The 260,722-nt window shown below is 37.6% G+C and overlaps 30 protein-coding genes, 2 long non-coding RNA genes and 1 pseudogene across 51 annotated transcripts; 18 read left to right on the top strand and 15 right to left on the bottom strand.

The window, feature by feature from the left end:
* Window positions 1-17,196: 17,196 nt before the first annotated feature.
* Window positions 17,197-18,330, top strand: LOC103406137 (THO complex subunit 7A-like; annotated as a pseudogene).
* A 20,114-nt stretch (window positions 18,331-38,444) lies between these two features.
* On the top strand, window positions 38,445-40,270 carry LOC103432888 (LOB domain-containing protein 15). Of its 2 annotated transcripts, none has more exons than XM_008371097.4 (3): window positions 38,445-38,963; window positions 39,210-39,465; window positions 39,756-40,270. In XM_008371097.4, the coding sequence occupies exons 1-3, from the start codon at window positions 38,950-38,952 to the stop codon at window positions 40,158-40,160; spliced, it is 675 nt and encodes a 224-aa protein (XP_008369319.1). In that variant the 5' UTR covers window positions 38,445-38,949; the 3' UTR covers window positions 40,161-40,270. The 2 variants fall into 2 exon arrangements, with proteins under 2 accessions (XP_008369319.1, XP_070681010.1); XM_070824909.1 differs by having other exon boundaries at window positions 38,766-38,963; window positions 39,759-40,270.
* A 6,199-nt stretch (window positions 40,271-46,469) lies between these two features.
* On the bottom strand, window positions 46,470-47,838 carry LOC103432967 (peroxidase P7-like). Its single transcript, XM_008371189.3, has 4 exons — window positions 47,620-47,838; window positions 47,265-47,456; window positions 46,984-47,149; window positions 46,470-46,882 (listed from the first exon to the last, which is right to left on the bottom strand). Exons 1-4 carry the CDS (start codon window positions 47,836-47,838, stop codon window positions 46,482-46,484), a joined length of 978 nt encoding a protein of 325 aa, XP_008369411.1. The 3' UTR covers window positions 46,470-46,481.
* Window positions 47,839-51,229: 3,391 nt separating this feature from the next.
* Window positions 51,230-53,113, bottom strand: LOC103432889 (peroxidase P7-like). The gene is made up of 4 exons (XM_008371099.4): window positions 52,845-53,113; window positions 52,382-52,573; window positions 52,116-52,281; window positions 51,230-51,792 (listed from the first exon to the last, which is right to left on the bottom strand). Exons 1-4 carry the CDS (start codon window positions 53,052-53,054, stop codon window positions 51,401-51,403), a joined length of 960 nt encoding a protein of 319 aa, XP_008369321.1. The 5' UTR covers window positions 53,055-53,113; the 3' UTR covers window positions 51,230-51,400.
* A 5,443-nt stretch (window positions 53,114-58,556) lies between these two features.
* LOC103432890 (protein NRT1/ PTR FAMILY 5.1) lies at window positions 58,557-62,454 on the bottom strand. 2 transcript variants are annotated; one of them, XM_070824908.1, is made up of 5 exons: window positions 61,921-62,233; window positions 61,614-61,831; window positions 61,328-61,402; window positions 60,450-61,006; window positions 58,557-59,590 (listed from the first exon to the last, which is right to left on the bottom strand). In XM_070824908.1, the coding sequence occupies exons 4-5, from the start codon at window positions 61,001-61,003 to the stop codon at window positions 58,699-58,701; spliced, it is 1,446 nt and encodes a 481-aa protein (XP_070681009.1). In that variant the 5' UTR covers window positions 61,004-61,006; window positions 61,328-61,402; window positions 61,614-61,831; window positions 61,921-62,233; the 3' UTR covers window positions 58,557-58,698. The 2 variants fall into 2 exon arrangements, with proteins under 2 accessions (XP_070681009.1, XP_008369322.1); XM_008371100.4 differs by lacking the exon at window positions 61,328-61,402 and having other exon boundaries at window positions 61,921-62,454.
* Window positions 62,455-69,238: 6,784 nt separating this feature from the next.
* On the top strand, window positions 69,239-71,157 carry LOC103432891 (peroxidase 4-like). The gene is made up of 3 exons (XM_029105960.2): window positions 69,239-69,843; window positions 69,928-70,119; window positions 70,368-71,157. Exons 1-3 carry the CDS (start codon window positions 69,577-69,579, stop codon window positions 70,917-70,919), a joined length of 1,011 nt encoding a protein of 336 aa, XP_028961793.1. The 5' UTR covers window positions 69,239-69,576; the 3' UTR covers window positions 70,920-71,157.
* A 398-nt stretch (window positions 71,158-71,555) lies between these two features.
* Window positions 71,556-73,896, bottom strand: LOC103432892 (mitochondrial dicarboxylate/tricarboxylate transporter DTC-like). Its single transcript, XM_008371102.4, has 5 exons — window positions 73,437-73,896; window positions 73,141-73,202; window positions 72,392-72,750; window positions 72,102-72,292; window positions 71,556-71,995 (listed from the first exon to the last, which is right to left on the bottom strand). Exons 1-5 carry the CDS (start codon window positions 73,731-73,733, stop codon window positions 71,939-71,941), a joined length of 966 nt encoding a protein of 321 aa, XP_008369324.1. The 5' UTR covers window positions 73,734-73,896; the 3' UTR covers window positions 71,556-71,938.
* A 1,728-nt stretch (window positions 73,897-75,624) lies between these two features.
* Window positions 75,625-78,448, bottom strand: LOC103432893 (uncharacterized). The gene is made up of 4 exons (XM_008371103.4): window positions 77,979-78,448; window positions 77,491-77,626; window positions 76,964-77,027; window positions 75,625-76,353 (listed from the first exon to the last, which is right to left on the bottom strand). Exons 1-4 carry the CDS (start codon window positions 78,241-78,243, stop codon window positions 76,213-76,215), a joined length of 606 nt encoding a protein of 201 aa, XP_008369325.1. The 5' UTR covers window positions 78,244-78,448; the 3' UTR covers window positions 75,625-76,212.
* Window positions 78,449-81,162: 2,714 nt separating this feature from the next.
* Window positions 81,163-82,131, top strand: LOC139197595 (uncharacterized). The gene is made up of 2 exons (XR_011583108.1): window positions 81,163-81,301; window positions 81,781-82,131. It is a non-coding gene; the product is annotated as an uncharacterized lncRNA (long non-coding RNA).
* Window positions 82,132-97,069: 14,938 nt separating this feature from the next.
* Window positions 97,070-99,714, top strand: LOC103432894 (BTB/POZ domain-containing protein At3g56230). Its single transcript, XM_017331801.3, has 2 exons — window positions 97,070-97,213; window positions 99,247-99,714. The coding sequence occupies exons 1-2, from the start codon at window positions 97,070-97,072 to the stop codon at window positions 99,712-99,714; spliced, it is 612 nt and encodes a 203-aa protein (XP_017187290.2).
* Window positions 99,715-102,529: 2,815 nt separating this feature from the next.
* LOC103432896 (transcription factor bHLH61) lies at window positions 102,530-107,508 on the bottom strand. Of its 7 annotated transcripts, none has more exons than XM_008371108.4 (5): window positions 107,227-107,508; window positions 106,143-106,277; window positions 105,826-105,999; window positions 105,591-105,718; window positions 102,530-102,793 (listed from the first exon to the last, which is right to left on the bottom strand). In XM_008371108.4, the coding sequence occupies exons 1-4, from the start codon at window positions 107,302-107,304 to the stop codon at window positions 105,623-105,625; spliced, it is 483 nt and encodes a 160-aa protein (XP_008369330.1). In that variant the 5' UTR covers window positions 107,305-107,508; the 3' UTR covers window positions 102,530-102,793; window positions 105,591-105,622. The 7 variants fall into 7 exon arrangements, with proteins under 7 accessions (XP_008369330.1, XP_008369328.1, XP_008369329.1 ...); XM_008371106.4 differs by lacking the exon at window positions 102,530-102,793 and adding an exon at window positions 105,342-105,511; XM_008371107.4 differs by lacking the exon at window positions 102,530-102,793 and adding an exon at window positions 105,342-105,508.
* An 8,634-nt stretch (window positions 107,509-116,142) lies between these two features.
* On the bottom strand, window positions 116,143-119,528 carry LOC103432887 (pentatricopeptide repeat-containing protein At2g13600-like). The gene is made up of 2 exons (XM_008371096.4): window positions 119,320-119,528; window positions 116,143-119,195 (listed from the first exon to the last, which is right to left on the bottom strand). The coding sequence occupies exons 1-2, from the start codon at window positions 119,395-119,397 to the stop codon at window positions 116,952-116,954; spliced, it is 2,322 nt and encodes a 773-aa protein (XP_008369318.1). The 5' UTR covers window positions 119,398-119,528; the 3' UTR covers window positions 116,143-116,951.
* Window positions 119,529-120,252: 724 nt separating this feature from the next.
* On the top strand, window positions 120,253-123,807 carry LOC103432886 (ribosome biogenesis protein NOP53). The gene is made up of 12 exons (XM_008371095.4): window positions 120,253-120,521; window positions 121,195-121,367; window positions 121,453-121,498; window positions 121,609-121,634; window positions 121,942-122,022; window positions 122,124-122,234; window positions 122,537-122,625; window positions 122,734-122,853; window positions 122,936-123,058; window positions 123,145-123,211; window positions 123,318-123,394; window positions 123,529-123,807. Exons 1-12 carry the CDS (start codon window positions 120,353-120,355, stop codon window positions 123,533-123,535), a joined length of 1,089 nt encoding a protein of 362 aa, XP_008369317.3. The 5' UTR covers window positions 120,253-120,352; the 3' UTR covers window positions 123,536-123,807.
* Window positions 123,808-126,174: 2,367 nt separating this feature from the next.
* On the top strand, window positions 126,175-128,341 carry LOC103432884 (uncharacterized). 2 transcript variants are annotated; one of them, XM_008371094.4, is made up of 6 exons: window positions 126,175-126,368; window positions 126,472-126,547; window positions 126,650-126,757; window positions 126,878-126,976; window positions 127,227-127,352; window positions 128,025-128,341. In XM_008371094.4, the coding sequence occupies exons 1-6, from the start codon at window positions 126,339-126,341 to the stop codon at window positions 128,195-128,197; spliced, it is 612 nt and encodes a 203-aa protein (XP_008369316.1). In that variant the 5' UTR covers window positions 126,175-126,338; the 3' UTR covers window positions 128,198-128,341. The 2 variants fall into 2 exon arrangements, with proteins under 2 accessions (XP_008369316.1, XP_028961790.1); XM_029105957.2 differs by having other exon boundaries at window positions 126,196-126,368; window positions 128,022-128,341.
* Window positions 128,342-128,458: 117 nt separating this feature from the next.
* Window positions 128,459-131,331, bottom strand: LOC103432883 (amino acid transporter AVT6C). Its single transcript, XM_008371093.4, has 5 exons — window positions 130,857-131,331; window positions 130,614-130,766; window positions 130,278-130,481; window positions 129,246-129,711; window positions 128,459-128,859 (listed from the first exon to the last, which is right to left on the bottom strand). Exons 1-5 carry the CDS (start codon window positions 131,212-131,214, stop codon window positions 128,733-128,735), a joined length of 1,308 nt encoding a protein of 435 aa, XP_008369315.1. The 5' UTR covers window positions 131,215-131,331; the 3' UTR covers window positions 128,459-128,732.
* A 5,004-nt stretch (window positions 131,332-136,335) lies between these two features.
* Window positions 136,336-140,490, top strand: LOC103432882 (alpha-soluble NSF attachment protein 2-like). The gene is made up of 9 exons (XM_070825309.1): window positions 136,336-136,713; window positions 137,574-137,623; window positions 137,696-137,768; window positions 138,357-138,436; window positions 138,965-139,116; window positions 139,507-139,666; window positions 139,749-139,796; window positions 139,932-140,012; window positions 140,142-140,490. Exons 1-9 carry the CDS (start codon window positions 136,569-136,571, stop codon window positions 140,220-140,222), a joined length of 870 nt encoding a protein of 289 aa, XP_070681410.1. The 5' UTR covers window positions 136,336-136,568; the 3' UTR covers window positions 140,223-140,490.
* Window positions 140,491-142,131: 1,641 nt separating this feature from the next.
* LOC103432881 (uncharacterized) lies at window positions 142,132-145,047 on the top strand. Of its 2 annotated transcripts, none has more exons than XM_008371090.4 (2): window positions 142,132-142,519; window positions 142,962-145,047. In XM_008371090.4, the coding sequence occupies exon 2, from the start codon at window positions 143,144-143,146 to the stop codon at window positions 144,809-144,811; it is 1,668 nt and encodes a 555-aa protein (XP_008369312.1). In that variant the 5' UTR covers window positions 142,132-142,519; window positions 142,962-143,143; the 3' UTR covers window positions 144,812-145,047. The 2 variants fall into 2 exon arrangements, with proteins under 2 accessions (XP_008369312.1, XP_008369313.1); XM_008371091.4 differs by having other exon boundaries at window positions 142,193-142,519; window positions 143,057-145,047.
* A 10,927-nt stretch (window positions 145,048-155,974) lies between these two features.
* On the top strand, window positions 155,975-156,874 carry LOC103432880 (wound-induced protein 1; the record flags this gene model as incomplete). The annotated part of the gene is made up of 1 exon (XM_008371089.4): window positions 155,975-156,874. A coding segment is annotated over one exon (594 nt), but the record flags the coding sequence as incomplete, so codon positions are not given.
* Window positions 156,875-169,784: 12,910 nt separating this feature from the next.
* Window positions 169,785-171,002, top strand: LOC139197461 (uncharacterized). 2 transcript variants are annotated; one of them, XR_011582899.1, is made up of 5 exons: window positions 169,785-169,947; window positions 170,074-170,128; window positions 170,212-170,309; window positions 170,393-170,490; window positions 170,666-170,848. It is a non-coding gene; the product is annotated as an uncharacterized lncRNA (long non-coding RNA). The 2 variants fall into 2 exon arrangements; XR_011582898.1 differs by having other exon boundaries at window positions 169,807-169,947; window positions 170,055-170,128; window positions 170,666-171,002.
* A 788-nt stretch (window positions 171,003-171,790) lies between these two features.
* LOC103419212 (uncharacterized) lies at window positions 171,791-176,123 on the top strand. 2 transcript variants are annotated; one of them, XR_011583106.1, is made up of 3 exons: window positions 171,791-175,366; window positions 175,711-175,823; window positions 175,918-176,123. XR_011583106.1 is itself a non-coding variant. In XM_008357325.4 (3 exons), the coding sequence occupies exons 1-3, from the start codon at window positions 175,031-175,033 to the stop codon at window positions 175,968-175,970; spliced, it is 459 nt and encodes a 152-aa protein (XP_008355547.1). In that variant the 5' UTR covers window positions 171,791-175,030; the 3' UTR covers window positions 175,971-176,123. The 2 variants fall into 2 exon arrangements, 1 of the variants encoding a protein (XP_008355547.1); XM_008357325.4 differs by having other exon boundaries at window positions 175,754-175,823.
* A 3,961-nt stretch (window positions 176,124-180,084) lies between these two features.
* LOC103419214 (uncharacterized) lies at window positions 180,085-181,608 on the top strand. 2 transcript variants are annotated; one of them, XM_008357330.4, is made up of 3 exons: window positions 180,085-180,701; window positions 181,244-181,313; window positions 181,408-181,608. In XM_008357330.4, exons 1-3 carry the CDS (start codon window positions 180,369-180,371, stop codon window positions 181,458-181,460), a joined length of 456 nt encoding a protein of 151 aa, XP_008355552.1. In that variant the 5' UTR covers window positions 180,085-180,368; the 3' UTR covers window positions 181,461-181,608. The 2 variants fall into 2 exon arrangements, 1 of the variants encoding a protein (XP_008355552.1); XR_011583107.1 differs by having other exon boundaries at window positions 180,222-180,701; window positions 181,201-181,313.
* A 71-nt stretch (window positions 181,609-181,679) lies between these two features.
* On the bottom strand, window positions 181,680-184,194 carry LOC103419213 (staphylococcal-like nuclease CAN2). 2 transcript variants are annotated; one of them, XM_008357326.4, is made up of 9 exons: window positions 183,796-184,194; window positions 183,560-183,615; window positions 183,309-183,423; window positions 183,104-183,214; window positions 182,806-182,993; window positions 182,655-182,711; window positions 182,414-182,573; window positions 182,264-182,332; window positions 181,680-182,107 (listed from the first exon to the last, which is right to left on the bottom strand). In XM_008357326.4, the coding sequence occupies exons 1-9, from the start codon at window positions 183,961-183,963 to the stop codon at window positions 182,009-182,011; spliced, it is 1,023 nt and encodes a 340-aa protein (XP_008355548.2). In that variant the 5' UTR covers window positions 183,964-184,194; the 3' UTR covers window positions 181,680-182,008. The 2 variants fall into 2 exon arrangements, with proteins under 2 accessions (XP_008355548.2, XP_028961786.1); XM_029105953.2 differs by lacking the exons at window positions 181,680-182,107; window positions 182,264-182,332; window positions 182,414-182,573 and having other exon boundaries at window positions 182,651-182,711.
* Window positions 184,195-192,060: 7,866 nt separating this feature from the next.
* Window positions 192,061-193,112, bottom strand: LOC103432879 (protein EARLY RESPONSIVE TO DEHYDRATION 15-like). The gene is made up of 2 exons (XM_008371088.4): window positions 192,595-193,112; window positions 192,061-192,376 (listed from the first exon to the last, which is right to left on the bottom strand). Exons 1-2 carry the CDS (start codon window positions 192,872-192,874, stop codon window positions 192,213-192,215), a joined length of 444 nt encoding a protein of 147 aa, XP_008369310.1. The 5' UTR covers window positions 192,875-193,112; the 3' UTR covers window positions 192,061-192,212.
* Window positions 193,113-194,128: 1,016 nt separating this feature from the next.
* On the top strand, window positions 194,129-197,047 carry LOC103432878 (cation/H(+) antiporter 15-like). The gene is made up of 3 exons (XM_008371086.3): window positions 194,129-194,492; window positions 194,612-195,613; window positions 195,706-197,047. Exons 1-3 carry the CDS (start codon window positions 194,253-194,255, stop codon window positions 196,921-196,923), a joined length of 2,460 nt encoding a protein of 819 aa, XP_008369308.2. The 5' UTR covers window positions 194,129-194,252; the 3' UTR covers window positions 196,924-197,047.
* A 412-nt stretch (window positions 197,048-197,459) lies between these two features.
* LOC103432877 (uncharacterized) lies at window positions 197,460-202,042 on the bottom strand. Of its 6 annotated transcripts, none has more exons than XM_008371085.4 (9): window positions 201,673-202,042; window positions 200,730-200,939; window positions 200,349-200,422; window positions 199,802-199,855; window positions 199,013-199,267; window positions 198,835-198,897; window positions 198,301-198,369; window positions 198,170-198,215; window positions 197,460-198,025 (listed from the first exon to the last, which is right to left on the bottom strand). In XM_008371085.4, exons 1-9 carry the CDS (start codon window positions 201,704-201,706, stop codon window positions 197,964-197,966), a joined length of 867 nt encoding a protein of 288 aa, XP_008369307.2. In that variant the 5' UTR covers window positions 201,707-202,042; the 3' UTR covers window positions 197,460-197,963. The 6 variants fall into 6 exon arrangements, with proteins under 6 accessions (XP_008369307.2, XP_028961784.1, XP_028961785.1 ...); XM_029105951.2 differs by having other exon boundaries at window positions 200,349-200,416; window positions 201,673-201,921; XM_029105952.2 differs by having other exon boundaries at window positions 200,349-200,413; window positions 201,673-201,916.
* A 53-nt stretch (window positions 202,043-202,095) lies between these two features.
* Window positions 202,096-203,259, top strand: LOC103432876 (PRA1 family protein B1-like). The gene has a single exon (XM_008371084.4). The coding sequence runs from the start codon at window positions 202,399-202,401 to the stop codon at window positions 203,032-203,034; it is 636 nt and encodes a 211-aa protein (XP_008369306.1). The 5' UTR covers window positions 202,096-202,398; the 3' UTR covers window positions 203,035-203,259.
* Window positions 203,260-206,687: 3,428 nt separating this feature from the next.
* On the top strand, window positions 206,688-209,695 carry LOC103432874 (probable leucine-rich repeat receptor-like protein kinase IMK3). The gene is made up of 2 exons (XM_008371083.4): window positions 206,688-208,775; window positions 208,888-209,695. Exons 1-2 carry the CDS (start codon window positions 206,924-206,926, stop codon window positions 209,502-209,504), a joined length of 2,469 nt encoding a protein of 822 aa, XP_008369305.1. The 5' UTR covers window positions 206,688-206,923; the 3' UTR covers window positions 209,505-209,695.
* A 1,371-nt stretch (window positions 209,696-211,066) lies between these two features.
* LOC103432873 (sorting nexin 2A-like) lies at window positions 211,067-214,465 on the bottom strand. The gene is made up of 5 exons (XM_008371082.4): window positions 213,263-214,465; window positions 212,757-212,966; window positions 212,378-212,638; window positions 211,394-211,480; window positions 211,067-211,266 (listed from the first exon to the last, which is right to left on the bottom strand). The coding sequence occupies exons 1-5, from the start codon at window positions 214,235-214,237 to the stop codon at window positions 211,186-211,188; spliced, it is 1,614 nt and encodes a 537-aa protein (XP_008369304.1). The 5' UTR covers window positions 214,238-214,465; the 3' UTR covers window positions 211,067-211,185.
* Window positions 214,466-218,800: 4,335 nt separating this feature from the next.
* LOC103427498 (laccase-12-like) lies at window positions 218,801-221,440 on the top strand. Its single transcript, XM_008365555.4, has 5 exons — window positions 218,801-219,002; window positions 219,126-219,277; window positions 219,409-219,782; window positions 219,971-220,936; window positions 221,045-221,440. Exons 1-5 carry the CDS (start codon window positions 218,874-218,876, stop codon window positions 221,173-221,175), a joined length of 1,752 nt encoding a protein of 583 aa, XP_008363777.1. The 5' UTR covers window positions 218,801-218,873; the 3' UTR covers window positions 221,176-221,440.
* A 4,789-nt stretch (window positions 221,441-226,229) lies between these two features.
* LOC103427497 (laccase-12-like) lies at window positions 226,230-228,870 on the top strand. Its single transcript, XM_070825305.1, has 5 exons — window positions 226,230-226,447; window positions 226,554-226,705; window positions 226,846-227,219; window positions 227,341-228,303; window positions 228,414-228,870. The coding sequence occupies exons 1-5, from the start codon at window positions 226,319-226,321 to the stop codon at window positions 228,542-228,544; spliced, it is 1,749 nt and encodes a 582-aa protein (XP_070681406.1). The 5' UTR covers window positions 226,230-226,318; the 3' UTR covers window positions 228,545-228,870.
* A 3,108-nt stretch (window positions 228,871-231,978) lies between these two features.
* Window positions 231,979-234,115, bottom strand: LOC103427504 (cation/H(+) antiporter 15-like). Its single transcript, XM_070825798.1, has 2 exons — window positions 233,249-234,115; window positions 231,979-233,178 (listed from the first exon to the last, which is right to left on the bottom strand). Exons 1-2 carry the CDS (start codon window positions 234,113-234,115, stop codon window positions 231,979-231,981), a joined length of 2,067 nt encoding a protein of 688 aa, XP_070681899.1.
* A 3,515-nt stretch (window positions 234,116-237,630) lies between these two features.
* LOC139197817 (cation/H(+) antiporter 15-like) lies at window positions 237,631-238,368 on the bottom strand. The gene has a single exon (XM_070825797.1). It carries the CDS (start codon window positions 238,366-238,368, stop codon window positions 237,631-237,633), a length of 738 nt encoding a protein of 245 aa, XP_070681898.1.
* A 6,296-nt stretch (window positions 238,369-244,664) lies between these two features.
* Window positions 244,665-254,098, bottom strand: LOC114825898 (cation/H(+) antiporter 15-like). Its single transcript, XM_029104945.1, has 4 exons — window positions 253,910-254,098; window positions 252,570-253,568; window positions 251,118-252,212; window positions 244,665-245,621 (listed from the first exon to the last, which is right to left on the bottom strand). The coding sequence occupies exons 1-4, from the start codon at window positions 254,096-254,098 to the stop codon at window positions 244,665-244,667; spliced, it is 3,240 nt and encodes a 1,079-aa protein (XP_028960778.1).
* Between the last annotated feature and the right edge of the window lie 6,624 nt (window positions 254,099-260,722).

Below are 260,722 nucleotides of genomic sequence, written 5' to 3'. Positions count from 1 at the left end.
GTGAGTCTTTTCGGCTTTTAAAAAGGTGAATTGACGGAGTAAAACCACTCACTAGTCCCCTTAAAAAAATTATTAAGATTGTACCAATGCTAATTGAAGAGTTAAATGATTTTGAATTTGAAAATTTTGGCATAATTAATTTTTAGAAAATAGACTATACTTAAGGAAAACTAATGAAAAGAGCTTGAAAACTTTGAGTTTTAATGATAAGGACAAAATAAAGGGTAAAGTGAATAGTATCATGATTGACTTTTTAGTGTAAAAATGTGGTTTTTCGTCAAAGTGAACAATACCGGGTGCTTTTCGTTAAAGTTCCCTACAATTAATCATGATGCAAGATCGTAAAAGCAAATGAACGGAGAAGTTCAAATGAGAATTGAGGATTTCAGGTGAGGGAGGGATGAGGATTTTTATGACACAAATAGTATAATGTTATGTGTAAAAATATTATAAATGATATTATATAATCATCACGAGAATACACGATGCTACAATAGCGATACACTCAAGTTATAAATTGAGAGATTTTTTAATGTACCAAAACATAGTATGGTACACCAAATGTTATTATATAAGTAATTGGATACTTGAAGAAAAAAAAATTGTCCAACCACTTATATTATGACAGTTAGTGTAGTGGCTATATTTCCGGAACCACCCGGAAACTCGAATAAGTGGCTTTGAGGACCTTCGAGGACCACCCAAGTCTGGACTGTGGTGGAGGAGAAGAGTAGCAATGATTGCAGTTTATACTGCAGGTTCTACAAAATAGAAGGAGAAAGAAGAAGACTTTTTTTTTAATGACTTAGCCAAAACGAAGTCGTTTTGAAACAAATTATTTAAACAAAAAATTAAAAGCACAACGACATGAGAGACCATTCGGATCCCGGGAGAGAGCATTTAGTAGTAGCACCATTTTTAATTCGGGAGCATTTTTGCTCACCACCATAAATTATGGTGTATGCTTATCATACACCTAATCAATTGACAAGTGTCATTTCACTTAATTCTAATTAACTTTCACATTAAATGTTAATTTTTCAATTTTGAAAAAAAATTAAACAAAATTAAATGAAATGACACGTGTTAATTGATTAAGTGTATGATGAGCATACACCATAATTTATGATGTGAGCAAAATGCTCATTTTTAATTCAGAGTTCAAAGCATTTAAAAAAAAAAAAAACTCAAACGACTTTTAAGTAAAGTCAGACACCAATTCCAACCCAATCCCATTTTACTTCTTCACTTTACTAAATTATAATTCCTTTTTTTTTTTTTTTTTTTTGGCTAATCCTCATTCCCCATCCTGGAAAGGTAATCCATCTAGTCCGGGAACTGGGGTGTTGAAATTTGATTCAACAACTACAATTATTATTACTTTTGAAGATGTCTCATGTTTGTAACCGTTTGATTAAATTTCAACGGCTTGGATCCCAGACTAGGTGACTTAGGTGGAAAGGGAGAGGATCCATTTTCCCCCACCCCATGCAACCATCAAAGACTACCACTAGCAGCGTAGCACCTAGTCTGACATTCGTGAACAAATTTAATTTTTATAGTTTGTAATGTTATTTGCACAAAGATATAAATGAAATGTTGTAATCTGTTGTGTATATTGAAATTTCTCGATATTAAAATTTTGGATCCGCCACTATCAATGAGGACATAAAATGTGGTTGTTGACTAGTCTCTTTTTTGTGCTTTGGATCGTGAGCGTGATTTGCGGTTTTTGGGAAAGTCATTACCCAGTAGAGGTGATGATTGACATTTTAAAGTTGATGGAAACTTCGTTTTGGTTGGTAACTTTACTTTTTTATGTTGTTTCTTTTTCCTCTTTTTGATTTTCTAAAATTATAATACAGTGACTTTTTCCCCCTTTTTATTTGCTTTTGTCGTAAAAGTAAAAGCGATTAAAGTGAAAAAAAAATCAATTAATGCATTCACTTTTTTTTTTTTCTTTTTCAAGGTTTAAAGAAGGATCCTGCACATGGCAAACAATCATATGGTGTGACAGTAATTTTTATTAATTATGGAAATGGAAAATTAATCCTCAAAACAAGTCATTTGGACTTGAACTTAAAAAGCCCATATCAGATTGGTACTCAAGTACCCAAATTATGATTGGATGGGCCTTTTCAGTTCACTTCAATGATCCAATTGATCACAATTCACAAGCCCATAATACTTCCTAGGCTCGACAGCTCTAAACCCCTCACTAGAAAATAGAAACACGTACTACAACACATTAAAATAAGAGGAAAACTAATGAAAAGTAAAAAAAAACTCATCTTTTAACGAAAAACCATTTTTAAAAGTATAGTTAATAGTACCAGTTAAAGGTAAAAATGTGATTTTTCATTAAAAATGAACAATACTGAAAGTGTTTTGTTAAAATTTCCTAAAATAAAAGATTTCAAAAATGATTTTATGTTCGACCATTCGCATAAACATTAGAGTAAGAGCCATTAAAATGTCCATATCAGCGATAAGAAAAAAAAACAGCTTTAGTATTTTCTAACCTACATGTCAATTCCTACGTGGCATGACGTGAACTGACATCAAAAGTGGTTGCTTCAAATCTAATTTTAGTGATTAATAAATTTTCTTTACCATTTTTGTTCTAAAAACACTTATTACAATTATAAAAAATAAATAACAGTTTAAATTGACATATCGCGTAAAAATATATTTTTTTAAAAATATTAAAGTGCCACATAAGCCTTCATATTTAAATTTGATGTTTAAATTTAGATATCTCTTTTAAAAATAATCTGGTTGAATAAAAAATAGAGGGTCATAGGTATGTGTAAGTATTAATGCATAGCCAAGTGGTTCAGCTACCGAATTTTAGACTTGCTCATCTTCGAGGGACTAAAAGCATCTCCAACAAGCATGTGTTTAGCTATTTAAGTCTAAACATTACAATACACCTTGCTTCAAAGGACTAGTTATACATCAATCTAAAATATGTTTAGTTAAGAGGGAAGAGAAATTTAACAAAAAGTAAATCCTCCAATTTTCACACTTTCCTGATCCACGCCTAAAAACTTGAAGATAAAATGGTTGGGTAGCTCAGTTGTTGGAAATGAATTCGAAGTCCGTCTTAGGTTCGATTCATGACATTGGTGAATTACACAATGATGGCTAGGAGAGGCTAAAATGCCTATGTGAATCCTCTTAGCCCCCAAAAATGTGGTCTGCAATTGTGGAGAAACTACCAGTTGATTCCCATTTTAAGAAAACAAAAGGCAAAAATTAATGGGTGGCTAAACTAGCTAGTGTTGTTGGAGTGACGTTTTAAAAGTGGCTATGTCACATCCTGGCCCAAGCCCCCACCACATCCTGGACTCGACTTTACCGTAGCACGATATTGTCCGCTTTGAGCCCCGACCATGCTCTCACGGTTTTGTTTTTGGGAACTCACACGAGAACTTTCCAATGGGTCACCCATCTTGGGATTGCTCTCGCGCGAACTCGCTTAACTTCGGAGTTCCGATGAAACCCGTAGCCAATGAGCTCCCAAAAGGTCTCGTGCTAAGTAGAGATGAGAATATATATATATATATATATATATATATATATATATATATATAAGGCTTACATGATCCACTCTACTGGGAGATGTGAGATGTTACAATCCACCCCCTTAGGGGCCTGACGTCCTCGTCGGCACACTTCCAACCAAGGATTGGCTCTAATACCAAATTGTCACATCCCGGCCCGTGCCCCCATCACATCCTGAGCTAGACTCCGCTGTAACATGATATTGTCTGCTTTTGTGGTCACGGTTAAGCCACGTCAACATTTTATATTGATTTTTTTTATAGAAATAATAAGACAAAAAGCAATGGAAATATAAAATGTTGACGTGACTTAACCGTGATCATAAAAATAGAAGGGCATGAGAAGAGTATGAAATGGGGAGGACAGACAATCCAAATCCAAAATTAAATACGTCTAACATAACACCGTAAACCACACGAATTGCTAATTATAATTAATTCTTATCAACAACCACATAACATAATGTCATCAAAAAAATGTACAACTAGTACTTCTAGCACGATACTCTATTAATCATGTCAGTTCATGGACCACATCCACAGTAATCCACTACTCAATGAGTTAATTTTTTGTTTGGTATGAATTAATGTCACACTTTCACGAAAGATTTTTCAATGTGTCGGAAATACGGTCAGGGACACCAAATGTAATAATATAATTGGTTGGAAATATCATTTTCTTTTCTTTAAGTTTCCAACCAATTATATTATTACACTTGATGCAATTCCAAGCACATTAAAAAACCTTCTCCCCCTTCACATTCAATTGAACATGAGTCACATATACCAAGCTAATGAGTAAAGAATGCAATAAAATATGCATACCCTTGCATAAAAATAGTAAAGCATAATTGTCTTTGTCGTCCCAATGATAATTTCTTGCAACTTGGAGTAAGTAATTAAACGAAAATCCTATGTATGATATGGAGTATTCTAGATTCCAGCGTGTTTGAATGTTAGAATTTAGATTGGTCATTGTATCTCTGATCAAAATCTAACAATGAAAATTTTTAAAACATAAGACACTCCGAAACATACTTGAAAAACCTGGTAATAAAAAGGATGGTATGTAGTTCATGATCTAAGTTCGGTTGATTACGCATTGCAAAATGGATATGGTTGCTTTCTTGCTTGAATACATATATTTGCGTGATCGATTGTCGTGAGTGAGTCCCAACGATTTCATCATGCATGCAGTGACCAGGTCACCAGGAAAACAAACTTAAGAGAAAACAAAGCATCTTCTTCCCTTGTTTTTGGTGGCAAAAGGGTTCATAGTGGTTTTAAAGCCGTGGGACATGAACTCATAATTTAGGGCACAAAATCTGGTAGGATTGTTGAACATTTTAATTAGAGCACATCAGCAGTAACTACACATGCACATTAGGAGGTCTGCTAGCTAAAGTTCACGTTGATTGTACGAATTTGATGAATGTTGTTCCCAATAAAGGAAATACTTGTTAATGCATCAGTGTCATACCCATAATTTTCAAATAATAGTGTCATAATATAAAATAAAAAACTTATTTTGACTTTTTGTCGAGCATCTAGTAGTCACCGACCAATCCCTGTCAATATATGCTGAAAGTTTTTGCCAGCATATGTTGACAACTACTATTATTTGTAAAGGTTTGTCGAGAATGAATGTAGGATACTGTACAATAGTAATGTTGAAAACTGCCAAGGCTTTTCAACTAAAGTATTTCATTGACCACATATAATAGAGTCGCACACAAGAAGAGAAAAAATGAAGACAAATATGATAGCTAGAAGAAAATAGAAGAAGAAGAAGTAGGAAAGGAGGTTGTAATTTAGTTTGCCTTAGGTGTTTATAGGGGTCAAATACAATACACAACCAAATATACATGAGATTTTGAAATTGTTGGGGTCAAAGACAACCAATGACCCTATGCTGATTCTGCCCTATGCTGACTCCGCCATGCATGTAATTTATTACCTAGAATCGACGCTGTATAAAAATTGTACAAAAAGTTCCTGTTTACTTAACAGACACAGAAGAAGGAATTAATCAAAGAGTTTGGAAATGGGGGAAATAAAGAAAGAGAATTGCATTAGTTAGTTCTTTTTAGTTGATATGATTTTTGATATTTAAGGATATTAGTTTGATTACAAATTTCAATGAGAAACTCATATGCTTCTCACCAATAGCACTAAGTAAACATGCTATTTTTTATATTTTAAATAGCACAAGTTCATGCAATTTTATTTCTATTTTTCTAATCACGTGTGTTACATGATGAAAAAGGAGTCGCAGGAATTCATTTCGTCCACTTATTTCCCATCAAAAGCCAGCAAATGCAGTTTAATATGGATTAGACTGTCTATTGACCTCAATTATTAGCATCATTATAAATGACATTATCTGTGTGACTTCCCAAGAGACATTGTTCAAATTGTGCATAAGGCAAGTGGCCTCAAAGAAAGATAAACCTTAAAAATTGCAACGATAGACATGTTTTTTAAACAGCACATGTGGAAGTCAATTTAAAGTGATTGGTTGTACGCTGGATGAGTTGAGTGAGTGATTTGTTGTTGCCTCATGTGGAGATCAAATTAAGCAAGCTCAAGTCAAGCCTTCGGGCTAGCGGGATAGACCTCACCTTTATTTGATAAGTAGCAAATTACCTTGGCGTGAATGGCAAAGAACCAGCACAACCAGGCTTCCTCACAGTTGTAGCTACCATCAAAACAACCACTCAGGCCGAGTCGCATATGAACCGCGACAAACTCTCATTTATGATACAGAGCTCATCCCTAACCAGATCCCACACTTTCTCAACTGTTTTTTTGTTATGGCTATCGTTTATTTATGGTCCTGCTATATCCATGTCATCACATCAAATAAAATTCTTCCAAAAATCTATTTATGATAATTTTGGTAGTTGCAAATGTGCAATGCGTCAATAATATTATTTTAACTTAATAAAATGCCACATATATAATTACTTAATATTATAGTTTAGTAGTACTTCTTTTTATGGACAATTTTATATTTGAATTTCGTAAATGGGGAGTTCGCAACTAATTTTTTCAGTTAACACATTAAATGACTCACAACTTCTTGTGCCGTAATATTATTAAACACTCTGATGGTTTGTTTGAGATTGTTTTGAAAAGATCAGATGCATTTTTAGATCATAGAAACACTTTTAGTGATACTTCTTTAATAAACATTTCCAAGAAGTATTTGGGCTTTTAATACATTTATTTATTTATTTATGTTTTTTTATTAAAAAAGATTCTAGTTAAGCATTTATGAGCTGAAATGCTTGATACAAAAATACTCTCAAATAAACTCTAAAAAGCTTAAGTATGAAATTTTTATTTTAAGTATGATAATCTTTTTGGAGAGACAATAACAATTCTTTTAAAACAATTTCAGAAAATAGAAAAAAATTATATAATATCACATTATTTTGAGAGATATAATCTCACTAATTTAAGCTCATGAGGTTTATGTCCCATATAAGAGACAAATTCCTGAAATCAGCATCAATTGTGGAATATGGTTTAGTATTTTTGTTTTGCGTGCATCAAATGTGGAATATGGTTTAGTATTATTGCTTTTCTGCATCAAATTGGAATATATAACATTATATGAACCCTACAATATGTGGAACCTTAAATTAATTAATACTAGACGACTCACATTCAACTGCAACCAGTACTCTACAAGATATTCTATTCAATTCAATATCATCATCAGCTACCTCGCTGCTTCTTCTTCGGATCTTGAAATTTCAGATCTGCCTCTCTTGCTAGCCAAGTAGCTAAGCCAGAGACAGTCAGAACCCAAAAACCAGATTCAAAAATGGTGACTGAAAACAAGTGCGTTTCCTCTAAGATTGTCTCCAAGGAAGCATCCGTGGCCAACTCTTCTTGCAGGGTTTACTATGGAGAAGCTGGTGTTATCCCATTCAACTGGGAGTCACAGCCGGGTACACCCAAGCACAAGTTTTCAGAGTCTTCTCTTCCTCCTCTCACACCTCCTCCTTCCTATTCCACTACCCGTCCCAGCGGCTTTAAACACACCCAGCAAAACCCTAGCTCCAAAACAAAGTTTTTAGGCACCATTTTTTCTAGGCTTAGGTCATTGAGGAAAATGCTCAAGGCACCCAACATGTCATCGCCATTGCCATCTCTATCACCATCATCATCGTTGTCATTGGCATCATCACCGTTGTCAGCATCCTACTCATCATCGTCATCGTCATCGAATTCTTCATCAGGCTTGAGAAACAAAAAGGGTCGAAAAAATCAATGTTTTTCGGTTTCGAGGATGCCATTAGAGAATAATTATGGGGGAGATTATTATGATCATCATCATCATCAAAATTCTGGATCACCTACATCAACTTTATGCTTTGAAGGTAAACGCAAAGGTAATATTTCTACTAATTTTCATGGGATCCGAGGCTGCTAGCCTGCTATTCAGTGAGGAAAATGAAATTTGCGTGTTTGTCCACTGTAAAACCATGAATCGCCGAGGTGCTGCTGCTTAATTAGAATTTTCTGTATGGTCGTGTTAATTAAATCTCTTTATTTTTAGCATTAGATTTTAATTAATTCTAGTAGCGTGTGGGCATGCAGTTGCAGTGTGTGGACTGCCATGGCCAAGAACATGTGGATGATTCCATTGATGTCATATCTCATGATCAATATTCCAACATAATGCATGTGAAATTCAGTTTTCTATGATCATTTTCCATTATTTGATGTGATAATTTATAAAGAAATATTACACAACGTAGCTTCGCAGTAATGTTGATTTTGAGTGCTTAAATTATTTGACTGCAATTAATACTGTTAACAAAAAAGATTAAAGATGTCAGATATCACATTACTGATAATTAAGAACCACTGTTCTCGAGTCTGGACCATAATTTGTGTTTTTATCTAATTCTGTTATTATCTCAATAATTATCTACTTATCTTGTATTATTATCTCATGCATCTTGATTTGTATTAATCTAAAAACACGAGACAATCTAATAACCAAAAATAAAAAATTATTTATCTTGTAAATCATCACTGTCGTGTAAGTTGTTTCAATCTCCTACTCTGATAGGACTTCTCTACATGTTCATAAAAGTGAAACAACTCTGTATTATTAGACATATAAAACTTTTCAGTTACTTCCACTTTTGCTAGCGCTCTGGAGTAGGTACAGTTGCTGGTTCTTAATATACGCGTGATTAAAGGGAGCTAAACCAATAATTTAAGAAAGGGCTGCAATTAAATAAATTTTACAAAAAAAAAAAAGAAGAAGAAGGAGCTGCATGTAATCTGAATTTATATTATTATTAAAATGAATAATATAAATTCAGATTGTGGCATCTCCTGCCGTATAAAATATGGAACCTGCGGAATTGAATACAATACAGTAGTCCTGCTAGAACTGTTTCTGTTTCCTCGATTCACGTGGATATGTCAAATGAAAATGGGAAAGAGATTTCTTCGGATCTTTTTTTCTTAATCCATCAAATTTGAGGATCCAGATCATTGAAATTTGATCAAACGGTTAAAGTTATTATAATTTTTAAAGTAAACATCTGTTTATAACCGTTGAATTAAATTTCAATGATTCAAATCCCCGAACTTAGTGGATTAGGAGGAAGCAATCCATCCCTTCCCATGAAAATGAAGTAATCAAAACAGTAAATATTTTCCCTAAAAACGTAAATTATCTTTACCATTACATTATTATTTCTTCATGTCCTTTAATAAATTTAACTTTTCTTGGGGTGATGGGAGTGTTACACGATCTTTTAAGGGGACTAACTGGCAGTTTGACATGGAAATCCATCATTCTGGAGATTAGAAAGGCATATGGATGCATTTTAATATTCTCTGACTACCATCGTGTTGGATGATTTGTTAAAACGACATGAATTTGTTGACACTTGAGTTCAAGTCAAAATGCGGATCACCCCTTAAACCATTAATGATAAAGAAAATTTAGTAATTTATTAGTCAACCAAAGTAAAACCTTTTTATATCATACTTTATTTTCTTAGCGTGTTTCGTACATGATTTTCTTGGATCAAATTTTAAGATACATTGCTCTTCAGTAGACCATTTATTTGAATTTGAACCTTTTTTTTCTTCTTCAAGATGTATTGTGTTATTACCGTACCTTTCTAACTGAGATTATTAAGCGCGACTTTTAGTATTATAACATGTGGGGCACATACTAATCTTATTATTTTGCTCACCACGTATTTTTTTTCTCAAGAGTATAGGTCAAAATCATTAATTAAAACAGTATCTCAATATAATGTTTTTCGTGAACAGGTCATCCATTAAATGAACCATTAAAAAATAATTTTAACTGAGTTAAACAGTCTTTGTCAGTTTGCTTAAGGGTTCGGATTCATATGTCTCGTTAAAATGTGACTTGTGGTTAACACGACATATGAAAGAAAAATATTTTTTTTACCACATCTAATTGTGAGTGATACAATTAAATTTTGGAAAGGAAATTATGATCGTTTGATATATAGGCATGGTCATAAAAAGTTGCGAAATTGGTTGAAATAAGTATCTCAATTGGTAAGATTATCAAAATTAGATAACTATGACATTATCAATAAATATTTATGGCATTGTCGATCACATTATTCACGTATTGACGATATATTGACAAATTGATGAAAAAAAATTATCATTTTGGAATTGTATTTTCGTCAAAGCAACCAATATTTTGAGAAGTTTTGATTTTTATTGGAAGATCTGAGGTGGTTAGAAACACTGCTCATGCTAAACTAAACTTAAATCAGTCGGGCAATTCGGGCCTTTTTAATAGAAGGTTGCGCTAAGATTATAATTCCTTTAAATTTGCCAAAAATTTTTGGGCACGTCCATTAACGTTTTGTTAAACAGTTTTTCGTTTTGCCCATATAAAAACAAGTTAAAAATTATGTATGCCCCCCTCTAAAAAAAGTTTTCAAAATAATAAAAAATAAAATATACATTATAAAATAGTTTTTTTAATAAAAAAAAAAAGAAAATGTATGCCCACCACTAGTGTCACCATCGCCAACACCACCAAGAGGAACTGGTTCAGGATTCAAAATCGAGGTGAGCTAAATTTTAAAGTCAAATTATATTAGTCGAGAGATTTTCAAAAATTTCTGCGAGGCCTTATTTGTTTCAAAATTTTAAATTACCAAAACAAAGGATTAATACTTCAATCCCTAATTTTCTCGAACAGATTGATAAAATGAGCCCATCACAACCACGTGAACTATCTTTTCTAGTTGGGCTACAACGCAAAAGTAGTAGTTGGGAGAGGAAATTTTCGGTTGGCTCAGCCGGTGCTAGATCTGTCTCTGATCACCACCACAACATTCTTCATTGTCTCACCCTCATCACCAACCGTGATCATTTTTAATACTCACCACCATCACTGCCATCATGCACCACATCCTCCATCGACATCACCCTTAACCATGGCCACGACCACCTCCACCATTTCACCATCAACTGACACCACCGCCACCGTCTCACCATGACCATTACCACTGCACTTTTTTCATTACCACCGTCACCATCACTAACACCACCATGACCACCATATTATTCATCGCCATCACTCCACCACCACAGCCATCCATCAGCACCTCCAACGTCTCACCGCTAAAGCCACCACCACCGCCCCCACCCCATCACCACCACAAACACCTCCGACCACTATCGCCACCACCACCATCACCACATTCTTCACCCTACTCACCATTTTAGATATTGGTATCATATGCATTTTCAACGTTTTCATTCTCAAAATTCATTTATAGAATAAACTATCAGACACATTCTCAAATCAGAAATCCTATTTGTCTTTTTTGTTTTATAAAACAGTTCTTCAAAATTATTTTGCAAAATGTTACCATACGGGCCCTTTTATTTTTTTTAATTGAATCTAGTAGGTTGAAAATGCTACACTTACTACATTTTGTATACCATGTGTATTACCTTTCAAATGCGGTAAGTGTAACATATGCCATTGGGTTTTTATTTATATATCAATGTCTTAAACCACAGTACTTCGTTTGGTGGTGTGTAGATAAATATCTTGCTTCTGTAATTATTATCACAAGTGTTTTTGCTAGAAGTATATTTATTATAAGGATTTTTATCACAAATGATCTCTAAAACTAACCTTCACCATCAAGATGGTTCCTGAAATTGAAAATCGATCAATGTAGTCCCTGAAAATAGGTTTCACAAATCAATGTAGTCATTCCGTCACAATTTTGTTAAAACTTCCGTTAAGTGCTGATGTGGCACATAAATGAACCCCACAAGATTTACTAGTTTTTATCACAAATGATCCCTGAAATTGACCCACACCATTAAGATGGTCCTTGAAATTAACCCACACCATCAAGATGATCCATGAAATTGAAAATCAATCAATGTAGTCCTTGAAAATAAGTGTCGCAAATCAATATGATCATTCCGCCACAATTCTGCAAAAATTTTTGTTATGTACTGATGTGAGTTTAATAATTAATTAAAAAAATTGTCTAAATATCTTTTCGCACTATGAATTTTCTTTTCTTATAGTAGGGCCTACTTGTAAGCCAATTTATCTTTTTGCACTATGAAGTTCTCTCTTTTCGCAACTTTTTTTATTAACTATTAATATTTTCTTTAATTTAATTAGACTTGTGTAACCCATTTATGTGTTACATAAGCACATAACATAATTTTTGACAAAATTGTGATAGAATGATTACATTGATTTGAGACACTTACTTACACGGCTACATGGATCAATTTTCAATTTTAAGGACTATTTTGATGTCACGGGTCAATTTCAGGGACCATTTTGGTGTCACGGGTCAATTTCAAGGACCATTTGTGAGAAAAAAATGAACCGATCCGTTTATCGTACGTACATCGTGCGACTATAAATCATTTTAAATACTTTTATTTAAAATTAAATATATATAGTATTTGACAAAAACTGACCGCACGATGTACGATGAACGAACACGGTTTGAGGATCCCCAGGAACCTCACTCGAAAAAAATGGTTTATTGGGCCCATTTATGTGCCACATTAGCACTTAACAGATTTTTTAATAAAATTGTGACGAAATGACCACATTGATTTGCAACACCTACTTTCAAGGACTACATTGATAGATTTTCAATTTCAGAGACTATCTTGATGGGAATGGTCAATTTTAGGGACCATTTGTGATAAAAATGTTGGAAAATTTAATAATAATAATATTATATTAAATTTATTAATTGAATGAAAATTAGAGGTGGAGCCTTTTGGTAGAAAGATGTGTTTACTAAAATGAAGAGTTGCAACTTTTGACTCTTCATGAATAGTCATGTGCTTTCCAAAGAGGTATATCACATTCTATAAATAGGGAAGCCCCCTATAATCACAAAATAACTTTTCATTGTTTGCATAATCATACATAGAGTGCACTAAATATTAGAGAGTCTCATTGAGTCCATATGAGAGAGTTTTCAACACAATCGTGGTTCATGGAGACTTGTGATTTGGAGTGTTACTATTACAAGGATGTGATCGTTGCATCTTGGGAGATATGCGTCGATCAACCATGAGCATCGTAGTGGGCCGTAAACTTGTCTTAAGGACAAAGTGTCCAACACTTGCCCCAACCATATTTTCTTTGTTTTTCTAATCCATTATGTCATGTTCATTTAGCATTGGTTACTCATGTGTATGCATTAATTTTGATATATAATTGCATGAATTATTTCTTAAATTTTTATGTGATTTAATATAGCAATTAGACCCTAATTTTTTCAACAATCTTAATACAAGTATGCACATAATATTCGTGCACCATTTAATCTGTGTGAAATGTTTGATGGTGTATTATGAAATCTGGGAAATCATTCATGTGGGTTCCGTATTGATGATTCGCATATATGTTTATATAACTGATGAAATGCCTCAAAATTCATAGAAGACTCGAGTGGTGTGTATACACATATTTGTTTAAATTTAAATTTTATATTTTTATGGATCTGTTATCTAACTCATGCATTAAGATTTGGACCCTGGCTGATAGTAAGCGAAATACATGGTGTTCACACCTTTCTGTGAATGTAGTCTTGTGTTCCTTATTGGCAAGCTAATAGATGCAACGATTCGAAGGATAAAACTGAAAAGATCCTTGGTCTTGCCTGAAGTCAATCTTTCTTTCGAATAATGACAAAATTTCCAAGATTGGATGTAGAGGACCAAAGGACACGACTAATTTTTTTAAATTTGGTAGAAAGACATGATCACTTTGTATGGTTGATTTGGTCCTTTTTCAAGCTGCAATTATTCGGTTACAAAGATGGTGTTGTTTGGGAAGGGCTTTTTTGTTTCAAGATTCTGTGAACATCCATTAGACCAAGCAAGGCAATTCAATAATGCAATGATGTATTCCTTACAAGCAACCATTTGTTTTCAAAACGAAAATTAAGTCGTTTTGTTTTAGATGTGTGTTACCTTAGATCATAGTGCCATCATTTGGCTTTGTTATTTGAGTAGATGCACATATCTCTGGGTGAAAAGCCATCATGTGATGTTTGTTGCAGAAACTGCACACTTCCACATTTGCTTGAAGAGACGCTTCATGCATATTATTGTTTCATGTAAGATGATCACAGTGATCATCATTTGGTGGTTGATAGTTATCTCTTGGTGAAAAATGATAGTGTGTAAAGGGCATAGTTTTCACTGTTAATTGCCTACAAGGAAACAAGCAGAGTTTGCATCTTTATTATAGACACTGTGCTTAACAAAGGAAAAATAACTACTCCCACAAAGGGAAGTAAGGTAAAGACAATTACTTTCGAGAAGGGAGGTACATGGGAGAATAATGTTTTGACTTCGATGTGTGACAACTGAAACTGGTGTTGTCATTGATCAAAGCTAGGTATAGCCATGTGTTAATGCACAAAACCGGAGGTCTTGGAACAACGTAAATCCGACCGTGAATCTGCAAGAAAGTAAATAACACAAGATGTATCGTGGTTTACCCCAATGTTTGGGTTACGTCTACACTGATTATTGTATTTCTTTGAGATGTTGAAGAGGGAGAGAGAGAGCTTCTCTGTGAGGATGAGAGCTCTGAGAAGGTGAGGGTATGGCCTAAGAAATGGCCTCTGAGGGTGAGAGTGAAGCTCTCCCAATTGTGAGGGTGATGAGCCATTTTATAGAATAAGGACTCTTCACTTATTACATATTTGCCCATTCCTTTATTACATAATTACATTTGAGTCCCCCGAGTATTTATACGAGATCTAAATATGGAGGCCCTAAGTATGGTACAAACAGTAGTCCCCCAAGTCTTCAGTCAAAAGAGTCTTTTGGCTGGAGACTTGAAATTCAGTTTATGTGTGGGCCGAAGTAACAAGATGTTGTCTAGAACTGATACCCGATATGAGGCGGTGCTCAACGTGAAATGATGCTCAATTAGAAGTAGCACATGTTGCAAGGCTGCTCGGTTTGTGGCTTATGTTGCCTTGGTTGGCTCGGTTTGTGGCGTTTGAAGGTGAGGGAGTCCCTTTTATAGAATAAGGGATCGCTTCTCAATACATAAATATGGGCTAGAGTTGATGCTCGCGGCGAGGTAGTTGCTCAGTAGGCGGCGATGCTTTCTAATGATGGTGAGGGAGTCCCTTTTATAGAATAAGGGCTCGCTCATCAATAAATGAATAATGGGCTAGAGTTGATGCTCTCTAATGATGGTGAGGGAGTCCCTTTTATAAAATAAGGGCTCGCTCCTCAATACATGAATAATGGGCTAGAGTTGATGCTTGCGGCGATGTGGTTGCTCAGTAGGCGGCGATGCTCTTTAATGATGGTGAGGGAGTCCCTTTTATAGAATAAAGGCTCGCTCCTCAATACATGAATAATGGGCTAGAGTTGATGCTCTCTAATGATGGTGAGGGAGTCATTTTTATAAAATAAGGGCTCGCTCCTCAATACATGAATAATGGGCTAGAGTTGATGCTCGCGGCGAGGTGGTTGCTCAGTAGGCGGCGATGCTCTCTAATGATGGTGAGGGAGTCCTTTTATAAAATAAGGGCTCGCTCCTCAATACATGAATAATGGGCTAGAGTTGATGCTCGCGGCGAGGTGGTTGCTCAGTAGGTGGTGATGCTCTCTAATGATGGTGAGGGAGTCCTTTTTATAGAATAAGGGATCGCTCCTCAGTACATGAATAATGGGTGCTCTCTAATGAAAGTGAGGGAATCCCTTTTATAGAATAAGGGCTCGCTCCTCAATACATAAATAATGGGCTAAGTCCCCCAAGTATTTTTCATGAGGCCCAATATATGGTACATAGTGTAGTCTCCCAAGTCTTCGGTCAATAGAGTCTATTGGCTGGAGACTTCAAATCCATGTATGGACCGAAGTGGCGGTTGTTTGGAGGCGATATTTGTATACCCTGCACTGAAGCTTTGTAGGTGAAGCTTTAAAGCTGTAGCTCTGTAAATGAAGCTTTTGAAGCTAGAGCTTTTATAAATGAAGCTTTTGAAGCTAGAACTCTGTAAATGAAGCTTTTGAAGCTGGAGCTCTGTAAATGAAGCTTTTGAAGCTAGAGCTCTGTAAATGAAGCTTTTGAAGCTGATTGACATGAGTGATGCTCATGAATGTTTATGTATGATTGACATGAGTAATGCTCATGAATGTTTATGTATGATTGACATGAGTGATGCTTATGTATAATTTTGGAGTACTGGGTGTACTTTTGATCACCTGGTTGGTGATAATAACGGCAGGGTGCTGATTAAATTTGGAGCCATAGGGCCTGGCTCTTTTGGGCATATGGGCCTTGGCCCTCCATATAACATTCCAGCCTATTATTTTGGTCTTGACGTTTTTTTTTTACCCTCTGATGGGGTTTATACAGATGTCTTCGAAAGATAAGAAAAATAAATTACATCATTCAAAAATAAATCCGTCCCTCTGCTCAATGAGTCACGCCTATAATTCCCTTTGTTGCATGCCATCACCACCGCAATTATGTCTGCTTCTTTTTATCTTCTTTTGCTTTCTGCTTTTACTTTCTCTTTTCCCTTTTGCAAATGGCAGACAAGAATGATTAATAGAATTAATAATAAGAAAAGAATCTTGTCTTTTGCTTTTCTTGATCTCCCCGCTCATTTTCTGTCCATTTCACTTGGCAGACAAAAGGAATCATAATAATAGGAAGCTTATCTCCGCTTTTGCTTTTGTTTCCCACTTCGTTTCCTGCATGTTCTCCTATTTAGCCATGCCGCAAGCTTTATTAGACTGATTGATAATCTTATAGTAGAACACAGAGAAATTCAATGTTAGACCCAATCTTATTGGATGAGTTGGTGACAGATCCACAAGCGCTATGGCCCAACTTTTTCCGATCCCTCCCAAGGTAGCAGTGTTTAGTCGTGAAGCACATCCCACCGTCCAATTAACCTCAACCAAAAACAACAAACGTCTTTCTTTTCAGTTGGATTCCACAATCAGGAGCTGGATCATCCGCTATGAACGAGGTTTTTCTTTCTGGAGATTAGCTTAGGGTTTGTTAAATTAGAAATCGAATTTTCGCCGGACTCATAACCTCCGGTCAGTTCTAATGCTGGCGAAATGAAGAAAAGCTTCAGGGCGAGGAAAGGCCGTGACGGCGAACTTCACATTTGGGCCGTTCGAGTATGACGTCATCATCCAACATAGACTTCTGACTCGAACCACAACCACAAGAGGCGAACCACCGTTAAACAAGCTTACGTCCCTGTTCGTCGAGCTTGACAAGAACGATGACAACTTCGCCGACTACAACAGGCTTGCCAAAGCTTTCTTCAAGGAGCTAAACACGTTTAAGATTTCACTCCTAAAGAGCAAAGCCGTCGTGGATACGAATCTCCGGGAGAAGCACAACTTCAACGAGCTAAGGGAGGAGATTAATTGACAGATTATGCAGGCGAAGGCTGACATTAAGATGTTGAAGAAGCAACTCGAGGAGAGTTAGATCGAAAAAAGGCACAAGGAAAAGTGCGGATCGATCAGGAAATTGATTGCTGCGCAGCCGCCGCGGTCTGAGACACTCAAGGTCATATCAGATTTGGAGAAGGAGATTGCAGCATTGGATGCGGAGAACACCGTTAGTTCTCGCATGCTGGAGCTGAGAAAGAAGCAGTTTGCTCTGCTCTTGCATGTGGTGGATGAGAAAGAGAGAGAAATGAGAGATTTGGATTTGAGATGGAGTATTGTGTTTGAGTTTTTCTCTTTCTCTCTGTAAATTGAATGGGTGTGTCTCTGAGTGTGGGTGTTGGATTGTTTGGTTCCTGGGTTTTCTTTGCAGATTCACGACGGAGGTGAAAAAATGAAAGAGAACTGACACAACTTTTCGTATCGATTCCCTCAGACGGCGCCAAATGTTGATGCACAAAACCGAAGGTCTTGGAACAACGTAAATCCGACCATGAATCTGCAAGAAAGTAAATAACACAAGATGTATTGTGGTTCACCCCAATGTTTGGGCTACGTCCACACTGATTATTGTATTTCCTTGAGATGTTGAAGAGGAGAGAGAGAGCTTCTCTGTGAGGATGAGAGCTCTGAGAGGGTGAGGGTATGGCCTAAGAAATGGCCTCTGAGGGTGAGAGTGAGGCTCTTCTAATTGTGAGGGTGAGGGGTCTTTTTATAGAATAAGGGTTATTCACTTATTACATATTTGCCCCTTCCTTTATTACACAATTACATTTGAGTCCCCCGAGTATTTATACGAGATCTAAATACGGAGGCCCTAAGTATGGTATAAACACCATGAGAACTCGATAAGTTTATAGGCTAAATGCAAAGTGCAAAACATGTTTATCTGGGAAGAAGCTATAGCGATACTTTAAGGCATAACAAGTGAAGATAGATAAAAACAAAATATCTTCAATGGTTTCTATCTTAAGTATGATATTGAGTAAATTTCCATTCATGTGGGGGATTGTTGGAAAATTTAATAATAATATTATTATATTAAATTTATTAATTGAATGGAAATTAGAAATGGAGCATTTTGGTAGAAAAATGTGTCTACTCAAATGAACAGTGCAACTTTTGACTATTCATGAATAGTCACATGCTTTCCAAAGAGGTATATCACATTCTATAAATAGGGAAGCCCCCTATAATCACAAAATAACTTTTCATTGTTTACATAATCATACATAGAGTGCACTAAATATTAGAGTCTCATTAAGTCCTATGAAAGAGTTTTCAACATAATCGTGGTTCATTGAGCCTTGTGATTTGGAGTGTTACTATTACAAGGACGTGGTCGTTGTTTCTTGTGAGACACGCGCTGATCAACCATGAGCATCAAAATGGGGCGTAAACTTGTCTTAAGGACAAAGTGTCTAACACTTGCCTCGACCATATTTTCTAGGTTTTTCTAATCCATTATGTCATGTTCATTTAGCATTGGTTACTCATGAGCATGCATTAATTTTGATATATAATTGCATGAAATATTTCTTAAATTTTAATGTGATTTAATATAGCAATTAGACCCTAATTTTTCCAACAAAAAACCCTTATTATAAAGACGTTGAAATCATCATTAAAATTCCAAGTGCTTCATTTTTATGTTTTAAATTAAAATCTCGACTTTACGAAAGGTAAAAAATTTATTAAATAAAAAAAAGTTACACCTACTCATGGACATAAAACTTAAAGAAAGCTGAAAGATGAAAGATACATGAAACTAAGATGAAGAAGAATTTATGTCACAGCCCATCCCGAAATTCATTTATCAGTAATGTAAAATGACAGCTTTATCCTTGGACGGGAAAATGGTAGTGTGTATGTGTGACATATTGAGACTTAGAGATTGTTATGTGGTCTTGAATTGGTGACCACGTGGATCACACACACACCACACTCACTCATTCTTTCTTCTTCCCGTGCTCTCTCTCCTCTCTCATACTCTCTCTCTCTCTCCCTCTTCTTGTACGGACGAACACTAAGGACCTCTCAAACCTCACAGATTGAAGAAGAAAATGGTACCATTGTGTTCGTGAGGACCCTACGAGTTCAAAGGTATCAATTTCAAGTAAGGAAACCTTCGATTTCACGTGAAAACCCTAGCCTCGATTTTGGTCACTATTCATGTGGACGTAAATATGTTGGTTTCAGGGAATTTCAAGCTCATAGAGAGCTTTATGAGGTCCTAAGGAGGCTTAGGGTGGTTCGTTGGATAAATTTGGACGTCATGATAGCTAGTTTCGAAGTTGACCGGATTATCAAGCTTCCTCACGTAAACTCTAGTGAATTTCAAGGCTTTAAAATGGTATAACGTGATTCTTCATGTTGTTAGCTTTCCAATGGTTCAAATTTCATGAAAAATGGTTAAGAAACGAGCGAGAATAGACGTTTTAAAGTTTTACCTAGTTTCCGAAGACCGACGACTCGCCGGAGAAGATTGACGGCATATTCCATCAGTTTGGACGGAATATGCTGACGCCGTCAGTCAGTTTTAACGGAATTTGTTAGATTTTAACGGAATATTCCCTAACGGCAGTTAGGGAATCCGTCAGTACGCCTGCGCGTGGGTTGTGCGTGAGACCGTGCCCTCCCCGACGCGTGAGCCATTGAAAAATTATTTTAAAAATATCATGATGTTCGTGAGGTTGTGTAGGTCACGTTGGTATATTCAAATACCAAAATTGAGCAATGTATGAGAAGTTATTAGCTAGTTTTGCCTATGTGCTTTAAAATAACGTTTTTATAGTTAATTCGCATATAGGTGAGACTTATCCCGAGGACGAGCGTATCCACGGGCGACTCGGGGGTTATGACCCGTTGACATACTAGTGAGTGGACTTTTGTTTTCAGTATATATTTATTTACTTGAAATATTTCCCAGAAATGCATTTTTAAGGAAAGTATGCTTTGAAATAATATGCCAAATACTTTTATATTCTGAATATGCATTTTATGGTTGCATATATATATAAATGTGGTGTTGTGGACGTACAGGTAAGTTCAGGTAAGTTATGTTCGGTTATGTGAATCATCGATGATGTGATACGTGATTGAATAATGTTGAGCTTATAAAACTGCACTTAGGGTGATTGTGATTTAGTCAGAGATATGAAGTACATGCCTGTTTATTTATGTCACCTCCCGTACTATATACTCATATTGGATCCAACTTAAGTGCATAGTCTTGTTGTACAGAACTTATTTATGGTTCCGACTCATAGGTGATGAGCGATTTATCGCCCGGCTATTATGAGAGAGTAAAGTTGAGCGTAACTATATTACACCCAATTTTGTCGTACAGACCTTTTTAGTGGTTCCGACTTATGTGCAGTATATTGTCGTACAAGTCATTGTAGTGACTCCGGTTAGATTGACCTAGAGCTATAAATTACAGCCATACAGACTACCACAGGGGTTTCGGCTAACATATCATATTTCTATGAATTTATTCTTATCTGAATTGCTTACTCTGTTATATATTGGCATGTCATATATTTGAATATGATTATGTGAAGCATGAATTGAATTGGTATGATTTCATATATATATATATATATATTATGTATATGCTTATATTCTGATTTTGGGAAAAATTATACATGTTTTACAGCGAGGGGTTAGATATGTTGATAAAGAAAATGATTTGTAAAACATTTGTTTTTGCCCACTCACGTTTTCTATTTTGCGTCCCTCCAGGTTTTAAGTAAGCTTGCTGTTGGTGGCTTGAGGACGTCGACGGTTCTGACCTATCTAAATAATAGTAGGACATTCCTGGTACTGTATAATTAGTACTTGTCCTACTGGACTGCACCTAGCTTAATATGCTCTGATTATGAGTGTTTACTGTTGTAACTAACTCCTATCACTTCTTGTTTAGTAGTGCACTCTAGTATTTCAGTTTTTAATTATTCGTATAATTCTTATCTTTATTGCTTCCGCACTATGCACATGGCTACGTCACTCTCACGTGGCGGCCACTACGTCTCGACTCCGGTCGGAGTGTGTCAGTTTGGTATCAGAGCCTACGTTTAGCAGTCATGTATAATTCTTGAATATTCTAATCCTTGTGATGTCTTATGTCAGAACTATGTTGTCTCGTAGAGAGCCCCATCAATCAGCTGAATCTAGTTTCCCTGATATTGCTCAATTAGGGGAAGCTATAGTTTCTGCAATTCAGATTGCATTCCGTACTCCCCAGATGACACCTCTTGAGACAGTTCATAATCTGAAGTTGACTTACTTAATTTGAAATGAAGGTCATGAGGGGGCAGAAAAATGGCTTAATCATGTGGAGAAGACCTTTCAGGTGATGCAGAGTTAGGGGAATCTTTCTTTTGATAAGTGGGTCGAGACGACTACCTGGTTTTTGGGAGAACAACCTGCATCCTAGTGGAGACAAGAGTCTTACCAGTTGACCCTAGCAGAGATTATGGATTGGGGAGTGTTTAAGGATCTGTTTCGGAAAAGGTTCATTCCTCCTGCGTATATCGATAGTAAGAAACATGAGTTTACTCATCTGAGGCAAGGAAAATATCCGCTAATGAGTATTACAGGATGTTTACTGATCTGTCGAGATATGATTCGGAGGTTGTTGCTAATCCGGTAGAGATACTTCGCCGTTTCAGTTTGGGTACTAAGAAGAAATGGCGTTCCATAGCGACGTCGACTCACTATGCCTTTTACCAAGAGTTTTATGAGATTCTACTAAGGATTGAGGCCTCAGAGAACATGCCTAGTGAAAGTGAGGATGAGGAAGGAAAGAATGAGGGCCAGAGACGAGATGACAAAGGAAAAGGGTAAGCATTTCAGGGACCCCGCAAGACCCAGATTTTAAGAGGAGTGGTGGTAGTTCCAGCTCTTCTAGCAGAGAATTGAGTACTAATATGCAGAGGAAAGGTGGTAGATTTACCGGAGGCCCTAGGTTCCAGAGGCAGAGAGATTTTGGTGGTTCAGGTTGATCCGGTGCTCCCTTATGTCGTATGTGTAATAATTGGCATTTTGGGAAGTGTAGAAGAGGCAGCAATGGATGCTTCACTTATGGTCAGATGGGTCATAGGGCTGGTCAATGCCCTTAGAGTCAGCAGAGACCCCAACAGCTTTTCTTCCCACCATCTGCACCTACTCAGCACGCTTCAAGATCTACTGGTTATACTCAGACTGGACGAGGATGTGCCTACCACTATCAGGGTGACGCTGCTCCCTACACCTCATGACAGTAGCAGTACTTTCAGGATCCTCAGTATCAGGGAGGATCTATGTCTTATCAGTCACATTCAGCCGGATGATCTCAGTGGTACCAAGGGGGATAGCCCCAGCAGGGAGAGATTGCTGCTAGTAGTGCAGGATGTTTGAGGCAGTCGGGTCAGCAGAGGCAAAGACGTGGTGTTCATGCCAACAGAGGTCGTGGTGGACGACAACATAATCAGGGGCGTATCCACAACATGTCACTGCAAGATGCCCAGAAGAATCCAAATTGAATTATGGGTACGTTAAATATTCTTGGTCATTTTGCTAGAGTATTGATTGATTGTGGTGCTACACATTCTGTTATTTCTCATACATTTGCTCAAGTAACACAACCTCATCCTATACCTCTAGGATATAATTTATAATTTTCTATGCCTAGAGGGGATATATATTTTATGGATTGGGTATATCCAGGATGTCTAGTGGTAGTAGAGGACATTATTATGCCAGCTAATCTTATGTTGTTGGATATTATGGATTTTGATGTGATTTTGGGCACTGATTGGTTGCACTATAATCGTGCCAAGATAGATTATTATGGGAAGACAGTCACATTTCATTGTCCTGAATTACCTGAAGTTACATTTGTAGGAGAGCCTAGTGGGGTGAGGCATGGTATTATTTTAGCCATGAAAGCAAAGAGAATGTTGTCGAAAGGTTGTCAAGGATATTTGGCTCATGTGGTGTTGAATGATGATGCTTCTAGTAGTGTGGAAGATGTTCGTGTGGTCAGATATTTTCCAGATGTATTCCCTGAGGATTTGCCTGGATTGCCGCCAGATAGAGAGGTGAAGTTTGTTATTGATCTGCTTCCAGGTACGAATCCCATATCCTTAACTCCTTATAGAATGGCTCATGCTGAATTAAAGGAATTGAAAGTCCAATTGCAAGAGTTAGTGGATAAAGGTTTTATTCAGCCAAGTACTTCACCTTAGGGAGCTCAGTTTTATTTGTGAGGAAGAAACATGGAACTTTGAGGCTGTGCATTGATTATAGGCAATTGAATCGGGTAATCATTAAGAACCGTTATCCATTTCCTCGTATAGACGATTTATTTGATCAACTCAGAGGTGCCTGCGTATTTTTTAAGATTGACTTGAGGTCGAGATACTATGAGTTGAAGATTAAAAATGAAGATGTCCCTAGAACCGCATTCAATACTTGATATAGTCATTATGAGTTTCTTGTGATGCCATTCGGGTTAACTAATGCACCAGCAACTTTTATGGATTTGATGAATTGAGTATTCCAGCCATATTTAGACAGGTTTGTTATTGTCTTCATTGACGATATTCTGGTATACTTTAAGTCTAAGGCTAAGCATGCTAGACATCTGAAGTTGGTGTTGAGCAGTTTGAGGGAACACCAACTATATGCTAAGTTTAACATGAATTTTGGTTGAATCAAGTGGCATTTTTGGGACATGTCATTTCTGCTTAAGGCATTCAAGTGGATTCTCAGAAAGTGGCAGCTGTAGAGAATTGGAAGCAACCTCAAACCGTCACCGAGGTACGGAGTTTTCTTGGCTTAGTAGGCTATTATAGACGGTTCGTTAAGGATTTTTCAGTGATTGCTTTGCCATTGACGAGGTTGATGCGAAAGGATATTAAGTTTGAATGGGATAATAAATGTGAGCAAAGTTTCCAGCAGTTGAAGTACTATCTCACTCATGCTCATGTTCTAGCGCTTCCAGATGATAACGATAATTATGAGGTTTATAGTGATGCTTCTCTGAATGGTTTGGGTTGTGTATTGATGCAACATGGTACAGTGATTGCTTATGCTTCGAGACAGTTGAAACCTCATGAGAAGAATTACCATACACATGAATTTGAATTAGCAGCTATCATCTTTGCTTTGAAGATTTGGAGACATTATCTTTATGATGAGAAATGTAAGATCTTCACAGATCGTAAGAGTTTTCAATATTTGTTTATTCAGAGAGATCTTAATCTTCGATAGTAGAGGTGGATTGAGTTACTTAGTGACTATGATTGCACGATTAAGTATCATCCTGGTCGTGCAAATGCAGTGGCGGATACACTTAGTAGGAAGACTCCAGTCAGACTTAATGCCATTTATGATTGTCACGTTCCTCTTCTAGCAGATTTGAGGTCCACTGAAGTGGAGTTAGGAGTGGAAGATTGAGAAGAAGCTTTGCTTGCTAATTTTCAAGTTAGGCCAATTTTAATTGATCGTGTGCTCAAGGCTCAGATGAATGATGAAGAGACTCAAGAAATAGTTCAAGCAAGGAACTAAGGAAAAAAGAAAGATTTTAGAATTCGAGAAACTGATGGCATGCTTATGCAGGAAAACAGAATGTATGTGCCGAATAATGCAGAGTTAAAGAAAGAAATTTTAGATGAAGCACATATTTCGGCATATGCAATGCATCCAGGAAGCACTAAGATGTATCATACCATTAGACCATTTTATTAGTGGCCATTTATGAAAAGGGAAATTGCCGAATATGTGAGTAGGTGTGCCATTTGCCAACAGGTTAAAGTTGAAAGAAATAAGACGTTTGGGTTGATGCAGCCACTTCCCATTCCACAGTGGAAATGGGAAAATATTACTATGAATTTTGTGTACAAGCTCCCTCGTACACAGAATGGTTATGACAGAATTTGGGTGGTAGTTGATCAGCTTACGAAGTCAGCACATTTTATTCCAGTGAGGGAGAAGTATTCGTTAAGCCGATTAGCTAAGTTATTTATATCGCAGATTATGAAGTATCATGGTGTGCCAATTAATATTATCTAGGATCCATATCCCAAATTTACTTCCAAGTTCTGGATAGCATTCCAAGAAACTCTTGGTACGAGATTGCTTTATAGTACGACATATCACCCTCAGACAGATGGACAATATGAGAGAACCATTAAGACATTAGAGGATATGTTGAGATCTTCAGTGCTGCAGTTTGGAGATAGTTGGCATGATTGTTTGGATTTGATGGAGTTTGCCTACAACAACAGTTATCATTCAAGTATTGGTATGCACCATTCGAGGCACTTTATGGGAAATCTTGTCGTACGCCTCTATGTTGGTCAGAGGTTGGAGAAAGAGTTTTAGTGGGCCCTGAGATTGTGGATGTGACTACTTAAAATGTTCAGGTAATTAAGTCTAACCTGAAAGCAGCCCAAGATTGACAAAAAAGCTTAGCAGACAAACATGCCACTGATCGGAAGTATGATGAAGGTGATTGGGTATTTCTGAAGCTATCGCTTTGGAAAGGTGTTGTACGATTTGGAAAGAAAAGAAAGTTGAGTCCTAGGTACATTGGACCATATATGATCACCGAGCGAGTCGGTGAGGTTGTTTACAAGCTTGAGTTGCCTCCAGAGTTGTCCAAGGTGCGCGATGTGTTTCATGTTTTGATGCTTCGACATTATGTTTCAGATCCTTCACATGTGATTCTTCCTCAACCGTTGGAAATCAATTCGGACTTGACTTATGATGAAGAACCAATGACTCTTTTGGATTAGAACGACAAGGAACTAACGAACAAGACAGTGCGTTTGGTAAAAGTGTTATGGAGAAATCATTCAGTGGAAGAAGCTACTTAGGAGACAGAGGATCGGATGAGAGAGATGTATCCACGCTTGTTTTATGATTATAGTGGATGTATTTGTTATGTATAATTTCGAGGATGAAATTTAATAAGGTGGGGAGATTGTCACAGCCCGTCCCAAAAATCATTTATTAGTAATGTAAAATGACAGCTTTATCCTTGGACGGGAAAATGGTAGTGTGTATGTGTGACATATTGAGACTTAGAGGTTTTTATCCACGTTGATCACACACACACCACACTCACTCATTCTCTCTTCTTCCCGTGCTCTCTATCTCTTTTCTCTCAGACTCTCTCTCTCTCATTCTTTTTGTACGGACGAACACCAAGGACCTCTCAAACCTCACAGATCGAGGAAGAAAATGGTACCATTGTGTTCATGAGGACCCTATGAGTTCAAAGGTATCAATTTCAGGTAAGGAAACCTTCGATTTCACGTGGAAACCTTAGCCCCGATTTTGGTCACTATTCATGTGGACGTAAATATGTTGGTTTCAGGAAATTTCAAGCTCCTAGAGAGCTTTAGGAGGTCCTAAGGAGGCTCGGGGTGGTTCGTTTGATAAATTTGGACGTCGGGATAGCTAGTTTCGAAGTTGACCGAATTATCAAGCTTTCTCAGGTAAATTCTAGTGGATTTTAAGGCTTAAAATGGTATAACGTGATTCTTCATGTTGTTAGCTTTCCAATGGTTCAAATTTCATGAAAAATGGTTAAGAAACGAGCGAGAATAGACGTTTTAAAGTTTTACCCAGTTTTCCGGCGGCCGACGACTCGCCTGAGAAGATGACGACATATTCCGTCAGTTTGGACGGAATATGCTGACGTCGTCAGTCAGTTTTAACAGAAACTGTTAGATTACAACCCATCGACATACCAGTGAGTGGGCTTTTGTTTTCAGTATATATTTATATACTTGATATATTTCCCAGAAATGCATTTTTAAGGAAAGTATGCTTTGAAATGATATGCCAAATACTTTTATATTCTGAATATGCATTTCATGGTTGCATATATATAAATGTGGTGCTATGGATGCACAGATAAGTTCAGGTAAGTTATGTTCGATTATGTGAATCATCGATGATGTGATATGTGATTGAATAATGTTGAGCTCATAAAATTGCACTTAGGGTGATTGTGATTTAGCCAGAGATATGAAGTACATGCATGTTTATTTATGTCACCTCCCGCACTATATGCTCATATTTGATCCAACTTAAGTGCACAGTCTTGTCATACAGACCTTATTTATGGTTCCGACTCGTAGGTGACTAGCAATTTATCGCCCGGCTATTATGAGAGAGTAAAATTGAGCATAACTATATTACGCCCAATCTTGTCATACAAACCTTTTTAGTGGTTCCGACTTATGTGCAGTATATTGCCGTACAGGTCATTGTAGTGACTCTAGCTAGATTGACTTTGAGCTATGAATTCAGCCGTACAGACTACCACAGGGGTTCCGGCTAACATATCATATTTCTATGAATTTATTATTACCTGAATTGCTTACTAGATTATATATTGGCATGGCATATATTTGAATATGATTATGTGAAGCATGAATTGAATTGATATGATTTCATATATATCTATATTATGTATATGCTTATATTTTGATTTTGGGAAAATTATACATGTTTTACAGCGAAGGGTTAGATATGTTGATAAAGAAAATGATTTGTAAAACATTTGTTTTTGCCCACTCACGTTTTTTGTTTTGCGCTCATCCAGGTTTTAAGTAAGCTTGATGTTGGTGGCTTGAGGACGTCGGCAATTTTGACCTATCTAAATAATAGGAGGACATTTCTGGTACTGTATAATTAGTACTTGTCATACTGGACTGCACCTAGACTTAATATGCATTGATTAGGAGTGTTTACTGTTGTAACTAACTCCTATCACTTCCTGTTTAGTAGTGCACTCTAGTATTTCGGTTTTTAATTATTCGTATAATTCTTATCTTTATTGCTTCCGCACTGTGCACATGGCTACGTCATTCTCACGTGACGGCCAGCACGTCTCGACTCCGGTCGGGGTGTGTCAATTTCTATATTTTTATGAACCATTCTAAATTCTTATACCAAATGTAGTTTAAACCTTTTTAACTGTCAAAAAAACATTTTCAACTCTTCCAAAAACAATCCAAACATGCCCCCATCATATTGCTAAGTTTCTGTACTAATGTAATTGTATACAATAAGAACATGAAAGTTCAATAGGGTATTATCATATACAAATTTTTAGGGTAAATTACATTTTACCTCTTAGGTTTGGGGTCGATTTTAATTTCTTATAACATCTTTAAAACATTTCAATTTTATACATTTACGTATCATTTTATTTCAATTTCATACAACAGTTAAAAAATCTATTAAGTTAATCGTTAAGTGATGACGTGGCAAATATGGGGTTCCCATTTGTGCAGACGTGGCTGCCACATTTGTGCCACATGGCTAAACACTTAATAAAAAAATTTAAAAATTTAAAATAGGGTAAATTACATAGTAGCCCCTCAGGTTTGAGCTTTATTGCAATCTCATACAACATCTTTAAAACGTTTCACTTTCATACCTCAAGTACTATTTTATTTCAATTTCATACAACCGTTAGATTTTCCATCCATGGATCTGTTAAATGCTGACGTGGCTGCCACATATATGACACGTGGTTGCCAAATGTCTGCCACGTGGCAAATAAAATAATTTTTTAATTTTTTTTTAAAAAACCTGAAATTGGAAGGAAAAAAAAAAAGTCCGAACCCAGAAGAAGAAGAAAGAGAAAGAGAAGAAGAAGAAGAAAGAGGAGGGAGGAGAAAGAAGAAGAAGAAGAAGAAAAAAAAAGAAAAAAGAAAGGGGTCCGAACCCAGAAGAAGGAGGAAGAAGAAGAAAGAGGAGGAGGAGAAGGAGGAAGAAGAAGAAGAAGAAGAAGAAGAAAAAAAAAAAAAAAAAAAAAGGACCGAACCCAGAAAAAGGAGGAAGAAGAAGAAGAGAAGAAGAGAAGAAGAAAGAGGAGGAGGAGGGAGAAGAAGAAGAAGAAGAAAAAAAAAAAAAAAGGTCCGAACCCAGAAGAAGAAGAAAAAGAAAGAGAAGAAGAAGAAGAAAGAGAAAGAGAAGAAGAAGAAAGAGAAAAAAAAGAAAAAAAAAAGAAAAGGACCGAACCCAGAAGAAGAAGAGAAGAAGAAAGAGGAGGAGAAGGGAGAAGAAGAAGAAGAAGAAGAAAAAGAAGAAAAAAAAAAAAAAAGGTCCGAACCCAGAAGAAGAAGAAAGAGAAAGAGAAGAAGAAGAAAGAGAAAAAAAAAAAGAGGAAAGGGACCGAACCCAGAAGAAGGAGGAAGAAGAAATAGGAGGAGGAGGGAGAAGAAGAAGAAAAAAAAAAAAAGGTCCGAACCCAGAAGAAGAAGAAAGAGAGAGAAGAAGAAGAAGAAAGAGAAAAAAAAAGTGGCAGATATGTTTTTTTTAAAAAAAAAAATTAAAAAATTATTTTATTTGCCACGTGGTAGACATTTGGCAGCCACGTGTCATATCCACGTCAGCATTTAACAGATCCATGGATGGAAAATCTAACGGTTGTATGAAATTGAAATAAAATAGTACTTGAGGTATGAAAGTGAAATGTTTTAAAGATGTTGTATGAGATTGCAATAGAGCTCAAGCCTGAGGGGCTACTATGTAATTTACCCTTTAAAATAATTAATTAAAGAAAAGTATATTAAAAAAAAGGTTAATCTCAGTTTACTACCCTGAAGTTTTGTGGTTTTCAACATTTAGTACATGAAGTTTTTTCATCCTAGGGTCATAGCTTAAGTCTTAATTTTGGAATAGTTTCGTACATCCGTTAAGTTGGCTGTTAAGTCAACAGTTGATTGATGATGTGGTGCCCATATGGACAATGATTGGGCGCCACGGGTCAATATGGGCCCATGTAAATATTAAAAAATAAAATAAAATTAAAAAAAAAAACTTTTCTTAGCATCATGGCCCACCCTTTCCGACCCCCTTTCTCATTCTCCTTCCCTTATTCTCTTCCCTGCACCCATCTCCCCGCTGAAGCTCCAACCGAGTAGCACATCTGGGTCCCACTTCGCTCACTACTATTTCCGAAAACCGACCTCGACTCACGACGCAGCCACTTCTTCGCGTTAGAAAATTAAAAAAATTAACTTTTCTGGCATGTCCCCTACCTCAACCCCCAACCCCTTCCTTCATTTCCCTCTTCTGCACACCCTATCCGCACATCCACCCTCAATTCCCTCTCCCAAACCCTCCAAGTAAGCTGAAGAACCCGATCATCCATCTCCTACATAAACCTTAAACCCTAAAAACTAAAATCCTCATTCCAATGTCACACAAATCCTTGGATTCACATCACTATGTCGATTCCTACGCATTCCAACTCCATGGTTGGAGACCTAGCATACCTCTACGCCTACCTCCAAAACCCTAGACTCCTTTGATCCCAAATCCAATGGCCTTCTCGTTCATACCAAGCACCCATGCCTCTCCAACAAGACGACTTTTTTTTCTATCGATGCCATCGACATGTCCCGGTTAACCTTAGTCGACGACGACAGGACGATCTCTGGTGGACACCATACTAGGAATGAAAGCTTTCAGTTCATCGCAAAGAAGCGGCAGCGGCGTGGGTCGAGGTCGATTTCTAGCAGAAGTAGTGAGCGGAGTGGGACCCAGAGGTGTTGCTCGATTGGGGCTTCGGCGGGGAGGTGGGTGTAGAGAAGAGAAGGGAGAGAGAATGAGAAAGAGGGTCGGAAAGGGTGGGGTGCCCAGAAAAGTTAATTTTTTAATTTTTTTTTTAACTTTAAGTTTTAATTTTAAATTGTTTTTTAATATCTATGTCGGCCCATATTGACATGTGGCGTCCAGTCATTGTCCACATGGAGGCCACGTCATTAATTAACGGCTGACTTAACAGCCAACTTAACGGATGTACGAAACTGTCCCAAAATTAAAACTTGAGGTATGACTTTGAGATGAAAAAAACTTCATGTACCAAATGTTGAAAATCACGAAACTTCAGGGTAGTAAACTAAGATTAACCCTAAAAAAAAAATAAAAAAAAACACCCAGAACCCTCTTCATCTTCCCCACCAACACGCCTCCATCTCCTCCACCCCCTTTGTCTTATCCACCTAAGCACCCCCTTCTGACACACCTCGACCGAGATCAAGGCATGCTGGCCGTTACGTGAGAGTGACGTAGCCATGTGCACAGTGTGTAAGCAATAAAGATAAGAATGATACGAATAATGAAAAACCGGATTACTAGAGTGCACTACAAAACAGGAAGTTATAAGAGTTAGTTACAACAGTAAACACTCATAATCAGAGCATAATAAGTCTAGGTGTAGTCTAGTAGGACAAGTACTAGTTATATAGTACTAGGAATGCCCTACTATTATTTAGATAGATCAGAACCGCCGACGTCCTCAAGCCACCAACAACAAGCTTACTTAAAACCTGGGAGGGCGCAAAACAGAAAGCGTGAGTGGGCAAAAACAAATGTTTTACAAAACCATTTCATTTATCAACATATCTAACCCCTCGCTGTAAAACATGTATAATTCTTCCCAGAATCAGAATATAAGCATATACATAATATATATATATATATATATATATATATATATATATATATATGAAATCATATCAATTCAATTCATGCTTCACATAATCATATTCAAATATATGCCATACCAATATATAACAGAGTAAGCAATTCAGGTAAGACTAAATTCATAGAAATATGATATGTTAGCTAGAACCCCTGTGGTAGTCTGTACGACTGAATTCATAGCTCTAAGTCAATCTAGCCAGAGTCACTACAATGACCTGTACGGTAATATACTGCACATAAGTCAGAACCACTAATAGCCGGACGATAAATCGCTAGTCACCTACGAGTCAGAACCATAATTAAGGTATGTACGACAAGACTGTGCACTTAAGTTGGATCCAATATGAGCATATAGTGCGGGAGGTGACATAAATAAACAGGCCTGTACTTCATATCTCTGGCTAAATCACAATCACCCTAGGTGCATTTTTATGAGTTCAACATCAATCCATCACATACCACATCATCGATGATTCATATAGCCAAACATAACTTACCTGTGCCTCCACAACACCACATATATATATATATATATATATATATATATGTAACCATGAAATGCGTATTCAGAATATAAAAGCATTTGGCATATTATTTCAAAGCATACTTTCCTTAAAAAAATGCATTTCTGGGAAATATATCAAGTATATAAATATATACTGAAAACAAAAGCCCACTCACTGGTATGTCAACGGATCATAACCCCCGAGTCACCCGTGGATACGCTCGTCCTTGGGATAAGTCTCACCTATATGCGAATTAACTATAAAAACGTTATTTTAAAGCACATAGACAAAACTAGCTAATAACTTCTCATACATTGCTCAAAATTGGTATATGAATACACCATAGTGACCTACACAACCTCAGGATCATCCCCAAATTTTTAGATAAATTTTTCGAGCTCCCACGCGCCGGCAAGGGCACAGTAAAACGCGCCCCCCACACGCGGCCATATGCCAGACACATGTAATGGAAATGGAACGGAGTTAGGAATATTCCTCAGAATATTCCGTTAAAACCCAACAGTAACCGTCCAAACTAATTGACGGCGTTAGCATATTCCGTGAAAATTGATGGGAGATTCCCCTGTCTTCTCCGGCGAGTCGCCGGTCGCCGATGACTTCGTTGGTTTCTGGAAAAAATATTAAAATCGTCCTAACTTCTTCATTTTTGCACCATTTTTCATGAAATTTGAACCAATGGAAAGCTAACAACATGTAGAATCACGTTATACTATTTTTAAGCCTTGAAATCCACTAGAATTTACCTGAGAAAGCTCGATAATCCGGTCAACTTCGAAACTAGCCATCCCGACGTCTAAATTTATCACCCCGAGCCTCCTTAGGACCTCCTAAAGCTCTCTATGAGCTTGAAATTCCTTGAAACCAACCTATTTACGTCCACATGAATAGTGACCAAAATCGGGGCTAGGGTTTCCACGTGAAATCGAAGGTTTCCTTACCTAAAATTGATACCTTTGAACTCATAAGGTCCTCACGAACACAATGGTACCATTTTCTTCCTCGATCTGCAAAGTTTGGGGTGTTCTTGCCCTTGTCTATACATATAGCAAGGAGAGAGAGAGAGAGTGAAACCGAGAGAGAGAGTATGGGAGAGAAAAGAGAGAGGGTAGGGATGTATGTGTGGTCCCAAAATGTACACCAATCATAACTAAGAGAACACTTAGTTCTAATTAGATCCAATAAAAGAGGAATATAATTAATTGGTCCAAAATCTTAAGTTTAAACCACCCCATCCCATAATAATTCTCAACATCCAAGGATATTTAGGTAATTTCACACCGTCGATAACATAATTAATGTACATCTCCAAGACGGGCTGTGACACCTTCTTTCATCCTCTATAACCCACCATTTACCCACCCGAGCCACCCTTTATTTGATCCACTCCTCCATCTTCAATTCCCAACAGCATTCCCCCCCATTCCCAATAGCACCAAATTGTTCCTCTTTTAGAACACCTCAATCTGCAACCCAATGGCCTCCTGGTACCGCGAGAAAGCTGATGATGCCGTAGAGAACGGCTTATCAAACACCTTCTTAGCCTTGAAATTCGACGGCTTGAAAGAGAAAACCCTCATGTCCAGGCCCATAGCCAGCCCGAAGTAATTTCCAACCCCGCTTCCGGGGACTGGTTTCGGGTGATAGGGAAATTGGGGAGAATGCCCATTGTTGGAGTCGTAACTCCTCCTTATGGAGACATAGATGAGGGTTTTGAGATTTGGCTGCGGTGAAATCTTAGCAGGCCTTGGAAGATCAGAGACTAGGGTTTTGACATTTGAATTTTGTGGGTTTGTGTGATTTGGGGTTCGATTAGGGATTCAAAATCAGCTGAAACAAACGCACAGACTTCACTCGGATTTCAATTTGCGAAATTTAACAGCTTTTTTCACCTGCCCACATTTCCCACCATTAAAAATTGGTAATTTTAGGGGATGGAGGGGTGGAGCCATGGAGGGGATGAAGGGGTGTCGGGTGGGGAAAACGAAGAAGGTTCTGGGTTTTTTTTTTTAAATTTTTTAATATACTTTTCTTTAATTAATTATTTTAATTATTTTAAATTTTTATTAAGTATTTAGCCATGTGGCAGCCGCGTCAGCACAAATGGGGATCCTATATTGCCACATCATCACTTAACTGTTAACTTAACAGATTTTTAACAGTTGTATGAAATTGAAATAAAATGATAAGTAAATGTATGAAATTGAAATGTTTTAAAGATGTTGTAAGAAATTGAAATCGACCCTAGACCTGAGAGGGTAAAATGTAATTTACCCAAAATTTTATCACAAAAATCATGTTCTCTTGTTTGAGTTTAACGTCAATCAATCAAAGAATCCACAATGATGTATATATTACTACTGGCGGAGTTAGGATTTGTGGGGTCATGCTTTTGACCAAAAAAAAACTTCATTGGACCATTTCGTCGAACACTTTAGGAACATGTCGATTCTTGCCAAAATCTGCCGAAGGCTTATGTCAATATACGTCAACAACTACTATAATATATAGAGACTTGTCAAGTGTGGCTATAGGAAACTATAGAGTAATGTTGAATACTGCCAAGACTTTTTAATTATTAAAGCATTTCGTCGAGCATTTAGTGTGCACAATAGAGTCACACAAGAAAAAAAGAAAAGGAAGACATAGATGATAAAAAAGTTAGAAAAAGAAGTAGGAGGAATAAATTGTAATTTAGTTTGCCCTGGTGTTTACAGGGTCAAATACAATATACATATAAATATATATAGGGTTTTTTAAGTTGTTGGGATTTACAGACAAATAATGACCCCATGTTAACTCCGTCATTGAGTTTAACGTTGATGATCCAAGAATCCACAGTGATGAATATATATGCCTTTAACCTAGCATTTTTCCCAGCTAGCTAGCATGCATATATTTTGTAACGATAAGGGCAAAGTCTAGTGATTAACAGTGATCCAGTCATCCACAGATTTAACCTATTAAGGGTATATAAATTGGACTTATATCTAATTTCCTCTCCTTAGAATAATATAAAGATAAATCTATTAAGGATGCAGGGGACCTGGAAATGGAGAAGTCTCAGGTTTTATACTTGTGACCCGTGGAAGAGATCTCATGCTATCATAGATTAACAATTTAACTAGATAACAACATTTTGCAACCAAAGTTCATGCACACAGCTTACTTATATTGGCTTTCTTGATATGGCTAGTAGCTACCATATACATATATTGACCTAATTATTTAAAAATTTGAAACGAATGTCGGTATAAAGAGTTGAAAGCGAAAATGAAAACGTGAGGTAGCATTAGCCAGGCTTCATCACATCAAATCAAATTGCATCGCATATGGAAAAATGTTTGTGTGGATTCAGAACATCGTTACATGGTATTATAATTACACTTGTTAAATTTTATTAAATGAAATAGTAATATCACGTGACAATATTCTAGTTAAAAAAAAAAAAAAAAAAAAAAAAACCCATCGTGTATGACCACGAATGCCAAAAAACTAGAGTTACTCTTTATCTGAAGCAACTTTAAACCTATTGGCATAAGAAAATGGCGGATAATAAAGTTCTAGGTTTTGGTGCAGAGAGATTAGAGAGTGAAAGTGTGAGAAAGTAGGTTGGGGATGAGAGAACATCGGGGCGACTTGCGAGCCTTAAAATACGGGTCAAACAAGATTGTAAGATGGTGCCATTTTCTTACAATCTAAGCAATGCAGATATATAAATTTCACATTTCACAATTCACAATTCACAATAAATTAAAATATTAATCCCCTCCAATTCTTTATTAATTCCCTTCTCTTCGAAATTATTCTTTCTTTTTCGTTCCCTCCCTTTCACCACCCACCTTGACATAACACTCCTCACTCCTCAAATTCACAACTAAGAATTTGCCCCATCTACTACGGACCACATATATATTAATACTATTCCTCATTCCCCTTGTCTTAGTAATTAGGTCATTGGAAATTTGGCTTAAGTATTTGTCTAATCTTCTCATTTGTTGCTTAATCCAACGATTTTAATTAGATTGCACTACTGTTGTAGTTACATGCAGCTTTCATATATATATATATATATATATATATATATATATAGAGAGAGAGAGAGAGAGAGAGAGAGAGAGAGAGAGAGAGAGCTAGTCAATCGAGAAACTATTTCAACATTTTTGCAAGATTTCATAGAGGGGTTTCAACGGTTCAATATTAATGGATCAAGCACCAATATTATTTTTAGCTTAACCACATGCTAGTAGGTATGCAATTTTATTACAAAAAAACTTCGATACAATTAAAAATAATACCACTGAATACAAGTTATATATATTTTTTTGTCAAGTTTATGACGTGAGATTTTTTTTACATTCTTCAATGCAATTCTCCAAGCATGAGTGTGCCCATGTTATAATGGCACGCAACTCGAAATTAAGGCATTAGATTTCTTCTTAAGCTAACTATTAATCGAATGAAAGAAAGAAAAAAACTCTGATGGCCGCCGGCTTAGCCAGACGAGTCATTGAACAAAGTATACAATCATTGAAGCTGTTGACAGCACTAGTTAAAATATGGACAACGCAGCATTTGGATAGCTGAAATAGACAACTAGGTTAGATTAATCACAATGCATTCCTTATATGAAAATGTAGGTAAACTCCGATAGATACGTCGCAATATATAACTTATCTTGAAGGGTGCCTAGTCTTTTTCTGTGGACATCACTGATGTGTTGAGTAATCTTATAGAGTTAGAGAGCTCCTTGAAGTAGGAGTTTGGGATATGACTGACAAGGGGAAGGAAAAAATAACTTTCGAGATGAATTAGTTCTTCGTCCCAACAATCAAACCCCATTTGTCCTATATTCATTTATATATGACTTCTAATGTATATACTTTTGATTTATCCCAATTTTATTGTTGTATATGTGATTCTTTTGCTTGTAAATATGACTCACTAAATTAGACAAGGAATGTATATAACTCACTTCGATTAATTAATCCATCTAGCTGGATATGCCTGAAGGGGAAAGAAAAAGGGAGTGCTTGAACTAATTTGCTGTTGATCCATATGTATTAGCTAGTTGTAAAGAATGGGAAAATCAATGTTTGACAGATTATAGTTCTGACTAAATCATATGGGTCTAAAGTTGGTCTTAGCCATCTTCAAGTACAAATTGCGGTTTTCACACGGTGATGCCGATATAAAATTTCGTTTTCAAAACAAGATCCCAGATACAGGCTTTTTAATCAAAGGTGCGTTCTTGATATTGACAAGGAGCTAACATGCCTATTACAACTTAATAATGAGATATATCTCCTGAATTATAAAACGTGAAAGAGAAAAAAAAGTTTGGTACCGAAACATACTGATATAGTTCCTGATACATTAACATTGTTGTTATACATATATTAAAGAATAATAAAATAGAGAGGAGATATTTTATTTCTCTAATTTATTTCTCAAAATAACTTTTAGGAGGAAATTAAGTTTCCTTACCCTTATGTATTTAGGCCTGCTTGTTCAATTAGGATTGATTTATTTCTTGTTTAAAATTGGTTTTCTATCTTGTTTCTTATAAATACTTTATGGAGAAGAATAACGAATTATGAGTGTGTGTTTTTTTTTTGGTCAAAGTGAGTGTGTTTAGCTATACATTATATTATAAATATATGTACTGTAGATTGATATTCGGTATCAACAAATAACAGTTGTACTCTCTAATTCTAAACACTCATGTGGAGCTAGCTAATTTACATTTTCAATAATAGTTTGTCTTAGGTTATTAATTAAAAACATGTGTTATAAGATAATTTGTGTTCAACTCTCAAAGAAAAAAGAAGGGGAAAAAAACTAGTTAGGTCTTTCCTGAGAATGAAGCAAGAACCACATGCAGGCATGAAATCAAATGGTTGATTCAAAAAGTCAAAACACATTTAAGGAACCACACGTGAGCGCGAGAGGGCTAGCGGTCACAGAGTTCGCATTTATGCTTTTCTTCCCTCCCCCTCTCACTATTCTCTCTCCATTGATGCTTTTATCTCAGACTGAGAGTGCTCTATTGCATTCTGGAGAACTATAATTTCTGGAATCCTCGTACATCAACCAAAGAAATACTTATCAGCACCAACAAACAAAAGTTCCTCAGCTTTCTGCTCCCCTTCTTATAATCTGAGTCAGTAGTTTAAACTCTCTTAACACTCCAACCCCTTTTGTCTCTTAATTTGTTTTATAAAACCATATTAACAGTAGACCACTTTTTATATAGTGTACCTTGCCTTTGAAGTTCACTCATTAATTTGTACCCCCCTATATTATACTTCCTTCTTCAACCGTTCCTCTCTTTCTCCTTTAGCAACTCCACCACCCTGAGAGAGCATGCCTGAATGTCCAGAGAAAGGTAATAATTATTTTTTCCTATAATTGCAACGTTTTCTATGGGAACTGACTTCCACGCAAATTTTTCTCTCCTTACACACCTGTTTTTTCCTAGCCTTCGAAATGAAGAAATCAAAAGAATATATAGGAACGGAAATAAATAGGAATGCGCAAAAGGAGAAAAGAGTTTGCGGAATCAATTCTCTTTCTATATTTGTATTATATGTGTCATCACAATTTTGTTTATGCGTTAATTTTCTGCTTCTAGGGAGGAAGTTGATGAGTTAGGCAAGAAGTTTAAGAGAGAAACTGATGCTTCTTCCCATTATCAAATGGGAAGAAGACACATGTTGGGCCCTCCTGGAACCCTAAACACCATCACTCCTTGTGCTGCCTGTAAACTCCTCAGACGAAGGTGTGCACAGGAATGCCCCTTCTCTCCTTACTTCTCTCCCCACGAACCCCAGAAGTTTGCTTCGGTTCATAAGGTCTTTGGTGCCAGCAACGTCTCGAAGATGCTCATGGTAATTAAACTAAAAGTCCTAATTCTTATTAAGTCATCATTATGCATTCATCATGTACTTTCAATTTCGGAGAAAAGTGTTTGATACTGGTGCCAACTTCATCTTGTCCATATTTTGTTAATATTTGGTTTTTATGAAATAAATCCTAATCCTTCAATTCCCTCACTATTTTCGTTAAAAAGAATATTTGGTTTTTATCGATAATATATATCTTTTAGATTTCTCATCCTGGATTTTTATTTCTTGGTTCTTAATTACCTTATGTGTCGTGCACATAATTATTTAATCAGGAGGTGCCGGAGACTCAAAGAGCAGATGCAGCAAATAGTCTTGTTTATGAAGCAAATGTGAGGCTACGAGATCCGGTGTATGGATGCATGGGTGCAATTTCGGCTTTGCAACAACAAGTTCAATCTTTACAAGCTGAGCTCAACGCAGTAAGGGATGAGATACTTAAATACAAATACAGGGAAGCCAATCTCCTTCCATCTAATTCTCATCATATGGCTTTGTTCTCTACTTCCGGGGCTGTTTCTGCTGCTTCCTTGCCCCAGACCCCACAGCCACCCCCACCGCCGCCACTGCCACCTCCTATGCCTCCTACTTCATCTTCTTCTTCTATGTACACTAATCAACAAACCAGTGCTGCGGATTATAGCTCCCTTTCAAGTGAAAATGTTTCCTTCTTTGGTTAAACTTTAATTTTTAGACTGAAATTAAGACATCGATCCCATTTAATTTTCTTATTATGATGATTCTTCAAGTGGAATAAAATGATGATAAAATATAGCATGCTACTTATTAACTTTAATTTCTACCAATTTTTATAGTTGATATACGATTTCTTGGGAGGTTTTTAGTTTCTTAGTTAATGTCAATCCATTTTAGGTCCTTATTTTGTCGCCAGATATTGTTGGTTGTTATGTTCCTTTCCGCATGCTACTTATTAACTTTAATTTCTACCAATTTTTGTTCTTCTCCGTAGATATTGGACGAAATATAGCATGTATCCAAATTAAAACTCGTCCTCTAGCCACCAAAGTCAAACGTGTTAGTTTGTTCTGTTGTTGCACATTATTCATGGTATTATATGTTGAACATGCAGAAGTACCTCTCTGCCATGTACCATGTTTTTGAATTTACTATTTGATCCTTGTATATCTTAGTAAGAACGCGATTTTAATGAAATCCTACTACATGATATATAAAATATGCTTTATTACATGTTGTATACCTCTCTGCCAACCAAGGATCATGAATTATTGTTAATTTGAAGAAATTAATATTGAAGTTGGGGGAGGAGACAATTAAATTAAGGCTTATGAATTGAAATCCTCAACATGTCACATTAGAAACTCTAATGCGAATCTTGTATATGTATCTAATTTCTACCAATGGTGCCGTTATTTAATATTTACTACCCTTATATTATAATGGGTATGAGGGTGAGTCTTGGCGAAACGGAAATGTTGCTCCTTAATTTGTCACTGAAAGGTCACGGATTTGAGTTGTGGAAACAGTTTATTTGCAAAAAGCAAGGGTAAGGCTACATACGATAGATGTTCCCCTGACCCTCGCAAAGCAGAAAGCCTTGTTGGCTTGGGGTCGCCCTTTTATATGGGTACCGGAATACTGGGAATAGTAGTAGTGGAAGCTTCATTGTTCTTCCTTATTCTTGGATAATTTGTGCATTATGCTAGTTGATCACTAATTTGTTAAAAATATAATAAAGAGTTTGCATAGTAATTGGGGTAAAGATCATATTTCATCAGACAATTCTGGATAAATTATGGTTTCTATTTTCTGAGTAAGATTTTAAGGGCCAAGGTGGTAACCCTGACCCAGCATGATGAGAAACTGAATAATTAAGTATTAGATAACTCATTAATTTTGGGTAGAATCACCACCAACCGATGGCATGGCATGAATGGTAGCATTTGGAACACCGCTAAAATGGAACTTTTGTACTGGAAACGCTGTGAAACAATTTCATAGCTCTCACAAATTAGTTTAATTTTGATTTTATTAACAGTTATCTGGTTGATGGAGTAGTGGTATATAAAAAAATAGGGTTCCTGCTCAAAAACTAAAGATTCTTTGATTTATTGCACGATGATAAAATTGAAGGTTGTGGGATTTGCTACAATAATGAATCCTACAAATATTTGAAGCCTCATTGCTCCGTGAAATTATCATAAAATCGAAATTAAATTAATTCCTGAAATTATATTGTTATAAGGATATCAAATTTTCTGCACCCAAAATGAGTGTGGTCTCTCTTTGGCTTCGATCATTGACTAACACCTGTTTATAAACTTAACTTTGTTGTAAAAATTTAATATGCGTCAGCCAATAATTGGGATCATAGAGATGCCACACTCATTTTAGGTGTAGAAGATTTGATCTCCATTATAAGACGCTACTTCAAACAACCAAGGTTATTTTGATCAAAATTAAAAGAATTGAAAATGGGGTTGTCATTTTATTTTTTTCAATAGGAATAAGGTGCTTTATTGAATCACCATTAGATATTACATGAACAGTGCAATAGATAACCATAGAATATTCAAAGCCAAACACTAAACCCCAAGGACATGTTTACTTAACAGAAATGAAAAAAAAAAAAAAGAAGAAGGAATCAAAGATCTTAGAAGTAGGAGAAGTAAAGAAAGGGAATCATATCAACTATTCCCTATTATCGAAAGGGAAGTTTTGTAAAATGAAATGATCAGTACTATAATCACACAACGCGTACACATATATTGCTATTTAGTAAAGTTACAGCATTTTGTCAAGTAGATGTATGTATTTGTTGGATGGTCAATGGTCTTGCCAGCTATATTAATTTCTCAAAGCAGTTTTGTTTCCTTGGCGTGTGGATTTCAACCCAAGTGGAAAGTAGGCGAGGAACCTGAATCACATAAGCAAGATTTTCATTAACAATTTTTATTAAAGACAAATATATACACTTGTACTGAATTAGCTAGGTATCCCTCCTTCAAGATTATAGAACCAATTAGATGTGATGGAATTTGGTCTTATGTCATGGTTGCTTACAATAATGGCATCTTACTTTGTCTTCATACAACTCCCTTTGATTCTCTCCATTGAAAACTGTCGAAATAACTGTCATGATCATCTCTTCTTCCCTTCGTTCCCCAAATGTCATCCATGCCCTCCTTTAATTATATAGCATGGATGATGTCAACGGGCATTATCAATTGTTTTATGTACTAATTGATTAGAAGTTCACTATTGAGTAAAGGTGTATTATTACACTATGTTTGGATGAAGAAATTTAAGATTACTAAGGAATTTTAAAATGACGGAAATTTAAATGATGGAATTTTATTCTATAGAATTTGTGAATTTTCTTGTTTGGGTAACCTAAAAGAACAATGGAATTGAATACGGAATTTGTTGTTTTTAAACCCTCAATCTTAGAAATTGGAAAATAACACCTATTTATATGGAATTTAAACTTGAGAATTGGAGGTCCCAAATTCCAAGTTTTGTTTCAATGCGGAAATTCTAAATTTCTATATTTATGAATCCAAACAAGGGAATTGATGCATGTCAATTTATAAATTTTGTCTTTAATCCAAATTTCAAGTTTATTTCTCTCATCCAAACATAGTGTTAGGGTTTGTTTGTATTTCCCTGATATACATATATATACATGAGGCTCATAAGAGAAGGGATCTCCATTTTTTTTTTTAAATGGGGATTAGTTGTGGAGCTCACACCATATCGAATTTCAACGATCCGAACTGTTTATTTTTTATGTTATACCTCTTAGACTATCCTTGCAAAATAGTAGCCAAATCGAAAATATTTGTGACATGTAATTGAGTATAAAGAAATTAACGAACACTTTGTTCTATAAAAAAAAATAAAATTTCTTTGTGATAATTAAAGAGGCAAATGGTTTTGGATTGAATTAAATTCCTACAAGGATGATCTATGAATTGAGACTTATAAAATAGACAAATTTTCTACTCATTTTCTTTAATATTTATTTTTTTATTGTTTTTGTTTCATTAGAATTTTATTCCACTTGATTGTAATTGATTCTTATTCAATCGGCAGGAACAAAATTAGGGACGAATAAGCATAATAAGGTGTATAAACAGAACTTCTGTTTATACACCTTATTTTGCTTATTCAGACGGACCAACTAGACTAATTACGACATCACATTGCTTCAATTGTTTGTCTCTTGCCTTCAGCTTTCCTCAAATTAGCTTCCGCTGTTTCAAGAGTTTGTTAAGCTTCTTGTGGATGGATCGTTGAAGTTCGATGTAGAGTGAGTCCCACTTAATCTTATTTTTATAAAAAAAAAAATGAGGATCCCTTCCCTTAAAGGCCTCCTACACACACACACACACACACAATACAAGCCCTTTAAGGAAAGGGATTCCCATTTTTTGAGAAATTTGGGATTAGTTGTGGGGCCTCACCACATCGAGCTTTAACGATCTGAACCGTCTATTTTTCAAGTTGTATCTCATAGATCATTCTTGCAAAATATTAGCCAAATCAGAAATATTTGAGACATCTAATTAAATTCAAAAAAATTGACGAACACTTTATTATAAAAAAATAAACATTAAAATTTCCCGTAATAATTAAATAAGTTTCTCGAATCTGTCAATATGCTGTGATGTGAGTACAGGATTCCCAAGGTCTAAGATCTATAAATTTGCTTCATAATCTATACATAATCTCTCTCATGAAGTCACTAATTGGGTCTTTAAAGTCACAGTTATTTGACTATATATGTTGGAAGAAGTAAAGGATGATTATGGCTTATGGTCATTGGTAACAAAGTTTCGATCAAAATTTAATTGGTTCCTAAATTAAATATTTGACCAATGTTTCCTCTCTCTCACAGAGTAGCACATGTTTGCTCTCAAATCTCGAGGGTAAACCCTAAAGCAAATACTATCCGGCTGTAGCCATGCATTAAGGAATAATCCGTACAAATGTTTAATTATTGAGCTAAAAGAAATTAAGATAACAAAATTATGAAACTCCACTTGTAAAAATTGAAAACTAATTAGAATACACAGTTTTGACAGCTTGTATTTTAATTTTAACATGTTGGAGTACCTCCTATGCTGAATTTTAAACAAGTGCACACATGACTTTGGGAAGTTAAAGAATATGATTATATTTTTTTGGACTCCCATGGCATTTATGTGGGTTGACAATGGAACTAAATTAAGCAAAATTGTTTAATGCGATGCTTACTAAACAGCACCATACAATTCCACAATTACAAACTTATTCTTCAGCCCCTAAGGACTGTAAGTCTTAATCCCAACACTCTAGTCACGATGACTAAATTAACTTTGCAAATTGAAGAACTAAGGGGACCATGAGGAAAAGATTGCCCCACCCTCCGATGATTTTATAATTGTCAATAAAGAAGCTTTGCTATGAGTCACCTCCAACAAACGTGGAGCATTCTCCTTATAATTCTTTGCCAACCGCCCAAATCACAAAAACATCATCTCAGATCTAAACAACATATGCTAAAGTCATGACCACAACTACAAACATGAAAACTCTCTCCTCGACAAATCGAGAGAACAGCCACAACCACAAAAACTTTCATTGACAAAGCTAGAGTGACCACAACTGGAAGCAAAGAAAGAAAGAGATAGAAGAGATAGAAAATGATTCCCGAACCAAAGACAAGGCGGCTAGAGTTTTTGTTTGCGAATCGGATTTTTCTTTTAGTTTTGAATTGTTTAACCAAAGTTGTTTGATACTTTAAACCCTACAAAAAATAAAAACTGCCACATTAATGCTTATAAAATGAACGTGATGGTGCATAAAACTTTCGTTTGGAAAATTGTAAAACGTTGTTAATGACAAATTTCCAGATGATATAAGATCATTCAATTAAAAATGTGACATGCATATGCATGTTTGTGCAATCTTAGCAGACTCGTATGTTGGCTACAAATTGCTAAGTAAAATTTGGTGCAGTCACGTGCTAAGAAAAGTTGGATAAAGTCAACTAAACAAGAATGTTATCTCTGAAACCAGTACTTAATTAGGATGATTATTAGTTATTAACAAACTATCATTGATGGACTTTATTGTTAGCAAAAAATCTATTGTATTTGGATAGATTGGTAGTATCATTAGTCATCTTTTGGTTACAGGCTAACATCATTATTCATTGCTAATTAAATTGCTTCTGAATTTATTAAACATGTATAACTAGTATTAGTATCTCAATATGTGAAGGGCCAAAAATGAAAACCCAACCCAATTGTGGATCCAACCAGATGACCGTAGCTCTAATATTAAAGCCCACAAGTGAGAGCCCATTTTGTTTGACGCTCTTTTTCCTATCCCAAAGTTGTTACACATGGTTTCTCCCTTCTTTAAAAAAGGGGACTAGCTAGTAGTGTCGCCATGGTAGTCCATCTTTTCGGGGGTCAGAAAGACCTACAGAAGCATTTCAACCTTCTCTGGTTACCATCGTCCGATTCATCAGCGGCAGGAATTGAACCAGAATATGCCTTGTGAAATACGGGTCTAGAATTCATCATTTTTTCAGGAAACTTGTTTTTTTTTTCCTTTTTTTTTTCTAGGTCAGCATGTTTGTTATGTTAATTTTTTTTATTTATTCCCCACGACAAATCTTATTTCGAATAAAGATGCAACTTTTGTTTCATGATTTTCACTCTTGAATTTCGAACCGTCTCATGCTTGTCCTGTGTATTCCTTAGAATGGAAATCCATCTTACTCCTAAGACATAATTCAATTTGGGTGAATCACGTTATAGCTTACGCATTGTCTGCGCATAATAGCGTGGTTTTACTGATTTTGCTCAATTTTTTGCATCTAAATTTTCCTATGTTAACTTCATAATCTAATCAACCAATATTACTGATGTCAAACAAAAGCGAAATTCTAACTACTATTTTTCTAAGGTAAGAAGATCTCCTGAAAACATAATTAATTGATTGTAAAGCCATGCGTGCAACCATTCTAATCAAACGATGGGGTTAATCCTCCTGCAATTCAATCTAATCTCGCCAGCCGGTCCAATGAGGGGGTTGATGGTTCCCATCTTGATCATTGCTGACACAAAGTCGTTAAAGAAGGATTCCTGGTGTTCACTATACTCACGTACGATGGAGTCAGTTTTGCCTCCACTGAACAACTGCTGATCGGAATGGAGGAGTCCTTTTTTCTGGACAAGGTTTTTGTAGTAGCTGTTGTCGAACACTATCGGGGTTTGAGCATCAATCGGAGCCAAATGATGATCCCCTGAGCCTTTGGCTTTAGGGCATTTTGATCTTCTTTGTTGTGCTAGATCTGTGTCTATGTTGGTTTCATTGTATATCCGCTTTCTGAAGTTGTGGCATTGTGCTTGCCCAAGTGTATGAGCTCCTGCATTTTACGTAAAGTAATTAGTTTTCATCACATTCAGGTCGAACCGGCTATATGGTTTTGAAAAATATGCGAATGTGTCGATCTAATGAAGCAACTACCAGATAGAGCAACCAAGTCCCTCTTGTTGAGTGCAATACCACTGAATCTAAGGATGAGCTCCTTTAGGTTAGCCCTTGCGGTGGGTATGCTGACATTAGTAACAACTGGGTTTGTAGCCCTAGCGTCTTTTCTTCCCAGTTGAATGCCCCAACTTGGCCCGCCAAGCTGCAATGTACGCATAGTATGCTCATACAACTAGATACATGAATGGAAATTATGACCATGACGCTTTGAAAACAGAAGTAATATTAGATCAAGAACTATTTGGTATGTAACTTACCATGACAACAGAGTCTCTAGCAACAGTGGCCACTATGTCAGCACATGATACGGTGCCGGGGCACACTTTCTCTACTGCAGACTTGACTTCATCAATGACTTCAAATCCCCTTGAAGAATTCTTATTAGGAGGTACATTTTTCTCTCCAATAAAGTTAGGCGCATCATCCAGGAGCACCGACCCATCACATCCCTGCACACCAATAATATTTATTTCTAAGACAAACCAAATTAAGAAAACAAGGAATAACTACCACGTTAGTAATAATAATGCTATAATCTGTGACCAGTTTGTAAATTGCTCAATGCATGATACCGTTCAAAGTTTATGCACAAGGATGACGGAGAAGATTTACATTAACAAAACAGTCATGGAAGAAGAGGCGGAGGAGAGAGGCTCCCATTCGAGCCTCTTTTTTTATTGCGGATTCGACTATGGATTTCACAGTAGGGAAGAGCTTTGGGCAAGATGATGCATAATAAGTTGTTGAGAGTCCATCACTTTTCACTACGTCAACGTGCACGATTAGGAAAGACAAGGTCACAATGGCCATGAAGGAGTAAGAGGAAGCCATTGATCTCATATATATCTGTTCTTAATTTGGTTAATCACAGAAGGGTTTGGAATTGGCCCAAGCACTCTCTTGTGCTTAGCTATGTCGGATAGGTGACTCTTCAACTGGGGCAGTTGATTAAATCAAATAAAAAAGTAAAGGAAAATAAGAGTAGTTTTTGCTTCTAGTGAAATCAGCTTCCAGAAGACAAGTGTATATATATGATTGATAAATTCAGCAGATATGCATGGATTTTACTTTCGTAATATCTGCTTAATTAGTTACTTATAGACTCAGTGTAAGTGTACCAACTCAAAGTCATCCTACAAAAGAGCAGTTTACTAAACAGTCTTACTATACATCTGGTAGTCCACTTATTACTTACAAAATAGAGTACTTCTGCACACATATTGGCTTCAACAGGGGACACGTGGTTTTTTAACATAACAACCTTCCGACTGAAAAGTTTGACCAATTTATGTTTAAAATCTCTTCGTTGGTGATTCGTGAAATTTTTCTAGTCTTTTTTCTTTTAACTGATAGAGAGTTGGGTTCTGTCTTGAGTTTCTTTTCCACCCATTCCAATCTTGAATTCCGAGGTAGGTACATCATGAAAGTTTGCGTACATCATGAAAGTTTTTCTTTTGCACACAATAAATCTGTAGAAATATAAGTTCAGAGAAAGAACACAGTAAACATAAAACTATAATATTGATGGAAGTCACTATTTCTTCATTGCTCATAATCGAGTATAAATATACAAGTCTGCTAGGTTAACAGAGAGTCCTAAAGGGACTGTATAACTCCTAATACAAGTCCTAACGTGATTACAAAGCTCCAAGATAAGGTGATAATACACAGGAGATAATTATGCAAATTATGACAAGGTTGTAGACGTAGAGGACTCTTCGATAACAAAATCCACTACACTTACATTTTCTCTTGCCGGTTTAAAATGTTCTCTATGAAGAGTTATAAACTTTTCTCTCTTCTGAAATTTAATTATTTCATGTTTTTCCAGAAGCTAGATGTGTTAATCGTTGTAGTCTGTCAACTTTGTATGGGGATAAATACGGTTCAAATTCTGTTACCTATTTGGGTTAGATTAGGCTTACTTCTCCTAGTTGTATTTCTATCTTGCATGCCAAGTAAACTAGCTAGCTTGCACTCAAAGTCACTGACTTGGACATGTATTTGTACCTTTAGGGATCATCATTCAGTTCTCTAAATTCTACGTAGTATATTAGAGCTAAAGGCGTACCTTTTATACATAGCCTTATTGTTTTCAGTAATTTCTTATGAATAAGTACAAATATTATTGCGTAAGTTAGTATGTAGAAAGGGAATGTAAATATGTGTACTTTATTGTTTTCCTTATGTAACAAGGATTGTATGTATTTATATTGAGAATTATGGAATACATGAGAATTAAACCGTAAAATTCTATTAATATATGATTGAAAGCAACTTATCTTGGAAGGCTAGACACTTGACATGAATATTTGCTTATCAACAGTGAAGAATATTTATAGTGGACCTTAACAAGATGATAAGGTCATTAGTTATACTTTTTAAATAAAATCTCCCCAAAACAATTTTATTCTTAAGACATATGCCTGTAGGCTGAAGTCAGGCTTAAGTACCCACGTACTAAGCTTGATTAGGTTTCCTATAATTCTTCCTAATCTCCCCATGAGATCCAGTGAGGGGTTTGATATCTCCCATCTTGATCATGGCTCTCGCAATCAGAACTGAAGGTATCGTAGCTTTTGCTGTAGGCGCGCACTGTGGCATTGGTGGAACCACCATCGAAGAGCTGCTCATCAGACTGGAGGAGACCTTTGTTCTTGATTAGGGTTTTGTAGTAGTGGTTGTCAAAAACTGTAGGGCTTTGAAGATCAAGTGGAGCCAAATTATTGTTTCCTGAGCCATAGGTTTTTGGGCAGTTGGATTCTTTTGGCAAAGGATCTGTCCACGTTGGTCTCGTTGTATATCCCGGGCCTGAATATGGTGCACCTTGCTTGCCCTGTTGTATGGGATCCTGTTCAATTTTATGCGTCGTCCATATAATGGTGAGGACTGAACATTTGGATGATTTATGTGGACACCAAATGTTTATTTTGTGAAGAAGTTGAGGTTCTATCATAAAACTAATTAGCTATACGGAGAGTAGTTTAAGTTTTTTTAGGCGTCTAGGAACAATTCTTGGGGTGTCCATCCAATCTTATACCCTAAACACTACTAGGAAAATTGACAATAGTGAGTGAAATTAGTTTAGAATCGGGTGGGGGTGGAAGGCTTATCATGAGTAGCTACCGAGGTGAGTAAAAGGTATATCGGTGCTTAATGGGGTTATTAGCCATTGATAGGCCTTTTACACACCATTTTTAATTTTGTACAATTAATATCAGTAACTATTGTACCATATATTAGGCCTCAATATTTGGGTATCAGTACTTAGCCTATGATGTAGAGGAAAACCCTTATTCTATAAAAGGGACTATTCACCCTCACTTTAGGACGATGACAAATCCTAGCTTCTCTAGCAACAACAATGTAACTCTCATTTTATATAGTGAAACGGGATCGACAGTAGTGTGGACGTAGCCCTAACTCGGGATGAATCACGATATAATTTGTGTTCACGGGTGGGCTTAATTTTACAATAAGTTAGTAATAATGTGGTTCAAATTCGCTTTTGGCAAGAAACAAACATAAGACATCTCACTCACAAGTGAAGAGAAATATTACTAGACCATAATACTAAGTGGTAAGTAGGTTATACAATTAAGTTAATAAACTTACCATGGCAACAGAATCTCTGGCAGCAATGGCCAATATATCAGCACATGACACCACGCGGAGGCATACATTTTCCGGTGCGGACTTTATATCATCAACCACACGAAATCACCGTAGAGAATTCCGATTGGATTCGGCATTTTTCTCTCCAGTAAAGCTTGATGTGTCGTCAAGGAGCAACGACCCACCACATCCCTCGAAATTGGCAGCAAGGGCAATTGAGACTTTACCCAATGAAGAAATTAATTAGTAACGTCAAAATGCAAGTCTTTTGATGTAGTGGGTATATTGAAGGGAAATCCAACGATAACCTTAAATTAGAATCTACTGGCAAATCCTAGAGTCCAGTTGGACGAATTGAGAAGGGAGTCTCTGTCGCCGTCTCCGATCATCGTCAAATTTTGTGAAAAAAAATTGAAATTATTGTAAATAGTATTATTATAAGAGTGATTTGTAAATTTAAAAGCAGTATCCAATAAGATTTTGAAGATCTTATCCTATCATGATTGTATTACTTGAAAAGCAAGTAAAATCATACTTATGGCTATGATCGATAGGGTGTGTGTGTGTATATATATATAATATTTGCGGAATTTAGTATATCTCAACAAAGATAAAAGCGACATATTTCAAATTTCAAACAAAATTCTCAAATTCTTCCAAGGCCATTAGTTGTGCCTTCTACACGAAAACCCAAATACATACTAAAAACAAAATCTCCCCAATATTTTTTTTAATTCTAAAGCCATATAGGCTATATTCAAATATAGGGCCTGCAAGCTTAGTTGGGCTTCCTACAATTCTTCCTAATCTCCCCATTGGATCCAGTAAGAGGTTTGATGTCCCCCATCTTGATCATGGCCTTCGCAAAGTCAGAACTGAAGGTGTTGTAGCTGTTGCTGTAGGCTCGCACTATTGAATCGGTGGAACCACCATTGAAGAGCTGCTGGTCAGAATGGAGGAGACCTTTGTTCTGGATTAGGTTTTTGAAGTAGCTGTTGTCAAAAAAAGTAGGGCTTTTCAGATCAAGTGGAGCCAAATTGTTGTCTCCTGAGCCAGAGGTTCTTGGACAGTTGGATTGCCTTGTTTGAGCCAAGGAACTGTCCAGATTGGTCTCGTTGTATATGCGAGGCCTGAATGTTGTGCACCTTGCTTGCCCAATTGTATGGGATCCTGCTCAAATTTTACAAACCCAAATTGGTTAAGAAAGGAATACTTGACAGCCAGTGGATTTCACACGCATTGTAACTTCTTACAGTGCGTAAAGAATTATAAAATACTCAGTTTTGAGTGCAGATGGCTAAAATAGGAATGTCAATTGCTACCATACTTGATTACAACAATAATTATTGAGTGATTGTTGTGGACTCCAAAGGATTATATCTGGACACTTAATTCTAGTGACAATTTGTGGGTGTCTAGAAAAGCAAAAGTTTGAAGTGTCTGCATGCAGAAATTAGAATCACCGGAGAGAATGTTCATCGGGAAATAGATACCGGATAAAGCAACCAAGTCTCTGGTGGAAAGGCCAAGAGCATTGAATGTAGAGACGAGCTGGTTTAGGTTTCGGGTTGGAGGGGGGATGCTGTTGTTAGCAGCAGCTTGGCTTGCAGTCCTTGTGTCTCTTCTTCCCAACTTAACGTCCCAACTTGGCCCTCCAAGCTGCATTATGCATCAAACAAGAACGTAATTGGTTAAATTGGTTAACTTGCTGAAACATGAAAATTTAGAATGATTAGCTAAGTATAATAAGTTGACTTACAACGGTAACTGATTCTCTGGCAGCAATGGCCAATATATCAGCACATGACACCACGCCAGGGCACGCGTTTTCTACTGCGGACTTTATTTTGTCAACCACGTTAAATCCCCGCGCAGAATTCTTATTAGGAACTGCATTTTTCTCTCCAGTAAAGCTCGATGTGTCGTCAAGGAGCAACGATCCGTCACATCCCTGTCAATTGGCATCAATGAAAAAGAACTAGTTAAGGAAGGTCATTTTAGAGTACACATTTAATAACCAATGTGTTTGAATACAAGTTCAAAGACATGATATATAATACTTTAAGACATACAATTTTGTTGACCTTTTGGCTCACAAATCATTGTGTCACTTTTTAATTTATAACTTTGAAAGCTACTACATAACCAAGTTTTTATTTTATTTTATTTATAATTATTTCATGTAATAAATTTGAAAATAACATTAACTTGAATGCGCATACATTAACAAAACAGTCGTGAAAGTGGAGACGAAGAAGAGAGGCACCCATTCGAGTCTCTTTTTGTATAGCGGAATGCACGGTGGATTTCACAGTGGAGAAGAGCTTTGGGCAGGAGCTAGAGTAAAATTTTGTTGAAAGTTGAGCGTTAGTAGTTCTCATAAGCATAAGGAAAGCCAAGGTCAAAATGGCCATGACAGAAGAGGAAGCCATTGGCGCTTAATGCAGTGTATATTCTTAGTGAAATGGAGAATGTAAAGCTAGCTTGCGTTGAAAACAAGGACAAACATGGTGCTATTTATATAGAGGTCTTCTCAAGCTAGTGACTTGGGTCGGCAGGTGACCTAACACGTAGAATTTTTTGTGCATGGCTTTTGATTTTTCTAAGTTTTCAAAAGTAGTAAACAGAACAGTAAATTACAGAAAAGTGATTTTTACAAAGTAAAAGCCAATTAGAACTCGTTTTTCCTTTTTGGGGTTCAATTAATCAAATTAGGATGTTGAAATTAAGAGCTTTAACTATGTATGTACCAACTTTCGTTTGCAATGCGGCGGCGATCTGCGAGTCAGTGAGTTTAGATACTTCACTACTTTAGATTATGAAAGTTTGTTTAATGACTTACATGCACCCCTCTAAAATTAAGGATCCATTTGATAATCATTTCAGTTTTTATTTTTTAATTTTAGCTTTCATCTTTCATAATGTAAAAAATGAAAACTAAAATGGTTTTTACCAAATATAATATTACCAAATTACTCGCCGATTGAGTTTAGGCAATTTTGCTAGAAGTTAGAGCAGTGTGCAATCAATGTTTAATATCCACAAAATTGTCGATATTTTCATCCAAATATCCGAAAAATCAAGGATAGATATGGAAAGTGGGGGTGAAATGCAAACTTCACATATATCGGCGAGATACAGGAAAATCAATGATATTTACCATTTATTACAGAAGTTTTGCAAAAATCCATTGCAGAGTTTGAACTTAAGAATTTTTTTTTTTCAAATTTCTACTAAATATGAATGAGTTGGTATACACACCTCATTGTGAATTTTCATAATTTCCGCCGAATACAACTGATATTGATATCAATGTATCCATCGATAATTTATAAATGTGCATATTGATATTCCTACCTATATCAATATTTTAAACACATGTGTGCAATCAAATAAACTATTCGAATAAACAAAATATTTATTTGTGGAAAAAAATATTTATTTTTTACGTTTTGCAATAAAAAAACTATTCGATATTTTCGTACAAGAAATGCAAGCTTCACAATTTTCTAAACTTTCTTCATATGGCTGGCTAGGAAGAAGCTTTACTTCAATAATTCGATTGGTGTCGAAGCGCATGCACTGATTTGTCAAATTCCTTTTCATTTCGCTTTTAGTCTCTCCCCCAATATGAATAACTCGTTATGATAGAATACTTTTGTCTAGTATTTTTCATTGAAATTCAATGTCTGGCTCCGAAAAGAGTCAAAATCATCTTAAATATATAGACCCCAAAGCATCTTTTGGCAGGTAAGCTACTACTGAAAATTTGAGTATGAATATTTATCCTTTTCATTGGATAGTGTTTCTACTTTGTACGCGACAGGAACGTGTATGTGTGTGTATATATATATATATTAGCTTAGAGATTGCGATCAAGATGGTATTGAACTAAATTATTAATTTGACTGCTAATTGCACATATTGCATCAGAGTATTTTTGCTCACCAGCATAACCATGGAAAGCATACATTAAAATTTAGGGTGGTGGGCAAAAATATTTCCCATATTGCACGATTATCATTCCTTAAATTGAGTACTCAACCGTATGTGTGTAGGCAGCATTACTCTTTTTAATAAGTTGTTGGTATGTCTATTATACTTCATTTTCATCAATAATCTGACATCTAAATCTAATTAGTCGATCATTAATTAGTGTTTGATATGTGTCTCTTTTTCAATATATAATGCATGTGGCAAATACAGTTACCTATGCATACTGCCATACAGCTATATTGGCAAGATGGGTTATGTTAGTGTCCACACAATATGTTTTTAATTACATATTAATGTCGATTATAGATTATTTAATAATGAAAAGTTAATTTATCAACCTAGAATCCATGACATCTGCCAGCAACCATGGATTGCAAAGTTTGAAATGAACACATATATGGCATCTTTTTTAATTACCAAGTAAAATCATTTATCTTAGAAGCTAATTAAGCTCTACGTGGAGGACTTGGTGTTGGTGGCGTTCAATATAGTGGTTACTAACCACTTCTCTGTATACACCTACTACTACTAGTATACTACATGTGAATCGGACTTTTGATGCAAGAATAAACGATTTTCTTTCTTGATCACACACACTAACCCAATCGCGCCTCATCAAGTTCATAACTAATTAGTTAATTATTATTATGATCCTTGACTTTTCTGCTTTGTACTTTCTGGTCGTTGAAATTAGTACTGCAATCATATTAATTTGACTGGGAGTGGTAAGTAGTGGTTTAAGTAATGCCTTGAAGTGCTATTAGGGGGCATTTGTTTGCCCTCTTTAAAGTTCACTAGACTGTACAAAATTAAGGGTTAGTCCAATCCCATGTTTGTTCTCAGCAAGGATTAGCTTTAGTGAGACTAGCTCTCACCCGCCTCAACTAAAGGCAGGACTATCCGGTCTTAGCGAGTACCCCCGAGAACCATGGGACTAGCTAAGACCATCATCTCTCTCATAGGGGTGGGTACTGTTTGGTTCGGTGAGGTTTTGAGTGAAACCAAAATCGAAAACGAAATTTTTTGCAGTTCGGTTCGGTGCAGTTTTGAAGCCAAAACCGAAATGAAACCAAACCGTTTGGTTCAGTTCAGTGCGGTTTCAAATGGTTTCCATTTGGTTTTTAAGAAAAAATGTACAATTTGTAATTTAACATATTAATAAGCATTTCCCAGTAGCAATAGGAAAAAGACATTTGTTATGTAAACAATTAGCATGTTGCATGCAATTGTGATGTTAAAATATGTTTGTGCAACAAAAGGGTGTCCCATACAAGGTATAACATAAAACAAGTTGAATAACTTTGAATTCATTAAACGTGAGTGAAACTTTCATACTAGAATATGTGATATCATGCTTCAAATGAGTGGACTTCATTAGATCATTGTTTGACTCTTGATAACAAGATTAATCCACCCTTGTACATATGTGTGTGTGTGTGTGATGGTATAAAATAACAAAGGTCCTTCAAGTTAATGAATGAAAGAAAGTGATGAATGATGATATTCTAGTGTGGTTGAGTCCATACTAAATGTATGTATTCTAACAAACAACCAATTAAAACATGAAATCTAATATGGACATTTAATTAAATGTTTATTAATATTTGCAGTTTGGTTTGGTTTCGGTGCCGTTTTCAAAAGCCAAAACCGAAACCAAACCGTTTTCTATGTTGTGTTTCGATTTCAAAACCGCAAAACCAAACCGTTCGATTTGGTTTGTGTTTCGGTTTCAGTTTTCGGTTCTAAGTGCCCACCCCTACTCTCTCATCCTTGGCCTGCTCGACGACTACTCAATGCCACTTCTTGTGACCTCCGACCACACAATGCCGTTAACTTTCCAATTCGACTATCTCTTTCAAATACGTTTCACAACCAATTTTCATATAAAAAATATACCAAACTAAAGCTGGGAGTGAAGGGATTCCGTTTCTACCTGAATCGAGGCCAAAATGTGGTCGGAGGTGGCCGGAAATTGGCCCGAAAATCTCGGCATGTTTGGGTTTCTTTGAATCCATGACAGATTCGAGCATGCAAAGCTTCGATCTGTGTCTAGGGATGGAGAGCAATTTGTTGGTGGTGCTAACCTCATCCAATTCGACGAGGTTTGACAGGAAAACACAATGGAAAACCTACAACTCGTTGGAAAAAATGTAGATGTGAGGTTTCGTCGAATTACACAAAGCTAGAGTGAGGGAGAGATGAGAGGGAGAAAGTGGAATTGAGAGGGAGTTGGACAAAAACAAGAGAGATAGAGACTGGAATTGAGATTTCTAATCTGAAAGAAGAAAGGGTGGGACGAAGAAGGGAGAAAAAGAGGGAGAGAATGACAGTGAAAGAAGGAAAAGAGGGAGAAAAATATAGGCTAATAATAAAATATTAATATTTATTAATTAAATAATATAATATTATTTATCCTGCTTTTTAGTCCGACAGTGCACCAAACGCTTTACTAAGTTAGTCCAGCTTAGTCTATTCTAAGCCAGTCCAGCTTAATCCCTTAAGTTAGTCCAATCCGAGATAATCCGGTGCAACAAACGCACCCTTAGTTCTTTGTGATACCATTGAGATCATTGAATCTTACTTCTATTAGGGCTTGATGAATTATTGTATGTGGTCCAATATTTTCGTGGATGGGGTGTTAGGTTTATATCTATACGTTTTGGGTTTGAAAACTTTCCCCATCCCCTAAGTTATTGTAATAGTTTCAAACTTTTCCCCTTAATAATAATAATAAAAGGCCCGAGGAATTATTGACACACCCCAACCAAGAATGTCCACTTGGATTCTGAATCGAGTTGTGCTGGCCGACATCCTGAGGGTGATGAAGCCATAAAGTGTAGTGATATGAAAAATGTGAATAAGTTTAAACCTAAAAGTGCCTAAATATAAAAGTGCGCATGTCAGCAGGAATGAACTCATTTCACACGTGATGTCAGAGCATAAATAAAGTACAGTAATGTAGGATGAGAATTATACCATAGAAGGTAAACTCCAATACCAAGATTTGCCAAGAGTCATTGTCGATACGTAAACTTAGCTATTAAAACCTGGAGGGGCAAAAAATAAGGGTGAGTGGGCCTAAAAAATAAAGTTTTATAAAAACCTTTTTGAAAACATTATAATCCCTCGCTGTAAAACAAGTATAGTTTCCAAAATATACATAATACGTATAGTATGAAAATACTTACCAGAGCCAGCAGTATCTCAAGAATGACATACGTCACAAACTTTCGTAAATTAATCCATAACATCCGTAGTCACATATTCTCACATAAATAAACATATCATATCGAGTGCTTATCGACACATGCTGACACACGAATACATGCAGAGATATCCACTTACACCTTCTATTTTTCACCCCTCCACGACTTAGTTAGCTGAATTCTCTGTGGCGTACAAGGGATCTCTGGCGGTTCTGACATTTTCCTAAATAAATGTAGGAGCTTATTTCCGGTTGTGTAATAAGTACCTTAACTAGATTCGATTGCTCTACTTATGTCGTACTGTCATCTATGCTCTGACTACTTATGTTTTATGGGTTTTTTCCACTACTGCGCGCTCTCTTTATTAGCTTAAATAAATGTTAGCTTTGGTTTAAATTTATCCATATTTTATGCATCACTTTCCTTTTGGTTAAGTCACCTTCGGTTGTCTGCCAGTATGCCTTGACTCAGGTCGGGGTGTGTCAATTATTGACCAAACAAAAGAGAAAGTTGTTTGCCCCCACTAGCTTATTGTAGTTTGATCATTTCAGAATTTTTATTATGAGTATATATACCATGTCACATATTATAACAACGATATGTTTATATATATGTCTAATTAAAAAAATAAATTTACGTGTAATAGTTTGAAGAGAATAATAACATTACGTGATTATTATTTAATTTGTCGTGTTTGATTCTTCTTATAGCTAAAAGTGAAAAAGAAAAAGAGAAGCATAATCCACATGATGTAATATAAACTAAAGATCGAAAGTAAAAAAGTTTACATATTGGCAAATAAAAGTGGACTAATCATAATCCATATTACAACGTACGGTAGTCAGTATACATGCACCAAACATTCTAACTTTCTTTAGACTTGTAGTCCAAGTGGAGGAGTGGGAATTGCTGTACCCTCCACCATCTTAAGTACACAACCCTCCTCCACTTCCACAGACTCCCTTTTGTAGATGTATTTGCAAGATGCCCACAAAAATGCCCCTAAGTTGAGAATAGATATGACCATAAGAAATCCGTAGTAATAATCCAAGTGACAGTCATTCAAGTTATTCGCAATCCAACTTTTACCCCCATTCCTCCTGGTAATTTTATCCACCATAGTTACCAGAAAGCTATTCAAGAAGTTACCAACCCCAATCCCACTTGTGAAAAAAGTTGTCCCAAGACTCTGCATGTCCTCCGGAGACTGATCATAGAAAAACTCTAATAACCCAATTGCATTGAACACATCAGCTATCCCTAGGAGCACATACTGGGGCAGCAACCAAAAAATGCTCATGGGTACTATTTCTTTAGGCCCGTTAACATGGTGCACTCTAATCACATACATTCTCCTAACTTCCACAGCATAAGCAACTGCGATGGCTATAACTTGTATCATGAATCCAATGCCAAGCCTTTGGAGAAGTGTGATTCCCCTAGGGTTGTTAGTTCTAGCACGTACAAGTGGCACAAAGTAACGGTCGTACAGAGGCACCGAAAGAAGCATCGAGAGGGTCACAAAGCTCCCCAAGGAGGCTGCAGGGATTCGGAAGTGTCCGCCTAAGCTTCGGTCGAGGGTGGTACCTTGTTTGACAAAAAGAGTGTTGATTTGTGCCCAAATGGTGCTAGGAATTAGTGTGACAAGCCATATCATGGCCATTCCTACAACAAGCTTTGTTCCTTCAACCTGAGTCACAGTGCATGGTGCCCTTATTGAGACGTCTGTGTTGTCGTCATCTTTTACCGCAGCCTTGTCCAAAAACCTATTCAAACAAGAATTAATTCGTCCGATTAATAACTTAATATATCAAACTATCTTACATAATTTTTTTTCTAGATATTTCTTGTCCCAAGTGCTAATGAGAGGAGTTGTGAGGTTTTGTTTGGGTTTAAGTCTCTGAGACAATTAGTGGTGGATACTATGATGCCATTCCATACATGAAACAACTTGACTGGAGAGATTGTGACCATTCGAAGAAAGATACCACAAAAGTAGTGTTATGAACAGTGCACATGGGAAAATTTATTAGAAGGAATGGCTAGAAAAATGTCACAGAAAGCCACCATTGCATTTGCACAGTAAATTTCCTAGTTATATATGCACATAAAATTAGTGGGCGGCCGGTCCCCCCTTCACATTTGTTCATTCCACCAATGCAGAGCTTTAAACTTGGAGGAAAGGCTACAGAATCGATATCGGGTCTGAATCTAATTGATATATATGTCCTTAGAATATTCCATTCCAGATAGAAAAAGGGTAACTTTTTCCCCAAGCTACAATTACTTCACAATTTGCAATTAAAGCAGTAAATTAGTGGACCCGTTCTAGAACTATTTTAGTCTTTAGATTTTAGTTTTATTTATTAAAAAAGATAAAAATAAATAAAAATAAAAAGAAGGGGAAACTTAAAGCTAATTTTGTGATTTTTCAAAATTTAGCTTGATTTTGAAATCAACTTTAGTTTTTTTCACAAACTAAAATTGATTATCAAACAAGTTTTCAGTTTCTAACTTTTTTTCAAAAAAAAAAAAAAAGTGAAAAAAAAAATCAAAACGAAATTGTATCCCGCGTCCCATAAGTAATTATGAACTGATAATAACAGTATTGATTAGATAGCTTACCTAAAAATTGGAGTGTGGTACATCTGGCGTTTTCCACTATTAACGTAATATTGTGGTTCAAACTCATGAAGCTCAGATTGGTTGCTAGGGAGCTGAAGATTCCTATTTTTATAGGCAGCAATGGGAACTTGAATGAAATCTCTTGCAGGGCTTTTGGTCTTACTAACTTTGTGCCTATACATTGGGGTTCCAAAATAAAAGATGAACAAGGATAACACGAGACCGACTGTGGGGATGCCATACCCTAACCCCCACCCCAAGTTTTCCTGAATATAAACAAGGCCAAGAGTTGCAACTAGGGCACCCAAGAAAGAGCTGAACATCCACCAGTTGAAAAATGAGGCCTTGAGCTGTTTCTCATAGGGGTCAAAATCGTCAAATTGGTCCGCCCCAAAGGTGGATATGTTGGGTTTTGTCCCTCCAGAACCTATGGCTATGGTGTAGAGAGAAATGTAGAAGAATGCAATCTGTGAAGTAGAGGCCTTGTTGCAAACGCCATTGGTGCAACCTGGTTTGAAGCTTTTGAGTGAAACAGCCATTGTCAGAAGCATCATTCCCTGTGTTCAAATAATTCTACAAATTAATATTGTTTTACATGTTGGTTGTCGTCTTTAAGCCATCGAGGTACCAAGTTTGGTGTTTTTACTGATGAATACAAATAATTTCATAGCCTCTTTCTGTCAGTTAGTAGTTCAGTTTCCATCAACGTTGGAAGCATTAATAAAACAGAATATTATCTCCACATATATTATCTGTATTTTTATAGTTTATCATATATATATGAGGTTAATGCAAATCATTAGCATGTTGAGAAATGAGATTAGTAATCAAATGAGCCATGCATCGGCCCCACAAGGGAAAAGAAGAAATCTTATTACCCTTAATAAAATATGATCCAGAAAGATGGTGTAGTCTCCTTAACGTAACTCTAGAGTTTGTGGAACAGTCGTCACCTTAACCATAGTCAAGAAACAAATTTATTGAAGCAGAATATAAAACGTTGAAATTTCTTAGATCAAAATAATTTTTATTTATTTTGTTACAAGTGATAATTTTAATCAAAATAAGGATGGGAGGTCGAATTCGGTACCGTAACTACTGGATTAAAACGATCACATGCAGAATAAACTTTCTTAAAGTAGATAAATATTAATATGAATTTACCATGACGTATATGAGGGAGGAGAAAGTGAAAGTCCAGAAACGACCCAAGTAAGAGTCGGCTATGTAAGCCCCAAGAACCGGTGTCAACCATATTGCTCCAGACCAATTATTGACATTCCTGACTGAAGAAACTGTGTCTTCATGAAGTTGGGTGGTCAAGTAATTCACCAAATTGGAAGCTATTCCATAGAAGGCCATCCTCTCAAATGCTTCGTATCCTGAAAGATTGCATTTAAGATTTGGTAGTAACAAATTAATTAATGAAATTTTTGTATAAATTAAGCATGAAATTGTTATGATAAATTACCAACAAGGAAAGAACAAGCTTTCCATTTTCCAGTCTTGGAGGCATGAACAGGGCGTCCCTGGAGATCGACCGTGCCGTCTCGGGTGTAACCAGCAGCTTTGGCTTCCATCAGAGAGTTTGATGAGAGTGATAACTGAAGGAAGAACTATATGGCATAAGAACTTAGCTTAGCTAGCCAAAATATAGCTGAAACAATATATTATACAAGAAGGGGAAGTGGTAAATCTTATTTTATAGCCCTAAAAGGTGTATTGTAATTGTAATGCCACGTCATCAAAACCAAGTGGGAGTTAGAGAGTCTTGAAGTGAGAGCGTTTATGCTGTGAGATGATATTGTTGATATATGTATTGCTTTGATGGTAACAGGATGATACACAAGGATCCAAGGCGCTGCTTAATTAGGTACAACTACTAATACAAAATACCCAGCTAATTTTATAAACACCCAACTAATTCATTCGCTAGCCAAATTAATTCTAGTAGCTCGTGCTTGAAGTAGTCTATAAATTCCCTATTGAGTAAAGTATGTAGTTAAGGAACATCGAAATTGTTGAGAATGAAGTCCACATAAATAAGAGGAGGGATTTTGCATGTGCTTATATGTAATTGCACTATTTCCCATATTACCAATTGGTTTTTTTGTGGAACCTCAACTTTCTTCATGGTATCAAAGCAAGTTATGTGTGACACCTAGCGGCCACACGTGCTCTACTTCACCCAATCTGTATTGTCCACGTGTTAGGCTTGAAAATTGGTCACACGTGAGGGAGCATGTTGAGAATGAATCTCACATTGATGGGAGAAATGACCATACATGTACTTATAAGTAATTGAGTTACTCATCATATTGTCAATTGATTTTATAAGGGAACTCCAACTTTTTTTAGAAACTATTGTAGTCTTTTTTTTTTTTTTTGTAATTCATGTGTGACTAAGAGCATTTACCTTTGCACTCAAGATTAAGCTCGGCTCTCCCTGCCCCCACTATAGCTTCTACATGAAAAAAATATGTGGTCCTTTTTCCCAACATGGGAAACACATTTGAACTCATCAAGAGAATTAACAAATCGCCTTATCCTTTAAGTCTAAATTTTAATTGAATGGATGTGCTACCTACACACTCATTTTTATTTTTCTCATACCCTTTTAATTTTTAGCTACCGAATCGAATGAATTGAAGAAAATCAAAAGATAGAATTTACAAGTGATGTGTAAGAAGTAAAAAAAGATGTATGGATAGCATATCCCTAATTGACTTGTGCCCCCATCTCTTTGATATTTTTGGGATGTGGTCCTAATAATTCTTAATCCTTATTCAGGAATTGTGCATATTATTCACTAATGCAAAATGAAAATTTTAATTAATCAAGATCTTAATAAGGAGTTTTTCCCTCTCAAACCCTTTGAAATCTTCATGAATGGCTTTCAAGACCAGGAATTGGAGTTTTGCAGCGCCTAAATTTGAAGTGATACCATCACGAACTTATGAAAATCGAACTTTAAACCTTAATTTCTTAAATTAATATGCCTAATGGCGCTAATTAGTCTACACAACTATCTCAAGAGTATGTTCAGACCCACTAGGCCGGTTCAAAGAGATATTAGAAGAATTTCACACATCACACTGATAGCACACTCTTTTTTATTTCTCGCACACCTCTTGTTAATTTTTATTTTTTTATTTTCTTCAATTTATCCGATCTGATGGCCGAAAATTAGAATGATATGTGAGAAGTAAAAAGAGGTGTGTGATAGCACACCTCATCGCACTATATGTCCACTTATATGTAAATTTTCCATTGCTAGTTTATGGCCTTCGGAGTGGAGAAGGAAAGGAAGACAAAGAACGCAGAGGGTGGAAAAGGATAGAACTGATTGCCTCATTTTTCGTCTTTACATTTGGTTGCCAAATTTTCCAGAGAGGGTATAAGGTAATGATTCCATACAGTATTCCCCACTTCATTTCGAGTTACACTCGTGTACGGACTTTGTAGGGGAGAATAATTGTTAGTGCTCCAAATTATATTAATTATATTTTTTGCACTTCTTAAAATGTCAATAGCAGCTCTCCTAAAAAAATTTATATATATCGTTTCTTTTAATTTTCTAAAGGTTTACGACTTTTTATTGTTTGTTAAAGGAATTATAAAAAATAAAGAATGAAAAGAAAAACAAGGTAAGATTTGAGAAGGGGATAGAACAAAAGTTCACAAAACTATGAGCTCGTTTAGAGAAAATATTTTTGAGTTTCAAACCGCTTAAAGTACTTTTTACAAGAATCGTCAGTTAGTTGCTTCTCTTGAAAAAGACTTCAAGTGATTTTCTTAGATTAGTTTACATTTTTGTCACTTAATACTACAATCTAGTAGTATTCTCTCTTCACTTATAAGTGAGAGGTTTTAGGTTCGATTCTCGTCAAAAGTGAATTTGAACCACATTATTGCTAGTCCATTATGAGACTTAGTCTACCTCCTTCCTTTGTGTAGATAAAATCGTTTGCTCAAAAGAAAAAAAAAACAGGTTAGTTTACACTTTTTTTTTAATAGAAAAAGACTTCATTAAAGAGAAAAACCCCTAAGACAACCAATTCAGGTACAATAAAAAAGAAAGGCCTGACAGACCTCCAAAGAAGAGTTCTATCCCAAACATTAGTTTACACTTTTAGGTTGAACCAAAAACATTTTCCGTTTGTATTCTTTAAAATGTACCCCTTCTCTTTTATTTTTCTTTTTCTTAAAGAAAACCAAAAAAAGTCCATTTGTTTATATATATCATCTCAACCATCCATTTTATAAGGTCATGGTTGCATCTTGCATGTGAACCCCACATATAAACTTTTTGTTTTTTTTAACCAATAATATTATCTACACTAAATAGGTGTAAGAGTGGAATAAGCCTCACATTAGGCTAGCCATAATAATGTGGTTCAAATCGACTTTAGTGAGAATCGAACGTAAGATCACTTATTTACAAACGAAGAAGAATACCACTATACCGTAGTACTAAGTGACAACCCCACATATAAAATTTAAACAATATTACTTTGTAAAATTCACATAATCAATCGTAAGAAACATATTGTTAAATTTTAGCTTAACCACAGAAACGGAGAAGCCATGGACGTTACGTATATATGGATGCATACATGATAACTTGTACATTATAATTGATTCGACTACCAAATTTCCATGTGCATCAAAGTATACAATGCATCATTTGACTCATATAATCACATTGAATTCTTGTCATGGGACAAATATTATTGCTTTTGACGAATGGTTGAGATCATGACTTCAATTCCTAGAACCCTCGACAGGCAGAAAACATATATAGCCTTTTTTTTTTTTTCTGGTGGTGCAAGCCTTTGATGATGTGAATGCTTGACAATATATGTGTATGATGATTTTATCTTGCATGTTATGTCATGTATTTGTGCGATGGTTTATGTTGAACTATTGGTAAGTATATATAGCTAGCCATGAATTAGGTAGCACCCATGTTTTATTTATTTATTTTATTTGAGCGACATTCTTATTAATTTAAATTATAATTAAAAAAAATATGAACTTGAGTGCTGAATTGAAAAACATTATTCTAGTCAACTTAATTATACTTAAGGACCCTAATTTTGACCGACTAATATTTCTAAGTTAGAATTTAGACGTCGGTGCCGATCTTTTCGGAATCGTGATGTCAAGAAATGAGAGATAATATTCTTTCATCGCATTGAGATCAATGCAAAATGATAATGCAACACTATGTACTATATATGCATGATTTTATTAATTTTTTTATTTTTTATTTTTTAAAAAATGAAAATAAAAACAATAATTTTTTAGTTTTCAAAATTTAACTTGATTTTGAATTTCAATTTTAATTTTGAAAACAAGTATCAAACAAATTTTCAATTAAAAGAAAAATAACTATAAAAATTTAAAACTGAAAACTAAAATGATTATCAAACACGCCAAGACAGATCGCAAATTGGTATTGGCAATTTACCTGTCCAAATAGCACTGGAAATTGAGGTTTTAACTGAATCGTCCAACCCAAATCTAAAATTGTTTTGTTTTGCATGTCCTACACATTATTGCATATTTGCATATGCTTCATCATTAAAAGCATCACCATGTATGTCGTGGTCCATCATATTCATAGTACTTTGGTTGAATAGTGTATTACCCTTGTCTGAGGTTATATATGTGATCGTAATGTTAGCTATATTCATTCAATGTACCTCACTTTTGTAATATTTCCCATAATTATTCCTCACAATATTAACGATCTTCAACTACACAAATTATGGTCTGATTTGGTATTGAGGTGATTCTGAAAAAAGCTGGTATAAAAAAAAGCTAGGAGTTTTTTTTTGTGTTTGGTAAACATTCAACTTTAATTTTTTTTCACAGTTTTGAATGAAAAAAAAAGCTAAAAACAAGAAGCTGCAAAAAACTCAGCTTTGAAAAACCGGTTTTTTTTCACATATGTTTTACATAAAAGTTTACCAAACACTATAATACTACTTTTTTTTTCAAAAGCATTTTTACAAAAAAATTTACCAAATACTCTATAACTTTATTTCACAGCCGCTTATTCTCACAGCACAGCAGAAACAGTTTTTTTTCAAAGCACATCAATACCAAATCAGCTCTAAATGCCATTACCCATTTCTTACATTTTAGTTTATACGAACGATATTCTGTGTGAAATTTATCTAAACTACATATTCAAATTTGAGTAGAGAAAGAAAACTACACTGCTCTAACTTGATTAAGTCCACGTCTTCTTATAAAAGGAAATTGCTGCCTAAATATGTGAAACTGACATTCAAAAAATAGAAGTTTATTAAATATCCCTTCAAAAGGCGACAGACCATCGCTTTAATCTCTTTTTTCCTCCTTTCAACTCCAGATGATCATCATATACGTATTACTCTTTCGTTAACTTTATCTTAACAACGCCATCCGGACCATTCATTCAGCATGATTTATGAGCAGGGAACTTTTGACAAGAACAGCATTTTAGTTTGCAAGGTGAAATGGGGTTTTGTGAAAATTGACTGTTGCATGACATCGAGGGTAAACAGCAACAGCAACAGCGACAACCCAACCAGATACAATCAAACCTAGCCACACCCTAGATTCTATTAGCTCTCAAGAGCCCCTACCTAAGCAAATGGAAGTCTTTTCTTGTTTAATTTGTGGCCAGAACCTGTCTTTGCAATTGGATGTCTATTGACTATAACCTTAATGCGGGACAAGGCTATTGGCGTCCTCAAAGGCTAAAACCCCACCATTTAAGGCGGTGAATTGATGTTGAGCCTTCATCAACTCATCCAGTACAAATGTTAGATCATATAGCCGACTAGGTCTTTTAACTTTTTGGAACATACTTACATTAACATTTAACACGCTTCACTAAAATATTAGACTACATGCACTTTAGTGTACTTAAATTGTACAAAATTTCATAATCGAAACTATTTATTTTCTTAAGTATCATTATTAAAATATCATATGTGCAACAGATCAATCAAATTGGAAATATTGAGATATATGTGTGTCATAAATGCTGTCAGTTCATGAGGATGCTAATTGTTACTAATTAAAACAGTCAATTTGCTCAATATATACTAGTATATGCCCACACAAAAAATGTGTGAAATTTTTTACTTTGGTTGTTAAAATTAAAGGAGAGAGGAAGAGAGAGGAAGAGGGTTCATGAATGTAGTTTTAGTTTTTTTTTTTTTTTTTTTTTTTTGTGGGTTTGAGAAACCCTATTTATTGTTAAATGGACGATCTAATTATAAAATGTGTACAAGAAGAATACGTTAATCACAAAGAAGCGGTTGAAAGATGACTTCATTATCTTAGCCATCCATTTATACTTCTAACAGTTTGAAAGATGACTTCATAATACAGTGGCTAAGATATTATATAAGTTATATAAGACAGTACAGTATTCCAGTTTCTCTAAATTTATATGAAGTATATATCAAAGTTTTGTGGGTGACAGTGATGTATCTGCTGCCAGTTGGGCGCTGCATGCAGCATTTGCAAATTGCAAAGAGTAGTCTCAATAATAGGGCAACCTATTGAAATTGGTCCAACATCGCTGTTCGACCCCACAACAACAACAACAACAAGATCAATGAACTTCTTTGGCTTCCTACAGCAACAGCCGCACGTCCAGCCATTTTTGTATCCATCATTCATTATATTCATGTAGTTACAAAAACGTACGGACATACCGAAAACAGCAGAAGTTTATGTGAAACAAGAACTCATAAGCATTCAATTTAGTTCGAGAGTTGTCGAAACGAAATGATAGAGTTAGGGTTAGGGTTTACATATATATTGACGCGTGCATGCATGCAATCAGAGAAAGACAATTTGGCTTGAATTTGGAATCTTTATCACGTATTCAATCGCTGACGAAAATGCCAAAATGATGTCTAGACATACCGGCTAGCTTAGCTACGTAGACTCTAGTCTCTAGGACCAGAAACTTAAGTGGACATGATGTATATGTGAGCAGAAACATTTTATCGTGCAGCACTATCATAAAAGAAAAACCCAACGAGAAAAGAAAGGGGAAAAAAAAGCTCCTTCTGCCTTTCAATTCTGGCAAACAAAGAAAAACAGAAGAATATGCCTCAAATAGGACAATGAACAGAGCCATTGGATTCATCTGCTACTCTTCCACTTGGCATATGGACTTCTGTTAAAATCCAGTAATTATGGGCCTGTTTTAGTAAGGAAAGAACTTCGGGTTTAGGGGAATGCCATGACCCATTAAGCTAGAACTCCTGAAAGAGGTACTTCTTAAGTTGGGTTGGGTTATTGAAGTGTTTGACAAGTTTTAGTTCCCTTGGGTCAAGGCGAGGATATTCTGTTTTAATATATATTAAAATGTGAACATTCAACCTAACATTATTTACGATTAAAGATACAGTCTGATTATTTTGATGTGTGATTCACACTCTCAAGTCTCAATACTTACAAGGCAGTTTTGGAAGGTGAAGTGTAACTTTGGACGGTGACATAATTGACATGAAACTGCACATTTTTTAAGACTAGTTGGTGAAGAATTGATTTAAGACAACTGTTTTTCTAGCACGCGGTGCTGAACTTTGGCTCAACGCTCCCAAAAAAACCTTTGAAGCGTGCGTGATGAAACCTCTACAAGACTACGCAAGACCAAAGGTCTCTCAAAAGATGGACATTTCAACCTGCAGGGGCCCTTCCTTGAGCTAAAAGACATAAATTAGACTAAAGTGGAACGTGTGTACAGTCACAAAGCCAAAAGGTAGAATAATAATTTGGAAAAACGAACCTTGTATATAATTGTGTGTAGAAAAAGTAGCGAAAGCAAATATCTATCCGTCTAGCTTTACCTTTAGTCCCTTTAAACCCAATTATGGATTGTTATTTTACACCAAATATTCCCTCCTTATCAAAGCTTGTTAATTTGCTTGAGTTGTGACTTTGTGTGGTTACTAGGCATGAAAAAATGTCGGTTATATATGTGTGTCTCTCTTATACTAACCTAGCTGCTACTGCTACTGCTAGAGAAAACTGTAACATGGCTTGTTAATTTGCTTGAGTGGTGACTTTGTGTGGTTACTAAGCATGAAAAAATGTCGGTTATATATATATGTGTGTCTCTTGTACTAACCTAGCTGCTACTGCTACTGCTAGAGAAAACTGTAACATGGCTTCCAGTTACAACTTAGTCCTGCTTATCTTGGTCTTTGCTGGTGCATTTCTCGAATCCAATTGCAAGCTCACTAAAAATTTCTACAAATCCAAATGTCCAAAAGCATTGTCCATTGTGCAAGAAGAAGTTATAGCAGCCATAAAAAATGAAACCCGTGTCGGGGCTTCCTTGCTCCGTCTGCATTTCCACGATTGCTTCGTAAATGTAAGTATATACCATCATTTAATGTGCTCATTGAGCCATTCTTTAACTGAAGGGGGATGGCATAATTTCTTTGTTAAATCTCAGGGTTGCGATGCGTCGGTGCTGTTAGACGATACTTCAAACTTTGTTGGTGAGAAAACAGCAGTTCCCAACAACAACTCCATTAGAGGATTTGAAGTTGTTGATGGAATTAAAGCTAAGCTTGAGAAAGCATGCCCTGGAGTGGTCTCCTGTGCTGATCTTCTAGCTCTGGCTGCCCGTGACTCTGTAGTTTATGCAAGTAACCTATCTTAATTTCTTTCAAAAAAATGCACAAGCATAATTGGTTACAAACTTTTAGCCAAAAATATAATGCAGCAGACTCTAAACAGACAAGAAACCTTTCAGTGTCTCTCAAGTTTATAACCAGTTCATTTGTGCATATTTCCCTAATTTCGTCCACCAAGTTCTCAAATTTGAAGTAACACTTTAATTAATCTTCTTCATTGGCATCTATTTTTACATGGAAATACTTGGATTTGCAGTTAGGGGGTCCTTCATGGAAAGTTCGTTTGGGAAGAAGAGATTCAACCACTGCTAGCAGAAGTGCTGCTAACACCTCCATTCCTCCACCAACTTCCAACATAAGCGCTCTCATTTCAAGCTTCTCAGCACAAGGCCTCTCGTTAAGGGACTTGGTCGCTCTTTCAGGTTCTCATACTATTGGCCTTGCAAGGTGCACATCATTCCGCTCACGTATCTACAATGAATCCACCATCAATGCTGCCTTCGCCAAGTCTTTGCAGGGAAGTTGCCCGAGGAGCGGAAGTGACAACAACCTTGCAAGCCTTGACCTCCAGACCCCAACACATTTTGATAACTTGTACTACAAGAATCTGTTGAAAGAAAAGGGACTTCTTCATTCAGACCAGGAGCTCTACAATGGAACTTCTACGGATAAACTGGTTAAGAAATATGCAAATAACACCTTTGTATTCTTCAAGCATTTTGCCAAGGCTATGGTCAAAATGGGAAACATTGATCCTCTTACAGGAAGTCAAGGCGAAATCAGAACCAATTGCAGAAAAGTGAATTAAAATTTTACAACATGGAATCATACAAGTGTGTAACTAGTCTTTTTTTCTACGACAACAGCAAGGTTGATGTGTAGCTCTGGGTCTTCGAACAACAACAGCTGCCAACTCTACTCTCGCATAAAGTGAAAAGAAGGAACCTGGCCACTGCTTTCTTATACCTAAGTTGTCTCTGAAATTCTCTTTTGTTCTGAGACAAGTTGTCACTCAAACTCTCTTTTGGCAAAATGCTTTTTGTTCATTTTGGCATTCGTTTTGTTTGGTTAGTACAGAGTTTCGGTCACGTGTGTGTCATTTCAAACAAACAGAGGAGGAAATACCACTAAACCAATAGTCGACTGGTTAAAATAAGACCGAAGGGAAATAAAATCCAATTTGATTCGACAAGCGGAGTAAGGGAAAGAAGTTATAAGTCACAAAGAAGTTCCGGATGGAAGCCCTTCGTTGTTAATGGTGTCTCTATTGCATGGCATTTCCCACGACATTTTCACAAAACAAAGGGGGAAAACAACCATGAGAAGATACAATTTAATTGGAGAGTGCAACCCGTAATTAATTTAATTGAAGAATTGGTCAAAATGTAATAATTTATCATATGGCTTGCACTTCAAGCAGGCTTAACCTTTACATGGAGGTGGATTACAACACAAGGTAGGGTTTCAACTATTATATAAAACCAAACTCCAAAATCGTTGTACATAAAACCAACCAAAGAGGAGGAAACACCACTAAACCAAAAGTTGGTTAAATTAGACGAAAGGGGATTAAAATCCAGTTCGATTCTACAAGCGAAGTAAGGGAAAGAGTCACAAACCGTTTCGTTGTTAATGGTATCCGTATTGCATAACATTTCCCCAACATATTCACAAAACAAAGGGGAAACAAAATATGAAATCAAAAGGAAATAGACAAATGGTGAGGCTTAAGTAGGCAGAAATCCTAAATGTAATTCCAAGAGTGGACAACCATTGATGCAGACTAGCCTAACTGACTTGAGATCTCACCGCAGACTTCCAGATTTGCTACAGTCCAATTGATATCTCGAGATTCCGAATCTTTTCCAAGACAAACCATGTAGTCTGCAAAATCAGGCAGCATGATAACATAATCATTACTAATAAATAGATGTGTGCTTGTGCTTGTGCTTGTGTTTGTGTTTGAGAGAGAGAGAGAGAGAGAGAGTACCATGATAGGAAGTGCAACACGGCTAAAACATGTGGGGAATCCAGTAAAGAAGCCAAGAGGACCTCTTGATTTTAGAATTGCAAGGGCACAATCCAGAGAGCTAGCATATCCAGTTTCTTGTCTGACTATGCGAATGTGTTTTGAGGGTAAACTGCATGCTGCAGCAAAGAATGCTGACAAAGCACTTGCACCTGAACAAAAGAACACAATCAAAATTACATAACACGTAAATACAAGAGAGAAAGGGAAAAGATGGAACTGAGATAAAATTGGCAAGGGGGAGCTTTTACCCAATTGTGCTTTTGCTTCACTAAAACCACAAGACTCCCTGAGATAATCAAGGCTTGGATTATATGATGCGAGCATGCCCATGTCCAACCACATCTTCCTCTTCAGAAAAGGACCAACATAATTCCACATTTCTCGAAACAAAGCTCTCTGGGTTGCCATAGTACGGACAAATGAAAATACGTATCTGTAAATAGGAAATCGTTCGGTTGATTGATGACAATTATACCCAAGATACCCAGAGTATAATGGAAAATTGATCAATGCTCCAGTTGCTCCAACAGCCAACCCACAAGCAGCCTCTTGACAAAGAGTGGGTGGCATTCCCTTGTTGGTAGCAATTGCTTTATTTCTCAAAATCCTAGCAAAAAAGGCCAAACAATCAAAAGTTTGCAAAGTTGTCCACTTCTGAATCTAAAACCAAATAGTTGATGCAACATTAATCCATCATATTACAGAACAAAACATGCATATGCTACCATCATGCCTCTTCCTACTTAAAATCAATTGCTCAAGAGCTGGACGAAAATTTATAAAGAGAAATCCCAGATGGCATCAGTCAGTCCTCAAATCAACGGGAAAAAAAAGGATTACATGAGCTCAAGAGAAACTCAAAAGATATCTACACTTCAATCTCCATAAAACAACAAAGCTTGTAAATTCTTGAATTAAATAACAAACTACAACAACAGTAAAGAATTTACTTTGAGAGGAAAAAATTTATTTACTTTGAGGGTTCTAGAAAACTTACTCATACAATCCCAATTGCTGGCTCACCGTCAACACATGAATGTAAATCGCCCCGGGAAGAATCTGCAAACAACAACGAAATCTAACAACATTCATAAAAATGCATGTTAACAAAAATGATTTAAATGCTCACAAATCATAAATCTCTGCTAACCCATTTCAATTTCAACATCACAATAGAAATCCCAACTCGGGAAATTTAATTTTTTTTGCCAAATAAAGATAAATTGCAGAAGAAAACGCAAAAAAAAAGCTTCCAACTTTCTGAGGAAGCGAACAAAAGGAAAAAGTTGGAACCTTGGTATAACCGTGGAGCATCGGAATCTGGCGACACTGAGCATACATACAGCTCTTGGAGTAGTAAAGGGAAGCCCAGGAGCCCGCAAGAACGCCGATAGCTCCGCCGTTGAGGAAGGGTTTGATAGAGGGCCAATGCTGCCGCCACCGTGAACAGATGAAAAGGGGGTTCGAGGGATCAGCAATGTCGGCTTTGTCCTTCCTCTTCTGGCGGTGTTCTTCCATGATCAGACCCAGCTCCTTGTTCACGAGCACGTCTTTTGGGATTCCAATGGCTGATCTCAGCTTCTCCTCCATGATCTTTTGTGGTGTTCGCACAGATGCTCTCTCTGTGCTTCTCTCCCGCCTTAAATCCCTTCTAAGGCCATTTTCAACCGATCTGTCAAAAAGGTTATAGGGCTAAAAATAGATTAATATGATACGAAAATTATCTCTAACTGAAGGCTAGGTCAAAAGGTTTGTTGGTCTTATTGGGCCAAAACCCCTAAATCAGGCCAGTAGGCTAGCCATTTCCAGCCAACCAACTAACCCTCCAACACCAGAATGTCAAGCTTGACATTTTGTCAGCCCTCTAGTGCCAGAATGTCAAGCTTGACATTTTATCAACCCTCCAACTTAGCCCATTTGAATGTCAACGGCTACTTGGCATCAGGATGATGCCAGCTAGCAATAGCTAGCTGACGTCATACTGCCGTCAGGTTATCGTTGGAATTAAAATAAAATTTCTAATTTTTTTTCGTATAAATACTTAAGTTATTCGTATACAATTTCTCACATACTTTTCACTTTAGCGACACGTGTCACTCGAAATCTTATCCGAAAAATTATTGAAATTACATAAAGATAAAAAAATATGGAGAATTACTCATGTTAGCGATATGTGTTACTTGAAATCCTATCCAAAAAATTATTGAGATTATATAAAGATAAAAAAATCCAGAGGCTTATTCATTTGGCGACAAGTGACACTCAAAATATGTCCGAAAATCTTATTTTAATATGGTAATTTAATTTAATTAACCATATATTAATTCAATTAAAATAATAACTCTTTGACCCCCTCAAGTAGAGATGATTTTTTGTCAAGGGGCTATGTTTAGCATATGGCCCTTTGGCCTTTTATGTTGAAGATAGTATAAAATATGATTGACATTATTCATTAAAATATAATTTATTGCAAGGCTATAAGGCTAAAGGGAACCCTTTGACCCTCTTTCGGTTGGAGATGGTCTAAGTTCTATATTATTACTATATTCGACTCTGGATGACCTCGCCCTTGTATTTATTTAGGAAATGACTATTCATTCAGTCATTTTTACTTTTATACACTTTTATTAATTTTTTTTTACCATTAATCTTCTTCCATTCATCAATTTGATGATCGGAAATTATAAAAAGAGTGTGAAAAGTAAAAATAAGTATATGGATAGCACTACATTTATTTAATATTTAACCCTCATTTAATAGTTTTACTATTGACGTGTTAAAAAAGGCTAATTTGTACTAGTCTTACGTGAAAAATTATTAGTGATGATACTCGCCATGATCGTTACATGCATGATACTAATTATGCGGTTAAATTTATTCCCGATTTTAGTCTAAACCGAACTTTTCATTTAAAGTTTTAACATATGATTTCTAAGTCCAAAAACTACTTGCGCTACAAATCTACTATGCACTCAAATATTATAAATGTTTAGGGCATGCACTGATAAAAGAAAAAATTCGTAACCTTATTTTGCGGTTAAATTTATTTCGATCTTAGTCTAAATCAAACTCATTTAAATTTTCAACATCTGACTTATGAGTCCAAAATCTACTTGAGCTACAAATCTACTGTGCCTCAAATATTATAAATTTTTGGGCATGCACTGAAAAATTTAAAAAAAAAAAAAAATTGGGAAGTTGGAAAGATACACCACCATTCAAGTCTGTGCATTATATAATGTCAGTATGTCACCAACATCCAAGACCAACTCAAACCAATAAGGCTCTCTGCCTTATGAGGGTTGGAGATGGCACGTCTATCGTATGCAGCCTTACCCTTACTTTACAAAGAGATGGTTTCCACAACTCGAACCCGTGACCCTTCCAAAACCAGAATATAAAAATCATCATGTAACAAAGTATTAACTACATTGGAAGAGGCATGAAACTATCCAAATTACAGAGAAGAAAAAGATGAAGGTTTAGAAGGAAATCAAATCTTGTATTAATAGTTGAACAGATTACAGAAATTGAGAGAAATTCACAATTTACACTAGCCTACAAAGTAACTAACTCTAACCTTCTAACAAACTCTTCCTAATCCAACTACAACCATTCAATCATAAACCAATCTCCACCATACATCTGTTACAGCAAAGATGCAAAGCCATGCATGTAAAACTACACATTTAACAGTTATGCTTCCACTTGCATAATCAAATCAAATCAAATCGGATGCAAAACTTAGTAGGTTAAAGAGACGCTACAAAAAAGGGTCGACAGGGACCTCGAGTGATGGTTCCAATTGTCACTTTCGTGGAACCTTTACACTTTCTCATACTTTCTTTCATTTACTTGCTTAACCTTCCTCTCTTCTTCATCTCGAGTTGACTGTACACAGAGATAAAAGAATTCTAACTATCAAGAACTTACAGCGATGTAAATTGGCGAGCGGTGGTAGTTACATCAGAATTAGTCGGTTGCACACTCTTGTGACTATATAGAGAACACCATGGGTTTTGGCTCCCTTGCTTTCTATACGATGCACTATATAGCTCTTCCATTTACTCTAATCAACTGAATCGACTTCCTCTTCTGACAGTTCAAATGCATCAATCTCTGCGAAATATTTTCTCTTTTGTTCAATCTCATCAAAAAAAGCTCTCTGCTTCTCGCAATCCTCTTTCCCAGCTGGTACTGCACGCTGCTTCTGTACACACAAATTTAAAGTGAATAACTATAAACCCAGAGCTTATGGTAAAATGGAACTTAACTTATTTGACCACAGGCTGTCTAGATAGGAAAGTAACAAGAACTAGCTGTTTCAACAAACATAAAACCTCCTAGAACAAACTAAAGGTCCCTTGTAAGTTTGAGGATCGTTTAAACAAGTGAAACGATAAACAGACCATATAACATTAAGTGGAATATTTCCCCTCCCTTTTTGTTTTTTACTAGCATAGAAATAAAAACTAATAGATGATAAAAAAAAAAGTTAACTCCAAAAGTCTGCTGCCGGAATCAAAACACTGAAAGAGAATTTCTCTCTCAAAATGTAGCCCAAACAACTCAACCACACAGTAAAAAACCAATAAATCTTGCCATAGACATACTCTTTGGGTGTCAATACAAAAACATGTTGTTTGATAGGCTTGGGTATATATATAAATTCTAATTCTGATAGCACAATGTTGTTTTGGATTGATATGAAAGCACAACAGAACTGATCAATTTATTGTAGGAACCAGACCCCAAGTCAGATAAAAAGTAGCAGTTTCTACCCGAGACTACAAAAAAGTTACCATGTTAATGTAACAAACCTTTTGGTGAGGAGCCATGGATTCCTTGGACACACTGTTGCATCCGCTTGCCTTTGTTTTTTTCCTGTTTCAAATGGGAAGAAGACATACAGCAGCATTAGCAAAACATCACACGACATGGGAATGACATGTCTCAAATGAGTTCAAGATAGAATTTCTCATATGCATCAATCTATAACGATACCAATACACATGGAATATCAAATTGAAGCATGACAAAGGGAAAATCAGAATGGTAGAGTATATGGTCACACTAAGAAGCAATAGATCGTGTATTTAAAGCTTACTCATTTACGAAACGCAGGGTGTTGCAACTTATGAGTTCCTCAGCAGACCACTAGAGTGATATGTTATTACATTACTCTTAAAATCAATATCGTATTATATTCATGTACTGACAGTCTACAATTTTTTGATGAACAACTTCTTATAGCAAGGCAGCTAAACTTTTCACAACTCCAAGCAATGACATAGTTTCCACCCTTTATTTCCGCAATCCATAGCACTACAAGGAATTAGACACTTACCCAGCATTCCGGGTCTTTGGTGCAGTAGGACAACTCCAAGATCCGTTGTTTTCCTTCCCTTTACCCTCCCCTTTTACTGCAGTATGTCTTCGAGTATACACTGAACAAGGCTCAAGAGCCTCACGATCGCTGGTACCTAAACTCGAAAATCCAAATATACCCGTAAGGTCTCATCCACACAGATCTTTCAAAGAAAATGCATAGATGAAGTATATTCACAGGAGTTAATTAACTTCCTATTGAAGCATAGCATCAAGTTCAATTCAAGTATTCAAACAAAGCATTCAAAATACGCACTCAAATGCAAACACAGAGCAACACATTTCAACTAATATCAATAGATTCAAGGTACGATTAAGGATCGAAACGGACAAATTCCAAGCGACCTCTTGTTCTTCTAGAAAAATCCAGAAACCCTAGATTCCCAAATTGAAATTAAAACCAGAACAAAACAGAAATCGCAATAGAAAGCGGAGAAGAGAAATTACCAGAAGCGGAGGACGAGACGGGATGAGGGCGAGGAGGAGTGGAGGGAATCGGAGGCGGAACTACGGAGGGCTTAGGGTCTAAAGCGGAGAGGAGGTTCCCGGTGACGGAGGCGAGCTTGGGATTCTGGCGTTTGAGCTTGACGGTGGAGGCGGACGAGGACTGCGAAGAGGTGGCAGTGGCTAGGGTGGTGGAGGAAATGGTGTTGGTGCAATCGGAGAGAGGGTTTGGGGCTCTCAGTCTTCTTCTGGATGGCTCAGCTTCCATTTCTTTTTTCTGCTACTTCATAATTTGCTTCTTCTTTCTTCTTCTTTATATATGAATGACTCAGTGAGTGAGTTGCGAGCACGGAAGAGTGTGGCGGAAGCTACTTTTGGAGTGGCCGGAAAATTCTGTTTCGTCGTCCTTTCTTTACCGAGTTACGAGTTAACTCGCAACTCGTAAGTCGGTGTTCCGGGTTATGGGCATAATCAAGGTTGGGTTGGGATTGCGGCCCATTAAAAAACTGGGCTGAGTTCCTTTTTTTTTTTTTTTTGTAGAAAAATCTTTGGGCTGAGTTGAGTTGGTGTCTTTTGAGTCATTTGAACCGAAAATCGAGTAGAGCCAATACCAAACCGAACCAAACGTTTGGAAATATTTAGGGCCTGTTTGATATTCTACTTAAAAAAAATTATAATTCTTAAAAACACCTTGGATGAACTTCTCTCAAAAACAGTTTTTTTTACAACCCAAAAACTTGTTTGGTATCTAACCTGGAAACTATTTTAAATCTTCAAGGATTTAGGCTATATAACCCAAAAACTTGTCTGTACAAAACCATTAGGTGGTAGTGGCTGAGGGAGGATATTAAGGTCTGTCGAGATCCGAGAAGCGACCCAAAAAATAATCACCAAGACCCAATATCTTAACGACTTGATTTGGAATTCTCAATTTCACAATTCATACTATGAAGTCATGTTGTCTTCAGATGGGTTGCTAATTTCAAATATTGCCATTGAAATTGAGCAAATTGAGTTTGAAATAAAGCTTTGGTAATGGTGGGGAGGTGAGTTTGGGGCTTGCGGGTGATTAGAGTGAGAGGACGATGGGTCAGGGATGGTGGGAAGAAAATATCTCAATCATTGGAAAGATTCATGTCACGGTCATCGGAACATCTCTCTTAACGCCGGAAACATGTCTCTCATCACCGCCAGTTACTCTTAGTTGATGTTTGGTGTCATTGGCCTCAACGCCAAGGTCCTGCAGATGTTGCAAAGAATGAAGAAAAAAAAACAATAAAAACGTACTTTTGTTGTTCTCATATTTGAGGCTAGTTTTTGAGTTATTTTTTAGTTCAAGTTTTGCAAAATAGACTTACCAATCAAATTTTTGAGTTGTGAATTGAGAAATAGTTTTTGAGTTAAAAACTTTGAACTCAAATAGAATACCAAACAAGCTCTTATGTTTTTTGGGATTTTTATTTCAATGGTCTTTGAAATTGTTTTGACTCCTCACTTTAGTACTTTGAATTCAAAATTGATCAATGTCGTTTTTAAATATAAATATGTCACATCGATGTGGTCTTTTTTTTTATCTCAATTCTATCAAATAACTTGTTAATGTGATGACGCGACACATATGTGTAGCTCATGTGGCTTTGGTTAAATGATTGAGATTCATATAAAAAAAAGTGAACGAAAATCATAATTGATTAATTAAAATCTTAGGGTTAGGGTAATTTTATAAATTTTAGAGGGTTGGTGAAAACATGAGATATCTCCAAGGGTGTTAATTAGTATCTGAAAATATTTCGCCAAAATAAACAATTCGGACGTGTCCCAAAGATTTGCACTTTCTCCATGAAATCCATTGGCCTTGATGGTTTCGTCGGCAAATTCACATTTTCTTTGGTTTAAATAATCACACATGTGCTTATTATCAGCAGATTCCATACTTTTGTCTCTAACATGGGCAGTTAGAGCAAACTCAAAACAAACAAAACCGGAAATTATGATTTTCCCAAATTCTAAGATAGTTTTCTAGGTGAGTATCTTATATTCGGATTATCAATCTATTTCTGATATAATACGTATAATGTACATAGACTCATAAAATATCACCACATCCTTTCATTGAAAATTCAAATTCCATTCAGACAAATACATTGAGATTATGAATTTATTTTTTGTTATAATCAAGGTTCTAAAAGACGTTAGGAGCTAGTCGGGTGACAGTTGGGGCCGCCTATTTTTTGTTATAATCAAGGTTCTAAAAGACGCTAGGTACTAGTTAGACGGCAGGTTGGGGCTTAGCCACTTAGGCGGCTAGGCGAGGGCCTAAGAGAATTTAAATAAATTTATTATATATTGTATAAATAAGTGTCTATTTATACTTAAAGAATCACATAATATATTGGGATACATAAATTACAAAATAAAATGACATATGGATTATAAAGTATTAGAACATATTGAAAACACAGAGAACAAGCATATAATGAGTGTTTATCCAAGTATTCAACAAGTTCTTTACATTGTATTGGCAAAATAAAATGCAAAATGAAAATTACCAATTTTATATCTATGTGAGAGTTGCGACCTAGGCGAGTTTAGGCAAGTTAGGCGGGCACCTAGGCAGGCTAGACGGACACCTAAGTGGATCTAAGTGAATTTTCTTAATCAACAAACGCCTAAGGACTAATTGGAGTGGTATCCAACTGCCTAGCGCCTAGTTAAAGGCTTAGGCGGTGCTAAACGGAAATTTTTAGAACAGTTGTTATAATACATGTAATGTGCATAAATTCACGAAATATCAGCACATTGTTTAATCGAAAATCCAAATCCACTTCAGACGGACGTTCATATTATAAATAAATATACTAGAACATTTCGTGAAACTGTAACCGCCACGCTGAAAAAGTTATATGCTTTAGTGATCCGACACTTTTGACTCTTAAGCATCTAGATTTTTACCGCAGAAGTCCAAATGGCAACAGTAGTACAGTACACAAAGTGGATAAAAAAGGGCAGACATGCACCACACCACCGAAGATTTAAAAAAACCGGGGTAAGTGTGGCATTTGGTTTACATCTTCCAGTGTTCCAAGCAAAGAGAAAACCACGTAAACCAGGGGCCACACCAAATCTGAAAGTCAAAAGCTCTGCTTATCGTCTTCATCTGTACAAATAGCAACCCTCCTTTGCTTTCCACTTCATTCCATTCCACCTTATAAACTCACTCATAGGTTTCACTTTATCAGTTTTCACAGACGAAGAAGCAACAGCAATCGAAATTCAAATGGAGGCAATTCAGTCTTGGGTTTCAGAACACAAGCTTACAAGCATTGGTGAGGACACCCAGCACTCTAATCTCCCTCTCTTTTAATATTAATGCTCGATTAAAAATGTTTTTCTAAAATGTACTTTGTTCATAAATGCTTTTAGTAAAAGCACTTGTAATAGAACCTACATTAATGTTTTTAACAAAATTGTAAGTCCTTTCTAAAAAGAAAAGAAAAAAAAAAACTTAAAATGTTTCATGCATGTACTTCATGCAAAAAACACTTCAAACGATATTTTAACTCATAAGCACTTTGAACATTTTTTTGCAAAACAATATCATCATAAGCGCTTTTGGTGATTGCGTTTATTTTAAAAGTAATTTCAAACAAACTCTAATATGTTTTAATAGTTAAGTTTGTTAAAACAGTGTGCTTCTCTTTGCAATACTGCAGCCAAGTTCGAAACCCCCTTCTCTAGTTTAAATTAGATTAGAAGGGAATAATAACAATGTTAATCTCTTTGGTTTGTGTTATCATTATTACAGGAGGAATATGGGCATCGGCAGTTGGAGCATCTCTAGCCTATTCACGAGCAAGAACACCCCTCAAGCCAAGCCTTAGGCTTATACATGCTAGGATGCACGCACAGGCCTTGACCCTGGCTGTCCTATCTGGTGCAGCAGTCTACCATTACTATGTGGACCATGAAGCAGCTGCCCACCACGATGGAGAAAACTAATGCTTCTCCAATAACCACCTGCCTAAGTCAGAGCTCCATTGCATAATTCGACATTATCTTTTTAGTTTCATTATTTTCTCTGTTTTAATTCCTTTCCCTTTTACTAGTTGTTGTATTGTACATCATATATATAAGGAGATCTTGGTTTATTGACGTATTTCTCATGTAAGTTTGAATCTCTTTTCCTTATTATGATAAAAAATAATGATTTTCATTAGGAAGATGATTACGAGTTTTGGGTACAAAAAAGTGGTCTTGTTTAAAAACCTTCCTTAAAAACTGCTGTAATCTTTAATCCCTTCAAAGAATCTAACAACGTCAGATGATCATGAATCACAATGGCAGAGCTAGAAATTTTTCACCGAGTGGGCTAGGTTAAAGATTTAAATTTATAAACAAAGAAACTTTATACTATATTTTTTACAGTATCAGCTAGCTCAAGAAGAGGTCGCACTTGGTGCGATGACAAGTGCCTTCGCCCATGAGCGGTAGGTCTCGGGTTCGAGACTTGGGAGCAGCCTCTCCATAAATGGGGGTAAGGCTAGCCGACATTCACCTCTCCTAGACCCTGCGTAAAGCGGGAGCCTTGTGCACTGGGTACGACCTTTATCAGCTAGCTCAAGAAAATTTTCACAAAATGAGCCAAAGAACTTTCGTTATTCAAACAAATTCAAACTTGTACATGTACAAGAAGCGATGAGAAAAAAGATGTGAGAAAAAGAGATGGTTTGTAAACTATATTATATAATTAAACCAAGAGAATTCAAATAAGTGACTAAATATAAGGTAGGTTATATTCAAAAATTCATAAAAATTACATGTAAAATTTTATTTTCTACCAAAATCCCCCTGGGCTACTGCCCAGGATAGCCCTTAATGTGGCTCCGCTGGTGTTGAATCATGATTGATCCGATCATTTTGGAGCGTGGTGTACAGACCAGCCAGGCTAGCTTAATTTTTTTAGAGCAACGAAATGTAGACTAATTGTACAAGTATATTAGTTTTAATTAAAGTAGTTAATGGTACATGTTTTGCCTTGCACATATTTGCTGTTGTAAGGTTGTAAGGCTGGAAAGTCCTTTTCTTCTTCCAAACATTCTGATTCCTTCAGTTGCCATTTGCCATGGCATTATTCTTTATACATCTTAAATTTAAATGCACTAATTGACAACAAATTAAAAATAAATTAAAACGCACTCAAAAGAAGTAGCCTACCAACTTCACAATTTTCCCTAATTAACCATAAGACCCTCCAACTTATCATTTTTAAGTGAGCTTCCTTTGAACTTTCAAGGTTAGTTTTGGTCAATTCACTCAAAATACGAATAGTGCAATATTCTACTTGAGGCGATCATGGTCGGATGGTTGTTCATATTAATCTACAGCAAGGGAACCGGAAAGCCTTTGCCTTGAAGTTTTGTACGTTTAAAAGAATAAGAAGCAGCAGCTTCTCCTTATTCTTCTTCCCCTACTTATTTTCCTGCGTTTTCTCAAGGTTTTTGTGATACACAAAGGATGATATGGACTGCTCCATCTGCACTTCTATGCCAGTTATGTTAAGGCCTCCGAGGAATACAATATGTTTGACATGCTATGAGGGAGCTAGGAGCGTTATCTCCTTCATAAACAAGCTTCACATTGCTCATGGATCACCTGATCAAAAACCTAATCTGTGTAAGGCAAGCTATCTGGTTCCCAACTTTTCTCTTTCTATGTCCTTTATACTAGCCACACTTTGAATTCTAACTTTTCATTCTCTTCATTGGCATAATTACAATGAGTTACACACACATGTGCGTATTGGCTCGTTTGGAAATGTGTTTAAATTAAAATATTATTTAGCTTTCTATTTTTGAGAAATTGTTGTGGTTCATAAAATATATAATTAGTTTATGTGTTATAATATGAGTTTATATTTATTTATACAACATCCTCGTGTTCTAATACTACACAATAATTTTCTGGTACTTAAATATGCATTGTTATTTTTTCGAATACAAGATGTACAGCGTTGTTTGTTTGCAATTAGAATAAAAAATGAAAAACAATTGGGCTTTATTTATCCTCATCTAACATGGGACTTTATTTCTCAATTCCGGCCCACTAATTAGGATGAAAGTATTAAGAAATATCATAGTAATATATTTGGTAATATATTTACCTAATATGGTTTAAGTCAAATCCCATTTAATGTGGGAGACGATCTTTTAGCCATTGTTGTAGGGTTAATTAGTTGACCTAGGCTTGTATATATTGCACTTTATAGTTTGTCAATGGATACAGACGAAAAGCATTCAATCTATCACTTGTCATAGCCTTCCAATCTAACCATTTGAATATTCAACCATTTTAACATGGTATCCAGAGCATAAGGTCCTGGTAAGAGCATAAGGTCCTGGTGCCCGACTGCTTACGTTTTCAACTTCGATTGTATTCTCAAACATCATGTCAGTCACAAGACTTGAAACACCAACCATTTATCAAATCTAGAAGTCCATCGCATCTCTCACACAACAACAAATGTCATATGGATTGACCGAATTTTTTTCAATCACTGCTGCTGTTCAAAGTCGACCAAACCATTGCTCCTACAATTCCAAGAATCTCCATTGTGAATTTTGTGATAAAGACGGACATACAGTTGACATCTGTAGAACTCGGAAATATCACTGCAATTTCTGTAACAAAAGGGGCCACACTGAAGACAGATGCAAATTTAAAAATGGAACAATGGTTCCTAATAATGGGGGGAAGCAAGGCAGCAACCATGACAACAAATCACACCAGCACGTGTCCCAGCCTCCACCGAACCCATTACAAAGGCTCTCAACAGAGCAGCTTCATCAATTGGCCCACTTTTTGTCCATAATGAATTTTAAATTTTAAATAATACATTTAGTAATAACAATGTTTATGCAAATTCAGCAGGTCTGTCTTCCTGTATTGTTGCCTCCGTTAATTCTGTATTTACTCAACCTTGGATTTTGGATAGTGGGGCTACCAATCACGTCACTTCAGATTCTTCACTTTTCACTAAAACCAAATCTTCACTAATTGCCACCGTTAAATTACCCATAGGCTCTTTGACCACAATTACTTCAACTAGCATCATACCATTCAATTTAGATATTGCATTAGACAACGTTCTATGTGTTCCCTCCTTTCACTTAAATCTCATGTCAACTAGTCAAGTCACTAACTCTCTAAATTGTTGTGCCATTTTGTTTCCCACTTTCTGTATCTTGTAGGACTTGGCTACGGGGAAGATAATTGGATCGGATAAACAACATGATGGTCTTTATTACATGTCGCTGTTGCAACGGACACCTCTCTCCTGTCACATTTCTCATCCCTCAAATTTATGGCATATGCAACTTGGACATCCTTCATCAACTCGTCTCAAATTAGCACTTCCCTCGTTGCCTTCAAATAATATTTCTTTTGATAATAATTGTACTATTTGTCCCATGGCCAAACAAACCAGACTTCCATTTCCTTTAAGTTCTATATCCACTCATGCACCATTTGATTTGTTGCACTATGATATTTGGGGTCCTTATAAAGTTCCTACGCATTTAGGGTCTCATTTTTTTCTCACCATTGTCGATGATTTTACTAGGTACACATGGATTTTTTTGATGCAACATAAATCTCAAACTCAATACCTTTTAAAATCGTTTATTACTTTTGTTGATACTCAATTTCATGCAAAAATCAAAGCAATAAGGGTTGATAATGGGTCTGAATTTTTATCCATAAATGATTTTTTTTTTCAAACTAAAGGCATTGAATATCAACGCACATGTATCTACACTCCACAACAAAATAGCGTTGTTGAATGTACGCATTGTCACAATATCATTGTTGCACGTAGCTTACGTTTCCAATCTTAGGTACCCCTTTCATTTTAGGGCGATTGTGTCTTCACTGATGTCTACCTTATTAACCTATTACAATTTCTTTTGTTATCCAACAAATCCCCTTTAAGTTATTATATAACCGTCCGCCATTTTTTGGTCACTTGAAAGTTTTTGGTTGTTTGTGTTGTGCCACTGTTGTTCGCCCTACACAAAAATTTGATTCTCGTGCTAAACGTTGTGTCTTTGTTGGATACCCTACTGGTCAAAAGGGTTACAAATTATATGATCTAGAAACTCAAATTTTTTTTGTCAGTCGTGATGTTCAATTTACTAAGACCATTTTTCCTTTTCACTCTATGACATCCTCACCTATGATCCCAACTTCCCCCCATTTTGACTGACCATGCCGAGCCTCTCCCATTGCCAACAGCCCCATCTCCAAGACTTGTTGACACCCACTTTGTCAACCCACTCGCACCCATATATTCCTCTAACCAGCTTCCATCACCTAATCTTACCCATCACAACCTTATAGACTACAGTCCCCTCCACCTAATCTTACCCCTTTACACCTATCTCGCCTAGGGCCCTCACCACCTACTCCTCATTCTCCTGACATGCTCCCATCAAACATCACTTCCCCTTCCCCACAAGAAACTCCATCACACATTCCCATGTTGAACTGCCCTCGTCCACCTGACGCATCTACATCTCCATCAGACCTCTCTCATCCACCTGATGCGTTTACCTCAGCCCAGTTACTATCCCCACCACTCCCACGCCAGTCTCTCCATCCTAAGCAACCTCTATTATGGCATAAATACTATCACGTTACCAACCAGGTCAGTCACTCTCCCTCAGAGCCTCGTCATTTCTCAGGTACTCAATATCCTATTTCTCAGTTTATTTCTTATTCGCGGCTTTCTTCTGCCCATTGTGCTTTTCTAGCTAACATTACAGGCCTCACTGAACCCACTTCTTATGCTCAAGCTATCCTTGATCCCATTGCCATGAATGCAGAATTAACAGCTTTGTAGCAAAACAATACATGGTGATCCCTTGCCTGTAGGTCACAAACCCATTGTTTGCAAATGAGTTTATAAAATTAAATACAACTCTGATGGCACAATTGAGCGGTACAAGGCTCGACTTGTTGCTAAAGGATACACTCAAATTGAGGGCATCGATTATCAGGAAACCTTTTCTCCTACTGCCAAACTCATCATTCTGCATTGCCTCCTTGCTGTTGCTAGTGCCCGTCACTGGTTCATTCATCAATTGGACGTTCAGAACGCTTTTCTCCATGGTGATTTGCATGAGGTAGTTTTCATGGAACCTCCTCCTGGTATTCGCCGACATGGGGATAACATTGTATGTCGACTTAAAAAATCTCTATATGGACTCAAATAGGCCTCTAAAAACTGGTTTCCACTTTTTCAATCACCATTCAGAAAGCTGGTTATCAACAATCAAAAGCTGATTATTCTCTTTTTACCAAGGCTCAAGGTACTTCATTCACTGCAGTTCTTATCTATATAGACGACATACTTCTTACAAGAAATGATCTTCAAAAGATGGAACAACTCAAAACATTTCTTCTCACACGCTTATGTATCAAAGATCTTGGTGATTTGAAATATTTTTTAGGCACTGAATTCTCTCGCTCCAAGAAATGCATTTTCATGTCTCAAAGAAAATATGCATTAGATATTTTGCAAGATTCTGGACTTACAGGTGCATGCCTAGATAAGTTTTTGATGGAACATAATTTGAAACTCACTCCCACTGACGGGGCATTGTTAGATGATCCAACCAAGTACAGAACACTAGTCGGACGACTAATTTATCTTACTGTCACTAGGCCTGACATAGTCTTTCCGGTTCGCACATTGAGTCAATTCATGCATGAGCCTCGCAAACCTCATTGGGATGCAGCTTTACAAATTCTCAAGTACATCAAAGGTACGCCTGGTCAAGGTTTGTTATTCCCTGTATCCGACAATCTTGAGTTAAAGGCCTTTTTGTGATACTGATTGGGGAGGTTTTCGTGCCATAAGAATTTCAGTTAGAGGATATTGTATTTTTCTTGGAAATTCTTTTATCTTATGGAAATCCAAGAAACAAAACAATGTTTCTCAGTCATCTACAGAGGCCGAGTATCGAGCTATAGCCAATACATGTTTAGAGTTGACTTGGTTATGCTATATATTGCAAGATTTAAAGGTTCCGCAAAAAGTTTCCACACCATTATTTTGTGACAATCAAGCTGCCCTATATATTGTAGCTAATCTTGTTTTTCATGAGCGGACAAACCATATTGAAATTGATTGTCACATTGTTCGAGAAAAATTGCAAGCTGGCTGGAATGATTAATCCTTCACATGTACCTACACTGTAATACCCTAACAAATTTAAATATATGAATTTGATATTCATAATTATGAATGTGTGGAGAAAATCGAAGATAAATTGATTTATGGTCATGAAAATGTAATAGAGAAATTTTGAAATTTTGTTTGCGGAATTTATGCTGTAAAATTTTATCGATAAGTGGAAGTCACAATTAATATTTCCAAATAAATCTTAAAACCACGAACGCATAAGCGAAAGCCGTTTGCAAGTCCGGATTATAACGGTATAGTTACGGACGTTTGAAATCGTTTTACTAAACTATAGATTATATTTAAATTAAATGAACTCCCACTTTGTGGGAAAGAATCCCAATCAGGTTGTGTTGTTGAATGAAGGAACCAATGGTTTCGGCACAATGAGATTTAAGGAAGAAATCAGGGACCAATCAGGAAAAGGAGGAGAGAGGAGGGAACCAATGAAGAGAGGATAGAGAAACATTCCTCCACTCTCGTCGACCCGCTCAACCACGGCCAACCCGGTTTAATTTCGGCCAATCTTCGTCATTTTTAGGCGATTTTCACCCATTCACCACCTGCAATCTCTTCGAAAACTCCCCATCTACCATATTCGCCCAAATTTAAGGGTTTTTAAGTCTAAAACCGTGTAAAACATGTGTGTGACCGGTGGAGTTTTGACAGCGATCCCACCGTTCCGTCGAGTCTTACCACCCACCACCACCCATAATCAACTCCCCTTGGACCAAAGACAAGACCTAACTAGTTGTAGGGGCGTTGGAACACCAAGGAGAATCGAAGCTCACCTATTATAGGGTTTTTGACAGGTGCAAGTCAATTTGGGGCCTTTCCCGGCCAAATTGAACTTGGCCACATGTATAAAACTTGCTCTACTCATTAAGATCTACATGCCTGTAAAATTTGAGAATTTTTAGAGTTGGTCGGAATTTAGGGATTCCATCCGCCGGAAACAGCCGTGTGCGGCGGCGCGTGGATAGAGGGTCAACGCTATCTTTTTACGCAAATTTTTCGATTGTGAATTCGTACTTGGTATCCAAATTTCTGTGGTTCAATTGCTTGTTATAATACTGAGTAATGCCACCACTTGAATAATTTCAGAAAATGGGTAAGAGATTGATTTGTGCACTGCAAAAGGCTTGATCTCGTTCAAGGGTTCTAACAGGAGAGTTAGATGCAGCCTTAAAATAACCGAGAGTAATTCTTTTGGGCAAACTTTCTAGGTATAGAAAATTGGTTGTTAATTTTTAGTAAATTAACCTTATGTTTTTAGTAAATAAATTTGGTTATAGATCTTGTGAACATGGGTAGTTAAATAAACATGAGTCATTTTGGCCATCATCGTAATTACTCTAAAATAAATGATCCGGAATCAATGTTTCGGAACGGGGTGTTACAAATGGTATCAGAGCAAATGATCATACCTTACAATGTGAGATATTATGGATGGTTGTGGATGTGAATTGTATTGACATTGCAATATTTCACAAGTTCTATGATTAATGAGGAAATTATGGGGAATGCATGTATTATGAATCACCATGAATGAATTGAATGAATCGAATTGAATAGGAGTAGAAAAATTTTAAATTATCATATTTCATGTTATAGCTTCAAAGATGAGTGTTTGATTGAAGTCTTGGATTAATCTTTAATTGAGTTGATATTAGGTTATGCATTTTGAAAAAATTTGAATGTTAAGGGAATTGTGAAATTGTGACAAGTAGATGGAAAAGTCGTATTATACCTGTGCAATTGAGAAATATTGAATTGGGCGAAAATGGCATGTGGATGATGAATTGGGTGAAAAGGCCCGTGGATGTTGAATTGGGCGAAAACAGCCTGTGGATGATGAATTGGGGCGAAACAGGCCGTGGATGTGGAATTTAGGCGAAATGACCCATGGAATGTGGAGAAATGGTTGAATGGGCACAAATGCCCAATGTTTTCGGGGAGAAGCTCCATGTGTGGGCTGCAAGAATGAGTTATTGAAGTGATAAATATGTGTAATGTGTATTGGCCAGGTATATTACAATCTTTTCCAGTCTACTAGTTATTTATTGGGATAAAAGAAAATTGTGAGTAATTGTGATTTGAAATTCCAATGATTTTGGCTAAAATTTATGATATTTGTTTTGCTAATGATGAATATAAAGAAGAAAAAAAATTCTAATGTTTGATATCGTCAGTGAGTGTGGCAAGAAATTTTGATGAAGAATCATGGTAACGGATGTGTATAGCCAATGAGGGTAAGTGGCTTGCCAATGATTGTGGTTATTATGCTAGTATATATCTAGCCAATGGTAGATGTGGATTGATAATCTGGTATTTATTAGCCAATGAAGATTGCAGCTTGGTGTTTGATATTTATTTTTGCCAATGTGTATGGCTATAATTTATGATATTTATTCTGCCAATAAATGTTGCTGGAAATCTGAGTATATGGGTGAGAATCATGATGATTTATTAGTTGATTTCTCTATTTTGAGCTTGGATAAACTCGGAGACTGAGGTTATGATTTTATTCGCTATAAATGGAATGGTGGGAGTAGTTCTAATCCATTTTCGTTAATCAATGGTGGAGATCATTATTTTGCCAATGATGATTATGGCTAGAAATTTTAAAATCTTATGACCAATGATAATTATGGTTGAAAATTTTAATATTGATGAAGTCATGATGATTTCACAAACGAGGATGAAATCACAAACCGATGCTATGATTGGTTTAATATATAGTGGTGAAAGAAGGAAAGGAATAACTGTGACCTAGCTTTTGCCCAGTTGTGTGACACGTATGATGTTTTTCTTGATCTTGGACCCCATTTTTTTACGTTTGAGGAAAAATAGTTGACGGGGAAAGCTTGTAATTACAAATTTGGTTGGTTTGGTTGCCAAAGTCAAGAGTTGTCTTTGTTTGGATTCGATATTGTGGCCATAACTGATGACGCATGCATATTTTATGGCTATATGATTAATATGGTTAGTTTGGTTCACGTGAGGATATGAATGAAATCATAGAATAAGATTTTGATTTCGTTCAATATTAACGGTATTGTGGATTGGTTTCAAATACCTTATCCTTAGTCAGTGATTGAAATCTCGGGGACAAGATTTATTTTAATGGGGGTCTAATGTAATACCCTAAAAAAAATTTAAATATATGAATTTGATATTATAATTATGAATGTGTGGAGAAAATAGAAGAAAAATTGATTTATGGTCATGAAAATTTAATAGAGAAATTTTGAAATTTTGTTTGCGGAATTTATGTTGTAAACTTTTATCAATAGGTTGAAGTCACAATTAATGTTTTCGAATAAATCTTAAAACCACGAATGCATAAGGGAAAATCGTTTGCAAGTCCGGAATATAACGGTATAGTTACGGACGTTTGAAATCGTTTTACTAAACTATAGATTATAATTAAATTAAATGAACTCCCACTTTGTGGGAAAGAATCCCAATCAGGTTGTGTTGTTGAATGAAGGAACCAATGGTTTCGGCCCAATGAGATTTAAGGAAGAAATTAGGGACCAATCAGGAAAAGGGGGAGAGATGAGGGAACCAATAAAGAGAGGGGAGAGAAATATTCCTCCATTGTCGTCGACCCACTCAACCACGGCCAACTCGATTTTAACCCGGTTTAATTCCAGCCAATCTCCGCCATTTTTCAGGCAATTTTCACCCATCCACCACCTGCAATCTCTTCCACAACCCCCCATCTACCATATTCACCCAAATTCAAGGGTTTTTAAGTCCAAAACCATGTAAAACCGGGTGTGTGACCGATGAAGTTTTTACGGCGTTCCCACCGTTCCGGTTAGTTTTACCACCCACCACCATTAATCAACTCCCCTTGGACCAGGGATAAGACCCAACCAGTTGTGGGGGCGTTGGAACACCGAGGAAGGAGAATTGAAGCTCACCCATTCTAGGGTTTTTCGACGGGTGCTAGCCAATTTGGGGCATTTCCCGGCCAAATTGGACTTATCCACAGGTATAAAACTTGCTCTACTAGATCTACATGCCTGTAAAATTTGAGAATTTTTAGAGGTGGTCAGAATTTAAGGATTCCATCCGCTGGAAACCGCCGCGTACTGCGGCGCGTGGCCAGATGGCTGATACTGTCTTTTTATGTAGATTTCAATATTTGTACCATACTTTGGGCCTCCGTATTTAGATCTCGTACACATAATACTCGGGGGACTTAAATGTAATTATGTAATAAAGGAAGGGGTAAATATGTAATAAGTGAGGAGCCCTTATTCTATAAAAAGACTCTTCACCTTCACAATTAAGAGAGGTCAATTCTTAGGCCTGAAGCCCCCCTCACCCTCTCACATCCCATCTTACATTACAGAGGTTCTCTCCCTCTTTAACATTTCAGAGAAATACAAATATCAGTGTGGACGTAGCCCAAACCTTGGGGTGAACCACGATACATCTTGTGTTATTTACATTTCTTGCAGATTCACGGTCGGATTTACATTGTTCCAAGACCTCCGGTTTTGTGCATCAACATTTGGCGCTGTTTGTGGGAAACGACACAAAAAATTACGTCGGTTTCTCTTTCAATTTTTCACCTCCACTGTGAATCTACAAAATCATAAAAACCCAGAAACAGAAAAGATCTAAATCTCAAACCTTCTCAGAGCCCCCTCTCTCTCTCTCAACTTTCATCATGTTTTTTTGATAAGCCTTTTGATTACTCTCTGCCTCCAATTCTAGAATTTGATGAAACTTCTCAATTCAGAGGAACGTGAGGCGTGGCTGCGTGGCAGCCTCCAGGCCATGCTTAAAAGAAGGCCTTCTCCGCCCACTATATTACGATAATACCATTTTACATTTTGTCCCGAGGTTTCTAAGTCCAAAATATATCCAATCCGTACCATGCAAGTGTAAGCGAATCAACTAGAAACGCGCTGCAGTACAACTTCAGTCAGGAACCAAATCTCCAGATCTCCTCCTAGCGGCGCCATTGTCGAAGTTAACACCCTTGAGCAAGCCAAGCTCGCCGAAGACGTTAGCGTTTGCTCTGTCATCGTCTCCGACCCGCTCCACAACCCGAGGTCCGTCCACAACGAGATGATCGAGCGCTAGTTGGGGAAGGAAATGATCAGGGAGAAGATTATTGCCGGGTACTTGCCGAATGAGCTTGGGCTGATCACGGATCTCGCATTGCTCCACATCAAATCCAACAGGTTCTATGGAACTGTTCCTCACAAGTTCAACCGCCTCAAGCTGCTGTTCGAGCTCGATTTGAGCAACAATCGGTTCGTTGGAAAGTTCCCTCGGGTCTTTCAACAGTTGCTGGAACTGAAATTTTTGGATCTGAGTTTCAATGAGTTCGAATGGACGGTGCCAAAGGAGTTGTTCGACAAGGACTTGGACTCCATTTTCATCAACCACTTCCCCAAAACATGTTTTTCAAAAAAAAAAAAGTAGACATGCAAATCTGCAAAGATAAGTTTACATACTCTTCTGGGTCCATGATATACTTGATGACTTACTTTTGTCGACCACATGGAAAAAGTCATACTTATACTGCCAAGGTGCAGGCTTATGGTGCTGCAATCAGGATGGGTTATCTTCAACAACCCATTTGGACAAAGGGAATAACTTTTCGCATGTGCTAGCATACTTTGTCGCACTTATCCAACAAAAAGAAAAGAAAGGCCATCAGACAACTCAACCACTCCCACAAAAGTGAAAAGCATCAAGAAAAGCAGAAAGTGAAAGAAAAAAAAGAAGCAGACATAATTGCGGTAGTGATGGCATGCAGAAAAGAGAATTATGGGCGTGACCCATTAAGCAGAGGGTCGGATTTATTTTTTAATGATGTAATTTATTTTCCTTATTTTTCGGAAACATTTGTATAAACCTCATCAGAGGGTAAAAAAAAAGACAAAAAAAAGGGCAAAGCCCAAAATAAATGGGCTGGAATGTTGTATTGAGGGTAAAGGCCCATAAGCCCAAAATAGCACCAACCACGTGACCAAAAGTAGTCCACTACTACAAAAATTATTCGGCACCCTGCCACTATTATCACCAACCAGGTGACCAAAAGTACGCCCAGTACTACAAAAAATTATTCGGCACCCCGCCGCTATTATCGCCAACCAGGTGATCAAAAGTACGCCCAGTACTCCAAATTATTCGGCAGCCCGCCGCTATTATCGCTAACCAGTTGATCAAAAGTACGCCCAGTACTCCAAAATTATTCAGCAGCCTGCCGCTATTATCACCAACCAAGTGATCAAAAGTATGCCCAGTACTTCAAATTATACATGAGCATTACTCATGTCAATCATACATAAACGTTCATGAGCATCACTCATATCAATCATGCATAAACATTCATGAGCATCACTCATGTCAACATCCATGAGCATCACTCATGTCAATCAACATAAACATTCATGAGCATCACTCATGTCAATCAGCTTCAAAAGCTTCATTTACAGAGCTCTAGCTTTGAAAGCTTCATTTACAGAGCTCTAGCTTCAAAAGCTTCATTTACAAAAGCTTTAGCTTCAAAAGCTTCACTTACAGAGCTCTAGCTTTAAAAGCTTCACTTACAGAGCTCTAGCTTCAAAAGTTTTATTTACAAAAGCTCTAGCTTCAAAAGCTTCATTTACAGAGCTCCAGCTTCAAAATCTTCATTTACAAAAGCTCTAGCTTCAAAAGCTTCATTTACAAAAGCTCCAGCTTCAAAGCTTCACTTGCAAAGCTTCACCTACAAAGCTTCAGTGCAGGGTATATAAATACCATCTCCGAACAACCGCCACTTCGGCCCATACATGGATTCAATTTGAAGTCTCCAGCCAACAGACTCTATTGATCGAAGACTTGGGGGACTACATTATATACCATATATTGGGCCTCAACTGGACCTCATAAAAAAATACTTAGAGGACTCTAGCCCATCACTTATGTATTGAGGAGCGAGCCCTTATTCTATAAAAGATACTCACTCACTTTCATTAGAGAGCACCTATTATTCATGTATTGAGGAGCGAGCCCTTATTTTATAAAAGGGACTCCCTCACCTTCATTTTAGAGCAACGCCGCCAGCTGAGCAATCGCATCGTCGCGAGCATCACTCCTAACCCATTACTTATGTATTGAGGAGAGAGCCCTTATTCTATAAAAATGACTCATCACCATCATTAGAGAGCATCACCGCCTACTGAGCAACCGCCTCGCAACGAGCATCAACTCTAACCCATCACTTATGTATTGAGGAGCGAGCCCTTATTCTATAAAAGGGACTCCCTCACCTTCAACGCCACAAGCCGATACAACCAAGGTAACATAAGCCACAAACAGAACATCCTCGCAACATGTGCTACTTCTAGTTGAGCATCGTTTCAGATTGGGCATCGCCTCATATCGAGTATCAGTTCTAGACGACATCTAGTTACTTCGGCCCACACATGGACTGAATTTCAAGTCTCCAGCCAAAAGACTCTCTTAACTGAAGACTTGGGGGACTACTGTTTGTATCATACTTAGGGCCTCCGTATTTAGATCTCGTACAAATACTCGAGGGACTTAAATATAATTATGTAATAAAGGAAGGGGCAAATATGTAATAAGTGAGGAGCCCTTATTCTATAAAAGGACTCCTTACCCTTACAATTAGGAGAGGCCAATTCTTAGGCTTGAAGCCTCCCTCACCCTCTCACATCCCTTCTCACATTACAAAGGTTCTCTCTCTCTTCAACATCTAAGAGAAATACAAATATCAGTGTGGATGTAGCCCAAACCTTGGGGTGAACCACGATACATCTTGTGTTATTTACATTTCTTGCAGATTCACGGTCGGATTTACGTTGTTTCAAGACCTCCGGTTTTGTGCATCAACATTGTGAATTCATACTTGGTATCCAAATTTCTATGATTCAATTGCTTGTTATAATACTGAGTAATGCCACCACTTGAATAATTTTGGAAACGGGTAAGAGATTGATTTGTGAACTACGAAATGCTTGATCTCGTTCAAGGGTTTGTAGACAGTCTAACGGGAGAGTTAGATGCAGCCTTAAAATAACCGAGATTAATTCTTTTTGGGCAAACTTTCTAGGTATAGAAAATTGGTTAATTTTTAGTAAATGATCCGGAATCAATGTTTCGGGACAGGGTGTTACATACACGTTTTTAGTTAGCAGTTATATTTACAAAGGCCTTGGGAAAATATCAATTGGTGACACTGTGCAACAAGTTAAGACTTCATAATATTCATTCTCCAACTTAAGGGGGAGTATTAAGAAATATCATAGTAATATATTTTGTAATATATTTACCGAATATGGTTTAAGTCAAATCCCACTAAATGTGGGATACGATCTTCTAGCCATTGTTGTAGAGTTAATTAGTTGACCTAGGGTTGTATATATTGCACTTTATAGTTTATCAATGGATACAGACGAAAAGCATTCAATCTATCACTTTTCATAGGATTTGGATCCTCTCCTGAGCCCAAGGAGAGGATCCTCCTGACCAAGCAGTGTGGACTGTTGGATTTTCATTCAACGGCTATAATTAATATAACTTTAAAGGAATCCTCTTGTTTGTAGCCGTTGGATGAAAATCCAACAACCCACACTGCTTGGTTAGGAGGATCCTACCCAAGGCAAGCAACCTCAACTAGAAAAATCACAAATAGTCGAAGAACAAACCAAGTTATACTTTGGAAAGAAAAAAAACCGTGTTCCAAGTTCTTTAAGCTCAAAACTTAATTATGTTAAGAACATGTTATGCAATCTGAATAGTGTCATTTTGTGATGTGCTGCTAATTTCTTTTCTCCCACAGACTCTCGAAAATGTATCAAAATGGGTACATAATATGAACGAAGTGTCCGAAGAACTCAATGAGAAGATTAGACTCCTAAGTGGGTTTTCTGTTGCACTTAGAGATAAAATCCACACCGACATATTGTTGCAACCTGGTGATGATGGTCCTCCAGTCCCTGCCCATAGAGCCTTATTGGTGACTGATCTCCTTCTCTCTTTGTTTATCAATTAATTAACCAGTTAATAACATATGTGATAGGATTTTTACCATCTATGCAAATAAGGGCAAAATCACATGAAATACTTGCAATAATACAAGGATGTGGTAGTATAGATGCTCATGCAAGTTCGTTCTCCTCAAGGACTATTTGAACAATTTATGTAAAAAACAATTCCTAATCAACTACTTAGAATTAAAACTTGAGAAAAGAGATTTTGAGATTGGGTAATATTAAAAACGAATTTTAAACAAAAACTAATATAATCGAAGAAAAGAGTTTTAAATACCAATTTATAAAGGCACTAGGGTTCCACCATCACCTAGCAATCCTATGAATTTCTACCAATTACTTATGATCTCCACATGCCACTTTGAAGGTTAGGTTTTCCTAATATATATTCTCCTCGTGATATTCAAGCAAGAACGTATATCTACCATGCAATCTGTCTATGATATTCAGATCAAATATAAACATGTAAGACTCATTAAATTCTATGAAAACCTTTTGAAAAACCATGCAACCCCTAAGAGCGTGATATTCGCCTTAGATGAAATTACAATTATCAATCACAAGAAGCAATACTCAATCCTCCAATGATATTTCGACCGAATTGCATCCAATTACTTGTCTAAACATCCTAATGGTGGCCAGTCATCAAGATAGTTAGATAGTTTAAAACAGTGATCAATAAGTCAAAATGTGCATGCAATCAATCATAAGCAATTAAATAAAAATTACATATTCATGCTAACGCTCAAGGCTTCGCCCTAGCAAAAGGAATTAGTTACACATATGCATAATTGCAATCATAGAAAAAGAATAAACGGAATGAAAGCACCTTAAAGTAGAAAATCTCCAAGAACCCTAGCAAAGTTCTTTGTCTCTGAAGTTGAATAATAATAAGCGTAGAGAAAAACTGTAGACGGCAGAGCAATATATTTGCTAAGCCATCGCACAAACCCTAAGACATAGGTCTCTTATTCCAACTAGGAAACTAAATAATAATAAAATAGCTTAGAAAATAAAATTCTAATTAAACTAGGAGAATCTGCCAGGTAACTGTACAGCCACGTTTTAGTCTCAGATATCCTCCAAATCCCCCCATGATAGCTTGTTTTGAAGATCAAGACATTTTGAACACATCTCCAGAAGGCTACAAACCCATCCGAGGTCATATTGGGCTCCAAAAATGCAATTCAAGCCCAAAACGTCACTATTCCAGCACTGCACATCGCTCATTTATTTTATTGCCAGAAAATAACCGCTTGATGTGAAAATCTAATATTTTGATACAATCAAGCCAAGTGACTCACGAATGTCCTCCAACTAGAATTACTCCAAAATTCATCAATTTGACCACGTTTTGCTTCAGAGGAAATCGAAAGTCCTATATTAGAAATATAATTCAAAGTATCAAAATTCTTCCAAAATATGAACCAAAATATACTAAGAATAGGGTTAAATATATAATATAAAATTCACTTATCAATATGTACATGTAAAGTTGTTTTACGAGGCGGTTAACCTTATTTTTCAAATGAGGACACGTGGTCAATATTGATGACATTGTTGATACTGTTGTAAACCATCATAGGTTCTTGAAGAAGAAGATTATACAGATACAAGAAAGAATGAAGAAAGAAAGATAGAGAGAGAAGTAGAAGAATTAGAGTTTAGAGAGAGAAATCAGTTATTCAACTGTAATATTCTTTTCTTATTAGTTACAATGATTTGTTACAAGCTATTTATAATATCCCTTTGGTAGCTTACACTCTAAGTCACAACATAACCAACTCAACTAACTTCATACTCATTTGACACTTGTCCATTTCATAACCATTGGATCTTAGTACTCCTAACAACCCTAAACTTACAGTTGTAAAGATGTGATCGATATAGTTATCAACATGTCATCGATATATCGTACGCGGTGCAGTTAACCACATATGAATGTATTGAGAAACCAATTCTAACTTTTACATTTTGGTTGTTAATGTCATGTATGTAGGCAATAAGATTAGAAATTTTTAACAACATTCTAGACTTAGATGGATGCAAGGCTCCACCAAACGACACCATAAAACTGCCCGAACTGAACCATGAAGAGCTCGAGTCTCTCTTGGAATTTCTGTACCATGGGGACTTGTCAGAAGAGAAGATGAACAAACACATCTACTCCTTGTCCCTTGCAGCTGATAAGTATGGAATCTCGTACTTGCAGAAGCTATGTGAGCGTCATATGCATAAGTCTTTGAGCTCAGCCAATGCTCTTGATGTTTTAGAGGTCGCAGACGTTTGTTCCAGCCTAACACTGAGGGAGAATGCCTTGGAATACATTGTTAAAAATATGCATGACATAATTTTCTCTGCTAAATATGATACGTTTGCACTTAAGAATCCACATCTATGTGTACAGATTTCTAGAGCATCATTGATGGATGACAAAAGAAATTCAGTTGTAAGGGAATGTTATTGATTGATCATGTTCTTATGTTATTGATTGATCATGTTCTTACTATTGTGCAAGTATTTACATCTAAATTGACCCAAGACTTCTCGGAAAAGTATTTACGTGTGTACTGTTTACAATTTTTCACATCTTCAAATATTGCTACAATATAGTTTTTAACATTTTTCGTTTTTGGAAAGACATTTTAGGATAAATCACCAAACGTATTCTCAAATTGTTTTATTTCATATGCCATTTGTCACTTGCGGAAAGATGGAGGATTCAAACTCAAATGCCTAGGAGAAGCACATCCGCAAACCAATGTGATTATACCAAAATAATCTAAAATTCTATTTGTTTGTTTTCCTTTTAGAAAACAATTTTTAAACCCTTTTTTTGAAACATTTTACATACAGTTGAGGTAGTGGACTAAGCCTCACAATAAGCTAGCCATAATAATTTAGTCCGAATTCACTTTAATTTGGTGGGAATCAAATCTAAGTCGTCTCACTTATAACTGAATAATACCATTAGATCGTAGTACCTACAAACATTTTTTGAAACTTTAAACCTAAAACATACATCGACCCTAATATAACTCAAACAATAAACAGAAGCCCACAGATTAGCCTACAAGAAAAACGGAAAGATGGAAACCTTAACTAATACAAACCCTAACCCGTTAATTACCAAAAAAAATAGGCAAGATAAAAACCCTAACCCTAGTCTACTCAAAAGTCAAAACGAGGGTGTCGAATAGACATAGACGATCAGCCCGAAGACATCTGGAGGGGTCCACTATCGTTTTCCAGAATGATGATCTGATCTGTGAGAATGAGGGCTACTAATGTAGAAGAGGTCGTTAAGTCTTATGGCCTTACATGCACATTGAACTGGAATGAGTGTATGATGACAGTGGCTCCAACAAAAGCTAGTCGCGACAGCACTATCTTTGATCGGGGTTATAGCGCTCTCATGGCTGTTGCACTTAATGCCCACAAAAATGGTTGAACCAATAATGTAAGGCACAGCTGCTTTCGGAGTTGCTTTTGTATATCCACAAAAGGGGATGGAGATGAGTATGGATGATTTTGAACGCAAGTACAATGATTTGATGGATAAACTCGATGACGAATGTGAACTTGCTAGAGAATTTTTCTGCGTGGCCTTTTATTCGTCAGAACATATTATTACTATTGCTCATACAAGTGCAGCAAGCAACAGATGAAGTCGCGGATTTGGCATTACATTTATCTAGGGGTTCCTTTATAACGCTATGACTCTCGTGCGAGATGAATATAAAGCAAGACTAGCCTTCATGGAGAAGTGCGAAATAGACAAATGATCAGGGTTTAGTGAGAGAATTTATCATATATGGCCAAAATTTACACTCTAATTTCATAAATGTCAGTTTTTATTAAACTATCACATATATCCAAAATTTTACTGGAATAGACCTCAATACCCTCAGGGGACGTTTGTTGCGCCGGACTATCTCGGACTGGACTAGCTTCAAGGACTAAGCTGGACTGGCTTAGACTAGACTAAGCTGGACTAACTTAGTGAAGCGTTTGGTGCAGTGTTGGACTAAGAAGCGGATAATAACAAATTCTAATATTATATTATTTAATATATAAATTATTAATATTTTATTATAATCTCGGTGACCGGAGATGACGAGGAGTCTATCGGGAGTGGTTGTTGAGCATGACGAGGACGAGAGAGGATAGTCTTAGCTAGTCCCATGGTTATTGGGGGGTCTCGCTAAGACCTCTTAGTGAAGGGTTTTGTCCATGCTAGTCCCCTTTAGTCTCATTAATGTTAGTCCCAGCATGAAACAAACACAGTATTGGACTAACAGCTAGTCCAGTCCAGTCCAATCCCACTTAGTGAGGGCAAACAAAGTTAATAATAAACCTAACCCAAAATCCAAACACTATTAGATGAATGAACATGTTTATTCAATTCCACCTGTTTATGAATGAACCTGAATTCATTTCCAAGAAAACTTGCTGTTTGACAATTCCATCCACAGCTCACGGTCTCATCTCCACCTCCCCATCAATCAGATATTTTGTTTATGATTTTGGTTTTGCAATAAAAATTGAAATTTGTTTGTCTACATGCAATTCTGATGGGCTTTTGACAAAAGGTAGAGCTCCTAATGATCAGTGAACAGATGGCAACATGCCATCCTTGCTCCCAACATGCCATCCTTGTTAGGTTTTCAAGGCATACCGAAAGTATAAGAACAAAAACTAATTATTATTTTAGTTTTTTTAATTAAACATTTCAAAACAATATAAAGGAGAAGGATAAGCACAGGCAGAGAGGTGGAGGGTTGCGGCGGTGGGGGAGACTTTGGCAACAAGTAAGCAATTTTGTTGTGAGTTTGAATGAAAATGAATTCCAATGATTTTAGGTGTAGTGTAATTTGATAATAATTTTTAGGGTAGTTTGGTCTATTTAAGCATGTTTTTTGCTATAATTGATAGTTCTTATAAAAACTGATATTTATGAAAGAGTGGTACTAAGCCCACCCCATTGTCTTATCTTCCCACCCACATTATATTCCCACCCACTATAAAAGGGTAAATAATAACATCACTCTTTTCCTACCCACCATTATTCCAATTATAACCCTTTAAATATCTTTATGTTCTTTAATTTTTATTTTCTGTAATATGTATATATACATGTAAAATATATTTATCTCAAGAAAAAAAAAACAATTATGGTACATATTCAACAGTAATTCAAACAACAAACAAGAATCCATCAAGGCAGACATGGAAGGTCCACAGTCACCTCTTTTCTGGGTCAAGCTCGAAGAAGGTGGAGATGGCAAAAGAGGTAATGGTACATATATATATCACCATAAAAAACCAAGTCATAGTGCCAATTAATGATTGAATATCAGACTATGGACAAGAAATATGAGTATGTTAATGCATTGTTGCACTTTGTACATGTGCAGTGAGAATTACTTTGCTCGCTCCCTTATTCTTTTTGTTGGATTGAGGGTTGTGTTCTGAAGATATTTGAGAGAGAAAAAGGAACCGAAATGAGGCAGATTGACCTTCAAAGACGGAACTCTCGCCACTCGCTGCAAAAAAAAAAAAAAATCAGACCTCCAAAACCCCAACAACACCACGACCCCTAAAATTTTAGGCACGCCAACACCTATGCCCTACCCTATGCCACCCTTCACAACACGGTCATAGCCTCATAACCTGTCACATCCTAGACTTAACTCCGCCATAGTACGATTTTGTCCGTTTTGGGCCCTGGCCACGTCCTCACGATTTTGTTTCTAGGAACTCACACGATAACTTCTCAGTAGGCCACCCATCCTGGGAATGCTCTCGCTCGAACTCGCTTAACTTCGGAGTTCCAATGGAATCTAAAGCTAGTGAGTCCCCAAAAAGCCTCGAGTTATATGGAGGCGGGCATGTACATATAAGGCACATCACCCCCTCTCCGTTGGTCGATGTGGGATGTTACAATCCACCCCCCTGGGGGCCCGATGTCCTCGTTAGCACACTTGCACCGAACGACTGAGTGGCTCTGATACCATTTTGTCACATCCTAGACTCGACTCCGTCGTAGCACAATATTGTTCGCTACGATTTTGTTCGTTTTGGGCCCTGGCCACGTCCTCATGGTTTTGTTTCTAGGAACTCACACAAGAACTTCCCAGTAGGTCATCCATCCTGGGAATGCTCTCGCTCGAACTCGCTTAACTTCGGAGTTCCAATGGAATCTGAAGCCAGTGAGTCCTCAAAAAGCCTCGTGCTATATAGAGGTGGGCATGTACATATAAGGCACATCACCCCCTCTCCGTTGGTCGATGTGGGATGTTACAATCCACCCCCTAGGGGACCCGATGTCCTCGTCGGCACACTCGCACCGAACGGCTGAGTGGCTCTGATACCATTCTGTCACATCCTAGACTCGACTCCGTCATAGCATGATATTATCCGCTTTAAGCCTCGGCCACACCCTCACGGTTTTGTTTCTGGGAACTCACACGAGAACTTTCCAGCGGGTCACCCATCTTGGGAATGCTCTCGCTCAAACTCGCTTAACTTCAGAGTTCCAATGGAATCCGAAGTCAGTAAGTCCCCAAAAGGCCTCGTGCTATATGGAGGTGGGCATGTACATATAAGGCACATCATCCCCTCTCCGTTGGTCGATGTGGGATGTTACACAACCACCCACCTGCATAGCTCCACCTATATATTCCACTTCATTGTTCACAATCTCCATTCCGCCGGAATTAGATTAAGGCTGTCATCCGCCATGAGAGAAAGGGAATTTAAAGAGGGAGGAGGAGCTAGCATCGACGCCACCATTAGGGAGGCGTGCGGGTGTGGACTGGTTGGGCTTGTACAGTAGGGTGGATTTTTTAATTTTTTTTGTTTCTTGTGGTTCTACTATTTCAACTAATGATGATGTGGCAAAATGTTAGTAGTTATTGTTTAAGTCCTTAAATGTCATTTTATAAGATGAGATATTTGTCATTGATATTTATATTTTAAAGAAGGTGAAATGATAAGACAATGGGCTGGACTTAACGCCACTCTTACGAAATTAGAGGGTAAATATTGGTTATATATGAGAAATTCCCGTTTAGTGATGTGTCGTGCCGCTCCACATGCATATCTTGTTGGAATCCATTGTCCCACATTGGACAGAGGGAGAGAAGAAAATAAGTTTAAATATAATTACCCCACTCTAACTAACACCGAGGTCTTTTGTATTAAAACCTCACACTCAACGAATTGAGCAGGTGCCCAAGTGAGGATAGTATCGGTATTGTTGGAGTGGGCCCGTGGCCCATCTACCTGAAATTTAATATGGTATCAGAGTCAGGGGACGGGCCCGTATTGCCATGTGAATGGGTGGGTCCCCTTTGGCCCTGCGCAAATGGATGAGCCCCGACTTGGCTCCACGTAGGCCAAGAGATGCCACGTGAATAGGTGGGTCCCCATTGGCCCCGCACTAATGGGTGAGCCCTAACTTGGCTCCACGTGGTTGCCGATGTGTGGAACTCCACGTGTGACCCATAAAATGGGGTCTCACATGCGGGGGAGTGTTGGAGTCCATTGTCCCACATCAGATAGAGGGAGAGAAGAAAATAAGTTTAAATAGAATTACCTCACTCTAACTAATACCGAGGCCTTTTGTATTAAAACCCCACACCTGACGAATTGAGCAGGTGGCCAAGTGGGGACAATATCGGTGTTGTTGGAGTAGGCCCATGGACCCGTCTACCTGAAATTTAACATATCTACCCTTAAAAAATCCTTTGAACCACGTTTTCCATTTGAGGTTATTGGCTGCTTTCTTTGTATCCTAGTAAGCAAGTATGCAGTTCTAATTAGTTTGACTTGATTTAACAATTGGAATATTTGCACTCTCTGTCTTTGGCATTCACTGTTTCATAAGCATCTTCTTTGAAAGGAAAATCTATTTATGTAGGTTATTTAATGAAACAGTTTTACTGTGTCAATAGTTCAATCTTTTAAAAACCCATATTGCATCTGCAATTAGGGTTAGGGAATGATTAATTTTGTTAATTATCCTTTGTTTTAATGGCATCCAGACACTCAAAGACGTGTCCGGGTGGGTGTTAGAATCAATTGAAGAAGTTAAAGCACAGAAGGAGAAGATGAAATTCCTTTGGGCCTGCATATGGACAGATGTTCTTGCTTGCAGTGACTTACTTGTCCATCCTGGTGATAAAATCTCAATCCGAGCACATAAAATCATATTGGTAGCCCGGCACTCTCTATGCTAGATCTGTTAATATAATACCCTACTGCATACAAATATATTCCCTGATAAGCTACATCATTATCCAAGAAAGCGAAAACTGATGTGATCATCATCAAACATACCTAGGTAGCTATATATAGCAACCGAATCTTGATTACTCATTTTCGGTATTTTCGCTCCAGTTTTTTATAGCCACTGCCACTGCTTGCTTTACTGCATGAGCGTCAATGCTTTCACCTTCCTCTTCATTCTATACAATATTAAAGCGAATTTACCTTATAGCTGCTGTCATGAACAAGTTTATATATAATCCTCAGTAATTATTTATATATATAGAGAGGAATTGAATTGTCTTACTTCTCCTCCAACTGCCTGTAACCTGAAACTGTCTGCACAGGAAACCCTAGCTTCAAGCACATTGAGACCCAAGTCTTCGAAAGCTTCCAGAACAGACACAAGCAAACCTGGGCAACTCTTCCCAGAAAACACATTTATCAGAAATCCTTTTTCTAGGGTTTCCACTGTAACCTGCTGAAAATATAAGGACATTTACAAATTATAACAAATTAAAAATCCCATTATATATTACCACCCATACAGCTAAAAAGGACATTAATAAAATATTAATCATAGCACCCGATATGGAAAAGGGTCAATTCAGTTTGTATAAGTACCACAGGCAATGAAGTTTGGTCACTTGATGATGAAGTAGTTTGTGCATTTGCAATATCTTGATTCAGTCTTTCCACCTTTTGTTTTAGCTCTTCAATGTACTTGGAGGCATCTACTATGATTGAGGTTTTGTTTAGCTGTGACACATGCGCAAACCAAAAACTGTACTGTTAGAGATGTATACTTTTGATATCGATCAATAATCAAAATGTATATGTACACACACACATATATCCGTATATAACCAATATATATGTATACCTATATATACACACACAAACACACTCTCGTAGATTTAGATAAGTGTCATATAATTACATCAATGCCATAACTGACGGCTTGGTACTTATAATGAAGTTCCAAATGAATTGATCTCTCTCTTTAGATATATAGACGTAGTAAATTACACAAATAGATAATTGAATTTTTATCAATATAATTCTAATGTTCGATCCTCAGTTTTAAAATCAAGATAACATACATAGAATATTGAGATGTTCAGAAAACGAATATATATATCGGAGGGGCAGTCATGAGAGACACACACATATACACAAACTGTAAGAACTTTTAGCTTTTGACAACTCACAGCATACTACTTATAATATTGTTTCAGTTTTCTCTTAATAAGCTTAACAAACCACGGAAATAAATTGGTTCCGAATATAATCTTAACAGAAATGTTCTCATGGCCATCAGGCAACAAGGAAATATATATATATATAGTCACTCACTTGTGGATTTGATATCAAAAGTGAAAATTTTTAATCTCAACCTTTGAAATCAAATTCAAAGGTGGGTGACCAAGAGAATGAGATTCATAATAATAATTCCCCCATCAGTTTAAAAATCAAGAGAGTGGTGCAGAAATGAGATATTTAACAGGGGGACCCATTTCGCCCAAGTTGGTGCGAAACCGGAAAGAAGAAGCGGTTTTTCTGGCAGCCAACATAAAACGAAACCAGTTGCATGTACTTTGTGTTAGTGAAAAGAAACAATTGTAGTTTAGTGTATATAAAACTTCGAGAATTTAGGCCAATAGAATAAAGGGAAAGCCTGAGAAATGAATGCAGCAGGGGGAATTACAGCATGAGAGTTAGTTATAGAACGAAGAAGTTGCAGCTTCTCATAGAGTGCTGCCCTCTTGTGCTCCCTAGAAACCATGGAAACTGGAAAAAGTAGGATATCGGATTCGATATATATTTCAGATTTCCCAGCTTTCACTTTCGCCTCTCTTCTTTCTTTTCCTTATACAAGTCTCTGAGAAGCTCTGAAAGCTTTTTATAAGAGGGAGATGAGCTCTCAAATCTATATGATCCTGTTTGCTTCCCTGCACATGACTGCCTCAGTTTTTTTTTCTTTTCCCACAACAAATTAATAATGTACTATAGATAATATATTCTGGCTGCAATTACTGACATGCCCTCGCTTTAAGGAAATAACATTTCTCGTTAATCCTTGGGATGATTAATTGCACATAATTAATCATTTGTCTTCTTATTTATTTAGTACTAATGGGCTTCTTAAACCTAAAGTTTACTTAATTTGTTGGGTATAACAGTGCATTTGACCAAATTGTTCCAGGAAAAATCGAATTCAACGTGACTTATTCACTAAACAAATTAATTTAACATGAAACAACACATATTCTTCATATCATGTATATACATGATAAAGTGGAATTCAGCAATATTGCTGAAAAAAATTCAGATAAAATAACTTAACTACTTATAAATAAGATCACATTAATGTCTTTGATTAAAGAAATGCATACCAAGCCACGTACTACCTAAACTGATAATTTATATGAACTTTCCAACATTATCAAGCTGTTCAGCATAAAATCATAGATCATATCTGCAAAGTTGCTAATGATTAAGATTATACAGTATATATTCTTCTAGTTTCTAATCAAATTATATAGCCAAGTTCTTTATATATACATGTCTTCGACAAAAAATATATATATATACATGTATTATAATTACTTATCTTTGCATATATATTCTGTATATAATTCATCTGGCGATAAAAACAGTAATAGTGATATTGAGAGCGATCAGTTTCACATGCATGCATGTTTTTGGAGTAGTCTGCAAGTTGATATACAGAAAGCTAAGGCCACTTGATATTAAGCTAGAAAACATTTAGGATCGAATATAAGCTTGAAAACAAAAGAGATTTTATGTCTTTCATTCATTCTGAATATTCATTTCACATATATATGTGTATGTGTATGTATGCACCAAAATTATGAATTGTTAGTGAATAAAGATGCGAAAATGATACAGAGAAAGGGGTAGAAAGGGAAAAAAAGAAGTGAAGCGCGGGAAGAAATGGGGGAATCATGAGCACGTGATGGAGATATATAGAGGGATCGAGGTGGGAGTGGCAACTGTGGATTTGTGGAATAGGCCAACCATCGAGCCATCGAAACAAGTGCATGAGAAGAGAAGCAACAAAATATGATCGATACATGTTTAGTTTGTGAGTTTTGGAATGCCTCCAAACACACCTCACGGGGTTTATTTTAGCTTAGCCTCCTCCCAAACACACAATCCCCCTCCCCATCTCCGTTTTCCCTTTTGTCCTCTCCCTTTCTCTCTCTTCGTCTCTCTACACGTGCCATGTCTACCTTCTCATCATCTCTAGCTAGCAAATAACCTTCTAGTTCATATTCATTATACCTTTTTCTTGACAAACGATGAGATAATCAACATTAAATAGGATGATTCAAATTTGAGTGTAAGGAGATATGCATATATACACTCTGCCCAAATTCATTAAGCTCGTATCTGCTCATCATACCCCCTTTTAATTTAATTAATTTTTTTGAAACTCATATAAATATGTACCATGTATATGCAATCATAGATTCATAACATTAAGTATTTATGCATGGGATAGTTGATTTCATCATGTTCTAACTAGCTACTTGTTCTTTGTACTAATCAATCATGAACCAAAATCTATTTATAATTTTATATCCATTCCAGGACCATATGATCATTTTGAGTGCAACTTGCAGGTCAGATTAAGTTATATATAATTGAATTAGCACTTCTTTAACTTTTGACAATGCATTTGCATATAAACTTATAAAAATTAGTCAAATATTTCCAAAAATATATTTCCTTCCATGGACAGGTAGATGAGGAAAAAGAACCTTAGCTTGCACCAAATACCAATAAGCATGCAAGTAAAATTCCAATTTCCATCTGCAGTCAATATATGTACTTTTTATGTATCACAAGACCTTTATATTTATGAATCAAACATATATTGTCACTACGTGTATATATGTATAATTGTAAATGTACATGTATAGGAGACTTAAGAGCAAGAGTTTTCCCTAGCTAGTCCTTGTTCGTTCGAGCATTGTCTCCATTCGCCACAGAGACAAATCACGTACTAACTCTATTCACATGTGTGCCCATTAATCATTACAACCAAACAATACTCTACATACACATACCCTGCTCCCAACCTTTGTCCCTTGCCGTCCATAAATTAGGGTTTCCTTAGCTTATTTTTAATTTTTTTTTAATTTCCAAGAATTAGGGTTTCCCTCAATTATTTTCCCAGATTAGTTTTGGTTGATCATGGCGCATGTGCTTTGATTTTGTATATGTAAACAGATCCATCATAATTTTGATTTGATTTCTCATGCATCTTACTGATCAGGTAGTACTGGGTTAATTGGTTTTATCTCCATGAAATGCACTACTTGTAATACGCTGGAAGGCATGAATCAAAATACTGAGCGTGACCTGATGCTTATCGATATGATAATATACTGAAGAAAAAAGTAGGAAAAAACAAATTAAAACAGATAAGCAATAATTTGTCCTGATACCTTTGAAACCTATTAGCTAGCATTTCTTCATCAAATTGAAGTGACTGATTTCGTTTTATTAATTTGTTCAGTGCTGTCCAATTCTTGTCAGGTTTTCCGTAGCCCTTTTTTTCCCTTAATAATCCCTAAGCATTTTACATTTTTATTTGATTTGGAAAACCTGTTATGAGGATATATGCATGCAATTTCTACTTGGTTGATGATAATGAATTGATTCATTCCGATTTATTTTACAAATAAATAGAGGGTTACGCAATGTTAGTTTATCGGAGTAGAACGATATGTAGGACACAGAGGTTCACCCTCAAACCCGAAGGCAAAGGATCTTAAGCTCTATCTTACCATCCCTCAAACCCGAAATGCAAAGGATTTTAAGCTCTATCTATTTTATCATCAATTTCGAGGGTTATAAATTAACCTATGATACGTACTCATCTTAGGGCTTGTTAGTTGCCAAAAAGTTGGAGGTTGCTGCAAAAGAATCTTTAAGGATTTGATTGTTCTCATTCACATGTTTCATAATGAAGGGAATGCTTTGGGGTATAAACCCGACTAAGACAAATATGCTTATATTTTATCTTATGTGGTTCAATATCATAGTGAATATGTTGTTATGTTTCTACTTATGTGACTCAGGTTCGAAACTCTCTCATTTATTAAATTATTGTAATAGTTTTGGCCCCCTCCCCTTAATATTAATACATTTTTAAAAAGCTTTTATTTTATTTATTTTTAATTAATTAATTGATCAACATAGGACATATGTACGCGTTAAACTCTGTTGTATTTGTGAGATCACAGCAATAATGAAATTGTTAATTGTTTATAATAATCTCAATTAGAAAGTGATATGTAGTTATAATTATGGTGCACTACTCATGACCTGTACGCGTTTTGGTGTCTATTAGGTATCCAAAACATGCGACAAAGCAAATCAAAATAACAACAAAGAATTGGAACCAATTTAATTAGGGCATGCACAATCATGCAATGAAAGTATTACTTTATTCAGAAATGCTTCTCGTGACATTCCATATTATTTGAAAATGGAATAAAAATCTCATATAATGACAAGCCTTGCCACAATCACCACATAAAGCCATCGTTTTGCAATGCTTGACAACAAATCTGTGCTCCTTCATAAGGTTCCAAAATTTTGTGATTCACTTAAAACAATAACCCAATAAATTGTTACTGCCATAAACAAATACATAAACATTGTGTCCAAGAAATATTCTTTAGTGTAGTAATATGTATATAGGATTCTTGTGACTCTTGCTAGCAAAAAACTCACGTGAGTTGCACTTTGGGAACGTACATTCACATGCAAATGTCAGTGGAAACAAAATTTATTTGATGTATAAAGTTGAGTGATAAGGGCCTCTGTTGTTCATAGAGAGAGAGAGAGAGAGAGAGAGAGTTCTTGTAGGCAATTGAAGAATCTATATGCAAGGATATATAAATATATATATATATATAAGTAACAATATCCAAAAATTTGGTTAGATATATCAAATACATACACATTTACATATACATTCATTCTAAGTTGCAGTTAACTAAATTTGCAAGCACAATATATATTGGGAATTGTTATTGGCACTCTAAAAATCTCATTCTACACTGCAAACTTTCTATATTTAGAAAGAAAAATACACTAGTGAAGAGTGTAGAATGAGATTTTTGGAGTGCCTATAACAGTTCCCTATATATTAACGGTAACAATAATAACGACAACATATAAATCATATATCAAGTGCATGTTCACATTTAGGGAACAGTAATGACTCACAGAGACATTTCAACCTACCTCTAACCACCATCATGTAATTCACCAACGATACAGTTAATTGCAACCTAAAATATCTCTTTACATATGTACTTACATAAATGATTAATTCATTAAATAGATTGAAGAAAATGTCATTTTCATCCTGCATGTATCCCCGACACTCGAGAATAAAAAAGGTCGTTGTCCAACGTCGTCATTTTAGAATTTTTAGCTTACAGTTACATAATCCCTACAAATTGCTTTACTGCAATAATCTTGTTATGTGCAGAGAGAGCACCCATGACCCTTGTTATGTGCAGAGAGAGCACCCATGACCCATGCAAACAAATCGGCCTAAGACTTCATACAGCTGTATTGCTTTGTATTTTTTTCAAGCCAAAAAATTCTTCTGCCAAATATTTTAAAATGATATCGGCATGCATTGGTTTCTTCTTAAATTAATAACCTTTATTCTTTCGTTTGTGTAATACATGTTCTTAAGAAATTAAGTTCTTATATAAAGAAACAGTATGTTGGTTGGTCACTGGTTAATCGATCTATTGACTTATATGCATGGTAAGCCAAAGCAAAAAATTAACGACAGATTAAGATGTATTGAAAGTCATTTTCAATCGGATAGTGCTACATACATACATTTTTACCTTCTACACACTTTTGTTAATTTGTGTTCACTGATCTTCTTCAATTCTTTCAATCCAAAAGCAAAAAAACGAGAGAGGTGTGTAAGAAGTAAAAATGGGTAGATAGAACCACCCTTACAATTTCTAAATAAGAATCTAAATTTGGCGTACACTTTGATATAATACTCAAATGCTTCTTTTGGTGTGCGAGATTAGATTGGAATTTTATTCTTTATATTAGAGTGATTTTATTAACAGGGGCCAACAAATACAAAAGCGTGCCCGTTCCCCTGTAATAGGCTCGAAAAATACGGTTGTTTGTGTCTTCTAAACACGAGCAACCGATCCAATGCCTTTCACACATTTTTAATGATCAATTTCTTGATCTGGAGAGAAATTAATGCAACTAAAAAATAAGTTAAAATTCCTACACAGCTACCGCAAGAACTAAAAAGCATACGGCATCAATCTGCCACAAAGAGGATTATGCGACACCCGGCATTAGATGCGTGTACAATTAGGCCTTTACTAAACTAGTGAGGCCACATCAAACCATCACTACAGTAACGAGGCCACATCAACTCGCGACACCAAGACATCACAAACGTGAGAAGTGGGGAATATCACAAAAATTTAAAACCTAACTAATCTGAAAAGGAAACCACCAATCAACTCATCTCCATAATAAGGGCAATACCGCTTCTGAAAATATCCATAGCATTCATTGAAAGAGCCCCCAGACTGATACTATATGAGGCATGCAATCCATATTGCTTACTTTTTTTTCTTTTCTTTTTTTTTATCGAAAACTGAATTTTTATTTCTGTAAAAATAACAAAGTACAAGAGATTTGGAGAAGCAATGGAAGCCTCATTAAAAACCTCCAGAGAAGAGGGAAAAAATAGTACTTCGCCAAATTGCTCCCCACTTACATTCAATTATCATTCTCCAAATCTACTTCCAAGAAAGGAGCAAGCCAAATTGGCTCCTCCTCCACCCATGTATGAAATCCTTCATTATAAAGTTCAAATTTTGCTAACTCATGAGCCACCTTATTTCCTTCGCGTCGTTGCCACTGACATGAAAAGTAAGTGAACCTCTTCTTTAGGGTATCAATCTATATTGCTTACTAAAGAATACTCTTTGTCATCGAAATACCAATATAAGTACTATTATACCCTTACCTGAATACTTGAAAGAAAATATTCAAAAAGAAAAAAAATATGGACATTAAAATAATTCCGCACATAAATTTTTTTATCCACCTACATATGATCAAAATATATCTCTAATTAAAAATAAAAAAAAATAAAAATACCCACGTGGGTTTCTCTCTCTCCCTCTCTCTTTTACATTTCTCTCCTTTCTATATATAAATAATCATTTATATTTACACATACTGTACATATATTTAAGGTTCAGTTTCAATTTGAATCCCTTGTGGTTTACGGCATGCAATATATTTTGCCTCTAATTTTTTGAAATAGAGGTGAATATAGTGAACATAGTGATAAACATATAGAGCTTAAACTATGTCTATCAAGTGCCATATATAAAAAATAAAAAAAATACAGTGAAGTTGCAGAGGTCTTACGTCTCCGGATCATATGTGGTTTAAGTGATAAGATTAGTCAGTCAGACGTGGGTCTGAGTGATAAGATTAGTTAACCTAATTATGTGCCCACGTTTGGTTTTATATCTTACGTCCAGAGACACGAGATCTTAGTGATAGGATTAGTTAACCCGACTTTCTCTAAAGATTAATTATCTTGAAGGTGACATGAAAATAATTATGGCGGTGGCCTCGTGTGATTTTCAAGGACTTGAAATACGTACCCATCATCTTGGAGTCATCATCTTGAAGGTGTCACATTATTACTGATATTGTCCACAACTTGTTAATTATCAAGTTTTATCACAAAAAACTTCGGTATAGTTAGATTGAGGTTAGGTCTACGGTTAGGATATTTAAACTCTTCTTTTCTCAGAGGTATGGTCGAGCTATTTCAACATGCATCCTTACCTGGGATCCAATTAGTGGGTCATATACGGGAGATCCACACATTGGCAACTAAGGGGGCTCACCCTACACGCGGGGCCAAAGGACCCAACATCATCGCGTGGGGCCAAGGAGACCCACCCATCACGTGGTGCTATGGGCCCGCTCTTTGACTCTGATACCATGTCAAATTATCAGAAAGACAGGCCAAAGGCATGCTTCCAACAACACTGATATTGTCCTCAACTTCTTAATTACCACCTACACAATATGTGGGGTTTTATCACAAAAAAAAGCCTCAATATTAGTTAAAATGTAGTTAGAATATTTAAACTCTTCTTTTTGCAAAGATATGATCGATGTGAAATATTTCAACGGAGGTGACCTACGTATCAATCATGACAAACAATGGTCTATGTATAGCATCATTATGCATGGCCTTAAGTCACAGAGGGCACCTAATTGTTCTCTTTCGAGTTGCAATCAACCCCACCGAGTCATTGATCTTGACCCAGATAACAAAATAAAAAATTTATAAAAAACCAAAAAAAAAAAAAAAAAAAGAGGTCACGGGGTCGGTTGTAGCCATCGAAGATGACATAATTGCAATTACAATGATGAGAAATAAAATAATTTGCAAAAGTTGTATGGAGCATAGCAAATTAGAGAAACCTGGATCATATATCATATGTGTGTGTCCCTAGCTATGTGTGTTATGTGTCCCTAGCTATGTGTGTCTTGTTCATCACATGTAAATTGGAACCTGCAAAGATCCTCCCAGCGATGGCAGAACCAGATGGATCTGTGTGTATATAATGCATATATGTATAAAGTCTGATTCTAAGACAACAAGGCTCCCAGCTTTGAGAGGGTTGGAGGGAGGGGAGAGACGTCTATCGTACACAACTTTACTCTTGCTCTGCAAAGAGGCTGTTTCCACGATTCAAATCTGTGACCTTTCGGTCATAAAGGAGCAACTTTTCTGTTGCGCAGAGGCTTGTCCTCATATAATGAATATGTATATATGTATATATTTGTACAAGCAAAGCAAGAGACATCTCAGAAGGAAGGGTGTTTTCAACTGTTAGGTTGCTGTCTTTTTGTTGATTTTTGGATACTGTTTCAAAGGCACAGATTGTTGGCTCTCTTACTGCTTCATGTCCTCTTTTGGCTTGCAAATTTTCTTATGCCCCACAAGCTTAAGTAAAAGCCCCACAAAGATAGGAGACACTACTGAGATTTTGGGTTGGAGATTGGAGAAGCAAAAAGTAATAAGTTTTTAGCCACCTTGTAGAGAAAAGGAAAATTCTACAATGACACTACACATAGCGTCAACCAGGTGAATGAATGACTAAACGTGTGATTAGTAATTCAATGGATGAAGATCAAACAATCAATGATCTCAATGTATGCTATGCTTTGGTCCATACTAGAAAATTCCCAAGAGAAATGGTTTGTGCAACGGCCAAACTGTCATATGACAATTGGTGTATTGATCTATGAGTTATAGTATGAGCGGATGACACAATTGATATGCATGGATCTAGGATTATAACATGAAAATTAGTAACACCACATGGTGTGGTACGTGGATATGCCGATCAAACTCCAAAACAATAAGATTTATTGAGTGAAAGGAAGTGTACACTTTCCTTGCTTTTATTCAGTTAAAAAGCCTTATATCCTCTAGATATACTGGACAAGGCACAGAATTTTGAACATGGATTATGAATGATTGAACCCGCAATGATATGTGATGTGAATTCCTTCAGTAAATGTATAGTGTAGACAAAATATGTCCCATCCCCATTTAACACACTTTAGGAAAAGTAGCCAACATCCTTTCATCAGCTCATTACATAAAACAAAGCTGATTAGTGACCTCACTATATCAATCAGAATGTGTGGAAACCCAAAACACGATGAGTTGAATAGCCTGACTTCAGAATAGGATTTCCACTTGGTTTTCCTCAAAGTTGGGAGAAAGACTTGCATGTAACGGTTTCATACCCTCTTCCCCTGCACCTCTTAACACGGAGTATGAAATCCGGTGCAGCCATACAGTTCAATACCTTTGTATCGGTGGGTGTTGTTGAATAGTTGTGAGCCCCAGGGTCCTTAATAATGAACTCAAGTCAATTCTGCCACTTCACCCTATACACAGCCTCTTGAGAACACCGCATGTGCCCGAAAAAACTCTGTGATCAAAGAAGCCAAAAATCCACCAGAGTCGATTGCACAATGATATTTTGTTGTCAGTCAATGAGATCAACATTCTTTCACAAGTTCATTGAACCAATGTGGCAACATGAACTTTGTGGGTTTCTCATCTGTAGCCTGTATGTACCTTGATGCTATCGAATGTACATGGCAGTTCCGCCCTTGGAGTTTTATCATCCAAAGATTCATTTACTCTTAGATGCTGCCACTTCTCTTTATGTTGATCATATACACCAGACCTGAACATTTTGTCCCCCTACTTGACATGGTTATACAAGAAATATTGAACAAATTGTTGACATTAATCTTTTCTATTCAGCAAGCTCATCCATGCATCCCCCTTTTTTCTACCAAATTCACATCTTGCAATACATTACGCAAATCTGGAATGTAACCCATGGATTTAAGCTTCGCTCTCAGCTCTTCTAAATTTGCATAAATATCATGCTTTTCTGGATGTCGTTGATCCCCTGCATAAAATTTGTGGATTCTACCATTCACAGAAATCCAACTACAACCTGGTTCCTTTTTCACGCCTCGGTCTTTCATCACATCTCTCAGACTAAGTCCATCTTCATAACTCCCTGTCCTGATATAGGTGTTGTACAGAAGAACATAGGTAGCTGAGGATTCTGGTGTAACCGAAAGAATCTTCTCAGCTGCAATCTCCCCCAACTCAACATTTTCATGTACCCTACATGCTCCCAACAAAGTCTGCCAAACCATTTCGTCGGGCTCAATTGGCATTCTTTCTATGAACTCCATTGCATCATTAAGACGGCCTACACGACCTAAGAGATCAACAATACAAGCATAATGTTCCATCTTTGGCACCACCCCATATGATTTTTCCATTTGATGAAAAAGATAGTGGCCTTCATCTACCATACCACGGTGGCTGCATGCAAACAGAACACACAATAGCGTCACATCATTGGCCTTCACACCCATCTGCTCCATTCTCTTAAAGAGTTCAAGAGCATCCTCCACAAGCCCATGTTGAGCATAGCCTGATATAATAGCAGTCCACGACACTGTATCTGGTTCAGAAATCCTCTCAAAGACCTCTTGCGCCTCGTCTATATTACCGCACTTGGCATACATATCAATTAGAGCACTTTCTATACACTTTTCCGAGTCCAAGCCAGCCTTGCAAAGGAGGCCATGGACTTGCTGACCATACTCCAGGAAACAAAGGCTGGCACATGCAACAAGCACACTAGAAATGGTAAACTCGTTCGGTGTAAAGCCTTCTTCTCTCAACTTTGAGAAGACTATCAGTGCATCCTCCCATTCAAAACATTGTGAACAAGCAGTCACCAGTGTTGTCCAAGACACTAAATCTCTCTCTTCTATCCTGTCAAAGACCTTCTGTACGTCTTTGAGCAACCCACATTTGGCATATGCATTGGCAATTGCATTGGAGATGCTTGTAACCTTCATTTCCACCCCAGACTTCAAAACCATCCCATGAATTTCCTTTCCCAAACGCAAACATTTCAAAGCAGCTATTGCATTGAAGACACTGCAGTAAGTGTATTTGTCTGGTTGTATATTGTTTACGCACATTCTCACAAAGAGCTCCAATGCTTCTTGGCTGTGACCTGACTGTGAATAACCAGATATCATTGCATTCCATGGTGGATTGGTTTTACAACTGGTGAAATTCAAGTCAAAAACAGATCTTGCATCAGACACAGACTTGCATTTAGAGTACATATCGATAAGAGCAGTTCCCACAAGAACACTAGGCTCCATGCTCAATCCAGATGCATAACTGTGAACAATTTTGCTCTTGTCAACATTACCTAACTTCCCGACTGCTTTCGAGACACTGATGAGTGTATACAAATTTGGTTTAATTCCTTCTTTCTGCATTCTTACAAATTGATCAAATGCTTCAGAATGAAGGCCATTTGATGTTAACCCTGAAATCATTGCATTCCAGGAGACTTTATTATGTTCAGTCATGGTATTAAACATCCTACACGAATTCTCAACCATTCCGAACTTTGCATACATGTTAAGAAGAGTTGTACTTACAAAAGTATCAGACGCAAAGCCTCTTACAACAACCTGGGCATGCACCATTTCGCCCAATTCGATACAATCTAACCCAATGCATGTCTGCACAACCGCTGAATACGCAAACTTGTCTGGTAAAATTCCACTAACCACCATATCACAAAAGAACTTAAACCCATCAAGAAACAACCCACTCTCTGTCGACCCAACAATCATGACTGTCCAAGAGAATATGTTCCTCAGCGGCATTTCATCAAACACTCGACGAGCTGTGTCAAAATCCAAGCATTTCGAATAGGCATTGGCAACATGGTTCAACACCACCAGCAAGTCCCTGTCCGAAAGCTCGGATTTTAATACCAACCCATGAACAGATTTAACTTTTCCTACAGAACCCATGTCCTCACAACCATAAAGGATATCAATTAAGGGTTGAATTTGAAACCTTTTCCGAGTTTCATCAACAAAAACTAAGCTCGGAAATTTGCTTCCATTGGGTTTCTGGGTTGTTGGAGATGATTGAATTAATGTTGAATTTTTACTCTGCAATCGATTAAGTTTGATATTAATATTACTTTGTGATTGAACGAACATGAAGTTAACGAAGAAAGAGAGACCAAAACAGCAACAAAAGAGGCAGAACAGAGAGAGAGATGGAGTTGCTTACTTTGTCTTTGGAAGTTGAGGCGGGAAGAACCAGAGGATAAGCAGGTTGAGGAAAGCCCAATTTAACAGCTAGACCCATGGACCTCCGTCGCAGTTAGCCGATCGTCGTCTTCCAGTGACCACAGTGAGAGGTGGTGAAGTTGCTGATGCTTATCGGAAATTATCTTTTCCGATCCACCACAATATTCTACAGTACTATACCGAATAAATAAGGGTAACTGTAGCAATGATGTCTCAATTTTAATTAAATTTGAACAATGATCCCTCAACTAAAAATCTATTATCTTTGGTCCCTTAATTCATCAAAATATGTAGTTATAGTTATTTTCGTCAACTTCGTTAGAATTTTGTCAAAATAAGTTATGTTGGAATGATCATTGCTACAATTGAGGTCCCTCAACTTATCAAAACGTGTAGCTATGGTCTTTTCTGTCAATTTCGTCAGAATTTTGTTAAAATGAGTTATGTTGAAATGATCATTGCTATAATTTGGTTAAAATTGAGGTCCCTCAACTCATCAAAACGTGTAGCTATAGTCATTTTTGTCAACTTCGTCAGAATTTTGTCAAAATGAGTTATGTTGAAATGACCATTGCTACAATTAAGTTAAAATTGAGAGACTATTGCTTCAATTATGTTAGAGTTGAAGGATCATTTCTCTAGTTGGATTAAAGTTAAGAAACCAATGGTAATGAATTTTTAATTGAGAGACCATAGTTGCACGTTTTGATGAATTGAGGGACCATAGTTGCACATTTTGATGAGTTAAGAGACCAATGTTAATAAGTATTTAGTTGAGAGACCATTGCTCTAATTAAATTCAAATTAAGATACACTGCTACAATTTACTTAATAAATAAACAATAAAAAGCTTTTGCCATAAAAAAAATTAAATAATAAATAAATAAAACTAGTTAGCGAACGACGCCGTTTACTTGCCATTCAGAATTAGGGTTTATAAACGAACCGCCTAAACCCGCAGAGAAAGCAGCGCACTTGAGAACTCGGAACTCCGAAATAGAAGGAAAAAAGCGATGGGGAAGAAGGCCAAGACCTCCAGGAAGGGGAAGAAGGCATGGAGGGCTAACATCAGCACTGATGACATCCACGATTTCTTCGAGCAGTCCACCAAGGACGCCCTCTCCGGCGGCTCTCTCGCCTCCGCCCCCGCCGAGTCCCTCTTCTTCGAAGACAAGTCCAAAGGTACCTCCTTTCTCCGAAGCAATGTTTGTACCTTCATACGCTTTTGCTTTTGCCAAATTCCCCTATGTATCCCCCTTCCCTGTAGTTGCGAGCTGGTTGACATTAAATTAATTGGTTTCTAAGTAGGAAATTAGAAAAAATTTTGAGCTATGATTTTTGTGTTGAACTTATTGAGATGTGACACGAACGAATAAATGGAAGAGTTTGATTGGAATTTCAGATTATTGTATGTCGAAATTTTGATTGGTTTGTTGCATTTTCTGTTAAATGAGCTTACTTTAGCTTCATGTGGTCAAACAAACTCTGATCATGTACGAAGAACTGTATTTCCGAGAAAATGAGGGCCATTTTGCTTGGAGTGAAAGAGAATGGGAATCCATTTTTAGAGTGGTAGATTTTCTGGAGTCTGCTTAATTTGGATAGAATTCAGCTTGAATTTTGATTGTTTAGAGTCGTTTTATGGCTCGGAAGGAATCTTGTTGTATCCAATCTGGGTTTTGAAAACTGTATAGAAATCTGGAGTGAGTCAAATGGTCACTTATTGATATATATACTTTAATAAGTATGGAGTTTGGTTCAGTTCAGTTCTTTTCTTGTGTTTTATGCTCTCGCGTTTTCTTAATCGTTTTCCTTTTTTACATGGAACTGAACTTGTATGCTTTGGCCTGACCAGATCTTTCGGTGAAGAGGAAGATTGAAAAGCACAGACAGAAAGTACTCCATGTTGAGAGCATGCTACAGAAAAACCCATTTGTACAACCAGTGCCTTCTTCAACTCTGAAGAAATCTAAGAAAGCACATAAAAAGGTTCCAGAACTAATAGATGAATCTGAATGGAGTCCTGAGGTCAGTTGTTATATTATAAAATGTAAACCTGCAGACGTTATCTAGTTCTAGCGATTTGGTATTAATTTTAGTTTGAATCTGGCAGCGTTCTGTCTCATCTTCTGGCATGGCTGACTTATGGGGCTATACAGGTTTCCTCAACCCTAACATCTATTGCATTCTTTCCACTATTTTACTGCTGTTATTTCTTTTCATACATGGTTCTGTGCACTGCATTGACTGTATTTTAACTCTTGTGCAGGTGATGACAACAAAAAAACCAAGAAGGTAAGGCTCATTGTTTAAGTTCAAGAATGTGATCATGTTATTGTTCATATTGGTTTTTTTTTCCTTTTTTTCTGTTTCTGTAACTCAAATTCCAATTCTGGTAATGCGTGAAGAGCACACTAAAATGCAACTTCTGACCACCAAGTCATAATTATAGATAATAAGATGTGTCATGGATCACATCTTATGTGGGAGTCATATAGACTCCGAAGCAGCACTAGGATGCTGTGTTATTGTTTGAATAGACACTGTTTTTGCTAACATTGCATAGCTGTTAGTTGATATATGTTTATTGAATTTTTTTAAGACGAGGAAGCCATCAATTATTCCTGCTGTAGAAGTTGAGCCTCCAGGATCCTCATTCAATCCCACATTTGAAAGTCATCAGGTAATTTTTTAATATCACTCATCTAGTACGTTTTTTGTTTGTAGACCTTTTGGCTTGTATGGCATAAAATTTTCTCATCTTTGCCTCTTTCGTCAATCCAGGAAACATTGGCTCATGCTGTTGCAGAAGAAATGGGGAAAGTCTATAAAAAAGAGCTTGGACCTCAACCAGTTCCTCTAACTGTTCCTGGAGAGGCTGTTGACGAAGAAGAAGTGAGTATCTTTTGTTCCTTTCATGTATTAGTCATCACTGGTCTTAGTGTAGAGCTTTACATACACGTCATAAAAAAAAAATAGTTGTCTTGGATAATGAAATTGTTTTTGGTATAAAGAATATAACTAGGAATCTTAACAATTGTTTTGATAAGAAACAAGAACTTTGGGAAAGAGAGAAAAAGAGAAGTACAAAACACGATGGACAAGGAGTCATAACGACAAGTATTTTCTATTTTATATATTACTCTAATTTTTATATTCATAAATGAGAATCTTAGACTGCCAATCTACTTTTTTAGATGTATTTTCTTGAGGCAGATGAAGGCAGTGATGACAATATGAATCCAGAAAATTTGGATGAGAATGGGGATGCTGCATCCGAGAAAATGTGAGCCCAATTTTTGTTTGATAATTGGTAATATTCTGTTGTATGCATTATAAGGTCATCAAAACTAAATGCCATTAGCTCACATTGCTTGAAAAAAACATGGTGCAGGCCTTTAAAAACAAAGAGGGTGACAACAGTTGTATTAAATAAGAGAGCTAGGCGTAAAGAACAGCTTAAAAAGGAAGCAGAAGCGAGACAGGCGAAGCAGCTTTCCAAAGAAATTGATGGGTAATATACTTACACAACTTTTGTCTCTACAGTACTCTGGTGAAGATTACATTCTAATATTTGCCTTGCCCTTTGGTCACAGCTTACCAGATATCATTCAAGAAATAGCGAAAGAGGATGAGGAGAGGCATAAAAGACATCTTCGACGAGTTGTAGCTAAACAAGAAAAACTCAAGTCATGTCCCCCACGATTGGGGAAGCATAAGTATGTCTTAAACAATACTCTCCCTCTCACACGCACACATTTAGTATAGTTTGTTTACCTTCCTATGTATAATCCTTCTATTACAGGTTCGAGCCTGCCCCAGTTCAAGTCCTCTTGACTGAAGAGATATCAGGATCCATCCGGAAGCTTAAGGTACGCTGCACTTCTCTTTGTTGCCAAAATTTTCCCACTTTCTTATTCTTTGTGTTCAGATAAGACTAAACGAAAGTCTTATTGCTTTTCTTTTTTTCCCCCAAAGGGTTGTTGCACCCTTGTCAATGATAGGTTCAAGAGCCTCGAAAAAAGAGGACTAATCCCGCCAAAAGCGAACAAAAGGTTTGTCAATCTTCTCTTCGTGTCTTAAACCAAGTTTCTTTGAGGGTTCACTGGATTTCGTCCGAACTTTATTCAAAAACTCGTTCTTTGTTTCATCGCAAACAACTTTAAAGATTTCTCTACTTCTTTGACAGGAAATAGAGCCTTTCTCTTGATTTGATTTACCAAGATGAAGCATGGATTCAAAGTCATTAGTTCGGGTTCGAGAAGATCAGCAGATTTTGTCAGCTCGACCGTCGAGCTCAGAAGTTTTATACTTATCTTATTTCTCTCACTCTTTCTGTCATCAATTTTTGTATTTCGCATGGATATTCTCAGTTCTAAAACAGCTCCAGTTGTAATCGACACAGAGATGTATTATGCCAGTGCCTTTTTGGTTTTTCAGTTGCAAACGAACTCAATTTGTGATTTAAGCTAAGCTTGTCTCTTGAGAGCTTCTTAGCTATCTTTAGTTGTATCTCTTGTGCATCTGTAGTCACGTGATCAGAGCGACAGGCACGAGAGGACACATCCGGTTATGAGGCAGATTCTCCTACGTGTAAAATTTGCAACGAAGTTAGAAAAAAAATAAGAGGTATTCATCAATTCCTCCCCTGAACTTGTGATCATTGGCCAATTTCCTCCCCCTCAACTTTAATTTTGGTCAATTTCCCTCCTCAACTCTCATAATTAGTCAATTTCCCCCCTCAACTTTAATTTGGCCAATTTTCCCTCTCAACTCTCATAATTAGTCAATTTGCATTTTACTGTTAATTTTTTTTAATTTTCCATCTATTCATTTTTTTTCTTTCAATCTTTCTAATAACTTCCAACAAAGTACTAAATTTAATATAAACTCACCTGCATAATATAGGGTAAAATGTACAAAAACATAATACAATTAGTATGTGATATGGGTTGATTATAAGAAAAAGTTATGAATCAGGTTTAAAGCATGTAGAAGAAGAAATAATAATCCTAAACTCATGGATCAGACCTATTTCAATAAAATGTGTTATTCTTAATAAGGAGTCGAAAATTATGAATTGACTAGCCATTTTTGCATTAAAGCTCGATTCTCCACAATTTACTTGAACTTAGCCTTCACTTTTATAAAGAAAATTGTATTCACATACAAAAATGTACACATCAATCCTTTTCGTTATCAATTTTGTATAGTAAAAAATCAAATAAAATTACTCCATACTGATTTATTATGACTAATAATATTATCTATGATAAATTGTAAAATTCTAAATTTTAATCTATTTGTAATAGGATAAAGACATAGGAAAATGATTAACATACATCTTATTTAGTTTCTTACACACACTTGTTTAATTATGATCAAATTAAAGAATTAACAGTATGGTGTAAATTGACTAATTATGAGAGTTGAGGGGGGAAATTGGCCAAATTAAAGTTGAGGGGGGAAATTGACTAATTATGAGAGTTGAGGGGGAAAATTGGCCAAAATTAAAGTTGAGGGGGGAAATTGGCCAATAGTTACAAGTTCAGGGGGGAAATTGATGAATACCTCAAAAAATAATTATAAATTAGAATGTGAGAATAATAACAAAATAGTCAAATTTTCTTGATTAAATTGGCACAAGAGGATATGCACCTGGATTTTTATTTTGGCTTTTTAGCCAAAATGGTTCTTGAAATTTGCATAATTCCTCACTTTGGTTCTTAAGATTTGAAATCAATAGAAGTGGTTCTTGAGATTGTTTATCATCAATCATTTTGGTCATTTCATGAAAAATCTTCATTAAATTAGAGTAAATGACAAAAATACCCTCAATTTTTTGTCAAATCATTTTGGCCTATTGTTTGTTAAATTGAGAGAATTTTTGTTATTTTGATCCTTATTTAACATAATTTTTCACGGAAAGACCAAAATGATTGATGGCGGACAATCTCAGATACCACTTTTATTGATTTTAAATCTCAGGGATCAAAGTGAGGAGTTATGTAAATCTCAGAGACCATTTTGGTTAAAAAGCCTTTTATTTTTTAAGGAGAATATACACCTGGTTACTGTAAGCTCCGTGCAAGAATATAGTCAAATTTTCTTGATCAAATTAATTTTCTTTATCAAATTGTTAAGTTTTCTTGTTTTTTCGAATTCAGCCTTAGTTATGTTGGTCAGAACCAAGGTCTAAAATATCGATGATATCGGAAATATCGGTAGTTCAAAAACATGGAAATTTCAATGGAAATATCAGGATATTATAGATATTGATAAAAATTGAATAAAAACCACGGAAATTGTAAGAAAAACTTGGAAATTTTTATTGAAACTTTGCAGGATGTTTATTTAGTCAATTATTTATTAGTTTATCACAAAAAATTGGAAGGAAATGCATTGCATGATGGATTTAACTGATTTAAGTTGATTATATAGCGAGCTGACAAACATTGTGAGTGTAAAAAATATGTTGTAATTAATGAAAGAAGTTTAAATACACCATAATCATTTATATATAATGAATTAGTACAATATTTTACACTTTATACATTGCATGGTAAGATACATGAGTGACTTAGTACCACTTAGAGTTCCTATCAAGGTCTAAAATATCGATGATATCGGAAATATTGGTAGTCCAAAAACACGGAAATTTCGATAGAAATATCGGGATAATATCGATATTGTAGACCTTGGTCAGAACATTATGCTCTTTTTTTGCACTCGAGTTCGAATAATTCTGTGCATTTGAGTTCAAATTTTTTTCATAGTTTAGAAATTTCTTAAAATATTTGAGAATTAATAGAGAAAATAAAATTTTATTTTATTTGGACGGTTAGTAAAACGAGCCACTGTATTTAGACCCAAAAATAACAGAAAACCACCAGACCCAGACCCAGACCCTTAGGCCTTTACTCTTTCCCGGGCGTCTAAGGACGGACCTGCTCTTCAGTTCCGCCGCACCGAGCTTCGGGGGACTCACCTATCCGCACCATGCGCACGTTAGCATCCAAGCTCGCCACTGTAAGCTCCCTTTTCGAATTGGTTTCCGTCCAACATTCCGATTCTCTTTTTCTTCGTCCGAATTTCTCCTATTCCGATTGTGATGTGAAAATTTCGTGATCAGTATTCAAAGTATTACCGTACAAGAAACCCGGTGCGCAATGCGCCTTCCCGCAATTTCTCAACTTACAACGGAAGAGGTAATTCGAATGTTTACCCATCTCTTTTGTCTTTGATTCCGTAATTTGTTGTTTGGTTGCTGAGAAAATGAAGGAAAATTGAATTCTGGTATTGAATTGCAGATGAGCTCTCTCTTGAAGAGGAAGCTGAAAGAAAAATTGGGTGGATGTTGAAACTGATATTTGCTGGGACTGCAACTTGCGTAGCTTACAACATAATGCCTTATATGGGTTTCTAATCTTTAGCTAATTCATCTTAATTAATTTATGAAATAATGAGAATTGCCTGTTATGCGGTTTCGATTTTCGGGTTTCACCTGACATTGCTCTTGAATTTTACTACATTTCCAGGTGATACTTTGTTGCAACAGTCCGTGTCGTTGTTGACAGTCAAGGATCCGTTGTTTAAGAGAATGGGGGCTTCTCGATTAGCTCAGTTTGCGGTTGATGGTAACTCTCGTAGCTCTATTTTCCGTTGTGTCAGCATTTCATTTCGAGGAAATTCGTTCATTCAATATATCCGTTGCCTGGTTGGATGTAGTCGTTTTATGAAACTGCATTGTCTTTGAGCTGCATCATGTTATAGGTGATCATTTCTTTGATCTCCAAATCGGGTTGTAAATTTTTATGTTTACTTTTGTATCGAGGTTTTTGAATGGGTAGCGCATGAAACTGAGGGTTCGTTTGTTTTGATTTACAGATGAAAGGAGGATGAAAATAGTGGAGATGGGTGGTGCTCGAGAGCTGGTGAATATGTTGGGCGGTGCTAAAGATGACCGCACAAGAAAGGAGGCTTTGAAAGCTCTTTCTGCTCTGTCACCTTCAGGTTAGAAATTTACATTGCAGTTAGTACCCCGTGCACCTATGTCTATCCCTACTTTGTTCCACTTTTAGAAAAGGCGCGTATCAACTGAAAGTTAGGGGATGTTAAAGATAACCGCCATCATACATCGCTAGTACTGAATGGAAGGATAGGATTCCAGCATATCGTAGCCTAAAACCTCTAGATTTATGAAGCATATCTTATCTGTACCCTACATTCATATTGTGAAACAATATAGCTGTTGAGTAACACACCGGCAAGCGTATGCACATTTGATAATTGCGGTGATAAAAGATCTGACAGTTATGTTTAGACAGTTGTTGGGAGATTATGCGATAGAAGTGTTTAGAAAGCAAAAATGCTAAGCATTTTAGATGTCCCTGAAAACATGCTAGAGTCGTTCTATCGTAGTACTGGTTTGGTACTGAGGTTCTTTTATAAAAGTGGGTATAGAAAAAAGCTGAGCTCAAAATGGTGTTTGGTAAACACTTAAAAACAGCTTATTTCATAGTTTTGGGTGAAAAAAAGCTGAAAACGTCAAGCAGCAAAAATGAGCTTATTCTCACAGCACAACAGAAGCAGTTTTTTTTTTCAAAGCACAGCAATACCAAACCAGCCCGTAATCAGTTCTTTCTTATCTCTTTTGGTTGTCTAATCTATCTTCTGTAACATCAGATAAAGCTCTTGGAGCTTTACACCAGGCTGGGGCAATCTCGGTTATCAGATCTAGCCCGGATTCCCTGGAGAATGCTGAAATTGAGAAATACAAGTCAAGCTTACTCAGAAGATTCCAAGATCTGAGGTACGATTTTCCAACCGCAGATGTTTCAAGGTCTTTAAACTCTTAATCTCCAATTACCGACTGCATCACAACCTCTAAAACGCCATGTTTCGATTTGTAAAAATAGATGTGTATACTCTGTATCCTTCTTTTTTCTCCCTATAAATGTAATAAATAGAGTTTTTGAATTCAGAAAGTTGGCTTTAACTCATTTGAATGATCGCCGGATGTTTCACCAGTGCACAACCCTGTTTCGAGATCAGAAAACGTTGCATACTCAAACAATAGACGATGAAAGTAACTCTGTAAAATGCCGGGATTTGGCGGATTCTTCAAAAGTTGGTAAATAATTTTACCAGAATAATTGTATCCATTTTTGGTACAAACATAGAGAATGTCTTTGAACTCTATAGAAGCAACACTACGAATAATACACAAAAATACAAGCCAGCTCAACTACATCGCTGCAACAACAAAGCCTTATCCCACTAAGTGGGTAGGCTGTATGAATTTTATAACGCCACTGCGTTTGGTTTTGTGGCAAGTCTTTCGTTAATTCCAAGTATAACAACAATGGGGAAAATAGGAAAAAGGAAAATCAACTAGGACTTGTTCCCAAAAAAGTTATATACATTGGTGGAAATGGCAACTGCACTTGTTACAACTGCCAGGACTACCATCACAGTTGCCATGATCCTGTCCTTTCCTGTAGATATGCCATGTACATCCCTGCAATTTGCACAAATAGAAAAGAATGTCAAGTTCAGCATTCTTTTGAACATGAAGATAGTACATATCACTAGTTGGTCTGACGGCGCCTAATCTGAACTTGTTGGGGACTGAGGGCCGATTATACTACTACAAAAATCACTTATGCTCATAAGCGCTTTTGTCATAAACACGTTGAAAATTTTTATTAAAATTTCACATGCTTCCTGTAAAAGTAGTTGATTCTTGTTCAATGACCCATCAACACTTTTCAAGTTTTTCAATCAATCATAGCCAAAAAAGATTTGGTAAGTGCTTTTAGTTCTTCTAGGAGTCCTACACAAGGCCTGAGTTTAAATTTCATAAACGACAATTGTTTAATAAAATGAAAAGCATAGAGAGAGTACCGTAGAACAATCGCACCAGGGAAAATGAAGGCAAGGCAGACAGCAGAAGTTGATCCCAAAAACTGAAAAATGTACCAAATGTTTGGGAAGGCAATCGCAGCCAGGTAAGAGAAAACCAGCAGGCCAAGAGTGAGGAGCACAAATCTCCTACTATCTGCGGCCAAAAGCGGCTTTTGAGGGAAAAGCAGTTCATCCAAATTTACCCTCAGAGAAAAGTTCAAGAGAGGAAAAACCAACATCAGATGGAGGGCATAGCTTAATCTAACCGCATCATTCAGCACTGCCCCCATTGCTGAATCTGAGCTTCTGTCAAAATTCACAAGTATGTCAGCCACGATTGCATCCCCAAACAAAAGGTACCCAAACAGTCCAATGGAGAAGTAGATGGCTGCACAGAGCACCAGTGAAATCCTGACCGCTGATATCATATCAGACGGCTTACCAAGCTCGAAGCCAATTGGGTGAACTGCATGAAGTCAATCAGAGTAGGCAATGGTTACAAAGTTTGAGATGACAATAGTAAATTGATGTAGAACAGATGGTAGAATGGATTGAAGAGCAGCTTGACATGCGTAAGCTCATACAAGGGCGGAGCCACCCTTAAACTCGGGCACAAATGTGTTTAGAAAATTAGGTTACTAGTGATAGTTCTTAGGAAGTTAACCCTATTTAGCGGAAACTAGCATACCCTAAATCCGATATAAAATTAGTCCATTTCACCACAAGGTTGCTCCTTTGCGAGGGTCGTGGGGGAACTTCTATTGTACGTAGCCTTACCCTTACTTTACAAAGAGACTATTTCCACAACTCGAATCTGCGACCTTTCAGTCCCAAAGGAGCAACCTTTCCGTTGCACCACACAACAGTTCTTTAAACGGAAAAAAGAAAAATTATAGCCTACTTATGTGAAAATTCCTGGCTTCGTATCCCGATTCAAGCTGACATTGTTTGGACTCTAAACTCTCTTTGATCCATTACGCCATATGTTCTACATCGTAAACTGTTCGATTCCTAAAAATGTGCATTTCTTACCGTTGAAGTGAAAAGTGAAGGCTGTAACAATGACTGGAACAGCAGTGAAAAGGTCAAAGAAGGAGGTTTGTTTGCCCAAGCTTGGTAACAATCTTGGGGTGTTGACTTTCCCTTCAAAGATTGCATAGATCGCCATGGCAGAACTTATGCCAACAAAAACCACAGCAAGAAGAATTGATATGGCTGAACTGAACCTCAGAGACTCTGCAAAACACCAATTAAATATTAAAAAATTAGCCAAAAAAACCCTAAAAAGTATAGAGATTTATCATTTCACGCAGTAAAAGTTTTAAATTTAGCACAAAAGGGTTGGTTTACTTTTGTGAATTTACTAACCTACTCGCCTTAACAAAACCAGTGGCAGGAAGATGAAAATAAGCGTGAATAGGAGGGCAATTTCACGTGAGTTCCACCAATGGACTCCAAACCACTCTTGCAGAACACCGGAATGCCCTACTCCGGCAGCCCCATTTCCAGATAGAACATCCCCTGAAAAACAAAAGAAAATAATCATCCTTCTAATTTTGTACCAAGCTCGACGACGTATGTGAGTAATATGAATTTTTAATTGGAGCTTACCAATTATAATCTGGTACATAATTAAGCACCCAAGATTAGTAATCATGACACATATCTGTGTGGCAACCGATCCCGCCTGCCCAAAGGACTCCCTCATGACGCCGGAATACGTCGTGGACTCGCCGGAATGCGTGAACCTCATCAGGAACTCCACCGAGACGTCAGCCAGCAAAGCAATGATCACAATAAGCACAAAAGCCGGTATCACACCAAGCACCTTGAGAGTGGCCGGTATGGACATGATTCCGGCGCCAATTATGCTCGTGGACACGTTGAACACCGCCCCTGAAACAGACCCCCGCCTCACCGGCTTTCTGTCCTGCAGCAGCGGCACGTGGGCTTCGGCTGCCGGCGACATTCCGATGGCTGCTCGGTTTTCTTGCTAGAGAGAGAGTGTGTTCTGCGGTATGTTGTCTTTTTGTACATGAAAAGCTTTTGATGTGTGATGACTGCATGTGGGGTAGGGTGGTGGATGAATATGTGATGACCGCATCTGGGGTAGGGGCGGTTTAATTTGGCAGGGAGTTCTTCTTTCGAGAAAGTCTTTTTAATATTTTTCAAACGTCGTTAATGTGCATGGAGTGTGATTATTTGTGGAATAGTATTATTCAGACATTTATTTTTTTATTTCATATATTTTTTATTATTTGTTTATTATTAAATTTTTTCAATTCATTTGGTATGATGACCGAAAATTGAGAGGATGTGTAAGAAGTAAAATTAAGTATGTGAATAATATTATCTTTTTCTGTGGATGCTTAACGAAGGGTTGAATTGTAATTTAAGTTAGTTTGGTGACAGCTTAATTTTTGGGGATTTTTTAGTGAAAATATTTGGGGGATTTTTAAATAAACGGATTAGTGGAGGAGTCCCATCTGGCAAATTTTTAAACCAATCAATTAGGTTTAAATTTTCTTTTAATTAATTTGCCAAAGAAGAAATATAATGGCCATTTTGCTCATATTTTTTGCCTTACTAGGGGAAATTTTGATTTAAAATTCAACAAATGTGATGCTTTGATCTTCTATAATTAGAGTATGATTCTCTGTCCTTTTAATCTCTCTCCTCTTTCATCTTTCTATTCAAACGGTTGCAATTACGTCACGCTTATAATTTGTTTTGAATTTTTTATATAGATAATAAAATAAAAAGAAGAATGTAAGAGGATGAGATGAAAATGAATGGTAACAAGAATAAAGAGAACCATACTCCTTTATAATTTGCTTGTTAATCATGTCAAAAACTTAGATGTGACAGAACAATTATACCAAGTCAAATCAATTTTTTCTGTTTGTTATTGTCGAGGAAGAAATGCCTGTAGATGAAACTTTATCAATTTGAATACGCGTTTTTTCGTTGTTAAAAATTTGGACCAAACATTTAATTATCGCCCCCTTCTTCTAAATTCTAGAAAAGAAACAACAGAAGTAGAAAATAGTTAAGTTGTATAATTAATTAATGTCTTAATTTTAGCTATTTCGATTTTATTTTGCTACTAATTCAAACTTTATTTCATTTTAACTTATAGACTCTTTCTTTTTTCTAAAATTTATAGGTCGCATCTTCAAACATATATGAAATCTAATACTCAATAAGAAAATGTCACGTGTGCAATAAATTTGATAATAAAGCTCCATTATTCGTTAACATTCAATAATTAGAAAATATTTAAATTAAAAAATTTGAAGAGATGAAAAAAAATAAAAAATAGTTGATTAGCCCGATGCACCCAAATCAAACTCACATAAGAAATTAACAGATCTAAGACAATATAAAGCAAATTTTGAGTTTTATAGAAAGATTCTCATGTTTCAGGGTGCAAAATGAGATCAAGATTGAGTTCCAAATAGAAATTAGAGCGAACTTTGAGTTTTAGGGAGCAAAGTGGCAGCTTTTAAGTTACAGAGAGCAAAGTGAGATTAAAATCAAGTTTCATAGAGCATAGCTAAGAATAATCCATAATATATTTGCTTTGTATTATATATATGGAGTAAATTGTAGCTATGGTCCCTTAACTTTAACTCAATTGGAGCAATGGTCCCTCAACTAAAAATCCATTACCTTTGGTCCCTCAACTTATCAAAACGTGCAGCTATGGTCCCTCAACTAAAAATCCATTACCATTGGTCCCTGAACTTTAATTCAAGTGGAGAAATGGTCCTTTAACTTTAATCTAATTGTAGCAATGGTCCTTATAATATAACTCGTTTTGACAAATTTTTTGACATAGTTGACGAAAAGAACCATAATTATACACTTTGATGAGTTGAGGGACCCTAATTATATAAATGGTCATTCCAACATAACTTATTTTGACAAAATTTTGACAAAATTGATGAAAAGGACTATAGCTACACATTTTGATAAGTTGAGGGACCAATGGTAATGGATTTTTAGTTGAGGGACCATTGCTCCAATTTGATTAAAGTTGAGGGACCATTTGTACAATTTACTCTATATATATGTGAAGAAATTTGACATTCCTCCATAAAACCAATTGGCAATATGAGAAGTAACCCAATTTCTTATAAGCACAAGTTGGGTGACGAGGAGTATGAGTAGCCATTGAACTTCACACGTGGAACAACTAGCTTTGATACCATAAAAAAAGTTGAGGTTCTACTATACAACTAATTGGCAATATATGAAGCAACCCACCTATTTAGAAGCACATGTAAGGTCCATTTTCTCATAAATGTGAGATTTATGTTCAATAATATGGAATGAGTTCGCACTTGATATATAATATCTGATAATCAATTCACATGTTATTATAAAAATAAATTACTTTTACTGTCTGGCTGTGTTACCACATTGACGTAATAACTCTTTATTATCCGAATATTGTAGAAAACAATCGGTTGCCAAAAAAAAAAAGTCTTGCAAATCGGATAGCATACGAGATGCCACGAACAAAAGGAAAGCGAGGTGTAGCTGCACAAAACGGGGACACTTCACTTTCTATAATTTTCTGAAATATGTGGATGCCATTTGAACATAGATTGTTCATGATTAATTGGCATCATTCCGGGTCTACTTTTATGCGACATCTCGATCTTAAAGTGGTGATCGAGATGTAACGCAACATGCACTGCTTTAGAGTCGGATCTCAAAATTAACGTATTGTTAAACTAGTTAATCTTACATTTACTCTCTCTTTTTTTTCTTTGGTAACAATGACTTGTTTGGATTATATAAGTAGAGTTTCTACATAGGCAGGAGTCTTGAAACTTGTCAAATGCCAACCATCACGGGGTGATTTAGTGGTTGTCGACGAATTTCAGGCTCGTATTTTACATGGCACGTCCTAAGTTTATTTCCTGATTTTGGTGAATCACACGATGGTGAGCATGGAATGCTAAAATACCTCTGTGAATTTATTCAATCCTCGAAAAAATGAACTGCAATATCGAAGTCATTGATTGATCTCTTTTTTTAATTATTGACAAATTAAATTAATATCCAACTCACTAGCTATAAATATATATAGCCATCGTATCTTCGTGAGTCGAATTTAAAATTTATCCGACCAAGTGGATGGAAGCGCCGACGTCACCAAAAGTGGGCTATCAATAATGCCTAACAAGCATGTGCGTTTTGGGCATATGAGCGTGGATGCTTCAAGAGCATGCTTTTCTCGATGTATTTGCTTTCTTTCTGTTTTCTTTCGGATAAATGTATAGGTGGATGAGATGTCATATTCAAAGGGAAAAATAGATAAAGCTCGCAAATGTGGAAAACACAAAAATATGACAATTAATTTTGTAAGATAATATACAAAAATGTATCCCCTGACTCTCTTTACGAAAGATTTTTTAGTGTGTCTAGAGCACGGATCAGTACATTAAGTATCATAATACAAGTAGCTGAATTATTTTTTTGAGCATTTAATTACTTATATTATGACAATGAATGTACTAAACCATATTCCCAAAGCACTAAAAACTTTCTCCTGCTTATCAGCATGTTCTTTTATATAGTCTCAAACAAATCCCAAAAGGAGTCGTAAACTCTGAAAATTCTTACATGTAATGTATATCACTCATTATGTGAGGTGGAGAGAAAGCGGGATATTTCATCATAACAAAGTTTTTCTTCATGAATTGAGTTGGTTAAATATGTACATGAGGGACAATAAGAACTATGAGTATGAACATTCTTTGCACATTGATGTATCAAATTGTAGATTTTCATGACCAAAGATAAAGGACGATCCTAAGCCAACAAAGTTATGCGTTTTGTGAGAGTTGGAGAAAATTGCTATTGTACACACCCTTACCTTTTATTTGCAAAATGTTGTTTTCACGACTCGAACCTATGAAATGCCGCCCACGATGAATGGGGGCCAAAAATCTCTAATGCCAAAGTTAAAATTCTAAAAAGAATATATTTGAGAGTTTGTGAGTCATGAATTTTGGAGATGAAGAGAAGAGGGACAAGGGCCAGCCCTCTAAGGTTTATGAGTGGCCAGCTTTAGGGTGGCATTTTAGTGGGAATATTTCAAAATATTTGTATAAATAAATATTTTGGAGTAATTAGGTAAATAGTCTAAATTAATGGAATTAGGATTACTTGAAGAAATTTTCTCTGATTATGAATGTATTTATGATAGAATAGAAATAAGGAATTATTCTATCATAAATACTTTTTATTTTTGCTACGGGCAAGGGTGCCTTCAGCAATCATGATTCTCTGCCTGCTCTATCTCAGCTACGTGTGGTGAATGAGAATGCTTTCTGCTCATTTAATAAGGGGCAATCTTATCTTTTTTGAAAAATAATCCATGTGTCAGATCCATAATTTTTAGGATTATTTTTTGCTATACAATTTTAATCCAGAATTAATGGGAATTATGAGCGTAATCTCATTTCTTAGTTCTTGCAGAAAGAAGATGAGCATAATTCTGGGGTGTTGTATTACTATATTTATGGATCTCTAAGTAGTTGACGAGCTCAAATAATCTACCCAGTAAGAAAACTATTTGAGTTTGGGCCTCCATTATTCATATTCGGGCCATGGTTAATAATATTTTTAAATATTTTATTTTTCACTTTTTAGGAATTTTTGTAATAAGAATATGCTAAAGTATATTAGAATATTATGTGTTTTAATCAACATGATTCAAATTTATTTTATTTTTTTAAGCAATTGAGCTAAATTTTTCCATGTCATATGGCTAATTACATAACAAAAATATTTGATTGACTAAGTTATTTCAAACACAAAAATGTTTGTAGGACTGGTTTAGAAAGTTCATTTAAAATAATTGAAAGTTTTTAACAAAAAAGTTTTTTGATTTTAAAAGCACAAATATTTCATGTAAAAAGTACATAAATTATCCTTAAACATTTTAAATGTTTTTTCAGGTTCACTTATATTTTACCAAAACTTAGTTATAAAACATTTTTACTATAGCATTTTTAATTATTTAAAAAATAGAATAGTGCTATGCTTACAATCGAATTGTATCATTATCTATATCGTCTTTCTAACAAAATAACGCTCGTCAATACATATACTTCTTCGTTAAGAAATGATTGTACAAATAGATAATAGCATTTTATGACCAAACTCTCGCCTTCCGTCCCTGAAAGAAACCTTGGGGAACTATTTTGACGAAGATTATTTCCCACCGCGACTTCTGTTTTACCTTTTCCCCTAAGCCTCCATCTCCAGAGCTCAGAAAAACTCAGGAAAAAAACTTGAAAAACAATGGGCGATCAGATTGCTAAGGCGGAGGATTTCGAGAGGAAAGCAGAGAAGAAATTGAGCAGCTGGGGATTTTTCGGTTCCAAACATGAAGACGCCGCCGAACTCTACGACAAATCTGCCAATGCCTACAAGCTCGCCAAATCCTGTGAGTTTTCCTCTTTCTGCGTCTTTGATTGCCTTCCGATCGTATGATTTCTTTGTCATTGGCTTTATTGGTGTGTTTGTTTCCCGAGAAAATTTGATTGGAGGGAAAATTGCAGAAGAAAATAAGAATTGGGGGATCTCTTATTGAGGGTTTTGATGTTTTTGGTATTATGGTCGATTGCATTGATCCAATCCTGGGTTTTGATCACAATCAATGGCCTTGATCGATGAATGTGGATTTTTTTTTTTTTTTTTTTTACAATTTTCGAATTCTTCGACCTGGTGAAAAAATCTGTTAAATATTGAATTTTGGGGTTTGCTTGATCTCCTTTTGTTGTAAAGGATTGAAATTTGTTTGAATTGGAGGTCTTGGATTGAATGATATGAACAATGAATGGAATGGCGCTCAGATGAATAGGCTTATTGATGTAAGCCGTGATGGATTTTGTTTTGGAAATAATGTTTAAATATTTTGAATTTTGGTAGCTGCAACCAAATTCCAAACTTTTCCTAAGTAAGAGAAGATAGATATAAATCTGCAATATGGTGTTCAATTTACAACTAATTCTAACTTAGTATCAGATTTCTTTCTGCAATTTTATGAAAAGGATGAAATGGGGTATGGATCCTTCCAATTGATGGGCATGGAAAACTGTACGGTTCGCATGTATTTGGTGTAATATCAATAGAATGGAACTGATGCCTCGTTCTCTCGCACCGACAAATCCCATATCGTTTTGTTCCTATGGTGGCTATTTGAGATACAAAATTTACAGTATTTAATATTTATGACTTGCTTGAAACTAGGTCTTGTCAATGATCACTTCAATTGCTTCTAATCTTTAGAAAATGGCGTTTCAGGGGACAAAGCTGGAGCAACATATGTCAAGTTGGCAAACTGTCATTTGAAGGTTAGTGGTTTTGATGTTTAGCCTATTTTAATGTTTTTAACAAAACCTGATAGCAGTGCTTTTCCATTATAGAGTGAAAGCAAACATGAAGCCGCCACAGCTTATGTTGATGCTGCACATTGCTACAAGAAAACAAATGTTAATGGTATGTATATGTATTTTGTTGCATCTTACGTTTATGCTTCCTCACTGCCCACAAAGTCCTGGAAGGCGAAATAATCAACTGGGAAATGAAGCGAATGAGCCAAACTGTTTGCTTCATCTTTCAGTTCTGCAGAAGAGATGGATCACATACACAAAGCTTCAGTCTGGAATCTTTCTTGATACATCACATAAAGTCAAGTTTTTACGTTAGCAATACAGAATTTGTTATAGTAGTGTACCATAAGTAGCAGATCTTTTGGTAGAAATATCTTTGTTAGGCAAAAAGAACCTCAGTGTTCTTAGCTGGTTCATGGCCTTCGAATCAGTTTAGATCAAACTAGGCAACCTGGGTACAACGGGTGGTAGTGTTAGTACTTTTACCTTGGTTTATCTTATTGTAATATGGTAGTAGTACTTTTGTGGCATGAAATTTAAATTATTATTATTTTTTTTTTTTTTGGTCTTGGTATGGTCTAAAACCATTCTACTTGCATTTGATCCCCAGTTATATCCTTCTTGTTCTGTTGTGTTCGTTTCGGATTAGAATAATCTTAATTGTAATTTTTAACTTAATTCTGGTCTTCTGCAGAGGCCATTTCTTGCTTAGAGCAGGCGGTAAATATGTTATGTGATATTGGAAGGCTTAATATGGCTGCAAGATACTATAAGGTATTGTTTTCCACATCTATATAAGAATCAATCTTTTGTTTCAAGATGATATTTTAAATCTCTTCTTGCAATTGTGTGCTATAATTTGGTGTCCCATTTATAAGTTCTCAATATGCAGTTCCCTTTGCCGTTCTACAATTGTTTGTAATAACATGCAGATAAGAGAAACAGTATAGACATGTACATTGTTCATTGTATATTTGTAAGTTCTCCCCTGACCAAAGAGGATTAGTTAAAATAGAAGTTAGAAGATCAAAGAAGCTGTCAAAGACCAACTTGGGATCAGTTACAAACAGATCATTAATCTGATAGGAGATAGAATATGTAATAGTAAATAATGGAAGATGAGAATTCATGTCTAACCCCATATAGAGGGAGAAGGAAGGGGTGATGACAATAATTCATTCAAGTGTTCATCTTTTGTACTCTTGGCATTGATGCTTTTCTTGCTGAATGCGTCGGTAGTATATGATGCTATGGAAACCATAGGAGTCAATGTTTGACATGGGATACATATTTTCCATGCAGGAAATTGCCGAACTATATGAATCTGAACAAAATATTGAGAAGGCTATTGAGTTCTTTGAAAGGGCAGCTGATTTCTTCCAAAACGAAGAAGTAACAACATCAGCCAACCAGTGCAAGCAGAAAGTTGCTCAGTTTGCTGCTCAGATTGAACAGTAAGTCTTTCCCCACCATTTAATAGCAAAAACATTTTGTGTATTCTTGCCATTTTCCAGCATTAGTTGGGATTTTTTATTTTATTAAAACCTTGTCTAGTTTAATATGGATACTCATACTTTTGATAACATCTTGTGTACATTCTTTGCTTTTATGACTTTACTTTTTATTTTATTTTTTATTAGAACCTTCTAGTTTATAACGAGTAATCACTCTTTTGTTCAAACTCGGTTCTCATACTCATACAAAGCAATAACCTACTCCAAATCATGGAGAAGGTAATAGAAGAAAGCTTGAACCGTTTTTTTTGCTTATCTAGAAGACCTCTTTATAGCTTCTCATTGATGCAAATGCTGGTAAATAACCAACAAATATGTTATCTTCTGCAGGTACCCCAAGTCTATTGAAATTTATGAAGAAATTGCACGGCACTCACTCAACAACAACTTGCTTAAGTATGGAGTTAAGGGGCATCTTCTTAATGCTGGAATATGCCAACTTTGCAAAGGAGATGTCGTTGCAATCACCAATGCATTAGAGCGATATCAGGTCTGAGTTTGGCTCTTGTTTAGGATTTTGGTATTGTATACCTTATCAGTTGGAAAATTACATATTTTTTGTACTTTTGCAGGATTTAGATCCTACTTTTTCAGGAACAAGGGAGTACAGGTTCTTAGCGGTGCGTTACTATTATTTTGGAAGTATTTTCAGTTTAATGATGTTTAGTTGTTTCATGTCTAATTGATTAAAAAAAATGAAAACAGCACTTAACAAGATAGTAATTTTGAGAAAGTCGTGATTGTGTTTTATGCAGGATATTGCCGCTGCAGTTGATGAGGAAGACATTGCGAAGTTCACTGACGTGGTCAAGGAATTTGATAGTATGACCCCACTGGTACGTCTCTTTCATTCGATGTTATGCATCCAAGTTCAATAAATACCTATTTCATTTGTGTTTTCTTTCCCATCTGTATATCTCTTCAAATTCGATATTTTGATGTTCGGTGTTGAATTTGCCGTGTAGGATGCATGGAAGACAACCTTACTGCTGAGAGTGAAGGAAAAGCTGAAGTCCAAGGAACTTGAGGAGGACGATCTTACCTAAGGTGAAAAATAATGAAATGAAGTTTGTATCGTTTGTCCATTTGTTTGTGAAGATTGTGTTTCATTTATTGTGCGTACGTCTTCCTCTTACACTTCATTGAGAATTTGTTGGATCTGAATTGTAGTTGATTTGGGATTTAATCCGTGCGTTTTCGACTTTAATCGATCTTTGTGAGTCCGTGGGACTGTATGTATATTCAAACCACTGTATGAATTGGCTTTGCTTCTAAAATGTATGGGGTTCTATTCTGCCCTTATCTTTAACTTCAGCCCTTGTGTCAACCTGTCCAGTTCATGAGCGTTGGTTGGTTTAACTTCATTAGATTATTACTAATTTCTTGCATGCTCATAGTTCGATCACAAAATGTGTGATTGCAGAAGAACCCAAAACCTGGAGAGATACTCTTGTCAATAGTGCGTTTTTTGAATATGCGACAAGTAATAATTGGAGGGTTGACTACCCTCATACTATTTTGGTTGCAGGAGAGAATCTTTTTACAATCTTGTGGTGTGAATCGCATATCAATGTCATTCATGTGCTGCAAAGTTTTATGAGAATTGATAGTCATACCCCAATCGCTTTACACACATCATTCTCTACTTTTGATCGTTGGATTGAATGAAGTCAAACGAAAACAACAAACATGATTAAACAGGGTGCAGAAAGAGAAATTGGTGTGTGGCTGTCATTTCCTATTTATCATTAGCATTGTGGTTAGTGTTAACAATGGCAGTGAAAATCTGAGTTATGATTTCTGATCAAGTTTCGTCCGATTTATTCTCATGTACACATCACAAACGGTATATTCAACATGTTTGTAGCCTTTGGATCAAATTTCAATGATTCAGATCGCCAAACTTGATGAATTAAGAGAAAGGAATCCAACCCTTTCCATTCATACTTAATTTAGAGGGTCCAAGACTCCAATGGGAGGGATAATTCTCTATACTGTTGGCATGCTACTGTTGGGTTTTAGATTGTATCATTAGTCTAGATGTCACGATCACGTTTTAATGGTCCATATGAGTCTTTCTCGTCTATTGGGCATACATTGCTTGCGGCAGCTTATTATCTATTTGCCCTTGCACGTGAGCTTTACCTCGCATATGATTTGACTACAGAATCTTATTCTTATTTTTTCCTAACAGAAAGTGAAATTCTAAACCATTTTAATATGGATAAGGATTGTCTGCCATTCACTTCCGGTGCCCTTTCCGTACTCTCATGTTTGTATGGGTTACGGTTAAGTTACGTCAACATTTTATATTACTATTCATTTTTGTCTTATTATATCTATAAAAAAATAATATAAGATGTTAACATAACTTAACCGTGACCACACAAAACAAGAGGGTACGGAAATGGCACCGGAAGTGGAGGGCAGACAATCCTTGTCCTTTTAATATATGAATTAGTCTAAACAATTGAACTAATTCACGTCATTTTCAGCGATGGATGATTTCCACCCTTCCACCCATAAGTTTCGGAAACGGATCATCGACCACATCTGTCCTTTACCAAAAAATAATATTCAGTTTCTTAGTCAAAATAGTTTTTAAGATTGTCATAACTTCTTAATTTTGGCCTTGAGACAGAAAATCTATTATTTTGATCATTTCATAAAAAAAAACTCCGTTAAATTGAGGAAATCAACCGTTCATGTGGAAGGAGGTTTGATTTGGCAAAAATACCTTCAATTTAATTGAGATTTTTCACGGAATTATAAAAATAATTGACGGTAGACAAATTCAGAAACAACTTCTATTGCTTTTAAATCTCAAAGAAGTGAGGTGTTGTACCCATATTAGAAAACATTTTGACAAAAAACCAACAATATTCCTAATTGATAGGTCAACAATATTGTGATATGTCCGCATCCGAAGGTGGGGGCGAATACACAAAGCAAATACAACATTGTTTTTAATTAATTAATTAATTAATTTAATTGCACTACTTGCCTCCGCAGTAATGCTTTTCAAAGCTCTCAGCTTTAGCGTAACCTCTCAAATTTCATCAAACCACGCAGATTTTGGCTACCCAGTCACGCACCTGACGTCGCTTTGGCAGATTATCTCCCCGAGTCGGCCTCCGCCATCCGCTTTCCCCATTTCGACCCTATTGTAACTTGTCAAATCTTTGGCAGTTTGTAGTTTTTGGAAACTTGAGCAAACCCAATTTCAATTTCAATGGAGGGTCTTTGATTCTTCACAAAAGGAGCAGTCTTCAGGGAAAAGAAAAAAAAACCCTTTAAAAAGTTACAGTCATGGCTTCTTCTGGTTTCTCCGCCATATTTTTAGGTATGTCTTGAGCTCTGGCTTTTAACTGTACATTTTCTGCTCTTATTTCTTAATGCGTAAAGTTGGTTTGATTGGTTTTCTGGGCGTCACTAATTCTTTTTAATGAAAATGTGTTGAATTGTTCATGTGATCACTGTTTTGATGAAAATTTGGGGTTTTTTTTAATCAGTTTCTGGATTTTTTAAGTATGATGATTCATTTTTCCTTGCAAAATCATGGGTATTGATTAATATATTGATGCTTAGCTAATAGCTAATGAGGGTTTACTGTGGCAGCCTCTTGTTATTTGAATGTCATGAGGTTTTGATCATATTTTGTGTTTTTATGAATTGGGTTTAATTCTGTATGTGGAATTTCAGTCTTGGTTAGTGGTTTTGGTTCTTTTAAGTTGCTTCCTGGGATTGAAAGTCTTCTGTTTCAATGTGTGATTTTTTACTTGTAGATTCCTAGATTCGCTTCTTTCCGAGAACGCCTTTTAGTTGTGTATACTAGAAATCACATGCAATGAATTGCCTGGTGTTCAACTTTTAATCTCAGTGGAAATGTTGAAGAAAGAGTGCACATTGCAACATTGATGTCACAACTCTGACATCGATTGGAAGAAAATTGTTATTTGATTTGAGAATGGTTTCGACTCAAAATGGAAACCACAAGGAGGAAATTGAAGAATCGAATGGTAATGAAGTGAAGGGTCAAATCCCCTTTGACGTTTCAGCATCCCCAAAGACTTTTTTAGTCAATGAGAAGTCTCCGAAAAGGTTCCCTCCTGATGCTCCTAATCTAGTTAGGTTCCTCAAATTTGGTTCTGCATCTGCCAGGTTCAAGCGGTTGGCTGAGGAGAGAGATGAAATGTCACGATCTGTGGCTTCAAGCGGTCATGGCTTCAAAGAACGAATCAATGGGGTTTTTTCTAAGAAAATTGATTGGGTTTCACTCCTGAAAATGGGCAGAGTATGGATTAGAAATCCAATGAACATGGCTCTTTTTGCATGGATTGTCTGTGTTGCTATTTCGGGTGCAATTTTATTTCTTGTCATGACTGGAATGTTGAACAAGGCAATACCCAAGAAGTCCCAGAGAGATACATGGTTCGAAGTCAATAATCAAATTCTCAATGCACTTTTTACGCTGATGTGTTTGTACAACCATCCGAAGCGGTTCCACCACCTTGTACTTCTGTGTAGATGGAAACCAGAAGACATTTCCAGACTTCGAAAGATTTACTGTAAAAATGGGACTTATAAGCCACACGAATGGGCCCACATGATGGTTGTTGTTGCCCTGCTTCATCTGAATTGCTTTGCTCAGTATGCACTTTGTGGTTTAAACCTGGGTTACAGAAGAGTTGAACGGCCACCCATAGGAGTTGCAGTATGTGTATCTTTTGCTATTGGTGCACCTGCATTTGCTGGTATATACAACATTGTCAGCCCCCTTGGGAAGGATTATGATTCAGATGTGGATGAGGAAGCACAGGTTCAGATCGGAACTGGTGAAGGAGCAGAAAGATTAAGGTTAAAATCATTCGAGAGAAGATATTCTTTTGCATTTAGGACTGAACAACGAGTCGTTGAGAGTAGACCACAATGGAGCGGAGGAGTACTTGACATTTGGGATGATATTTCTATAGCGTATGTTTCACTCTTTTGTAGTTTTTGTGTATTCGGGTGGAATATGGAGAGGCTTGGATTCGGCAACGTATATGTTCATATTATGACATTTATTCTGTTTTGCATGGCTCCGTTCTGGATTTTTAACTTGGCTGCTGTTAATATCGACAATGAAACTGTTCGGGAGGCTCTTGGAGTTACTGGCCTTGTTCTATGTCTATTTGGCTTGCTCTATGGTGGCTTTTGGAGGATCCAAATGAGAAAGAGATTCAATTTGCCTTCTTATAACTTCTGTTTTGGTGAACCAGCACTCTCTGATTGCACGTTGTGGCTTTGCTGTTGTTGGTGCTCTCTTGCTCAGGAAGTGAGGACCGGGAATTCCTATGACATTGTGGAAGAAAAGTTCTATAGAAAACAACCGGAAAGTGGAAGCCCTTTACCAATTTCACCTTTGCCTCGTGAAGATGGATTGGTTGGGTTCAGATGTGGCCCGAATTCTCCTCTGGGGAACTACTCAAGCCCAACCAAGAATGGTGTCGGTGGTTCTCCAAGTCCAAGCAGACTTTCAATGGGATTTCATAGTCCAGTGAAAGAAGAGTCCCATGTAAGAGGTAAGGATGAAACTATGACCCCACCTGCACCTTCAATGATACAAAGGGAAGAAACACAGCCCCAAAAATGAGGATAACATTATGATTTGTATATGAATTTCTGTAGTATAATTTTGAAACAAGTTTCCTTTCTGTGTTCAAATGCATCCTTGTTTTCGTTCTTCAGTTTCTTTTTCACCGTTAGCTATCTTGTGATCATTGATAGTTTAATAGCACTTAGGAATTCAGCAAAAAGAAATTATCTACTCTATTATTTCTACTGAGCAATATTTCTTTGCTGAGTAATATAGTTGCCCGTTTCCCTGTTTCTATTATTTTATGTGACTAAGAACTCATAAGTTGCCTATGTTTGAATGAGTAATTCTCTTTTGATTCTATGGAGATATAAACATCTGATTCAAACTCCTGTCAAGTTAGCTGTGTTTGTCGTCGAGTTTCTGAAAATGGTTGGGTTGCTTAGATGTTTTGATGACTTTTACATGGTTTTGTACAAGCCTCATCGACTTGAGAGCTCGTCTTCCTTTTCCATTTCCATAACTGATGCTTGCTTTTTAGCTCTTGAAGTATTGACTTCAGGTGGTTCCACCTTTAGGGGCTTGGGTTAGCAATGAAATAGATGAATTAGTAACTACAAGAAGTAATCTTAGTGGTTAAGACTGGTTAACATTTATATGTGAACGAGTAATAGCTTCTGCTCTAATGATCCATCGTGCAATTTAATAGATCAAATTGAGTAAGTTTGGCAGTGAAGGCAAATATAGGTGCTGAGGGAAGATGGTACTGATTCATCAGTACATGCTAAGCTCACCGCAAACAGGAGTGAGAGGAATACTCGTAGCTGTTGGACTTACTGTGAGTTGTTTTCCTTTAGGTTTGAAAAGAGATATATAGTCGAGTGGTAAATTTCTTCCCAATGTTGGAAGAAAGAAAAAAAAAATTGAAAAGAGATAATAGTAAGGAAAGGCGGGTGTAGAAAGGGTAAAACGGTAAAGATTGAAGACTTTGAGTGAGAGGTATAGTCATGGTCTAAAATATGCATAATATCCCGATATTTCCATCGAAATTTCCGTGTTTTTGGACTACCAATATTTCCGATTTATCGATATTTTACACCTTGCTAAGTCACTCATGTATCTTACCATGCAATGTATAAAATGTAAAATATTGTACTAATTCATTATATATAAATGATTATGGTGTGTTTAAACTTCTTTCATTAATTACTACATATTTTCTACACTCACAATGTTTGCCAGCTCGCTATATAATCAACTTAAATAAGTTATATCTATCATGCAATGCATTTCCTTCTAATTTTTGGTGATAAACTAATAGATAATTGACTAAATAAATATCCTACAAAGTTTCAATAAAAATTTCCAAGTTTTTCTTACAATTTCCGTGGTTTTTATTCAATTTTTATTGATATCGATAATATCCTGATATTTTCATCGAAATTTCCGTGTTTTTGGATTACCGATATTTCCGATATCATCGATATTTTATACCTTGGGTATAGTAGAACAGTTTTGTGGGTGCAAATACAAGCACGGGCGGAGCCACATTAAGGGCTACTCTGGGCTGTAGCACAGGTAGCTTTCGGTAGGAATCAAAATTTTACATGTAATTTTTATTAATTTTCGAATGTAGTCCACCATATATTTAGTCACTGATTCAAATTCTTTTGGTTTAATTATATAATACAGTTTACAAACCATCTTTTTCTCATCACTTCTTGTACATGTACAAGTTTGAATTTGTTTGAATAACAAAAGTTCTTGGCTCACCTTGTGAAAAAAAATTTAAGACAGCTGATACAGTAAAAAATATAGTATCAAGTTTGTTTGTTTGTTTGTTTGTTTATAAAAATCTAAATCTTTAAGCTAACCCACCCGGTGAAAAATTTCTAGCTCTGCCATTGAATACAAGCTTTGTGAGCCTGCATGATGATCCGCCCAGCAGTCTGCCAGATTTCTGCTTTTAAGGCCTCATTTGGTGTCTCTTAAAATTTAAGATATATCGAAGGTAGAGGTGAATGATTGGAAATGATAGGTTTGTTTGATGAGTAATTCTTCTTCTACTTTTAAGTTGGATACAATTTTTTCATTTCTCCGTTGAGATATTGGGTTATTTATTCCAATTCAATTCTAGATGCCAAACAAGACCTTGATGGGTACAGAATCTCTAATTTCTGATATCTATGGCAGCAAAAGGGACATGCTTTTGATTAAGTAGTGACATGCACCTGGACACATTTGCTTGAGAGGATGGAGAAGGAGGAGTTTGTACTAGGTCAATATGTCGCATGACTCGGTCCACCGGGTCATTTGTGGGGTTTGCTTGCTTATGTTATGTTAAGAGACTGATAAGTTTGTTTCCCGCCTAGCGTTTTCACACTTCCATTTTCTCGTTATGTACTCCTCCTTTTTTTGTCGCTCAATTCTACTTTGTTATATTCATGGCTGGTTTGATATTGTTGTATTTAAAAAAAAATAAAAAAATTTGCTGTGCTATGAGAATAAGCTTATTTTCACAAAAAAAACTGTGAAAATAAGCTGTTTTTAAGTGTTTACCAAATCTCTTTTTAAGCTCAGCTTTTTTTGTACCCATTTTTTTATAAAAACACCTCAATATCAAACCAGTGCTCAATATTATGGCTAGTGCATGGGAAATAAAGGGAGTTCGATTTCCCTTGTTCCTCAGATAGTTGTCCTATAGGACCGTTGTTCGACCAATCAACTCGTTTCAGTGTACTAAGCAATGTAGTAACTCAATTATTTTACCTCAGTTTTCCAGTTGCTGGTTTGAAAAAAGTGCTTATATTCCCCCAGTTTTGAACTCTTATTTCGCTTTTGCTTTCGACTTTTCTGGTAACGTCCTTGTTTTCGATATCTTATCGCTTTCGGATGAAGTTTCCATATCAGCCCTCCCCCAGATACTCCGATACACTTGTGTGCAGGCTCTCGTTTTCCAGTTTTGTGAGTCTCTTATCTGCAGAATGCGTGCCCTTTTTAAATTGCACTAGATGACAACATGGACTAGTTGTTGTGAGAACTTTATATAATTTTTTGATGTAGAATTTAATATTTGGTGATGAGTTGGAGCTGCCAAATGTGACCATGAAGGGTTAAGACTATTGGGATATGATGAGGACTCCATTTTCTTGCCTGAAATGCTTAATATTTTTTTAATCAGGTTTATTTGCTTGCCTTAAACAAACAAAAGCACACCCACCATTTTTAGTACCTCCACAAACATGAACTTTGTTTAGTTGATCCTATAGTTTTGGGGAATTAAACAATTTTTTTTTGTTCAGAAACATTGCTTAGCTAATTGTATAGAAAAACTTGAGTAGGGCAACATGATTAGCTTGATTGTCAGATGTTCTCCTAAAGGAGCAGGCCCATTGCATTTGGATACCATTCGAACTCATGTAGGTACAACTCTCAATGCACAAGATCTCACTATGTGAGAGTGGCTTGGCCAACAACTAGTTTTTCACTTGTTTGGAAACACATGTTCCTTTCGGGTATTAAAACACGAGATCTCGTTCTCTTGGTCACTGACTTTTGGATTTGATATCATGGTTGAGTTTAAAACATTAAAAACACATCCACTTATTCTTCACATGTGATATCAAATATAAGTGTTAGTCACTTGGTGACGAGAATAATATTTTTGTAAAACAGAAGGGTAGTGCTATTCATACTCCTTTTTTATCTCTTACACACTCTTATTAATCTTTATCTATTGATTTTCCCCCATTCATTTGATCCGATAATCAGAAATTGAAAGAGGTGTATGAGAAATAAAAATAGATGTGTGAATAGCATTACGCAAGCAGAAAGCTAAGGACTCCCCTTTCAGTAATGTGTTTGTGTGTGTGTGTGTGTATTTCTTTGTTAAAAGGAAAAAGAGGAAATTGGACATGTTTAGATAGTAGTTCCTCAACTGCTCTGAGATAAAGAAAACCCCCAAACCAAAACCTAGCCCTGTTTACTAATTCCATCATCCATGGCCAAGTGAATGAGTCCAATGAGCATTTAAGATCTCTGTATTAACCACAGAGTTTTGGTCCACTTCTCTGAGAATCTACCAAATTTGATGCTATTCCACGGAAGCTGACAAGAATAATGTCACAATCCACTTTCCTTCCTTCAAAGCACAGCTAGTGCCGGTCTTCGTCACTTCACCCATGTCTTCCAAAACATTTACCTGCAGTGGCATCCCACTCTGATGGCATTCTTTGGCATCCTCTGTGACATGACTATGAATCATCGGCACCTTTATTTACCTTTCAACTTCTTACTTACTGTGAACCTGTTGTTTTCAGAGAGCGCATGATTAGAAATGTGTGGACATTGTATACTGGATAGCCACGAGTGATGAACCATTTCCACGTTTGGTAAAACTTGGAGCTGTTCTAGCTGTCTGATTTGGATCCCATGCTACCCATGGAGATGAATTTACAATTTTACATGCAACTGGAATGTTACTTTGACAGTATTACAAGTCATTCACGCATCCTCTTGTACAAAAGTTAAAAACACGTGATAGTGTGTGATATGGCTTGGAATAGCTGCAGAGCGACATCAGAGTTGCATGGTTCGTCCAGAGTCGTAGAGTACAAAGTCTTTATCCACGTCACCAAAAGCCAAGTCAAATGAAGGTGTTTCAGGCTAATGATCCGTTAGCATGTGAGAAAGTTAAAACTTGAGATTATGTTTTAACGAAGAGAGATTCTCTCATAAAACCAAATATTAAACTATCTGGCATTCAGAAAATATAAGACGATTGACACAGGTAAATATATATATATATATATATATATATATATATTTTAATCCCTAGCACTAATGAGTCAATGACAGAACAAGAAGGTCTAGACTGAGTGACATCCAGTCTAGCACTGTACTACTACTCTGCTGCATATAATGACATAATGGAAAATGCCAAATCAATTTGTCATCATACACCAAAAAGGGGACCTAATTTTGATTAGTGGATGGGCAACCAAGTTCAAAACTATTGATAATGGAGCACCTTGGGTTTTCTACAATGACGGAATAATCGTGGTGCTTGATCAATAAACATTATACAACTGATCGTTTGAACCTCACATTCTGCAACTGTTTGGTATGCTCATAAACATCTTGAGTTTTCAACAATATCAGAAAAATTGTACAACTTGATCAATAAACATTATGCAGCCAACCGTTTCAACACTCAACATTTTGCAACTATCCGGTATGGTCATAAACGCCTTGGGGTTTCTACAATGTCATAAAAATCGTGGAACCTGAACATTAAACATTATAAAGATGATCGTTTGAACACTTGTTTGTACCATACTTGACCAATCTCGAAACTGCCGAGCACCGGTCAACGTTATACCGTTAAGGACCCAGAAGAGTTTTCCTCCAACCAGGAGGCCAATCACAGCGCGACACGTGTCGACATCAGAAGCCAATCATAGCGCGACACGTGTCAATATCAGAAGCCAATCACAACACGACACATGTCAATGTCAGAACAAAGCTAGAAACTCTCTTCTATAAAAGGAGATCATTCTTCCACAATATTTTCTAATGTCATTTGTACTAAATCATTCGCTAGTACTCACTAAATGAGGGCTTGAACCTATGTACTTGTGTAAACCCTTTACAATTAATGAGAACTCCTCTACTCCGTGGACGTAACCAATCTGGGTGAACCACGTACATCTTGTGTTTACTTCCCTGTCTCTATCCATTTACATACTTATCCACACTAGTGACCGGAGCAATCTAACGAATGTCACAAACTTAACACTTGCTGTTGTACCAAAGTCCTCACTGATTTTGTGCATCAACACTCACATTTTGCAACTATCCCGTATGATCGTAAACACATTGGGGTTTTCTTTTTCTACAATGTCTGAAAACTCGTGGAACTTGATCAATAAACATTATACAGCCGATCGTTTTGAACATTCACATTCTGCAACAATCCCATATGGTCATAAATACGATGTCCCGAATCAGTTTTGTGACATCAATTTCTAAGAACACAAATAAAGAATTAGTTGGCTTGAAAGTTTGAAGTTTGAATAAAAGCAAATTGCTATCCTCCTAGGCATATGACTAAAGGTATCGTTTGGTATGCAGACAAGATGGGACGGAACGGAATGGGACGGGACGGAACGGAAAGGGAGTAAAGATGCCCTCCGATGGAAACAAGGAGAAAGAAGAAGGAGATTGAGAGGTTATAATTTTGTGTTCTACGGATGTGGAACGAGTTGTTCCAGGAGGGTGAGGCGGAACGAAAATTCACCTAAAATTCGTCCCGTGAAACAGTGCCTTCCATCCATTTTAGGCATACTAAGCGTGGAACGGAACGTTTCGTCCCACTCCCATCCGTTCCGTTCCACTTACCAAACGGTACCAAAGCGAATAGCTTCCCTCACATTTGGTGCGCAATTTGGCAACTCATGCGCCATTTTGTGGACCCAAAATTTGATTCAACTTTTAGTTCCCTTCGCTTTCAAGGAACCTATGTTATTCTTTGGGTCGGTCGAGTTGCTCCCCCACGCACCCTAACTTTACCATAAAGTTGAGATCGATCGGCTTCAATTTTCAACCCCCCGCCCCAACTTTTGCTAATTTCATGTTAAATTGATGTTAACCTATAACAACGTTTTAAATTAAGCAAAATGGAATGTGATTGGGATACGATTGCTATCATTAAGGACTAGATTACCAATTACTTTCAACCAACCTATCATTAAGGACTAGATTACCAATTACTTTCAACCAACCTATTTCTTTTGGCAAAGCAATATTTAGGCTTTTAACCAAAATGGTCTCTGAGATTGGTATCTCTTCACTTTGGTTCCTGAGATTTGAAATCGATAGAAGTGGTTCTTGAGTTTATCCGTCATCAATCATTTTGATCATTCCTTGAAAAATCTTTGTTAAATAAGAAACAATTTAATAAACAATGGGTCAAAATGATTTGACAAAAATTGAGAATATTTTGTCGTTTTATCTTTATTTAATAGAGATTTTTTATGGAATGACCAAAATGATTGACGATGGACAAACTCAGGAACCGTTTTTATCAATTTTAAATCTCAAAGACTAATGTGAGAAGTTATGTCAATTTCATGAACTATTGTAGATAAAAAGCCCGATATTTATAGTTATTTCAATTTATAATAAAAATACGAGTGCAAAAGTGTAAGTAAATTGCGACTACCAAAACAAAAAGTGTAAGTAAATTGCCCCGACAATTGACCTAAACGTTGTGTGGTTTCACTGGCTTTTTTTGTTACATTTAAAGGTTTCAAAGATTAAAACTAACACCCGCATACTCTTACCCATCACCCACCCTCACCACTGGATCTAATTAGCATTTTATTTTACCGACCTTTTGTTTTTTTGGTTACATTAAAGAATTTTGAGCATGTGCTGAACCTTAAAACTAACCTACTCTTAGAAATTATCTTACTCCCACCCTTACCATTGAATTTAATTTACATTTGCTTTTATCGACCCTTCTATTAGATAACATTTCAAGTTCAACTAAAGTTTGCAAGTAGTGGATTGTTCTGCGTTGCAGATTCAAAGGCTCTCTTTATTGTCAATTAAAGTAGTAAAATATATTTATTAAAAAAATAAATATTAACTTTGAAAATAGCAAGTTTATCAAAGTTAGAGTACTCAATAGTATAAACCACACAATTATAAATTCAAAAATTTTATTCTTACAGAATATTATAGCCACACTAAATTTTGGACATTAGGACAATAAAAAGACTAAATTAAATAGGTAGAAGACAAAAAATTTACGGAAAATTTGGAAAAAATAATCAAACTTTGGATCAAATATAGAATTATAGTTGCTCTTTTAAGTTTATAATAATTATAACCAAAATTTGATATAAAAGTACTAATATGACCTGAAAATGAGATTTTTTCAGAAAAACCAAAACGCAATAAAGAATTCTAAATCTCCATTTGTATCAACTTTTGTTTATAATCACTATAAACTTAGAAAGAGTGACTATAGTTCATTTGGGGTCCAAATATTAGTTTTAGGCTTATTTTTATCTACACCCCCTAGAACTTCATTTAATCTCACTTTACCCTATGTAACTCAAAAGTCACTACTTTATTTTCTAAAACCTAAAATTCATTTCACTTTGACTTGTGAACACTATCTTCTCCTTGAAATTTATAGGTCATCTCCTAAAACATATGTGGGATCCAACACCCAATAAGACTATTCCACATGTAATAAATTTGATTATAAATCTTCATTATGCGTCAACATTCAACAATCAAAGAATATTAAGTTTAAAAGAAATTGAAGAGATGAAAAAGATAAAAAAGAAATCGATAACATGGTTCACCCAAATCAAACCACATAAGAAAGTAACATATCTAATGCAATGTCGAGCGAATTTTGAGTTTTATAGAAACGACTTTCAAGTTTCAAGAAGCAAATTGGGATTTCAAAATCGAACTCCAGGATGCCTTGCGAATTTTAAGTTTCAAAGAATAAAATTGTGACTCTTAAATTATAGAAAACAAAGTGAAATTGAAATCGATTTTCAACTAAAAATAAGCCTTAGTTTTATTCAAAATTTCCCAAAATTTACATTTTGTAACTCACGAAGCCAATAGCGTAGAGAAATTAAACAAACTTTTCACTTTTCAGCCACCCACAAATTAACCGAGTAAGGTCATCTCCAACCGAAAGGGGGCCAAAGGATCATGTTTAACCCTCTAGCCCTACAAGAAATTATTTTTTAATGAATAGTGTCATACAATATTTTTTACCATCTCCAATCAAAGGGGGTCAAAATGTCATAGGCCAAAACATAGCCTTTTTACAAAAAAACTCATCTCCACCCGAAACGGGCTATTTTTTAATGTGTTCTATAACGAAAAAAACCTCCGAACAATAACCAATAATAAAAATGGAGTTTTAACAAAACACTTCCATTATTGTTCATTTTTAACGAAAAACCATATTTTTACCTTTCTTTGTTACTATTCACTACACATTTATTTGTCATTTTTCATTAAAACTAAATTTTTTTTGAACTTTTCGTTAGTTTTCTATAGTAAAAAGGTTGTACCTAAATCAATGTCACTAAATAGTTTAATGTTAGGTTTATCAAATAAGTTAAATTTAATTACGTATATATGCAACATGCCAATGGACCAAACCCCAACGATATTTTGGCTCTTCTCTTGCATGCGTCCCGGTTGTATTATTAATTTTTTTAAGCCCAAATTAAGGTTTAATTATTAGTCCGTCCGCAAGCATGGTATAATTCTTTTTTCAAAAGTACATAAGATAATATACTAAAAAAAGTACATAATATAAGAAAAATATATAAATAATATTATGAAATTTTAATAGGCATACTGGGGATGGTATTACTTGCAAAATATGCAATTAAAATGTTTATTTTGTGTACGAAAAGAAGAAACAATTAATTAACTTTTTGCTAAAGCTGCTTTAATTAATTAAGTTGATGCATCACTTAAACCGGGCCTTATTTAAAATTTAAAGGGTTTCAAAATAAAAGGAAGATCCTGGGGAGGTTCTGCTACAATATTGTTTCTTTCAATCGACCTGTGATTAAGCATGGAACTTGTCTGGTTTATGGGTTGTTGCATCGGGCTGGCTGGCTAGCTCATTATGGCCAGCCTGTTGGCCTGGTGTCTAATTTTTGGCCATATGGGGCCTACAAGTTTTTTGCCTAAATCTCTCTGTTAGAGACGGTTTTCGTATCAAAACGAGCTATATTTTGATCTATGACTCTTTGGCCAGGTCGGTTGGAGATGACCTAACGAAATTAGGTGGGCTCTCGAATCGGAATGAGAAGGTGGGGCCAAAATTGTCAAGAAAAGTTGGCTTGACTGATTTCTAATGCAATGTGAAGCGAATTTTGAATTTTATATAAACGATTTTCAAGTTTCAAGAAGCAAATTGGGATTTCAAAATCGATCTTCAAGATACCTTACAAATTTTAAGTTTCAAAAAATAACATTATAACTTTTAAATTATAAAAACCAAAGTGAAATTGAAATCGATTTTCAACTAAAAATGGGCCTTAGTTTTATTCAAATTTCCCAAAATTTACATTTCGTAACTCACGAAGCCAATAGCGTAGATAAATTAAACAGACTTTTCACTTTTCAGCCACCCACAAATTAACCGACTAACAGAATTAGGTTCGGAAAGTAGGTGGGCCCAAAATTGTCAAGAAAAGTTGGCTTGACTGCCTCCCTTCCCTCACGTGTCCCCTAAACCCTCACCTTCCTCACGCCCCTGATACGCGTACCTGAAAATCAAGGGCCACCCCATCGCATGCCACCTATTCCTCACCACCTAACCTATAAAAGCACGCCACGTCATCAATATCCCCCCGGTCTACAAGACCTCATGCTCTATCCATTTACTACAAGGCCGTTCAAATTTGTGGAAAGAACTTCTTTGGACATAGGATGTCTTCGTCTTACCATCTCAATCTAGTAAATACCTTTTTCATTTTGGAAAGTTAAGACTCGTGACAATTTGTTGCTCGTTCAAACATCAAAATTGTTGTAATTACGTTTTTTTTCAACGAGAATACAATTTGTTTATTTCCTAAACCAATCACCTATTAGTATGCTAAAAACTTAGTACTCGAGTCCGTTCGGATAATAACACTGCTAACGTGTTATTTCAGTTTTGTGAAGAATTTATGCACAATAAGTAAGATTTTCAATCTAATCAAATCTTGTTATGTCAATAACTATGCGTAATTGCGACACACGATCATTTTTTTTTATGAACAAACAATATTATTACACTAAAGGCTTTGGATGAGTTTAGTCTCACAATGGACTAGCAATAAGTGATTCAAACCTGTATTCGAATAATCAAATCGAATACCTCTTACTCACAAGTAAAGAAATAACATAAAACTGTAGTACCAAATAGCGACACAGGGCCATTTTGGTCAAAGTAACTTTCTTTCCAAAGGTCAGCAGTAAAGGCAGTAGTCCAATTGGTCGGTCGATCAACCAAGACATAGAAACGGAGCAGGGAATCCTAACCCCCCCCCGGCACCACCACCATCCACCTGCTATAAAACCCCACCTTCATTTGCTCACCAGAAGTCTCATTTCACATTTCCTCCCAAATCCCCTTCTCTTTCTAAACTTCCGCCTTCTCTCTCTACTTTCTCTCTCTAAACCCTTGAATTTCTCGCTCTAAACCCGCCACAGAGGCTTAGGCAAGAACTGGCTAACTCTCAGGAAGCTCTGGAAGACACTGATTCCAGCAATCGAAGGGTGGTGCTCGCCCTTTATGATGCCCTAAGCTCCCGCGACGTGGACACGGTTCACCAGATCGTCGCCCCCGACCTCGAGTGGTGGTTCCATGGTCCGCCGACCCACCAGTTCTTGATGCGCATCCTCACCGGCTCCCAAAAAGAACCCTTTCAGTTCGTCCCCCAGTCCTTCGCCTCCTTCGGCCCCACCGTCCTCGTCGAGGGCTGCGACTGCGACTGCTCCATTTCCTGGGTCCACGCCTGGACTGTCGCCAATGGGGTAATCACCGGGGTCCGCGAGTACTTCAACACTTCCCTCACCGTCACGCGCCTCGGAAACAACACCCAGAACAACTCTCCCGCCTCCTCCTCTAAATCCTCGCCGTCCGGGTTTTCCTCCAATTCGTCGTCGTCGTCGACAGCCGAGATTACGTCGTTCCATTGCCCGTCCGTTTGGGAGAGCAGCGTCTCCAATCGGGTCGGAAAGTCCGTGCCGGGTCTTGTCCTCGCAATCTAAAAGCCATAACACTAATCCCCTGCGGTCCTGTGCAGTGGAGTCTAATACTACTAAATAAGCGGGGGCTGAGGTGTCATAACCTCATTGGCTGTCCGGTACTCGTTATGGGCTGAACTGCCGAAGTCCTATCCTACCGTATTTCTTTCTCGCTTTTTCATTTCTCTTTCTTTTCTTGAAATTTCGTTTGTGTGTGGTGCTGGTGTTGGGTGTAACCATGGGGTCGAGGCTCTTTTGGTCATATCCCGACGCGGCTGTAGCCGTGTTATGGTACTCTTCTATTTCAATAAAGACGTGTTTTCTTAATAATCCTTGGAGTTTTTTGGATTTTAATACTAATACTAAAATGATTAAGGTTAAATAAAGCGTGACAAGAAGTATATATCGGAAAAAGGTTCTAGCCGGATTCTTTTCATAGTAATTTTAGAAATTTCGTGACCGTAATCATTCATCTTACATTCAATTTTTATTATGAACTATTATATTTAATTTTAAATTTTAAAATAATTTTTTATTTCACGATATACGATGAACGATTACAATTAATTATAAGGATCAATAAAAAAAATCTCCGGCGAGCATCCTTTTCTATATATATCAAGGCACGCCTTTTTCGTATATATCAAGGCAGATTTGTCGTGTAGCGGTGTAGGACTAACCCAAATACTATTGAGAAGAAAAATCATAGCAAGTGGGCTGGTTGACCCTGTCCAAGAACATGATGAATTCTTTATAGCTTTTTTAGATTCGAAAAGTGTAGTAAGCGTAATTTGTCATCAATTGTTTATTTTTTTAATAAATAAAAATAAATATTATTGAAAAAAAATGGAAAAGGATTTTGGTTGGATCCTTTTATTGGGAATCCTGAGATTTTGTGATCTTAACGGTTTATCATACATCGTTTGATTAATTTTTGTTAGGTACTATTTATATTTAATTTTAAATTTTAAATAATTTATAATCACACGATATATACGATCATAAGATCTCCGAAATCCTTAAAAAAAAAATCCACGATGATCTTTTTTTTTTTTAAAATGACAAAAATGACTGAGGTGGAGTAAATCCCAGTTCCTGACCTGAGAAGCTGGGTGAGTCTGTGACACTGTCACAGAGAATACTATGGTGCACCTCCATATCTTCTTGTCGTTTAGCCTATAAATACAATTACCCAAGTAGCTAGTTGATTAACGGGATTGGTTAGGGAACATTAGATTACTTAACATATAATCACTTGTTAATAATCATATATGGCCGCTAAACATTGTTGCAGTATATCTGACTGTTAATCGATGTTTGTAACTGCATGGACGTATTGTAACAAGTTCTTGTTTTAACAACGCAGTTAACATTCATATAATAGTCATTGTTTACGTACTCGAGTTTGAACATTATCTATCTTTCTGCATCCGAGTTCAAAGATCCTCAATTAGTGACACTGGTTTAAAATAAATCTACCGACAAGAGAAAATTACTAGCTTTAATTGCTCGTTAGACACCGGTTTTAAGGAAGGGAGAGGATCCCTTCCATCAAGTCCATCCAATCATCTAATCCGAACACTTAAAAATTGATCTAACGCCTAAAATTATTATAATTTTTAAAGAGGTCTCCTGTTTGTAGCCGTTAAATCAAATTTCAAGGATCCTAATTGATTGATTAGGTGAATTTAGTGGAAGAGATCTGAAGATGATATCTTTCCACCATGTTTAGATGGATTTTAGAAGTGATTTTAAATTAAATAAAACATTTATGACGTCACGTGACAGATGGAAAATTGGAAATCCTTGGCAGTTGAGGGGGTCAAATATGAATGATAAATGATTGCGTATGCGAGGCAATAGTCAATATTTACCACTTCTTAATTTCGAAGTGGCGGCTTGGCTGGTGCTGATTGTTGACTAAATGGCTAATTAATATAAAATTAAGTGATAAAAGTTAGGAAATAGGACCGGAAAATTGTTATGGGTAGCCTCAGTTTGATAAACGTTCATTTGGCATCGGTTTGAAAATTAAAAACATTTTGAAAACAAAATGTTAAATGATTCTCTTTATAAAGTCTCTGTCATCTTATGTTTAACGTCAATTTTCATGCCAATTTATAAAATAATGGGCAAAAAAGCATAAGGTTGCTGAAGTCCATGGAGAGTAACTTTCGAGAGGGTCTACTTAGCATTTCTCAACAATAAATGTTTTTATTTTCTTTAAAATTCTAGCCTAATTTTCGTAACTGAAAAGAGTCTGTATCTTTTTTTAAGCGCGAAACTAGAGGTGACTCGTTGTATAATTTTTTGTTCCAATCTCGACCGAGTGAAGTAATATCATGCATCAAGAGAAAACTGTACATTGCAATATCCACCAAGTTGCAATACGTTTCACATGTGGAGAGAAATAGAACACGGTGAATATCAAGAGATTTTTTCGTGGACACCAAATGTAATAATACAGTTGACCAGAAACTTGAAAAAAATAAAATTAACTAATTATATAATAACATTTGTTATCGAACTGCATTCCCACCACAGTAAAAGACTTCTCGTGAATATCCAATTGCACTCAAGATTTTTGGCCATCGAATGAACATTTCATTTTATCAAACATCATAAGCCACGTGTACGGTGAATATGCTCGTCCACATGATCTTTCATCAGATGCATGCACGGGGCATGGTATTTTCCAGATAGACGTTCCTCTTTACGCAAAATGGGGATCCGAGGGGAAACGGACATGAAACATATCCGACCGTCGATCCCATCTTGTCGGAGTAAAATGGTTCAGACACCGAAAGAGAATCCGTCACACACACATGTAACTCGTGTTCTTTGTTTTGTGGGGCCAATTTTATCACGCCAGCAATTTGTGTCCATGGATTATTGTTCCCCAAACTTAATAATGATCGTTGATTGTGTCGTATTCGTGCTAATATGCCACAGTTTGAACGCAACAATTCCTGCACCAGATTCGACCTTTCATAAACTTGTTAACCAACTGGAACGCAGCGACTGAAGAAGAAGACCTTAATCACTAGCATAATGAATCCATCAGCTGCATGTTGCAGTGGTCAATGATATCCTATATTCCAAAGTTTTTGACCATTAGATTTTAGTTATTGTATCTTTAAGTAATAGTTTAACGGAACATATATTGCCCGAAACATACTAAAAATTCTCCAATTTTTAAACTAAACAACCTCAAATGCGACCAGATATTGCCCCAAACTAATAATAATAATAGGTGGATAGTTTGATTAACACATCATAATCTGCCATGAGGACAATATCGTCATGTAATTTTAATCGTCACATCATAATCTGTCATGAAAAAATTTGATCATCACACAACAATATTATCTTCATCTTAATCATTTAAAATTTTGTTATCTCCAACATAATTTAACCACACATAGTAATTAATATAATGACGGAGATTGAGGAGCATTCTAAGAGCATCTTCAAAAAAGATGTCAAATCTTAGGTGTGGATGTCATTATGCATATTTGACAAAAAAAATCCTTCTAATCGAAGTGTTTATTTGCTGACTGGATTTGAAACCTTTGTAATTAGGAGTCAATTTGACATCGATGTCAAATTTAATTTTTATATTTACTGGTAGATCTCTTATTCCACTAACATTTCAGCTAATAAAAATTTTGTTTCACGACCAAATATTGCCTCAAACCAATAATAATAATAATAGGTGGAAATTTTGATTAACACATCATAACCTGTCATTATGACAATATTGTTGTGTAATTTTAATCGTCACATCATAATCTGCCATGAAAAAAATTTGATGATCACACAACGATACCTCATCTTAATTATTGAAATTTTGTTATATCCAACATAATTTAACCACACATAGTAATTAATATATTATGACGGAGATTGATGAGCATTCTAAGAGCATTTTTAAAGGAGATGTCAAATTTTAGGTGTAAATGTCACTATGCATATTTGACATAAAGAAATCCTTATAATTGAAGTGTTTATTTGCTGACTGGATTTAAACCTTTGTGATTAGGAGTCAATTTGACATCAACGTCAGATTTATTTTTTATAGTTTAATGATAGGTCCCTTATTACACTAATATTTTAGCCAAAGATTTTTTTTTTTCAACAATTTGTTAAATGAAGAACAACTATTTAAAGCTCTTCAATAATAAGAAAATAATATTCAATAATTTGGTTGGAGAAACACAAAACTTGACATAAAACTTCTGATTGCTACAACAACAATCAATTATAATTTGATTCTTATAATCTAACGTAACATTACTGTGACATCCATCGTCATGAAGAAAGTCGAGTGATTTACAAAATTATAATTTAATTAGGATGTCCTCTCTGGTCATGGTCTCATTCGAACCCTCTGCAACTACTATATGTGAAACTTGGGTTAAAAGACGACATCAACTCGGAAAGATCTCTCTTTTTCCTTGATTTAGTCTTTGATCGGCAGCTGCGATAACTTGTTTGTCTATACATGATATATCAAGACAAATTTACATAAATATACAAAGATATTAAGCCAAAATAGGGGGATGCACACATCATCACATCTCTTTTTTTTCTTTTTTCTTTTTTTTTAACTTGAGCTGTACCATAAAATTAAAGGAGTTTTAACAAAACACTTTAGGCACTGTTCACTTTTAATGAAAAATCACATTTTTACCTTTCTCTGGTACTATTCACTACACCTTTATTTGTCATTTTTCATTAAAACTAAAGTTTTTTTTTTAACTTTTTGTTAGTTTTTCTTAAAATTAATTGTTAATATAGCGAGTAGCTTAGTCTCTTATAAGTTCATGAAAGGTTCCTCATTTTCTTCAAGTGAGATTCACTTTCAACATGCTAATTGTCAGTACGAGGAGTAGCCTAATCTCTTATAAGTACATGCAACATCGCTCATTTTCTTGATGTCGGACTTTTTTTTATGTGGGATTCACTCGCAACACATCCCATCACGTATAAGAAATTTTCAAGCCTAATACGTGGACGACATAAATTAGGCAACGTAGAGCACATGTGGCCGTTGGGCTTCATGCATAGGTCAACATGCTCTGATACTATGAAGAGGTTGTGATTTTACCATAAAATCAATTAACAATATGAGAAGCAACCAAATCTCTTATGAACAAATGCAAGATCCCTCCTCTTTCTTACGTGAGATTTACTCTCAACACTTTTGCATGCTCCTATTAATTTTAGCTTTGCAATTAAATAAAGAACCAAAAGAAAAACGTTATACGTAATTGTGTATAAAGAGAAAATGTGAGCGGAAATCATTTCGCTTTTATCAAAGCATTCTATAAACAGTGAAGATTCTAAAGAACCGTAGCCCCGCATCCACAATATTTAATATGTTTTCACAACAAAAATTAAACTTTTGTTCCCATATTTTTTGAATAAAGAATATAGTTTTAAAGAACAAAATGATGCTCTTACATGAGGTATATTCTTGAACAACCATTCCATTTGGGAGAATTTGGACATAGTTGAACCCTTTTAGGCATCCAAATCCAACATTCGAAAGGATTTTGTATTAAAAAAAAACATTCGAAAGGATCTTATGTGGAATTTATTCCAATCTCCTTAAATAATATTCTTTGAATTGTCACTCTCAATCTTACCCCAAGTCTTATTGTATCCATAATAAAAAGGGGAATAAGTAGTTGATCAACTCATCATATTCAGTATAGCGTATGTCATGTAAACCAAGTTTTTAGACAAAATTTACAAATTAGGCTATGGCACACAAGTAGGAAATAAACATGGTTAATTAATACTAGATAAATTTAATTACCGACAACCGCATCATATAGTTTACAAAATTTAGTCTAAATAGTTTGTCTCGCTTGCATTACTCTTCAGTATATAGTAGAGAATGAGAATCAACCCAACAAAACGTGATATTTAACCATCACGGGGTCGCTAGTAGTTGAGGACAAATTTCAGACCGGTATACTACACGTTACATTTTGGATTCGATTTCTGACGCTAGTGAATTATGCGATGATGACCAAAAGGAGGTTGAAATGCCTTTCTGAGTCTTTTGACTCTTAGAAAGGTAGACTAGCGTGGCAAAACCACTAATTAGTTCCCTTTTTAAAAGAAAAAAAAAAGTGGTAATTTCAAAATCGTTTGTAAAAAAAAAAACACAAAGACTTTGGTTTGGTTTCAACTAAAATGGTATGTACCACTCAACTATGCATGATTTAACCGTTACAAAGATCCGATAAATTTCTGTATGTAAAATTTAACAGTTGCTTTTCTAAAACCACATAGTGATACATATTATAAATAAATAAAAGTTGTTTGGTTTGGGCTGTTTTATTTTTAGTGACTTTCCACCTGGAACCCACAAATTTTGTTTACGTAGGAAATGATGAAAGTTTGAGGGGCCATGCAAATTGCAGGTGATAATCCGGTGCTCCTATTAGATAAAGACTAGTTCCCACTTGTGCTGTTTACGCGATCGATCGTGGAAATTGACTGATAATTTACTTGAAAACACACAAAAATTATCATCTTAAATATCTCTTATCGGAAAGGGATTCAGAGAGAATTTACGAAATCTACTAATTCGGATTCTTAAAATTTAATCAAACAGTTAAAGTTATTATAACTTTTAAAAAGAATCACTGTTTTTAATCGTATGATCAAATTTTAAAAACTCGAATTGATGGATTTGGTGGAAGGGATTTGGAAAGGATATGATCCCTTTCCTCTTTTATCATATGATCACCATATACGCAATCTAATAGATCATATACCAATAATTAATCACTAGTTGGGTCCCGTCATTCCATTATTCTTTACATTTTTTCCACTATGGTTTGTTGTTTTCAATCATTTAGCTGCGCATTTTGTGGGCTATGAGAAAGGGTCAATCACTAATTAATCTACTAATTGAAGGTTATTAATTGTTGTGGAACTTTCTACTTTTGAGAACATAAGCAAACATGTCACATACTATCACTATCGATGATGAAAATATTAATACGCGAAGTTGTGGAAATATCGAGAGATTTTGATAATCAGTTGTTTTCGATGTAAATAATGGAAATTTGTTAAAAAACGTGGACATTTAAAATGAAACTTTAGGGATGTCATAAGGCAGTTTGTCGACATTTAATTGATATGTCGAAATTATTGACGAAAAATATCGATTTTAGCCGAAATTTAAAAGTTTCTCGGATATTTTGTGAAGTTTACACTTCAACCCCTATTTCCTTGGAAATAGGTATCGAAGAAATTTCAATACACATATTTCTTTACTTGTTCGTGTAAAGTAGTTTATTGATTGAGTTTTGATTCAAGCGATAGTAAGGAAGGGGAGAACTGAACTCAGAACATTGTGTGCAACGATAAATATGCTTAATCAATTGAATTATAAACTCGTGTACAGTTTATATATTTGAGTTAATGATATATCTTAAGTTAATTTAATTGTGGAGTGTGCGTATGCCTCTTTATACATGTCTCCTTCATAACCTAATTTAACACGATGTTTCTCACGAGCTAGGATTCTACTAGTTAGATTATGAAGTTAACGTACAAGCTACTAAACTTGATAGGCTATATAAGTATATATCATGTATTCTACGCGTGAAAGTTTCAACTTACAAGCTTCTTTTGCTCCATTTAATTTAAATATCATAGAAAGCGTAGATGAGGAAAAAAATAAGGTATAAAAATTATTTCCCTTAATATAAGCACTAAGACATTTCTATATTTAAGAAGGGAACTAGTTGGTAGTTTCGTCACAGCAGTTCACTCTTTTGGTAGCCGAAAAGACTTATAGAGACATTTCAGTATTCCTCTGACCAGCTTTGCGTAATACACCACGCAAGATGTGACGTGAAAATACAAGCCTGAAATTCATTTTCAATTACTCAGTCAGCTCGTGTTGGTTACAAGCACTACGGCATTTACCAAGTCTGTGATTTGATTTGAATTTATTGAAGACGGCAATTAGGCTTTAAATTTTATAGTTTTGACTGGTTTCACATTTTGCCAAAACCAAGTGGTTGATTATCCTTCAGATAAGCATTGGTTTTTAAATTAATCAAGAATATATAATATAACCAAAAAGATAGAAGCTTAGTTACGTTTTTTTCAAGAAGAATATAAGCAACAAACTGTTTCTTGATTCGGACATGGGGTTTAGTCATTTAGGATTAGGATTAGGATGCAAATAAAATTGGAATGTTGGAATTAATTTAATTTTGTTGTACTATAGGTTGGGCCTCAATATTTGAGTCTCCTTACTTAACTCAAAATGTATGTAAGAGCGCAGGAAACTCTTATTCTATAAAAATGATCCTTCACCCTCATTTAAAGGAGGAAAACCTTAGTGTCTCTAGCAACAAGCCTTATGTATAATGTAACTCTCATTTTACGTAGTGCAAAAACCAGATTTACACCAATGTGGATGTAACCCTAACTTAAAGTGAACCACTATACATCGTTGTGTCCATGGATGTGTGTGATTTACGGTCTACGTTGTTCCAAGATCGACTTGATTTTATATATTAACATTTAGCGTCATCTGTGGGAATCGAACCCATGACCACGTGGTTAAAAGCCAATTGTACATGTACTTTCACTATACGTTTGCCCACAGTGGTCTTTTGCTAAATTGTCAAGTTTAGGAACAGAGCAGCCAATAAGCTCGATCCAAATAGATGGGGACTGCTATGGATGTCCACATTTTGGTATGCAGTCAGTTTTCACGGATGGAATAGGGCGTTTTGGCGGATTCTCACCTAAGGCTATGATTTAGTCTTTGCTGCATATACACAACAAAAGCTTATTGAAAATGTCACCTTCTAATTCTATCCATACCAGATTATTGACAGGTTCACGTCCTTGATGTCCAAAGCTGGCCAAGTCATTTCCTTGGGTCAAAAAAGAGCTTTGAAAACACTGTTTATGGTCATTTTTGAAAATCGGACCAGATTTTAAGTTTGAAGAGCTATCTGCAATTATCAAATTATAAATTGAGGTGGGTCTCAAAATGAGATTTTGAAGTTGTATTAGCTTATATACTTCGTTTATTAACAACTAATCCTAAAGAAAGTTAAGGTTCTACTATAAAATTAATTAACAATATAGTGAGTAATACAATCTCTTATAAACGCTTGCAAGGTTTCTTCTTTCACTAAAGTGAGACTCTTTTATCTTCACATTCTCACATGTGACGAATTTTCAAGCAAAACACGTGAACAACATGATTTGAGTGACATGGAGTATGTTGATGCACAAAATCAGCGAAGACTTTGGTACAACAGAAAGTGTCAGGTTTTGTGACCTTCGCTTGGTTGCTTCGGTCACTAGTGAGGATAAGTACGTAAATGAATAGAGACAGAGAAGCAAACACAGGATGTACGTGGTTCACCCAGATTGGCTACGTCCACGGAGTAGAGGAGTTCTTATTAGTAGTGAAGGGCTTACACAAGTACAAAGGATCAAGCTCTCAATTTAGTGAGTTCTTGTGAATGATTTAACACAAATGGCATTAGGCAATATTGTGGGGGAATGACCCCTATTTATAGAAAAACTTGTAGCTTTGTCACATTGACATGTGTCATGTTATGATTGGTTCTTGATGTCGACACGTGCTGCGCTCTGATTGGCTTCTAATCTTGACACGTGTCGAGTAGTGATTGGCCTCCTGGTCGGAGGGGAACTCTTCTGGGTCCTTGACAGTATAGCGTTGGCCGGTGCTCGGTAGTTTCGGGATTGGTCAAGTATGGTACAAACAGTGCTCCCCTAAGTTCCCGAGTGAGGGAAACTCCTCGGTTGGGGACTTGCAAGATCAAATCCCTTGAGTAATCACGAAACTTCTAAGTACCGAAGTGTGGTCTGATCTTCATCTGCCCTTCTCTGGAAGTACCTTTCCTCCATCCGGGAATGGTGTACTTAGCCGATGTTGACGCACAAGGTAATGTATCAATTTCACTTGAAGCTTAGTTGTAGTTTCGGGCTTAGTCAAGTGTGATACAAACCCTATAGTAGGAGTCCCCCAAGTCGCCGAGCTAGGAGATCTGCCGAAAGAGGTGACAGACAAGGTAAGTAGTCAAACTTCCAAGTAAGCAACCCAGGATCAGAGGTTTGACTTCGGCTTCCGGTTGATTGTTCTCCTTCTCCTTGTCTCTCATTCAACTGCCAGGATAAGGAGAAGCAAATGGATAAGAGATGATATGAGATACTTTTGCTTTTGAAGAAGTAATTTTCCACAGGCTTATTCTTGAACTGTGCTGGAGGGTTTTCTGGTGCCCTTCAGAGTATAAGGCCGACTCAAAAATTTGAGGGTCAAAACAAGTCCATCAAATCTAGAGTACGTTCGACCTTGATGATATGGGATACTTTTGCTGTTGACGGAATAATGAATGTGGTATGGAAAGGTGTCGTGCTGTAGTGATCTGTTTCAGCTCACCGTTGAACCTTCTGCTTCAATCTTTTGCATGGCAGAAGTGGTGTGCAACCTTTGCATTTAAATGGTCCTTCAGAACATTCCTTCATAGTGACTCATCCACGCTTGGCAGCTTCAGTGTAAAGAGCCAATATCTGATCAACTGTCATGAGGTATTTGCCGGTGGAATTCGTGACCTTGACAGCAGTTGAGGATGAGTACTCGAGAGCAATGCTAAGTAAGCAACCAGGCAAAGGCTCCAGGCAGTCAGTTCCAAATTGGAGGTTTGATTTCAGGTTCCGACTGACTGCTCTCTTTCTCCTTGTCCTGCAGGTGTGGACAAGGACAAAGACAAAGATAGGGAGAAAGCATGATATGGGATACTCTTGCTTTCGACCCTGATGATATGAGATACTCTTGTTCTTGGTGTGGCTTATTTGCTGAGGTATTATCGGGGGGAAATAAAGCTGAGTATTTCGAGAGGTTATGTTGAGGGTGCCTTTTCGAATGCGAGAAAGGGTTGAGCATTTTTGCAGGTTTGCCTGTCCGTTGAGGAGGGAGGTCAATGTATATAGGGATTTCCCAATAACAAGTAGTAATGCTATTCCTTTACCCTTCTTGGTCACAGCAATGTAGTGGGAGTTGCCAGCTTCACGTGTTTTAATTTTGTCAGAGCACTTTGAAAAAGTGGTATGTGGTATCTGGAAAACTGATATTACGTGTGAAGATTACAGACAAGCTTTATCTAAGGAAATCTGGCTCTCGAAGTTCTGAGAGTTGTGCCTCTTCGGTTTTCGAACAAGCAATCCCGTCGAGGATCTGACTCTCGAGATTCGGAAAGCGGTGCTACTCCGGTTTTTGAGAAAGTAATTATGTTGGGAGTCTTTTCTCGAATGTGAGTAAAGGTTGGACGTTCTTGCCAACCTGTCTTGCCGCAAAACACGGAGGTCGACACACATAGGGACTTTCCAGTTGTCAAGCAGTGGTGCTGTTCCTTTACCCTTGTGGGTAATAGTAGGGTAGCTGGAACTTCGAAATTCTCGTGCCTAAACTTTGTCAGAGATCTTTGACAAAGTTATATGTGGTACCCGAGGAGTTGATGGTGCATATGGAGAGCGGTGATTGAACAGTAAGATTCACGTGCTTTTTACTTCACCAGAAATCTTCGACAGATTGCCCGTAATTTTCGCAAAGCTGATTGTGCATGTGACAGGTGCTGACGAGGCTGAAAAAGCAGGTGCTTCTTCGATTTCTGAGATCGGCCCTCGTGGTCTCTGAGCAGCCCAGCTTTTGAGAAAGCAAACGCCTCTTCGATTTCTGAGATCGGCCCTCGTGGTCTCTGAGCAGCCCAGCTTTTGAGAAAGCAAACGCCTCTTCGATTTCTGTGATCGGCCCTCGTGGTCTCTGAGCAGCCCAGCTTTTGAGAAAGCAAACGCCTCTTCGATTTCTGAAGCTCCGTCGAGTGCAGATTTTTATAGAGGCTGGCATTAAGTTCCACAGCACACCTGAATCTCTACCAGTAGAAGCTCATTTCTTGCACTTCTAAGATCTTGATTTGTCTGACCTCTTCCTTCTTCAACACATTTGAAAATGTCTGGACCCTCCGACCGTCGTTTTGACCTGAACCTTGGAGAAGAGACAGCCACGCCTTCTCCAGACAACATATGGCGCCCATCCTTCATATCCCCTACTGGTTCTCTTACCGTTGGGGATTCTGTGATGAAGAATGATATGACCGCTGCAGTGGTGGCCAGGAACCTTCTCACTCCCAAAGATAACAGACTACTTTCCAAACGGTCTGATGAGTTGGCTGTTAAGGACTCTCTGGCTCTTAGTGTTCAGTGTGCAGGTTCTGTGTCTAATATGGCCCAACGCCTATTTGCTAGAACCCGCCAAGTTGAATCATTGGCTGCTGAAGTGATGAGTCTCAAACAGGAGATTAGAGGGCTCAAACATGAGAATAAGCAGTTGCACCGGCTCGCCCATGACTATGCTACAAACATGAAGAGGAAGCTTGACCAGATGAAGGAATCTGATGGTAAGGTTTTACTTGATCATCAGCGGTTTGTGGGTTTGTTCCAAAGGCATTTATTGCCTTCGTCCTCTGGGGCTGTACCTGGTAATGAAGCTTCAAATGATGAACCTCCAATGCCTCCTCCTTCTGGGGTTTTGTCAAGTACTGAGGCTCCGGATAACCACCCTCCGGTGCTTTCTCTTTCTGGGGCTCTACCGACTGCTGAGACTTCCCCTAAGCAACCTTTGTGAAGGCTCCCTTTTGTTTGTTTATTTTGACTCATGTATATGTACATATTTGTGGCTTATCGAAAATATTAATAAATAAGCTTTGCTTCATTTCAATATATTGTGTTAAATACACCAAAGCCTTCTTCATAAAGTTCTTTGAATTTTTGCTTTTGTTGAAACCTGTGTTGTTGAAGCTTTGTGAGTGAAGCATGTAGTTTGAGGTAGTGTTTCCTTAATTTCCCGAGTGAGGAAAACTTCTCGGTTGGAGACTTGAAAAATCCAAGTCACTGAGTGGTTGTGAGACTGCCGAGTATTAAGGTGCAGTAGCATATGGTAGGAGTCCCCCAAGTCTTCAGGCGAAGAGAGTTGCCGAATGAGGTGTCTCGCTTGTTACTAATTTGTCAAAGTAACGAATCCTTGTTTCGATGTCACACATTCGCATATGCCTTATCTAAAAATATTTCCAACTTTTGTGTGTTTGATGCTGCATGCTATTGACTAGACAAGATCAAGTGCAATTAGTAGCTTTTCTCTCTTTTTCATCTTTTCTTTGGTGGAATTGCTTTTCGTTTCCACTAATCAGCCTGAGTGGATGCAAGATAACACCATTCTCTATAGCTCAGATCGCAAAGTCGTCTTCATGAAAGTTGTTCCTTATCTTGTGAACTACAACATCTCCAAATTTGAGATCCATCGGAGTAGTACAACTCCAGAAATTCAGGTATGATGAGTAACAGTTCATCAATTTTCTGTTAACCCGTCAGACTTGTTGTGAGCTTCTAAACTCCATTTTTTCTTGTTCATCTCAACATACTTTCTTCATCGAAGTTGTTCCTCACCTTGTCAGCTACAACATATCCAAATTTGAGATCCATCGGAGCAGTACAAATCCAGAAATTCAGGTATGATGAGTGACTGTTCATCATTTTTCTGTCAACCTGTCAGACTTGTTGTGAGCTTCGAAACTCCATTTTCTCTTGTTCAGATCAACATACTTTCTTCATCGAAGTTGTTCCTTAACTTGTGAACTACAACATATCCAAATTTGAGGTCCCTCGGAGCAGTATAACTCCAGAAATCCAGGTATGATGAGTGACTGTTTATCATTTGTCTGTCAACCCGTCAGATTTGTTGTGAGCTTTGAAACTATATTTTCTCTTGCTCAGATCAGCATGCTTTCTTCATTGAAGTTGTTCCTCAGCTTGTGAACTACAACATATCCAAATTTGAGATCCCTCGGAGCTATATAACTCAAGAAATTCAGGTATGATGAATGACTGGTTATTATTTTTCTGTCAACCCGTCAGATTTGTTGTGAGCTTCGAAACTCCATTTTCTATTGTTCAGATCAGCATGCTTTCTTCATTGAAGTTGTGCCTCATCGTCTCTTTCATAACATATCAAACATTCAGAATGAACTAATGGTTAAATATTTCCAGATCTTCGAAACATCATAGCAGCTTCGAAATCTGCAAGAATCCGACTGTCATGTTTGGAGCTTCAACACTTTAATTTCCGTCGCTCAAACAGAAATGGTTCCTTCTTGAAAGTTGTTCATATGCTCAAAAACTATAGGGTGTCCAAAATTCAGCTCCATTGGAGAAGAGCAGAGGTTGCAGAAATTTGATAGATGAAAGGAGGCGGAAGAGGGAGAGAGAGAAAAAGTCTCTTGGGTTGGATTTCTATTTTGGGGCAGATTCCAAGTTTTGTAGCACCTTCATTATTGATGAATTGCTGTACTTTTGTCCATTATGAAACTTGGGACTTTGGCTTGTTGTTGGATCTATTATAATATGTTTGGAAACATATACATAATTGCTTGTTTGGTTATGACAGGGATGTTGTGGGTGTAGAACAAAACAAATGTTTGTGTTGACCTGTGTTTTTGTACAAGTTCAAGGGCATCTTGGGTTTTGTGAACAAAATTTGTTTATTTGGAGCAAGGTTTTGTGTTGAAGCTTTGTAGGTGAAGCTTTGGTGTTGAAGCTTTCTAGGTGAAGCTTTGATGGTGAAGCTTTCTGGGTGAAGCTATGTAGGTGAAGCTTTCTAGGTGAAGCTTTTTTAGGTGAAGCTTTGTAGGTGAAGCTTTTTTAAGTGAAGCTTTTCGGGTGAAGTTTTTTGGGTGAAGCTTTGTGGGTGAAGCTTTTTAGGTGAAGCTTTGTGGGTGAAGCTTTTTTAGGTGAAGCTGTTTGGGTGAAGCTTTTTGGAGGTGAAGTTTTTTTTGGATGAAGCTTTTTTAGGTGAAGCTTTTTGGGTGAAGCTTTGATGGTGAAGCTTTGTAGATGAAGCTTTGTAGATGAAGCTTTCGAGGTGAAGCTTTGATGGTGAAGCTTTGTAGGTGAAAGTATGTAGAGGGAGCTTTCTAGGTGAAGCTTTTTTAGGTGAAGCTGTGTAGGTGAAGCTTTTTTAAGTGAAGCTTTTCGGGTGAAGTTTTTTTTTTGGGTGAAGCTTTTTTAGGTGAAGCTTTTTGGGTGAAACTTTTTGGATGAAGCTTTTTGGGTGAAGTTTTGGAGGTGAAGCTTTTCGGGTAAAGCTTTTTGGATGAAGCTTTTTTTTTTTTTTTTTTTTTTTTTTTTTTTTTTTTTTTTGGCGCTTGACACGGTCTTCATTTGCTTGTTTTGTAGTGACTGTGGAAGACGGATTGCTTTCTGATTGAGAAGGGTTCCGGCATCGCTTTGCACCATCTTCATGTGGGTAATATAGGAACTTCCTTATGTTTTGATCATGCATGTAGTGATAGAATTTGTTTCTTCTTATTGTAGATGTCAGAGTCTGGAAGTTCTAGTGATGAGGGCTCTTCTAGCTTTAGCTCTAAGTCTGAGTCTGCAATGTCGGAGTCTTCAGGGTCTTTGTTAGAGTCCTGTACTAGAGAAACATTGGATGATCTTCCCAACCGTCAAACTTTAGCTATTGCTAGTTCTTCCTCCATGGCGTTGGGTGAGGGGGTTTCTCCTGATATGTCTTTGCCTCGGCGGAGGCATGGTTATAAGCCTGCGCCATCACCTCAGAATAAGTCTTCCAAGTATTGGCATTGATCATGTATTTAAAGAAACAATCACGTAGGCCTGCCGTGAAGGCTTTGAGGGCAGTCTTGTCGTCTGCCTCGGCACACCGGGAGTATTCATGGCTGAAGCGGCCAACATACATACGTAATGACTCGTCTGGCCTCTGGCGAATAGTGTACAGGTCATCTGCAGAGTGCAAGCGATCGGTTTAGAAAATGTGTTGGGAAACAAATAGTTTCCTCAATTCCTCAAATGAGTCTACCGTCTCAGGTGTAAGACGACAATACCAATTTAGAGCTCCGCCAGAGAGGGTGGAGGGGAAGAGAAGACATCGCTCTTCGTCGGTGTGCATCCGGTATGCCATGGTGGACTCAAAGAGGTTAAGGTGCTCAATCGGGTCCTCTTTTCCAGTATAAAGTTGCAAGCCAAGCTTCTGCTTTGTCTTTGCTTGAAGGGGGTGTTGAGGATCCTCCTTGTAAGAGGGCCAGGCCTGGGTTGGTTCCAGTCAGGTATTTCAGCCTGACGTTCAGCCTTCAACTTGTTTACTTCCTCAAGAAGTTGTAGGACAAGGGGGTCCTGAGCGGAGTTATGTGCCACTGGAGCTTTCTTTCGTAAATCTCCATCTCCTCTTGGAATTAGGAAGGTTTGATCAAGGGTATGTGATTTTTCCCTGGACTCGCGGTACTGGCTTCCAGGGTATGTCTGTCGGAACACCTATGAGTCCCCTGTACCCTCATGTCTCTCTAGGACTTGTTGCACCTTCCCCAAGTTGGTGGCCGGCTCGGGCCGTGGCAGGGGACCGAGTCTCTCAGAAATCCTTGGGTCATTGATCTTTGAGCTTATATGGATGGAATTCTCTCGACGTTGCTTCAGGAAATCCCGACAATCGCGAAAGACGGCTTTCGATCCTTCTGCCCCTTCAGCAAAGAGGTGTCTCCCTCCGCTTCTCATGGTTCGGGTCGAAGCAACTGGGTTAAGAGAAGCCTCATGTTGATTATCAAATCGAGGGGTAATTTGTTCCCTTATCAGGGATATCTATGTCGAATGCATGTGACCCTCCATGTTGGAGGGCACCCAGTTGATGGTTGACTTCCACGGGGGCAACAAGCTCGCGTGTCTGAGTTTGCCTAGCTTCGTGAAGTGTCTCGAAGAGCTTCTCATATTGCTCCTGGAGGACCTCATTCCTCATTGCTATCTTGTTGTTCTGAGCTTCCAACTCATCGACTTTAGCTTGAAGAAGAACTCGTTTTCCTTCCTTCTTTCGTTGTTTCGCACTATGTGTAAGGGGGGTGTCATTCTGTGTGCTGTGGCTTCCTTCGTTTCCCATGCTGGAGAGGGATGCCTGATCAAAAGAAAGTGTACGAATGATAGAAACCAGCTTGACACAGCTGAAGAGAGTAGGAATAAGTGTCGTTTCCCACAGACGGCGCCAAATGTTGATGCACAAAATCAGCGAAGACTTTGGTACAACAGAAAGTGTCAGGTTTTGTGACCTTTGCTTGGTTGCTTCGGTCACTAGTGAGGATAAGTACGTAAATGAATAGAGACAGAGAAGCAAACACAGGATGTACGTGGTTCACCCAGATTGGCTACGTCCACGGAGTAGAGGAGTTCTTATTAGTAGTGAAGGGCTTACACAAGTACAAAGGATCAAGCTCTCAATTTAGTGAGTTCTTGTGAATGATTTAACACAAATGGCATTAGGCAATATTGTGGGGGAATGACCCCTATTTATAGAAAAACTTGTAGCTTTGTCACATTGACATGTGTCATATTATGATTGGTTCTTGATGTCGACACGTGCTGCGCTCTGATTGGCTTCTAATCTTGACACGTGTCGAGTAGTGATTGGCCTCCTGGTCGGAGGGGAACTCTTCTGGGTCCTTGACAGTATAGCGTTGGCCGGTGCTCGGTAGTTTCGGGATTGGTCAAGTATGGTACAAACAGAGTATATGTGATCGTTGGGCTTCACACGTGGGCCAACATGCTTTGATACCATGAAGAAAGTTGAGTTTCTACCATAAAACTAATTGGTAATATGGGGAGTAGCACGACCTCTTATAAGCCGTTGCAAGGTTTCCCCTTTCACTAATGCATGACTCTTTACCTTCACATCCTCACAAATCCTTTGTTAGGTAAATAACGTTTATATGCAAGAATTGTTTATGAGCTGGTGTATAATGCACACCTACACAATTTAGACTAGAGTGTGCACAATTGGTTGTCGTTTTGGGATTTAGGAGAAGCTAAAGCTCTATGATGAGTATTGTCTTTTTTGTTCATGTGATGCAAATGTAACTTCAACGTTAACCAATAAACAAATCTCACACTCACAACGTCATCAATTTAAGAAATGATCAGACGGTCTAACAACCTGAAAGATACATTGATAGGGTTCATAACCTTATAACGAAATATGATCAAATAGAAAATCTCAATGACCCATTTTAAAAATTATCGCAAAACTTAAATGGTGTGAAATGTAGTAAGCGCTAAGCGTTTAATAAAATTTTTGGACACATTGTTGTAAGTGAGCCCAGTTCAGGATCATCAAAGCCCAAAATAGTTCGTAAGAAGCCCAGAACTTTTATTTATGAAATTATTATTGGAAAAAAAAAAGGAAAAGGTCGAAAAAAAAAAAAAACAAAAAAAAAAAACAAGCAAACACCAAACAATCTGCCAAATCTGAAAGTGTGTAGGAGTTTCAGATCCCCAGAAGCACCCCGCCTATGAAATCGCGATAAGAAATCAAACCCATTAAACCCAAAAGAAAATTACTGACTTCGATTGATTTCATTGATGGGAAAGGCACTACCTTCGCCGACCCGGTTCCAAGATTTGACCCGAATCATCGCTGCCGACAAGCTCCCGCGGACCAGACGCGCAAAGCAAGTGTCCCAAGTTCGAATTTCGTCCCCGCAGACGTCGAAACCGGTCGACCCGGAGCGGGTGAAGCTGAGGATGGAGAGCTCCGAGGGGCGGAACCGGGTTCCTCTGGCCCGGGTGGTGTCGGACTGCGTGCGGCGGTGGTTTCAGGACACGCTCAAGGAGGCAAAGGCGGGCGATAGCTCCATGCAGGTGTTGGTGGGTCAGATGTATTGCAGCGGCTATGGTGTTCCCAAAGACCCCAAAAAGGTCCTTTCACTATCTTATTTTTTTTGCCTGTTAAATTTGCGACTTTGTTGTACATTTTTGTAATTCAATTTATTAAATTTTACTTAATTTTTAACTTAATCTTTAATTTGGGCATCGAAAAAACTCAGTTAGGGTTGAGTTAACTGTTAAGCATAATTAGAGTGAGGATTATTGTTAAATACTATTGCGTCAGTTTACGAAACTCCAAATCAGAAATGTATGGTTCTGTTATTCGCTGGTGTTATTGACATTGCTACAAATGACGAAAGCATTCATGCATGTGTTCTTCGTGCCTCACTAGGACGTGAACGCTGGCTTGTTTTCGCCTTCTGTTAATCTTGCAGTTGTTTCCGCCGTCTGAACTTTGTGAGTTGTGCACTTAATCAGGGACATGCTTGGATGAATAAAGCTTCGAAAAGTAGAGCTTCGGTTTGGAAAGTGAGCGATAAGCCTCCAGGTACTATCTCTCGCTCCTCTGTCTTTCAGTGTCTGGACACCGTTTTGGTAGTGACCTTATACGTTGTAATTGTTTCCGTGGTGGTCTCGATTAGGTTACAATGCAAGTGACTCTAACTCGGATGAATTGAAAGACGACACGAAGTAAGGCCAATGTGCTCTCTCATTTTTGAGTTCACTTCTGGGTTTGATTAATTTTCTTCCATTCCCACTGTTATTGGTATGACTATGCAGTTTAGTTTTCAATGCGATCTTCTTGCATTTCTTAGTAATGGAAGGGTTTATATTCACTGTTTCTTCATTCTCTACCTTCTTTGAGATAAGTTTTGAGATTTCATGATTGTTTTAACTTCTACGTGTCTTGGATTCTTTGACCTAAAAGAAATCAATCTTTTGTGCTAAAATTATCACGCATTTTTCATGATTGGTGTAAGAAAGTGAAAGACATGGACTTATCAACATCACAAATGTTTCATGGTTATTATACTGGACGAAAAAGAAAACATATGAGCTTAGTGTTTATTATAAGTTAAAACAGATGAGTGTTACTTCCTAATTCACCATCGACAACAATCAGTTGAATTGAGGTAGAGATATTGGAGTAAATTTAATTTAAGAGTTTTAATGGGAAATCAGTCACAAATGAACTTCATCAACCATCTTCGCCTAGCCAATCGCCAAGTCAATGGAGGGCTCATCTCCCAGTCCGGTTTGTTCCTAACATTGGCGACCCTAGTTTGCGGTTGGATGATCCTCTTGTAGGACTGCTTAAACTGTAATGAGTTCTCTTGATCTCAGTTCGATTGGTTCTTTTCTTTTAATGAAATTTAATCGATTATCTTCAAAAAAAACTTTATCGATTTTCTTAAAAAAAATCTGTGTTGACCATAATGTAGATGACTTGTTGGTTATTCATGTGCTTGCTCTGGAGTTTATGTTTTGGGATTTCGTTCTTTATCTAAAAAGATGGTTCGAAGTTTAGAAATGGGTTGGAACTCTAAAATGTATTAAAATATGTCAGTATAAGGTTATTATCATGTATGGTCTCAGTTCACTAAACTCTAAAAATCATGAGATGCAGGATTCTATTTTTCTGTAGTGACAAGAAAACATATGAACTTACGGTGACCAAGTAAAGATATATGCATGTATGCATACTTTCCAAAAGAAACAATATTGGCCCCATGATTCAAAATAAAATCCTGCAGATAGGTAACAGAGAATATTGGCCCCAAATCATTTGCCTTCACGCTTATCCTTTCTCCAATCCCATGGCTTCTCAGGGTTTGATGAAGCCCACAACCCAACTCGCTTGGCCCGAGCCTGCTTTTGCCACTATTATGATTGATACATGTGAAAATCAAATGTACATATTGTGAGAATTTATTGTGTGAGTATTATCAAGCATCAAATGATGCACTAATATAATTATCATGAGTTGTATTTAAGTTGGACTCACTTAAGTTTTTGTAACTGGAGTAAAACCAACTTGGAGGAAACTTAATTATTTCAATTAAGTTTGTAATAGAGTAGTTATAATTTTGAACAATAACTGATGACAACCACTTCCTTAATGGGGGGAAGCGGTTGCCATGATATATAGAATCAGGATTGGTCCCTCTTCTCGGTATGTTGGTGGTTCAGTTTATTTGGTAAAATGATTTCATTAATTCAAGAGAATAAAGTTACACTTTGAGTATATATATACAAGTATCTTGTAACCACTAAGGTAAGCAAAATACAACAAACTACAACTAACTAACAGATTTCTTAATCACTAAGTAATATCTCTAGATGGTATAGTTACAATATTGCCCTGTATATCCCCCCTTAAACGAAACTGGGGAACTCGAAGTTGAAGTTTGTCATGAAGAAGATGAAATCTGGATTTTGACAGAGACTTTGTGCAAATGTCAACTACCTGATGTTGTGTACAAACAAAGTGCACAGAAATATGTTTTGCCAAGATTTTCTCTCGAATATAATGATAGTCTATTTTTACATGCTTGGTCTGAGCATGAAAAATAGGATTCTTGGCAAGAGATATGGCAGAAATATTATCACACCAGAGTTGGGGAGAAATAGGCAAACGATAACCAATGTCTACTAACAACTGACAAATCCAAGTGATTTCAGATGCAGTGTTGGCAAGAGATCGATACTCTGCCTCTGTTGAAGATTGAACAACAGTTGGTTGCATCTTAGCACTCCAACTGATCAAGGAATTTCCTAGAAAAGCACAATAGCCTTCAGTTGATCTTCGATCAAGGGCATAGCTAGCCCAATCGGCATCTAAGAATGCAGTGATGGTGGGATTTGTAGAACACTTGGAAAACCATAGGCCAAGATCAATAGAGCCCTTAATATACCTTATAATTCTCTTTACAGCCTGAAAATGGGAAATTCTGGGTTGATGCATGTATTGACAGACAAGATTTACTGTAAAATTGAGATCTGGTCTTGTTTATGTAAGATATTGGAGTGCACTAACCAAGAATCGATACTTAGAGACATTGTCACACAAAGGAGATTCATGATTAAGTTTAGAGGTGCTAAGTGGTGTACTACAGGGTTTTGCACCAGTCATGTTAGCTTTTGATAACAGATCCATGACATACTTTGTCTGAGAGATGAAAAAGCCTTAGGAAGATCTTTTGACTTCAAGGCCAAGGAAGTAATGAAAAGGGCCGAGATCCTTGATTGGAAACATAGAGCTGAGCTGTTAAATAACTTTGCTACATTCAGCAGAGTTTGGTCCAGTTACTAAAATGTCATCAACATATACAAGAATGAAAACCACAGCAGAGTTTGGAGCCCTTTTAATGAACAAAGAATGATCACTGTGAGATCCTTTAAAACCAAGAGATTGAAGACCACCATGAAGTTTCTTATACCAAGCTCTTGGAGCTTTTTTTAAACCATATAATGATTTGTGCAAGTTGTAGACATGAGATGGCTTTGTGGGATATTTAAAGCCGGGAGGCTGATGTATGAAAACTGATTTAGTGGGTGTCCCATGTAAGAAGGCATTGCTAACATCGAGTTGATTTAAAAACCAATCATATTGAGTTACGAGGGTAAGGAGAAGTCTAATAGTAACCGGTTTAGCTACCGGACCGAAGGTTTCTGTGCAATCTAAACATTCTTGTTGATTGAAATCCTTGGCCACGAGCCGAGCCTTGTACATGTCGATAGTGCCATTAGGCTTTCTTTTGATTCTGAAAACCCACTTGTAGCCTACAATGTTCTGGGATAGAGATTTAGGGATAAGAGACCATGTGCCGGTGTTGATAAGGGCATTGACTTCTTCTTGCATTGCTTGGCGCCAATGAGAATATTTTGAGGCTTGAAGATATGTGTTAGGTATATAATCAAAGGATAGATGAGATGGTAAATGGTGTTTAGTGGCAGTGAGGGCTTTAGGCTTGAAGATGCCAGATTTGGACCTTGTTTGCATGGGATGAGTATTAAGAGGTGGAATGGGCTTTAGGCTTTAGGCTTGAAGATGCCGAACTCTAAATCTCACTTGAGAGTATCCAATCATAAACTAACTCGGCATGCAATGTGCCGAACTTAATAAACTGTAACACCCTCACTTCACCGAGAAAGCTAATGAGATGACATCAACCAATAAGGATTCGAAAATCCTTCTCGACCGAGACTTGGATAAATAACCAGTCACCCTCGACGCAGTGCTATCTATGCCGACTAAAGATGCTGCGAGACCAGCTGGTTCTACGGTGACAGTGTTATCTATGCCGACTGAAGATATCACCGGTTGCCTTCACAGTACTGTTTATCCAAACTGAAGGTGTGTCGGCAAAAAAAGAAAAGGAAAAAGTCTCAAGGTTGTTGAGAGAATTTGCGTATGGCAGTTGTGTGTTGAATTGGAGGGGATTGTTTTGATGTCTTATCTCTCTATTTATAGCGGCCAACCTGCATTGAATCCCAATCCCTCTCGGAGTAAAACTCTTTTATCTCGGCCAATCCTATTTCCAATAGGACTTTGAACGTAACTTGTTATCAAACCTTATTCAATCTTATTATCCTGATCCCGTCATAACGCCTTTTCAAAACAGGATTCGTCTACATTCCAACTTCCCATATGATATGGCCAAAATTAACCGTGCAGCCCATGGACTAAATATCAATAACACATGTACACGACTTCTGAACCGAGAACGAATCTAAACTCGACCTATCCGATACTGGGCCTAAAAAGTCTAAGCTCGGCCCAAAACAATATTTTTTGGGCCTAAACACCATGATGATGAGAAAATATGTCGCGATGGACGAGACCCTTAGGTCGGCTCTCCCAACTATAACTGCATCACAGGTTATATCGAGTTCCCCTGTGGTTGGTTGTTTACTAACCGAGCTCAGGCTAATGAACACGGACCTTGGCCGCCTGGCCCTCTCTGTAACAATGTTTTCCGATGTTATGGGCAGATGTATGGTTGGGGTGGCCATGGACTTATGAAATCCAGATAAGAAATCAAACCCATTAAACCCAAAAGCAAATTACTTTCTTTGATTGATTTCACTGATGGGAAAGGCACTCCCTTCACGGACCCGGTTCCAAGATTTGACCCGAATCATCGCCGCCGACAAGCTCCCGCGGCCCAGACGCGTAAAGCAAGCGTCCCAAGTTCGAATTTCGTCCCCGCAGCCGAAACCGGTCGACCCGGAGCGGGTGAAGCTGAGGATAGAGAGCTCCGAGCGGCAGAACCGGGTTCCTCTGGCCCGGAAGGTGTCGGACTGCGTGCGGCGGTGGTTTCAGGACACGCTCAAGGAGGCAAGGGCGGGCGATAGCTCCATGCAGGTGTTGGTGGGTCAGATGTATTGCAGCGGCTATGGTGTTCCTAAAGACCCCAGAAAGGTCCTTTCACTATCTTATTTTTTTGGAAGTGTTAACGAAAAGACACGGTATTTTTCATTTTAACAAAAAAACCACAATTTTACATTAAAAAATCAAACGTGTACTATTCACTTCACCTTTTATTTTGTCGTTAAAACTCAAAATTTTCAAGGAATTTTCATTAATTTTCCTTATTATTTTTGCCTGTTAAATTTGCGACTTTGTTGTACATTTTGTAATTCAATTTATTAAATTTTACTTAATTTTTAACTTAATCTTTAATTTGGGCATCGAAAAAACTCAGTTAGGGTTGAGTTAACTGTTAAGCATAATTAGAGTGAGGATTATTGTTAAATACTATTGCGTCAGTTTACGAAACTCCAAATCAGAAATGTATGGTTCTGTTATTCGCTGGTGTTATTGACATTGCTACAAATGACGAAAGCATTCATGCATGTGTTCTTCGTGCCTCACTAGGACGTGAACGCTGGCTTGTTTTCGCCTTCTGTTAATCTTGCAGTTGTTTCCGCCGTCTGAACTTTGTGAGTTGTGCACTTAATCAGGGACATGCTTGGATGAATAAAGCTTCGAAAAGTAGAGCTTCGGTTTGGAAAGTGAGCGATAAGCCTCCAGGTACTATCTCTCGCTCCTCTGTCTTTCAGTGTCTGGACACCGTTTTGGTAGTGACCTTATACGTTGTAATTGTTTCCGTGGTGGTCTCGATTAGGTTACAATGCAAGTGACTCTAACTCGGATGAATTGAAAGACGACACGAAGTAAGGCCGAATGTTCTTTCTCATTTTTGAGTTCACTTCTGGGTTTGATTAATTTTCTTCCATTCCGACTGTTATTGGAGAAACTTTGCAGATGAGTTTTCGATGCGATCTTCTTGCATTTCTTAGTAATGGAAGGGTTCGTATTTACTGTCTCTTCATTCTCTACCGTCTTTCAGAACCTTCCTCTGCTCCTTAATTCTGTTTTTGTTGTTTGAGATGAGTGTTGATAGTTCATGATTGTTTTACCCGTCTTGGATTAACATATGAGCTTAGTGTTTATAACAGCGAGCTAAAACAAATGAGTGTTTACTTTCCAATTCACCATCGACTAAGTTATGAGCTAAAACAACTGAACTCTTATCAACCATCTTCGCCAAGCGTTGGTCGCCAAGCCAATGGAGGGCTCATCTCCCAGTCCGGTTTGTTCTTAACATTGGCGACCCTAGTTTGCGGTTTTCTAGAGTAGTGCATATAGCTGATAGAGAACAGCACTAATATTACAAACGAAACAATGTTTGTACATCCGCTAGACAGATACATCTCGATAGTACATCATTTGCCTTCACGCCGATCCCTTCTCCAGTCCCATGGCTTCTCAGGGTTTGATGAAGCCCACAACCCAACTCGCTTCGCCCGAGCCTTTCCTTCCCACTATTATGATTGATGCATGTGAAAATCAAACGTAGATACATGAGTCGAAATGTTGAAAATAATTAACTTTCCAACTTGCTAGAATTGTGCTGTTTTACTCTCTACTAATCACTTGATCAAATAAGATAACATAATTAGCAGTATGTTTTTACTCACTGTTGCAAATTCTGGGCGTTGGTCGTAGGCTGTGTAATGCCATGCACACCCCTTCTTGAGCATTACTTCCTGGATGAGATTGTAAACGGAGATCAAGACTTATTGGTATTACATACAAGACAGGTATTGACGTTGGCTGCCATATAATACCTGTACAAATACGTCGTTGCAGTATACGTCACCTACACAGCGCCCGTAACGATCTTCCCCATAGATAAGAACCCTCAAACGCTTGCCCTGAATAAGCTTAACCAGCTCCTGTTTGGCTTCTTCTCCATAGGGCATTTCACCCTCAGGTGCATCTATACCCCTGTTTTCTCCTAGAATCGATTAACTTTCATTGGTAGAATATGTTGCAGCTAGTACGAATCATACAAGCAGATGATTTTACCTCAGACGGATCCTATACTTTCGGGCAAGGACCTCCTCGTTTTGAATATTCAGTACCCTGAATGGAGGGGGAAAACGCAATTAGAAACCTTTTGTGTGTTCAAAATGATTAATTATGCAAAATTTATGCAAGTGGCGTATGAATATCCAACCCGTATCCAGCAGCAATGATTTTCTTGCGAAGTGCATCTGCCTTTGTATAGTCCCTCACGGCGCGAGCTTCCGATCTTTGAATGGCAGCTGTTTGCACATCGGTTGGAACAAAGGACGACTCCCTCGGATCCTCTGTGCTGACGTAGACTGTCAACGAATCGCCATCTTGAATCGCTTTTCCATCAACCTGGTTTCATCCAAAATGATTCACCTATCAAAACTCAGAACTAGTTTGCAGGCACTTGGCAGTGGTGAAAACTGAAAATAAGTACTTTGAGAGCAAAAAGTTTCTATTACCGGCAGCGTCTGGAACTCATACTTTACTCCTTGAGGCAACGAAGTTGGGGCCTCAGCAGAAAGACCGACCAGAGTATGTGGAAGAGGAAGGCCGTAGAAAGCCAATAAACCCTACAGATAAACAATCACAGAAGAATATATACGTTACAATATTTCATCACAGTTGTGAGAAACATGTAACAGTCGGAATTTTGTGGCAATGTACCTCAACATCCGGCCTTTGGTGTTGTTTCAGGGTTTGTATAACAAGCCTAGCCGCTTCTTCGGGTGTTCTTGGTGGCGGTTTGGCTTCCCTCCATGCGACAACTAGTTTTCTATACCTTTACACAGTTAGGAAATTTGAAGAAATCAAGTTCAGTGAACCATGAATATAATTTCTCCAATGTCTACCCTTTTTTCCCCTTAATTGTATAGTAATGAGATTAGACTGCTAATCCATTGCTAATTAGTAATTACCAGTTAGCTTGAGCCTTCCTGGACGAGACAACATGCTGAGCGAGCCCTTCTGGGACCTTAACAATCGCAATCATACAAAATTGAGAAGAAAAAAAAAGTCAACTTTTAAGAAAATGCGATCAAAATTAACAAAACCCAGAAAGGTAAGCACCCAAAATCATCATCCATTTACTCAGACTAAGCTTTTACCTAAACAAAAGTTGATTAAATGGTTCAATTAGTGGTAGAAAGGTTACCTGAGAGGTGATCTCGAAGTTGTAGAGGTCTTGGGCAAGAGCCGAAACGCCGACAGTGGCGGCGGAGATGCCGTGAAGGCCAAGTGATTCAGAGTAGTCTCCTCCGGTGGTGGTGGGTTTGCAGCATTGCCCCAACAGGAACCTTATGAAGCTTCCCAACAACCCCATTTCTCGAATTTCCCAGCAGTCCGAGCCTCCAGAAGCTCAGAGTTGCAAGAGAATTGGACCCAGATGCTGATGAAGGAAGAAAAGCGAAAGACTTTTTAGGGTGAGAAAAAAAGGAGACTATGAATAATTGGGTTTTGGTTGAATTTTGGTAAAGCAAAACAGTAAATTGCAATGAAAAATGAGAGAGGAAGCAACCAATCATTGAATAGATGGACACGTGGCGTGTTGGAGTTTATCGGTTTTTTTTTTTTTGGGTTTATCAGTTTTATAGGTTACTGAAATCAGTGTTTTTCACTTTTCTTGGAAGAAATTGTAGTAGTGGTTAATCAAATTTAACTAAATTGGAGCAATGGTGATCCTTTAACTATGGTCCTTTTTGTCATTCCATCAAACTTTCGTCAAAATGAGTCATATGCCGCTCACATGAAACTGAATCAATGGGCAAATATGGAAAACAAAAATTAGAAAATTTTAGCAATGGTTTCTCAATTTTAATCCAATTGTAACAGTAGTCCTTCCACCATGACTCACTTTGACAAGAGTTTAGATGACGTTGACTAAAGTTGCACATTTTAATGAGTTAAATGATCAATGTTTACAAATTTTATTTGAGAAACTAATGCTCCAATTAGGTTAAAGTTAATAGACGATTGTCACAATTTTCTCTTTTTCTTAACCAAATTGGTTAAATCTAAAACTGTTTGCAATTCAAAGTGTAGACAAGGGCAGTTAGGATGAGCTGTTAGGGCAGTCAAGATGAGCTGTTATCATTTAAATGTACTTTGTATTTAATTGTATTATATAGCTGCTATAGGAACCCCTATATTCTGTAGACCTCTTGGTGTATAAAGGCTTGTAAAGGTTACCCAAAAGTTAATGAAAATCTGAAACTTCACATGGTATTGAGCCTCTGATCCTTTTTTTTTCCATGGCTTCCGCAACTTCCTCTCCTTCATCTCCCATCCCAAATATTTCTACACTAGTTTCTGTCAAACTTTCTGAGTCTAATTACTTACCTTGGGAAAGTCAAGTTAAGCCATTCTTGATTGGCCAAAACTTTTGGCGTTTTGTAGATGGAACACACCCGTGCCCTCCTTCCTTTCTCACCACCACCACTCATGCCCCTTCACCAAATGCCTCTGCGGATTCAGACTCCTCCACAGTGGTGCCTCCTGTGACTACTAGCATTCCCAACCCCGACTACCTGGTGTGGTACCAGACTGATCAAACACTTGTCAGCATGTTGCGTGCTACGCTTACAGAGCCTGTTCTTTCTTTAACCGTCGGGTTGTCTACTTCTCGTGAGATTTGGGAGCATCTTCGTCAAAATTTTTCTCAACAATCCCTTGCCAACTCTACCCATACTCGCTTTCAGTTGCTGTCTCTTCAGAAAGGTACTAAAACAATTTCGGACTATCTGGGTCTTGCCAAACACTTGGCAGATCAATTGGCTTCTATTGGCCAACCTGTTCAGAATGATGATTTGGTGACTTATGTACTAAATGGCTTGGGGCCTGAATATGAGATTCTTGTCTTGGCGTTGACCAACTTCCCTCCTCTACCGTCATTCAACGATTTACGTGCTCGTCTTCTGGTTTATGAATCCAAACATGCTATGTCTCAAGCTACTTTGGCTCCTTCCGCTTTCTACTCCGCACGTAATTCTGGTAGTAATCTCTCTCAGGGACGTGGTAATTTGTCCTCCCGCCCTCATGGCACTTCAAGTAGCAATCGGCTTCCTCGTACTTATGGTGGTGGTCGTTCTCCTATGCATGGTTGTGCTGGTCGCTATGGTCAGCGTGCTACACATCAACGCCCTGGCATACTTGGACCCGGTCCTGCTACTCGTGGCCCTCAATGTTGGTCATGCAATCAATTTGGTCATATAGCTGCGTTGTGTCCTCGAGCGCCTCGTTCTGATGATGACATCTCTCGAGCTTTCGCTGGCATGCACATTGCTTCCCCTTCTGATCCTACGTGGTATCCGGACACTGGTGCTACTCACCATATGACAAGTGACTCTCGTTCCATTACTTCGGCTACGGGGTATGGTTCTAATGACAAGGTTGTTGTGGGTAATGGTGAGACCCTCCCTATTGCGCACACTGGTAATATTTCTTTTAAGTCCGGGTCGTTCATTTTTCGGTTATCCCAAGTTTTGCATGTTCCAGCAATTCGGAAAAATTTATTGTCGGTTGCTAAGTTTACACATGATAATCTTGTTAGTCTAACGTTCTTTCCATGGGGTTTTGTCGTACGTGACTTAAAGACGGGTGTTGTTCTTTTTCAGGGCCCATGTGAGGATGGTCTTTATCCCATTAAGCTTGGTCTTGCTTCTAGCAATGGGTCTACTGCCAAACATGCTTTTGCTTCCATTTTTGCGTCACCCTCACTTTGGCATCGTCGTCTTGGACATCCCTCCCGTCAAGTTCTTAGTGTGTTAGCATCTCGTGATGTACTAGGCTCATCCTTTCCTATCTCCACTAAAGATTTTTGTAATTACTGTGCGTTGGCTAAATCCCATCGCCTAGCATTTACGTCTTCCGAACACCTTGCTATGACCCCTTTTGAATTAATACATTCTGATGTTTGGATGTCTCCTGTTGTGTCGGTGTCGGGTTTTCGTTACTATGTCTTGTTTACGGATGATTACACACGATACACATGGATTTATCCCATGCGTAAGAAGTCTGAGGTCTTTAATCACTTTAACAATTTTATTACTTTCATTTTTAATCAGTTTTCTACAATGGTTAAAATACTCCAAAGTGATGGGGGTAAAGAATATGATAATTTGTCCTTTCGTCAATTGTGTGCGCATAAAGGGATTCACCATAGATTTTCTTGTCCACATACCCCGCAGCAAAATGGACTTGCAGAACGGAAGCACCGTCATATCTCAGAAATGGGACGCACCATGTTACTTGCTGCCAGTCTTCCGCATAAATTTTGGGCTGAGGCACTTTGCACCGCTGTTTATATAATTAATCGGCTACCCACTCCTGTTCTCAAGTGGGCTTCTCCGTTTCAAATTTTATTTGGCCGAGCTCCTGATTATATGTTTTTGCGCACGTTTGGGTGTGCTTGTTTCCCATATCTTGGTGATTATGCAACTAACAAACTACAACCCAGATCCTTGTCATGTGTTTTTCTTGGCTACAGTGACAAATATAAAGGCTATCGTTGCTTCCATCCCCCAACTGGACGTGTCTACCTGTCCCGCCATGTTACGTTCAATGAAGATGATTTTCCATTTCACTTTTCTATGGCATCATCTTCCGTGCCACAATCAGACTTGGTATTTGTTCCCATTGTCCCCATACCTGCCCCACCTCAACCCCACCATGCCCTGTCACCCATGTTGCCCTTAATGCAACCCGTGACTTTGCCTCAAAATCTGGCAGCGTCCTTTCCTGCTGCAATTCAGCAACAAAATATGCATGCACCACCCGTGACCATGCCTTCTCCTCCACATACATCTCCCTTGCCAGTTGGTGGCGTGGAACCCCTACTACCTGCACCACCCGTGACTATGCCTCAAAATATGGAACTAGTTGCTGTCCACACCTCTGCCCCTCTTCCTACGTCAATTCCTACTGCAACTCAGCTGCACCAATCACATCCACATACATCTCATTTGCCAGCTAGTGGCGTGGCTCATGCTCCTTCCTCAGGACCTCACACACGGTCCAAGTCTGGAATTTTCAAACCCAAAACCAAGGCCTACTTTGCTAGTCGTCATCCTATTCCCTCTGCAATGACTGCCCTTGTTGCATCCGATGCGGAGCCCACTTGTTTTACACAGGCCTCACGGTCTCCTCAGTGGCGCAAGGCCATGCTGGATGAGTTCAATGCGTTGCTCAAACAAGGTACATGGACTTTAATTCCTCCCGTTCCTTATGCTAACATTGTCGGATGTAAATGGGTGTTCAAAATAAAACGTCATTCTGATGGGTCGATAGAGCGTTACAAGGCGCGTCTTGTCGCCAAAGGTTTCCATCAACAACCTGGGGTTGATTACACAGAGACCTTTAGTCCCGTTGTGAAGCCTACCACGATTCGAACCGTGCTCAGCCTAGCCGTGTCCTTTGGTTGGCCGATACATCAACTTGACGTGAAGAACGCATTTCTCCATGGTTCACTTATGGAAGAGGTTTATATGGCCCAACCACCTGGATTTGTTGATCCAAGTCGTCCCAAATATGTTTGTAAGCTTCGGAAAGCCATCTACGGTCTTAAACAAGCTCCGCGAGCTTGGTTTCAACGCCTAAACACCTTTCTCATGCAGGTCGGCTTTGTTCAAAGTCGAGCAGATAGCTCGATGTTTACATATCATCATGGCTCCACTATCCTCGTTTTTCTTCTATACGTGGATGACATCGTTTTGACTGGTAATTCCTCTCCCTTTATTCAATCCTTTATCCACACTTTGAGCACTGAGTTTGAACTAAAGGATCTCGGCAAGCTGCACTACTTCCTTGGCATTGAGGTATCCTATTTATCCAATGGTATTCACTTGTCTCAGAACAAATATACCTTGGAATTATTACAACGTGGTGACTTATTAGAATGTAAACCTTGTTCCACACCTATAGCAGCCAAGACGTAACTTTCTGCACACACCGGTGCTCCCCTCTCGAATCCATCTCTTTATAGGCAACTTGTGGGTTCCTTGCAGTATCTTACGTTAACTCGGCCGGACATTTCCTTTGCTGTACAAAATGTTTCTCAGTTTATGGGTCATCCTACTACTGCTCACATGGAAGCGGTTAAGCGAATATTGCGTTATCTTAAGGGCAGCTTGGGTATGGGCCTTTGCTTAACTTCCTCTTCACAACCATTTCGTCTCATTGCTTATTCTGATGCGGATTGGGCAGGGTGCCCTGACACACGTCGCTCTACCACTGGCTTTTGTATTTTCCTTGGTGACAATCTGATTTCTTGGTGTGCTAAGAAACAACGGACGGTCTCTCGATCCAGTGCCGAAGCGGAGTATCGGGCTCTTGCCTTTGCATGTGCTGATTCTATTTGGATAGCAGGTCTTTTGCGTGAGCTTCGTGTCCCAGTCTTTGAGCCAATACTGATGCATTGTGACAATCTGAGTGCCACATATATGGCTGCTAATCCGGTCTTTCATGCTCGCACGAAACACATTGCTTTGGATTATCATTTCGTCCGGGAACGTGTTGCTTCCGGAACTCATCGTGTTCACTTTCTTCCTTCCATTTCGCAACTGGCTGATCTTTTTACGAAAGGCCTATCGAAGACGCGTTTTCAGTCCTTGTGTTCCAAACTTGTCTCTTCTCCGGCGTCAAGTTTGCGGGGGAGTGTAGACAAGGGCAGTTAGGATGAGCTGTTAGGGCAGTCAAGATGAGCTGTTATCATTTAAATGTACTTTGTATTTAATTGTATTATATAGCTGCTATAGGAACCCCTATATTCTGTAGACCTCTTGGTGTATAAAGGCTTGTAAAGGTTACCCAAAAGTTAATGAAAATCTGAAACTTCACACAAAGCAAAGAGGTGTCTAATTTGGCAACGCCATAAATGATAAAATCAGGCAGGCACATATGAGAGAGAGAGAGAGAGAGAGAGAGAGAGAGAGAGTTGTGTTAAGAAATGGCCGTCCAAATGTGAATGTGTTGAAACGATACCGGTTCATTGCATTTGTGAAGTTTTTTAGTTTCGAGCTCACATGGTGACATGTGAGAGTCCATGTGAGAGCCCTGGTTTAAACTAATTTTGCTTTGCATTTTACACTATCAGACACCATTTGGGGAAGAAGAAGAAGCGGATCCATCCCTTTGGTGCGAGCAGCTATGTCACAATAACATATCCGCTCAAGACACGCAAAGAGAATTTTTGAGTTTGGGGCAATAGGTGATACCGTGATAGGAAGCCACTGCCCGTTCTTAAGAAATTCTCGTTTTATCGTTGGAGAAAACTTTCAGTGCAAAGTATTTAGACCACGTGACATGTCTGTTTCCACACACCGTACCACCCTCCTCAGGATTATGGGCTGGTTTGGTATTGCTGTGTTTTGAAAAAAAACTGTTGTGAGAATAAGCGGTTGTGATGTGAGAATAAGCGGCTGTGAAATAAATCAGGAGAGTGTTTGGTAAACTTTTTTGTAAAAGTGCTTTTGGAAAAAAAAAACAGTCTGATAGTGGATCTTTTCATTAAAGGAGCACTGTAGTTCCGTGTGCTTTGAAAAAAAATCATTTTTCTAAAGCTGCAAATAACAACTTTAGCTTTTTCCTTTGATTTTAGGTTATTATCACAGCATTTCCAAAATAAGCTTTTTTTTTTTAGTTTACCAAACACCTAAAACCCTCACAGCTTTTTTTCATGGGTGTTTTTTTTTTTAAACACCTCACTCCCAAACCATCCCTATGTCTCACCCACAACTCTAGTCCCTAACCTTTTGTATTTGATGAAGACATCCTGTTGAATTTTTCGTTATATGGTTGTTCCCCTATTTAGGTGTTTTAGAGAGAATGTGCCATACAAGCAAGGATATATCTCACTTACCACTTTTTTGACCATAAAAATGCATCACTCGTATAAGAGGATAAGAGGACAACATGCCCTAACCATAGGTATATACCATTGTGTTTACAACAAGCAAGAGATAATCTGCACGAGTTTTATAGACACAAAAAAATATGCTCGAATAGCATAGTATACTAACATGTATTGTTTTCCATCAAAATTGAATGGGAAATGTGAGTAAGATCCATCTCAAATGACTGAAAATTGTGTACTTTTTATTTTTATTGAAACTAATGGAGCCAATTTTTCGTTGTTCTTAGGTTGTGGAATTGAAGGTGGGATTGTACGGTGAAGAATGCATCAAGAAAGTCTTGAAGGCCATCAAGAAGATTGAAGGTAATTCATGTCTACTTTCATCCTTAGACATCCTTTAAACTACGGAGAATTTTCTCCCCTCCTAATCTCTTTCCCCTTCCCTCACCTCCTACTTGAACGGTTACGGTTAAACCACGTTAATATCTTATATTGATTTCTTTTTTAAAGAGACAATAAGACAAAATAATGTGTGAGAGGAGGGAAGAGAAGGAGATGAGAATAGAAGGGGAGATAGTCTCTCCTTCAACTACGCAGAGAAGTGTCAAGATCAATCGTGCAAACTGATCTGGTTGTTCATACTCATCAGGTTCCACAAGTATGAACGGCCAAATAAGTTGTGCACGGCGGGGTTGATCTTAACATTTCCCTTCAACAATGCCCTATCCATTCCATTTTGTGACTGCTAAAACAATAATTGTTTGGTTTTATCCTCTCTCCGTGCTAGCAGATATTCAAACATATAATGTGGATGCACAACTCGACAAGGTCACGCTGACAGGAAACGTTACGACAGAAACAAGTTCAATCGCATAGCTTCTCAGTTACTAAGCAACACAAAAGAATCGAATATTTATATCGAACGGTTAATAGAGACTTGATCTTCAACGCACAGATGCATACTCTTAACTGCAACGAGGGTTTAGTTCAGTTGGTAAGGGCGTGCTTCTAGTTAACTCCCAATGACAATTCGATCCCCGCTGCCAGCAGTTTTTATTGGTGCGCGAGTTGTAAATCCTACATAAATTCATTCTAACGGTAGCTGGCAATTATGTGCTATGCTTAAGTTTTTTCTGCTTGAAGTTGTGAGTAGTACCCTAAGTCGGGTGAGAGTGGTCAATCCCTTCTGAACTCTTCACACGGAAAGAGATCCTTTCCGGATTCCTTCCACCTGAGCCAACTGAGCATGAAATCTAGACCCTTGAAATTTGATCCAACGGTTAAAAACAGAAATTCCATTAAAAGTTATAATAACTTTAGTCGTTTGATTAAATTTCAAGGATCTAAATTTTTTGCTCAGTTGGCTAAAGAATCCCTTTCCTCTTCACACAACCTTCATTTTTTAAAATACAAACGTTCCTTCCCACATGAAATTAGTTGCTAAATTTTATTTTGTATAACAAACGATCACTTTTGACGAGAATGAAACTTAAAGATATGTAACAAGTGAAGAGAAATATCATACTAAGTGACGAAATTAGTTGCTAACTTTGCTTAACAAAATAATCAAAATTTTATGTCGCAAATTAGATGTACTTTATTGATCAAAGCAAGTACGAACGGTAGAACACAGTTACATGTAACAAACAGTGAAAGCTAGATACATGCTTATCTACAAAGAAACACTACTTCAAACTCGGTCATCCAGCGCCGCCCGGCTCAGTCTACCTCGGCTGCTGAATCGCCCTGGGACTCACTTTCACGTTCACAAACTTCGCCGCCTTTTCGATGTACCTCGGAGCCTCCGCCACGGGTCGGCCTTTCCGCCATTTCAGCAGTCCCAACGAAACCAGCTCTTTGTTCAAGTCCTTCTCTTCCTCCTCCGCCGCTGCACACCACAAACATTTCAAAATTAGCGACTCAGATCGTAAACTCGGGCGAGTTGACTCAGATTCAAAGGCAAAAGACTCGTTTGGGGACTGCTTCTGCAGAAACAACTTCAGCTGCTTTTGCTAGACGTGCTTTTGTTGCTTACTAGGAAAGCACAAGTGCTTATCTAAAAAGTGCTTCTGCGATCCAGAAGAACTTAAAGTTAGAGATGCTTACCCTGAGTGTTGCGGGAGTGATGGATGTTCTCAACGTCGTCGAAGAGGGCGTCGACATCGGAGAGGAGGGCAGGATCGTGAATATCGGAAAATGAGGGATCGTTTTGGGGATCTTGGAAGCGCTCCTGGAGCCAGTAGTCTTGGAACCAAGGGGAGGACTGGACCAGGGCCCACCACTCGGCGGAGAAGTCCTCCACCGTCCGATACGCCAGCGGCACGAACATCGGAGCGTTGGGATTCAGATTCGACGACATCGTCGTGCTCCTAGAAATGATGTCCATCTCCGGTCTGGTAATTGCCTGATACTGTAAATCTCGAAACGACGTCGCAACCAAGAGAGCGAGAGTGAGAGAAGGCCTGCAGAAGTAGAAGGGTTGAAGGTGATGAATCAGCGGATAAGGATAAGAGCGGAAAATAACTTACTATAAATAGCCAAATTAATGTGGAAAGGAAATGCAGACGATTAATTATTTCTTTTTTTTTTGGGATAAATAGTAATAAATTAATTAATTGAAAGGCGACATAAAAAAGTGGTCGGTCACTGACTTTTTGGTTTTAATGGCGACAAAAATTATAAAATTGGCCCACATTTTTACTTCCCAATCCAAAACTGCTAACTTTGCCCACAGGCTTAGAAATTTCTTTATTTTTTTGAGATATGGCTCGAGATTCTGGCCCATTGTTTTTTTGTTTATTTTATGCCACGTGGAAGCCACGTTGGAGAACCCTAGAATGAATAGTTCATATCATGATTCAAGATTCTTAACCGTTGGATGCTTATTTGTAGTCATTGTGTTTTTAGCTAGAGATTAGAGCCATGATCCCGATTCATTTAAAAAAAAAATTCTCCAATCTGATTCTAATATCAACCATAATAGATCACCACAATTCTAATGTACGACCGGTTGAAATCATGTCCTGAACCAATGATAATGCGACATGTAATGTTCTTTCCATATTGTATTTTATCTTCGCATGACATTGTACTATTGTTACGGATCGTCACAATAGTAGTATACTTGTGCTATGTAAGTTGTTTTTCAAATTGTGATTGCTAAATCTTGTGCCGGGTGGGCACGAGTATTGTGGAATGTTGAAAAAAATGAGTTCAAACTGTAGAGAGGGAAATATAGAAGAGGGCATAGTGCGTATTTTTTGTTGGGGATTTCCCGGAAGAAATCGTCACATATTCCTCCAATTCCTTATGAAAGACATTCAGTCCAACATAAAAGAATAATAATTATAATACATATATATACAAATAGTCGTATGAGAGCAAGAACTTACAGGAAGATTTGGAACATTTCAATCAAACTCAGGTTGGATTAGTAGTTGCTAATTACCTTATATTTTGTTTAATTAATAATAATTGTAATATAAACACCCGCAGTTTTCTCAAGGATCGAATTTAGATTATCTATTTTGTACTTTGTAGGATATAGCTCACCCGTCAAAAATGTTCATTCCCAAAATATCAGCTTCACCTCACATTCCTCTCTCCGACTCTCTGTGTGTAATTCTTGTGTATGGTACTTGTTTGCGTTCACTTCTTCGTCGTTCTTCGTTCTTCGTTTTTCGGTTTCTTTTCTTTCGTTCTTCTTCTTCTTCTTCTTCTTCTTCTTCTTCCTTGAGGTGCAAGCAAAAGTAGAGGCAGCTGAGATGGGCTTAAACATAAATGCATTGGTTGGAGACATCGAACAGGCCATAGACAATGTGACTTTGGTGTGCCAAAATCCCTACGGCAGCATTGCTTCCCGCGGAGTATTCCGCCACGAGAACCCTCTCGCTTCCTCCACATCTCTTCTTCTGGTGCAGTTATCCATCATCACCCTTGTTTCCCAGTTGATCAATCTCTGCTTCAAACCCCTGGGACAGTCCACCCTCGTTTCTCAGATGTTTGTACGATTTCAATCTCTGCATTAACAAAACTTGTATACATTTGGACACCATTTCTATACGGATCAATTCACCATGCTTTTCCGTTCTGTGTGTATCTAACAAATTGAAATTCTGTTCAGGGCGGTGTAATATTCGGGCCATCACTTCTGGGGCACAAAAAGCAAATCTCAAACACCATCTTCCCGATAAAAAGCGCTAATGTGTTTGAAACAATTGCAACATTCGGCCTCATGTTCTTCCTTTTTTCAACCGGAGTGAAGCTGAATGCAGGCAGAACGATAAGGCCTGAACGAAGAGCAGTTTCCATTGCACTTTCGATGTTCTTCTTCACCTTGGCACTCCCCTTATGCCTAGCCATGACGATGAGAAAATATGTCGCGATGGACGAGACCCTTAGATCGGCTCTCCCAACTATAACTACATCACAGGTTATATCGAGTTCCCCTGTGGTTGGTTGTTTACTAACCGAGCTCAGGCTAATGAACACGGACCTTGGCCGCCTGGCCCTCTCTGTAACAATGTTTTCCGATGTTATAGGCATCATTATGGTTGGGATGGCCATGGCGATTTTGGGTAACAAGACGAAAACTGCGTTAGTTCCAGTCTTGGAAATAATAACAGCGTTAGCTTTTGTTCTTTCGATTATATACTTGTTCAGGCCAGCAATTCTATGGATGCTCAACCGTATAGAGGAAGGGAAATCTGTCAAGGAGTCGTATACCATTACCATTTTCCTGTTTGTTCTTGTGTGTGGATTTCTCAGTGAGCTCATAAGCCAGCATTACTTGCTGGGACCTCTAGTGCTTGGTTACGTCGTGCCTGCAGGACCGCCTTTGGGATCTGCATTGGTGATGAAGTTGGAAATTTTGGCTACAGGGTTGTTCTACCCAACCTACCTTGCCAATAGCGGGCTGAGGACGAACATCTTCAGGGTTAATCCTCGGTCTACATGGATTATGGGGGTTCTTGTTCTCTTTTCTGCCCTGGTGAAGGTAGGAGCAGTAATGTTACCAGCCACCTATTTTGATGTGCCTACGCATGACGCTTTTGTGCTCGGCATCATCCTTAACGCCAAAGGCATCACTGAACTTGTTATGTACAACATCTGGAAGCAAGGCAAGGTCTGAATCTCAATCGCTAATTTAAACTCTCCTTTTCGCTAATTGTTTTCAGTACGATGCTCACCTGGGATGATATGATAAATCTTTTACAGATTCTGACTGATCAAGAATTCGCGCTGTCCGTGTTCTCGGTGATAGTGATGACAGCAATTGTAACACCTTTGATAAAGTTTTTGTATGATCCTTCAAAGAAATACGCAGCACTGAAAAGAAGTACAATCCAACATTTGAAGCGCGAGTCAGAGCTCCGAATCCTGGCCTGTATCCACAACCAGGACAGTGTTCCCACTCTCATAAACGTCCTGGAAGTAACAAATGCTACAGAAGCGAACCCTGTTGCAGTCATAGGCCTCGTCCTCACCGAGCTTGTGGGGCAAACCAACCCTATTCTCGTGGCGCACCAACCCCGTGACAACTTTGACAACAACACAGCCATGTCCTGCCATATTGTCAAAGCGCTGAGGCAGTACGAGCAGCATAGCCAAGGGCGTGCCTCCCTCCAAGCATTCACTTCCATCTCACAGTATATAACAATGCATGATGACGTTTGCCGCGTTGCAATGGAGAAGAGGGCTAACCTGGTGATCCTGCCGTTTCACAAGCAATGGGCAGTAGATGGCAACATTGGGACGGTGAACCGAGCTCTCCAGTCCATGAACATGAACGTCCTCGAAATGGCGCCTTGCTCTGTTGGAATTCTCGTTGATCGGGGACTGCTAGGAGGGTCGGTATCAGTTCTAACCAACCAGTATACATTCCATGTTGCTGTGATCTTCATTGGTGGTGCAGACGATGCAGAGGCACTAGCCTATGGCGCTCGCATGGCAAGACATCCGAGCGTGGACTTAACAGTTGCCCGGTTCCTCCTCTTTGGTGACGAAAACAGCAAAGACCGGAAGCGGGAAAGTGACCTGGTTGAGGAATACCGGCTAGCTAATGCAGACAATGAGCGGTTTGTTGTGGTGGAAGAGGTGGTAAGAGACGGAGCAAGATTGTCCGCTGTTATCAAATCAATGGTGGACTGTTTTGATTTGATGTTGGTAGGCATGCACCACCAGGACTCCCCGCTTCTTTCGGGGCTCGGTGAGTGGAGTGAGTGCCCGGAGCTCGGAATCATCGGAGATATGCTTGCTTCCCCGGACTTCCAGTGCTCACTTTCTGTGCTAGTGCTGCAGCAGCAGAGAATTGGAGGGAAACCGGTTAATCGGAATCAAGCAGTTGACAGAGAACCGCTAATTCACGAAGCACCCCCTGAGGAAACACTACGAGGATCCTGGACGATTACAGTTAGCGAAAATGGTAGGAAATAGAGTTTAGAAACTCTTCCTTTCTGGTGTTGCTTTCTTTTTCAACTCAGCCCCATTCATTTTTTCTGTAAATGATACTATTTTGGATTTTTCTTTTTCATTTATATAACGATATATTTTACATTAAGAGGATTGGAAGTTCGCTAAGCTACACAATGAGCAACCTAATTTGGCATCGAATTCGCCATCTATGAAATTCAAACCTAAAACCTCTGACATAGAAATATCACCAGACTATAGTACTGAGTGTTAGGTACACAACAATTTTTGAGTGGTGCCAATTTGAACATGGGGTTTAAGAAATATTTAGAATATACATTTCCTCATTTAATCATATTTGTCTGTCTAAAAAGACGTGGGTATAGTCCCATTGACTAATGCAAAAGTACTCTTTCGTGTACTTGAGTTTGATTGCTCTTCTCGCAGTTAAATTAATTTAAAACTGAATATTAAAAACGAGATGAGGGAGATGAGAATTGAAATATATTGGTTTATAAATGGAAATTAGAATCTAAAAAAAAATTTAGATGATTATACAATTATTTTAAATGGTACCAAATATTCATTAATATTACATGCCGGTGTAACAGTCTCATTGTTTTCCAAACAAAGCAAGTTTCCGTCCATTAGTAAACCAATCTACCAATGTAACCACTTAACAACCAACAAAACAGTATGTCTTAACACAACGGTTATAGAAAAGCTCAATCGAATTAGGGGTATGCTATCCACACACCCCATTTTACTTCTCACACACCCCTTGATAATTTATGTCCGTTGATTTTCTTCAATTCATCCGATCTGATGGCCGAAATTAAAAAGGTGTGTGAGAAGTAAAATAAGGTGTGTGGATATCATACCCCTCGAATTATTGCTTGATCGATCCACAGTCAATTTTACTGACAGAAATATCAAAATACATATCGCAAAATCTAAGTGTCCTCTAATTCCACAAGGTAAAATAGACGACGGAAAGAATTGACTCCGGAAAACAGCAAGCTTCGGAGCTCTTCAACAACGATTACAGGGATGAGAGAGAGAGCTCACTGGATACCGGCAAATGAGGGCAAGACAGCGATAAGGGGGTCTCCGAAACCAACTGCTTCTGCAAATCATTAACAATTCAAATAAACGAATAAGAGCTTTGACATTTGTAGGGTTTAGATTAAGGTCACAATATACAACCGTAGATATGACAAACTTGATAACATTAAACTACTGCATCGAAAAATGATAAAAGTCACTATACCTCCGTCGTTGAAGAGGAGCTTCAAAACTTCTCCACCCACATCAGTCTGCCCAACACATCAAGGATCCGTCATGAGCGATATGTCTATCATGAAACACTTAGCATGAAGGGAACTGAAATGGAAAACGTACCTTCACAGGAAGTTCGGTGCCAAACTGATCCACATATCCGATTACCTGTCCTTTTTTTATCAAATCACCCTGTAAAATTTGGAATCAAGAGAAGCCAGATTGAGGTTATGTTGCCAAGTTGGTTATACAAATTGTGACCCTACATTCATTATTTGGATAAAGAAATCAAAGATTCCGAGACACTGTTATGGGACTTCTTTAGACTCGATCTTATTACTTAAAATCCTAATAGCAGTTGCAATGAAAGCACTCGTAGAATCGGTAGTCCCTAAAATGGGGCTTATTTAGACTCGATCTTATTAACAAAAATGCAATCTTCTAGATAGATATATAAGTATTTTACTAATCAGTTAAATTCTTGATTTACTCAACTAAATGAGGAGTTTAGAAGAATATTCTGGAAGTTTTTATGTTGTATGTCGAAATCTTTTTCTACATAAGGTGAGAATGGCATATTAGGTGAATTTCCTATTAAAATTACGGCAAAATAACAAAATCAAAATGTTGAGCCAAACATAGGAATGCAACTGATACCTCTTTAAAGATGGGAGGTTGCTTCTTTCCTTTCACTGTTCTTCCCCTGCGGAATGAACCAACCTGGAACCAACAAGAAAAGAAAGTTGAAAGTGAGCCCTAGATGCTATATCGTAGTTATTGTCCTGGACAAAGTAAACGAACCAAATTGTTTCTCGAACATAGGAACAACACATACCGTAGGAGAAGAAACCAGATCATATCCCTTAGCACCAGAAGCCTCCAAGGCTGCTAACCTTGATGACTTGTCTACAGATACGTTTGTAAATGGAGTGGTTTTTTCAGAAGATTTTGGTGGTGATGCTGGAGGGGGAGCAGGAGTTGAATCCATAGGTTTAGATGGAACAGGTGGTGGTGTTGCTGGCGAGATGATAGGCACTGGATCACTGGTGACTGCAATATTCCGCTTCAAATGCATTTCAAAGTCTCCAACCTAACACAGAGATATGCATGACCAATCAAAGAACTGAAAGAAGAGAATGTAAACTACAAACAAAAAATTGCTGATGACAATTGAGGTGGAAAATCAACCCATTGGTGATTGCACCTTACACCATCATCACCACTACCAATCTCACCTTGATATTATGGAGATATCAAATTAAATGGGTCTGAACGGTTACCCATTAACAACCCAATGGGTTGATTTACCACCTCTAATGACAATCAACTCTAGACAACCCAGTAAAACAGGAGAAGCCTGAGGAACTAATGAAATTTTAACCAGGAATTGAATCCATGATCTACCACTAAAACGTTTGATTTATGTCCCCTATGCCTCAACTCCATGGGCACACTAAAAATGTACTCATCGTTGCCTTAACATATTGAGTACCCACTTCTTTTCAGATTCTTAATGAAGAACAAACTTTGTTTTTAACATAAAATGCATGCTTTATGTACACATGAAGCAACATCAATAGATTTTTCAAGAGTACCATTTTGCATGATGGGTGTTGATATTTACCTTAAGTTTCAGTTCAGCAACCTCTGTCTCGTCACAGACTTCTAGCATCAGTGCCTGGTGATAAAGACAACTGTGTGTCAGACCGGAAGGTTGAGTGCAAAAGCATTAGAGGCAGCATCAGTATCCACAAAAAAATTGTTGATATTAATAGAATCTAATCAATTTCAATGAATCAGATAGGAGCATAGTTAGAGCACAGTAACGCATAAAGATAAAGCATGAAGTATGCATAAAGCTAAAGCATGAAGTATAAGTTGACTGAATTTATACCAAATTCTCAAAGTTCAAAAGCAGTTGAAAATCTTGCATCAAAACGTTCAAGTAACAATTGCGATATCATGATATAAGAAGCAATCATAGTCAAAGCAAGATTTAGGATTACTTTGAGTATAACCATTTGTTAACGAACAATACCTTTGCAAATCTACTGATGAAGGAAAAAGTCAAGTATGTTCATCAACAAAGAACAGAGGGTCATACAACAAAAACAAGGATTCCTGGTTCAATTATGACTTCTTTGTTTATGTAGAATCATAAATATTCTCACCTCGAATCCACTAGGAAAAATTGTGGGATGGGTAGCTTTCTCTGATGAGCGTTGTGGTTTACTATCTGCTGAAACTGCCCAAAATTAAATATATTTAAGATGGAAATTAAGAGTTTTACTCAAGCTATATTGGCACGTGTAAGCACATTTAAAGAAAAATGAAAACCCAAATGTTTAAGAAACGGAAACTAAAAAGAAGGAAATCAAATCAGATGTAAATTTATTCTGACAACAACAAAAATGATCTTCAGATGCAACAATGTAACAGAAATCAAGCTTTACAAATATCCAAGAGAAAACATCACAAGTTATTGGTTAATTTAATTGCACTCACAAAGACAAACTTGCCAGTTACTGAATATTGTATATACATAAACATACCGCTGGAATTTTCAGTCTTAGCAGCTTCAGATGTCTTCACACATGATACTAGCACTCCCCTTCGCTTTTGTGAAGAATAAATGAACTTCTCACTAACCATCAAGCCTTGGAAATATGATCTACTTGGAGTGGGCCTTCTGGTATTGTACACAGGCAACATACCAGGTTTGTCAAGCAAGGACCGGACATGGGAAACCGTGCCTACAGAACCTGAAATTTGGCAATGTCTTGTGACTCAGAACCCGACCATGAATCAAAGCTCAACAATCGTTGAATAATTTGCACTTCTCAGAGAAACATAAAAAGATTATGCACATAGGATTCAAATCCTTCATATGCATGCTTTATTATTCCAAATACATGGTACGTCTTTTGGATTCGCTACTCCTCTAGGAACAAAGCAAACGACAGTAATATTTCAAGTTTTATCACAGCATCTAAAAAGTTTCAATTGAGACTGCCTTGTTAAATTAGATGCATTCAGCTCCAGAAATTAAAAAAACGATGTACATGTTCGTTATCGTTATCATAGAAAATCCATGCCGGTTAAAGATAACAAGAATCAATCACTTCAGATCTCAAACCATTGGAGCCTAATTTCTTACTTCAGCGTTACCAAAACGTTATATGCAAAAAGCAGCTAAGCTTAGTTCTACACAGACAATCAAAATAAACTCAAAATCTTCCATTATTTTTCCAAAAATCCAAAACAATTTGATTCCTCAACTATCAATTCGTTCACAAAATCAAAATCAAAACAAATAAACAGCTAAAATTGTTTTCCAAAAAAAAATTTAGATCAAATTACTACTAATGCTTAAGCTTCAAACATACACAAATATATACATGTTTATATCATGAATGCATGTATGTATGTACATATGTATGAATGAACAGATACAGAGAGAGATAAAGATAGAGATGGAGATAGAGAGAGAGTTACAGTTGAAGGATCGGAGAGCGGCGGAGGACTCCATTGGCGGAAGGAAAATGCAGACGAGAGAGAGAGAGAGAGAGAGATTTTCCGGCGATTTGGACGAACCAGAAATGGTGGAATCGGTACGAGACGGGAATTTAAAGAGACGTTTCGGGGGGTAAAATCGAGAGCTGAAGAAAACGAAGCGCCACTGGTTAGTTGGGGAGGTTGATCTTCGAAATATCCGCCTCCCACATCAGTTTCTCCGTTTAAGTTGACGAGTTACTGGCTGCGGCGGGTTCTAGGATTACATATGTGCGTCTTCCACGTGGATGTCTTGCATTATGACACATTGAGTACCTAAGATTAGACAGCATACACCTTCACATACTCGATCCTGCATCACCATAAGCCAAGAGAAAATCCTCGTCGAATTCTTTTTTTAAGAATCTTAAGAATAGAAAATCCTCGTCGAATTCTTTTTTTTAAGAATCTTAAGAATTGTTTAATCATATTCGTTCATCATATTACTGTCAGTTTTTACTATATACTATTTATATTTAATTTTAAATAAAAAATATATATAATAATTTCTAATTATAATAATGAACGAATGTAATTGAAACTTCCGTACAAAAAAATCCGGCGAGAGTCCTCTCTAAATTCGCTCCATTTAAACAGCGTTCGTTCCCTCTTGTCCCTCTTGAAATCGAGTACATTCCTCCAAGACACCGGCCATTCCACGCGCCAACAATGGCCTCCCCAGCGACGCTTCCGATCTCCAACGCCCAAACGACCGTCGGTGCCCAGTCACAGCCTCCGATCGCCACCCCCGCCTTCCGCGTGTTCATCTCACGCCTATCCTCCTCCGTCCGCAACGGCTTCTCGCAGCGCCGCCCCTGGTACGAGCTCGTGGACAGGAGCGCCTTGGCCCGACCCGACTCCCTCACCGATGCCTACTCCCGGATCCGCAAGAATTTCACCTACTTCCGCGTCAATTACGTGTCCCTACTCACCCTCGTACTCGCCCTCTCTCTCCTCACCCATCCCTTCTCCCTCATCGTCCTACTCTCGCTCCTCGGCGCGTGGGCTTTCCTCTACCTGTTTCGAGCGTCCGATCAGCCGCTCGTCATCCTCGGCCGCACTTTCTCCGACGCCGAAACCCTCATCGGGCTCGTCGTGTTGACCGTGGTCGTCATCTTCATGTCCAGCGTCGGCTCGCTCCTGATCTCGGGTTTGTTGATCGGATTCGCCATTGTTTGCGCGCACGGTGCGTTTAGGGTTCCGGATGACCTCTTTCTCGACGATCAAGAGCCCGCCAACGCCGGATTTCTCTCGTTCCTTGGTGGCGCTACCTCCTCCGCCGCTGCCGTCCCTGGACGTGTCTAATTGAATCTCGCCGCAACCATGGTGAGACCATATCTTTTTTGTACTGATCTGTGCAATTGATATTCTTGTAGGATTATAAAAACTTAATCTGATTGCGGAATTTTAGAGCGGAAATTCTAGGGTTTCATGTAGATTTGATCTGAAATTTGTATTTCTGTTTTATTTATTTAGTCAAATTTTGATGCTGATGAATTTAGATATTAATTCATGTTTATATTCTGATTATTTGGTGAGTTAATGCTTATGAATAATTAGATTTTCCAGATTGCATGAATGATTTGTATAGAACTGGATGATGGTTTGTTTGTCGAAGACTTTGATTTAAAATCCGGTCGTAGCGAAATTGGCTAGAGAGTTTTGACTAAATCGATTAGAATACCTTGCTCGGATAAAAAGAAATTCAAGCAGCAACGTACATTGTTTGTGTTATAGTAGGACAATAGGTATTACTTATGGAGATGTGGGATAAAAACTATAGTCGCTTGTAGTCGGAGGCTCCTCCGTTGATGACATGTCGGCTTTCTAACATCTTATGTTGATAGAAGTTCATTACGATTCACAAATGTCAGACTCATTTAGTTTCGAGTTGGATGTAACCAGATTGGTCGGAGCGCTATTATTTCTGAAAGGATGTTCATTGTCCATGTTTTGTTTCTGGTAGATAGGTTGTGCCATTTTTATGAGGCTTTTAGGGTTCTTAAGCCATCTGCACTTGACTTTACTGATTGGTTTTTGATTTTGTTGTTTTTACTGGAAGTACTCGTAATTGGGGATTTTCTCTAACGAGGGATAAATCTTGTGGGATTTGAGTAGCCGGTCAATCGGTGCAGTGCAGCAACTATCCCACAAGATTTTTCCTGCATTAGAGAATTTCTGATCATAACATCTTATGCTGATTGCTGCCGATGGATATCTGGTACTGCGGTCTAGTACTCCACTTGTAGGTGAGAGGTTTTAATTCATATTAATAACGTGTTATTATAGTTGTCCCATTGTGTCACCAAATCCCCACCGAGAACACCATTATGTGAAAGATGCTTGTTCTCATTCGTTTTGCTTTGTTGATTATGTCATTGGTTGGGTAATTGTAGTTACCAGATGAATGCAAGGAATGTCTTAATGTCTTGATAAGGTCAGGTTTTTATTATCAAATAATGAATCAAGGTGGTTTGCCCCCACTCCACGATATCTGTTGATATCTGTGCAACACGGTTCGGTTGATGACAAGAAGTCCATCAAGTGTTCGACACGTGTTGGTTGATGACAAGTCCACCGAGTGTTCGGCGAAATGCTTTAATGAATAAATTGAAATCTTTTGAGCGCTCTGCTTTCTGTTTCTGTAAAAAACTTAGACCTTTTAACACTGACACTTCCAAATATTTGAATATTGAATCAGCCACTATTCACTTATTTGGTTATTGAGTAGTAGGATGTCCAAATTATTACCTGCTATTACTCAACATTTGTTTCTTTCATCTTTTCTCGGCTAATCAGCAACTCTCATCTATCGGAAGTCCGGAAGCCGTCCTCCATTTTTAGGGCACTTCTCAAGTCTTTACGTATATAATAGATACTCTCTTGTCATGAATTCTTCATGTGCCTTGAGCGTATATTAGATGAGTGATTTACGTTTCCAACATGTGACAAATATTTATCGTACATGTGACATACTTGGAATTATGTCTTGGTTGTACAAGAGAATTTCTCCTGACATAGGGCAGGACCAAAATTCAGTGTTTTCATTATTCTGTGAGTAGTGTCTTATAAATGGCGTGTTTAAGCATCTTTATCCAAGCTTTTCTCTAAGGATTAGGATTCTCTCCTCCTCTTTCCATCTGTTCCTCTCACATTCTCTATTTTGTCTTTCTCTTTCTATAAAAAAATGGTATAAGATGTTGACGTTGTTTAACCGTAACCGTTCAAACTGGAGGGGAGGGAAGAGGAGGGAAAAAAAGAGAGAAGAGAATCCTAGGGAAGAAAAAAGAGAGGAAGAGAATTATACTCCTTTCTCTAATTGTGCGGTTCGGGTCAGCCCGAAAATAAAAGTGGACTTGCTACTTCTAATTTTTAAAACCTCAAGTGGAAGGGAACTCATTCTACATTTCATCACTCTAATGGCGACCAATACTTCTCCACTCTGAGGGATAATTATGTGAAGAAATTATTTTAATTATTCATTATTTAAGCGAGTACTCTACATGTCATAAAATAAGTGAAGAGACACAAAAAAAAAAAAAAATTTTTTTTACTTATATCATAATATGTGAAGTACCCGTTGAATACCCAATATTTAAAAAAATCCCTCCATTACGTGGCATGTTGCTATTGCCCGATGAGATCAGGCCCAAGCCCTCAAGTATTCAAAACCAAGATTTTGTTTTCCAATTGAGTTCCAACGTGAATGATGAAATGAAAGGTGATGAACCCTTTTGTCATATTCCTCTTTCATCACCTTCATATATCAGTTACGTGGGGTCTTAAAAATCCAAGCTAACCATTCGATCCAGCTACCACCTAAAGTTTTCTTGTGCTTTTTGGTAAAAAAAGATATTATTATGTACAACGGATATGGTCACCCACCCACGTTATAAGTCCACTCAAGGTATATACAAAGGAAACCTCTTGCATTCGGTTCAACCAAAATAGGCACGCATAGACTTGAATGCATGAAATATGTGACATAGCATGCACTGCTGTATCTAAGAAGGGTTATAAGTTGTATACAATTATGTGTCTATCACTTGTCACATTTACATAGTTATATACGATTTGCAATAGAAGAAATTCTCTCAAAATATAAGACATCATCCATCTATAGTAGCTATATCTTTATACAAACGATAGTGAAAGATGAAAAATTAAATCTAAGACCTCAAATGCATTAACAAACGTTCGTTATCACTTGAGCTTAAAGCTTTTTGCACCACTGTTCCATAATTTTAGTAACAAAGTCGAGGAGCAGGGCAAAACAGTCCTTTGACCAAAAAATGACAAAAGAAGCTACCGGATGCAGTACTACTCCCCGCAGGCATTTCACCTGGCGATGTTTAAATGGCGGGACCCGCCAGAAGGAAAGATAGCCGTTGAGAAGGGAGGAGGAGCCATTCGAACTTCGAAGCAATAAAAAAGACCCCAACTTCAACAAGTTCAATTCAACCTTCCCACCTCCTCCTCCTCCGTCCACGAGATCATCGAGATGTTCAAATCATTATACAAACATATATATATATATATATATATATATATATATATAATGCATGGAGAAGAGAAATATAAAAACCCTAGCTGGATGAAGATTCTTTTCGGATCTTCTTTGTGAAGATCTTAGAGATCTTTACATCCTAACCGTTCATCGTATATCGTGCGATCAGTTTTCGTCAAATGTTATTTATGTTTAATTTTAAATAAAAAAATTCAAGTAATTTTTTATTACACGATGTACGATGAATAACTAAGATGTGAGAATTCTTAAGATTCCCGCCGTTTGGATCCGGATAGGATCCAAATCCACCCTACCCTAGCCAATGCCATGTATGAATTCAGCAATCGAAAACTAGCCGTTAGGCCTTCTGTAAGGAAGAGAGCGTCTGCCACCCACATGAATTGTCTCTCCACCGAATACAAACAGCAACTCTCTCTCTCTCTCTCTCTCTCTCCACCGAATACAAACAGCAACTCCCTCTCTCTCTCTCTCTAAAACTCTGAGAACCCTCACGTGCCCTGTCTTAGTCGTCTCTAAAACACACAGCTCTAGGATCTCAGTCCTCCCAATCCCACCAACTTCTTTTTCTCTTGTTCCATTCCCTCCCTCTCTCTCTCATCACTCTCACTTTCTCTCTCTAGAATCAAACATAAACAGTTCGCCATTGTTGGTGCACTGTTTCTGACCATGGACAGCAAAGGTCAGAACTTTCCCGCATTTTTCGACTACCCATCTCAAAATTGGAGCCGGATTTCCCACAAGAAGAAGGAAAAATGGAAGTTTCTTCTTCTCCAACCCAAGTGCGCCCACTTCCTCCTCTTTCTCCACCTCCTCCTCTCCTTCTTCCACCCGGCCCGGCCCGAAATCTGGGACGGCGTCATTGTCACGGCGGCGGACTACCAATCCCTCCAATCAATCAAGCACGAGCTCGACGACCCAAAGGGGTTCTTAAGGAGCTGGAACGACAGCGGATACGGAGCCTGCTCCGGCGGATGGGCCGGAATCAAGTGCGCTCAGGGGCAGGTGATTGTGCTCCAGCTTCCCTGGAGGGGGTTAGGTGGCAGAATCTCGGAGAAAATCGGACAGCTCCAGGGGCTGAGGAAGCTGAGCCTCCATGACAACCAGATTGAAGGGCCAATCCCTCAATCTTTAGGGTACCTTCCAAGCCTCAGAGGAGTTCAATTATTTAACAATAAGCTTTCGGGTTCAATCCCAATTTCTTTAGGGTTTAGTCCTCTGCTCCAAACCCTTGATCTTAGCAACAATTTGCTCATTGGTAAAATCCCAGGCAGCGTTTTTAACTCCACCAAACTTTATAGGCTCAATCTGAGCTTCAATTCGCTTTCGGGTTCTATCCCGGATAGTATCTCCCACTCACATTACCTCACATTCCTTGCTTTCCACCACAACAATTTATCCGGCTCGATCCCGAGCTCTTTAGGCCAGTTGAATGAGCTTCAAGAGCTTCAACTTGGAAATAACCAGTTCAATGGAGCTATACCGAATGAAATAGGGCGGCTTTCGAGAGTTAGAATGTTAGATTTTCCTAACAATGCCATCAATGGAAGCTTGCCTTCTAGCTTCTCCAATCTCTCCTCGCTAATCCAGCTGAATCTAGAAGGAAACAATATCGAAGGCGAAATCCCGGAAAGTCTTGGAAGTTTGAAAAATCTTTCTGTTCTTAACTTGAGGAAGAACAAATTGCAGGGTCCAATTCCTGAAGCTCTTGGCAACATTTCGACGCTTACCCGCCTCGATTTGTCGCTGAATAATGTCGGTGGTGAAATTCCAGCTTCTCTTGCTGGTTTATCACATCTTGTTTTCCTCAATGTTTCTTACAACAACCTCTCTGGTGCTGTCCCCGCTCCTCTCTCCCAGAAGTTCAATTCGAGCTCCTTCGTCGGGAATGTTCAGCTGTGCGGGTACAGTGCTTCTACTCCATGCCCTTCCAAGGCACCGTCTCAGAATGTCCCGGCTCCAGGCCCGGAGACTGCGAAGCGCCGCCGCAGACTTGGTACCAAAGACAAAATTCTTATAGCAGCAGGAGTTCTTTTGTTAGTGTTGTTTGTACTCTGTTGCATTCTGCTCTGCTGTTTGATAAGAAAAAGAGCTGCATCGAAAGGCAAGGCTGGCGCAGGCGCAGCGAGGGCTGGAGCTGCGAGGACCGAAAAGGGTGTTCCGGCCATTGGAGGAGAAGCTGAATCCGGAGGAGATGCTGGAGGAAAACTGGTACATTTTGACGGGCCAATGGTTTTCACAGCGGATGATCTTTTGTGCGCAACGGCAGAGATAATGGGGAAAAGCACTTTTGGGACTGTGTACAAGGCGACATTGGAGGATGGGAGTGAAGTTGCAGTGAAGAGATTGAGAGAAAAGATTACGAAAAGCCAGAGGGAATTCGAGACGGAAGTGAATGTGCTTGGGAAAATCAGGCACCCGAATCTTCTGGCTCTGAGGGCTTATTACTTGGGACCTAAGGGAGAAAAGCTTCTGGTTTTCGATTACATGCCGAGAGGGAGTCTTGCAGCATTTCTCCATGGTAAGCACGATGCAAGCGATTTTGCATACTATATGTTTTGCCTCGATTTCAATTTTGGTATACCGTATTTTTGTGTTTGTCAATCTGATCACTGTGGTTGGTTCCGTTGCAGCTCGAGGACCGGATACGTCGATTGATTGGCCAACAAGAATGGGAATAGCAAGGGGCATGGCAAGAGGTCTCTCCTACCTCCACGCCAATGAGAACATTATCCATGGCAACCTCACATCCAGCAACATCCTACTTGATGAGCACACGAATGCCAAGATCTCAGATTACGGCCTTCCCCGCCTCATGACGGCCGCTGCCAATTCCAATGTGATTGCAACCGCAGGAGCACTAGGGTACCGAGCCCCGGAGCTCTCAAAGCTCAAGAAGGCCAACACGAAAACTGATGTTTACAGCCTTGGGGTCATCATATTGGAACTCCTAACAGGGAAGTCTCCTGGAGAGCCGACCAACGGTTTGGATTTGCCTCAGTGGGTTGCTTCCATTGTGAAGGAGGAGTGGACTAACGAAGTTTTCGACTTGGAACTGATGAGGGACGCCTCTATCATCGGTGACGAGCTGCTAAACACGTTGAAACTAGCTCTGCATTGTGTTGATCCTTCGCCATCGGCAAGGCCGGAAGTTCAACAGGTCCTGCAGCAGCTAGAAGATATCAGACCCGAAACAGCCGCCAGTTCCGGCGACGACGGAGCTGAAGCCCCTTCAGCAAGTGATGAGTGAAAGCGGATTCCAGAAAAAGGGGTTCGGTAGCTAGTCTAAGATTCTTTCATTCTTGAATATTAGTTTTGGTTTTGTTACACTTCATCAGTGTCTGTAGATACAGTTTTTCTCTCTCGATTAATTTAGGAGTGTTGCGATTTTGTTGATCGTTCTAATTCTTGTGGCCAATGAAATTTATGTTTGGTTTCGAACTTGCCATTTCTGAGATTCGAATGTTGAGATAGACATCTCGCTTACAACTGAAGATGAAGTAACCATTGTACTAAATGGCAATGCATACTATGGTATCATTTAAAAATTCAAAATTTAAGTTGTATGTGGAACTGCATATGAACCATAGGTGCAGTCTGGTTTATCGACAACTTATTGACAATAATTGAAAATGATAATATTTGCATTCTCCTCTGGGAGAGATTTTTCAGTGTGACCGTCACACGAGGTAGTACACCACGTCACGTGTCTCTATAGAAATGGTGGGTTATGTGTGTTAAAAAGTTAAGAACTTAAAAATTAAAATTTTCCACCATTTGCATAAAAACACGTGGTGTATCATCCGTGTTCCCGTCACAACTAAAAATTTCTTCTCCTCTTGGGAGGATGAGCTCACTCTTTCTTCCTAATACGTATTTTGACCCTACAAAGTTTATAATTGAAACCGTTCAATTTCTTAATCTTCATTTAAAGATCAAGGCTACAAACTATAATTTCAAATGGAGATTATTTAGTCATTCAAATGTATAGAACAAATCAACAATGTAAGTATCAAGTAATATATTTATGATAAACTGTCTATACATTTAAATGATTAAACGATCTCAAATATAAATGATCCTTTAGAGAATTTGATATTCGAATGAAGATTAATAGATTGAACAATTCCTACCGTTGATTTGATCAAGATACGTTATTTACAAATGAAGAATCTATGGATCCCACATTGGAGGATAGAAGTATTATCCCATCGAAAATTGTACATCTCACCAAACGACAGAGTCACCCTCAAAAGCCAACTTAGAGTGAGAACAAAGGCATACATACGTTTTGCTAAAGTTTCACATCGAATTGATCAAATTAATTAATACTTTAATAATTAATGTCTCAATCACATTAAGCCTCTGTTTGTTCTTATTAATCCGCTAAGATGCTGTGTTCGATACTTTCAATGCAAGAAATCAGACCCTTCTCTCAAGACATTCAAATGCGTTATATTTTACATTACCCACTGGTAACCATTTTGTTATTTTACATCACAAATGAGTATCCATCTCTTCACCAATATGTTAGAATTCTCTCGTGACGTGATAAGAGAGATATTGATAACGTGATCTACACCCAAGCAGATATTATACTACTGAAGGTTAAAATAGCCTTCTGAAGCCTATTTTTGGTTGGTTAGAATGACCCGGCCATGTTTATCGTGTACGTGTCGATATCGTGTCAAATCCATTGTCTTATCATGTCATAGATTATCTTATCAAGTGACCCAATAATGACTTGACTTGTTTACGGGTTGGCCCAAAACCTACTATTTTTGTGTTGTTTCATGTACGGATAACGAGTCGTGCAAGAAAATGTCAGGTCCGTATTGGGGTATATCACAAATGGGATGTAACTAGTGTACATGCAGAAATAAAGAGAGCAGAATGAGGAGCTAAACACGAAAATTTTACAGCCAAAAATGTCAGCTGCCATCTTTAGCATACCCGCTTGTTTCCTCCGCAAGCTTCTCCCAAGCATTCGCCATCTTTTCCGCATATCCTGCCTGTAAGATGTGAAGAACACACCATAAGTATTATTCAAGGACTTACAAAATGAAGTCTGGATGCCATTTGAAGCGAAAGTTTTACAAGCGTGCGAACAACAATATGCGGTTTAGGGGCTGAAAGTACCTGGTTAAGAACAAACCCTCGTAGCATGCCCATGAAGTCCTCGTGCCTCTCTCTGTCGAGCCTTTCGAGCTCACTCCTGTTATTTTCCTGCATACAGATTCACCAACAATCATGCTTGGAGTTCGTACACAAACACATCATGTATAAAATGAGATCTTACTTCTTCCAATCAAATTAGAACTCTTAGTTTGGAATTGTGAATAATCAAAACGGGAACCGAAACAAATATGCTTGGCCAAAGGAGTCGCATTCTAGTATTAGCAATCGAATGATTAGATAAAGAATATTCAGCAATGCGAGCGCATGCCTCTAACACACAAAGATTAACGTGAACCAAAAGACAGCATGAATGAATGTTAAATAAAAACTGTTGCCAGAAACCAGAAGCAACACAAATATTTTTGCGTTAGTTCAGTAAGAATGGAGAACCGTCAGGTGCGCATGCAAAAGCAATTTATACATGATGGTGTATCTTGCCAAAAGAAGAATAACAGCTCCATCTGATAACTATCTTATCTTGTTGATTAGTCCTTAGGTTTTCTTGTTGCTTTGGTAATCAAATATTCTAGAATAGTTATTCTTTGTTGCTTCCTTTCTCGGTCAGTACTTCAGGCCTTGGTGGATTCGAGGATTCTCTTTGGGTGTCGAAGTAACCTACCCACCCTTCCTCACTCCCCTATAGTTTCTGTTCTGTGTCAGTTGGTAATGGTATTGACAAGATTTCAAAATTTGAAACGCCAGTGCAAATATATTGAGATGAAACTCAGAATAACAGCTCCCTAGGGTATACTAGGACAGTCATAGCTATACTTAACCAGACTGGTGAAAATTGACAAAATTTACAACTGTGCATAAACTGTTTGCAGATTTTTACGTCATAAAAAGGAAGCGAGGATATAGAGGACGCTATTTATGATTAAAATGAATCTCGAAACCAAGGATGCAAACCGAATAGCCTGAGTTCTAGATGGCTTAAGATGTTACCTTGATTCGTTCATACTCTCTGACTGCACAAGATTTAGCATCCTCGCTAATTTTTAAAGTTTCTTTAAGCTCCTCTATTTTCCGCATCCTGGACCTGTCTCCACCAAATATTTTGGATGCTGCAGCTTCAAGCTTCTCAATCCTGGACTGCAACGAAACTAATTCTGATGAAAGAGTCTGAACTGTCAGTAAAGCACTTGATCTGTCTGAAAATGCACTATTGACTGCTAGCACTACTCCAAGATATTCATGAAGTTTGTCCTGCAATAATCATGTAAAATTAGGCTAAGATAACACGATAGAGATTATCCTCTTATGAAGGATCAAATATGACTCCTCTTCCGCAAATTTAATGTCTAGGATAGCTTGTGTAAGTTACCAAATGTTTGACCGTTTGCGAATTTAACTCCCGGTACAATCGACTAGCTTTAACAGAAGCAGTAGCCACATTTTTCATGTCATTCGCTCGTAATGTTTGAGACTCAAACATGGCTCCCTCCGTCTCAAGCTTGGTCAGCTTCACAAACGCCAACCCCAATTCTCCCATAGTCTCTCCCATGTCCTGCTGAGCTTTTACTAGTGATTCAGCCTGCAAACCATCCAGCTCAATAAGTTCTAAGTAACTGAAAACCTCGCCGATTCTTCTCTACCGTATACTAAGTTGCCAAGTTTAGAGCAGACAATGCTAACAGAAATGGTAAAGCTTTTAACTTCGAAATCCCGCAACTGATCCTAATGGTGCCGCAATGTTTCTTTCATCATAAGATCATCATGATAACACTAGTCTATCATAATAATTGGCAAACATTTGGATTTGAACACACAAATACGTTGAATCTTACCAACAAACATAAATGCACGGCATTTCAAAATTAGTAACAATACCTGCTGAGACAAATTGCTAAGCTGCTGCTCAAATTCCGCCACCTTCTCCTTCCTCGCCAAAAACTCCTTATCATCCTCAACCGCCATCGGCTTCACGCCTCCCCAATCGTTCACCACCGACTGCTTCAGCTCCCTGAAGATCCTCAGCAAGTCCCTGCCGCCCTTGGCCGGCTGCGCAGCCTCATTCACATCCGTCACAGCCGTCACCTCGCCCGTTAACTGCCTCGGCAGCCTCACTGCTCCGTCGAGCATGCGCGAAGCCATGTCCACGCTCCTCGTCAGCGGCAGCTTCCCCTTCATGACCAAAAACAGCCTCAGCTCCTCGCTCTTCTTGATCGTCGGATGCACCGCGAGCTTGTTCAGGTACTTCGCCAATGCCGCCCTCCGCAGCTCCACGAATTGCTCGATTTGCATCACCTGACTATCCACCACGCTCTTATCGGGTCGGATCGGGATGAAGAACCCGCGAAACGATTCGGATAGCCGGTCCGCCAGCGTCACCACGTCCTTGAACCGCCTCCGGACGGTGAACTCGGATCCGGGCCCGCCGTACTCGGGCATGTTGGTCCGGGTGGTGATCAGGTACGTGTGGTACGAGGTCCCGCCGGGAACAAGCGAATTGGAGAGCTCGAGCTCTTTCTGAGGGTCCGTGACCCATATCTTGAGAAATTCGGATCTTGTCGGAGGCTCCGATTGATAAGAGGAGGGCTTAGGGCAGTCGTGGCCGTTGGATGAGGAGGAATCGAACGAGGTGAAGATGGCGTCAGCGTAAGACGGGGGTTCAAGGATGGAATTGAAGCCTTGCGAGGAGGTGGCCGTTGTCGCGGTGGCGGAGTGGCGGTCTACGGAGGTGGACGCGGAGGGAGAGGATTGGCCGTTGGATGAGGGTGGCTCGTCGAGGACGAGAGATTCCATGTCGTCTTGGGATGCGTGTAGGTCGGCCTCCTGGTCGCCGTCGTTTTCCTGCCTCATCATTTTTCCCTCTTTCTTTAGCCGGGAAATTAAAAATTAATATTTAAATAAATGATAAATGGAAGGAGGGTTTGGGCGGAGGAGGAGGAGAAGAAAAGAGAGGAGATGGGTGGTGGGTGGTGGGTGGTGGTGGAGGAGCAGTGCAGCATTTGAAACCGGGGATTACACGGCAAGGAAGGTAGTGAGTTTTTAGTGAGTAGCGAGTTGAGTGACTCGGGCGGGCCAATGGGCAACCTCTTTTGCGTACGTGGTGGTTATGACGCTGCTTCCGCCACATAGGCTGCCACGTGTTAACGTCAATGCTTGAGAAGTTGGGCTTTGATTGGGCTTCTGTTAAGAGGCCCAAGTAGGCCTGAAATTTAAGATTTGTCTGTTGCCTCCCTGTCGATAGGCAATTGGATCGGGCCAGGTGGTTGGGCCGCGGCGACCTAAAAAGTGGGGAGTTAAATAGAATGTGGGCCGAAACCGAAGCTTTTGTCGGGGTTTGGGCATGCAAGTTCGACTTAACGAGGACCCAATCTGCGTTTTATGTTTGGGTCAATACAAGTTTAGAAGAACGGGAAGAATAGTTTTATATTATACCGAGATATTTAAAAGGGATCAGGATCCTCTCCTGAGCAGATGGAGAGGATCCTCCTGATCAGGCCCATCGGGACATTCATTTTTTATCCAACGGTTACAAATAGGGGGCGCTCTAAAAGTTATAATAATTATAACCGTTGGATAAAAAATGAACGGCCCGATGACCTTGGTCAAGAGGATCCTCTCCATCTGCTCAGGAGAGGATCCTGATCCATTTAAAAGTAGTAGGTCAACATTTTAATTGTACCGAGATATTTTGAGATGTTTTAAAGCTTTAATGAGAGCTATCACTTATCATTGTTGTTGAGTTTATGTGGTTAAATTCGAGACAGTATTAATGCATGATTGAACTTAGTAATTAATACTTACAAAGTTTGTTCGACAACATGAATAATCAGTTAACATACCATACTATTATGATTTACTTGACGAGGCCCTAATTGGAACTCCATTTGAGTTCCCATTTTTTATGTTGTTTTACCTTGGAGAAAAAGAAAATAAGCACCTGCTCTTTTTAGCCTTAATTTACATAATTGCTAGTAAGGTTGTGTATTTAACACATGCTTCTTTAAAATTGTTCGAATGTGTATTTTGTTTCAGATATTTTCACATTTTGTACGATATTTGGGTATTCAAATTCTATCTGTTGTAAGTTGTCATGTTACGTCTCTTTGCTTCTCATAGATTTTTAAAAACTCGTTATTAGTTATAAGGAAGTACATATTTTCAGTTCAAATTGCAGATTAACTTGAAGAGGTATATAATTGAATCCCAAAAAGATAGAGGATTAGTCATTGATGGATTTTATTGCATGGTACGAACTATGAAAAAGAAAGGAAGTATCCTACACGTCATCTAGGGCGTGACAAGCTTCCAAAGTCCCTTTTTAGGGTGAAGCACTAACGACAAGATTAGAATTGTAATTAACTTCACACCCACCTACAACTACCAATGAAAACGATCAAAAACCCAAGTAAACAAGCAGATCAAAAAATAATTTATTAAATTAAGAAAAATAGTGCAGGAGGTCTCGGGTTTGATGTTCAGAGCTGGTGAGTTTGCTTGATTATGGTCACGGGCAGGGTCCCATAGCCTCTTTAGTCCAGAAATGATGGATAACTGTGACTTGTCACCAGTTGTGTTTCTTTAAAAAAATAAATAAATAACACTATCTATATACTTTTTTTTATTTTCTATTTTTTCAATTTTCAATCGTCGAATTAAATAATTTAAACGTGATGAAAAAATACGAAATTAATAAAGAATGTGTAAAAGTAAAATGATGTTCCACCATATCATGGACAAGTTTGACAAGGAACTTGTGGTTTCTTTGCATATTACGAATTCCAATATTGTACTTTATGATGTTGTCGTCAAATGAAGATTCTGAATGTAAAAGTCAATATATAACAAACTCAACCAACTATGTGTTAATTGCTTTCATATAATCTTGTTCACCTATCTAATTCAATTATCTAACACCTCCCCTCCCCTCCCTCTTGATCTTCTTCCTTCCACTCTCTGATCGAGTTTTCTGGTGTGTAGACATCAATGACATGCTTCCATTCAAAGTGACGACCAACGGAATTTTCATCTTGTCTGGTCGATTTGACTTTGTCAATAATTTTCACTTCCAAACTTGCATGTACTCATTTGAATAATCTACAAGTAAGGAAAAAAACTTACCTATAAGGGAGTGAGGGAACATTTGTTAACGTTTTAATAGCGCTCGTCACGATCTAATATAGAGCTCGTCACATGATAGTACAGTAGAAGTAATTATCCCATCATAACAAAACACGTAAGTTTTATGTCCGATATATATCCTCGCATGTCTTCGACTAGGTTTGAGAAATGTTGTACATTAATACAAAACGACATGCCCATTATGATGAAATTGATTATATATAATTAACAACCAATCACATACGTGATAAATATGAGAGACTCATTGATATACAATTAATTATAAGATCTCTTACGTCTCTATACAATTAGTAATAGGTAGATAACCTTACATCTTATTTTTGGCCTACAAGCTAAAGCACTAGAGTTGACAAGACAAATCAAAATGTTGTAGCTAAACCAGGCATTGCTAAATATCTTCTGATTTTGAGATGCTATGGTTCCATTATTGGCATAGAGACAACCCTAACAATTAACATGTAAATAATTATTAAATTTTCTGTTTTAAGTATCTCTCTCTCTCTCTGTAACTGAATTGTTCTTGGACCCAATCAAAATCTGGATGCATTGTAATGCATGCAACACATACCACCTAATTGTAGAGAGATGACTTAATCTACTCATTCTCCCTTCAAACGGCAAACTTGAGAGTTGATCTTGATTCTTTTTTTTTTTCTTTTTTTTTTTCAAAAAAGAGGGTAGTGGTTTCGTTACGTCAGTCCATTTTTTTCGAAGCCGAGAAGAGTCACAGAAGCATTTCAGCCCCTTAATCACCATCGTGCGATTCATCAGCGTCAGGTCTCAAATCAGAACGTGTTGTATAGAATATATGCCTAGAATTTATCCCTAACTACTGGGCCACTTCCGTGGTAATTGAGATTTGATACTGCTTGGTCCACTTAATTTTAATATTTAATTAGTTAATAATAATAAGCTAGCTCGATGCTCGACCATCTCTACTTGTTTCTAACCAACTAATTAGCATCGATATATCGTGACCTAGTACAACATCATTGTGGATTTGTGGGCCTTTTCTTTAACCATTTTCTCTTTTTGGCGGTGTTAGCCTAATCCTAGATATTGTAGTATAATGTTATTAATTAATTAGTAGTCTTTATACTTAAGGCTTTGATTTCGACTTACTTAGTGTCTACACCTGGAGAATGATTTACAAGGAACAATTTATGTTTTACGAAAATCTCACTCTTCTATTTAAGTTATTGCAACTTATAAAAAAAAATGTATCATATGATAACAAATTTAACAAGTGTGGATAATTTTTGTTTATTGAGAAAAAAGATGTCAAAAAAGAACAATCATCCCACTTATATTTTACTCAAGCTAATTGCTTTTCCACTTTTCCCTAAAGCATGGACTTTAAGCACAATGCTTTTTGATTTCGAGTGCCACATCAGGAAGGAAAAAATAGTGTGACGAATTCATGCAAGATTTATAGAGTTTTATACTCTTTCCCTCTTGGTTCTTCATCTAATTAATTAACTTCAAGAAAAGACTATGCATAGTCAACACAGAAAATGATCAATATCGATTTGTTATATATTTTGGGGGTAAGTTATAAATCTCTCGACGGGACACTTCAATCGAGTGCTAGCTCCATTTATATGCGATGCCGCATAATTTTTGTCGAACATAATCAAAGGTTCCATACGTGCTCAAAGACGTAAAATAATATCACTACACCAATTTCATTTTTCAAAAGGTTACTTTAGGGTTTAAGGTTCATTACTCTAGTTCGTGTTTAAATAGATTTCTTTGTTTGGATATAGAAAAAGAGAACAATAATAGGTTTGACTATTATGAATTTATGATTATGCTTTTAATTTAGTTTGAGTAATGTTAGGTAGATTAATTTTTTTACATTTACAAATCATGTGATGTGTCAACCAATAAGAAATAAACACGTTAATCAACACTTAAGTAATAATTCAATCTTCACAACCACGTCATTTGATGGTCTTCCTAGTACTACCCGTTTAGTGTTGGTCTTTTAACCATTGCGATTGTCTTCACGTTGGGAAAAAAAAAAAAGTGGAATTTAACTCTTTTCGTATTTGCATTAACAATCATGCTTTTATTGGATTATTCAATCCTACAAAGAAGACTTGAGAAACAAGCATTGAAGAAATAATTCGCTTGGGATGTATAGGCAAGTGGGTGCAACAACTCCTACAGGGTTGAACTAAGTTTGCTCTAGAACCTGACCGTTTTTCGAATCAAAACCTAATCTGCCAACTTCAAAACGAAATCTCTCTCCTCAAAATTTACTATAAAAAGCATCCCCGGCCACTCTATCACTTCAGCACTCAAACTACCACATTCTCTCTATCAACGAAACAGATAATCAATCCAGATGGATGCACTCAACGCTACTTTCGGCAACAAAATTTGCTTCTCGTTATGCCTGTTCGGCCTTTGCCTTCTCGTGGCTTCGTCAACAACGTCCTTGGCAGAACCCAAAACTCATAAGCATGAGTTTGTTGTAAGTTTAATTTCTATACCGCCTGTATACTTGCGTATATTTTAGTCCCTTTCATGTATCTTCTTCTTATTTACTTATTAGTATTACTCATCATATTAATTAACATTTAAATGGAACACACAGATTCAAGCAACACCAGTGAAGAGGCTGTGCAAATCCCGAAACTCCATCACAGTGAATGGACAGTTCCCTGGACCAACCTTAGAAGTAAATAATGGCGATACTCTTGTCGTCAAAGTCACCAACAGAGCTCAATACAACGTCACCATCCACTGGTAACTAACATGCATGCATGCAAGCACATGAATACCAGCTTTTACGTGCATGCTGCTTATGTTGTCAGACAGTCATGTAAGAAAATTAACATTCATCTTCTTCACTTTCTCATAAAAAATGAATGTTTCAGGCATGGGATTAGGCAGATGAGAACTGGATGGGCAGATGGTCCAGAATTTGTGACTCAGTGCCCAATTAGGTCAGGAGGGAGCTACACTTACCGGTTTACAATTCAAGGGCAAGAAGGTACTCTGTGGTGGCATGCTCACAGCTCATGGCTTAGAGCCACCGTTTACGGAGCACTCATCATTCATCCTAAACAAGGAGACTCCTACCCGTTCACTAAACCGAAACGCGAAACAACCCTTCTTCTCGGTGAATGGTGGAATGCTAACCCTATCAATGTCTTGAGGCAGTCGACTAGGACAGGAGGAGCTCCAAATGTTTCTGATGCATACACCATCAATGGTCAACCTGGTGATCTTTACAATTGCTCAAGCAAAGGTAATACCAAAATTGCTTCCACCCTTTATAAAACATAATAATATTAATGTAACAACAAAATTTTACGTGCCGTGCACATAATATGATCAACTAAGTTAAACTGATGTTATTAATTGATGTAACAAATAAATGTAATGTACTGTCACACAATGTTATTAGCTAAATTTTAATTGTAATTAATTACGCAGACACTGTTATAGTTCCTATAGACTCCAGCGAGACCAACCTTCTTAGAGTCATCAATGCTGCCCTCAACCAACCTCTTTTCTTCTCCGTGGCCAACCACAAACTCACCGTTGTTAGTGCTGATGCCTCCTACACCAAACCTTTCACTACCACGGTGCTCATGCTAGGCCCTGGGCAGACCACCGATGTTTTAATCACCGGTGACCAGCCACCAGCCAGGTACTACTTGGCGGCGCGTGCTTATTTCAGCGCTCACAATGCAGCATTCGACAACACCACTACCACAGCCATTCTTGAATACAAATCTGCCCCTTGCAGCCCCAATTGCAAAAAGGGTCCCACAGCCAAACCAATTATGCCACAACTCCCTGCTTTCAATGACACAAACACTGCTTCTGCTTTCACCAAGAGCTTCAGAAGTCCAAGAAAAGTTGAAGTCCCAACTGAAATCGACGAAAACCTCTTCTTCACAATCGGTCTTGGGCTCAACAACTGCCCGAAAAACTTTGGATCCCAAAGGTGCCAAGGCCCGAACGGGACACGTTTCACAGCCAGCATGAACAATGTATCATTTGTGCTTCCAAACAACATCTCAATCCTTCAGGCTTACCAACAGAACATCCCTGGAGTTTTTACTACTGATTTTCCAGCAAACCCTCCGCGGAAATTCGACTACACAGGTAACGTGAGTCGCTCTCTCTGGCAGCCTATGCCGGGCACTAGAGGATACAAGTTGAAGTATGGATCAAGGGTGCAGGTTGTGCTGCAGGACACAAGCATAGTCACACCCGAAAACCATCCTATCCATCTTCACGGATACGATTTTTACATCCTCGCCGAAGGTTTTGGAAATTTCAATGCCAAAACTGATACCAAAAAATTCAACCTTGTTGATCCACCTATGAGGAACACAGTGGCAGTGCCTGCCAATGGATGGGCAGTCATCCGATTTGTTGCTGACAATCCAGGTAACAATTTCACATTTTAAATAAGACGATATTCTGTTCTAAACTATTATAACTCTGTATCAATGTTTTTAATATTATATATATTTAATAAATATTTGATATATGCAGGTGCATGGATAATGCATTGTCACTTGGATGTTCACATCAACTGGGGTTTGGCCATGGTGTTCTTGGTGGACAATGGAGTTGGAGCATTGCAGTCAATCAAGCCACCACCGGCGGATCTGCCTCTTTGTTAAGAATCGATAGATCGTCTCGATAGCAACTTTTGTAAAACTCGATTACCGAGTTTTCATTTTCCCCTTTATCACTTATATGATTTCGCTGTTGTTTGAGTTTCCCCTGCATTTGGGGGTCTAGTATTGTTGTTTGAGTTTCCCCTGCATTTGGGGGTCTAGTTCTTACTCGATCTGTTTTATTGTTTAGGATATGTATACCTATCCTCACGTAACAAAAACTACGATTGGTTGGAAGAACTTCTTGAGAATCAAGCAATTACGCTTACTTGTTTTTCAGTTTAAAGTATTTTGCTATGACTTTTTATTATCGTACGACCGTTACGAGGTCTTTGCTTCTATTCAGTATATAATGTAGTGCCGGAGTCAATATGGGGTCATTGGTTGCCCTTGATCCCAACAACTTCAAAAACCTCGTGTATATTTGTTTGTGTATTGTATTTGACCTTTATAAACAGTTAAGGCAAACTAAATTACAACCTCTTATTCTTACTTCTCACACAAGAAAATAGAAGAAGTAAAATGGTGTGTCTCTCTCTCTTCTTGTGTCCAACTCTATTGTGCGCATCATGTACTCGATGAAATACTTTAGTTGAAAAACCTTAGCAGTATTCAAAATTACTCTACAGTGTCTTGCATTCAACATCAGCAAGTCTCCACAAATAATAGTAGTTGTCGACATATGTGGACATAAACTTTCGGTATTGACAAGAATTTGCATGTGCCTACTAGGTGCTCAATGAAATTGTCCAATGAAGCTTTTTGGTTGATATTATGACCCCATTATTTGAAAATTCTGACTATGCCACTAGTATAATGACTAAAACTTTTGGTTGGTTAATTCGATCAGTTCATCTATGATTAAAATTTATCATGTCTGCTTCTTTCAGGGGATGGATGTAGTATTTGGCTAAAGGAATTCGTTAGAGAGCCCAGATAACTAAATGATCTCTTATATTATTTTTTTCAATAGTAATTTTTGGTTATTGAACATAAAATAATTGCTTAATTGGTGAACTCGCGGATCCATTTGCAACTCCTTCCGAAATATTGCCTGAATAGTATTTTCTTTCCTGTATTTCAAATACTTTGTACAGTGCCAAATAAGTTATTGGTGTTCTTTTAATGGTTTTAGTACCTCCGGTTTGTTAATGATACCTTCTTCTTTTTTTTTCCATAGAATGTTAACAAATTTCAAAGCCTATTATGTTATCTTGTAGCGACGAGAGATATTTCTATGTACCAGAAACACATGCCAGTACACCACCTGTTATAAGAGAGGATATATCATATATTTTTCGGTGTCTCTCTACTTCTATTATAACACATAGTGTATCGACTTACGACTTATGTTTTGGGTACACTAAAAATTTATCGGCTAGTACCCCGAATACACTGTAAATTTCTCCACAACAACAACCGTATTTTTATTGGTATTGTAGTAGCCCTTTGGTTGGGTATTGAAGCAGCATGCATTGCCTATTGATAAGTCCTCGGGTTCAGGTCTTTCTTAAATTGATTTAATTGAGAAATAAAAAAAAAATATAATTAAATTGTTAATCAATTTTTATTGTAAGTTGGTTTATATGCATACTTCATAAAGACTTCTGATTGTACTTAAGATGTTGTCAACTGAAAATTCTGAATATAAAAGTCAATATATAACAAACTCAACCAACCATGTGTCAATTGCTATCATGTAATCTTGTTCACCTATCTAATTCAATTATCCAACACCTCCCCTCCCTCTTGATCTTCTTCCTTTCACTCTCTGATCTAGTTTCTGGTGTATAGACATCAATGACATGCTTCCATTCAAAGTGACTAACGGAATTGTCACCTTGTCTTGCGTGTAATTTGGCAGTTAGCTGGTCGATTTGGCTTTGTCACTGGTTACCACTTAAAACCTACTTATTTGAACACTTTTGCCGGCAAGGGGACAACCTATCTATAAGGGAGTGACGGGACATCCGTTAGTGTTTTTACAATACTCATTATGTGACTTGATGTAGAACTCATCAGTTTGACCTATTACATGTCACGTGAAGAGTGTTGTATAAACATTTGTCCAATCATTGTATAGTACGTAAGTTTTATGGTCGATGAGGCATGTATATGTGTATGTGTCTTCTATTTGGTGTGAGAAAATGTTGTACATTAATACAAAGTAACATATACCCAACCATACAATACAGCAAAACAACATTAATGCTTCCTAATTTGGGATCAAACCAATAGCTAACCATAGTTTTTTTTTAAATTAACAGGTATTAATACATATACTATATTAACCAATTGATATTGGTAAATGAGAGAGAGAGAGAGAGAGACTCACATATATGTAAACAATCAGTGATAGGGTAGATGTTCTACTTACGTCTTGATACAATCAATGATAGAACATATATTAATCTTCTTAAGTCTTCATTTTTGCCTACAAAAGCACTACATATGTTTAACAAAACAAATCAAAATATATATGTTGTATGCTAAACTAGGCATTGCTATATATCTTCACATTTTGAGATGCTATGGTCCCATTCTTGCCTTATGAAGCTACAAAACCTAATGCAGACATTAGTTACATGGATGATATCTTCCCTGTGTTCTGCTGTGTGATAGGCTACCTAATGTAAACGGAATTTTTGTAAATATAGATAAATTTTCTGTTTAAGTATCCATGATCACTCTCTAACTGAATTGTCGACCCAATAAAATCTTGATGTATTGTAATGCATGCAACACATGCTACCAAATTGTCGAGAGATGACTTAATGCGGCAAACTTGAGATTTGATCCTGCTTGGTCCCCTTTCAACATTAATTAATAATCATAATAACTTAGCTCAAATTCCCTGCACTCGACCATCTCTACTTGTTTCTATGTGCCCAACAACTAATTGGTCGTCGATCGGTGACCTACTACAACATCACTGTGGCTTTGCGGTGTTAGTCTAATCTATAGTAGAGTATAATTAATTAAAAGGAAAACTAATGAAAATGGCTTGAAAACTTTGAGTTTTAATGATAAGGACAAAATAAAGGGTAAAATGAATAGTACCAGGATTGACTTTTTAGCGTAAAAATGTGGTTTTTCGTTAAAGTGAACAGTACCGGGTGCTTTTCGTTAAAGTTCCCTTAATTAAATAGTCCTGGATGTTGAGTTGATGAATTTATAAAGTAACCGTGATACTTGAGGTTTTGATTTCAATTGAATCGATTGAAGGTTCTATCTGGGCATGATAATTTCTTAAACGACTCGTTCATTCGACACGAAACGACATCAAAATAACGTGTCACTAATTAATTCGTTAACGAGTCGGATTGTTATTAGGTCACCAGTTAACAAGTTGGGTCTTTATCAGGTCACCCTTTAAGAACTTGATAAAATACCGTTTGCCATATCTAGACATTATATATGATAGTTTCTTGCATGATAGTTAACCCGACATGAAACAATATAACCTGTTAACGAATCGGTTCTTATTTGGTCTCCTGTTAAGAACCCGTTAATATAATGAGTTTGACACAACACGACCCGTTAAGATAACAAATATGATACAAACACAAACTATTCATTTGCCAGACCTAGTTCTATCTAGTGACTTTTGAGAAACAATTAATGTACGACCTGGTCACGGTTTCAAAAAACGTAAGCGTACTTGACAAAAAAATTTGTAGATATGGTTGAAATACCGGATTCTCAAATCATGTCCGTTCATCGTACATCGTGCAGCCAGTTTTCGTTAGATACTATTCATATTTAATTTTAAATAAAAGTATTTAAAATAATTTATGACCGCACGATTTACAATGAACGGACACAATTTGATGTCCCTAAATTCCTCACAAAATGATCCTCATTCGAAATATCCTAGTTATTGTGACTTTTGAAGAACAATTTATGATCTATCACAGTTTTAACACGTGCGAGCATAATTGAGCCTTGAATATCTGTATTACTACAACATCAAATGAAACATGGGTAACAAATGTTTATGGGAATTAAATATCTTAAAAGAACAAACCATCCGACTTATCTTTTTCAAGCTAAATTACTTTTCCACTTTAGCATGGACTTTAGGCATATTGCTTTTTGATTTCCCGTACCACATTAGGAAGGAAAAAGATTGTTTAACGAGTTCATGCAAACGTTTTTAATTTGTATACTCTTTCCCTCTTTAGTCTTCTACCCTCCATCTAATTAACTTCAAGGGAAAAGATCGACAATGCATGGTCAAAACAGAAAGTGACCGATCGATAATTTTTTTTAGAAAAACTAATGAAAAGGGCTTGAAAACTTTGAGTTTTAATGATAAGAACAAAATAAAGGGTAAAATGAATAGTATTATCAGGATTGACTTTTTAGTGTAAAAATGTGGTTTTTCGTTAAAGTGAACACTATCAGGTGCTTTTCGTTAAAGTTTCCTTTATTTTTAGGGGTAGCTAGCTGGTGATGTTACATGTATGTACTCGTTTTAGACAAAGGAAAAGCCAAAATATTGATTTAATTATCTTGATTCATTACGTGTTTAGCATAATTATAGCACTATTAGCATTAAAAATCTCTCAACGTATAACTTTTCCGACCCGACGACACAAACAAAATCACCAAACTAATGTCGTTTTATCAAATGATTACTTTAGGGTTTAAGGTTGATTAGTCTAGTTTAGAAAAAGAGAACAATGGGTTTGACTTATAATTATGTGTCTAATTTAGTTTTTGTCTTTTGACCATTACGATTGTCTTCACGTACGTTGGAAAACAGTGGGATTTCTTTTTGTATTTGCATTAACATACATACGTCAAAAAAATATACCAATATTAATGCTTTTATTGAATTATTCAATCCCAGAAAGAAGACTTGAGAAGCAAGCATTGACGAAATCATTCACTTTGGATATAGGCCAGTGGGTGCAACAACTCCTACAGGGTTGAGCTAAGTTTGCTAAAAAATCTGACCATTTTACGAATCAAAACCTAATCTGCCAACCTCTAACGACAACCTCTCTCCTCAGAGTTTTACTATAAAAGCATCCCTCCACTCTTACTTCAGCATTCAAACTACCGTACCTTCTCTCTATCATTCAAACAAAGGTTAATTAAGGGTTGATTAGTGAGCTCATTGCCTAGCTAATCGATCGAGATGGAGGCACTCAACGCCATTTTCGGCAACAAAAACCGATTCTCCTTAAGCCTTTTCAGCCTTTGCCTTCTATTGGCTTCATCGACGATATCCTTGGCAGAACCCAAAATTCACAAGCATGAGTTCGTTGTAAGTTTAATTTCTACATCTCTGTATATTTGTGTGTCTAGGTCCCTTTCATTTTTCTTCTTCTCATATACTTATTTGTGACCATTTAATGTTGAAATGGTTATAGATTCAAGCAACAAAGGTGAAGAGGCTGTGCAAAACCCACAACTCCATCACAGTGAATGGACAATACCCTGGACCAACCTTGGAAGTAAACAATGGTGACACTCTTGTCGTCAAAGTAACGAACAAAGCTCGATACAATGCCACCATTCACTGGTAACTAACACGCATGCATGCATGCCCATGAATATGAGAACGTGCATGCTTATGTTGCCAGATAGTCTCGCAAGATAATCTTTTATCTTCTTCAATTCTCCCAATAAATTAATTAGCATGACTTATCTTCTTCATTTCAGGCATGGGATTAGGCAGATGAGAACTGGATGGGCAGATGGGCCTGAATTTGTGACTCAGTGCCCGATTAGGCCAGGAGGGAGCTACACCTACCGGTTTACAATTCAAGGTCAAGAAGGTACTCTGTGGTGGCATGCTCACAGTTCATGGCTTAGAGCCACCGTTTACGGTGCCCTCATCATTCATCCTAAACAAGGAGACTCCTACCCGTTCACTAAACCGAAACGCGAAACAGCAATTCTTCTTGGTGAATGGTGGGACGCAAACCCTATCGACGTTGTTAGGCAGGCGACTAGGACAGGAGCAGCTCCAAATGTTTCTGATGCATACACCATCAATGGTCAACCTGGTGATCTTTACAATTGTTCAAGCAAAGGTAATTCCATAATTGCTTGTATCCCTCATAACGCAAATTGACCATAATAATTGATGTAACGAGTAAATTTTGCGTGGCACATAATGTGATCAGCTAAATTTTCACTGTGATTGTCATGCAGACACTGTCATAGTCCCTATAGACGTCGGCGAGACCAACCTTCTGAGAGTCATCAACGCTGCCCTCAACCAACCTCTTTTCTTCTCCGTGGCCAACCACAAACTCACCGTTGTTAGTGCTGATGCCTCCTACACCAAACCTTTCACTACCACGGTGCTCATGCTGGGCCCTGGGCAGACCACCGATGTTTTAATTACCGGTGACCAGCCACCAGCCAGGTACTACTTGGCGGCGAGTGCTTATTTCAGTGCTCAAAATGCAGCATTTGACAACACCACCACCACCGCCATTCTTGAATACAGGTCTGCTCCTTGCAGCCCCAATTGCAAAAACGGTCCGACAGTGAAACCCATTATGCCACAACTCCCTGCTTTCAATGACACAAACACTGCTTCTGCCTTCACCAGAAGCTTCAGAAGTCCAAGAAAAGTTGAAGTCCCTACTGAAATCGACGAAAACCTCTTCTTCACAGTCGGTCTTGGACTTAACAACTGCCCTAATAATTTCAGAGCCAGAAGGTGCCAAGGCCCAAACGGGACACGCTTCACTGCCAGCATGAACAATGTGTCATTCGTGTTTCCAACCATCTCAATCCTTCAGGCTTACCAACAAAACATTCCCGGAGTTTTTACTGCCGATTTTCCAGCAAACCCTCCGCTGACATTCGACTACACAGGAAATGTGAGCCGCTCTCTCTGGCAGCCTACGCCTGGCACTAGAGGATACAAGTTGAAGTATGGCTCAAGGGTGCAGATTGTGCTGCAGGACACAAGCATCGTCACACCCGAAAACCATCCTATCCATCTTCACGGATACGATTTTTACATCCTTGCCGAAGGTTTTGGAAATTTCAATGCCCAGAATGACCCGAAAAAATTCAACCTTGTTGATCCACCTATGAGGAACACAGTGGCAGTGCCGGTCAATGGATGGGCAGTCATCCGATTTGTCGCTGACAATCCAGGTAACAATTTCATTTTTTTCACACGATGATATTCTATTAAACTATTCTAACCCAGTAGCGCAATGTTTCTAAGATTTGTTTATATTTAAATATATGTTTGATACATGTAGGTGTATGGTTAATGCATTGTCACTTGGATGTTCACATCACCTGGGGTTTGGCCATGGTGTTCTTGGTGGACAATGGAGTTGGGGCACTGCAATCGATCGAGCCACCACCGGCGGATCTGCCCCTGTGTTAAGAATCGTATGATCATATCAATATAAACTTCTGTAAAACCCGACTACCGAGTTTTCAATTTTCCCTTCTATCAGCTGTATGATTTCATAGTTGTCTGGCGCTCCCCTGCATTTGGGGGCCTAGTTCTTGCTCTGTTTTACTGTTCTTTTTTGATACATCGAAGCGGGTTTAGCGGAGATGGCGCTTGGGTTTCGTAAACTGAGCTCACCATCTGATTTAGTCACAGACAGACATGCTTTCATTGACTCATAGATTGTTTTGTATTTTGTAAGCGAAGTGTTAAAAGAAATCTTCTATGGTTAATGAAATGATCTGTTTTTCTTGTTATTCCTCTGTTTTACTTAAGTTGGCACTCAAGTGTCAGCTTTAATATCATACCCAACACACTAACAACTTTTAACCACCGTTCATCAGTCATCAGTCATCAGTCTTTGGAGAAGTTTTACAGTGTGATGGTTACCGCTTACCAATCTAAGTGCGTTATAACATTTGAATTAATAACACTATCTAAGAGTGTCAATATGACCACATTAAGTTTCTAGTCATATAATTCAATAAGCGTTGTTTTGAAAAGAGAAAAAAAACAAATACATATATAAAGAACTTGGGGGAAGCTTGAAATAAGTCCAAATTTGTAAGCAATTACTAGACACAGTCCAATTTTATTTAATTATTGGTTTAAGTCCAATGACTCATTGTCCATGTTATTTTATTTTCATTCTTTGTCAAAATTACCCCTCTATTAACATTATCCTTTAATTCTAGATTTACTTGTAGTATGAAATTAATTATAATTGATTATTTATCACTAAAGTAATCCCATCATTGTAGGATTAGTTTGAAATAATATTATCTCTTCTTCCTCATAACTCTTGTACAAACAGTATTATCTTTTATGCGTGGTGGTCTTCTTCCTCCTTGGAATCCATAACCGTGTGTGTTCATGCTGGAACATTTAACCACAAGGTTAGGAAGAATGCCTTCTAAACCATAACCATGGGTGTTGATGTGTATAGATAATTGCAGGCTCTCACTATTAATTTCTTTCTTAGTTTTTTGTTTGTTTATATGAACTTTTCTTTTTATAAGTAAAAACGTTATAGCAAATGCACTTTATTTATTTTGTTTATAAACCAAATACATAGGTAGACGTAGAAAATAATTTTGTCTTTCTATAGAGTGAGTAGAATATATCTGCTTTATGGGTATAAAGTATTATAATTGATTATTTATCTTTAAATAATCCCCTACTTGTAGAATTAGTTTTAAAGTATATATCTTCTTCCATAACTCCCGTATACAATTTGTGCTGTGTTCTCCAATCCCCTTCCTTCTTGTTCAGTCTTCTTCTTTCAAGCTCTTATGATTTCTTCCTCCTTTTTGAAATACAAGGTCACAATTTCTAATTTTTTTTCAGTGGTATAGAGCTTTGAAGTATGCCAATACACCAACAAAAGGTACGTTGATGTACGTGGTGGGTTTTGGTTTTGTAGCATCAAATCTTGCATCTTCCTACTTGTCATCCCCACCAGGTCCTCCCACAATAGCACTAGTTAGGTTGTTTTGATTGGGAACATTGCCATGAAAATATGAGTTCATGCGTACACTATTAATTTCTTCCTAATTTTTAGTTTGAACTTGGATTATACATATTTTTCTTTTCAACCTTTATGGGAAATGCATTGCTTTGTTTATCTACCTGTATTATATATTTCTCTAATGAATCTATTTGTATATTTTGTTTATTCTACCCATGTTATAGATTAATTGTGTTATCTACCTATACGATATGTTTTTGCTCATTAGTCTATTTATATCAAATATTATTTTGTGTTATCTATCTATACAATAGGTTTTTATTCATAGTCTACCTATATCATAGATTAATTAATATTATCTGTCACATCCCGGCCCGGGCCCTACCACATCCCAGGCTCGACTCCGCCGTAACACGATATTGTCCGCTTTGGGCCCCGATCACGCCCTCACGGTTTTGTTTCTGGGAACTCACACGATAATTTCCTAGTGGATCACCCATCATGGGATTGCTCTCGCGCGAACTCGCTTAACTTCGGAGTTCCGATGAACTCCGAAGCCAGTGAGCTCCCAAAAGGCCTCGTACTAGGTAGAGTTGAGAATATACATATAAGGCTTACAGGATCCACTCTCCTGGGCGATGTAGGATGTTACAATCCACCCCCCTTAAGGGCCCGACGTCCTCGTCGGCACACTACCGCCCAGGGATTGGCTCTGATACCAAATTGTCACATCCTGACCCGAGCCCCCACCACATCCCGGGCTCGACTCCGTCATAGCAAGATATTGTTCACTTTGGGCCCCGACCACGCCCTCAAGATTTTGTTTCTGAGAACTCACAAGAGAATTTCCCAGCCATCATGGAATTGCTCTCGCGCGAACTCGCTTAACTTCTGAGCGATGTGAGATGTTACATTATCTACCTACATCACAAATTTTGTATCTACCACAACAACGTTTCTTTTAATTTTTGATAAACTTATAAGATTGGTTGTAATATGTTTTAAAAATGTTTTTAATTAGAAAATGGGTAGATAAAGGTATTTGAAGATTCAAATTTTAAAATTTTAAAATTCAAAAATAAAGAAATTAAATATTTTTTATTTTCAAGGGGCAAAATAGGTGCAATAAAAAATCAAATAAAATTGGACCCAATCCGAAAACAGGTGAATTTTTTGGACCTGGATCAAATTGTCCTATTAGTCCAAAAGATAGGTAGGCAAATGTGGTTACAACTAGATAAAGAGAAGAAAAAAACATAGGGGGTGAGGAAAACAAGCTACAAGTATAACACCCAAGTCATTGTTTACAAGAAAATCCTAACGCTTGATAAGGCAACAATTTCTAAATTTCCAAACTCACAATCTTCTTGCCAAACTAGATAAAGGCAGAAAAAGGTATAAAAGTATTTAAAAGTGGGTGACCAGATATATATGTTGGATCAATACAAACAAAACAAGCAATTTAATTTTTTTTTAAATGAAAAATAAAGAATTTCATTGACATCAATGGCAATCAGTTAATACGTACACAATGTTATGATTTTCCTAAGCTATTGTCTAACCCTATCTAGTATAAAGGTGAGTAATTCCCAATTCAATTCTCCAAAAACCTCAAGCCCTAAACCTTAAATTATGGACTTTTTGAGTCCCAAATCTCCTACCTGGATCTCCGAAGTGAGACCCCAACCTTCGAGCCTGGCCCTCAAATTCGGAACTTGGGGCGTGGATCTAACATTCGGAACTTGAGATCCAAACACATAAAGCAAAACTCAAGCGCTAAATGTTTGAAAACTATTGGCTGATATCGAGTATGCATCTATTTTTTAATATTACCAAATTTCGTAAGAAGTGTTGTAGATTAATTCTCGATACCAAATAATCTTTCTCCCGAAACGATTCATCGATGAAAGTTGAACATACTTAGCGAACTTTTTGCGGATTCGTTACGAAAACCTTTATGACTTAAGCCCCTGGTTTCTTGCATGACCAGTACATTCACCATCCCACCACAGAAATCAGGAGAAGCAAGCATGTCACCAATTACTCCCAACTCTGCATTTTCCATGAATTCTGCCATTTGTTCCTCCGACAATGCCTTGTTCGTATGCCGTCGCCCCACCATCACAAGATCATACTCGACCTGCGACTGCCTGATGGTATCCATAACCTGTACGTTGTCATCCACCTCGATGTCAATCCAATTCAAACAATCATTCCCAACATTCCTTAGCTTAAACTCATCCACCAACGACTCATCGAGCATTTCCTCCTTCTTTTCCTCTTCATCTTCTTCTTCCAATTCATTCCGAAAGGTGAACCTGTAGACCGTAAGGCCCACATCAGGGCTGCTTGACATGCAGAATGCATAGGATAACGCCTCACGGTCGTCTGGTCCACCGATGAAAAACAACCCTACATTATAGGTGAAATGGCTGATCCAGCCATGCTTAGCAGAAAAACCTCTGTCAACCAGTATTCCAACTGTACATGGGGCATACGCTTGTACATTGATGTTGAATTGGCGTATGGCGGCAGTCATGGTAGAACCGACCATAGACTGGTGGTTTTGATGAAATGGTACGATGATAAGAGGTATAAGCTTGTCATTCGCTAGATGGAAAATCGTCTCGTGCATGCATTTATAGGGAACTATCATTTTGTAGGTTTGGATGGTGACCGGTCCTCTGGAGTTTAGTGAGTAATTCTCAAAGGCTCGCATCATTTGGCGTGTGGGTGAATCTGTGCGCTTAAACGTCTTCCTCTGCTTCTTGTAAGGGATTAGCATTGGCCCGGCGGGACCAATGTGCTCGACAGCGTGGACAACGTAGGCGCAAATGGGGCTTGTATCTGTTGGGTTTGAGGCTTCAAGGAGGGTGATGATGGTGCGAACACTTTCTTGGTTGTGAAAACAACAAAGAATACGAAATGTTTCATTGCTTTTTGGCATTGATTGCATATTTCTGACTGCTGAACATAATTTGGTTGATGTTAAGCTCCGTATTTGAGGTTTGTATGAGAATCGTACAATTGGTGTTAGGATCATCGTCACCACCAGAAATGACAACAAGATTTGAGTAAAACATTGATCATCTACCATCTGCAATTTTCAAATAAGGATTAAAACTAAATAAATAGAAGGTATTAAAAGAGTGGATCCAATTGATTACCTCCATGGTCTTCCATCGATTATAAGCGATAAGATCTATTATGCCCTTGATATTCAGGATGACGCCGAGCAAGAGACTATTTTTTAACCTAATTTTGCAGCACAATGCAGCCACTGTGATTGCCCCAATCTTGGCAACATATGACACAACAATGATAATCTGAAGTTTGGTAAAACTGCTCCAATCGCGAATCGAATACACGTCTATAGTGTAGCCAACACGGAAAAAGAACGTCGGCAGAAGAAACTTGGAGACCATGAATTCGGTCTTCTGTACTAATGCTGCACCCAGAGGTGGCCCATGTGGAATGGATAACCCCAGAATTAAAGGACCAGTTGTAGGCGCTGTGCCTATGAAGTCAGAGATAAATGCCATTACAAGAACCCCAAGTTGTATTGCAACTATGTAGCTTTCCTTCACTTCTAAATCTTTGGGCGTCTTCTTGATAATCAACAGTAGAGCTGGTCGTATGACGTGAAGAGAGAAATATAGCAATGCCAACAAGGAAATGAAAGCCTCCAGTCCTTGGATTCCATGCTTTTGCATAAACATATAATGCAATGTGGTGAATGCCCATTGAATAATATCACTGAGCATTGCAGAGGACATGGCAAGTTGCCCCAACTCAGAAGTCATAAGATTGAGATCATCCATGGCCTGAGCAATGTTAGGGATATAAGTGTACGATAGAGAAAGCGAAGAAAATAAGACCAAGATCTTTCCTCCACTGAGTCCACGAACGTTGCAGGCCAGCGGGGAAAGGATGGTTAAGGTGACTGCCAACGGGAAAATGAAGCCCGCAAGACCAATCTTCCAGGTGCTATTTGCTGTCCTTCTGACCATGGAAATGTCCAATTTAACTGCCATTAGGAATATAGAGTATATTACGCCGAGCCAAGAGATTGTACTAAACAAAGGATAATCTTGATTGGGGAATAGTCTGTCCCTGAGTTCCTTGTTGCGCCCCAGCACAGATGGCCCCATGATAATGCCAGCCTGAAAAAATCAACCAAAAGATGGAATCAGTTCAGAGTATAATGCACGTTTGCTTCTGCAGGTCATGAAACACGTGAGTTAATCAGTTAAGAACATGGGTAAGGACTTTTCAATCATAATTATATCAAGAAAATGTCTTTCAAATTATGATTAACTGAATTGTTTCGTTTTTATCTTTTATTTCATGTGCTAGGGATGAAGGAAAGTATATGGGAGAGAAACGAATGATGAAGAAGTTGATGGAAGACAAGAAATATGACAGGAGTAAAAACGAAAAGTAAAATCTAACAGGCCTGTGGCTCTTTGCCTACAAATCAGCTGTTTGAGGCACTTTAGGCATTTCATCAATTAGGTTGCTTGCCACCCACGGAAAAAAAAAGACAAATAGGGAAAACAAACCAGGAGGCTGCAGACCAGCTTGGTTTGTCCTAGAGGCCTCAGGAAAAAATAGAGCACCCTGGACGTGATGACGATGAGGAGGGTTTGCGCCAACATTAACGAAAACGGATTTTGTAAAGGATTATCTCCTACCCAGATGCCTTTGGAGTATAGGGGGCGAAGTGGTCCACAAAACTCCATTTCTGATCCCGGTTTGTAAGTCTTAGGGATACTGCTTAAGCTTGTCATTTTTGCACCTGCCAAGAATTGAAATGCAATGCAATAAACCCTTTTAAGTTTTCCCAATTATTGTTAGATGATCACCATCTTAAATAATAAATATCGAGATTAATTGGAGATTTAGGGTTGTGAAATTCAGTATAAATAAGAGGAATATCGCCATGCAACGTAAGAAACCGAGCCAGGAAGCTGATGCTATGCTCTGTTGGAACAACTGGCCGGCTACATCTGACTTTGTTGCGGTGGAACAAATCAGAGCCGTTATAACAAGTAATAAAGCGCGGTAAGAGCCGTTGCAATAGAAGGTACGATCCTTATTTAGGTAGACCATGATCGTTTGTCCAGGTCTTCACGTACTAGTTTGTGAGTTGGAAACTTTGATTCCGATGTAAAAAATTCTGTTTAGAATGTGAGGGTTTGTTTGGTATCCTATTAAAAAAAAATTCATAATTTTTAAAACATTTCTTGAAAATAATTGTCTTTAAGATTCAAAAACTTGTTTGATATGAAATTTAAAAGTTTTAAATCTTAAAACTTAAATCAGACAAAGAGATCCAAAAGAGGGTGTCGTAGAGGGAGAAAGAGGAGAGAGGAGGAAAGAAAGTAAGAAATAATCAGAGGGGAGATAAAGAAGAGAGGGAATTGGAGGAGATAGAGAAGATGAGAAGAGAGAGAAAGAACACAGAATGAAGAGAGCAGATTGAAGTAAGAAAGGAGGAGAGAGAAAATAAAGCAGTGTGTTTAAGTTTAAAAACTCTAATTACTTACTTTTTGTGTTTTTAGAGAATAAGTTATATTTTTAAGTTAATCTTGAGTTTAGTTTTTTAAAATAGTCATACCAAACAAGTTTTTAAGCCCTAAAACTTGAAAAGTGTTTTGAGTTTAAAAGGTTGAATTCAAGTGGAGTACCAAACGTGCCTCGTTTATTTTCAAAAAAAAAAAAGGATAGCAAACCAATAGAATAATTATAAAAAAAAACTTGTTTCTAAATGTTTTTTAATTAAAATAAACTTTTTTTAATACATTCGATATTATCTACATTAATTGGTGGGTGATGAGAGATTTATCAATGGTCAGAAACATGAGGCGGTACACGGCACACCATAAGTTATTGTACAAATGAAGGGAAGTTCTTTTTTCAAGTGTCTCTCCCCACTTGTATAATGTCATATGGCCCATGTTTTGGACACACTGAAAAATCTCTCGTGGTGAGTGGATTAAATCTCATAATGAACTAGGCATCTTAATTTAGTTCAAATTCGCTTTTGACAAGAATCAAACTAAAACCTCTCACTTACAAAGAAAAAAAAACCAATAAAATTGAACCTTATTTTTGAATTTTGATCCCATCCGTCTAAAAATACCCTATTGTCTATTTTACTTAGCCCTCGGTTAAAGGAAAAATTATTGTTCAGGGCCTTTTGTGAGTCACCTCGCTGAAAAGGGTGGGATGGATCCTATAATCCCCTTTGTTGCGTATCAAAACTTGACATAATAAATTTGCCGCTTTAGAACCTTATAGTTACGACCGCCATTAACCGGAGCTTCCCGTCTCATGTCACCAACTTCCTAGACCCTCAGGATTCAGGATGCAAATCCACAAATTCGTCGTCAACCTGGTAATCTTATAATCCTTCAGATATAGTCCTGAATTAATATGCATCTGTTGAACTACTCCTCACATTATCAAGGAGTTTTATGATAGAACTTTACCTTTCTTCACCATCCCTATCGCTGGTGACAAAATTTCTAATTGGCATGAATTATAGCAATATGTGGAAATTAGATCTGCTACCTCTCGCAAGTCACTACTACAACTGGCGGATCCATTAAGGGGCATGGGGGATCAGCTGACCCCCGAATTTCGATGAGGGGTCAGCTGACCCCCCAAATTTCGATGAATGTCCATAGATACCTTAGGTGCTGACTCTCCGAACTTCGGTGAATGTCCATGGATACCTTGAGTGTTGCCCTTTTGAAGATTAGAGTTGGCTTCATAACCCTCCAACCGACTTCAGGCCTACCAAAACCCGATGAATGTCTGTGAATACCATGGGTACTGCCCCTTGCATACATTAACATAGATGTAGTATACATTTTCAAATGACTTCAGGCCTACGAAGACTCGATGAAATGACAATATGTATGCTATTTCTGGTATAAAAAAATGTGCGCGCGCTGCCCTAATATTATTTCCTGGATCCGCCACTGACTGCAAAAATTCAACCTTTGTTAATCTATCAAAAGGGTCCACTGTATATTATATATTTTAGGGTTTAAACCGATAATTCGTTTTCTTTGAACAGGAATTCGTTTATTAGTACATGAAAATATTATTACGTACATTCCAGAAGATGGATAATTTGTTTTAGGGCTGAAACCGTTCCAAGAATTCGTTTTTTAGTACGTGAATAATTACTTCCAGAAGATGGACAAATTAACTTTGATACAGTACCAACCAGGGAAAGAAGAACAAGCTACAAGTAAAACCAACGTATTATTTACAAGAAAGTTCAAGATCTGGTAGGCTAGTTGGGTACAAAAAAAAAAAATCTCTGTCGTAAAAAATTGATTGTCACATGAAGGAGATTCGACGACATGATCATGAAAATCGTATTATGTCGCGCAAGTTCCCAAGATACATGAGTTTCTTGCTCTAATACCGTCATGTAGGAATTAGAGCATCCAACTCAAAATAAAAAATGACGATGGTGGAGAAACCGAAGGTCTTATGTAATGTGGTCCAAGTCTTGACATTCCTGACATGTTTAGTGAATAGCGATGAAGCTTGATTCTTTCTTTAAAACCTTTGCCCAGTCCCTATGAAAAGCCCCACAACCTAACTCCCTGCTCTCTTGCATAACCAACACATTCACCGTTCCACCACAGAAATCTGAAGAAGCTAGCATGTCTCCGATCACTCCCAGCTCCGCATGCTCCACGAATTCCGCCATTTCTTCGTCCCTCAATGAGATTTCCGCATGTCTTCTCCCTACCATCACAAGGTCATAATCGCCCTCCATATTTTTAATGGACCTCATAACTTGCACGCTGTCTTCCACATCAATGTCAAGCCAACTCAAGCGATTATTCCCCCTGTTTCGTAGCCAAAAATCTTCAACCAACGACTCGTCAACCTTGGCCTCTATCCGCTCCTCTTGGTTGCCTGCTTTTAGTTTATTTCGCAAGATGATCCTCAACACCGTCATTTGCACGTCCAAGTTGCCTAACATTCGTTCAGCGTAGGCCAATGACTCGCGATCATCTGGCCCGCCAATGAAAAACACAGCTACATTGTGGGAGAAATGTGTCAAGCTCACCCGACAAGGTGAGCCTCTGTCAACTAGTATTCCAACTGTACATTGGCTATATTTTTGTACATTGATGTTGAATTGCCGTATGGCGGAAGTCAAACTAAGGTCAGCCGTACCGTGGTGATCATGGAACGGAATGATGATGAGAGGAATGAGCTTGTCATGCGCAAGACGGAATAACGTCTCATGCATGCTTTTATAGGGAGCGATCAAATTGAAGGCATGAATCATGACCGGTCCTTTAGAGTTTTGTGAGTAATTTTCAAAAGCTCGCATCATTTGATGGGTTGGTGTCTTTAAGCTTAACTTCTTGTGAGGGACAAGTCGGGGAATGGCTGTTGTGCTAGGACCGCACCAAACCTTATGGAACCAACTCTTGATAACCCGCAGGAAATATATCAAATGAAATGCAAGAACAAAATATTAAATAACACCAAGATTTTAACGAGGTTCCTCAACAGTCAGTGTAACTGGAGTACGTCCTCGGAGCAGTAGGAGCTCACCCAATAATCCACTATCAACCAAATGGGAGTTTACAAAGTGTTGGCAATCTCACAACCCAAAAGCCCAATACACCCAATAGCTCTCACACACCAAAGAAACAAATAGAGAAAGAAATATAATGAATAATTTCTTCTCTATACATATAGCTCAAGGCTATTACTACAACAATTACTTTGGTTGATGATTACTAATCAAATGAAGCAGCAGCTTCTTCTTCTGTTTGGACTCACTGCAACTCTCCCTTGCTCTCTACAAAAAAAACTCTTGGTTCTCTCTTGTTTTCATCAAACCGAAATGAGCTCTCACTTTTTTTCTATTTGCTTCAAAGGCAACTTGTACCCATATTGAACCAACACCCACGGGTGTTGAAGAGAACAAAAAACCTTTTCCCTATTTTCCTCCCCAAAACAAGGAAAGGTGTTGTCCACCTTCTTTCTTTATAATTTTTTATAGCCAAAAGTTGTTTGGATTTTTGTGTAGCCGAAAGCATTTGCAAGTTGGCCACTATCCAACAATCTCCACCTTGGCCAAATTCCGAAAAACGCCATGACAAGCCAACCAACACAATTGATACACAACATCACTCCTAAACGCTAGCAAGAGAACAACTCATGCCGAGCCAATTGCTCCAAAACTCCTACTGCTCAACGCCTTCTTTATATAGGCATAATGTGAGCCAAGTTCAAACAGTGAACAAACTTGGCTACACCAACAACCTTAGTCAACATATCAGCGGGGTTGTCTTTAGTTGGAATCTTCTGGAGAATGATTTCCCCTTCACCAACAATTTCACGAACAAAGTGATGACGCACATCTATGTGCTTGGTCCTCGCATGATGAACCTGATACTTAGCCAAATAAATGGCACTCTGACTATCACAATGTACCTCCACCTGCTTCTGATCAACCCCCAAATCTCTAGTCAGCCCATGTATCCAAATGGCCTCCTTTATAGCTTCAGCAACTGCCATATATTCAGCCTCTGTAGTAGACAAGGCAACAGACGACTGCAAAATGGACCTCCAACAAACTGGCCCTTTAGCCATAGTAAACACATAGCCTGTAGTAGACTTCCTTCCATCCAGATCACCTGCATAATCTGAATCAACATAACCAACTGCAAAATGACCAATACCAGAGTCATCTCTCTCAAAGCATAAACCAACATCTCGAGTACCATGGAGATACCTTAATATCCACTTAGCTGCTTGCCAATGCTCTTTACCTGGATTATGCATATATCGACTCACCATGCCAACTGCATGAGCAATATCCGGTCTAGAGCATACCATTGCATACATCAAACTACCAACCAAATTTGCATATGGTATATTTTTCATTTGCAGCTTTTCTTTATCATTTTTAGGACACTGTAGAGAACTCAATTTAAAATGAGGAGCCAAAGGGGTACTAACCGGTTTGGTTGAATCATGAACTCCAAACTTCCGAATCAACTTCTCAAGGTATTGTTTTTTATTCAAACTGACCAAACCTTTCTCTCTATCTCTAGTGATCTCCATGCCAAGGATCTTCTTCGCTTCACCAAGATCCTTCATCTCGAACTCGTTCTTCATTTGTTTCTTCAATTTCTCAATCTCTTCAACATTCTTTGAGGCAATCAACATATCATCAACATATATCAATAAATAAATGAAAGACCCATCTTGCAACTTCTTGAAGTACACACAATGATCATATTGACTTCTAGAATAATTTTGGCCTCTCATAAATTTATCAAACCTCAAATACCATTGCCTTGGAGATTGCTTCAAGCCATAAAGCGATTTCTTCAATTTGCAAAACAAATTTTCCTTCCCTTTCACTATATACCCATCTGGTTGACACATATAAATCTCTTCATTCAAATCACCATGTAGGAAAGCCGTCTTCACATCAAGTTGCACAAGCTCAAGATCATACTGTGCAACAAGAGCTAACATAATGCGAATTGAGGAGTGCTTCACAACCGGAGAAAAGATTTCATTGTAGTCAATGCCCTCCTTTTGTGCATACCCTTTAGCAACTAATCTTGCTTTGAATCTCACATTGCTTTTCTCATCAGCATCTTCCTTCTTGGCATACACCCATTTGCAACCGATAGCTTTCTTGCCCTTAGGCAATTTAGCTAACTCCCAAGTCTTGTTCTTCAAGAGAGAATTCATCTCATCACCCATGGCATTGCACCACCTTTTCTTCTCCTCACTCTCAATAGCTTCCTCAAAATTGGATGGAATCTCATCAGTGATAATAGGAAGAGCAAAAGCAACATAATCACTATACCGAGCTGGCTTGGTAATTTGTCTCCTTCCTCTGTTCTTGGCAATAGACTCTTGAGGTGAAACTTGCTCTTCAACTTGAATAGAATCTTCAAGTTCAACTTCTTCAACATCCTCATGGTCTCCAACTTCTTCACTTGTAGTGGCTTCGACATCAGCGGAAATAGGATTTGAAGTACCAGAGGCAACTTTCTCAAGCTCCACCTGTTGGACATCTTTCACATTTTTCTCAGAGTCTTTGAACATACTTTCTTCATCAAATGTCACATCTCTGCTGATTACAAGTTTTTTCATCTCTGGGCACCACAACCTGTAACCTTTGACACCACTACTAAAACCAAGAAAGATAGCCTTTTTGGCTCTAGGATCAAGTTTATTTTCAGTCACATGAAAATAAGCAGGTGAACCAAAAATACGGATATAGTCATAATCAGAAGAAGATTTTCCAGTCCATACCTCCATTGGTGTCTTACCCTGAATAGCAGCTGAGGGTAACCGGTTGATGATGTGACATGCATAATTAACTGCTTCTGCCCAAAATGACTTGCTTAAACCCGACTGAGACAACATACATCTAACCTTCTCAAGCAAGGTTCGATTCAATCTTTCTGCAACTCCATTTTGTTGTGGAGTTCCCCGAACACTGAAATGTCTCACAATTCCTTCCTCTTTGCAAACTTTAAAGAAAGGATCAGATGTGTATTCACCACCATTATCAGATCTCAAAATCTTAATCTTTCTCCCAGTCTGGTTCTCAACCATTTTCTTCCAACCCAAGAAAATGCTTAACACCTCACTCTTGTGCTTCATAGTGTAGACCCAAGACCTTCTTGAATAATCATCAACAAAGGTCACGAACCAATGTCTACCACTCAAAGATGGAGTCTTTGTAGGACCCCAAACATCCGAATGCACATAATCAAGAATGCCCTTCGTCTGATGTACAGCAGTACCAAACTTCACTCTAGTTTGCTTCCCCAAGACACAATGCTCACAGAAATCAAGCTTACAAGTCATGGCACCTTTTAGAAGACCTTGTTTCACAAGCCCTTGTAGAGCTTTCTCACCGGCATGGCCTAATCTCATATGCCACAATCTAGTAGTATCTGAATCAGATGTGCCCATATTTTCAGAGACTACAGATGCTTCACCTGTCACAGTGCTTCCCTGCAATAAATACAAATGGCCACATCTAGGAGCTTTCATCACAACAAGTGCACCATAAGTAACTTTCAATGTCTGTCCATCTGAATGAAACCTGAAACCCTTGGATTCCAAAGTACCCAAAGAAATAAGATTTTTCTTCAAATTCGGTACATACCGAACACCTGTCAACTCTTTAACCATGCCATCATGCAACTTCAAACGAACTGTACCAATCCCTTTTGTTGTGCAAGGATTGTCATCTCCCATGAACACAACACCACCATCAAACTCTTTCAAGCTTGAAAACCAATCCTTGTGAGGAGTCATATGATGAGTACAACCCGTATCCAACACCCACTTAGTAGCACAATCAAATGATGAGGAAGTGGTTAAAGCAAAATCAGAAAAATCTGTTTCAACCTCAGCAACATTAGCTTCAGAACTTTCTTTGCCTTTGGTCTTCAATTTAGGACAATCTTTCTTCCAATGACCCTTATTATGACAAAAGGCACATTCATCCCTTTCCAAAGGTTTTCTACCTTTAGAGTTTCCTCTAGGTCGAGACTGTGATTTTTTCCTGCTAGAAGATGACCTCCTCTCCGATGATCTACCTCTAACAAATAAAGCTTCAGAGGTACTATCATGATTTTTATCTCTATGCCTCATTTCATAATTCATCAAGGCATTTGACACATCTTCAAATTTCACAGTTTCTTTACCATGCATAATAGTGGTAACAAAATGCTCATAAGAGTCCGGCAATGAATTCAACAATATTAAGGCTTTATCTTCATCCTTAATATCCTCATCTAAATTTAACAAGTCGGCAATCAACTTATTAAAAGCATCAAGGTGTCTAATCATTTTTGTACCTTCTTTGTATTGGAAGCGGTAGAGCTTTTTCTTCAAGTGTAGCCGGTTCTCTGCACTCTTCGTCATATACTTGTCTTCCAATTTTTGCCACAACACACTTGCTACTGTCTCCCGCATCACAAAATACTTCTGAGTTTTTGCAAGGCACAACCGAATTGAAGAGCAAGCCCACAAATTTAATTTCTCCCATTCCGGCTTCGACATAGCTTCCGGCTTCTCTCCCAAAGCGGCAAGTAGATCTTGTTGAGCCAACACATCTTTGACCTCACATTGCCACATCCCGAAGTTGTTTGTGCCATCAAACTTTTTCACTTCGAACTTTGCATTTTGCACCGTCGTTCTTGCAAACCCGGAGGTGCTTCCAAAAGGATTCTCATCTTGCCCGTCTGACATCTTTGGCAACTAGACAGTACCCAAGAGCAACTAGTGCTCTGATACCAATTGTTGTGCTAGGACCGCACCAAACCTTATGGAACCAACTCTTGATAACCCGCAGGAAATATATCAAATGAAATGCAAGAACAAAATATTAAATAACACCAAGATTTTAACGAGGTTCCTCAACAGTCAGTGTAACTGGAGTACGTCCTCGGAGCAGTAGGAGCTCACCCAATAATCCACTATCAACCAAATGGGAGTTTACAAAGTGTTGGCAATCTCACAACCCAAAAGCCCAATACACCCAATAGCTCTCACACACCAAAGAAACAAATAGAGAAAGAAATATAATGAATAATTTTTCTCTATACATATAGCTCAAGGCTATTACTACAACAATTACTTTGGTTGATGATTACTAATCAAATGAAGCAGCAGCTTCTTCTTCTGTTTGGACTCACTGCAACTCTCCCTTGCTCTCTACAAAAAAAACTCTTGGTTCTCTCTTGTTTTCATCAAACCGAAATGAGCTCTCACTTTTTTTCTATTTGCTTCAAAGGCAACTTGTACCCATATTGAACCAACACCCACGGGTGTTGAAGAGAACAAAAAACCTTTTCCCTATTTTCCTCCCCAAAACAAGAAAAGGTGTTGTCCACCTTCTTTCTTTATAATTTTTTATAGCCAAAAGTTGTTTGGATTTTTGTGTAGCCGAAAGCATTTGCAAGTTGGCCACTATCCAACAATGGCACCCCCCATGAGCTCAACTGCATGTATAACGTAGGCGCAAATTGGGCTTGCTTCTGTAGGGTTTGAGGCTTCCAGCAGGGTAATCAGATTGCGGACGCTTTCTTCGTTGTGAAAACAACAAAGAACACAAAATTTTCCTGAGTTTCTTGGCATGGATTGGATACTTCTGAGGCGAAAAGATTTGGTTGATGCTCCTAACCGTATTTGAGGATTGTATGAGAATCGTAGCAATGGTGTTACGACCATGGTTATCCCCAACATCGACAACACAATTTGAAGAAAAGTTTGATCATCAATGGCCTACAATTAACATATTAAGAATCAAAATCAGTTGATATTATATATAGAGTCTAATTAATTAGGAAGTAGGAGATATGGTTAAGAAGTGGTGACACTTGTAGAAAAATAATGGAGGACGAAGTGTATAATTACCTTTCTAGAGTGCTAATAACAATTCTAAAATAATTATGAAAAAAAAGTAGTTAATTACCTTCGAGTTCCTCCATTGATTTAAAAGAGTAGTCTCAATTATACCCTTGGTACTCATCGCCATGCTAAGCATTAAACTATTCTTCTAAGCATTAAACTATTCTTCAACCCAAATTTGCACCACAATGCAGCTGCCGTAATTCCCACAATCTTCGTAAAATACGACACGGTAATAAGAATCTGAAGTTCAGAAAAGCTCACCCAATCACTAATCGAATACACATCTACGCTGTAGCCAATGCGAAAAAAGAACATTGGCAGAAGAAATTCGGAGACCAAGGTTTCAGTCTTGTGGACTAATGTTGTTCCAAGAGGCGGTCCTTCTGGTATGACTAACCCTAGAATTACAGCACCCATAGTAGCCGTTGCGCCTAAGGAGTCACAGATAAATGCCATGACTAAAACCCCAAGTTGTATCGCAACTACGTAAACTTCCTTTACTTCCTCTCCGTCTGGGGTATTGCTGATAATCCACAGGATAATGGGGCGTATGATATAGACAGCAAAGATTATCAATGCCAAGAAGGTAAGAAAACCCTGAACTCCATGGCTTGATATATTTTGTTGCATCATTATGAGATAAAATGTTGTTAAGGTCCATTGGATCACATCGTTGACAATGGCGGTGGACATGGCGAATTGGCCCAACTCAGAAGTCATAAGGCTGAGATCATCCAGGGCCTGAGCTATGACCGGAAAAAAGGAGAAAGATATAAAAACAGTCATAAAGTACTTGAAGTATTTTCCCTTGGGACTGTTAGGGAATCCATGAATGGCGCTGCCTAGCAGGTAGAGGAGGCTTAAGGTGACCACAGAAGGTAAAAAGGACGCAACAAGACCTACTTTAATAGAGTCTTGTGCCGTCCTTCTGATGAGGGATAAGTCATATTTCAATGTGACTATAAATATGGAGTATATAGCGGCGAGCATAGCCATTGTGTCAAAAAGTGGGTTCACTTTGGCTGCGAACAGTTTGTCCTCGAGTGGCCTTTTGCCCCCAAAAAGGGAGGACCCCAAGATAATACCACTCTAGAAAAACAAGCAAACTTTATTAGAAACAATGTGTGTGTGTGTGTGTGTGTGAGACCATGACCATACAAGGTTCAAATCTCATGAACAACAACTCGGAAAACGTACCAGGAGAATGCAGAAAAATTTGGTTTGTCCCAATGGCTTGAGAAAATAATAGAGAAATCGAGAAATAAGAACAACTTTGATGATTATGGCTAAGGTTAGAGCGAATGGATCGCCTAAGGGATTATATCCAAACCAAATGCCTTTGTTGTCAACGGGCTGATATGGTATACAATATTCATCTGGCAATAGTCCAATTGTTTGTGTGACATTGTTCATTTTGTCTATTTTGTACCTCCCCAATGGATCACAGATGCAACAACTATCGATCCCATGCCGCCATCTCAGTAATATTCACGGAAATCATCGGAAAGGGTGGTTGTCAGTGAAACGCAGGCGTTAAGAAGACTCGAACGAGCCCCCGCAGCCGGTAGAATTCAAGTTGAGAAATCTCATGCAGTATTGGAATAATTGGCAGTTGTGTCTCAATTACCGTTTAGTGGTTTTTGGCATGAGGCATTGAAGTAAGAGATAGTAGGGCAACGTACGAAACGTGATTTGGTAGTTTTTGGCGGTTATATGGCGCGCCCTTCTGCTGTAAGAAAGTCGTTAATCGTTATAGAGGGTATAATAGTTTTCAATCTCTTGGTACAAGGTGACGAGATGCAACTAAATTAAGAGAGTTGGTTAATTACGTTATCGGAACAGCTTTCTATTTTTTATTTGTATTAAGAAAGTTAACATCCATGCATGTTGGAGTTTGTTTAAGCTCATGAATGTGCATGATCTGTAATTTGCTTATGTTTAGTTTGTTTAAGCCTTTTACGTGCATAAGTCCACAAGGCAATTTAAAACATGTTGAAAACCATGCTATACAAGTTGAAAATCATGTCATCCAACAATAACAAATTTGACAACACCACCATCCTTACGTCTTAACTTTTGACTAAACCATGTAGGAATTCAAACCCACAACTTCTACAGCAATGAGAATGTTTTAGGGCGTTTTAGGGCTTTTCCTCCATCTTAGGTCCATTTATTTAATGCCCTGACGAAACAATACTTCGGCCTCTTCACAAATGCCATTGTTCTGTTCGTAGCCCCATTGCTTGACATTCAGTTTGACACGGGTCGATACCCATAATTCAACGACCCAAATGGAAATCACATCAAAATCGATCTCAATAATATAAATCTGATGTTACAACTAATTCGTGATTCCGTGGGTGACAGCACGAGAGAGCTTCCATTTGGCATCGGCAGAAGTGGTCGTTTTGGTCGCGGCGTGGTTGTTGGTGGACGGTGACCGGTGTTGGTGGCATAGTTGCTAGTTAGTTGCCCATTTTTGTTTGTTTATAAATATTAAACTTAAGTGGTGAGTGAAGTTAGACATGTGTAAGTACCAAGTAGTGAGTGAAGTCGCATTCTTCACACCATTAAGTTTAGTGTTTTTTTTTACTACATGTTTCATTCTTTTACTAAATCAAGTCGCATTTTCAGATTAATTGGCACTAGGCCTATCAGGGCAATTTCGAAACTTAATTGTGTGGGGTAGTAAAATACAATAAACTTTGAGAAGGGATGTAACAGTTATCCTTGCCTACATATATACTAGTATCTTACCACACGTCTATTCATGTGGCAATTGGCATATTTTTATTGTTTTAATTTTTTTTTTACATATTTAGATATGATTATTTTTCTTAAAATATTATTTTGAAAAAAAATCAATCTAACCACTCGCAGTCCCACTACGTTTTTTTTTGGGGGGGGGTGTTTTAGTGTCTTTATTTTTTTCAAATCCTAATAAGATAAAGGTAATTTGGGTATTATGAAAGTTTCACTTTTTTGGCCTTCCCTTTGTATATGTTAACGCAGTGACACGTTCCAATCCTGGTGTCTGAAGGATAACAAGATGGTCATGTGTTGGCCGACACTCGAGGGTGACGCAAGCCATTTAATGAATGCATATGCCGAAAACATGTAAAACATGCATATAAATTTCGCGCATAACAACGCAAAGTAGTAATCAAGTACAAACCTTAATAAAATATAATGTTCAATTGCCAAACATTTAAAAGTGATAATGTATGACATATTCAGAGCATACTACTAATTCGAAATACAAGTGGAAGGAATATTAGAAAGTGTGATTACAAGAGGAATGGGTCCTATACTGAGAGGGCTCAAAGATACCAGTATGGGAGTGCCTTGATGCCAAGATTGTATGCCTCGATTATAAATCCTGAGGGGGCACAAAATAAAACATGAGTGGACCAAGTTTATATATATATATATATATATATATATATTAATACTAAAACAATTATACATCAACGTACTAACCCCCAGTTTAGAAAACTCATATAGCATAATAAGTAATAGGTTTTCCGAAAACCCTAGCATGCCATAAAACTTCATAAAACATATATTATATATAATGTGCTTAGTAGTGGTATCAAAATCGCCCGAAGGCAGTATCATTCACCCGTAGCCCTACATCACCCGATCGAAGCCATATAATGATATCATTCCCCAGTAGGCAAGACTAAATCTTCATTTGCCCGAAGGCAGTATCATTCGCCCGTAGGCAGATCGTATGAGCAACCACTAAATAAGCACATAAAAACATGAACATAATATTTCCAAAATATATGTATATATCTCAACGGAGCTCAATAGCTCAAACATCATATCTTAAATCATATTCATGAATATCTCAATAAGCATAAATCCAGTGAAGCATGACATTTCATAAAGCATGAATCCAATCTTCTCATAAACGTTTCATAAAACGTATCCATAAAATCATGTTTTTCGATGTCCTGAATCCGTTTATGACATTCGTTTCCTGAAATTCAATTGTTTTAGTATAGTTTTATTAATCGGTCACTTTATGTGCTTAGGTGCGTTTGTTAGTGGCGTTTCCATCCTACCTAGTTCGAACGGCTCTTCGGAGACAGAGTATCGGTGAGTGGACCAAATTGCATAATTTTACTATTCGGACATCGAGATGGCCACTTGTTGGCCGACACCCAAGGGTGACGCAAGCCATTTGATGAATGCATATGTCAAGAACATGTGAAAACATGCATATAAATTTCACGCATAACTACGCAATATAATATTCAAATACAACCTTAACAAAATATTATAATAAGTTCAACTGTCAACAAAATAATAGTGATAATGCATGACATGTTCAGAGCATACGCATTCATCAAATGGCTTGCGTCACCCTTGGGTGTCGGCCATCACATGGCAATCACGATGTGCTTCAGACATCGAGATCGGGGCGTGTCACACAAGGTTATTTCCAGCCCCTCAAAACGATGCAGGCCTAAGTAAATGCCAGACCAAGGCCTATAGAAAGAAGAAAATATCAAGGCCCATAGGAATAAAGGATGACCAAGATGTAACATCCCACATCGACCAACAAAGAGGGGGTGATGTGCCTTATATGTACATGTCCATCTCCATATAGCACGAGGCATTTTGGGAACTCACTGGTTTCGGGTTCCATTGGAACTTCGAAGTTAAGCGAGTTCGGGCGAGAGCATTCCAAGGATGGGTAACCCACTGGAAAGTTCTCGTGTGAGTTCCCAGAAACAAAACTGTGAAGGCATGGCCGGGCCCAAAACGGACAATATCATGCTATGGCGGAGTTGAGCTTGGGATGTGACAGAATGGTATCATAGCCACTCTGCCGTTCGGTGCGAGTGTGCTGACGAGGACGTCGAGCCCCTAAAGGGGTGGATTGTAACATCTCACATCGACCAACAGAGAGAGGGTGATGTGCCTTATATGTACATGCCCACTTCCATATCGCACGAGGCTTTTTGGGAACTCACTGGCTTCGAGTTCCATCGAAACTCCGAAGTTAAGTGAGTTCGGGCGAGAGCATTCCTAGGATGGGTGACCTGGGAAGTTCTTGTGTGAGTTCCCGAAAACAAAACCGTGAGGGCGTGGTCGAGGCCTAAAGCGGACAATATCTTGCTACGACGGAGCCGAGACTGAGATGTGACACAAGACCTCAGGAGTTAAGAGAAGACAACTGATTGACACATGATAGACTATCTATGAAGTGCTAGGTAAAGTGTTGGGCATGCAGTGCTGGGTGAAGTGCTGGGTGAAGTGTTAGGTGGACCAGGATGTTCTACCGAGGCCACTTCTTTACCGAGACCACCAAAGGGATGCTCTAATTAGACCACTAGACCAGGATGTTCCACCAAACCAAAATGGTGTAATAAGACCACCATACCAGGATGCTTTATCAAGGCCACCAGAGCAATGTTAGGCTTAGCACTCCACGTACAGTGCTAGGAATGCAATGCTAGGTAGAGTGCTACACAGTCGGTCACCTCCCTGAATGCTCTACGGACCTACTACATGAATTCACGTTGATCAAGACTAGATATTCCTTTTATCTCAGATCACTCATTTGACCTTTCTTAGGAAGGTGGGCCTTTTGCCTAAGAGAGAGCAGAGAAAAGAGAGATGCTAACTGGGTGGAGACCTACATGTCTTGGTCTTCTCCATGAGCTATTTTTTAGCCATGCTCAAATAGTATTTTGTAATCTCAAGCAAATATATATACAATTTACAATGGACGTAACCCGTTTATGGTGAACCACTATGTATCTTTGTGTTCATCTTACTATTATTTTTTATAATATCTTTTAAATTAACTTTGAGATTAGTGAGTTTCAATCCACCCGCACCTGAGTTTGACCTATAAATTTTGAGTGTTAATAGTAAAATAATTAAAACAAAACAAACTCACATCGGTAGTTACTAATCATTTTTTTATTCTTTAAAACTATAAAATGTAAATTAAGTTTATTTTTTGCCACGCTATAGTCCAATATAAAGTCTTTGAAAAGTCAAAGATTGACTGAAAATTTGATTGACTTCTAACTTTTCCAAAAACGTTCCCCCTGTAGATTTACCAGACTAGGGATTTGGTTAAAATTATAAGAACATGTCCTGCGCCACTATATAGTTCCCTGCCACAAGAAAGGCCATAAATCTGAAAATTTTAATTACAAAATAATGGAGAAAGAAAAAGGAATAATGGGAAAACAGAAAACAAGCTACAATTAAAACCGAGTCATCATCCTATACAAAAAGAAGCTAGCTAGTAGCAACAATTTCTAATCTCCAAAGTTGCACCTTCTAACTAGAAAAAAAAATTACTGAAAGCAATTTCACTGCCTCCATCAATTAACATGACTTGTACCAGCAATATCTTCAACCATATATTGGCGAAATTGCAGCATACAATTCCAGAAAAAACAACTTCCTCTATATTAGGTTAACAAAGGTTTAGTGCCCGTCGAACTTAGGTTTAGTGCCCGTCGAACTTAGTCCACTTTCCGACTCTTTTCTGGACACACTTCGAAATGCTCCAAACCCTAATTCTATGCTTTCTTGTATCACCAACACATTTACCGTCCCACCACAAAAATCCGAGGAAGCAACAATGTCGCCGATCACTCCCAATTCTGCATTCTCCACAAACGCTGCCATTTCTTCGTCCCTCAATGTCATATCTGAATGCCGTCTCCCCACCATGACAAGGTCATATTCCCCCTGCGAGTTCATAACCGCATCCATAAGTTGTACTCCGTCATGCACTTCAATTTCCCGCCATAACAACATATGATTCCCCATGTTTTTGAGCCTAAAATCGTTCACCAACGCCTCATCCAGCTTTGCCTCCTGCAGCTCGGCTTCTTTCCCTTCTTTTGATGTACTCTGAAGTGTTATCCTGAACACCGTGATGCCAACATTGGGGTTGCAAGACATGCGTTCCGCGTAGGCTAAGACCTCGCGGTCGTCTGCCCCCCCAACGAAAAACACAGCCACGTTGAAAGAGAAGTGGGGCAAGCTCATCCGACAGGACAAGCCTTTGTCGACTAGGATCCCCACCGTACACGGTGAGTATGATTGCACATTGGCGTTGAATTGGCGTATGCCAGCGGTCATACTTGGACCAACAATACCCTGGTAGTTTTCATGAAACGTTATGATGATCAACGGCACAAACTTGTCATCAGCTAGACGGAAAAGGGTCTCATGCATGCTTTTATATGGCGAGATCATAGTGTAAGGTTGGCTTATGACTGGTCCACCCGCAGTTTTTGAGTACTTGTCGAAGGCTCTTATTATTTGATGAGTGGTTGTGTTTTTGGAGCACAATTTGTTCCTCTTGTCATTACTATGGCAAGGGAGTAATAGTGGTGCAGCACAACCAATGAGCTCGACTGCGTGAACAATGTAGGCGCAAATGGGGCTTGATTCTGTCGGGTTTGAGGCTTCGAGGAGGGTTATGATATTGGGGACACTTTCTTCATTGTGGACGCAACATAGAAGGCGAAACATTTCAGACTTGTTGCTTGGCATTGACTGGATGTTTCTGAATCGGGGAAGTATGGATTTGGATGCTCCGAAAGGTTTGTATAAGTATCGTACCAATGGTGTTACAATCATGGTAATCCCAAGAGAAGACAACACCAGTTGGGTAAAACATTGGTCATCTATGGCCTGCAATTAATAAAAATTTGGGACCTGAATTAATCGTTTAATGAAAGGTTAAAGAGGACTATTATAAACAATAATATCACCAATATGCCAACTAATTGGTTGAGTTGGCAAGGATCGTTCTCTTTGCTAGGCAAAGGCCTAGATTCGAGTCTCGCTAACTACAACCCCTAACGATCTCAGATTCAAATAATTTTTTGTAAGGATGATCTCCAAAAACATATTAAGAAATTGAACAATTCTCGTTAGAAAGTTTGGACGATAAAGATATATTATTCGCAAGGGGTGAATATGTGGAGTGAATGCAAGTATTATATGTCGTTAAATGAGGTATAAATGGTAACAATCATTATTAATTACCTTTAATTCCCGCCAATGAGTATAAACGATAAGCTCGATTATACCCTTTGTACTCATCATTAAGCTCAGCAAGATACTATTCTTGAATCTGATTTTGCAGCACCATGCAATCACTGTACCTCCCACGATCTTTGCAACGTATGACACAACAATCAGAAGCTGAAGTTTGGTAAAACTCGTCCAATCTTCAACGGAGTAGACATTAATGTCAAAGCCAATGCGGAAAAAGAACAATGGAAGAAGAAATTCGGAGACCACGTATTCAGTCTTGTGTACGATTGCTGAACCAAGAGGCGGTCCATTTGGAATGACTAATCCCAGTAGTATGGGACCATAGGTAGACCTCATGCCTATGGTATCAGATATGAATGACATAACTAGAACCCCAAGCTGTAGTGCAATGACATAACTTTCCTTGACTTCTTTTCCTTGTGGTGTAACTTTGATGATCAATTTTATAACTGGCCGTATGACGAAAATAGTGAAGAATATCATCCCCAGTAAGCAAGCACAAGTCTTAAATCCATTGTTTATAGTTTTCTGAGCGTGTATAAGATGCGCTGCTGCGAAGGTCCACTGGACTATTTCATTCATGGCCGCGGAGGACATAGTAAGTTGTCCCAACTCCGAAGTCATAAGGTTGAGTTCATCCAAGGCCTCAAGTACGACTGGAAAATAAGTGAATGACAAAGAAATGGAAACGAAGAAAAGGAAAAACTTTCCTCCTTTGATTCCAGGAATGGTTCGGCCTATCGTGAAAACAGTGCTTGAGGTGATTGCTGATGGAAAGAGAAATGTCACTAGACCAATCTTCCAGGCCTTCTTCGCCATCCTTTTGACCATGTTTACATCAAATTTTACCGTGGCTAGGAATAAGGAGTATATTACGCCGAGATGAGCAATTGTTTCAAACAATGGAACCTCTTTTACTCCGAAAAGTATTTTGTCCTTGAATGCCTTGTTGTACCCTAACAGGGAAGGCCCCAAGATAATGCCAGCCTGAAACAATGAAAGCAATCAAAAGAAAGAAGGGTTCCAGTTAATTTGTCACGTGACCAAAGAAACTTAAGAAAAAAATAGTGAAAGCAAAGAAGAATTAATTAGCTGAGATTAGCTCTTCGTCAATTGTCGATTGTAACTCTGCAAGGCACTAACCATTCCCAAAAGAAAAAAAATACCACTGCACCCAAATAAACTCCCACTGGTCCCCTCTTTGACAAGACTTATTAATAACAAGAACAAATAGAAAAAAAGAAAAGATATAAGCGGGGACTAGGCCAACACCCGCATAGAAGAGTAAATTAGCAAAAACGATAAGTAGGACTAAAACAAAAACATACCAGGAGATTGCAGACATATCTGGTTTGTCCCAAGGGTCTTAGAAAACAATAAAGCAGTGTAGAGGTGAGAACGACGAGGATGATTTGCGCCAGACTTAGAGGATACGGATAATCTAAAGGATTATCTCCTGCCCAAATGCCTTTGGAGGCATTCTGTTCAAATGGTAGACAATGAGCTTTTGATCCCATTTCGTTGTATTGAGAGTTATTTTTTGAGGTTATCATTCCTGTATCTATCAACTTGATCTTGTCCACGGTTTCGGTCGTAATCTGAAGTTCAAACCCTAATAAATTTTCCGAGAAGAACGAAGTGACTTAGTAAGATAACCGCCGTCCCCGGCGGTTGGATATGTGAAACGGGGTTGAGAAGCTCGATATGTATTATAAATTGGAATTTAGCAAAGATGAGTTGTTTACAGAAGAAGGCAAGAACAGGTAATTTAGTGATCCTTGTGTTATGTCCTCTTATGCTGAAAGAGTCATCGTAAAGTGTAGAATTGTCCTTTAATCGGTGCAAGATGATGAGGAAGCGACTATATATGTATACGAAGGACAGATATTCTCAAAGTCAAACGCTCCACGAAATACTAGTTGGCCAAGTTCTATGTAGCTGATTAATTTCAGCTTATAGCTAAAGATAGTATTTAGAATTTAGTTTATTGATGAGCTGGATTTTATTTTTCTTATGCTCAATGTACAGAAACAATCTTGAACTGTTATCAATAAAAGTTTCATTTCATATGAAGAAAGGTGGCACATTTTCTAAATTAGGACACACATAATGTTGACTTTAGGAATTACAACGCCTACATGGCGTGCATGCCGAGCAATTATTGAGCTAATTACATCATTCTTGTGGATGCGGGCGTGCCAACTCGCAACCGAGCTTGGTTGGGAAAGTAAAATATATGTGATGGTATGATGTCGAATGCGTTGCTAACTTATGCATTGAGCGATACGGCAGAGGAATAAAAACGCTCTCGCCCTAAGGTTCTAGAACTTGAAGACAAGGTTATTCAATTCACCATTGAGTTCAAGATATTTTGCAATAGGTTCGGTAGCCTCAACTCTATTTGTGAAAATATAGGTTCAACGAATCGGAATCAGATTGTAGGGACAAAGATACTCAAGGGAAATAAGTTTCTTGATGGTAAATGTTGTTCGGTCGTCTGAATGCCGATCTCTGAAGTACACATGGGAGTTACTGATCATAGAACCACTCACTTTGATGGAAGCTAATGAGGTGGCCTCATTCGGCAAAAGAATCAAAGCACCTCGTACGACAAAAGAATAAAAATTTCCTCGTTGGCTAAGACTTGGATAGGTAACCAATCAAGTTTGAAGTAGTGATGTTAATCCAAACTAAAAGTACTTTTCAATCGACAGATTCTACGGCTCCATCAGTGTTGGTCAAAGTTGAACATGTCACCAGTTGCCAACTCATTGTTGTTAATCCAACTGCAGGTGTGTTGACGAGAGGGTTACAATAGTTAGTATTTTCCTCAGGGATGTGAGAAGGTTTCGCGTAGAGCAATGTTTTCTGTAGAGCGATTGAGTTTGTGTTTTAGTTGAAAAGACCTTTCTGTGTTGCAAAATTCATGATGGCCAAGTCTACCAAGTTGCAAAATTCTTATAAGATTCCAAATCTTCGAGGTATTCTCTTTAGCATACTCAAAATATTCTCTGCCAAAAGAATACTACACTCTGGGTAGTTTCGAGCTGATGGGATGTTTCCCATGTGTAAGTTTTTTGTTGATGGTCCAAGTTGCATTTGATTCTGGTATGAGAATCGAACCACCAATATCGCGATTAAGGTTATTGGGATCTCCTACTTAGTACTACGGTCTAGTAATATTCATTTTTATTTGTGAGACTTAGTCCATCCTATCTTCTTTAGTATAAATAATATTGTTTGTTAAAACAATTAAAAATTCAACAGAGCCGTAAATTTCACTAATAAGCAAGAAATATGTAGCTAGTTTATGTGGAACATCATGTGCCTTGTTCTTCAAAGTGTATACAAAAATATATAATAGATAAAAAAAGAAAACATTAACATAAATTATTTAAATGACTCGCTTGAAAATGTTTCAAATTGATTGATAATGTTTTTGGTGAAAATATTTTGGAATTCATTCTTAGTAAAAAGGTAAATGAATTTTTAAAAACTCTTTTAGTATTTACTCAAAAAAATTTCTTTGAAAATACTTTTAATTTTTTTAAAAACACCTCGAAACGAACATTTAATATAATAAGAATACTTCACACACCCAAACAATTAACAAAAGTAGCTCAACAAATATTAAATATAATTATACCAGGACAAGCCACTATTTATAAAACAAATTTAATACAATCCAAACAGGGTCAGAAATCCACTATCCATGTGAAGTGTGTGATGACTACATCACATGAAAATTCTAACCATATTTTTCTTTCGCTTTCCCCTTCAATTTGCCATCCAAAGAGAAGCCACTGCGTCAGCGAATGCGCAAGGTGCCATCTCATATTTTCGTTGACACTCCAACGCACACCATGACCCAATCGCCTTTAGTGTTCCATTCTCCACCACACAAATTTGAACATGTCACGCGTGATACGATTAAACTACACTTCCACAGTGAGCTAAAATCGCCACGTTGCTGTATACATTGTGCGACACGTGGTGCGCATGCAAGCCTGGACTAGTGTCTTGAATGTCGACCAGAAAGACAGGATAATAATAAAAGAGTTTTAACGAAAAGTTCGCGGTACTATTTATTTTAACGAAAAATTATATTTTTACATTAAAAAATCAAACATGGTACTATTCATTTTACCCTTTATTTTGTTCTTATCGTTAAATGTGTGAGAAAATTTTTTATTTTTGTTTTTGAAGTAGAAGGAGAGAGGAAGAGAGTGATAAAGAATGGGGGAGTGGGAAGTTTTTTTATTTTTTTATTTTTAATTATATATATGTTAAGATTACATGTAGGTGAGGTTTTAAAAAAAAAACAAAATTTGGTTGTGTAATATTACATTTCTGCCCCATATTTCTTATTCATATTATGTTTTAATTAGAGGGTTAAACTGGTAATTTCATATGATTTTGGTTGATAATGAATATTTTATTAATTAGTAGAGATAATAAAATGATACTTGACTATTCAAAACACGATTAGAAATTCGTACTCAAAATTTTTCTTTTTTGAATTATGGATTTTTTTTAATCATACTCTACAAAGATCTTGTTTGCCAAAATCAATTAAACTAAAATTGTTTAGTCATCGAACTGTATAAATAATAGATAAAACGAATGGTAAATGCAATACGAATTATCTGCTACAATTGATTGACTTGATGACTTTAATTTTAATTTATTTTTTGTAAAGATTTTATAAAGCAATTAATTATATGAACGATTCCGCCTATAAACATAAAGTTTTGTAAATACAGACATGAAATTTTGTGAGTAAAAACTAAAATCTCATACTCATCCTTAAGCAGCCCTGATAATAATAAGACCGGGTCCAAATGAGGGAGACATGCGAGTGCCCACTAACTCCGCTTTGTCCTGGATAGTTAAAAATGTGTTCGTAGTTAAGCCCTGGAGGTTGACAATAATTACAAATAGCACATCGATGCTTAGGAAAGCCAGACTTCTTATGCAGTTCACGAATAGCATGATATCTCAAATCTTTGCATAACTCAACAGATTAAAAAAATTGATAATAAAAAACAGATTAAAAAGTTAATAGGGTGTTCAATTCTCCGTAAAAATGTTTAAAATTCCACTCACCAAACCTTTGGCAAAGGGACAAACAATGTATCTATTTTTATGTCAATGTGAATTCAAAGCTAACAAGGCAATCAATGTTATTGGATTAGGATATTATAATCGGGAAGAGATCTTTTCTGAATTTCTTCCACTAAGGTCACCGGATCAAGTGATTCGAGTTTTTGAAATTTGATCAAACGATTAAATTTATTATAATTTTTAAAGAGAACATATGTTTTTAGTCGTTGAATGATTGAATCAAATTTCAAAGGCCGGATCAATTGATCCGGTGATTTTAGTGGAAGAGATCCGAAGAGGATATCTTATATGTTAAAACAAGACAAACACCATGATATTGACACGTAATATGTACGAACTATGTCAAGATATTGTTTCGTTTACATACAGATTATTTTATATATATATGAGGACACATTTGTAACACTATTTTCACATAAATTTTTAAAAAGGAAAACTAATGAAAATGGCTTGAAAACTTTGAGTTTTAATGATAAGGACAAAATAAAGGGTAAAGTGAATAGTACCAGGTTTGACTTTTTAGTGTAAAAATGTGGTTTTTCGTTAAAGTGAACAGTACCGTGGGCTTTTCGTTAAAACTCTCTTTTTAAAAAGGTTTTGTGGAGCTATTTTGTAGTGTATTTCAACAATTCGAATTGTCTATTTTTTAAATCTTCCTTTAATGATCATGTCTACTAAAAATTACCTAAATATAAAATCATATGATCGTTAGATTGAGGTTTATGGTTTCTTTATCAAACTGTATTTGTGGAGCCAAAAATATTCACTAGGCGACACGTGGACTTTTGGACAAAAGAGGACAAAAATACCCTCGAGGCATACCGGGTTTCCTACACGCGAGCAGTAGAGAATCATTTTTTCAACCAAGTCAAAAGTGCCCAAAATAGGTATCAACTTAAAACCTAATTTATTCATATATTTCCCATTTCATTATTTAGCTAATCAATTAGCTAAATAATATACTTATTCCTTTCATATTTCATAAAATCATAATAATTGACTAATTAAGGGATTAATTACCTAATCAATCCCTTAATTGTCAATTTGAAACATCCATTCAAACCTAAAAAATAGAATAGGGCCGGCTACCCCATTCAAAACCTAATACATCACCTTTTTTCTACCTTTTCCATCATCTCTTCCCTTTTATTAGCCAATTAACACCATAAAGCACAAAAACATTTCCTTTCATATTTAATTAGCCAATTAATTGGCTAATTAAACCTAAAATAAACCCTAAAATCCCACCTAGTAGACCGGCCACATTCCCTCTCTTTGCTCCACACCTTTTCAAATTTCTTCCACTATATTAGCCAAATAATGCTAGTCATTCAATTGGGTAACTTCCCATTTATTTCTATTATATTTTATTAGCCAATAAAGTGGCTAATAAAACCACAAAATTCATCCCAAAGCACATGAAAAGGCCCGGCCATTTCTTGAAGATGTGGACCAATTTGGTCCTATAAATAGTCACCCATTTTTACCAAACACTCAGGCCAAACCTCTTGCAAAAATTCCAAAACACTCTAAACACTATTTCTCTCTAAATTTCTAACTTTGGCATCGGAGGTTCTTCGGCCAAAGCCCCCCCCCATTCATCGTAGGCGCGTGAGGCTCTTGGCCTTAACCTAAGGTGCTAGTTGTTTTGTAGGTGCAAAATTGTCCAAGATCGAAGAGGAGAAACTTTGCATCCACAGTATTCGTCAATTGTTTTCACAACAAGAGAAAGTCTTAATGGTTTCGAATTTGTCTATTTTTTTGCAAGTATAATCTATAAATAATGCTTTGAAAGATAGATTGCTATTTGGGTTGTTAAAATGCAGTACAAAGTGGGCTCTATAAAAATTTGTCTAAAAAAAATGACGTCACGAATTTTTGCTTATTCAATAATTTTAAGAGTACTTTCTAACAATTATTATATGTGAAGGTAAGTTCATGCAAGAGCATAAAACATTTCATACCAAGTGAGAAAGTGAGAATGATATATTAAAACTCAAAACAATGGGCTCTGCCTGCTCGATGACCTTTAATGGCAGCACATAGATTTGTCGAGGAACAACGCATGTCATTTGAAAGAAAGAAGCAAGCTGCAGTAATTAATTAAATTAAAAGCCAAAAAAATATATTTAATTTGATTAAAGATTCTAGTGAAACTTAGCCAGCAAGGTGCCAGTTAAATTAATTAATAGATAAAATTAAAAAAAAGTGCTTTTTCCTTCTTTTGGTAATAATCATAAAAGAAGGAAAGAAGGTTCAGCTATCTATTCATATTTTTTATATTATTTAATTCGTTCGATTCGGTAATAAAATTTAAATGTGTAAAAAGCAAAAGGCTTAATTGTAGCAATTTTCCTTAACTTTATTTGTAGTTTAATTAGCATTTGAATTATCATATTAGTTGTTTTAATCTTAAACAATATGTAGTGGTATATTAGGAGGTCAATCCCCCATCATTAAAACTGAATTTGAAAATGAAAAAAAAAAACCCTTAAAATTCAGTTTTGTGTGTGTGTGTGTAAGAAAATTAAATATAAATGAATTTCTTGTTCGTAGTTTAATATGTGATTTGTTAGTTGTTTAAATCCAGCCACAGTTTGATCTCCTACCAACTTTAAAATCACATTACCTAATATTTACAAGTTACTAAAATCCAACCATTTTCATATTTTATTCTATATTTCAAGTTTCATTTTGTTTAAATTTTAGATATTAATTTATAAATTTTCATTAGTTTTTTTTTAGTGTTTAAGTCAAAGTTTCTAATATACACCTACATTCAACGAAAAAAACAAAATTCGTTAATGAGAAAGATTAACAGAGCAGTACATTGTTAAGTTTAAGGATTAAAAATATTAATATAATTCACGACCTAAAATTAAAATAAAGGTAAATCCCAAGAACTATCGATACACTCAACCTCAGGTAAAAAATGTGTGTACGAAACAAAATATCGTAATCCAAAAGTATTATTTTCTCCCATCGGATAAGAGGGAAGAAGCACGCAGGAAGCAAGC

This window comes from Malus domestica, chromosome 07, assembly GCF_042453785.1.
Source record: "Malus domestica chromosome 07, GDT2T_hap1".
Lineage (NCBI taxonomy): Eukaryota > Viridiplantae > Streptophyta > Magnoliopsida > Rosales > Rosaceae > Malus > Malus domestica.
Note: the sequence above shows the minus strand (reverse complement) of the source record. Positions and strands in the feature narration are given on the sequence as shown.

Excerpts from the sequence above, each read along its gene's own strand:
- LOC103432886 (XM_008371095.4), top strand. The coding sequence starts at position 120,353 with ATGGGGAAGAAGGCCAAGACCTCCAGGAAGGGGAAGAAGGCATGGAGG. Across the intron at positions 121,499-121,608 it reads TGACTTATGGGGCTATACAG|GTGATGACAACAAAAAAACC; the intron begins GTTTCCTCAACC and ends ACTCTTGTGCAG. Across the intron at positions 122,854-122,935 it reads CTTTCCAAAGAAATTGATGG|CTTACCAGATATCATTCAAG; the intron begins GTAATATACTTA and ends CTTTGGTCACAG.
- LOC103419212 (XM_008357325.4), top strand. The coding sequence starts at position 175,031 with ATGGGAAAGGCACTACCTTCGCCGACCCGGTTCCAAGATTTGACCCGA. Across the intron at positions 175,367-175,753 it reads TTCCCAAAGACCCCAAAAAG|GGACATGCTTGGATGAATAA; the intron begins GTCCTTTCACTA and ends GCACTTAATCAG. Across the intron at positions 175,824-175,917 it reads AGTGAGCGATAAGCCTCCAG|GTTACAATGCAAGTGACTCT; the intron begins GTACTATCTCTC and ends GGTCTCGATTAG.
- LOC103432879 (XM_008371088.4), bottom strand. The coding sequence starts at position 192,874 with ATGGACATCATTTCTAGGAGCACGACGATGTCGTCGAATCTGAATCCC. Across the intron at positions 192,377-192,594 it reads TCACTCCCGCAACACTCAGG|CGGCGGAGGAGGAAGAGAAG; the intron begins GTAAGCATCTCT and ends TGTGGTGTGCAG.
- LOC103432882 (XM_070825309.1), top strand. The coding sequence starts at position 136,569 with ATGGGCGATCAGATTGCTAAGGCGGAGGATTTCGAGAGGAAAGCAGAG. Across the intron at positions 138,437-138,964 it reads TGGCTGCAAGATACTATAAG|GAAATTGCCGAACTATATGA; the intron begins GTATTGTTTTCC and ends TTTTCCATGCAG. Across the intron at positions 139,797-139,931 it reads GGGAGTACAGGTTCTTAGCG|GATATTGCCGCTGCAGTTGA; the intron begins GTGCGTTACTAT and ends TGTTTTATGCAG.
- LOC103419214 (XM_008357330.4), top strand. The coding sequence starts at position 180,369 with ATGGGAAAGGCACTCCCTTCACGGACCCGGTTCCAAGATTTGACCCGA. Across the intron at positions 180,702-181,243 it reads TTCCTAAAGACCCCAGAAAG|GGACATGCTTGGATGAATAA; the intron begins GTCCTTTCACTA and ends GCACTTAATCAG. Across the intron at positions 181,314-181,407 it reads AGTGAGCGATAAGCCTCCAG|GTTACAATGCAAGTGACTCT; the intron begins GTACTATCTCTC and ends GGTCTCGATTAG.
- LOC114825898 (XM_029104945.1), bottom strand. The coding sequence starts at position 254,098 with ATGGGATCAAAAGCTCATTGTCTACCATTTGAACAGAATGCCTCCAAA. Across the intron at positions 253,569-253,909 it reads GATATGTCTGCAATCTCCTG|GCTGGCATTATCTTGGGGCC; the intron begins GTATGTTTTTGT and ends TCATTGTTTCAG. Across the intron at positions 245,622-251,117 it reads CGGATTTTTGTGGTGGGACG|AGTGGTATTATCTTGGGGTC; the intron begins GTAAATGTGTTG and ends TTGTTTTTCTAG.
- LOC103419213 (XM_008357326.4), bottom strand. The coding sequence starts at position 183,963 with ATGGGGTTGTTGGGAAGCTTCATAAGGTTCCTGTTGGGGCAATGCTGC. Across the intron at positions 182,712-182,805 it reads ATCATTGCTGCTGGATACGG|GGTACTGAATATTCAAAACG; the intron begins GTTGGATATTCA and ends CCCTCCATTCAG. Across the intron at positions 182,333-182,413 it reads GCAACGACGTATTTGTACAG|GAAGTAATGCTCAAGAAGGG; the intron begins GTATTATATGGC and ends AATCTCATCCAG.
- LOC103432890 (XM_008371100.4), bottom strand. The coding sequence starts at position 62,029 with ATGGAAGCCAAAGCTGCTGGTTACACCCGAGACGGCACGGTCGATCTC. Across the intron at positions 61,832-61,920 it reads AGCTTGTTCTTTCCTTGTTG|GATACGAAGCATTTGAGAGG; the intron begins GTAATTTATCAT and ends GCAATCTTTCAG. Across the intron at positions 59,591-60,449 it reads TACCACACTCCAATTTTTAG|GTTTTTGGACAAGGCTGCGG; the intron begins GTAAGCTATCTA and ends TTGTTTGAATAG.
- LOC103432883 (XM_008371093.4), bottom strand. The coding sequence starts at position 131,214 with ATGTCGCCGGCAGCCGAAGCCCACGTGCCGCTGCTGCAGGACAGAAAG. Across the intron at positions 130,767-130,856 it reads TATGTACCAGATTATAATTG|GGGATGTTCTATCTGGAAAT; the intron begins GTAAGCTCCAAT and ends TTTGTTTTTCAG. Across the intron at positions 128,860-129,245 it reads CCTGGTGCGATTGTTCTACG|GGATGTACATGGCATATCTA; the intron begins GTACTCTCTCTA and ends TGCAAATTGCAG.
- LOC103432896 (XM_008371108.4), bottom strand. The coding sequence starts at position 107,304 with ATGGTTTCTAGGGAGCACAAGAGGGCAGCACTCTATGAGAAGCTGCAA. Across the intron at positions 106,000-106,142 it reads ACCAAACTTCATTGCCTGTG|CAGGTTACAGTGGAAACCCT; the intron begins GTACTTATACAA and ends TTATATTTTCAG. Across the intron at positions 105,719-105,825 it reads TACAGGCAGTTGGAGGAGAA|AATGAAGAGGAAGGTGAAAG; the intron begins GTAAGACAATTC and ends AATATTGTATAG.
- LOC103432876 (XM_008371084.4), top strand. The coding sequence starts at position 202,399 with ATGGCCTCCCCAGCGACGCTTCCGATCTCCAACGCCCAAACGACCGTC.
- LOC103432894 (XM_017331801.3), top strand. The coding sequence starts at position 97,070 with ATGAACGAAGTGTCCGAAGAACTCAATGAGAAGATTAGACTCCTAAGT. Across the intron at positions 97,214-99,246 it reads CTGCCCATAGAGCCTTATTG|GCAATAAGATTAGAAATTTT; the intron begins GTGACTGATCTC and ends TCATGTATGTAG.
- LOC103432892 (XM_008371102.4), bottom strand. The coding sequence starts at position 73,733 with ATGGAGGAGAAGCTGAGATCAGCCATTGGAATCCCAAAAGACGTGCTC. Across the intron at positions 73,203-73,436 it reads TGCTCCACGGTTATACCAAG|ATTCTTCCCGGGGCGATTTA; the intron begins GTTCCAACTTTT and ends TGTTGTTTGCAG. Across the intron at positions 71,996-72,101 it reads GTGTTGCACTTCCTATCATG|ACTACATGGTTTGTCTTGGA; the intron begins GTACTCTCTCTC and ends CTGATTTTGCAG.
- LOC103432873 (XM_008371082.4), bottom strand. The coding sequence starts at position 214,237 with ATGATGAGGCAGGAAAACGACGGCGACCAGGAGGCCGACCTACACGCA. Across the intron at positions 212,967-213,262 it reads TTAGCAATTTGTCTCAGCAG|GCTGAATCACTAGTAAAAGC; the intron begins GTATTGTTACTA and ends GATGGTTTGCAG. Across the intron at positions 211,267-211,393 it reads GAGGGTTTGTTCTTAACCAG|GCAGGATATGCGGAAAAGAT; the intron begins GTACTTTCAGCC and ends CACATCTTACAG.
- LOC103432884 (XM_029105957.2), top strand. The coding sequence starts at position 126,339 with ATGCGCACGTTAGCATCCAAGCTCGCCACT. Across the intron at positions 126,758-126,877 it reads CAACATAATGCCTTATATGG|GTGATACTTTGTTGCAACAG; the intron begins GTTTCTAATCTT and ends CTACATTTCCAG. Across the intron at positions 127,353-128,021 it reads TTCTGCTCTGTCACCTTCAG|CAGATAAAGCTCTTGGAGCT; the intron begins GTTAGAAATTTA and ends CTTCTGTAACAT.
- LOC103432881 (XM_008371090.4), top strand. The coding sequence starts at position 143,144 with ATGGTTTCGACTCAAAATGGAAACCACAAGGAGGAAATTGAAGAATCG.
- LOC103432889 (XM_008371099.4), bottom strand. The coding sequence starts at position 53,054 with ATGGCTTCCTCTTCTGTCATGGCCATTTTGACCTTGGCTTTCCTTATG. Across the intron at positions 52,574-52,844 it reads TTCACGACTGTTTTGTTAAT|GGATGTGACGGATCGTTGCT; the intron begins GTATGCGCATTC and ends GCCAATTGACAG. Across the intron at positions 51,793-52,115 it reads AGACTTGGTTGCTTTATCCG|GATCCCATACAATTGGGCAA; the intron begins GTATCTATTTCC and ends AAATTTGAGCAG.
- LOC103432893 (XM_008371103.4), bottom strand. The coding sequence starts at position 78,243 with ATGGAAGCTGAGCCATCCAGAAGAAGACTGAGAGCCCCAAACCCTCTC. Across the intron at positions 77,028-77,490 it reads CCAAAGACCCGGAATGCTGG|GAAAAAAACAAAGGCAAGCG; the intron begins GTAAGTGTCTAA and ends CATTTGAAACAG. Across the intron at positions 76,354-76,963 it reads CCATGGCTCCTCACCAAAAG|AAGCAGCGTGCAGTACCAGC; the intron begins GTTTGTTACATT and ends TTGTGTGTACAG.
- LOC139197817 (XM_070825797.1), bottom strand. The coding sequence starts at position 238,368 with ATGCATGAGACGTTATTCCGTCTTGCGCATGACAAGCTCATTCCTCTC.
- LOC103427498 (XM_008365555.4), top strand. The coding sequence starts at position 218,874 with ATGGATGCACTCAACGCTACTTTCGGCAACAAAATTTGCTTCTCGTTA. Across the intron at positions 219,278-219,408 it reads TACAACGTCACCATCCACTG|GCATGGGATTAGGCAGATGA; the intron begins GTAACTAACATG and ends TGAATGTTTCAG. Across the intron at positions 220,937-221,044 it reads ATTTGTTGCTGACAATCCAG|GTGCATGGATAATGCATTGT; the intron begins GTAACAATTTCA and ends TGATATATGCAG.
- LOC103427504 (XM_070825798.1), bottom strand. The coding sequence starts at position 234,115 with ATGGCAGTTAAATTGGACATTTCCATGGTCAGAAGGACAGCAAATAGC. Across the intron at positions 233,179-233,248 it reads ATCGATGGAAGACCATGGAG|ATGGTAGATGATCAATGTTT; the intron begins GTAATCAATTGG and ends TGAAAATTGCAG.
- LOC103432874 (XM_008371083.4), top strand. The coding sequence starts at position 206,924 with ATGGACAGCAAAGGTCAGAACTTTCCCGCATTTTTCGACTACCCATCT. Across the intron at positions 208,776-208,887 it reads TCTTGCAGCATTTCTCCATG|CTCGAGGACCGGATACGTCG; the intron begins GTAAGCACGATG and ends GTTCCGTTGCAG.
- LOC103432891 (XM_029105960.2), top strand. The coding sequence starts at position 69,577 with ATGTGTGTCTCTTGTACTAACCTAGCTGCTACTGCTACTGCTAGAGAA. Across the intron at positions 69,844-69,927 it reads TCCACGATTGCTTCGTAAAT|GGTTGCGATGCGTCGGTGCT; the intron begins GTAAGTATATAC and ends GTTAAATCTCAG. Across the intron at positions 70,120-70,367 it reads CCCGTGACTCTGTAGTTTAT|TTAGGGGGTCCTTCATGGAA; the intron begins GCAAGTAACCTA and ends TTGGATTTGCAG.
- LOC103432967 (XM_008371189.3), bottom strand. The coding sequence starts at position 47,838 with ATGGCTTCCTCTTACTCCTTCATGGCCATTGTGACCTTGTCTTTCCTA. Across the intron at positions 47,457-47,619 it reads TCCATGACTGTTTTGTTAAT|GGATGTGATGGGTCGGTGCT; the intron begins GTAAATCTTCTC and ends ATTGGTGTGCAG. Across the intron at positions 47,150-47,264 it reads CTAGAGACTCTGTTGTCATG|CTTGGCGGGCCAAGTTGGGG; the intron begins GTAAGTTACATA and ends CGTACATTGCAG.
- LOC103432877 (XM_070825308.1), bottom strand. The coding sequence starts at position 201,706 with ATGGAGTCCTCCGCCGCTCTCCGATCCTTCAACT. Across the intron at positions 200,423-200,729 it reads TAAGACTGAAAATTCCAGCG|TTTCAGCAGATAGTAAACCA; the intron begins GTATGTTTATGT and ends AATTTTGGGCAG. Across the intron at positions 198,026-198,169 it reads GCTCCTCTTCAACGACGGAG|AAGCAGTTGGTTTCGGAGAC; the intron begins GTATAGTGACTT and ends AATGATTTGCAG.
- LOC103432878 (XM_008371086.3), top strand. The coding sequence starts at position 194,253 with ATGGGCTTAAACATAAATGCATTGGTTGGAGACATCGAACAGGCCATA. Across the intron at positions 194,493-194,611 it reads CCCTCGTTTCTCAGATGTTT|GGCGGTGTAATATTCGGGCC; the intron begins GTACGATTTCAA and ends AATTCTGTTCAG. Across the intron at positions 195,614-195,705 it reads ACATCTGGAAGCAAGGCAAG|ATTCTGACTGATCAAGAATT; the intron begins GTCTGAATCTCA and ends AATCTTTTACAG.
- LOC103432887 (XM_008371096.4), bottom strand. The coding sequence starts at position 119,397 with ATGGGTCTAGCTGTTAAATTGGGCTTTCCTCAACCTGCTTATCCTCTG. Across the intron at positions 119,196-119,319 it reads CCTCAACTTCCAAAGACAAA|AGTAAAAATTCAACATTAAT; the intron begins GTAAGCAACTCC and ends AATCGATTGCAG.
- LOC103427497 (XM_070825305.1), top strand. The coding sequence starts at position 226,319 with ATGGAGGCACTCAACGCCATTTTCGGCAACAAAAACCGATTCTCCTTA. Across the intron at positions 227,220-227,340 it reads TTACAATTGTTCAAGCAAAG|ACACTGTCATAGTCCCTATA; the intron begins GTAATTCCATAA and ends ATTGTCATGCAG. Across the intron at positions 228,304-228,413 it reads ATTTGTCGCTGACAATCCAG|GTGTATGGTTAATGCATTGT; the intron begins GTAACAATTTCA and ends TGATACATGTAG.
- LOC103432888 (XM_008371097.4), top strand. Across the intron at positions 39,466-39,755 it reads ACGTCTCGAAGATGCTCATG|GAGGTGCCGGAGACTCAAAG; the intron begins GTAATTAAACTA and ends TTATTTAATCAG.